This window comes from Electrophorus electricus, chromosome 6 (assembly GCF_013358815.1).
Source record: "Electrophorus electricus isolate fEleEle1 chromosome 6, fEleEle1.pri, whole genome shotgun sequence".
Classification (NCBI taxonomy): Eukaryota; Metazoa; Chordata; class Actinopteri; order Gymnotiformes; family Gymnotidae; genus Electrophorus; species Electrophorus electricus.
The window spans coordinates 14475892-14738905 of NC_049540.1; the positions used below are offsets into that span (position 1 = coordinate 14475892).

Consider the following 263014-nt stretch of genomic DNA (forward strand, 5'->3'; position numbering starts at 1 on the left):
ATATCTGCTTCTCAGATTGCCTTGCGCACAGCAGAACTGTGTCAGGGGGAAGTACAGCAAAACTCTGTCACCAACTGTCCTCCATCTTAGATCTGCCTGTATACATAAGCACCATAATATTTACTTTAACACAGGCTGACTTAGACAGAGAGGTGAGAATTTTTGCAGTGATACTGGACCCTGAAATCCATTTAGAAAATGTTCAGTTTGGCCAGTGTGCGAGGTGAAATACAAATGTTTATAGCTGGTTCCTAATACAACGGACTTGCGTCAAAATGATTTCCCTTGCAAATCACCTTTGCGAGAGTAATATTGCTTTATTTTTTGTGGATGAAAATACCAAATATAATCAGTGGGTGCAACAAATTGGTGGCACAATCACCATTACAAGTGGTCTTTTTTTTGTTAGTTTGGTTTTGAGTCCCTGATCATAGAATTTTTTTTTACACCATTTTTGGCATACAGCTGCCCACATGGTAGTTAGTGATCACGCATCAGACTTAATGGATTACGTCAAATGAATCCTTAGTGCAGCGTGCCCACTCTTAGTAGCCCTGTAAAATGTGTCGTGACTTCAGTCGTGTACTCTGCAAGGGGCTGACTATTCTCCCTGATCCATCATCTCTCTTTTTAAGTCCACCTCTCTCAGCTTGTTTGCCCTTGGTGGAAGATGTATTATTCATATCATAACTGCTTTGATATAATGGTAGATTTAATGTGGGGCTGACAGATCGACAGAGGAGATGAATTCGGAGGACACGAATTGGAGATAGACTGAAGGTGAATGTATCACATATGCCAAGTACGTAGTGAACTTGAGGTATTCGGGATCAGGAAGTGGACCATTGAGTGTGTGCTCTTCCAGCAGATACATGGCTACTATTATGAGATAATAATATAAAATTATTAAGGGAATTGAAAAGCAGGAACAGAGGACAAAACAGACAGATCACAAATTCTGAGTTATCAAATTGTGAGGCAGTCTTCTTGTTTTACCTCAGAAATCACTATAATTCTTACAGTGTGAAAGTCCTCTCAATGTAGAATTTTCACAGTCAAGTATTATAACATTTGCCTATGTTTGGAGACATATGATAAATTATTTTTTTTAATCTCTAAAGCATCCTTGGAGATTAACCCAAACAGTGTCCTCGAAAACTATGGGAAAAGATTTTCTTCTCCAATCTCACTTCTAATTATGTTGGGGGCCCCCACCCCAGATCTGCTAACACTGCATTCTGTTTATGACTGTATTTTTTCAACGGGCCATGCCCTCGACTTCAGTAGCCTACTCTCTCTACAGTCTTATGAGTGCGTGTATACATTTTGGGTGTGTGTGGGGGATGTAGGAGGTGGAGAGTGTGTTCCAATACAATAAGTACAGGACTGAAAGAAGAAATGCTTCTTTATTTCTCCACATTCTTAAGCGGAGTGGAGTGGTTCTGTCAAAATGATTTAAACGAACGGCGGGTGACGGCCATTCCATGCGCAGAATCCTCCCTGATGTCTAATTTTGTGATGTTGGGTCAGAAGAGCCCCGCTGTCTGTGCACTGTTCATGACGGAGCCTCACCAAGTACCACCACTGTCCTCAGTGCTCCATTTCATTGAACCTCACTGGTGTAGGTTCAGTGGTGACAGAGGGAGAATGAAGGAACCCTTAACACGATTTGAGCCTGTGAGTTTAATTTCTTTTTTACTAACACCATATCATTGAGTGGGTAGGAGCGCATCGGCTCCGTCACGACACGTCCAAACTATCATCTGATGTGGGTGGTGGACTGAACAGGCTGCAGCCTGATTTGTTTCTCTGTGTCACTATGAGGGCGTGTGATGCTATTGTACCTTAGAGAGAGCGGTGGACAAACATGGTGACAGGGCTGTTCCATCTATTAATAGGTGCCTCTGTTCATAAACGGCTCTGAAGGGGACACATGAGGAGTGGTGAGAGTGAAGAGAAAATACAGTCAAGAATTAACAAAGCTTGAGGTGCATTGCTAGATCTGCTCACTTTCAGAATCAGGAGGCGGGTGGAGAAAATCACAGCTGCCCCATCTCACCCTAATCATCTCCTGTTCCAGCACCTTCCCTCAGGCTACAGAGAAGCTTTTTTTCCATATGCCATCAAACCTATGAACAGTTGAATACCTCGGTGCATATAAACTCCACACAACATGCAAAATCACACACCTAAACATTTCATCTTGATCATTTTGTAGTACTTCACCTTTATCTGCACTTTTCTGCTCTACATTTTAATCAACAATATAGATTCAAGTTTGGTTTATTTGTCACATACATAGTCATACACAATACAACACGCAGTGAAATGGTGGAGAGTGCTCTGTCCAAACTGAGGAAGAGAACCAGGGGTGCATAGAGAAAAAAATATATATACAGATAAATATATATATTCTATGTATGTACAAAAATATATTAACAATGTATGTACAATATATGTATATTATGATTATATACACAATGTACAATGTATATGGTTGAGTATATATGTACACAATCTACAGAATGTACAGATCCATTGTATAGTACCATATCTACAGTTGTTGTAACAGGTTAATTGAGTATAAATCTAAAATCTATATATACAGATGTACAGATATACAGTCATGTTACGAGGTGGTGGTGGTGGTCCCCACAGTTTATCAGTTTATACTTATTTATTTAACTTTATCATTCTACAATGGCATCTCCCAACTGCTGCACTCAGCACTCTTAACCATTGCTGCACATATAAGGTTCACAAGTATGACTGTGTATGTTGAGTGTGGTGGAATTGTCTTTTGTTGTACTGTGTACAAGCAACTGTGCAGGGTGAGCTACCGTAACCAAGAACAAATTCCTTGTATGTGTGAGCATACTTGGCCAATAAAGCCTGATTCTGGTTCTGATTCTGAATCTGATTTTGCCTTAAAGCATTAATGTCTAATGTTTTCCATTTTCAGAGGATCAATGTAACTCAACAGTTTTCGATCTGGAGATACGTTGTATATTTGGAGCTGTTAGAAATTATTACAGCTCAAATGTACAAGAAGATTTTCCATTGTTGTCTCTGGAAATGTCTCTTTCTGTCTTACTTAAGCCTGACTTATTTCTGGAAAAACTAATTAGAAAAACTAATTAAATTCGGAGGCTTTAGCCTACCTGTCTCTGAAAAGATGACAGTAATAAAATTTAAAGTCAAGCTCTCTTAATTTGCCGGCCGGCATTAAAAAAAAAAAGATTTTTGCTAAATCCAGTTCTATGGACTACAGTTAAGATGGTGAGCCTTTTCCGGTACTTTCTACCCCTGTTCCATTTTTGTGTATATATAACATGATTCAACAACATTGCTGTTCACATTCTTCATGAGCCTTTAGAAGGGGCTGCTTGTGTTGCTCCAGTGACACTGACTTTTTCACTGCCCTTTGCCATGTTATTACATGGTTTCCATGGTTTCCATTTTGAACTTCCTTGAACTTCTTGGCAACTAGGTCACTTTCACAGTCTGAAGGGAAAATGTCTGCTTTTGCACATGAGAGCCAAGGTGATTTTCCTACTGGTAAAGGGTACCTCTAACTTGGAGGGGTCTTTTCAAAAATGCATTAGGACACAAGCAACAAAGGATTCATGTGTACTGAAGAAAGACTGTATAACACAAACTGTAGACTGCATTGCGGTGTTTTTTTAAATGTTATGTGAATAGATCGTTACCTTTGCTATGGGACCATAGGAAGGGTGATCTTTTAAATCATGATGGGTTTTCCGAGTCAATCATTATAAAAGCCACCCAGGCACACAACCATGAAGCATAGATTGTAGTAAAAACATCTCGAGTCCTGTTCTCCATATTAACATTTGGATCTGAGTGCACAGTAATCTTGTGTGCCCCTCCATACTCACTGCGACACTAAACTCCTGAGAGATTTCTTTCTATATATACACAGATTATAACTTGTCTTGTTTATCTGGATGTAAAGATTACATAACTCCATAGCCCACCTCAGTTTGTAGCCAGTCAAGGGGGAAAGCAAAGCTGGAGATTGGTGCCCTCTGTTGGAAGATGATGTGTACTGTGGTGCTAGAGTATCTTCAGACAGATGGCTGTTCTAAAGCGGTGTGATACAAGCGCTTCTGTCACCCAGCCATTCACATTAAATTCATAGTCAGCTGCAAAAACAAAAGCTAATTATGATTTGAAAGTAAATAATTATAAAAATACATAAGTAAAAAATTAACATGGGTACAATGAAAGACCATAAACTTACTTCATTTACTTACAGTACAGCATCAAAATGACCTTGGTCGAAAGGACAGTGAAGATCCTTTTTTTGTTTTATCTGACAAAGAAGAACAATTGTAGGATGAGCAAGTTTTCCATCTGAAATATTTCGCTTTCAGGTTCTGCAATCTTGTTCTACATAACTGTTCAAGCCACTTAAAACAAGACATTGTTCAGTTATTTTGTGTGGAAACACTATGGAAGCTTTGCATTCCTCGTATATCTGCACTGCAGTGTTAATCTGCTCACTGTCCTGTACTGAAACAACTCCTTGGAGCAAAGAACAGCCTTTACAGTTAAGGTTCAGTATATTCCTTACGCTGCTGAAACCTGTTACACAAAACTTAAAGTTACGAAAACAAGGAATTTAATCGGTTTGACATATTTTTGTTTAAGTGTGACGTCGGAGGTAGGACGCAGGAACAAGCCGAATGTGACAAAGTGACATTTATTGACACGAAACATACAACGTAGCACACATGCTAACGATAGGTTAATCACCGACAACATCCACGACTAAACAAGAGACTTATACACACTCACGAGAACCACACAAAACGAGGAGCAAGTGTGCTACACGGGGAGTTCGTGGCGCCCCCACACCCCACACCCTGAGACCAACGCTAAACGGCGAGGCCGGAGGACCGAGCGACGCGACATGGGCCAGCACAAGCAGGACAGAGGGGACCACGACAGGGACGGACACACTAGTGGGAACAGGTATAGACACAAAGGAGGACAAAGTTACCGGTATATTAAGTGTGATAGGGACGCGTACAGTGACAGGTACATGAACAAAGTTACACAAAGAGTTGTGAAAAAGGCCAGGGAAGCCGGCAGGAGCCCCAGCCTGTGCCCCAGTCGTCGGCTGGGTTGAAGCCCGATTGGCCTGTGGGGGATCGTCCTTCGCCGGGTCGGGTGGCGGCGGCTCACGAAGCGCACCAGCTGTTCTGCCTGTCTCTGGGCCAGGCATTGGCGACGCCTCCTTCTTGCCTCGTTGAGGCTTGCGCGTAGGCACCGGAGCTCTGAGGCCGTGTGCCCAATGTGAAAGCCAGTCTCTCTGTGAGACACGGGGGCCAGCTTGCTGCTAACGACACAAAAGAAGGAGCAGGTGTGCTACACGGGGAAGGCGTGGCCACCCCCGTTTTTTCCCCCATCCAGACTTAACATTAAAATTGCTTTTCATCACTTATAATCATGCACTAAATGGTCTCACCGATAACCTGAGCATAGAGAAACCTGTTACTTATGATATTTTTATACATATTTTTAATTTCCACAAATCTGGTGCAGAGTAGAACATACATAAAAAAGATGTAATTATACTGCATGTTTTCCATTTTCAAAAAAGGAGATTAGACATATATCAAGCCTTAAATGATTGATTATAGTTTATACTTATTATAATTACTGATTAATAATAATAATAATAATAATAATAATAATAATAATAAGTTACTAGAGATCATTTGGGCTTCCTTTTTGGGTTCTTTAGACAGCTGATGGTTATGACTGCAGTGACTTGGACCTAAGCTTTGTGCCAAACCAGATCACAGAGTCTACCAAATCTCTAGACTTCAGCTTCAACTACCTACTGGCACTATACAACTCAACTTTCCAAAGGCTGAAGAATCTGGTGTCACTGGACCTGACAAGGTTAGAGGATTTTTGGTGAACATGTAATGAGCAATGAACAAACGCAATGTTCAAACACAGACTGAAGACCCATCTATTTGTGGAATATTTAAATGACCACTGACCCTGCTCCTATCTTAATGTAGGGGCAAATCCAAAATCAGAGTCGTTTATACGGTCCAGGGTCATAGAGCCAACATGGAGAGTACGAGGAAACATGATTAAATAAAACCAACACACAGGGAGCAGGCTAGGAAACACAAAGGCTAAGATAAACACAAAGAAACAACCATAACAAAACACATTAAAACAATGAAAAATCTATTCAAACAAACAAACAATGAACAGCTACAACCAAGGCCCACAACAGGGTTTAAATACATGAAATTCACAAAACTAGAAATGAGGGACAGGTGTAAGGAATCAATGTGAGGACAAAACAAAACTATGCAACAGAAAACACAAGACATGGAAAACACGTAACATGGAAGGGACTTATTGTGACACTTAACTAACTGAAACTAGTACTTATTGTAAGGTATTTTTATTGCACTGATGTTGACTAACAAACTCTAGTACTTTTTGTCTATTGCAATTATTGTCTGAGAGAGCTTATGTATTTTGCACTTCTAGGCATCAGCATTGATCTCTGTATTTCAACACTTCTATTTCATTGGTATATTGGACTCCAATATACTGTACTGGCTAGGATGTATTCTATGAGTAAATGACAAAGCATTTTTGTAAGTCGTTCTGGATAAGAGCATCTGCTAAATGCCGTAAATGTAAATGTAAAGAACATGTTTTTCTTGAACCTCCCATACACAGGTGCGGCATTGTTATCATGTACAAGAACATCTTTCAACATCAATCAGACCTTGAGACCCTTATTTTGGTAGGAAACCCACTGGTGTTCATAGCAAACAGTCCTTTATCAGGACTAGTGGTCCTTAAATACCCCAGTCTAGCTCAGTCTATGATACAAAGTCTAACAGACATCCCTATTGCAAGTCTGAGATTCTTGGAGACCCTAGATATTGAAGGAAATGATATTCGCTCCCTAGATGGCCTGAGTTTTTATCCATTGCAACGCCTAAAGATTTTTCTAGACATGAATTCCATCGAGTAGATAAAGGCAGTTGATTTGCAAGCCCTTCAGGTGACAAGAGGACTGCACCTCAGCTTCAAAGGGAATGAACTCGTTGATGTTGAACCAAATGCTTTTCATTCACTGGATATACAGTTTGGATTTTAGTTGCTGCTTCAACAAAATAGACACCTCCATGTTGCTGAAGGGACTCAAAGGGATAAAAAACAAAACAAGCTATATCTAGGGGTTTATGAGGACAGCTATAGAAGCTCCATAAAGTTTGCTGGCATCCAGTGTTTCTGTAAGATGTCAGTGGTTGATTTAGACTTCCAGTTCCAACATTTCCCTGACCTCACAGACACTGTGTTTCAATGCATGACCGGGCTGCAAAAGTTAGGCCTCACCAGAGCCCATTTGTCATCTTTCCCAGCCCACATGTCCAATCTGTCAACACTGTCCACCTGGTGCTAGATGAGAACTCTTTTAAAGATGTGTGCCACATCAGTGCAGCCAACTTCCCCATGTTGACTTATTTGTCTATCAGTAGAAAACAAGTAACAAACAATTATCTGGTCTCAGTGAACTAAAACTCCTAAATCTCAGCCATAACTTTACCATGCAGTGGGACTCTCATCCATTCAGTGCCACGCCACATCTACACAATCTGGACTGCAGTCACATTAAATATTCTTTAGGTACTAACTCTCCATTTAGCAATCTACAAAATCTTCAAACACTTAACCTATCATTGACAGAAACTAATCTATCAAATGTACATCTTTGAAGGGCTTGAAGAACCTTAGAGTGCTGAATCTGAAAGAGAATGTCATATGTTGCGGAGTCCTTGCAACAGCAGATTAACTAATTATGTGCCTCTTTCGGATACCTTGTTTCTCTCTTTGTGTGGTATCACCAGCATCAGTGAAAATGCATTTAAAGGCCTGACAAATATCATATTTGTTGATCTCAGTGAAAATCAGCTAATCAGTCTCAGTTTCTCAGCTCTTTACTCACAAAAGAAAAGCCGACTTAACTTTGCCAGAAATTCAATTGCAAAAGTGGATGTTAAAAGTGTTGAGGATTTAAGGGAAGGCAGCACCATTGATCTGAGCTACAACCCTCTGATTTGCAATTGTACCAATTATCAGTTTATTAAATAGGTAAAAGAGAATACTAAAAAAAAGAGAAATATACAGAAGACAGTTTGTAATTCCACAAATAAGATTATAGATGTGGACTTAAATTGTGAAATTTCTAATACAAAGCTAGCAATATTGCTTTTACTTACATTTGCTGTTATAATTGCTATAATAGTATTTGTCTTATTCTGTGGGAAGATTTTGGGGAAGAGCTGTAGCCTATTCACGACTATAACAAGTGACTGCACATACAAGATAGAGCCTTTCTAAATTTGTATTGTACTGCTTTTGCCTTTATACTTTTTTTTTTTTTTTTTCCCACATTAGGTTGAGATTAAGAGTCCAGCAGGGATATTGGACAATGTAATCTGCAGTTGAGTTAGTAGTTGTATTGGTAGCATTTCCACATAGCTTGATTTATTTCATGTTAAACTGAGTAGCGATATGATGATTAAGCATATCAGACTGCAGGATCTATTTATGGACATGCTTGTGAAACAGTTTCTAGTCAGTCTTACAATTTGGGGGAATTGTTACAGTCTGCTGAAAAAAAAAAAAGAAGACAACACAGAAGGTTCATGTCATGCCTTTTAATTTTCAGTATAATACAACTTTAGAAGTATAAATATTTGTATAGAATACAACATCTATAACATCCATAGAGCTTCCTTGAAATACAAAACTCAAAACCACATCTCTTATTGCACAGTTCCTAAAATACAGTGGGAAGCAGGGTCATCTACACGAACACTAGTTTCACACACTGAAAGAGAAAGAGAAAGAGAAAGAAAGAGAGAGAGAGAGAGAGAGAGAGAAAGAAAGAGAGAGAGAGAGAGAAAGAAAGAGAGAGAGAGAGAACTCCAGAAAATATGCAGGACCCTTCAGACCCGACAAACTCAAAACAGACAAACTGGCTACCATAGACTGACATGTCTTAAACGGCACAACCTGCAGAAGGACGTCATACATACACTACGATCACGACGTAATTTCCTGTGACGTAGCACACAGATTTGGCAAATGAGTAACACAACATTCAAAATATACACTCCATGAATTAGCTGTAAACAAAAATACAGTGTGCTTAGTTCAGAATTGAAACATCAATCAGCAAGGCTGAAGGCATGGGGACAGAAATCCATCAAATGAAACATTTGTGGCTCATTCGTGACCATATTCAAGCTGGCTATTTCAGATGACAAAGTATGTCCCATTAAACATTCACAGTTCTTTATCCTCACTTATCCTCATTCATGATCTCTGTCCAGAAATGCAACAAGTATATAGTATTTTTTTTTAAATATAATAGTAAGGTGCATTTTGTCTTCCAGGCTACAGTGACTACATTTGCAAATCTTATGAGGAACAGTAAAACTTCAGATTCCACTAATACAGTTTAAAATCTCTACAATCAAATTCATTAGCTTTTCTTCATATGGTGCATTTCCTAATTTGTGATTTGAGCATTTGTATCCAGCTTCTATTTACTGAATGCTCTTTGCACTCTAAACATACAATATTACTTTAATATCCTAGTATTGTCTACAGTTACTGCAAAGTTGATAGCATATCCTGTCACATTTAAATACTGCAGAAATGACTAGGATTGTATGTGATGGAAGTATGTGTCATTTTAGAGCAATTATTAGACATTAAAGTGATCCAAACCTCTCTTATTTCCTACTACTTGCCACTAGGTCAATGTAGAAGTGAAATCGTTAGATAATAAGATGAATTTTTATAGGGTACATTGGGTACATTTGAAGATGTACTACAAATCACATCTGAAAAGTCCTGAATTTGAAAGTGTGAAATGTATTTATCAATCATGATTTAAATCAACAGCTATTAGATACGTCTATGGTCAGTGCAAAATCGCCTCTAGATAAGTATTACACATGTCCCACTTGTATAAGTATTACACGTTGTATATGAGTGAACAAGCAATGGGCAACAAACTAGTTATGAGAACCCCAGCTGAAAATCCTGACTGTCTCAACCCTGCCTGATCACAAATGTCACTAACACTTGCCTCAATTCAACCCCCTTTCAGTCTCTGATGTGTTAATGACCCCTGGAAAAGACTTGTCCTAAAATCCTAACATTTTATGTGGAAAAAGATTTTGAATGATGACATAGAAATTTTAAACTTTCAGTTTTTAAAAACGGTGTTATTATTTTGCAGTATTTAACATGTAGTCTTTCCTTTTCAAACATTTTATACCGTTAGCTTATGGTTAACCCATCACCGTAAGGAAAGGGCAGTTGAGGTGCTTTCCGCCATTTTGACTTTTCATTCTGACTGACACACATCTGAAGGTGAGCGTTATTACTACTATTAGTGTCTGTGAAATTTCAAGTACAACTCATTTCAGAATGACAATGATAGTGCCTTTTCTACTTTTAGTCTCCACATGAGTTTCAGATGAAAACGTTTCCGTCTATGAAAAGGTCACTGAGCAACAAACATATTGAGTACAGTATACAAACATGAGACATAGCAAAATATATACATATAAAACATACAACACTCATATTTAACTGATCTGATGGATCACGGTTTGTACAATTAACATTGCTCTATGTACAGTACATTGCATAAAAATTCATCTTTAGTAAATGTAGAGATGTATGTGAAAGGAATGTGAATTTTGCCACAACCTGCTAAGAACAGCAAGTTGTACTGCCCAAAATACCCTAAGGCCCCTTCCACTAAATATGAGTCCAGAACCGTAAGATGATTCCATTATAAAATAGTTCTAGGTGAGAAGCACAGGACAAAGCACATCCCTTCTGTGCACCACTACCCAAAACAAAACTGCACATTTTGTCACTAGATAGGACAAAAACAACAGCAGTAGCGGTATGAAATCAAACAGTGGTGGTTAAGTTTCTTTACTGCATGAAAAATGTATGCTGATAAATAAGCACTATTGCTACAAATGTTTCATTTGTGGCATTTAAGTGTGATTAAACAGCTGCAATTCACTTCACAACTTTAGTTTGAATGAGAAAGAAATACTTGTTAGATCCACTACGATTCCATCTGCTCCAGATGCTTGTGTTTGGAACAAGTCCACTTAGCCCAACTGGCGCAGTTCTTTTTGACGCCTTGTAAAGGCTTTGACTCTCACCACGTCTGATTGCACACACTTTTCCACCTCACGACGCGCACAAAATACAGGGACTTCCCATACAAGGGAGAACAAAAAAGTGACCATCAGCAGCAAAGCAGGTCTACATTCAAACCTACAATTTTCCCGACGCATAAATGTTAACAGAGCATTTGCCGATTAGCATACACACTAGCGGACTAGTCTCTTCTTCCCTTCACAAAACACTGAAGTAACAGCTACACCGGTCCTTAGAAGGAAAGGCATTATGATACGAAGCATGGAAAAAGAAGATTGCCTTTTTGTCTTTCTTAAAAGGAACTTGACATGGCAACCACCAAAATCCCCCATGTCAATTCTTATTCCCTCGTGGCAGCTCCTTGGATTGCTTGGGCCGAGCTGACTCTTTCTCAGGAGCTGGGCCATCCTTTGGCAACACCGTAGGTCTCTGAAAGTCTTTATGGTTTGGTTTCTGTGAGGAGTCTGATTTTGAGGTCTCTACTTTAAGCCTTGCTGGCTCCTTATTTGACTGTCCAGACATCTCTGGTGTGGCACCAGTGCCCTTGCCTGTGGGGGCACCACTGGGTATGTGAACCTTAACAGCAGGCACAGGGAGCACTGGTACAGAAGCAATCTGGGAGCCTGTACGGCAAGAGACCTCTCTCTGTGGCATTGCCATAGATGCATAAAGGGTAGCTTCTTTCGGCTCCTTTAGTTTTACATCTACACTGTCTGTTGTAGTGGTCCGTACAGGTGCTTTGCTATCTTGCTTTCCTCTTTCTTCTGGTACTTTGCCACTGTGGTATGTAACCAGTGGGGATTCGACCTTGGGTTTGTTCTTGCAGCTCAGGGGCCCATGTTTTCCTGGAGAACTCGTACCTGATTGTTGTGGATGTTGTACAGATTTCTGTAGCAGACCTGACTCTTTCCCACACATCTCAAGAATTGGCTTATAAAGCTTTTGGCTGGACAAATCTGGAGGTCTCTTGACTTTTAACTTTTCTTCAAGGTTTACAAGCTGAACCTGCACCATATCACTTGGCTTGTTATCACTACCTTTCATTTTTGGTGGACTGGCACTAGTGTTCTGCTTGGACACAAAGCTGGAGAGGGTGTGACTAGTGGCTACAGCCCCTTCTCTCTCAACCCACCTGACTGCTGTGGAACCAACACATTCTGGTGTCATAGGGAATTTTACATCATCTTTCAATCCTACTTCTCTGTTCAGTGGTATTTTCACTCCTGCGTCAATCGTTTTATTTTCAGGACTATTGGCAAGCTTCCCAGCCAAACTGGATTCATTAGTGGACTCTTTTGCAATCACACAGGTCAGGTGATCCTTGTCGGTGTTTTTATTTTCACATCGCTCAGAGCCTTGTGAACTAGATTCTGTGTCATTTCCTGCACTAATGTTTTGTGTTTTGACAGAGTTATCTTTGGAAAGAACGTCTGAAATACTTGTGTGTTTATTTACTGAAGTGGTTGGCGTTTTGGAAGATATTTGCTGTGATTGTGTAGTTAGAGCCGTGTCTGACTTGATGTGCATGGAGTGCTGGGGATTTTTCTGGATGCACTGTGGTGACTGAGGCTCTCTGACAGGCACGGCCTTTAGAGGAGCAGCTTTTGGAGCTGTGCTGTTTTTTCTCGGCTTGTTTTGAAGGAGAGGATCTGGAGAGAGTAGGTTTGTAATAATAGAGCTGCCTAGTGCTGGTGAAGTTGCTGATGTTAAAGATACAGCAGAAGTGGAAGTTGGAACCAAGGGTGTTAAGTCTAAACCCTGTGAAACAGTTATTTTTTGTTCAACTAATCCCTGTGATTGAACCTGCTCCGATTCCACGTGTGAAACTGCTGTGCTACTTGCTGTGTGTCTGACAGCAGTCTGCATATGTACCTTCTCTGAAAACTTATCTGTGGCTTCAACTGTGCTTTCTGGTTTGTCTATTCCACTTGCTAGTGAATGTTCTGAATTCAGGAGTGAGTTTTCTGCACTAAATGTTCTCACTTTTTTCTCAGGCAGATTTTGGGCTGTTGCCGTACTTGAGTGTCGTGTCCCTATTACACCATCTTCAGCTGCTCTTGCTTGATGTGCCTGCTCTGAAACTACTCTTGCGGTAATTGTATTCCCATCTCTACCACTGGCCATGCTTACTTTGCTATTATTTACTAAAGCTGGGCTCGGGTTCTGTGGACTGACAAGGGGCTCGCTTCTCTCGTTTGGAACATCACTATTCTCTGATACTGATGTGGTTTGCTTGACCTCATGGTCACAGGTCACTGGGATCTTTGGATCTGCAGTGTGGTTTTGCTGGGTAGGCTTTTGCTGAGGGTTTTCCATTTCATCATCCTGGTCTTCGTTGCTGACTTCCCTGATAGAAGGCGTTTTCCCACAGACGAAATGAGTGCTGTGTCGGGCAGCCCTCATCTCCTGGGCTGTTTTCAACCTACTCTCCGATTTTCCACTCAAGTCCAGTGGCTCCATTTTAGTAGACATCACCTGGAACTTGATCCCTTCACCCTGCTTATTTGTGTCATGGGTGCCTTCACTGATAATGGAACTAACAACACTGCCTCTAGCCCCTGCAAGTTCTTTTCCACTGTTTTGGCTGCTCAGAGTCAAATTAGCCCCATGACTTTCCAGCCCTGGTGGAGAGGATGTCTGCTTGCTTGTGGAAGTCTGCTGAGGGCTTAGCAGTTGCTTCTCGCTCTGGTTCTGATGAGTTCCCAGCAGCCCCCCACTGTCAACCTGGCAGCTCACCATCTTGGAGAGACATGTATCAGTCTTGGACACTCTGGGTCCAGACAGCAGGCCAATGTCCAATGTCCCCTCCAGCGGCTTAAGAGAAGACACAAGACGACCCTCTAGTTTGTACTCTGATGAGGTCTTCCTGATGGGCCCCTCGGTGGAGGAGATCATCTGAAGTTTTTCCACCGCACTCTCCCCCCGCCCGCTGAACAGCTTAGGGCCCAAAGAATCTGCACTTATTCCAGGGGTGCCTTTGGTAGGATCTAAATTCAAAGTAGAGTCCAGTTGCAGACTTTTGGACCTGGTGGTGTTGAAGTGAAGGCTTTCATGGACACTTGGGGTGATCCAACACATGCAGTCCTCGCGCTCCTCAAAAGACTGCTTCTTTCTCGCAAACTCCACGTTGGGTGCTTTGAAATCAAGCCTATCGGGTTTACTGCCCTCTTTAATCTGCCTGGATAGCTGTCTGTCTGACTGGGTTGGAGCAGATCTGACACCCTCATGTAATATTGAGACACAGTCCGCACTGCTGTTAAGAGACTCCGTGATGCTTTCACACACTCTGGTGTTCAGTTTTTTGTACAGGACATCTTTTAGTATGGCATTAGCAGCTCTGCTATCAAGTGTACCAGATTCAGTACTGCCCTGCGATCTGCTACTGGGGCGTCCAGGGTGTCCCCTGTCCTTATCATCAGCGTGGGTGCTCACTGCACACTCGGTCTCTTGCAAAGCATCTTGCTTTTGCAGGCACTCTCTTCTCTCAGGCCAGTCCTGTCTTTTTGCCACAACTTTTACTTTCAATTTCTCCTTGTCGAGATCTTCTACAGATTCCTGGCGCCCAACCTTACGAGTGACAGGGCGCTTCAAGCAACCCTGCTCAGCAGGTCTTACCCGCGTAATGGCAGGTGGTTCACAAGAGTTCTCCTCCACGCATTGTAGTGTGTACTCCCCTCCGGATGCAACCTCACCATGAACTTCCTCTTGAGTCACCTCCAGGCTGTGTTTCCGCGTACAAAGATGCTTCTTGTCCCCGGTGTAGGATGGTGAGAGCTTTTCCTCTGACTGGACCCTCTTAAGGAGTGGCGAGCGGGGAGGCTCAGCACTTTTAGGTCGCACCATGTGCCTGACAATCGTAGGGGGTGAATGCATCTTGGCAGGGAAGGTCTGAGTGGTTTTAGAGCTTCCCACTGAGTGAGTCAGCAGGGGGGATGGGGAGCGCTGAGGGGAAGTTGGCTGAGGGGTTGGTGAGGGCGTCCGAGCCAGTGGAGAGAGAGGGATGCTCCCTGCAGATTTACGGCGGCCCTGACGCAGCCGTTGGCCAGGCAACTTGGGCCCCAAACCATGCAGGGTATTGGGTCGGATATGGCCAGAGCCAGCAGGGGAATTGGGGGCACTGGAGCTGGGTGAACTGCTTTGAGAGGAGGTGCCACCTACGAATGCAGTGGACATGAACATACCTGTGTGAGCACAGCTACATGCTTACATTTCTATCCATTAACACTCACAATAATCCAACCTGTAAAAGTCCATCAGTTTTACATTTGAATATGCAATTAAAAAAAAAAAAAAAAAAAAAAAAAAAAAAAAAAAAAAGTAAAGAACCCATAAGCACACAAATGTTACACCCAGAGCCATAAACGGTGATGCCCTCACCTGACTGGTTGAAGTCGGGGGTGGGTCGGAAGGCGGCAGTAGGAGAGCGGGGGGACAGGCTGTGCGTGGGGGACCCAGGCAGACTCTCCCCTGAGGACAGCGAGCGGTTCAGGGAGGTGAAGCTCCGGCTGGTGTGGAGGAGTGGAGATGGCTGCATGGCAAAGCGCCTGAACACTGACCGACGCCTGGGGATGGAGAAGACAGCGAGGAGTCACTCAACTGCATAAACTGCTATTGCATCACGGCATGATGGATGCGCAGCATACGGTTTATGATGGAACCACAGCGACTCCTAGTGGTGAAAGAAGAAACAGCAGCAAGCTGCTGAATTTCCACTCATGTGAAAAATGAATAATAATAAAAGCCTTTATTTAAATTTACACTTGACAAGTGTGCAATTAAATTCTCGTTTGTAGAAGAAATCTTACCGCTCTTGTGTTTTCTCCTTCTTGGGCTTCTTTGTTCTCCTTATCATTCTGCTCCTGTAACTGTTCCTTCTAGCTGGTCCCGTTTTAATCGAAGTGTTCTCAAAAGGGGTAGTGGATATGGCGACCTTACTTCCACTCTGGAGACAAAGAGGCAGGTGACTTTACTGTGCGATTCCCATGTCAGCATCTACGAAGTTCAGACATTTCTGTTTGTGAATGAAAGGCTGTATGAGTATGGCCCTCCCACCTTCAGCAGGAGCTCGACCACCTCCGTGTGGACCAGTCCATGGACAGTTTCTCCATTCACATGGGTGATCAAGTCTCCAGCTTTGAGCCCAGACTTCTGAGCAGGACCCCCGTCCTCCACATTCTGACACACACACACACACACACAAAAAAAAACACACCACATGAGCAACTTTTCATTTACTCTTTTGCAGAACAATATTAAAATTAAAATGAATTCATAATAAGTAAAAACAAACATAAAAAACATAAATAAATTCCTTAATGTGTTCCTTAAGATGGAATATTGAACTGACTGAATATAAAAAAGTATTAGCTTAAATAAATTGCTTCAGTTACCCAGACCATGTGATAGACAGTATAGACATCACTGTCACAAGCGTAGACTCGAATAGCTCGAAGTGTGAAACCGAACTTCTTTCCTGAGCTGTGAATGATGATTGGCTGGCGAGAGCTGGCTGTTGAGAGGGAGGTGTCTCGGCTCGGGGAGGAGTCTCTGGAGGAGGGGTCTGATGACAGTGAGTATGGAGACATTGGGCTAGCCAGTGGGGACACGCCAAAAACATCTGGAAGAACAATCAAAGTAAACACTACACTGGTTAATGAAGAAGCGATATAGAGACCTGCACCTCCGATAGCTCTTTGCTTATTATGTTACTGATAAAAGTAAAAGACATGGTTACTGATAAAAGACCAACAGGGTTTTTCTCCACATTACGGCCCCTTACCCCCAGCACTGCTGAGACTCTGAGCACTCGACGATCCTCAGCTTCAACCCTTAGCCATTCTACAACAGGGGATCTTAGCCAGGGCAATTTCAGAGCTGTTTAATCTCTTGCACACCACCTTCAACCTAGTTTGCCACATTTCACTGTGTAATTCAAAAGGGGGAAAAACCTTACACTTCATCCTTGATGTTTTGTACAAACACCAAAGCACTCACCCCCGGGGATCATGAGAGACAGGGCGCTGGCAGAGGCAGATTTCGGCACTTTGCTAACTGCACACTGCTTATCTGTGGCCCCAGGTCTCTGGGTGGTTAGGTGGGCCCCGGAGTCCCCAGCAGATGGCTTGCAGGCACCATCTGGACTGGCCACTCCCTCAGCCCGTGATGGGAGCTGGTCTAGGTGCTCTGAGAAGCTCCCTGTTCAAACAGAGTGAAGGCGTCTGTCACAAACCACACAATCAAGTCGTACAGAAATAAAAGATGCATTTGTGCGGGTCAATTGCACCTGCAGCATTCAATCTCATTGATTTGTTTGAGCTGCTAGGGCTCAGTGGTCAAATGGGGCAAAAGAAAAGTGGGCCATTCCGCTACAGAATCCTAACGCTACCACTTCAAAGCACACATCTGTGGCCATCTCTCCACCCCCTGCCTCTGGCACCTGAGAAGGTGGAGTTGCTGACGGTACTGCAGGGCGTGGTGGCCTCAGGTTCATCCTGGGGCAGCTCGCCGATGGAGAAGGCAGTCTTGCTGGGCTCGTTCTGGGCTGGCAAGCCCTCGCTGCTCTCCACTTCAGCTGAGATGGCAAACCTGGGCAGGAGACCAGATGGCTTGGCCAGGCTGGTGTCCGTGTCAGAGGAGTGGGACAGAGATGACCTGCTCGCAAGAATGACACCACTCGCTTTAAATGAGACATCATGCCAAGTTATTCTAATATTTTCTATTCATCATCATCATTATATTTATTTTATTATTATTTGTATATTATATTTTACATTTCTATGTGAGTAAAAAGACATCTCAAGTTTATACTCTTATACAGTGCAGTTTCACTGTATTATACAGACACTAGACCCTCTGCCCTTCATATTTAAATCTGAGCAGGAACCAGGAAGAGAGGAGAGGTTCTTCTGACGTACAGTTCAGTGAAGTCTGGGGTCCAGCTGAGCGAGTCGACAGTCAGAGGACTCTCGCTCTTCTTCTCCGTCTGCTCTCCCTTCTCCTCCAGCTGTCCACGGGACAGATCCAGACTGCTGTACACCTACACCCACCCACCCACCCACACACACCCCCCCACACACACACCCACAGGACAGGCATTTGTGAATAACATTTGACACTTGAAATAAAAACAAAACAAAAACATTTTTGAAAAACTGAGACCAAAAGGTAGAACAAACAGATGAATGGGATCTCGGGCTCAGTGTCCCTTCCAAACAAACAGAAAAGATGCATGAAAGGAAGCTCAAGGATGTCTGAAATGGATCTACCTAACCGAGAATCTTGCGTGAGTTCAAAGCTTGTTTCATAGATATTCCAAGAACCAACCATATCTCAAAAACTCATAGCCTGCAACTCATGCATGACAAACTCAGTCTGTACTGCACACGCAAGGGGTCGGCGGACGTGTTCCAGGCTGTCTGGTGCAGTGCTTCTTTTCCTTTTGATTCCTGCTGCAAATGAATGGCTGTACAAGTGATAACAGATGTGTGAAAATGACCTTTGCTCTATGGCCAAAGCTAATGCCACCATATATGACTGGGGAGAGGTTTAGATCAGAGCTTTAGGCCCAACTCACGGAGATCTAAAGGATCCTTAACAATCATGTCTCTTGTGTTTCTCCTGAAGAGATATGAACATTACTGACTACATGTTACACAAGGATGTTTAAAGTATATCGACAGGCATGTGTGTGCATGAAAATGGGGGGGTGGGAAGCTCACTTTGGAAAATCGGTGTGACGAAGATGAGAATTGGCGTAGCTCAACATTGAAATCTTCATCATTCGTGTCCTCCTCCTCTTCAGTTTCAAGGTGATGATATCGTTCGGATCGGGCTGAGCGTGAAACCCAAATATGAGTATGAGGAACCTTTACTCCACAGTTTTACACCCAGTGTCCTTCTCTACATATGTATAATACCTGTAGATGCATGTTCATGTCCCTAGACTTAAAAGGCAGCTAACACTCAGCTAACAGAGTCTACTAGAGCCACACCAATGACTCTCAAGCTCTATATTCAAATCTCTAATTCCAATTTTACTATTTTGACTCATTACTCACTATTAAAGGCAACATTAATAGTCTCTGATTTGTGCCTAAAGTAATTTTGACAATGGCCCTGCTCTGCATGCATGACACACACACAGAGAGCAATATGCGCATGCACGCACGCACGCGCACACACACACACACACACACGCATAATCAGACACTGACTATCAAAGTAGCTGGTGTCGTCCTCGGACTCTAGCTGGGGGATGAATTCAGCCTTCTGCCTGAGTAGACTGTTCCAGTCCAGATTGTGAAAGAACTTGTGGTGCTTGACCTCATAGGCTCCTCCTGCTGATCCACACATAAACAACACACACAGAACTTCACCTCCGAGTCCACACAGACCGAACAACTGCAAACTGTTGATGTGACTCGATCAACAGTTACCCATGCTGCTAATCAAAGTGAGAAAAATGCATAATTGCAGCATTATATATAAAATAAACTACATTCTAAATGTTTATTGAGCTAAAATGGTGCTGACCCATGAGTAATGTTAATGTTAAACATTAAGCTCTCCTGATCATAGCCGAGGGACGTTTTTCTCGTGCATGTCTTTCACAGACAGCCTACAGCCTGGTCCAAACCCAGCTGGTGTGATGCGCTGAGTCGAACGTCCTTTCCGGCTCTGAGAGTGGGATGTCTAGAAATCATGCAGTCCTGCCTTTTTTCTCTCGCTGGCCTGTACCCAACATTGATATCATGGTCATAAGTTACACAGTGCAATTTCCAGTGGGTGACCCCTCAGTCTCAGGGCAGCGGGAGATCCGCCAGAATGGAGGCACAGATTCTGATGAAGGTATCCTGCCCTGCCTTGATGTAGTCAGTTGAAGGGAAGATAAGTTGTGATGATGTATGGGAAGAGAGGAGGCTCACTAGGGTCTGACAGGGACATGATCTCTGCTGATCTTGGACAGAGACATAATATCAGCTGATATTCATACGAGCAGCTAAGAGCGGCTATGAATGAGCAGGGGAAACATGACAGACGTGGGTCAACCGCACAGTACACTATGTCTAGCTGGCATAAAAGCCGCTGTGCGTCAAAGTAGTAAAGAGTCCCCTAGTGTTGCCTGGTAATAATAAACTATAGATATTCAGCCCACATTTTATGGCAGCTGAACTGTGTATGCTGCAAGAGGACAAGAAGCAGAGCATAACAGTTACACGACCTAACAGTCACTAGAACCATCGATGACATGAGGAAAAACTGAGAGCAGATAATTGCTGGAATATCTCTGAGAGATGGGAAATGTGACCAGTGTCTATCTGGGTGTGTGTGGTGTGTGTGTGTGTGTGTGTGTGTGTGTGTGTGTGTGTGTGTGTGTGTGTGTGTGCGCTGACCGGTATTCTAAAGTTCAGACGTACCAGTTCCCAGCCGTTCCAGGGGGCTTTGCCGGAGCAGCAGTGTGATGAGCTCCTGGGCATCGGCCGGGGGTGCGTCCTCTCCCTCTGGCCAGTTTATCTCATCTGGAGAGGAGCACAAGGGCAAAGTTGGTCAGCCGGCCATTTCCCCAATGCCAGGCACTTGCCACATATCAGGCGCGAGAATGCTGAGAGGACAAAACTCGAGAGCTGCACGGCTGCTAGGCTTCCATAGCACTGTTGAGACGTGTTAGCAGCACATGAAATTATGCAGTTGAACAACACTACACAGATGGTCTCCCTGGCTTGTTCGTCTGCGAATGCAAACAGTGGGACAATCGCCCTGGGGTTCAAACTGTGACAATCAGCGGCCCAAGCAATTTGCATATGATCAGTGGGGCGGTGCAAGGGCCTCGCTCACACTAGTCTGGTCCTGGCTTCCTTTCACTGCATGAGGGCTCCATTGAGAGGTCAGAGGTGCGGATAAACAAAGGGGTCATGGCAGTTTTCTGGCCCACTGTCTCCGTGGCTGCGTGCAGTGCACATGTTAATCCGATTCAGCGGGCATGCATATGCATGGGTGCCGTGGGCAGTGGCAGGTAGCGCTGACTTTTCAAGACCCCTTAATTAGCACTTGGTCTCATGATGGAGAGCAAAGCAAATTTGACCTGTCACGTCATTAATTTCCAGACATGCATCGCCTAATCCTCATTTAGCAAAAGAGGGTCTATCGTCTAAACCAGTACATGCCAACATTTCTGAAGGTCATATTTTGTAGACACAATAGCAGTAGTTAAATCAGAATTCTGAATGTCAGCTAATGTCAGCTAAGGTGAAGTTCAGGGAGTGATATATAGTCTTCAAATATATGACCTAGGCAAACTTAGTAAATATACCTTCTTTAGCCTTGACAACATTTATAGCCATAGTGAGGTCTGGCCATCTAAATGTTTGTGTGGTTTTGGAGCTTTGAGATTCTGTAAGTGCAAATAGCTATGAGTGCTGTGTTATGGCAATGTGCCTCCAGCACAGAGGCACATTAATGAACAAACAAGCTAAAAGATGCAGCAGAAAGCAGACACAGCTACACAGTGACACAGCCGAGGTGTGGGAAGGTAGCTGCTGGATGATTTCTAGCTAGAAGAGCCTCTCTTATATCTGTTTGTAGCAGCAAAGCTAAGAAAAAGGATCAGAAAGGCAATGACCGCTAATGACTTGGCCAAAGAGTTCCTCTGGAGTGTCTCCGAAGAAAGGCACGCAGCCCACCAGGAACTCGTAGAGGATAATCCCCATGGCCCACCAGTCCACTGGCTTCCCGTAGCCCTGCCGCAGGATCACCTCTGGGGCGATATACTCTGGAGTGCCACAGACCTGCATCAAATGCACAAGGGTTCTAAGATACAGCTTGGGGAAGAAGAAAAACAACACACACGCGCACGCACGCACGCACGCACACACGCACGCACACACACACACCCTATGCTTAATCAAAACTAATTGTTCAGCTGCTACAACCTTCTAGAACCTTAATACCTGTTTATCTAAGAACTCTCTGGCATCCTTCTCGATGTGGCCCTCATAGAGGTTGGTGGTCATGTTCATCAAGCCCACCTTGGACAAGCCGAAGTCAGTCAGCTTAATGTGCCCCATCAATGTGACCAGTAAACTGTGTGGGTGCAAAGGCACAGGATGTGTGTAAACCAGCATAAAACAGAGTACAGATGACCTTGCATCATCAGATGACCTAACACAGCCAGATGATCTGAGCTCACAGTGCTGAGGCTCTGCGTGGGAGCTTACTTGTCTGGCTTCAGGTCTCTGTGGACGATGCCATAGTTGTGCAGGTACTCCAAGGCCAGCACGGTCTCGGCGAAGTACATCCTGGCCATGTCCACAGGTAGGGGACCCATGTTCTTCAGTAACGTGGCGCAGTCTCCACCTGTCATGACACAGTGCTCACCTCTGACATCGGGCTTCGAAGCACAATGGACTCTTGACTTCAGTGAACATCCTGAGTTTTCTGTGTGTGTGTGTGTGTGTGTGTGTGTGTGTGCATCTACTCCCTCAACATACACCATGATCAGGCAGAAGTGTGTGTGTGTGGGGGGGGGGGGGCGCAATACCATCGACATACATACTTCATGACCATGCAAAGGTGTGTGCGTGTGTGTGTGTGTGTGTCTTACCCTCCACATACTCCATGACCATGCAGAGGTGTCTGCGTGTCTCAAAGGAGCAGAACATGCTGACAACAAAGGGGTTCTCGGCGAAGGTGAGGATGTCCCTCTCCACAAAGGCCTGCTGGATCTGGTTCCTCAGCATCAGGTTCTGCTTGTTTATCTTCTTCATGGCGAAGCGCTGCTTGGTCTCCTTGTGACGCACCAGATACACAGCACTGGGAGAAAAGCAACAACAACCACCACCACCGCTTTGGGATTAGGCTCTGTTACCATCAGGCTTTAAAGTCCAAAAGCAAGCTCCCCATTCATTAAAACTTAATACATGCTGTAACCTCTATAGATATCTATGCAAATAATGTGTTTAATAATAAAAAAATCCTCATAATTTAGATCATGTAGGTAGTAACATTTATGAAATGAAAAAAAAAAAAAAAAAAGGTTAGCCATGAAAGAATCAGGAGGGAGCTGTAAAATGTGTTACCCGTAAGCTCCGTTGCTGATGAGTTTGATCATCTCAAAGTCAATTTCACAGGGTCTACGGCGTGATCTCAAAGTCGCACTTAAGCTTTGAGACTGAAAGAGGAATGTGAAGTTGACTGAACACAGCACCTTGCATAGAGCATTTAGACAGGTCACGTCCAACACAGGTCATGTCTAAGATCTTTCAACGTGGGATTCAGTGACTGACATATTTGAGCTAAACTTAAGAATCTATTCAAAGAAAGAAAACAAACGAGCTTTAAGCACATTGATGTACTGATTAAGTGGGACCTTTGTCTTCCACAGTTAAAACAACATTGAACTTTTAAGTTCTATTTTTGGTTTTTGTATTTATTACAAATTACTTCAAAATTTGTCATCTTTTGAAGTAAAAGTTGTCAAAACTACTCACACTTGCAGAATCGTCGGTTTCAGGGGTTTCTGCAATTCCACTGTCATAGCTGGTTAACTGAGCTATTTCTGTGAGATAGAAGAAATAGTGGTTAGACCCTGAGCATCTTTTCAAGAAACATTAAAATCCCATAGACTTCTCTCTAGGCAAGGCAAGTTTACTTGTATAGCACTTTTCAAACACAGTGTCAATTCAGAGAAGAATAAACCTTGTTTAATCCTGAGATCCATCACCTCAGGTAGGTTTTTTTCCACAAATAAAAAGAAAAGGTTACAAATACTACTTATTAAAATATAGTTAAATATAGTTGATTTAAAAACAAAAGTGAACTAAAATTAATCTAAAGAAATAAAATTAAAAATTAAGTAGAGACAAAAGAAACTGTGGCTACTAAACATGGTCACATATTCTCACGGTCATAAACATATACTTTGTTGTGTGTTTATTTCCTGAGCTGTGCAGTCTTAAACAAAGAACTCTATCGCTTTTTCCACACAGTGATCCTGTCTCCTGTCCTTCCTAAAGGAGTTAAATGAAGTGGAAATCATAGGAAAGGATCTTAGCACATCATGTGACATTTCCGCAGGAAAACTGCACCGCCAAACAAATCCCAGTGAGCAAGCTCTTAGCAAGTGGGATTTCAGAGCTAATCCACCGACAGCAGGGGGTAATGAACCGGAGGGCCACTCTGTGGTCCCCAAAGTGTCCTGAGCACACTGAACAGAGCTCACAACAGCTGCCCATCTCCGCTCCCAGACATCCCAGGCAGCAGGATGGACACCTCTGAGGATTAGGAGGCCCTGGAGGGCTTTGACTCCGGTGTGGTTTTGGTGGAGGAAACAGTGAAGTTTCCAGGTTTACAGGGAAAAGTGGTGAGGGGAGAGCTGCATTTAGCTCTAACTACTGGTAATGATAGTTTTAGATGCACAATTACAGGGTCATTATAGGGGGTCTGTCTCGTATAAGAGCGGTTACAGTCCATATTTCTTTGAAGCATAAAATACCCAAATCTAATGAAGACCATAAAATGCTTTGCCTGTGCCATGTGATTTTATGAACCTTTAATGATGCAGACATTAAGAAGAAAAAAGAAAACATAAGAATTTTGGCAAAACCTTCCCAATTCCCATCCCATATGGTTTCCTTGCATGTAAAATCACTACCTCATTACATGTGCCTCACCATCTTACCTTCCAAAGGGTCTCGTGTCAGGCCAAGCTGGCTGATGATGTAGCGTGGAATGTCGGTCTTGATGCCTTGTCCTTCTTTGGCATGGCCCTCTGCAGCCTCCAGGAGGTGGTAGAACTCCTCTGGGTCAAACTCCTGGGCACAGACATCACATTTCACTGCTAGTTCCCTCATACACCCTAAACATTAAAAAAAACCCACAAAATGATGACTTAATATTTATAGGGACTTCAAGCCTAAAATGCTCTAGAGCTGCAGAAAACAGACAAACTCACCAGACATTCCAGGAGTCGTGCCGGTCTGGCGATAACGATAAGAATCTTCTTCACCAGCTCCTTAATGAAGGTCACCTCGATGCTCTCAGAGCGCTCAGTAGACTGCAGCAACACAATTGTCCACAAATAATTTAACAAGGGAATACCTAATCACACATTTCAGACACAAACCGTCAACTAGGACAAACTTAACTTTGCTAGCATTGCTGAGAAGTTTTGTATTCTGAGAACATATCTTATCAACAACAAGCATGGCCTGTAGCCATGTCCATACAAGTGGAAAAGAAATTGGTATCAGGAAGCCAAATGAGGCATTGGCATCATGCCAAAAGGGCAGCTGAAGTTCTCACTTCTTGGAAAAGCCTTTCTAGTTTGTCAGTGAGCTCGCAAAAGTAGCGGGAGGTGATGAGACCCAGGCGAGACTTGTCCAGGCAGTCGCGGGCTAGCTCGATGATCTGGTGGTGGGCGAAGCTGAGCACGCCATCTGCCAGGGGCAGCACGCTCTCTGGGGAGCTGCTGCTGATGATCTCCTGGATGCGCTCCTCCATCTGAGCCGTGGCCTGGAGGGACACGGGAGAGTGCTCGCAGTCCCAGCGCCCAACGGAACAACTCCCCACAACAAAATGTTCCCAAACTTTGGAATTTTTTAAATGCAAAGTAAGATGTTTTTCTTACCTTGGGAAACCTTTCTTTGTATACATGATTCATCATAATAATCTCATGATCACAGCAAGAAGGGGATCTTCCAGGGCTGAAAAGCAGCAAATTTACAATACAGTCATCATCTTAAACTGTAATCCTTTTAATCCTTTTTATATTTGAAAATATGAATAAATGCAGAGCAAGGGAGCCCAACTTACAAAAACCTTACAGTCTTTGTAAATTGTTACACAAAGATTTGGTAACATCAGTGCAATGCCTATCCCACAATTCTGCTTGCTGTACCTGAGACTGCGCGAGCGTGGGCGCATGGGCGTGGCCCTGCGGGGGTCGTCACCAGCGATGCTCTCAGTGCAGAAGTGCTTGGACAGGAAGTGGAGTTCGTCAGGTGTAGGCTGGAAGGGCAGCTGGTGGAGCTTCTCCTGTGATGAACAGGATGACTGGAAATGATGTGGAAATACAGAGGAAAAGAAAAGAAAAAGAGGACAAGCTGACGGACGTGTCATGTCATTTCAGCATCATGCAAGCATGCGGGTGGGAGGCACACGAACAAGCAGCAAAAAATAACTTGCTTTAAGACCAAGTGATTAAGGCAACTCATCTCTATGTGAGCAAAGTAAATGCAAATCTGGAATTTGGCAGCAGATGCCTTGAATGCTTGGCTCATACTTTTTTGAACAGGCTACATGTTAAAATGCACATTTGCATTTCTCCATTCTGGCACCGGTTTAAGTCCAATAGACATATTTTTTACCTTTCAAAATAGCATCCAAATAATACAATGTGCGCAATGTTGTCTGGCTGTTCCAATGTTAATCTCATCCCAATCAGTTTTAAAGTGTTCACAGATCATTAGTTTGTGCACAATGCCCTCTCCCTCCTTAAATGCCTCGGGTGAAGGGCGGGTGCACCAACTGTTCTAGAGCGTGGTTTGTTGTGCCCATCCCCTAAACTCGACAGTGATTGGCCAGCATGCTGGCACCAGACTGTTTGCCATTTCCTCCTCAGGTGGGCGGGTGCTGAAACAGTGTCAGTAAACATGGCCATTTCCAGTTGGGGAGCGCCAGCGCGAGTGGGCAGTCTGGCGCTGAATCAGGGCCATATTTACCAGCAAGCAAATCTGGCGCTACTCAGAGCCATATTACTCAGAGTGGGAGACAGTCGTGGCAGCATCTGTTACACATGGCAGAGAGCCCCCATTTAGTTGTGCTCATGGGGCCATGAGAAGATATGGAGTGCCAAGTCTCAAGCACACAGAGCAGTGTAGCTTGAATAATGTGTACAGTGCACCTTCTGAAGGGCCAGTTGGTTTCAATTGTATACAGCAAACTGCATACAATTTTAAGCAGTAATTTTAAAAGAAGATACTATAAAGTTTACTTTATAGTATTAGGACATGTGAGGGTGATCACACTTTGCTGTAGCTTTAACAAATACAGTCCTTCTAAAGCATACAAACATGAGAAATTTCAAGTGTGAATAAGCATTTAAAAATGGCCACATCTTAACATATGAAAGCTTCTCCCCATAGCAGACGTGGCAGATACTTACAGAAACGGTGGAACTTGGCGTGTTGGTTCCATATCCTGAGGATGGGAGTGAGGCCAAGGACCAGCGGCGACCATCAGCCCTACACACAGACAGACAGACACACAGACAGACACACACTCTGCTGAGACCACTCATGCCACGACAGGAACCAGTGCACCCCGGCCCAAACAGCACTGAATGCTAGGCATCAGACCTTGCCAGGTTGGAAACAAACAAGTGAAAAGCTAAGACTGCAGAGGAGGGAAGGGTTGAATGACTCATCGATTTTCAAAGCATGGGGACATGAAAGCTGGTTATGAAGCAGCCCGATGACTGAGCTCGGTTGTGTTTTCCCCCAAATGGCTCTCGGCGAACTATTTCCTGCAGGAACCTTTGCCAGCTGCTGTATCGTCATGAGGATTAATGACAACAATACCAGAAGTGGGGGGGGGGGGTGCAAACTTATACAAGTCAAGCAGAGGAGGGGAAAAGTGAAGAGGACGCCCCTTAACTGGAATTACCCGTCTCTGTGGCCATAGCTGCGAAATTCAAAATAAATGTATATTTTGAAGCAATGTGGGACAACATAAAGAAAGGACTTTTTGTTGCTTTTACAGGTGGCTAAGTTTAATGAGCACCACTGCAACTTTCCTCCCCTGCTGAAGTGAACAAAACACTAAATGAACAAAACACTGACTGTTTCACAGTTAGTCCCAACTTGGGCTGAGGCCTGTGAGATCCTGAAGCATTCCAAAGCACCTGCCAAGCTCTCGGCAGATGCATCAGAAAACGGCCGAGGTATGACGCATTCCTGACATCAAAGAATGTACTGTTTGTTTGCATAATTCATGCTTCTTGATGCCATGGAAACCCGATGAAGAGTCCACAGCTAAACTTCAATCAACAGTCTCCAGCCACCTGGAGCCATACATGGCAGCCATTATTTTGTCAGTTATGTCAGAATTTATTTATTTATTTATTTTTTTACACACACTACACTTTAGTCTTTTTAAAAGCCATGTTATTGTTTAGTGCGCTCTGCGGAACAGCGTGGAGCTCCAGGGCGGTGCTGGGTGCAGGAGGCAGAGAGTACGTCAGTTACCTGCGAGCGAAGGAGAAGTGGGCTGACGTACTGGGGGAGAAGTTTCTGGGGCTGTCCTGGGGACTGGTGCCTGAGGGAGAAAAGGCAACATACGAACGCTCAAACACAGGTCCAAATCAGCCAGGCACCACCTACCAGACCCTCAATCTCCGACCATTAAGAGAAAACATGAAGGACAGTTTCAAAGATATGTTTGAGTAAGCCCTGCCTTGATCATGAACACAAGTTACATGATATCATCTTAAACATGAAACTACAATGGCTTCAAAAGGCGGACAAAGTGCATCACCGCTGTTGGAGATGAAACTCTTTTGACCGTTGGGCTCCTACAGTAGGTGGCTGAAGCATGTGCTCCTACACGCAGTACCACAGAGGCCAGCAAACCCCAGCTCATGCGAACCCTATCTATTGACTAAAGCACCCCACTGCTTCTGGGGACTGGGGCCAGTCACAGAGAGATGGTGTGCATGCCTGTGTTTTCAAGTCCCCAATGACAGCAATTATAACAAGTGTGCTGTTAACACATAAAAACAGCGCTCTGACCAAAATTAATTAAAGTTAATGAATACAGGAGGGGGGTTAAGAGTTAATTAAATAAAGAGACACAATGATGCCACTTTGATGATAAAGAGTGTCATGGGGAATAGGAATTGATTGGTGAGATTCATTAGGCTCTCCAAACAGATATTTATTTGTTCTGCATCCTGCTATACAACCAAGAAGGCAGGTCTAACCCAATTCAACCAGTTATTTAGAGGCTAGGCTTAGATTTGCCAGCTAAAGCAAGGCTAAGAGTTGGCAACAAGTACGAGACAGAAAGCAACCTGTTTACAATTCAATATAATATCTATATGTTTCTGCCTGCGATATCCTAAATTATATGATTATATACAGAAGCTAATGTTAAATTAGATTTACTCCCACCTTGTATTTTGAGCAAAAAGTTTTAGGTTTCAACCAGCTTATCAAACATAATACAACATCATAAATAATTTATAAACATTTGGATGTGATTACTTCCTACCTTACATTCATCTCATAATTGGCAAAAAAGTAAGATAGTATGGCAAAACGTGTGATGACAATCAGGAAAGCTTTCCAAATCGCTGCTAGTCAGCCTTTTGGAGCCACAGGCAGAAAAGCATTCTGGGAACAGAGGATGTAGCAGACAGAGCTCGCTCTTCAGACCCTGCCATTCCACACAGCTCAACATGGTGGGCGCCATTCACCGGGACCAGTGCCAGGTTCACCACACAGCATGTGAGAGCAACAATTACTCTCTCACTGACGAGACTAAATAAGCAATTGCTGGACATGCATAAATACACCACCGCCCACGCCATTTGTACAGAAACGCAGACGTGTGTGTTACCTGTATGTGATGAGAGGGGAGAGTGAGGTCGAGGAAGCGCTGAAGACTGTCCACTTCCTATCAAACTTTTTCTGTTGCTTGTCCTGCAACTGTAAAAACACACATTTACATATATATTTTTAAACATTAGACCTTAAATATTACAATATTTGATCACATGATCATGACAACATTTAAGGAGATGAAGGAACACATGGATTATGACTTGGGTGTTAATTTCTCATCACATCCTTTACTGCTACTGACCTCCATTAATAATTATAATGACTCTCATTAAGATTTCTGTTTGGCCAATTAATCTTTTGTGCGAGTTATCAAACAGGACAAACTCATTTACAGGACCCAAATTCGCTAGAAAAGTCTAAAAAACAATCCGCACTGAAAATCTACATGTGCTTTTAGTCAGGCAAAAGAAGAGATGCCAAAGCATATTGTAGCTTTATTAGCCCCAACATCACACTATACGTTCATCAAAAACATGGAGACAAACAAGGACCTTGCAAGGCAACAGAGGGTCAAGATGTTGGGTGCATTTAGACACGACACGTCTGAACCTAAATTCAATTAAGTTGCTATGAAGGCTTGCATAAAAAACATTAAAAAAAAACAAAAGAAAAAAGTCGCCAACTTAAACTGCCATCTTCTCCAACAACAAGAACACTTGGTATTTTCATTTTCCACAAAACATTCAGAAATGCCACACAGTATGGCCACGGACTTCCCGGCCTTCTTTTCCAGCTCTGGCCATTTCCAGACATCTTCCATTTTGCCTTATTCCAGCTTGAAGAAGGCCATTGTTGGCTTTACCATCAGATCAAATAAAGCTCTCTGGATAGCTCCTTTTAGCTCACATGGGATATGGTGCCTTCCATATCACTGATAGAGCGAGGGGATTGCTGACATTGCCAATGTCCCAACGGACTCTTACCCGCAAGGTTATTCAACCAGTCATGGCAAGAGCAGTGCAAAATAATAATTATGACATTGTTACTACAGTGAAATAATGGCTGTAGAAGTAACAATAGTCAATTAGAATTAGCCTTCCAAAAAAACTTTGGTAACTCAAGAATTGTGAACTCCATATATAATTTCTTGGCACAAGCATCTACCAGCATTGGATGGGGAAATAGCCAGGTGCTAATCTTGTCCTTTTGTGATACTTGCTACCATGTAAAAGTCAGAGGTATGAGCAACAGCCAAGCTTTCCAGGTGCTTGTCACAGACAAAAAAGAGCAATTATTAACCAAATGTGAATAATTAATGGAATGGAGTAAAATGTAATGTCTCTGGCAAATACATTTCAGAATAAAGCAAAAAGGATTTGAAAATACTTCAAAATGCTGAGTAAACTGTAACTGAGTAACTGTATGTATCCATCCATCCATCCATCCATCTATATAAAAACATATATATGCAAAATCCTTAAACCTCTCCAAAATGTCTTCAGTACATTACCTGTAGACACAGAGAATAGGAAACAAACACACCTTACTCAAAGGCAAAAAGGAGGCAAGAGTGCTGAAAATGGCTTAAAAGCAGCTGAAAATATTCTAAAAGCACTCCAAACTTGCTCCGCTATGGATGCAGCCATGGTGATGTGGCCAAGGTGATTTAAAAATATATTCAAAAGCAGCTCACCGATCCCCTATGAAGTGACCCTGTCAGATGGAGAGCTGATGATTAAAAGCATGAACGCATGGAGAACTAAATATTAGGACAACACTGAATGTGACAGTGACATGATCAAAGACAAATATTTATTTATTTATTTATTTCCACATTTAATGACCCTGGGGGTGGGGGGTGGAGGGGTGTCAATACAACACCACACCAGGTCAGAGAGTATCTGATGCATTGCTTGACTGCACCGTAGGCTGAAACCCCAGCGGGTTTCAGAGCACATGGCTGTGGCCAGGTGCAGATCCAGGGCACAGTTCCAGCCTTCCTGACCATGAGTCTTTGAAAGATTAAACAGATGACACTGCACAGTCCCAACCATCCTCACCTTAATCCTAGTTCAGTTTGGAGGACTGTCCAGAAAACTTTAAAATTTCAGTGTGCCCTTGTGTTGGTGATTATGGTGATAACACTAGTTTACAGAGCAAAGATTAAATATGCATACTGCATTAAATATATATACTGCATTAAATATACAGTGCTGAAACCAGAGCAGAGCTGGTCTTTCTTAATATCTTCTCATTGCTACCCTGCAAAACCACTGCTTTACTGTGTGTGTGTGTGTGTGTATGTATATATTAAAAATATTTTATTCAGTATGTATATTTTTAATTTACTTTTTTTTTTTTTTTTTAATAGCGTCCAATAGCAAGTCAGAGAATATACAAACACATTTGTTGAACCAGTGGATGAATAACTGCACTTGAATATGGACCTTACAACGTTTAGTAATTGTTATAGTAATTTACAGTAGATGTGATAACTTCCTGCAGCTCTGTCTTAAACAGAGGACTAAGAGGCATCTTCAGCGGCCCTTATCATCTGAAACCAACTGGTGTGAACTGACATAGCTAGCTGTTAAAGGGCTGCGTGATGGGCTTTAAAACACCAGGGATGAGAGGCCGAATCAGGCAACACATGCCAGCAGTGCACAACTACTTATATCACTCTATCTTCAAAGCAACAGCATAGGAAGCGACACTTATGATTTGGCATTTGTTGGATGGTGTTTAGGGGTACTGATGTTAAAAATGGGCTTCCCGTATGGTACTTGTTCTGTGCTGCTTTACAATTAGTTGAATGAAAAGAGAAAAACAAATGGTGTCATGGCTCAACCCCCTGTTACTTTGGAACAGGCTTGAATGGTCTCAGGTACATCGTTACTTCTTTCGTTGTTTAACACGAGCTCACGCCTCCTCAATACATTTAGTGGATACTAAAGTTAGCATATGCAGAGATTTACCACAACTATTTACATAGTCTCCACATGTGGTGGCTTAAGGCTCCTTAGCCCTTAGCTCTAGGGTGCCACCTACAGCTCACTGGTTAAATGACGATGCTCACATAGGTGATAAAATGCTATATGCTGCAAAAATGTCACTTTCATTACACCTGGGAGGAAAAAACAAAACTAGCCTGTTCCAGGATGCTGATGAGTATTTAATGGCACATTACCTGCTCCAACAACCTTTTCTCTTAGATAGCGCTTTCCTCATCAACTTCTTCACTGTGGATTTGTATTAAAATGTTAAATTTAGATGCAAGTCTTATGGGTAAAGCCATTATAGTGCTGTACTAGAGTGTTAGACAGAAAATGTTATGCAAGTTCCTAAAGAAGTCCATTCTTAATTTTTCAGTGTTTTACACAATGAAGAACTCCAACACACACTATTCTTCCACTGTATACATACAGTCTTTTTATAAAACTCAACAAACTTGAATGCATTTCTCTCCCTTCAACAAACAAAACCAAACCAGATATACTAGTGAGAAAATCCCCTGAGCTCACTGGGCATGTGAAGCTATGTGGATCTCAGTTCAGTAAAGGGCAGAGTAGAGGGACACACAGAGGGTTCAAGTAAAGCGAGGCATTGAACATGCTTGCGTAGGCTTCGACAAAAGCTGTCTTACAAAAGTTACAAGTAGGCTCAAGTTTCTCTTCTCCCATGGCACCAAACATGCCAACACGTTTGCTTCCATTTCAGAGGGCAGGTGCACCTGAACTAACATCCACCAAGTACCTGACCACCTGCTGAAAGGCTGTAGGCAGAGAATATGGTGACATAGATTACACCTTAAACTAAACAGTTCAGTAGCAGGAATTATAGCAAAAGAGCATATATTAATCATACCTTTCATAAATTCTGGGATTTAACTTGTGCCACCATTAACTAATATACATGGTTGTGGTAGCTCAGTGGTTGAGATACCTGACTAGTAATCAGAAGGCTGCCAGTTCAAGTCCCACCACTGCCAAGTTGCCACTATTGAGCCCCACAGCAAGACCCTTAACCCTCAATTACTCAAGTTGTATTCAGACAATTGTATGTTACTTTGGATAAAAGCATCAGCTAAATGTAATGCAAGACGCATGAAGAAAATGGTTGCACTTACATTGTTTCTTTTTTTGATGGTGAAAACTTACATGAAAAGATTATACAACTCCCTAAAAACCTGATTTTCAAAAGTTAAAAGAGTGTCAATGACCTGTGAGAGTAGTGTGTTGCTACTTTTTTTTTTTTTTGCTAATGAAATGTTTTAGAACTCATGTCAACAACAATGATTGGCACATCCAGGGTGGGACAGCTATTGCCTAGATCGGTGTGTTTAATATTTTGTTTAATTATATGAGTCACCATGTTTGTAAAAGATTATTATGGGGGGATTGCACTTTGTGAACTTACACAGTAGATAAATTCGTGTCAGATAAACCGGTTAAAAAACAAAAAAAAACCCAAAAAACAGCCTCATTACACCAATTACAACATGCTTGAGATATAGAGGACAAAACAGTAACACACTGTTACTGTGCTTGCTAACATGGAGCCACGAAGACCTTTTCTGAAATAAGTCTTCTATTGTACCTACTACAGAACGTGACTGCTCTCGAGGCATTCTCCCCATAGCTTTCCAAACCATGCCAGTCATGCTGCTAATAACTGCAGTTACAAGAGAGCGGATATCGCAAACAATCAGTTTTCCTTACTCTTGGTTCCCTTCAGTTCTTAACAACACATTCAAGGTAATTACATAGCATATGTAAACATTTTTTGTATGCGCTGTGTGGACTGAACAATGGCGTCTCGATTACAATCAAAAACTCGTCACGGTGAACTCACAGAGGAAATACAACACAATGGCACACAGAGTAGCACACATCTTACTGGAGTGTTCTTGCTTGTGACCTCAAAGAGTTTAACACAGTTTAACCCAAACTACCAGCAAGCTCCATTTGCTTCGTTACCTTTTCGAGCGTCTGAGTCTGGATCCACTAAGAAAGTGGGGCATGGAGAAGTTCGACAGTACGGTCCACAAGCTGGAGTCCGACATGGTTTCAAAGTCATGCTACCCAAAAAGAACCAGTCTGCCTCGGAAAACTGCCTGGGCAAAAACGTCCGGCTTCCCACAGGGAGGCGTGCACCCACTGTTCCACTCTTGGCTAGCTCTCTCGACGCAACAACGGCAACATTCCGAACCAGCAGAGATCTGTCCGGGCACATCTGGAAATGGCCGCGGCATACACTGTCAGAGGGGACGGCGCGTCCTTTGAAGTGTCCTGACTGGAACGAGAGGAAGAGAGAGAAAGATCCTCTGCAGTGCACTCCTTTTCAGGTCATAATCGCTGTCCCTCACACACACACACCCCGACTGCCTCTGGGACAGGAAGAGAGGACCGGTTCCGGTTAGAAGTGGAGGACTTTTGTTCCCCCGATGAAGTCTCCCAGTTCTGCTTCTGTCTCAATGGGCTTGAGTATGCTGCGTATCATGTAACAGGCATCTATCACCTCACATCCTGACTCAGAGGGGCTGGAGTGAAGGGAGGGCAAGCATGTGAGTCACTGCATCATCAGCAGACAGAGCAGCGAGAGCACTCCCAGGGCTGGCCCCACTCCAGAGCCTTCTCAAGCCTCGTTTGAAATGGAAATTTCACTGAATGGACACCTCCATCTAAAGGGCTCCAAGCATTCTGGTATTGTCTGCCCAGAGCCCCGCAAACCCCACCCTTCATTAATAGGACCTCCAGTTCTTGTCCACTTCAGTTCCTTTGATCCCTTCCTTTCTCTTGCTCCCCAATCTGGTCTTTTGGCTCCAGATCAGCCTAGCTTCCGTGACAGTTGAAGCCCCCACCCTACCCCTGTCCTGACAATTAGCCTTTGAACATTCAAAGGCGGTGGGTCTGTGGCAGCCTGAGTCAAAGTGGGCCAGGAGGTGCTAGCCGTGGGCAAGCAGACATGCTGAGGCCACGCCTGAGAGAGAGAGAAACAAACATCTGATAGGGCAGGGCGTAAACAACAAAGCCAGCCAAGATCCTGTGACGGCGTACTGTAATCTGAACGACAGCTATTGCCACACCAACCGACAACTAATACCACACCAAACGCCAACGAATGCCACACTGACCGACAGCTAATGCTGAACAGAGTTACTGGGAACACTACCAAAATGAGTATAATCTAATAAGCAAACATATGACACACACCTACACTCACATCCGCACATACACCCTATTGCCCCACACGGCGACCAAGGCATAATCCATCCCTGGCCTCCTAAGAGTGTTTATCGTGCTAGGACAGTGACTCAAAACTTTGGTGATGTTAAGAACAGATCAGACTTAACCTCCTTCTTCGCTATTGGGGTCCCATAGGGTCTGATGATGGAACAGACGTTGCTCTAGATATGGTTATGCTCCGTTTCCATGCTCCCATTAGGAGAGGGTGAATGAAAGACACCAGTAGAGATAGGATTCAGGCGAAGTGCTAACTGACTTCACTTCAGGCTATACCAGTACACTCCTTTGATGATTTCACTCAAGTAAGTCATGAATAACAGTCAATAAAATGCAGGCACGTGCGTTCCAGCTTTTGGTTAGTACGAGGTCTTCCAAGCAATGATGGCAGCACAGATTCAGTAGATGTAGAAGTTTATACTTATCACGATGATACAGTGTACAGTCATGTTTTTAATTAGCATAATGACGGTTTTCCTGATAACAAAATGGGATTTTAACCTCTATATAATTCCTCAGTTAGGCAGAGGCTGCAAGGTATTTTTACAATACATGAAAACAACCACTAACATAGTAACCCTAATAGTAACCCTAACCATAAAACCATAGTAACCACTAATAGTAACCCTAACCATAAAATGTTAGTATCTATATAGACTAATACTATGTCATACCTACGAACAAAATCATAACGTAATTATTATTATTATTATTATTCCACATGTCTCTAAATAAACCCATTAAAGACAGCAGATATAAACATAACACAGAGAACATTTTGTTTTTGTTTAGTTGTTGAGAAAGGTTTTGCACAAAAACACAAAGATAATCAGTAATGAAATAAACACAAAACTGAGTGTATGCTGTTATTGTTATTTGAACCTTGTATTCAGTATTGGCTTTCAAAGCATGACATTGATGCAACCCTAGACAGACTTCCTCTCAGCTGTGGCTATTAGCACACAGCTAAACATGCTGATGTAATTACAGGGTCATAATCAACCATTCAGACAAAAGGAAAATCCTCACCTTTCAGTGTGACATAACAATAAACCTTCTACCCCCTTAACAGCATCATTGGCCTCAGGAATATTTAATGCCTATTCATGAATATGAAACTTCACAGTCTAAGACAAGCTTTGGTTAGCCGTGATCTTCCTGCAACCTCTCCAGTGATCTGCTCTTCAGACATCAAAGCTCACTGAAGGCAGGTCATTATGTGCAAACATGAACTGATCAAACGGGTGCAAATATAAAATGGCTTCGGCTCAATGACCCATTTCTCCTTCTGGCCCAGAGATAAATATAAACAAAAACTGACAGACACTGCTGCTGAAGGAGACGAAGACAGAGATTCTGCACAATGCCAATGCAACATTTCTGCAACAGTTTGTATCTCCATTCATTGTTAAGCAGTATGAGATTTAGAGGCAGGTCATCATGTGATGAAATGATACAAAGTGTTTATAAAAGCAGACCAGATGATGACACAGACAGACAAAGCACTGAGGTAAAAGTTACATCTTCAGAAATAAACTGCTGCATTTTTTCCCCCATTCTGTACAATTTGCTACTGTATCAAACGGTCATGTTTCATCTGGTTCTCAACAAGCACACGAGTCTGGTGGCATACCTGTCTTCATTTCAAATGCCTCCTTTCCAGATGTTCAAGGCAGCAGCTTTTAGAAACCCTTTTCAAAACGGTTCACCTTAACATTTGAACTGATCTGACTTTCTCCACATATTTAAATTCTGCAGACATTCACCCATAAATCCTATTTTGCACTTAAAAGGACGAAAGGGAGGTTCACCAAAAGGGGGTGAGGCAGGTGAAAATCTATGAACATTATAGAAGCATCATGTGCCGTTCTATCAAAAACCATTCAAAAACTTTGGATATGTGAAAAAAAATTCAACTAAGAATAAAGGGGTGTGAGACTCTGTCCTTTTCATCCTGATCATCAACTGTCGTGGCACTGACCTAATCCTCGCTTGTCGAGCAGGAATCTCGTGCGCAGCCCAATTGGCTCCCAAAAACAAAATGGCCAAGTGAAAGAAAAGCACCTCTTACCTCCAGAAATGGAAGGCGTGCAGAGGACTGCAGGGGCTGCAGGGGCTTGTGGGAGTCGGGCTCAGGCTCCTCGGAGTCAGGCTGCAAGTCAAACTGGGCTTCAGAAATGTTGCTCCTTCCGTATGACCACATTGCCCTTACAACGTCTGTCACACGAAGTTCTGGATGTGGGGCACCTCGTCATACGTTGTATATACATGGAGGCTAACTGTCAGACATTACCACACAGCAGCACTGGGCACGACCCATGAGACTAATAAATTGTGCTTTGAGGAGGTAAAGTGTTTTAAACAAAAACTTTTACTAAACATATTGGAGGACCTATTCACACTGTTCAGTGGCGGGCCAATGACAATTTTATAATGACACTTAGAGTTTTAAAAATTTTTCTATCTATTATTATGCACTTAGCAATGACATTTTCCTGGGCTAATCACAATCATTAAATTGTCAACTATGAATGTGAATACCAAGCTAAATTTAAGTCCTGGATAAAACCAACCATTCAGATCTGATTTCTGATGCCTACATATTCATGCTTTAGTAGTCATCTAGCACAATACTGAGAAACAATTAGAACAAATGTTTCAACATGCCCTCCAAAATCTCACCATCCGTGTGCGTCTGTGCGTGTCTTTTGGTATAGGCCTTGTGCAAGAGCATACATGAAGGCCTGGTACGGCAGAGCCAATGTGTCTATTGATGAGCACATTAAACCAATCACGTCAGCCGAAAGTGCTGAACCGACAGGTTAGGCGATAAACGTATATCGTGTCCTTAGCAACAACTAGCTATGATGCAACACGCTGAGCACAGATGTAAATTCATACTGCCTGTGACCTCCAGAAATGCAATCAGATCTCTTTATATCTCAACAAAAGGACAAAAATCTCCCTCAGACGTAACAGATGACACAGTAATCACGCAGAGATTATCTATTTGTTTTTGAATCAGAGGCTCTGCTGTAGATGCTACAGTAATAACACAGTGGACACTGGGCTAAACAAACAAACCAGGTCTCCATAGGGGTAGTTCAAGCACTTGCTATGGTTATTTGTCATCACTGAAAAGCAGTGGAGTGAGAGAGGAGAGGCATGTCTATGTACGTCACCTTATCTAAACAGACAGGCAACCTGGCAGGTTGCACAACTGCTGCAGTCCTCTTGGCTCTGGGCAGGCTTCTGGACAGCGGTATTTTTTTTTGCCGATCCAAGATCAGCCTCATGTCTACCCCAAGCTCAAAGCATAACAAGAGAGAACCTCAAAATTGGTCCGAGACCAGCACAAAGCGGCCAGCGGCACCATGACCCAGCAAAGCCTGGCTGATGCTAGCGCGAGGCTAGCCTGGCTGTATTTACCTCCTAGCGCATGCTGCAAATGCTGCTGTTGTGGTAAACGCTGCTCGGCTCGGCCGCGCGACGCGCATAAATGAAGATGTCCGCCGCAGACAAACCCGATGAGAGACGGAAAGAGAGAGAGAGAGAAGAGAGAGAGAGAGAGAATACTCACTCCAACGTGAGCCCCGGAATCCTCAGCCTCTCCCGCTGGGCTTTCATGGCTGCGCTGCTCTCGCTCGCTCTATTGTGCACATGATATTTTCCCTGCCTGCCTGCAACCTCACGCGCCGACAATGAGCCGTAAGGCAGGCTCCGCAGCGGAGGGACGGCACCGCGCGCCGCTCACAGCGGCACTTAGGGGAAGGGGGGCCGGGGAGTTTGGTTTTTCGGTCCTTCAACTTATACCCCGGACTGTCAAATGAAATCGTCAGCTGCCTGTATAGAGCTGGAAGGCTGGACAATAGCTCGATTCCCCTCCCATCCTGCACACCCCCTCCCACTCTACCTCTTCCTCTCTCGCGCTTTCATACACAAACACGCACGCACGCTTCTAGCCGGCCCCTCCTCCACCGGTGGAAGACCCTTACATCAGCAGAGCAGAGCAGGCATTTCAACAGCTCTGCCCTGTGCCTGTCCTGCTTCACAGGCGTTGTGTGGATATTTAAACGTGTAGGGACCTCTCACATTGCTATGGGGTCTCCGTGCTGTTGTAACTTTGGCCCAACACACCAACAGATTACACTGAGGACAACAGACAGCACCTCCAGTGTGGTGTGGTGAGTTCTTTCTCACCATCTTGGTTTTGCTGCAGTGTCCTTGAAAGCAAAAAAAAAAATATTGCACTTCAATCCATTGTCACCATGGATTGTGGAAGAATTAAATTAAACCAACCAACTACCCACCCACTCACCCACAACAACTACAATAGTATAAGATACATAAAAAAGAAAGAAAAAAAAGCAGGTTGTCCACAGGGATAACCCCCTCTGAATTATTTCTGTTCACTTCCCAATAATACCACACTATGCTTCCTTCACACAACCTGTACACAATTCACCAGGGACCAAGGTGCTTGGAGACTGGTGCTGTAATCCTATTGGAGTGAGTGCTATGTTATATCTCCGCCTTAAACAATGTGTTAAATGATTGTGAAACACGAACCAGATATACTTCCATTAGGGTAAAGGCATAATAAGAGAAGAATAAATAAGCTTACAGAATTTCTTTCCTTTGCCAAACAGGCATGACATCTTAAGCTTGGTTCATTCATAGAAGCCAGTGATTCAGAAATAATTGAGCATCACTTCCAAGGGTAATTTTTGCAGACAGCAATGCCAAAAGCTTGAACACTAAACCTGAACACATGCTGAATGTCTTTCCTGGAACTTTGGAAAACTCATTCAAAATTCAAGAGAATTATATCTGAGCCAGCCCTGCTTCATTCCATTTCACCATGCATTTAATAATACTAAAAAAACATTTACTTATTCTTTAAAAAAAATAAATAAATAATTGTAACAAAGAAACAATTAAAAAAAGCAATGAAAACTGACTCCATTGCACAAAAGCCCATTCAGCAGGCCAAGTCAAAGCACACTTGCAGTCACTCCGTGATTCAGGAAGTAGTATCAGTTGTTTATCACCAATGCACAGGTCATGGGAATGCACAATTAGCACCACACACTGTGTGTCAGAGTCAGTGGGAACAGTCTGTAACTGAGACTTGGAGCGTGACAACTGGAGAACTGGAGCCCTGTTAACCTGCTGTACAGCACCCCAGCACAGCCAAATCAGCTATGGGCCATCATAAGCCAGAAACTCATTCAGCCTACACAAGGGCCACATTTACTCTGTGCATGACATTCATTAATTTCCAGTCAGGAACTGAGCCAGACAACACTGCAACCCGGATGGAATGGAAAAATTCATAGTTTGATAACGGGTTGTGTAGCAACATTAAATGCCTCCAAAACACTGCATAAGGGTTGGTATTTACTAACCAAAAATACCATGTGCTTTTGAAAAGAGTGGGAGGGAAAGAGGATGAGAGAAGTATCGAGGTAATCAGCAGTCAGCTCTGAGATCACTCCACTGGGATTTTACATCACCAACAATGGCCTCCCTAAATCTGCATTTATTAACTGCTTTAACTCTTTTTCCTCTACCACTGAAACCCACAGCAGCCAATGACAAAATTAGTCTATGCATACATGAAGCGTACTGTGATTAAAAAGCTCTACTGCCATATTACTGCAAGGAAAAACAAAACAAAACAGAATATTAGAAAAACTGTTAAAGAACTAGGGCTGAAGGAGTGTTCTGGTTGACAGGCTTGCAGGAAAGAGAGCAACTTTCTGTCCAGCTCAAAGAACAACCCTCTCTGCAACCAGAACCCAGTGCAGTTCAACAAGCCTTGCTCCTGCTGAAATACACTAGACAGATGTCACACAGCTGCCACCGCAAAGTGGCTGCATGACTCACGCCTCGTTGACATTTAAGCAAACACATCGGGAGGCATGTTCATAACCGCCATCGTACTGTTTAACGATCCCGGCCATCTGACGGCTCTTCTCACTCGATGGCTCAATGCTCTTTGCTCTCATTCACCCTACCCTCTGTGTGTCTCTCTCAGATATCCACTCCAGCCCCAAGTCAGCATCCATCTACCTGAGGGCGAGTCACGTTTGTCTTATGGCGTAGTCAGGTTGGACATAACCGTAAATCACAGTCACGGAAGGCTGGCGAGAGTCATTACACATGGAGCCTTTCTCCAGTATGGCTCCCAGTCAGGTTCCAGACCTGGTTCAAGCACCACCACAGCCAAGTTGCCACTGTTGGGCTCCTGAACAAGGCCCTTAAACCCTCACTTGCTCAAGTTGTACTCAGTCATAACTGTAAGTCGCTTTGCATAAAGGCATCAGCTAAATTCCATAAATGTGAGACTTTGGTAAAAAGCTCATATTCTTAGAAAGTTTTCTTTGAAGAACAAAGAAAGGTGAAGACATCTTCTAGCCTTGGGAAAGAATGAAGATAGAACTTTCAAGTTATGAAGAAAACAGTAGTGGAAGGTAGGGATTAAAGTTCTTCCATAGAATAACCCAACCTGAGTTTTTTGAAAGAACTTGGCTCTAGGAGTTCTGTGTGAAGTCTTCTACTTGAGTTGTAGATAATGAGATTGCTGTTTTCTGCTGGATGTCTGTTTTTCATCATGTCTCATCATCTACATTCCCATAACCTGGACCTGGCAAACATACCTGAAACACCATGGGAATGTGGAATTGATACCAGGATATTATTTTTCAAGCCCACCATAGTGCAAGGCTGTGAATTATATATCAGTGATGTCACAGTTTTTTAAAAAAGCTGTTGTAAACTATTTTTTTGCTAGTAAACACAGCAAAAAGAAATATATATTTTAAATCAGGTGTTTGCTAATTGCTTTATTAATAAGAACACATATAGACTTGTGTGCAATAATGTAACTTTTGAGTACATTTCATCTAAATGCTCATACCATGTGCCTTACAAGCCCTTGTCTTAGAAAGGTAAAGAGGGATATTAGAACACAGGTCCAGCCTTACTACAGTGCTAACAGGCTCATTTTCGATCTCATTTTGAAAGAAGCACTCACCTGTGCTCATGAACACGCAGACCGATCTAAGCAAATATGCCAATAAGCATTATAATAACAGTATTTCAACCAATCAGTGTGGCCATTGTGAATGCATATACTTTAAAATAAAGTGAATTCCCAGAGTGTAGTATTCTAGTTTTGTTTTGTATCTAACACACCCAGTATCTAGCAGGTCAACACCCCCAGTATCTAGCAGGTCAATACCCTCAAAGAAATAACGATTTCAAGCTCTTCCGGACACCAAATGCTCCACATAAGTCATTATTGGCACCATAAAAACAGACAGCTGTAAGGGCTAAATATAAACAGATGAAAGCAAACCTGCCTGGCCTATTTCAGATAAAGACAGACAAAATGCACAAGAGCAGGGACATGTCTGTGTTTTAAGAAATGCCATGAGCGAAGATGTCTTTTGGCAGTGAAACATAATTAAGTTTTCTATCCTAAATCTGAAAAAGCTCAGGAAACATTTATGTGCAAACAGAAGACATGGTTCACTATATTCAATACCTTGACAACATGTTTTGATTTTGATTAGCCTGTCAATATCCAATAACAGCCATGTGAGTTAGAGCTACTAAATACGAAAGCTATGTCAGACAGCCAGAGCGTGAGGCATGGCCAGCAATTCTGTGACTAGACCCACACTAACAAAACCTGTCAGCCTGAATCTGCTACCACTCCAGCAGGTGTTCATCCCCACAGCAGTTGCACAGCAGTGCGGTGGAACTTTGCCTTTAAAAAGAGATTGGTGGAGGTCTTCAATTCCATGAAAGCCTACCTGTGCAGCGTGGGATGCCATGACGAATCCACAAAGTGAAGAAATGTCATTAGAGGTCACATCCCATGTGAGACCCCATGTGCACATAGCTGTATTTCATTTGCTAATTAACTTTCAAACTAATTTGGAAGGAACTGTTAACAGCAGCAGTGTCAGAATGCTTAATAAACTTCAACAGATGACTGGACATTGTGGTGTTGACTCACCCAGGCCAGACCGAGTTTGAGTTTTCAGTGTTAAGCACCAAAAAACACAATCAAATGTAAACCATGACCAGAAATCCAAAGATTTTTTGTACATGGGAGGTACTTGGTCATGAACATGCATATAAAGGATGCCAATTTGGCCCGGTATCACCACTATTCAACCATAGGCTTATTCTTGTAGCAGTTGCCAGAGCGCAGTGAGTCCCACTACATTCTAATGAGTTTAACAGCCAATCTGGGCAAGGCAGAGAGATATACACAACATTAAAAAAACAAATAAGGAAACAGTGCTTTAGATCATGCCCCATAATAGCTGGAGCATAAATTAGACTGAGGACGGAGGACCCTATGAGTGTGGGTGCGGTTTATTACTCCTGGCCAACAACAAGCAAGGCGGCTTGCCAGGATTGCAGTCCAGAGGCTGGAGTCTCATTTGTGCTTAAAGGAAGAATGTCTGGAGCCTGCCTGGGTGTCATGGTGCAGCGAGAGCTGCCTGACAGGTCAAGCTGCAGCAGGGACTTGCAGTGATGACATGGCTTAGCAAGCCCAGGTAGGGAACGCTTTATGGAAAATGCTTCCAGCTCCCCACATAGAAATGGACCTGCCAGACACACTTGCAGTCAGCAGCTGCAGCTGCAACGTGCAGTGCGCGCATCTGAATGAGTTCTATGTGAGGTTTAGCAGAGCGTTTGACCTTAAAGAACATGAATGTTAATCAAACAGGCATAACTGTATACACAAGATGCTAATTACACCAATGGCAATGAGAAAGGGGGAAAAAACAAAACACCTCATTTGAGTTTTAGAAAAGGTCTATAGTAAGCATGTACTTTTGCAAGCATTTCAGGGCTAAAAAAAACAAACAAAAAAAACACCTCATCATACAAATAAGGTGCTTCTGTTTCTTCAATAGGGAAAGCTGATGTTGACAATCTACAAATTATGTAGAAGTCTCAGCATACACTGAATATACTAATGAAAAAGGATAATTTCTATATACCCCTATAAACAAAGGAAAACTGTAGAAGACTAAGGTTTGAGGGCATATCCTGTAGCATAACAAATGCTAGAAATAAGTGAGTCGTGTTCACTTACAAGCTCCCTCTTCTGGGCAGACTGAGCTCCTTCTGGAAAAGAGAAAAAAGAGAAGTGCATGAGCTTTAGGGTCTATCAAAGCAATCAACAATGCAAAAGTGAACAATGTTAAAACGCATATAGAGAACCAGAGAAGGTGTAAATGATGCAGAGATCCATTCATGCATTGATTCTCTCCAGCTTTCTCAGGGGCGCTGTCTGTTTTCACTGGGTTTCATTCATAAGTACCAGCACCTGGAATGAGTCAAACCACTGACCCAAGCAATTACAATGCACCAGCCTTTTAACCCTGAACGGGGACTGTGAATATGACACAGACAGAAACACAGAGACATGCAAATGCACATGCAAGCGTACACACAAACACATGTACGCACACACATTCCTAGTTTGACCATTCATTGGCTGTTAAAGACTAACTTCACCATTTTGGCTCAATATGGTCTGAGTGGTGACCTAATTTCCAAACTGTCCTAAATAAATAAATAAATAAATAAATAAATAAATATTCCCTCATTTTATACTGTATGTATAAAAAAATATAAAACCTACAGAATGAAAAATAAACATTTTTTCAAGGTTTGTGTGTGTGCGCAACACGTCTGCATTGTTATAACCTCGTCATAAAGTCAAGGACAGGATATAACATGGGCCTATATTACAATTTATATCAAGTCGTCAGTCATATTTCTGGATGACATTTTGGTGATATTGGCCTCCATCCCTTAGAAAAAAAAAAAAAAAAAAGTAATATTCATAAGCTTCCACCAGAGGGGGCATTTGCAATAAATTCTAAAGTGCATCTAATGAAAGGACTTCAATAACCAGGTAGCGAAACTAGGCAAAGCAAGAATGTAGCCTTTTAGTGATACGGAATTTCAAACGATTTTACTGGAACAAAAAATAGGCTTTTAATCATCATACCTGACCAAATGACAGATGTCTTATTTTAATAAGAGATACGATACTGCGTTTTATTTATTTTTTATTCGGATTAATTAGACCTTCCTTCTAGCACTCTATTATGAGCCTAGTGAGTGGAATGGAGGTGCTGTATAGGAAGAGAACGATAGCCCTCTCCAAAATAATGAACCTACGCGTAGTCTACTCTGTGGCCCCGCTGTTGGTCACCACACACGAGCAGCATACACTATCACAACCACATTCCCGTATTACAAATACCTCCCATTGCTCAGTATCAAAACGGGCCATCAGCCAACAACATTCCAAACCGGTGACTCCGAAACAATCTCCATATTTCCCGTTCTCTCGCCATGTACAGATGTTATAATTCTAGAGCGTAATAAACTAGAGGGCCGACGCGATTTGCCGGCGGCGTAGAGAAAGTTCTGGCGCACGCTTTCCACCTCCAGCTGCTCCATATGGTACCGTAGCACGACCGCGTAGCCTAGCGCATTTCCAACCGTAATGAGACAGAACGAGCGGGGAAAGAGCCCAGCAGGGTGCCGCGAGGCGGCGTGACTGAACAGGCACGATCAAGCAGAGCTTGCGGGGCAGTCGAATAAATAAATGTGTGAGCACGGTCACAGAGTTATGCGCAGAAAGGGAATCTATGGGAATCGGGCTAAGAGGGTTTCCCGCGCAATGCCTGACTGTGAAAAGGTGGATACTAGTGACGTTAAGGTAAGTGCACCTGAACAAAACTGCACTCTGTGCAAAAGGGAAATCGCTCTAGCAAGTTTGAGTCATAGGTTCCGTTACAGATCTATCATATCGGGGGAATCTAGCAAAACAATTTCTCAGCTAGTATTGGAAACTTTCAGCATGAATAGACTTGAAAGCAAAATAGAAGCTTCCTGTACTGGCAATATATCTATATATATATATATCTATATATATATATATATCTATCTATATATATATATCTATCTATATATATCTCTATATATCTATATCTCTCTCTCTATATATATCTATATATATATCTATATATATCTATAAAATATATATATATATATATATATATATATATATATATATCTATAAATATATATCTATCTATCTATCTATCTATCTATCTATCTATCTCTATCTATCTCTCTCTCTCTCTCTCTCTCTCTCTCTCTCTCTCTCTCTCTCTCTCTCTCTCTCTCTCTCTCTCTCTCTCTCTCTCTCTCTCTCTCTCTCTCTCTCTCTCTCTCTCTCTCTCTCTCTCTCTCTCTCTCTCTATATATATATATATATATATATATATATATATATATATATATATATATATATATATATATATATATATATATATATATATATATATATATATATATATATATATATATATATATATATAAACCGACCAAACCGCTGCTACTAATCAGTGATCAGCGACCACAGGAACAAGGGCCAGAATGAGCGTTTAGCTCCGTCAGTACTTCATCCAGGTATAATAGCTACTGCAGCTAATGAAATGGGCCATGCCTGGCACAGAACTCATTCTCTTTCTATAGCAAAAACCAAATGACTTAACGAGCCAAGTGAACGATGGGTTGTGTCATGCTTGCCTGTGATTGGCCCCCTCCCTGCTGTTTTGAGGGTCGAACTGGAAAGGGTGATGGTGCTGTGGGGAGAATCAGTGAAAATGGGCAGGGGGGTCATGGACCCTCATTTTTCTCCGTGATGTGCAAATGGCGGGACTGGCAGAGGGGAGCATATTTCCATAGAGTTTCTGACAGGGAGAGTGATGGATACAGGGCAGTAATGGTGGAACCGAAAGACAAAACTTGGTGCATTTTCAGAAGCTGGCAGAAAACATTAGGTAGTAATGAAAATAAAACCATGTCAGAAACTGCCATAACTTTTGCAGACTACAGTGATTTCACCTTTAGTGCAGCCAATTAAAGTCTCCCAGTTCACTCACTACAGTTGACAAACCAATCAGTTACATAAAACAGAAGATTTAAAATCTGGCAGGGAATTCCTTGCTCAGTTCTCTAAAGTTCTCTAGCTACTGCTTACTCCATTGTGAGCTCTACATCAAACATCTCCACTCAAGCTGTGCCGGCATCAACTGACACCGCTACCGGAACCCTTGAGTGATTCCTCTTTGTCTCCTTGCAGAGCTGCAGTAGAAAGCAAAGCTGTTTGAAGAGAAGCAAACTCAGCTTGGCTTTTCCGTGGAATTGCATAGTGTGATTCTGGACGCGGGTTACAAATGGAATAATACAAATCCTGATAATCCCTTTTACAAATGCAGCCAGGTTTATTCTATCAATTCTGAAAATACATAAAGTAGTTTTAGGTTTGGAATTTCCTACATAGTGACCTGAGCAGTCCATGTTGTCCTTTGTTTTAGATTTTATCTTTTGTTTTATCTCATTTGATTTCATTATATTCTTCTTGTATCCTGTACAGCACCTTCTAAATTTTATTTTAAAAATTGCTGTAGAAATGAAGCTTATTATTATTAAAGCTATTATCCAGTGTAATAAAAGTGTAAGTAACTTCAACTGGCTTTTGGACACAAAGAAACTGGGTTCACATTTACCGTCTGAGTTCCAGATAAATGAAAGTTGAGATGATTGATAAAAAGACATAAATCTCATGTGTATGTGATCCTTCAGGTATTGACAACCAGCTTCAAATAGATCAAAGGCTTTTGAAGACACCAGCGAAATGATCACATAAAAGTTTGAAATCTTTCACCTTAATCTCAAACAGATGTCCTTGTCACAATAACCAAAGAAAAGGGAAAACAAATTAGAGGAAAAAAAGGAAATCGTGTCTGTGCGTGATCAAGAAATGCCACTGACTCCTGCAAAGAAGGTTCCAGCCATGACATCATAGTCGTGCCAATGACCTTCTAAAGACCTTCCTATGATGGGCCATTAATAATTCCTGTTAAATTGGGAATAATAGGTGCATTCCTCTGCCCTTGTAAGATCAAAAGTTCATTAGTTTCACCCTGGTAAAATGCTGACTCGAGTGACACAAGGGGTCTTCCCCCTCTCTGTGTTCTGCTTTATATATCGGTTCAGTGTGCTGGTAGATAGCTAACCGACTAGCTAAACGACTAAATTAATAAATATAATAACCCCTAGTGTACTGACTTCATTTTTTGTCTGTGAGATGGACAGAGGCAGAGACTCCTGCGGAAGGAGCGACTACATTTAGATGACGAACGTGTCCTCCTTCTGTTCCCATCACAATACAACAAAACAACCACACACAGGCCAAAAAAAAGGTCACCACCTGGATTTAACTAAGCAAATTGGTAAGAGCCTCCCATTGGATAATTACTGCATGGGTGATTATGTTTCAGATGGCAACAAGTTATTTAACCCTAACTGATGCAGTGAGTAGCTTCTCATTTGTTAAATAACCATGTCGAAAGACTCATCCTGTGGATGTGCAAAAGATGTTAATCTGTTTAAGAAGGGTCAAATTATTGGCATGCATCAAGCAGAGAAAACATCTAAGGAGATTGCTGAAACTTCTAAAATCGAGTTAAGAACTGTCCAACGCATTATTAAAATGTGGAAGGACAGTGGGGAAACATCATCTTCGTGGAAGGAATGTGGTAGGAAAAAAATCTTGAATGATTGTGTTTGGCGATCACTTAAACGTGTGGTGAAATCAAATCGTAGAAAAACAACAGTAGAGCTCAGGGATATGTTGAATAGTGAAAGTAAGAGCATTTCTACATGCACAATGTGAAGGGAACTCAAAGGATTGGGACTAAACAGCTGTGTAACCTGAGGAAAACCACTTGTCAGTGAGGATAACTGGCAAAAATGGCTTCAATTTGCTAGGGGAGCATAAAGACTGCACTCTGGAGCAATAGAAGACGGTCATGTGGTTTGATGAGTCCAGATTTACCGTGTTCCAGAGTGATGGGTGCATCAGGGTAGGAAGAGAAGTGGCTGAAGTATTGCACCCATCATCATGCCTAGTTCCTACCGTACAAGCCTGTGAGGGCAGTGCCATGATCTGGGGTTGCTGCAGTTGGTCAGGTCTAGGTTCAGCAATGTTATGTGCCCAAAGAATGAGGTCAGCTGGCTACCTGAACATACTGAACGACCAGGTTATTCTATCAATGGATTTTTTCTTCCCTGATTGCACAGGCATATTCCAAGATGACAATGCCGGGATTCATCAGACTCAAATTGTGAAAGAGCATGAGACATAATTTTCACACATGGATTGGCCACCACAGAGTCCAGACCTGAACCCCATTGAGAATCTTTGGGATGTGCTGGAGAAGACTTTGTGCAGTGATCCAAATCTCCCATTATCAATACAAGATCTTGGGGAAAAATTAATGCAACTCTAGACAGAAATAAATGTGATATTGCAGAAGCTTGTGGAAATGATGCCACAGTGAATGCGTGCCGTAATCAAAGCTAAAGGCGGTCCAAAATGAGTTAATGTATGAACTCCCCCAGTTCTTGGGAATGAGTTCTCCCAATAGGCAAGATTTATTTTAACTTCACCTCATCTTCTGTGGTCACGTCCATCATTAGGTGGGAAGCAGAGAAGGACTGATGGCCTGCCTGCTCCAGATCTGCCAGGGAATTAAAACACTGAAGAGTATTTCAAAGCTAGCGCACATGCACCCTTTTAATGGCAGCTGAGGTCTGATTGATGGCCTCCTGGCACTCTAGCTGTGTTTTGGCAGCGCACATTATAAAGAAATTAGGTGCATAATACAGATTAAACTGTCATGTTTTACATGACCCTGTTTTACATCTTAGCCAAAGCGTGCCTTCACATAGTGCAAGAAGAGTTGTCGATCTAATAAAATAATTACCAAAAAAAAAAAAAAAAAAAAAAGATTTTAAAGTGGAAAGCCTGGGCTAGTAATTCAGAATAGGGGAAAATTAACAAAACACAAGTTAAAAGAAACAGTTCTTAGAAATGGTATTTGCTTTTAGCTATTTGAAACATACTCTGATTACTTTGGGTCATGTGGGGACTGGAAATACAGGCGCTTTCTTTTTGACACACCACCGCTCTGCCCTTATGACTCAATTCTCTCATCATTGCAATGGCAAATGCCTTGGTTTTCCCTTTTTGAAAGGGAGCAGACAGAGCTCAGCAGTGTCCCTGCATCTCCTTCTGTGGACTGGAACAAAAGAAAAGAATTCTACAGGGGGAAGAAAAAAGCCCTGTCCATTCCTCAAGGTCCTTCAAGAACTAGACCACAGTGCCATCCTTCATTCCACAAGTATGCAATACTCTGCTGATAGTGCTCCAAACTTCAAAGAGCAGTTCTATGGTAGGGTGTCAGCTAGGGGTCATGCGGGAGCAGAGTGCTTTTATTGGAGCCACTGCTACACCTGTCCCTGCCCATCACTCCACTACCACACCCATCCTCGCCATGACTCCACTGATGCTTGACGCCAAGGGAACCGGGAATAACATCAGTTGTATTTGTGCAATATCACTTTGAGTGATTTTGCCTTTGCACTGGTGTTTTTATGTTGGGTTGGCACCAGTCTTAAAGGCAGCTCCTTGCCCTGATAGGTTTTCTGATAGCATATATGTGAGGCATGCTTCTCACGTCCTTCCCTGACAAAACTGCAGAGTGACACAAACATTCATTCTGTGCTCACAAAGCAATTAACTGATAAAAGCCTGGTTAGCATCAGTAGATTCCTCTTTTCTGACCTTAAATCTTAAGACGGTCAAACTCTTAGATACTTGTTTTCACATTGGGTTGAGTTATATCAATTCTAATGGCAAAGAAAAACTGCACAATAGATGTGTAAATAGGTACTAGATATTACTAGTGTTTTAAAGCTGCTTTTTTCCTGTCTTTTCCCCTCAAGCTCCCTTTCAACTCCTTTTGCCGCTGAAAGCTGTCATGGTATGACAACCTGCCCTAAGTGTTTCTCCGCTAGCTCACCTGTGCTAATGCACTCACAACAATGTGCCATTCCAGACCCAGTTAGAACCAAAAATACCTCATTCTGCTATAATGAACACAAGATCGCAAAATGAGGTGTAGGTTTTCATGGTTCTTCCTGCCATGCAAGATATGGGTCAGCCTCACAGGAGCAGCCCTGCCTGTCCATTTCTGTGGGCTTTAAATTGTATCCCGGCACTGGATGCGAGATCCTTCAGCATCTGTGAGCCGGTATGAAGTGTGTGTGCGCGCGTCAGTGCGCTGAGGACTGGGACTCCCACTGCTAACTTACCACTGTGTCAACCAAGCAGATAGTTGGCATATGCCATGCGGCGCATACAAATATGACTTAGGCAGTCTGACAGCTTCCAAAGGGGCCGCTCACACACTGCGGAGGACTGGAGCCTTTTGATGTAGGCATGAATATATTGAGGTATCAGGACCACACTATTCCGTAGAGTCAACAAACTGTTGGGGCTGCATTCAGCATTTCAATTGAGCGTACTGGAAGAGAAAAAACATCCACTGCTAAAATGTCCCACCAGCCACTACATACTAACTGCATGTTCATCTTAAATTTAGATATGTGGGGGTTTATTTAAGACTGAAGATTTTACAGTGTGCTAAGGTAGTAAGTGAACATTTACTATTTAGTATCAAAAATTATTTGATGTAATAAACCTTCATTTGTTGTGTCCAATGTGGGTCAGACCTTTGCATGGAGAAAGATTGGCATTATTTCTATTTGCATGGTAAATTAGAATTGATTGATCTCCGCAAACGGGCACAAATTGCTTTCATTGGGCATCATAAATCATGATTATTGACTAGTGATCCATCGTCATACATCATATACAGTGATGTATTGAGTTGTCATGGTCAGCTTTGATGCACATAGCTGAGATGACTGAATATACAAAATCAATCATGACTCATGATTACAGGACTTTTTTCCTCACCAGTGTCTAGGTTCATGTGTCTCTCCTGGAGGACACACCTGTGCCAGCTCTCATACCAGCAAACACTTTCTGCAAATTCCCCAGTCTAGTACCACTGAAGGCCAAAAACTGAACAACAACAAGATCTGATAAAAACAAACCTCATTACATATTCTCAAGGTTGCCTGTACAGAAGGAGAACAAAAAAAAACAAACAAACCCACCACCATTACATGAGCACATCTCATTAAAACAGAAGCCCTATGCAAAAGGATTCATGTAATGTGAAGTGTGAGCAGACAAAGGCGGGTACGCAGGGTTAGGGCCTCGGGAGAGCTCTGTACACGCTCACTCACTGCAACTGTAATTACAAAGCTAATACGGGGCCACCACTGTCTGTTCCTTCTAATCACAACACACCATCCATAGCCCATCTCAATATGTTTGGATGGCAACAGAATCCCCGGGAGAGCTGGCCAGATTTTGAGGATATAACATGGGGGGAGCTATGGAGCTCTCCGGTCTCTTCAGAAAGCCTCTTTGGGACATGGCATGCCTTAGTCTTCCGCAGATCAAGAGGTGCTTAGGGAACAATGGTGAGGTCCACTGGTACTTTGCAAAGTTGTGGTCACTGATGCTGATTCTGATAAACTCAGAAAGAAAACTCAAGACTTCCATTTGGGAAGTAGTTCTGGGAAGCAGAGGACATTAAAGCTCTGGCAAATACTGAAAGCTCATTACAGGTACTGCAGTTACTGCAGGGTTCAGAATGGGTGGCCGAAGGTTCCCATGGTGCTGCAGTTATCTACATATAATTGAAGTAAAGTAGGCAAGCTGACCAAATTGACTTGACTTTGGAACAGGTATTAACCAATTCAAATGAAGCAATATTACCCACTCATTTCCTGTGCTGTGGTGAAATGAAAGGCAGTAACACATGTATGAACTGCCCAACCCCCGCCAATACACCACCCAACTACACAACTGACTTCAAGCACATAAACACCACACAACAACGGAAGCTTAAATCTGCTGTACTGCTCAGTCAGCCTGTAAAGAAAGAAAAACTAAACTGTTTCCAGTTCTATAATGCCATTATGCACAGTATGGATGCTTCACATGAGATATTTAAATAACACACACACACACACACACACACACACACACACACACACACACAGATTTGTGAGGTCAATCCCTGTGGCTTTAATGAAAGGTCTCACAGCACACAGTGAGAATGTCAAACAAACGCACGCCTAAAATGAAATCATAAGAAAGAACCACCTATAGATTTCCACAAAGAAACACTATGTTCTCAAAAACACTTTATGTTCGTCTCCGAACCAGAAAGCGCCTCTGTGAGGGGTCCTCTTCAAGTACGATCGAGAAAAGCAAAGAATGGAAGAAGAGAGTTGCTTTTGAGTTAGCACAATAGACCAAGAGCTCTTAGATTAACAGCCACCTACAGGAAACTGCGCCTTTGGTATGCCCTGATAAACACACACTGCAATTACCCCACATGTTAATGGCTGGAAACTCGTTAAGACCATCAAAGTGAACAGCAAAGCAATGGAACGCCAGCATCTAAATGCTCAACCTTTCTGTTGGCTTTGTGAGCAAGCAGATACCCTGGTGAAGGAGAGAAATATTGGCCACAAAAGGTTCTGAAAGGAAAAAAAAAATCTTTTAAGTCTTGCTTTGGAAGACTTTCACTTTCATCTGAAACACACTATAAACTTCATGTAGCACTGTAAATAAACTGATCTGATATGCTCTTGTAACTTCAAGTACAGGGCACCGTAATCTCGCTGCACGGAAGTGGTTTTCACAGCCAGAGAGTGCTACAAATGCCCAGAGAAGGCTGTTTAGCTTCTGTATAATCTCTATATAAAAGCTATGGCTCTCACACTTGCAACACTCCATCAGCATCATAAATGTGTAAGCAAAGAAACATTTACAGTGCCAGCGTCATGATTCTATTTCTATACTTGTCATTCAAGATGAACTTTAAGCCACGTCAGTGACTAGCAGTGTCCTTGCATGTCAAGAGCAATTCTATCAGACTTCAATTCTATCATAAAGTCAATGACACATTGCTACAATACCACAATAGCAGATGTAAGCAATCAATTCAGACACTCGTGCGTGCACGCACGCACACGCACACACACACACACACACACACACACACACACACACACACACTTTCAAGTAAAGATAACAGTCAGGTGAATACATCAATCGACTTTGTTCCGTCTGTCCATCATTGGCATATAAAGTTTCTAGAAACAGACAGAAACTGGCTTAGTTCTATAAAATCCTGTCACTAATCAGTACTGAACAATGAGCTCTACAGAACAATGTTAGAGAACTAGGATGAAGCTTAGCACTGCAGAGGACTCTCCCGTGTCCGGAAATGCCAAAGACACTCTCTCCCTCTCTCTCACCAGCCTTCATCCTTCCTGCATCTCTCCCTTTCTTTCCCTTTTCTTTCTCCAACTCTGCCAGCATGTGGCTGTCTTATTATTCATCCTGCACCACCGAGTGTTAATTCAAAAGCTGTGAAAACTCCCAGGCAAGGAGCTGGCGGTCCGGCACGTGCTCACGCATCCGCCCACGCATGCACGCACACATGCAGGGGTGTGCGAGCCGCATCAGTCAACGTCCCAGATCTCCTACCTGTAGCCCTCGTCTCCTCAGAATGCTGGACTCATCCATGCTGAAGAGGCAGAGTGCTCTCTCGCTTTCTCTCTCTCTTTCGGTCTCTTACCCTGCCTGTGTCACCAGTTGGGAGGCATGCAGCACTGCACGCTGCCTGCGCTACTGGTGCCGGAGTCCTCCGGGCACGCTCTGTCTGATCTTAGCAGCTGCTAAACACTTACATCAGAACTTATCTGATTGGAGGGGGGCAGTCAGCTGACACAGTCCCTCTCTCTTCTGCTGTTCCCTCTCTCCTGGAAGTTCAGGACAATGTGGAAGCAAGAAGCGTGCACACGCGCGCGTGCGGGGGGGGGGGGGGGGGGGGGTAAAAGAAAAACGAATGGAAGAAATAAGACAGTGTGAATGTGCGGGAAAGGGGATGAGGTACAGAGAGTAAAAGGTTTACTTTGTGAAAGAGAGAAAGTAGCAGACAGACGGAGAGAAAAAAGAGAGAGGGAGAAAAGAAGTAGATACATGGAGAGGAAGAGAAATGGAAAGAAAAACAGAATGAGAACAAAAGGAGAGAGAAAAAGAACAGAGAAAATCCAGAGGTGGAGAGCAGGAGACAGCCAGGCTGTGGACAGTTCAGTGCCAATTCAGCATGAGAGGTCACAGGGGCCAGTGATTCACTTCCTCTTCAGGACGTATGCTCGCAGGAGCCTGAAGTCACCACACAAAGGTTGTTTGGGGGGGGGGGGGGGGGGGGGGCAGCAGGAAATCCGGTCCCATATTGTTCTGCTACTGAGACAATACAACTGGCATCCTGTCCACATGGCCTTATTCTGTCGATAAAGCTGGCGAGACGCGCACGGGACGTATGGAGCCGGCAGCCGCTCGTCCTGCTCTGGGGTCCACAGATAAGGGCTGGAGTGTGAAGGTCAGCAGGCAAAAGTGACCATGACTGGGCTGGTGAGAGGACACCACCACACATACACACGGGCACCAGGGGACCTGGAACAGCTGGACCTGAAGTACTTCCAGAATTATTGAGGGGCACAGTCCAGGGGGGTCTGGATTTCCTTTCATCTAATAAACATGGTCAGGGGCTGTAAAGCACTTAGCATGTCAACATATGGCAGTTATTGCAAGTGCTACGCAAATGTCAAGGTCAGCGAACAGAAATTACTTTAGGGGATTTTATTCCTGGCTGTTTTTCTGCTATCTTAAGTGAAAATTCCCACAAATCTTGGCAGTGATGAACATCTTTTCGGATGCAAATTGTCATGTAAGTCATATTATAAGGGATGCAAAATACAGAGAGGACTGAAGGGCAGAGTGGAGTCTTGTCAAGCCAAAAATGAATCAACTCCAGGACTACGGGAATTTCATGGAGTGAAGCATTTGGTAAAGTTTATCCAACCAAGTGTTCGCCTGTCACTTCTTTGGTGACCTCCACATTTCTCACAGCTGCCATTCAGCAGTCAAATTGGAATTATATGAATTTAGAAAAATAAGAAACCGATTACCATCGCAACAATCCCATCCACCAATTTCACAGTCTACTTGAGTCTCGCTCTTCTTTATTTGCCCTCCAAGACACACAAACAGTTTTTACTAACACACTCTTACTCACACTCTCTTTCCTTTCAGTTCACCAGGACAAGCCTGTGAATATTAATTGGACCCCCCCCCCCCCCATCCATACTCCCCGTCAGCCAGGCTTGAACAGTACTGACTACTGAACAGGCAAACAGGAAAAAAGTAAGAAGAAAGAGAAAACAATTAGTGTCACAGCTACCTAATATCAACACCCACAAAGATATCTGAAGATCAAACAGATAAGAGCGCAACCAGCTTCGTTTTACCATATTACCCAGGATGGTCCCGCCTCCACGTGCTGACTGGGCCCCCCTGGGTGTCTGGTAGCATGGGGGATTAAGCCCCCGATAGTATTGATTGCTTAAAAGTATTGATTTAAACTCCTTAATCTGATAGACTCACTTTATTGAGCCTCCGTTTCTGTGTTCAGAGAATAGCAAATTATTCCATCAAGAATTAAACCATGCTGGTCCACTGAGCAGACAGTCTCGAGTCAGCCTTGAGACTAAATGGAACAATTAGAGTGTTCTGTATAGAAGCTGAGTAGACAGGAGTATGATGGGGCGAGGGAGAATCGTCACGGCGACAGGTCATTTGTCTGATGATTCAGGAGCGCTCCTGGTGTTGAGGCATGAATCGCAACATGCAGAGCAACTCTGAGGCTGACACTTGTGCCAGAATTCATTCAAAGAAATGGTTTAACAACAGCAGCAACAGAGCGCTGTGCAGGATTCAGAAGACATAGCTGCCTGGAAATGGCTTCATTAACATAAGAGGATCTACAGGAAAGGCCTCCAGTTGTTTGCATGGGGGGATTGCAGGACTAAGGCAAGGCACGTGTCCTGTCACCAGTGCGAGATAAAGGACTAGTTCCTGAGAGCTGGAGGAGCTGAGCGGATGGGCAGGACCAGGATGAGGCATGCCCATGCCAGAATAAAATGGAGCCAGAGGGGCTGTGGCCACTGGGTTTGGATGGATATAAAAGAATCCATCAGGGTTGGGTGGGGGTAGGGGGTTCCCATGAAGAAAGGGAAAGGAGGAGAGTAAGAGAGGGGAGTGTGAAGGGGCTTAGATGAGCAGAGAGGGCCTGTGGTGAGGGTTGATTGAGTGACCTGTGGGGTCACACTCTGTCCCGTGCTCCTCTGAGGTGAGCAAATATGAGCTCAAGGCCTGCAGAGCACACGTGCACTCGCACACAGACCTGAATCCGTGGCATATCTGAGCAAACCTGATACAGACTTAACTTTCTTCACATCAAACAGCATGGACAAACTCCAGATGGGTGTAGCATCAGTCCAGAATGAAAGTGAATGGTGTTGAGTCAACAATATAATCCATACATCAATATAATTCATATATAGTATGCAACAAAATTACTGTGTGTATTTAAAGATGATTTCTTTGTGTGCAAGGTTTAAATCTGGAAATTCAAGCACTGGTGTATTTTGCCTGATGTTAACATGTCTTAGTAAAAAAACATTTTAGCAACGTGGCAGATTAGGCAAAGGTAGAATGCCTCTCAGTGGCCCCACTTCATCAGAGTGGCAGCTCCTGTTTAACTCCTGGCTGCCAGTGAGAACCCAAACATGAAATGGGACCGTAATGTATTTCCCCATGTCATCTCCTTCATATGACCTCTGTATGGAGAGTCTAAGGGGTGACATGAAAGACACTGACAGAGTATTAAGGAGGAGAAATACAGTGGAGAAATACAGTTTTCTATGACAATACATCAAAAACAGGTTCACAGCTGACCAGGACCTCCTTAGTCAACCTGCAAAATATCAATGCAAGTTGTTAAAAAAAAGAAAGAAAAAAGGTTTTCAAGGCAATGGACAGATATGAGACATACTGTAATTGCTTTAAAACCTGGTCAAAGAATGTTTTAAAAAAGGTGAAGTGAAAGCAAGCCTTATATTCACAAACAAAAAGATGACAGTCTCACCACCCATTGTGCACATGCTGTGGAATCCACTTTAAGGAGAAGAGTGCATGCCGCTATCAGCAAAGGACATCTCCACCACCATAACGACGGAGGGCTCTCAGGCACAAAGGCAAACATCAGGATTATGACTTCTTATCTCCATATCAGCCCAGGGGAGACTGTATTGATTTTCTGCCAAAGCTAATCATGCTCAAGAGAGATGGGGCAGCCTTGGCGCATCCTGCTGAAGGTTTTTATGCTGATCTGAAACCAGTTTTGTGGCTCTTATAATGGTGCGGGTTGGGATTGGTGTGTTGGGGGGGGGAAACTGATTCTGTGTCAGTGTAAAAGGTCACGGAGGTCTTCTCCCTGCTGCCTGCAACACTTGCCTAGGGGGATGATATCATGCAGTCAGGGGATGGGAGAGGACAAAGGGCCTTTGAGAAAAGTCCAGCGAGAGTGGCTGGGTCAGTGTCAGAGCTTCAACTGTGAGGAGACAGAAGATGTGTGTCTGTGAAACATTTGGGGGATTTTGAGCATTTACTCCATGGCTCACTATATGGTGTGAAAGAAATTAACTGACCAGAAAAATATGTGAACTATGGTGTGTGTGTGTGTGTGTGTGTGTGTGTGTGTGTGTGTGTGTGTGTGTGTGTGTGTGTGTGTGTGAGTGAGAGAGAGTAAAAAGTAGAGAAGCTAATGAAGCACAAAATATCCAGCAGAAAGGCGGAAGACGTTGTAAGTCATGAACCTTACTGACTAGTCAGTAAAATCTTTTCTGTTTCCTGAAAGTTAATCAGTTAAAACCATAATACGATACATAATCTCTCATAAACTAATATATAAAATAGTGAAAGTGACCAATTAGCAAACAAGACACAAGTATCCAGTGATTTCTGCCAACATGCTAGCAAACAGCTGACAATTCACACACAAGTCCCAGTCAGACACCGCCACTCTTTTGGAGCTGGAGTTTTCACAAGTTAATTGGCATCATTAAAAGGAACAACTTTGTAAGAGCTTCGGGAGGGACAGCCCTATACCCACGATGCTTTTTATATTGCAGTGAAAGACAACAACCCAGAAACAAATCTTAAAAAAGGCTCCCCTAGAGAAAACTCAATGATCCATCACGAGCGCCTGCCGTGACATAATGAATGAATAATTCTATTGAACGCGTTGATTTGTATACTATTAGCCAAGAACATTACACCAAATGAATACTTCCAACACTGCACCCCCCCCCCCCCCCAAAAAAAAAATTAAAACAAAAAGGGAGGGGACAGTCTTTCAAATAATTTCCGCAACAAAAAACATCTCCAAGTCAAGGCAGTCAGGCAGGTCTCCTGGGAAAATGCATCTTGATGGAGCACAGCACAACAATCCTGACATTAGGGAGGTCGTGGCTCATGGGTGGTTATGTAAACGATTGGCTAGGTGTCCATGCCTGAAGACCTGGGCCTATCTAGAACCATGCTGCTACAAATTGTCTACAACAGAACAATGGGCCACAGCAGGAGAAGCACTCACTCGTTCTGCAAGCTGCTGATATTTTGACTAATGCTGAATCCAAGTTTGTTTAAAACTATTATTACAAGGCATTGATGTGGAACTAATTAAGTTGGTCTGAGAGGACATCCTTCAGTATTTTCATACAGGAGACATCTAAAATCCAGCAAGAAATCCTGAGTGCTTTTGCAACTTGAAGTATTCAAAGAAATAGAAATAAGCCCCCATACCCCCTGATATGTGTTTGCATATCATCTTTCCAAGGTCACAGAAAATCATTGCTTTGGTCCACAACTACACATTTTTACCAAGACCAGTAATGCTCCCAAGACATCATCTTCTTTGTGTTCCAAGGGAACAACATAAAATATACCCAAAAAATTGGAGGGCGGGGGCGCATTAGCAATTCACTGGGAATCCACGCAAAGCTGGACAGCCTGCAGAGCCAGCATTGATTTTCACTGAGGTGGGTTTAGATGCAGGGGCATGTTAACAGACAGAAAAGCAAAACATTACCACACACACACACACACACACACACACACACACACGATCCAGAGAGACAAAGACATAATACACTAAGAAAGAAACAAAGAAACTGGGTATCTGAACTGATCTGAAACATCACACAAAAATATATATGGATATATGGACAATGACAAAAAAAAAAAATTAATTGGAAGCAAACTGACCAGAAACTGACAGGGTGAGAAGGAAAAAAAGAAAAAAAAAAAAAGAAAAAAAGGAGAGAGACAGACAGAGAGCAAGAATGTCCCGGGTGGAAAAGCAGAGCAGACAGTGGACATCGGCGCCGCACAGTGCTGACGTGTTCCTACTGCTCTGACCCAAGCATCAGTGATCATTTGGTTCAGCCAGGTTCCCACGTGAGGCCTAGTCCCATGTTTACCGCATCTGCTGAGAGGAAAATGGGACATGGCAGGAGCCTGGCGATTTGGTGGCAACCTGCTCCCCTCGGCAGGGGAAGCAGACATCACAGGCCTCAGGTATTAGCGGGAGGCTGTGTAATCAGCTTCTCTCTAATCAGCATTAATGGAAAAAAAGCACTACTCAGCATTCGTAGCAACTATAAACAGTCAAACGGTCAAAAATGGTTATAAACAGCTTCAGCCAAGGGCACACTTCCCAACAATATTCGGACTGGACACATATGCTGCACAAATTGTTTAAAAAAGCTTTATTAAAATGTCTGAAAAGCCTAAACAGAATTTTAATACAATTTGATGGGAGTGGTAGCTTAGTGGTTAAAGTTCTTGACTTGTAATTGGAAGGTTGCCAGTTCAAACCCCACTACCAATGCCAAGTTGCCACTCTTGGGCACTTAACTCTCAATTGCTCAGGTTGTAAAACTCAAACAACAACATTTGGTAAAATTAACCAAAATATCCAAAGTTTAGTCTCTGAAGGTGAAATACTGCTTTTTCAAATATGCACCAGCTTCAACACAGACACAAGGATTTGCTTGCTCCATACCTCATGCCATAGAAAATGACTGCTTCTCAGCCTGGTGTCTACCTCTAGGACAGTGACACTAATGAACTGCAACTGATGCATTTCCAAGCTACATCTTGTTAGTTCATTGTATTGTAATAAAAGACTAACTGTTCCCAATCAGAATGGTTGAGTCCATCAGAAAGAGATCAAGAGGCCCAGACAACACTGCACTGTTTAAGGATTTAAATGCAACAGTGCCCCCAGGTGTCCAAATATGATTTCTACACTTACCAGATGCTATAGGAATTTTAAAAAAGCATTACAGTGGAGACAAACCAAGAGCCCAATATGACTTAGTTAGTTAAATGGAAGAAACAGTCCAAGCTAAAGCCCGAAGGAGAAAATGAAGTATGGTGGAACATACCAGATTGGCAGTGAGGGAAGGAGCTGACTTGCCGAGGCTTTGGGAGCGCATGCGCACTAGGTTGGAGCTCTCAGACCCCGCCCCTGGCCATGCCTGCTGGATGGACACATACGGCAGCAGATACTTCCCTGGAGAACAGAAAGGTAAAAACACAGACATTATTGCAATGTTGCATGTAGGGGTATTAGTGTGAGCAGGACTTCAACAATCCAGGCTAAGGCTGACTGTTTGCTTTAGTTCAAAGGTCAGGGGGAAAACTGTTAACATGAGCATAAAGGGGTAATGTGCCGAATGTTTGACTCAAACCATTTTGGCAGGGGTCTAAAAGAGCATGACCTCTATGCATCACAATGTAACAGGCAAAAAAGCAAGGGTGACTCATTAAGCTTTAATTTGCACAAAATTTAAATTGGTGCGTCGGTGTGACATATCGAACTATAAGGTGTGTGCAGATTTGTCGGACCTGTTCTGTGTTATTAACCTGCTTCATTCTGTTTCTCAGTTGTGTCTTCTCTACATACACCATTCATCCTCGGTTACGATGTTTCAAATCATCCACAGTAGATGGCAGCATGATACACGTAATCGAATCAGAACTACTGGGAATGACAATCATTATGGACCATTCAAATTGGCCTCTACCTTAGGGTTAGGGGCTTCTGAAAACAAGGACTAGGATGAGTGACCCTTCAAAAACTGTGTGTCCACAGAGAAAGATGTTCATAAGGAAAAAAAGAATTACTGGATCATAACCAATCTGGATGACCTCTGTATCTCTAGAAAATGGTTCCATAACTCTAGAACACACTAAACGTCTAGTTACCGAGACTCATTTTAGGGTTTTTACCCATTATAAATCTTTAGAGGATAACCTTGGCTACAGATGCATCAGTCATTATGTCTGCCTTGTGGCTCAGATGTTCACACCTTTAAGCATTCTACTTTGAGTGTGAGCAAAAACGTGGCAGGCTTAATGAAATTCATGTCTAAGCTACTGGGCGGTGCCATCCAGGCTTCTCGGGCTTTGAGAGCTCCTCACGTTACGGTGACACACTCACACACTATTTGCTAGGCGTCACACTACATCAATACTCCTGCAAGCAGCAACTTCACCTCGTCTGAACCCCTTCCCACCCCCAGCTGACCTTTCCAGTGAGTACAAAACCGCAAATGTCGGTCAGCTCCCAAATATTAGTGGAGCTGAGTCAAAATTCCATTTGATTCTTGAGAAAACAAAGAATAAATTCAAAATTTGCTCGTTACGACTTACACAGCACCAATTAAAGTTGTTAGTTGTTAGTCTAAGATTATCTATTGACTGAATGGTACATTAGTAATTATGGATTTACAAGCCTTTTTATTTAAGGTTATTTGGATGCTGGGGTGATGTTTCCAGATAACTGGACCTATCCAGCTACACTTCCATATCAGCTCGCTCTCTTTGCTATATTTAAACAGAAAGCATTGACCATGACTTTAATGTCACCCATATCCACTTATTTATTCAGTCATTTGGGCTGTAATTTAACTTAAACTAATTTCGATATTAATGAGACCACATAGCTCCTACATAAAAGATGGTCAAACACCCATTTTTCAGGTGGCTCAAACGTACATTTGCATGTACATGTTTGTTCAGCAGTCTGTCCGATTCCCTAATTGTTAATATTTATACAGGATGTACTCCCACTGAGTGTCATCTCGATACCATGTTGTCCTGTACATACCAATTAGCAGCTGTTGGGCCTCTCTGAATAAAGAACCGTGCTTTCCATGGCAACCAGGTCTCGTCAGACCACACCTTGCCCTTCTAGCCCTAATCAGTCGACAGGTGTTAACAAAACACACTGTGTGGAGTGACGGGCTTAATCACGCATGTTGGACAGGTCAATGGGCTTTCATTAGATTGTGGTCACACCCTCCTGGTACACATTTAATGCATTTTATCTGAACAGTAGAGGCAAAGCAACTCTCTCACATGGTTTAGCTCAAAACAACATACTACCACAAGATGGCTTCCAGCTCTGAAGATCTTAATTTTATAATGCTTTCCCCAAAATAAATACTCCTGCATATCTCAGCCTTGGAAAGCATACTATTTTACTATTCTATTTTGCTCTTCTTTATTTTCGTATGGTGCTGAGGCAATGCCTACTTATTGTCATACAGTACAGCCCCACAATGGTTCAGCCCAACACAACACTCTGCATGCTCCAGAAAACAGGGACTTTGTCTCAACTGAACTGACATGCACTGATGAGAGGAAAGCACTACACTACACTACTGAAAGAAGGTCCTAAAATCTCGCTGAAGCTACAGTGACTGCAACTATGACCTCTTGACCCAGTAATGTTTTCTTCCCCCCAAAATAGGCTCAAAATGGATACTCTTGCAATGCAAACATGGGTGGGAATATTACTCATGTTCTGTGAGGATGTACACGGTATAACTGCAAATGATCTCAACGGTGCTACCTGTAAGGGCGCCGCCCAGACTCCCTCGGCGGAGCTGTTTCCCATCTTCACTGAGCTGGTGTTTGAATTTAATTGCTGCTCCGAAGCCGCAGGACACCTCAGGGTTGCTCGTCTTGCGGAAGGGCGCGCAGGGGGGGGACAGGATGTTGTCCAGCTAGTGGAGGAGAGAAGGAGGGGGTCACAAACCCACAGCTTAATGTGAGAAACAGCACACACCATGACACACACCATGACTGCATGAGAGAGAAAAGTGGTGTTTAGTGAATACAATAAAAGATTCAAACTTCCTGTCACTTCCTGTCTCACAGATTGAGATAGGAAGTTGATTCATAGCAGCAATCGGATAATCCTATAACACAACATTTTCTATATCCATAATGTTTTTATCATCTACATCAATGCATACCCAGAACCAACAATAAAACTCCTGATTTAGTTCATGATTCAATGATTCATTTAAATCGGCAACCACGTGAGCTATAATTTTAAGATGTAAACAGCCTGTAACTAAGAATTTCATACTCAATTTAAGATCAGTATGTTTACCTATTATGTAAAAAGTGATTTAAAGCTTTCAAATCCTTTGACCTCCTACCATACAGAACTCAGTATCCATTCGAGTCACATCACTAGCTGCTGCACCATCTACATTCTAGACACACAAACATTTATTTTCATGGTGATAAAACAATGGGGATCTCACAGGGAAGCAATGCAAAACAGATTATTTATTCTGCATCCAGTGAAAGGCAATTTACAAGATGGCTTGGGCACAATCTCTGAAATGTATAACTTTTTACAGACTCATTTCAAAGCAATCAGTCTGAAAATTGCATATTGCAAAACCTGTCAAAAAAAACTTGTGATATTCCATTAGGCTCTAAAGCATGAAAGGTGGTTCGTGTTATTTTAAGTCTAGCCACTGCACTCTACTCATACTGCATCACAAATTTCAGTAACACAGCTTTAAGACCCAAATTTTTTTTTCTCTCTCTCTCCCTCATCCTGATTTAGGCAGTAAGGGAAAAATATGAAAACTAGAGAACACAATTCATTTGAAAACCATTAACTGTAATCTCAAATGCAACTTCTCATGTTGGAGAAACAGAATAGCTGGAATCTTGAGGAATATCTTCATCTTTGCATCCAAAATTGCTGTTTAGGATACAACAAGGACATGGACAATGACAGCATTATGTATGCACAACAGAATGAAACAATTTTAATTTTGATTTTAAAGGCATTTCAAAAGGACTCTTCCACTGTCAACATCCCACACCCTTCCCTACGTGGCGTGACAGGAATCTCATTGTTTGTGAGAGCTCAAAAGGAACTGATGTCCCTGTGAGAAACATTCAGTGGGATAAGAGTGGAATAGCAGAAGAGCAAATGTGAACACACCCCACCTGGCCTGAAGTGGGGGAACACACTCGCTTTGCAGGCACAAGATAAAGGATCTGGATTCATTACAGCTTCCCTATTGAAGTAGGCAGAATGTCCAATCGGTTGGGCAAACCATACTTGATAGAAAAAAAAATTCCAACCATTGTCCTGTCAACAAGAAAACATTTGATATGACTGAACCATGCTACTCTGTCCCCAAAATGGAAGGGTTATCATCATTCCTGTGGTCCTATAACCTGAAAATTGAGATCAGGATGGCAGACTATACATGAGAGCAAACAGAGTTCAAACTAGAGGATACCCAGCTGTGAAAGGAATGAATGCGGCTGGGAATAGCAAATAAAAGCAGGCCCGTCGTCATCTGGGGCACTTCACATTTACTGCATGCCCTTGAGTTTAGAAACCAAACAGCAGAGTTCGGGTTGCCGTATCCTTGACTTTTGAAAATGTTTAGGACTATGCAGAAGTTTCTCTAATTCTACTTTGTTTTGTATACTGAAAATTATTAGTGAAATGATTTTTTAAAAATGTCCTGCTGAATGAACAATATTCATGCGCAACCAAAACATACACAAACAGGCAAATAGTTCAGTCTATAAAACTCAAAAGTTGTCAAAAAACTAAAACAGCCTATAAAAATACTCAAATAAAATGACCAAACAGAAGACACCAATATGAAGATAAAGCAAAGCTCCTAAGTATATGATGGGGCTCAGCGGTAATAGGCACCTCATCTCACACCGTGAGCCGTATCCATTTGCCAAAGGGAGCAAGGAGAGAGGTCAAGGTGTACTCTTGCTGGTTTTTGAAAGAAGGGAGGGGAAATAAAATGTGCCCCACTGCCAATTTTCCACTGAAAAAAAAACAAACAAACACAAAAACATTTAAAAACAAAGCTAAAGCTATCCTGAGAGAGCTGCCTACTCTTTCAGCTGACGTCGATGCAACAATGCAAAGGTGTGGGGGGGGATTGTGTAAAACAGATAATTAGGAAATAGATAATTTAGAAGGAGGTATTTATCTTTGAAAATCTAAATGCTGTTGGTCAATATTTGGCCAAAACAATAATTTTCCTGTGCAGGCCCAGTGGAAGAAATAGTAAACAGTAAATATCATCTAGAAGGCTAAAACTGAAGTAGATGGAGCACTGTGCAAAATAAACCTTCTTAAATAAGTTCTCAAACTGAAAGTACTCACAGGCCACTTTATAAAGTACACATATTCAGCTTCTTGTGAACTCAAATATCTAATCAGCCAATCACATGGAAGCAACTCAGTGCATTTAAGCATGAAGACATGGTCAACATTGAGCATGAGAATGAGGAAGAAGTAACTTTGAACGTGACATGGTTGGTGATGGGTGGGATGATAAAATAGGCATGCAAACTATATTCCTCCTGTAGACACACCCATGAATTTTCATGAGGTTTCTGTGGCGAGTTACATCAGTACAACATAGATTTCCAACAGGTAAAAATTCTAAATATTCTTAATATTCTAAAGATTCTTTACTAAATACATCACAAATATCTATGATACTTAAAGATTTAAATATTTAAATTTGAGAACTATTAAATAATACTCTTCTTACATAAACAGACTAAAATTCAACATTGACAAAGAGCTCATTAACAGTGACGCAGTGCATGTTTCTCTGAGTGCTTGTATGAAGTACACTTTTGTTTGTGACACAATACTACACAATGTATAGGTCATTTCCATACTACAGAATGGTCCTTGTAATTTTAACCCAGATCATAACACCAGCCTTTTATCTCAGTATACCACAATGAACTCAGAAACACAGAGTCATAAAAACTCTGTGGTCCATTGTTCATATTCATCATAAAGCTCAGTTGGACAGCCTCAAAGGTCAAAGAAATAGCTTTATTCTGCAAGCTGGATGTTCACCATCATCACATGACAAAGTATGCACATGTAAATCACCTTGCCTTCATCACTACAGGTGATATAAACAATGCTGTATTCATGATAAAGGGATGTAAAATCCCTTTAATGCAAGAGTATGAATAACAAGCCTATAAACAGTTAGGTAATTAATTCATAAATCAAGAAGATAATGGCACAGTGCTGTCTCCAGTAAGAGGATTCAACTGATGCAAAAGAGAACAAATGTCATACAAACCATCTCTCACTGTGGCTAAAGTCTGATCAATCACTCAGGATACATCACCATGATGTGCATCTCAGTTGCAGGAGGCCTGATTCAAGCGGCTTCAGTGGAGGGTTACAGTGGGCACTCATTGCTCTGCAAGGTTTCAAATATACCCTTCGACAAGACACTGGATTTAAGTCATGAAAGACTTGATAATTAGCTGAGGAGTTGGATCTTGTGTGTTGGCCACAGGACATTTGAATCAGGATTGGAGTTAAGAACCCTGGCTCTAGGGTCCTCTGCCAGTGCACATATTTGGTTTGTTCTGGTCAGCTGTGAGGTGTGGTCTTCCTCACCCTGACAGGAGCTGAAGAAGAAGCAGCAGCATTACTGGAGAAGGCTGTGGGTCTGTGGGGGCCAGACTGGGATCCTGCAGTGGACATAAAGCTTAGTTTACTCCCATCACTACCAAAACAACAAGTATTAAAGACACAAATACATCCATCCTAATTAGGCTGATAAAAAAAAAACTCAAGTCTGAATCTCAGTGAATTTGAGGGATTCACACCATGCACATGTTTTGTGTTTGCCACTGAGGAATTGGATGGTGTGATGTTCTGCACCACGCTGATTTTCCTGCAGTGGCTGAGAGCACAGAGGCTGCCTCCTCAGGTCTTTTAGTCCTAAAGGGATGTGAGGATAATCGCACAGGTACTTGCTGCATTCACGCTTAATGCACTGAGGGTGAGAGGGAAGCTGACTGACCTCAAACAGGAGGACTTGGGAAGGCTCTGGAAAGAGTTAACGAAGATTTTATGAGATGCAGCACAGAACATACGAAAGCAGTAGAATGTATGAACTTTCTGTGCAGAGATTCTACGGATGTGGGATGTTTTTTGTGTAGGAGAACAAGGTGTGAAAACTCCATCTAATGATGGAGAAGCAGAACTATAGGATGGGGGTATAATGATGGGTCAGAGTGACCTAGTGTGAAGAAGAATCATTTAATTCCCTCCACTACCAATCCTGAACACAGGAAAGCCTGCCCCCCCCCCCAATCAGCCACTTTTGTAAATGCCCTTCCCTTCCATTACATCACATACTATGACCTGAAGAGGTCACCATCGTCATGCAGCTTCACAGCAGAGACCCTCCAGTGTGCCAGGAAAGGCAACGAGAGAGGTGCAGTGAAGATGAACCACGTCTGTGGTGAGCCAGAGAGCTCTACGGGGATCTTATGGCTTCCCGTTAGTTCTATTAGGGAGCTTTCAGGACGAGCTGTTGACAATCCATCAAGCAGTAGAGATGCACATTGGTCCATGACTGAGCTCTTGCACTGCAATTCCTTTTCAGATGAGAACTCGTTCCTATGGAGAGATCTGCAGTGAAGTGGTCCAAAACCGTGGGTGGATGTTACGCCATATCCTCATAGCTGAGACAAATTTGTGTTGGTCTGAAATGCTTTTTATTTTAATGGCTTCAAAACGGTAGATGAGACATTTGCAATCAGAGCACAGAGACTGTCATGCTCCATGCTGCCAAGAATAAGATCGCAGGCAGATGTAGATTGGGGCTTTACTATAAATGCAGTGCTAGACTGAACCCCTCTGTTTAAAGTATAAAATGGTGCTATGGCCCATTCTCTCAGTCCTTGTGTACATTTCACATTTCTCTCACTATTAATATACATCTGTCTGCATCGCTGTCTCTCCTCCTCCAGAGTGTTAAGTCTTTCATTTGGATCAAAGAGGAAAATTGGTTGCATAACCATTAGATCCTCGTATTAATACCATAACCTATTCAAGAAATATGAGTATATGACAGCAGCCACCAGTTTATTCAGATTGCTGCCAATATTGTCAGTACACCACAATATAAAACATATGAACACAGTTACAGTAATGCAGTGTGGATTTGGTTAAGTGTAGCATTCTTTAAGTCATTTATAATTTGGAAGACCAGTTAAGCCCAAATGTTTCTCATTGTTAAGACTGAAAGCATCATCTGAATTATATATGTCACTTTGACTTGTTCATTTCTTAAAGTGTTCTATACCAAACATGAGGTAATTTCTCATGAGAGATCCCACACTTCCTCTTTGTGAACTCTTAGAAAGCGCTTTACATAACTGAGTCATTGAACATCTTACATAATAAATATATTTCACTCATTAGCAGCGAAGCTTACTGGACAATAATCAGCCACTCTAGAAAAGGCAATTTCACTTTAAAGGATGAGTCTTTACAAAACAACTTATGTAATGTTGACTGTGCAGTCTTCTTTACATATATTTTCTTAATGGTCATAACAATACTGGCCTTTGCAATAGTGCTATCACAAAAAATGAGTCCTCTATCAAACCACACTTTTTCCTCTAGTGTGCCAACCATCCTAACCACTCTCTGATGTTCCAGATAAGTGGTCAGTGGGTGTTTTGATGAATCACAGCATTCACATAATCCAACAAACAAATAATTGTGGTCAAAATAATGCAGTTAAAACCTTTGTTCACATTGGTGAGCCCTCAGTGTGAATGCAATAAGAATTTCCACACCAATATTTCATAGCTGTTTGAAGACAGCTCTGATGGCACCGTTCCTTTTCCATTCAAACAAATGGTTCATCCTTCCTTTTTTAGTGAGCGGGGTTTAAGTTTACCTGCCAAATAATCACTAGGACAATGAAAGGGTAAGATTTGGATCAAATTCAAACCAAGACATCCCATCATCTCACATGTATGGAATGACTTTGGGAACAATAGGAAATTACTCATATTGCCAGACTTAATGTCAGTGATCTGCACAGTAAGCGTTACACAAGGTAGGGAAATATCCTTCCTCACAAAATCCTTTTTGCAGGGTTATGTTGAGGTGTTTTTTGTGCTTTTGAATGTAACCACTATGAAACAAGTAAAAAATAAAGTTTTATTTCATTTATCTTCATTCTCTAGCTCGCTGGACATAAGCAGGTCTCGGTCACTCTGAGCTGGAAGGGCCGACTTTATTGTATTTAAACCACAGGCAGTATATGGTTTAAACAGCAACCATCAATTCTGCCTTTAAAGAACCTAACGCCACAGCTTCTATCTCTTGTTACTGGCCGGTTCTCGCTGTTCACATGGGGAGTGGTGTGGGTTTGGTGCAGGCAATTTGGGCAGAGTCCTAAAAAGAACAATGATCCAGCATGACTGCAAAGAGCTGTTGGAGGAAATAAAACATAACTCACGAAGGTAACATCACTAATATTTCAAAAGCAGCACAGTGACTAAAACTGAACCACTACAAATGCACTAAATATGGGTGCACACAATCAGGTTGTGTTGCTTTTTAGAAATCAACTTGAACTGTGTGCAGCACTGTACACAACAAAAATCTAGGTCAGCTATCATAGTTAACAATCCAGAGTCAACAGCATTTAGTAGTATCCTACTGCCCTATGGTAATTCTGCTCCAGTTACACCTCATCATTTCTTGGTGCAAGCCTGTAAATCTGTATTTTAACCCAGCTTTGACATGGCTTTCTGTTTGATGTTTATTAAAGCTTGGTAAGACGCTTATCAGAATAAACATATTAAAAGCTAGCTAAATAATCATTAATACCCCAGCTTCTACTGTCCCATGATGTTTCAGCAGTTCTTGTACACCCCTTCTCCTATGTCTCTGTCAGAAGCCAGTCGGTTGACACAGGAACTAGATAGGTCAGCTCCCTTTGAGCCCTCACCTTCCCATACCCTCCAAAATAGCTTCAGCATGGGAGTCCGTATGGTAAGATGAGAGGTGGAACTGATGAGCCAGGGGTGCTAAACCCCAGTACTAAATGTGCAGGGTGTCTTCCTTGCTCAAAAACAACTGATTCAACTCAGTTAATTATCAGGTTTAGTGGGTGAATCAGGGCAGAGAAACCAAAATGTGGGCTATACACAGTTGTCAACCCAATAAGACATTATCATCAAAATGTCTCTGAGGTGTGAACTATACCACCAAACTCAATTAAGACAACACAGTGCTGAAGTGGACTGTGTTGAGGCCAAGAGAGTCAGTCTGAGAGGCTACAAATCAGTCTACAAAAGAGGGTATTTTACTTTTATCTCACAATTTGACATGTGTAAACATTTAAATTAAGCATTTTGTTTAAAACTATACAGGTTAACCTGATAAATGTTTAAGATATTTAATATACTCCAAAATATAGTAGACTATAATCAACATTTCCCTCTAGGGTTAGGGTTAGGATTTTAATCTAAGGGAATTCAGAGTTTGCAGACAAAGTGAGATCTCGTCAATCTCACCCCCACTCCCTTTCCATTCCCATCTTAGTTGTACTCCTCCAAACGTCACGTCTGTTCACATTACAGCGCTCCACGTCCAGGCTCTGACCCTCTGAAGCCACCCAGCGCATGAGCAGTGTTCCTGCTAGCCTCCCTCCTCCAGCTTCCACAGGCCTGCAAACTCCCAACAGGGATGCAGTTTCCTGTTTTGCCTCTGGATACAAGCAGCTGTGGGACTTTTATAAGCAAACCATGTCTACCAAAATTGTCTGTGAGAAGTTTGAGACTTCCTATGACTGGCTACAGAAATCACTTGTGTTTGTTTGTTTGTTTTTTCGCTTTTCAATAAAGGGATCATTCCACATAGCATTAATGTCAGAATGGTACTAGGAAATGAGCCAATACAGGAGCACTCCAGAGAGAACAACACCTTCAAACATGCTTTCATCATCAAACTTTAAATCTATGTAGTACATTTCAAAAGGTCATTAGTGAGATCAACAAACTAGATCAGCATTTTTGCCCATGAGTGGATTACAAATCCAGACTACATGAAAAAAGTGTGGTTACAAAAGAAATTATATCAAAGTTAGTATTATATCAAATTATATGAAAAGGTTAGTATCAAAGTCAGTTTATTATTATGCATATTGTTTACAACAGATGCAGAAGAACGTATGGATCTCAGCAGGCAAACAAAGTGCTTTTTTAAGTTAATGTTGTAATTATTGTATACACCATTAATCACTCCAAATAATTCCCAGTCTATGAATTGATACCACAAAGTGGCATAGTGTCAAGGCAAAAGAAACAGCCAGTTCAGCACTTTGTTGTTCTAAAAAATAACAACAACATATCTTTATGCATACAGCTTACGAGTACTTTAATGTTAACAATTAAGTATGTCTCCTCAAGGCCTTTTTAAAAGAGGAAATGTCACACCCCCTAAGATAACATATTTATGCCTGCCAAACAAGTTACTCTCTCTGGTGCTCTGTGATTGGCGATACCAGTCTTGAATAATAACAGAGCCTTAAATATCAATATCTGAAAGTCAGCAGTGACACACTGTACCTCAGGCGAGTTCTAACATACTTGCTATATAGGTTGCATGTCTCAAACTCTTTTATAAAGGTCTAGTAGTGTATGTTGTTTTATTTTGCTCATGGCTAGTTTTGAGCTGCTGGCATCACCATTCCTCTTACTCTCCTACTTTGAGTCCCAGTTTCCAAAGATCGCCATGAATCATCTGAATATGCATCCTTCATTTCAGGTTAGATATTTAAAAAAATTTAAAAATAAAATTTCCCTGATTAATGTTCAGGGAAAACAGCAAATCCACAAACAACAACCAAAGACTTGTCTGAAGTGGAAAACTATTGCATTTAAAGGTCAGGGAAGCTTTTCTTACCCAACATCCTTCATACATTGTGCTGGTTTCTGGTAGAGTATAGGTGTCTCCATTAAAACAAAGCTATGTGTTTGCCATTCACAATCTAAAGGGACTAAGAGAGAGAGAGAGAGATACAGCAGATATCAACTAAACATGCTGGTAATGACATCAAGCCTTATAGAGATTACAGAGTACTCCTCTTAGAGCATAAGACACTCACTCACTCTGTAGGTGCCCTTCCCCCCCCTAAAAATATTAAAAAATAAATAAATTTTAAATGAAGATTTATTTACAACCCTGAACTTGCAGGGTTCTAAAGAGAAGATGCCCCAAGCAAATATCAAGTACAGGCACTAGCCCAGTAAGGTCAAATAAAGCAGTCACAATGCTGTCTCCGTGAGTCATGTGATAGCACTGTTGCCTTCCTACAAGTTCAAGCACAATTCTATAGGTGAAAAAAAGTGAGACAGTGTCACTGGTTTGTATGGCAAATGTCCTCTTCATTTTAGATCACTATTCAGGAGGGAGGAAGAGAGGAAGTGAAGGGAGCTATTTAAGACTCTTGAAATGGGGTCAACGAGCTAACATAAAAGTGGTCAGGTTACAGATTTGGTGAGGTGGGGTAAGATACTGGTGAGTTTGTTGCAAATAATCTCTACAAGCATTAAAAACTCTCCTACAATGAGAGAGGACTTGGGCTTTATCTGAGTTTTCCTGCTGGAAAAGGTGGCAAAGTTAAATCAATGCATGAAAAATGTCCACTGTGAGCTGCACTTTTGCCTGATGGACTAAATCATAGTTAAAGATCAAACTGTGTATAAATCTATCAGTGTTAAACTAATGGGCAAACAATTGACGAATAGTGCAAAAAAAAAGTGGAAACAAAATCTACATTCTTTAAAATGTGATACTAGCAGTGATAAAGTGACACAATCACTACTCAAAACCTCATAGCACCAAGGAAAAGTCAGGAGTGACCTTAAAATTCACAAGTGACCAGATTAGGGCCTTTATCAAAATGCAAGTTAAACAAGCTGCTGCCAAAATCACCATACAGAAAGCAATTTCAGAAAGAAAAAAATATTGTCAAATAAATGCTATATCAAGTTGTTAAAACAGCATCACAAGAGACCGCCATTATGGTTGTCATAGCAACATGCCAAGTCGTAAGTGAAAGAAAGGAATAACATTTTCCTAACAAGGAAGATTTTTTTAAAGCAGGCTTTGGTGTGTGAGGGAGGTTGTAAGAGAGAAAAAAAAATATCTTTATTTATGAACACCACCATCAAGGGCCTAAAAGAACATTTTAAGAGCTGAACATTTCACTGTAAGCTGCATAAATCTCTCACTGTATCTGCTTGTTCAACCTGGAGCAAGATGTCCTTATCCTATGAACAGCATGGGATCGAACGCTGTGACAAGTGTCAGATCAGACCCCCACCATGAGGAGCACTGGTATTAGAGCAGGCCATGTCATAGCTGGATTCATTCAACAACAAAATCTGCTTGGGCTTTGTTTAAGATAAACTGCTGTTCCCAGAAGCCTTCTCCTCTGCTCTTGAGCTTGGCAACAGCATACCATAAATAACAAAATCAAGTTTCTGAGTATCACCATCTGCCTGTGAATGGCACAGCTCACTCAACCTGTTGCAAATGAATGGTGCAGCTATGGGTGTACCTCAGGTATCTGCTCAAGCACCACTGACTGATGTCAGAAGAAATGGCATATTAGCTATGTGGTTAAAAGCATAATTATTCTGTGCAGCAGGAGGAACCAGTCTTGACTGCTGCAGCAGTCATCCCACTCTGCAACTAAGTTAAGGTGAACAGTGTCATTGTAATGAAGTATGTCTGAAACCGAGTAGCAACACAAAGCATGCAGATAGCTCATTAAAGAAAACAAAAACAATTCAGCAAGTCTTTCAATACCTATAGATATATAGATTTTTGCAAACAGCATTTTCTTGAAATAGCAGTGATTGGTCTTCCAAAAACACAGCAACATTTTCAACACAACATTCAGCATATTCAGGCACCATAAATTTGATGACAGTAACTTCTCACTGGAAGGTGGACTGATGGTATCAACAAAGAGCAGCATTATATTTCTAATATTATACTTAAACTCTGAAAAGGAGCATGGAAAGTCTGGCTAAACAACCCATGACCTTCAAGGTATTTGAATCCAGCCACATGAGTGCAGGTGGGGCATTTAACAACAAGAGCTGACAGGTTATTATAAAAGGTGAGCTACAACACTTGTACATAATCATTATCCTTCAACACAACAACTGATGGATCTGTCTTCTGACACACATTACCTACTTGACCCCACCAACCAGCAGATTACGCCCACAGGAACACACCTGTCTTTCCACTTTCTCTCAACACAATACTCCGTTTAAAAGGCAAACTGTGATAAATCCCCAATGGTAGCTATGTCAGTGTGGTGTATGGTTCACATCAACAGATTTTACCATTTCGTCTTCGTCCTCATCCTCGTGGTCTTGCTCTAGGTCATCTTTATTCCTCATTTTCACCTCTTTGCCAGTGTCCTTTGATTCACGGCAAGTGCCGCCTTGCTTCCGTTTTTGGTCAAGACTAACAAAATCTAAAGCGCAACAGCGGAGTGCCTCAAAATGTTGTAGTTTGGGTTCAGTATCCTCAACGCGTTGCTCCCCGTCTGACAGCGTATCGGAACTTGAAGTTTTGCTCCCACTGCGTCCAAATCTTTTAAACAATTCCTTCTCCATTACGTGCACCAAGCTCCGGAACTTGGAGAGACTACTCTGTCATTGTAAAATGCATCTCGTTCGTGTATTCATAAAATGCCCTAAAGAGAATTCATTCCTGTGCACACCTTTCCTTTCAACAAAAATTATTTTGATTCATTACCATGGTAAAGTCCCTCTCACACTATGTTCTTTGGCGTTTCATCCATGTGTTGATTTTCATAAAGTACAAACACGCGTATCCATATTTCACCTCGTTGAAATCTCCGCCCAGCAACCAATGACAAAGGTTCCCCTTTGAAATGGACTGCGCGCGACTTTCCTCTGCGCAGGTCTCAAAATTCACATATAAATAAGCCTACTATAGCCATTGCTACGGTATAACATAACAAGAATTCTTAAAAAGGAAATCAAAATAGTTACCCTGCACAGGGGACAATGTATTGTCCTACATTTTTGTTGCTCTTCTGTCCTGTGATAGTCATCCCTAACTTTCAAGGTTAAAAACTGTCCTTAACTTAAAGTGTTTTGTTCTCTCTTCATTTTACTCCCTTATCCTCTCTTGCACCTATAACTGTGCCATCAATGTGTCTAAAGTTTACATCCACTACCACTTCAATGTGCTTGATTTATTTTCTCAGTTTAGCCAGATAACTTAAGGCCAAAGTCAATACTGTCTGATAGGAGAATTGCTGAGGGACATTCCTGTTGGACAGTCCTCAACTTCGAGTTGAATTTATCTCACTAAAATGATAAATCCTGCTTTCAAGAATAACTTAGGCTACAAGCCTAAGCCTGTTTCAAAACAACACAAACCAGCAAGCAAGCAAATATCTGAACACATATTATGAACAACTTTTTTTAATACAGTTTCATGACCCTAAGGTTCTGCTCATTCTGTGCCATTCTGCCTTGAATGAATTGGACATCCACTTAAACGACAAAATCAGCTTGAGGTAACACATGCAAATTAGTTGACTTACAGTGACAGGTTAATTAGGAAGTATTTTAAATGTTATGGTATGTCTACAGAGGTTGTCATTTTTGACAAATATCAACGTGCGGTTATTTAACTTTTAAAAATCAACAGTGTATCACAATCATAATTAGAGAGAGGAAGAGAAACAGAAGGCTAACCAAACATTTTTACAGGCCAAGGACAACACACATTGATCAAGGTATTGATCAAGAGGTGCATATCAAGATATTACATTGATAAATTAAAATACTTTTATGGCATTTTTTCAACTTAATCTCATCTGTAGCATTTACCAAATTTCCATGGATAATAATAATTACAACATACTTCTGTGTACTTAGAAAAGTGCAGAAAACTAGCTGCCATGAAACACACATCTAATGGAAGCCTAGGGCAGCTGGAGTGTGACAGGTGCTGGGAGGGAAGTGCACAAGTGCATATTTAGAGTGTCTCCATGATAAATCAACAAAGAAGCACAGCAGTGAGCTGGCTAAATAGCAAAAGAAAACAAAAGCATTGGCAGTTTAACTGTAGTCACGGGAAGGCAGCAGAGTAGTGGTAAACACTCAGGGTGTCTAGTTCACAGCAGCAATGGAACAATGTGCCTAAATAAGAGGAAGAGTCAAAAGTGCAAACAAGGAACAAATGAAGGCACTCAATAAGCAGGGAATTGAGAAGGTGCAGTGCGTGCGTGTGTGTGTGTGTGTGTGTGTGTGTGTGTGTGTGTGTGTGTGTGTGTGTGTGTGTGTGTGTGTGTGTGTGTGTGTGTGTGTGTGTGTGTCGCAGTAGGCATGTCAGGCTGGATGTCTGATGCACCATGAACCCCTCCAGTAACCCCTCCTGTAACCCAAAGATCCCACCAACTTCAGAGAGCAGGATCTGCCCAGGGAGCTGGCTTGGATGGGTGCATCCGAGGGAAAAATGTCACAGGTTTGGTTCCAAACCCAGCTTCACTCCTCTAGATGCATGGAAAGCTGACCCTGAGGGTAACATCATTAATGTGTTAATGATGGTATATGGACCTGCATACTTTGCCAGTCCAGCTTGCCAGTTGGTCCCACCCGTCTGTCTCACATTGCCACCCACACCTGGTCTCTGGATTTGTAGGTGGTGGTTTCTCCACGTCACTGATCCACTTTCTACTTTTAGGCAGTGATGACAGTGCGCAGGTGCTGGTGGGTCTCCTTCCTGACCTGCTCACTCCACTGGCACCATGTCTGGACAGCGGGGTTTTTCGAGGTTAGAATACATGAATACATCAAGGGCTGATATCCAAGTGCACACATACAAAGGGGGTGAGCACTGTACCTGCATGGTGAAGAGAGTTTTGGCCCTACTCCTTCCAGGGAAGGTAGGAGCTTCAGATCTCTGAGTGCTCCTGGCAGTGAAGGTATAGGAATTTACCAAGCTCCTGGTTTACGCTCTTTGCCTGCCTGTTGGACTGTGGGTGAAGGCCTGACATAAGATCATCACATCACCATCACATTCAGTTTTCCTAGGAACTGCTGCGACACTTGGGAGGTGAACTGCAGCCACCAGTCCAAAATGATGACTTATGGGAGCCCAAGCCATTGGAAGATGTGGCAGAAGAGCAGGTCAGCTGTCTCGAGCATGGTGGAAAGTGCCAGGAGTGGAATGAACCAGACCATCTTGGAAAAGCAATTGATTATGATAAGGATGACAGTGTTTCCCTTGGAGACCAGAAGGTCTGTGACAAAGTTGACAGCCAGATGAGACAAGGGATGTTGTGATGTGGGGAGAAGGAGCAGCTTACCGGCTGGTGGTGTGCGCAGCATCTTGCTGAGACATGTCTCCCCACATCACTGGCCACCAATAGCATGGCACCAGTAGCTGGGAGGACTGTGTGGATCCAGAATGTACTGCTCCTAGGCAGGACTGTGCCCAGGTAATGAGTGCTGTGTGGCATTGCAAAGAAGCAAAGAGCTGATCTGGTAGGCTGAGATGGTGGGGGTGTTGTGATCAATGTACCAACTGACAGCCCGCATGAAGCAGGAAGGAGGAAGGACTGGCTCACGGCTGATGGGAAGAGCCTCCATGCTGTACTTCTGAGAGAACAGATCCACCTTCAGGTTCTTGGATTCTGGTCTGTAGGTGACCTGAAACACACACCAGGAAATGAACCCAGACCAGTGAGTCTGCATGCAGGTTAGCCCTTGGTGGTTTGGAGGTATTCCAGGTTCTTGCCTATGCAGCAGGTCCATCAAGGGCTTAGCCAGGGTACTGAATGACTGGATGAGTTGCCGATAGAAATGGGTGATCCCTAGGTGCTGCTGCAACTCATGGCATGTCTGGGGTTATGGCCATCCATTTACCGCCTCCACCTTACTGGGCTGCACCTGCACTCAGGCTTTCCTGATGATGCAGCCATTTTCTAGGATTATCCTCCTTGCGGAGGTGGAACTTGCACTTCTCCAGCTTGCAATATAGATTATTGCATAAGATAGTGCTGAGGATCTGATGTACATCATGCTGGTACATGTTGGTATTACGACAGTGAATAGATAGATGTCATCGATTTAAGTGGCAATACCTAGGAATGCCCTTTGATATATGGAAGGTGCTGGGACTAGCCCAAGACAAAGAACCAGGTACTCATAGTGTCCTGAGGCTGTACTACAAGCTGTTTTCCATTCATCACCCTCTTTATTATGGAGAGGTGGGGAGGGGGGGTGCCGACGACAGCTCCCTCCTTCAGGTTGATGGCACATACTCATACTCATGGTGAGAAGGGAGCTTGGCAGCCTTGGTGGGGCTAAAGACTTTTTTGGTTGCATCGTACTGGCACATCTGTGGTTTGCAAAGAGCTGAAAGAGCATTTATGGAAGCTTAACCACATCAAAGACTTTGCCTGTATCATGGAACCATTGTGAACCATCAGTAAATGAATAAAATGTGCTCTGCCCAATATCTATCATTCAGTAGCTGTACACCAGCCAGAAGGGAGAAATAGTTTATGGTTGGAGTCTCGATCATTACACCCACCTAATGAAGCAACAGTAGCCTTCACCACAGATACCTTCCTCTATTTGTAATGTGTCCTTGATTTTCTACAATGCACATGAAAATATAATGTATTATTATTATTATTTTTATTATTATTATTATCCGGATTCCGTATGACCTCCAGATCCTGTGTGACCTCCAGATACAGACACACAAGCAAGTGATGGTGAAGCAACCAGAAATCATAGTAGATACCCTGCAGAACCCTAAGTGATCCCTAAGAAACCCCTAAGAGATGAGTGCAATTCTAAAAACAGCGACAAGAAGTTACCACAGCTTCAGACTGCCCAGGCCTCTAGTAGAAGACTTTAGTATGAGAAAAATAAGATCTGACCAGCAATTGGAAGGGTGAGATAGAATTTGAAAGAAACATTATCCACTGAACATACGGGGTGATGTAAGTCTCTTATAACCTGTACATTAACGTCTGAACTCAGTTCAATACAAAAGCAACAACATTAATTGTCACTAGGGGGCAATATAGTACTTTATTATTTCTATGTTATCGCTTTACCATGTATATGGCCCAGTATGCGTTCAGCTTTTAACAAATACAGGTTTCATGTAGTTCACTTTCTATATTGGTTTTGGTATTGGTTTTGTTTAAAATGAAAAATTAATGCATTTACCTAAAAAGAAAGACAGTGTTGATCTGTTGTAAGCTGTACTGCTCAAGGTCATTGCCTTCAGGCTGTACAGAAACAAAACCATCTTTGACCCTTCTCTGTAAAAAAGTGTAGTTCCGTTTGACAGCCATTTATTTGTTTTGGGCTGAATGTTGTGAACCTGTCTCAAGCCCAGGTCTTTCAGCTTTGCTACTGAGAGTCATGCCGGTAATTCCTGTGCGGTGTTGAACTTATGATATTAAGAAGCCATAGGTTAATTAAAACTACTGTGAAAATAGACACTTAAAAAAATGACTTGATAGCAGTAAGTACTCCAATATTTTTTCCTGCATCCAACCCATCAGACTTAACCCATCAGCTAATTATCCTTCTTTTTAACATCTGTCAGACAGCTCCTTGCCTCACCTCCACTTCACAGTGTTGACACTTCTCCACTAGACAGTTTTCAAAATCTGTTCACTTGGCCTGTCACTTACCGACCAAATGTTTATGTTGAGTACACTAATTCTTTTGCTGCTACATGTGGTCACGTTCATTATTCTGTGTTGTTGTTATATATACCATCTCACATGGAATTTGTACAGTAAGCATGTCCTGTTTCTGCACTGCTCACATTCTATACATTTTTGCTATATGTGACATACTGTCTAGTGCAGTGTATTGCATTATACCTATTGTATTGGCCTTTGAGCCCAGTTACACTACAGTTATTTGGTGCATAGTGTTGCATAGTGTTGCACTGCAGTTCAGTGGCCTTTGCTACATGGTCCTGCTTTATTGCACTATATGTAGTCCTAGTCCTTGTGAGTAATGCATTAATGTTGCACCGCCTTGGTCACTTGTAAGAATAGGCCTGTTCGTATATGTTGCTCCTATGCCATAGATACAATCTTACATATGATATACACTATATTATACTATTATACAATATACACTATATTATACATTATATAATGTATATGGGTGTTAGAATATAGGAAAGAATATGATGCACTTTCAAAATAAAACAAACCAATCACAATTCACGTTTGATTTGATCCGTTGCTCTCATAGAATGCTACATAGAGTTGTGCACCTAAACAGTATTCAGTGTAAATAATACAGTCTGTTTGCGTTTGATTTTAGCATTGCCCTCTTGTTCTATTGTTCTATGTGTGATGTGATAAACATTTACCAGCTCAAGACTCACAACCATGCCACCGCTCTGCAGCTGGGTAGAGTGGACAGTAGCGTATACTGTACACAAGTAAAAGTACTATTATTTTAAAAATAATAAATATAAGTAAAAGTAGAAGAAAAAATTATCTAGTAAAAAGACTATTTAAGTTGCAAGTTTCATCAGATCTCATTTAATAATCAGAATGGAACAGCCTGATTTATGTCCAAAATATAACTTCTCTTCAAATCAATTGTAATATGTATTTCCACCTTCAAATGATGTGGGCTTACCATCCCGTGATCTGAGGTACTTTGATTTAAATACCACATAAATAACATTTGTAGGTACAGGATGTGGTTGTGACACAATGTCATGTAAGGCTGATTTGCTCTTTGCTCTGGATTTTTGTCCAAGTTGATGTGAATTGGATGAATCAGTGTTCCATCAATGGCAAAACGTGGGACTTACTGTGATGTCAACCAGAGGAAAATCAGGATATGCCACTATACTTGTCAACAGCAGTTTAATGACAACCACAGGCAACAGAAAAAGGACTGATCAGAAGAGTGTGGGGTCAGACAGGAGGGGATAACTAACACACCGCAATGATGAGAACCAAAATCGACATTGAATTAACTAGCAAGGATCCAACTAAACCAAACAAACCATAAAGCCACAATACTATGCTATATATCATATCTACATGAGATTTTTGATATTGGCTAGGTATGAGGGTAGTGGTGTAGTGGATCTTGTGATCACTTTATGATTAGCATAATTTGAGGTCATATTTTTTGCTAAACAATTGGGCATGTAAGTAGTTGAATGTCAATATATAAAATCACTAACAAAAATTTATTACAGCAAAAATTGTTTTTCTCTTGAAAGAATGCCTTGACATGGATGTACATGCATGGCTGTACTCCATGATTTAGTTTGGCTGCTGTGCTAGTTCTGTTGTTCTTTTGATTTTCCTGTTACTTTTAGTTATTTTACACAGAATATTTTTCATTTTGTGTTTTTTTTTTCCCACATTGGATCTTTCTAAAAAATGATCGATTCAGGGCCTTCCATGTAATCTAGAATGCAATAACATTCAGCCAAATGTTCTATCAAAACAAAACAGCTCGACACTCTCTTATCTTTGGCATCTCTGCAGTGTAGTCTTTTCATCTTTTGTATGACAGGTGCAAAAAAACAAAACAAAAAAAACTTGCCACTGATTGGTGCATTGATAAGAGCAGTGGTGGGGAATTTTATGACTGCGTGGCAACACTGACTCTCCAGGCCCTTTGAATAAATGCACAATTTCCTGTCAGTGGAGCCTGACTGAATCTCACACAATCACTTTTTTGCATCTTCATGTGTGTTCATTTTGGGAGGTTAAGTCACATAGTGAAATGTTGACATGAAAGATTTGATTAAGACTTTATTACCCTTACCATGAAAAACAACCCTCTAAAGAAATATTATCAATTTCTCAGCTTACTTTTCTTGTTTTACTATCAGACGTGAGACATGATCCACTTGAAATATTAACTAATAAATACTAACTTTACTTATGGTTGTGATGGCTAGACATGGCTATCTATATCTCTCCATGATTATCAGTCACAAAATAAAGGGTAATACAGCTAAGGTTTTACTTTCAAGGCCAGGTAAGAGTAAATGAATACTAGGCACCACTTACACAACACTCGCTTTCATCTTATAAGGAAAAATAGATTTAAATAAATTGCTATGAAAATGTTCTCCACTACCCACAAGCCCTCTTGTTAGTATAGAACCTGTGCTCTTTAGATTGTAGTGATGAGCACTGGAAGACTATCAGGGATGCCATGTGACAGTAGTGCCTTAAATCTATGACACTGAGTCCTTTGTTCTGTTTTGTGTGAGGAATTACAGCTACTATACACGTCAGTGCAACACTCCCATAATCAAAACTACTCTGATTTTACCTCATTTTCCTTTATCTCTTTCAAATAAGTGCAGCATGGTCAAATTGGTCTTCTCAGTCTTTTGCATAAATTTTTACCTGAATACTGCCTGTACCGTTCTCTAAATCTGTATCAGTAGCTGAAAATATTAAAATGCACATTCAATGCATATTTATATTGAATGGGAGATATACCAGAGCAAATGTGTCTGAAAATATGCTTGCGTATTTAGTTTATGGAAATTAATAGAGCTTTGTACTTTTTTACACTGAGGCCTCCTAAAGGCTCTGAAGTGTGAAAATGCTCCTTCCTCTCTCTCTCTCTCTCTCTCTCTCTCTCTCTCTCTCTCTCTCTCTCTCTCTCTCTCTCTCTCTCTCTCTCTCTCTCCCTCTGTGTGTGTGTGTGTGTGTATATGTGTGTGTGTGTGTGTGTGTGTGTGTGTGTGTGTGTGTGTGCGTGTGAAAGACTTCAGACTTCAGCTCCAAAGGAACACATCACAAACATCAGCACCAGACCAACTGAAACTGACTAAAAATAGTATAATTCAGTATTGCAGTGTTCAAGAGTCTGTATTTGCTTTGACCTAACACATTGCCTCTTGAACAGTTCTGTTATTATATTTTGATACAATGCAAATTTCCAGCCCAGCTAAACTACCTTTTCTCAAGGCTGCCTCAATACTGAGTACAAAAGGTTCAAAATACCTAAACAAATGGAGTTCTATTTACCATATGCACTATGAAAGAACAAAATCTGAAATACTAAACAATTTCCTGGAAAGCATGTACAAGATGGCTTGAAATATGTCACATGAAAGAACACATTCATTTCTCTGTGTTTCAGTGCTTCACGATGCATTTACTCTGCTCACACATGGTTACACACATTGACATTTCACACACCTCTTCCTTGTCTGAGGTGTGCGTAGATGGAGCATCTTACCAAAAATACAGGAACATGGCTTCATTATCATAAAGTACCAAATAGGAGTATCAGAGAGGAGCTCCTCTCTGCTTACAGAGAAACCAAGACCAGAGACCCTGACAGAGACCCAACCCACCAGAGACCCTGACAACTTCTGAAACCTTCCTTCATGAGGAACGTTTTCAACTCTGTTCAGTGTTTCTATATGTGGTTAAAGGCTTCCAAAAGCAGAAGGAAACTGAATACCAATTTAATACTACCATCATGCATTGCGCAGCTGCAGTTGATGTAATCAGCATTTAGAAATTGAACTAGAGATTCAGTGTAAATACACTGCTAGGTAATGCATTAAAATTGTCTGCACGCCTTTTCTTTTGATTCAGTTTTGAGCAAATAATACTTGGCCTGTCATTAGCAATACTCCTACATACAATGACTGAAGAAGTGTTGTCCTCTAATACTCAAGTTATATAAAAGGGCTGCAACCAAATGTAACCAAATTATAACTGTATTTTTTTTAAAAAGCAACCAATAAATAAACTCACATAGCTTATACTACCAACCTTGTTGTTCCACTATGGCTGACCCACCATTCAGTATGGGAATTCAATTCAGAAACCTATAATTGTAAGCTATTCTAGATTTCAGGAAGTGTAACTTCCACAAAGAAGCTTGCTTGGGCCCTTTTTGGCCAGAGTCTGAACTGTAAATATTTGTTTGTGTCTATACATTTCCTAGACAACATGCAGTTTGATGTCATTGAAATGCCTTGCTGATGTGTTTGGAGCCTCTGCTTTACTAAACAAAATGCACACACACACCTCCACACACAACTTCCAACATTTTATTCCTGCTCTCTGTTGAACAGAGACAAGCTACCCTTATCTAACCTTGGTCCATGTTTCTCTGGGCGGATTAGCTTTACCATCTTACAGGCTGTTCCATTACTTTAAGGGCTTACGTGAAGTTCATTAGATGACCCTTAAGAAAGGATCAGGTAATTGAAACTAGGCTTAAGAGGATGAACTAATCTTATCTGATGCAATTTCCATTTCAAACCAATGAAATGAGTGTACTTTAAACTGTAATTAATATTGTAAAGATTTTAGGACAGAAAAATTTTACATTTTGTTTCTACATCTAAGTTTGTTTGTTTTTTTGCCATTTATAGATGACAAACATGACAGTGTTTGTAAGACATATGACATGTATTGCTTTGTTCAGTGTCAGGTGTCCTGAGATGTTTATTTTTTAGCAGCATGGGGATTACATCCCATTGAAAACACTGCTTTTGTGTTAGTGGTTTCATTACCTTTTTATTGTAATAACTGTATAATATATAGGAATATCTCTTTCTACCTTCACCTTCCATTATACAAACAGATTTCTGTCTGATTATGTAACGTGCATTATGATAGTGCATAGAATTTCCGATGTATATAACCTTTCTTTTTTAATTTTTAATTTTTAATTCTCATTGTAAGAAAATAAAGATCGGTATCGATACTGCTATCAGGATGCTATCCTTGGTACATAATGCAGTCAAAACATTGCGCTGTATCGTCCGTCCCTACTGTACCTGCGTTGATAGACAAATCCGCTCCTCGAAACACTGCGAATGACGCAGAAGATACGCTTTCAAGAGTCGTGACGGGAAGTTCTCCAGGGTGTTTTCAAAATAGTCATGAAACGGGGCCAGAGTTTAATTAACTAGTAAAGGGTTGTACCCTTGACGTTAGGTGTCTCAAAACTGTCCAAAAGTGGGTGGCTTATTCTGTTGACGTGCGGGAAAGTATGGGAACGGATTTCCCCTCTAACTCGCTGTTCTCTGATAGTAGGCTGTTTGACCTCAAATGAGACGTCGCTTCTAAACGAACAAAAATGTGTGTTCGCACAACGGTCTCCATTTCTTATGGTGCGTTTGCCATTTCAATTAACATTATTATTTTCATAGAGCAGTGAACTCAGACTTCAGCAATGCTGCTCCTGCTCAATATTAAATGTTTTAATGATGATTTATTAGCTGACTTGTAACTATTGATTTTGAAAAATATTTCTATAGTAATCCTGATTGGATGGACCTGGTCATTAACTGTCCTTTACGTTTCGGCAGGTAAGTTCAATGTAGTAGTTAGGCTAATATAGACTAGGTTAAGTCTAAACGTGGGTAAATGGCTAAGTCATGTTTCTACATATTTAATTGTTTTGTTTCCGCAAAATAAACTGTTATAGCTATAGACATACGTTGCATCATTAATACTTATTTTGACCTAATATTTAACTATTATAAGTAATAATATTTAATACGTTATAACTAGTTTTCCGAGTTGTTTCAACACAAGGTAACAAAACTTCATCAAAAGAAAAAAATTCTTCGAAACACTATTTCGGTTTCACAGTACTCTTTTGGGTACGGTCAAACCTGGGTGTTCTGTTAATGAAACTAGAGAATATAGTGGGAGTATATATAGGTAGGTAGCACATGCGTGTGTGACCAGAGAAGTTGAAATTTTTATTTAATAGCTTTGAGTTGTCATCTTATTACATAAGTTTCATAAATTTTCTGTTTTCTGTTTTAGAGAAGTAAAGCTGAAAAAATAGCTTATACACAGTGGTGCTTGAAAGTTTGTGAACTCTTTAGAAGTTTCTATATTTGTGCATAAATTTACCCATCATCAGATTGTCACGCAAGTCCTAAAAGTAGATAAAGCCAATCAAATCAAACAATGAGACAAAAATTATTTATTGAGGGAAATGATCCAAAATAACATATCTGTGAGTAGCAAAAGTATGTGAACCTTTAGGATTATCAGATCATTTGAAGATGAAATTTGAGTGAGGTGTTGTCGATCAATGGGATGTCTAAAGAACAGGGATCTAGCAAAGTCCTTGTCCTGTACCTGGAGGAGTTGGTTAAATGTTTTTTTTTTGTTAAAGTAATCCTTTGCTTCTATCCCTCATTTCATCCTTACTTTTTTTTCATTCCTCAATTTTCATCCAATTGACTTCAATTCATTTTTCACTGCTTTCTAACTCCTATGCCTTAAATTCCATAACCACCAGCTTTAGTATACCTAGTAAGACTACTCTAATATAACTACACATCAATTTTTCTCCACTCTTTCTTTATTTTTCCTTTTTCATACCACCATCCTCCTATTGGAATCTATTGACTTTGATACTCATTCAGTTTTAAAGTTAAAAGCACTAAATTTTTATACTAATTGATCTACTAGGCCCAATCACCAAACAGCACTTCATCCTTATCCTTCATCTAATCACCCCTTCTGTTCTTTCATTCATCCCTCCATAGGAACCCATCGATTTTATAACTCCTTTCATTTGTAATGTAACTGTATTACAATTTAGAAGTTCTCAATTTCTGACATGAAATTTCATATCTTCCCTTCATAATTTTAAATAAACTGATTGTCAGTTAACATAGTAATTGCTTTCGTGTTGTTTGCCAAATCAAAGTTTGTTCAAAGTAGTTTTTATTTATTTACTTACCTAGTGGCATGAAAACCAATATGGTAGTCAAGATAGGGACTTATGAAGGCATGGTCTGTTTGTATGTTTCATTCTGAGTAGTGGACAGAACATAATGTTAATCAGGTAATAAAAATGCAATTTGGGGGAAGATTAACTGTAGTGACTAATATTTTCTGGTAGGGCTGAAAAATGTACAGAAACAATACCTTTTTGTAACGCATTTGCAGGGACGAGGCAAGAAGCAGAATGCAAATGCAGGAGGTTCTTTAATAAACGAGGGAAACTAAACAAGGGAAGCAAATAAAACAGGGGAAAACACTAGGTTAAGGCAAAGTAACACACAAACTAAGCAAACAAATAAAACAATGACAATAATGACTCCACACATGACCAAATTTAGCAAAATAACCGATAACATGGGCAACCAACTAACTAGTTTTGAAAACTAACAACATGATCAAGGGCCTCATGCCTCACGTGTGACTAGAGCCATTCTTAAAGAGGACATATTATACTCCTTTTCAGTGTTCATAATTTTATTTTGTGGTCTATGTAGCATGTTAATGTTAAATGGTCTTTTCGTAGTTGTTAAATGCATCTTTGTTTATCGTGTTTGTTTAATGTTGACCATGTTGTGTTCGTGTTTATCGTTTGTAATACGTAAGTGCCGCTCTTGTCTTTTGTTTTGTGTAATTAAATGTTCATCCATGCCAAGAGAGTCTGTGCGTCCTGTTCCATGCCCTGCGACACTCGGGCCACCATGTTACAGGTATAAGTTGACTGTCAAGTCTTTAGTGCAGAATTTTAATTTAGTCTCATTATTAAAGGTGTTGTGTGTTGTGTTGACATGCCACTAGACAGAGAGAGAGGGTGGGGAGGGCACAGTGAGGTCTCCCAGGATATTGTACACTTCCCTGTAGCCTGTAAACTAGTCAAAAAAATTGTGTTAAATATTGTTGAAAGGAGAGGATGATTGTGTGAATGCATTTGAGCTGGGTCTGTCTCCTTCAGTTTATTAGCATTTTTAGAGTGTTATCGTCTTTGTGTAGGTCTGTCATTTGTTATCCCCCCTCCCATTACGTTTGTGCTGGTTCTCGATCTTTTTGTTCCAATGCTACATTATTGTAAAAATAATAATAACCCATACATTGATTACAGAAAAACATCTGAAGGATAGAACAGAAACACTACATGCAGCTAAATACAACTAAAACCTCAGCTAGATGAGATGACAGCTGTATTATAGCATTCATGCAATTCTACTGCTTCCAGCTGTCTAGTCCCTTACCCTTACATCAGTTACTGCCAGCTTATCAGACATTTCTCTATAAGGTTTTTCAAAAGGCTCATTATTTATTAGTGTTGGATCCGCACTGAAATAGTTTTGCAATAAATTCTAATTTTTTTTAATTATTTTTAAAATTGTCACTATGTAATTATAACTCTATTTAAGAGCTTGGTGACTTAGTCTTCATTTGAAGACCACCAGTGACTCAGCTGTATGGACAACCAGTGGAAGTTCATTCCGCCACCTGGGTGTCATGAGGTGTGTTTATGCATGTCGTCTTTGAGTCTTGAGGGATGGTGGCTTGAGTTGAGCAGTACTTGAGGCTTGAAGGCAGTGTGTTGCAGAACAGTTTGATTAGTGCCTTTAGGAATGTGGGAACTGGTTCAGTTATGGCTTTGTAGGCAAGTGTCAGTGCTTTGAATCTGATGTGAGCTGCTCCAGGGAGCCAGTGGAGGGAATGTTGCAGTGGTGCGAAGTGAGAGAACATCAGGAGGTTGAAAACAATCTGTGCAGCTGCTAGCTTTCTGGATGTGTTGCAGGGGTCTGATGGTTCAGAGGGGAGGGTCTGCCAGGAGCGAGATGCAGTAGTCCAGTCTTGAGGTGACAAGGTACTGAGCAAGCACCTGAGTGGAAGAGAAATGGTTTGATTTTTCTGATGTTGCTGAAGAGGAATGTCCAAGTCAAATTAGCAATATGAGGAGAGAATGATAGTTGGTTATCCAGTATTCATGAATGAAGAGATCTCTAGTGGGATCCAGAGAACAGGAGGACTTTGTGGTCAAACGCGTATCAGGACCAGTGACATCATGGTTGATGTAGTAATGTGCAGCTTCTCAGTAACAGCTACAGGTGTAGGTGTAGCTACAGGACTGTGCAGCTTTAAACCCAGACTGTATATTAGAGACAGATGGTTGTTTGTAAAGAGAACATTCAAGAGTTTTAGAAAGAAAAGGCAGAAGTGATGCTGGTTTGTAAATGCAGATGGCAAAGCTGTCAAGCTATAACCCTTGCTGTTTTGAAGGCCCTTGACCTTGTCCTGATGACAAGGAATCATTCCAGATGCAAGTGATGAAAGGGAGCAGGTCTTGCGATGGGGTCTGGAGCAATCTAGAAGACATGGAATCAAAAGGACAGTTGGTAGGGTTACAAATGTTTGGGTCCAGATCCCTAGTGAGCAAGGCAGTGCTGACATTTACTCTCTGGTCAGAAAGACCAAGACTCAAGAGGGAACCCATGCTCCTGAGCCAGAAGTGGGAACCCTTGTTCCTGAGTCAGTATATCATGATATTAAAGAAGCAGTGAGTAGCAATTTACATTGAGATTACAGATTACAACCAACTGAAAACCACTCCCTTCTCACTCTCTTTCCAAACCTATGGTGGCAGCCAATTGCCAAGGTACTTCCATATTTATGTCATCATCCATGCCCAGCATCAAGTATCCATAATATGTCAAATGATGATCTTACTTTAGAAAATGTACTTAGTTATTTAGTCTGTAAATCTATATGTTATAGATAAACCTATTTGTAATATGACAAATTTTATTGTTACTTGTTTCCACAAGAAAATACACGGAGGACCATAACACACCTTTATAATACATAGGGACTGTTTATTAGTCTTTTGTTTTGTTTTATCTAAATGTATTCAAGCCTGGTCATACCTGGGTACATCTACAAAGTATTAGCTAGCTACCTTTCATTACTTTATGAAAAGCCTGCATGTTTATATTTTATTTGTTTTGTTTAGTTGATCATGTTAAAAAACATGGTGAAATCTTTGCCACACATTTATGAAAGCTGAAACAATATAAAAGTGTTTTAAAAATACATCAAACTTGATGTGAACATTCCACTATATTACAATCACATCCATTCAGAAAAACAGTATCTCACGTGAATAGGCCTTTATTCTAACAGGCACTTAGGCTGACATAAATAAATAAAATGTTGAATGACATAACACATTGACTTCATGCATTGATTAATACTGATTAATTGGAAAACAATAAGGTTGAAAGGTGTCAATCAACAAGGGCCTCTAATGGCACCTCTGACCTCAGTCTCCACCCCACCGCCCGGTTCTAATTCTTACGAACTCCAGAACCATACTCAGCCCCTCACTGCCACGCCTACCTCTTCTTGCACACACTGCTCATCTGGTTCACCAGAATACTAGTACACACCTGATAACTATTTTCATCATTATTGGCCCCCTACTTAAGCGCACCCCCTCGTATTCACTTCGCAAAGTATTGCCAACCCTATGTTGCATACTGAGCATTCGAGGTGCATGTTTATCTTCCTGGTTTTCGACTCCTGCCTGTGTTTCAGACCTCGTCTCCTGCCTGATCCCTGGACACCTCCCAGACTTTGCCCTGTGTTATTGACCTCGGAGAGACCTGACAACGATTACCTGCCTAACTCCTCTAATCTGTTCAGTTTCACCAATAAAACCTCTTGCAATTGCATCCTGTCCATCGTGTGTGTGTGTGCAGTCGTAACACTAATTATCAAAAACTGCCACTAATAACATCATCAACAATAATAATAATAAGAAGAAGAATTACAACAATAATAACAGCAGTAATGATCGTTATAGTAATTATTCAATAACTTAGTGATAATACAAGATTAAAAAACAGGTACACAAAAAGAAAATAATATTAGTGTGTTTAACAATAGCTAACAGCTGTCTTATAGATTTGTCTGTGTGTCCGTGTGTTCATGCATGTGTGGGGGGTAATATGGGGTAATACTAAGTGTTGTCTTTGGTTATTCTTTTGAAATTGCTGGCTATTTGAGGAATCACTAGGGTTACTGAGTGCTGCCAGGATATGTGGATTTCAGGAGATTTGTTTTTGATAGATGCTGAGAGCTTGGCCACTGATATATGGTCTGCGAGTAAGTTTTTCCAGTGATAGGAATGTTTTTCCTTGATTTCCAGTTAACCACTTTAGATCAGTTTGGTTAGTGTAGTGTACTCTGTGAATTACTTTATATTGTACAAGGTTGTTGTTAGTCAAGTTAAATGTATTTTTTACAATGGGAGTAACTGTAAGGTTTTATTCCCATTATCTCATTGGCACAGAAAATTGTGGGTTAGGTTTGGGTATTTATACATTTCATTTATTCATTATTCATTTTGGATAAGAGTTTGAAGAATGAATATTGGTAAAATCTGAAATTGATGGTATATATATATATATATATATATATATATATATATATATATATATATATATATATATATATATATATATATATTCTTTGTCTTTGATTTTTGAACATATTTCCTGAAAATATTGTTGAAAGTAGGGGACTTCAAGGTTTTTTTTGTTCTTCAGTTAATTTTGGAAGGTAGATATTATTGAGAAATGCGTTGATATCTTCATAAATCTTTCAGAATACTTGATGCATCTCCTCTGGTATGGGCCTGATCTTTCTCTCCATGTCTTTACAAGCATTGTTTTTTCTTTGCTAGGTTTCATTAGATCCAATAAGAATTCCACTAAAAATTGTTTCTGTATTCAAAATACTGCCTCATTAGGTCACTCAAAATTGTCTGGCTTGTTTTATCGACATTTTTCACAGTATGGTGTGATCTCCTCTAGTGTGTACATAAATGTGGATTAATAATGTTGTTCCTTGTATCATTGAAAGGTGTAAACTAGTTAACAATGGATTAAGATGTGTGGATCATTTGACCCCTTGTTGTTGTCTTGTTATTTTCTAGTGTTGTGCACATGCAATAACAAAAGCTTATGTGAGAAACAGTGCAGCGCCACTGAAGGTAAGAAGGCTGCTTATTGAAAACACCTTGCACATCCTCCTTTGATTTCATTGGGCGTTTAAATGTGCTGAAAATACCCTATTCTATTGTATTTATGGTAAAAATATTTTTCCCTTTAAAAGCATAGCACATATGATATTGCATTAATGTCTAGAATTGTATAATCCTTAAAGCCTGCTATCAGAGGTTGACTTAGTGCTGATCTGATTTGGGCAAAAACCCTATTAGCAAAGAACAGTATACTTTTATCATTTTTGTATTTGCATAAATCAGTCCACATTTCAATAAATTAAATGTCTTAGTATATGTATGTCACTATTAATCCCTGAAGCAAATAAATTGAAATGCTCACCGAGGGTTCTGGGGGAGTCAACAGTCATGGACTACACCTGCCAGTGGAATGTTGAGGGATACAGCGAATATGTTTTCTTAATAGAGCAGTAAGTTGTTATTAGTACAGCAGTCAATTTATATTTACATCTTGAAAATTGGCACATTAAAAACTTTATGGACAAACATCCTTGGAGCTCTTTGGTTTATGTTGTACTGAAGGGCTCAGTTTGGACACATTGTGTAGGGGTGGGTGGGTGCTTTGAACTGGTTTTTATGAGAGGCTATCTTGAGTTCTCATTTGTTTTTCTATTACCATGTGTCTGTTTAGCTAGTTTGTCAGGCACTAAATGCGTTTGAAAATGGAGGGAAATATTTGCAGTTTACACAGAGCCTTTCAGCTTTTTTGCACAGTTTAGCTCTTTATCACAAATTTCTTCACATTTTCAAGATTGTTGGTGTCTTTTTCATGCTTGATGAGTCACTGTTTGCTGCATCAACTGTGAAACATTGTAATAGAAATTTCTTTTCTGTTTCAGGAGGTCATGTATGGAAAAAAAAAAGTCAGATTCATTTTCTCTGAGACCTAAAAGAAATGTGACTATATATGCCATAGCTGAGAGTGATGATCACAAAAGATGCATCATCACAAAGTTCAGCAGTTCTCCTGAACTAATGAGTAAACTCCTTTTTTTCGTAGAATTAGTAGAATTAACTAATGAATTTTCCTCAGTTTGGACAGAGCACTCTCCACCATTTCACTGCGAGTTATACTGTGTATGACTATGTATGTGACGAATAAACCAAACTTGAACTTGAATAGGATATGAATAAAATATTATATAAAACTATATAGTACTTGTGTTTTCCAGTTTTATCTTCATTATTCTAATTTTTGGTTTCTTGTATTTCAGTACATTGTGAGCCACCTAAAAATGTGCATTTTCAGCGAAGTTCTGGCCAAATGAGGGTTACAGCTGAGTGGGATAACAAAGTTAGTCATTTAGAGCGCTATTCTCTGAAATACAAGGAGACCAACACCACAAAGTGGAAAGTGGTAATTATAATGCTTACATACACCTATGAGTTGAGAGTGCTAGTCTAAAATCTGTTTTGTGATTTACATCAGCAAGAGACAACCCTACTCCTGCATAAACACTGTGGATAATGATATGAAAAGTCGAATCTGGTAGGATGGATTTGTGAGTGACGCTTTGATTTCTTCTGTGTTTGAATACTTTGTCAGCCACTTCCTTATACCGTAGGTGCAGTTGCAGAACAGCAAGGACTATGTTGTGTGGAATCTTACTTCCTCTGTGTCCTATGAGATGCAACTACAGTGTCTCACTAGAGAATGTCCTCACTGTCCCCCGGGTGAGGTCATCAGAGTTCCACAAGGTGAGGTTATTGCTATCGAACTCATTCCAAAATTATTCCACAACACTGTACAAGCTTTCAAGTGAAAATTATCTCAATTAATAATCTTAATATATTTATTAAACTTTGTCACTTATAATACACTGTATGGACAAACGGATTGGGACACCTACATATTACACCTACAGGAGCTTTTATGACATCCCATTCTAAATCCATATGCATTCATATGGAGTTGGTCATGGCTCTGTGAGGTCCAGTCAACAAACAAAACACACGAAGGCAAACAGGGGAAGCAGGCTATGAAACACAAAGACATGGAGTACAAAGAAACACAACCACTTGACTAAACATGCAATGAACAGCAAAGACACTGGGAACACGACAAGGTTTAAATACATGAATTTAACAAGGTAGAAACAAGGGACAGGTGTAAGCAATCAAAGGAGAGGTGGAGAAAACGAAACTATGGCATGGAACTAAAATACACAAGACAGGGAAAACACAGAACATGGAAGCTGGGAGGGACTAATCGTGACAGAAGCATAGAATTTGTTCAAAATATCTTGGTATGCTGAATCTTAAGATTTCCCTTCACTGGAACTAAGGGATCTAATCCAACCCATGAAAAAGAACCAAATAGCATTATCCATCCTCCACCAAACTTTACAGTTGGCCCAATGCAGTCAAGCAGGTAATGTTCTCCTGGCATTTGCCAAACCCAGACTCATCCATCAGACTGGCAGATAGAGAAATGTGATTCATCACTCCACAGAACACGCTTCCACTGCTCCAGAGGCTAGTGGGGGCGTGCTTTACACTACTCAATCCAATGCTTGGCATTGTGCTTGGTGATGTAAGGTTTACATGCAGTTGTTTGGCCATGGAAACCCATGCCATGAAGCTCTCAGTGCAGTGTTTATGTTGATGTTAACACCAGAGGAGCTTTGGAACTTATTGAGTCAGAGAGACCTTTACACACTATGCACCTCCGCACTAGGTGACCCCACTCTGTAACTTTATGTGGTCTTTATGTGGAGTTGCTGTGGTTCCTAATCGCTTCTACTTTTCAATATCACCACTTACAGTTGATTGTAAAATATCTCAGAGGGAAGCAATTTCATGAACTGACTTGTTTCAATGATGGAATCATATTACAGTACCACACTCAAATGCTGTGAGCTGTTTAGAATCACCCATTCCACAAATGTGTGGAAAGGCAGACTGCATGGCTTGGCACTTGATTTTATACACTTGATTCTATGGGGTTTGGCTGAATGAAACTCCTGAATTCAATGACTAAGAGGTGTATCCCAATACATTTGTCCATATAATGTATATCTAGAGTGATTAACACTGAAAACACTTTGAATCAAACACATTTACTGAATACTTTCTGATTGTTTAATAGAATATATTGTTGGAGGATACTTGAGCTTAACTTCTTTCTTGTTCTCAAAACAGAATTGTTAGGCACACCAGACATAAAAGAAGTCCCAGGTCAGTCTCATTTCATCCATTCTGGACAGAGGATAGTAATCATAACGTGGGAGGTACTTATATATCTTCACTCTCCTCTATTTCTTTTTCACCTGCTTCGATTTTTGCTTGCATGAGACTTTCTTTCCCATAGAATTGCTTCTGAGTGTGGTTTTCATAGTCCCTGCAGCATTTGATTCAGAACTGACCATTTTAAATGAATCCTTCCAAAATTTTTCATTCCCTCCCTCCTGAGCTATTTTGTTCTGTTTTTTGTTTATATTTAACATTTTGGCAAATGCTTGCATATTCGGGTGAAATAACCTCTTTATTCAATTTGCAAGTCATTCATTGTCATTCAAATATAATGTGATAGTGGTGAAGATGTATTCCTTAGCAAAACCTCCACCTTGTTTACACCCTCAAGACCCTGCATCACTGTTTATTTATGGCTGTAAATTTCCTAGGTTTAAATCGTAAAGTAGTAATTTTGGGGAGTTCCCACTTTCTCTGACCACTATGAAAATGTATACATTCCGCACATAACCTTTCCTGCTGTTATAGACAGCTGATTATGGTTTTAATACCTGCTTCCTATTTTCAGTATGTGGACAGGGAGGCAGTGGAAAGTTATAATGTAACAATTCAGAAGGCATCTGGAGAACCTGCCGTAATAAGCAGTTACTTTCTCCAATCTCCCACCGTCACTCTGGTTCTATGCTACTCTGCTTACAACATCAGCATCAGTGCCTTCAACAAAGCTGGCTCTTCACCTGCTGCACACGTACTTGTAGACGACATGGAAGATAAAAGTGGTATATGTTTCCCTCTTTCCACAGCCACTTTGTTAGAAACACATGGCTATATGGTTCTTACACTGAGTTGCCAAGGTATAGGCTACATTCACTGCATAGCTGGGCCTAAAGATACCAGAACAATTGTCTATACTCAGAAGATGACTGATGGTAACTTGTTTTGTTGGCTGTCATGTTTCTGGTGGCCCCTTTTGTGATACATAGCAAGTGTTGTCTGGATATATTATGCATATATATCTGCATGCATTTTATACAAGTGTATCCATTATTACAATGCTCATAACAGTATGCATTGCTAGTGTGTTTACAGTGCAAATGAATATTAAATGCATTCAGCTAACACTTGCCCATTGGTCTTAATCATTAAAGCAGTTATGCCTAATAAAATTATTCTGTGTCTATTCAGGCTCATAAAATTAATATTTGGCTCAAATTCAGGCAGTGCCAAAACCACAGAAAGGTGTACCAGCAAGCATAAAATCTATGAAATGTGTTTGGTATCTGCAGACTGGGGTGTAGCGTTTAATGTTACCATGAACAGCAATGACAGCTTCAACCTTTCATGGAACAGCTCGCTGTCAGAAAAGTATCACTGCTATTTGGTAGAATGGTGGGAGATGGGAGAAAAACCCAAATACATGTCCTTCTATCAGAAGAAGAGCTACCATGAAGTCAGAACTGAGAATGGTACATGGTCTTCCTCCTTCTGCTTCATCTAATCCTCATTTAAAGATTATTTATCCTTCTTATGTAGTGCACTGAATTGTGTTGCCTCTGCTGAACTGTGCCCTCACCTGTCTCTCATGCATTTTCATTTGTGTGGTTTGCAGCATTATTTCAGCCATATAAGAGATACCACTTTTTGCTGCATGTCAGGCCATATAAAGACACCTGCAACCTGAAGGACGCCAACAACAGTGAGCACACCTATGGCAGGACCCAGGCCTACCTCTTGGAAGGAAGTCAGTTCCATTTCATATATGCCATGACCATGACCTATCCTACTCACACACTCTGTAGTTGAAGTGAAATGAACATTGTATTGTATTATGGTTGCATAATGTCAGTACATTGCAATAGTGATGCGTGGCCACCCTGAGTTGACTTACCCTGATTTATTCACATTGTCTTTTGTCAGCACCGTCTGCTGCTCCTGGGAATGTCAGCATCTATAACATTACCCACAGTTCCTTTGTGATTACATGGAATCCAGTGTCTGAGGTGGACCTGCGTGGTTTCTTGCAAGGCTACATTATTCGATACATCAATGTGCCTGACCAGAGTGGAAAACGTGAGTGCAATTTTACAAGGCACTGTAAAATTCCGTTCTGATCTGTTGCAGCATATTAACATGAATAAGTATGAATAAAAAGGTGTCATGTCAGTCTGGTGTGGTCCCCCATATAGTGGTAAACAACTTAATTTACTTTTTGCTAACATTTAACAAGTTTTTACAAATTTCTGATAATGTGCTAGAGTACAGAGCTAAAAGAACAGAATCTATGCTTCTCTTTAAATATTTATTCAGTACAGCGTACAGAATATTCAGCAATTACACTTTGGTCAGGGTGATGTACCATCTGTGACCTTGACTGTGATGCTCTTGTGCTTTGGTGTTATTTTGCACTTTTGGAAGCTTATTCAAATTCTGTCAGGAATTATAAGATTTCCTGCTTAGCCCTCCTCTTTCTTCAAATACATTCCCCTCTTTCTTTTAAACTTTCACCCACTGTGGTTTGAAACAACAATGTCATTAGTAACAATGAACAGGCTATCCATCTGTTATTATAAAGTATTTTTGCCTGAACATGATGTTCAGTGATATTTTCCCAACTTCTTTTTCTTTTTAGATGTCACAGTGGAACCCAGTGTGAGCAGCTACAAGTTGCTGAATCTGAAAAGCAGAACTATGTACAGTGTGCAGCTATCTGCATACACAGCTGCAGGAGAGGGTCTAAGCAATGAGCCTTTGCACATCGACACAAAGCCCCTGGGTGTGTTCTTAATCTTTTAGGGTCTACCCACCAATTACCACATTTCCCAAAACTGGTTCTCAGAACTAAAACTCTAACCAGACCTGATCCAGTGATCCAAATTGCAGTTCCTTCTGCCTTCTGGAGGAAACTCATGCTGAGTCTCCCTCCTTTGTCACTCAGCAATGTCAAGGCCTATCTATACTGAAAAAGTGTGACAAGGGCGGCAGAGAGGAAGCGAGAGGCGAAGTTCCATTAACAAGTTCTTTCCGAGTAGCGTTTCCGAGTCTAGTGGATCCTTAGGAGCGGAGTAGCATCTCTCCAGTAGGCTCGCGTAGTTCAACTACTAATGTGCAGCGCCGTCCTTCCGAACCTGTGGGTGTATAAATACGTGTGCAGGTCAGTGAGATGCAGGTGTACCCTGTCAGAAGACAGGTGATTGTGAGCGAGGAAAGTGCGTGACACGGTTCTGGTCCGGTAGGAGCGTGTCCCCCCCCTTTGGGTACCGATCTACCATGACAAATAGGAACTGGAAGGCACAACAGCCCTGATCTGCAAAAGGTGTCTTGCAAATTCTGTCCTGACTGATCACATTAGTAGGAAGGAGAAATAGCTTTCTTGCCTTCCAGTGAGATCATGGAGGCTTTAAGTTTGCTAACCCTGAATTGCAGGATGCATGACTGTACCAGGGAAAATTCACTGAATCTTCCATAGAGAATATAATCCTTCCTCTCAATCTTTATCTGATTCCTTGTCCTTCGATTTTTCATATAATTTACTGCTCTACAAACAAAGAAGCACAATGGATCGGTAAGGTTCAATGTCCCATTGTAGAAGAGGTTTCCTTGCCTCATTTATCATGCAGAATATCAGCTGGTGTTGAAAATGTGCCAGTGGTTTGTCAAGGCTTTTTTGTTGTTGTTCTTGTTAGAACAGTATTATTATTATATATTACACATCAGCAAAAATGGTCAGCCAACTGTCAGCAAATATTGTAACTGAACGTCTATCTTTTCTAGATTCTATGTCTATGGATGGAATGTTGGCAGGAGTCATTGGGGGGATAATCACTTTATTACTGGCTGTTCATTTCTGTTGTCGATTTCTGCAGAGGTAAAGTCTCATTTGGCTCTGAGAAATAATTTTAGTATACAGTTTAGGGGACCTATTATGCTGATTTTCAATGTTCATAATTTTATTTTTGGGATTTACAAGAATAGATTTACATGCTTAAATATTCTAAAAACATTACTTTTCTCATACTGTAAATCTCACCCTCTGTCTGAAATGCTCTGTCAGAGCTCTGTTGTCTTTCAGCCCCACTGCTGATTGGTCAGAACATAGATCTGATTAGTCAGAGGGCCCCACTATGTTCTGAATGGTCAACCATCAGAGCAGTTCCACTCCTACATGTTCCACCCATCCAACACTACAAGAAAGGGAAAAATACACAACATAACAGGTCCCCTTTAAATGTAAAATCACTGTCTGCTTTAAATATCAAACACATCTCTATTACCCAGATCCAAGAACTGGTTATGGCCAAGTGTACCAAATCCTTGTAAAAGCAATGCTGTGCAGAAAATTGATGGAGGGCAGGAACTGGTAAGTGTTTAGGACCAAATGTATTATATTGTAAAATGAGGTTTAATGTATATAGTTTCAGAAACCATCCTAGTTAAAATGGCTTGCATTCATAGATTATTGTCCATAGTGCTTTGACTATGAAGCATTTTGAGCTGTTATCTGTGTATGAAAGGTGCCATAATAAAAATAACAGTATATTATTATTATTATTACGTTCTGGAGGTTATATATAGATTCTCTGATCTTCTTCAGGAGATGCTGGAGCCCCTACACTGGCAGAATCTTGAGGGGACTGAGACGAGTGTGTGTGTAGTGGAGGGGACTGAGGCGAGTCTGTGTGTAGCAGATAGGACTGAGGCGAGTCTGTGTGTAGCAGATAGGACTGAGGCGAGTCTGTGTGTAGCAGATAGGACTGAGGCGAGTCTGTGTGTAGCAGATAGGACTGAGGCGAGTCTGTGTGTAGCAGATAGGACTGAGGCGAGTCTGTGTGTAGTGGAGTTCAAGGAATGTCCGGCCACCTGTCCTTCCCTCACTCCTCGGGACTTTTTGAAGGCTACTCTTATCCCGGTCATAGTTACTGAGAGCACTGATGACACCCTCATAGGTGAACCCACCGAGCCACATGCAGCGTCAACCATCACAGACTCCACAGCTAATGAGGTCTTTCCCATAGATGGTAACACAGAAGGTTCTGCACTGACCCCTCCCACTGATGCCATTAACACGATGAACACCTCAAATACAAGAGGAACAGATGATGTCTTAACAGTGAAGCCCAATGTACCCATTGTGAGTGACTACACTACCATGGAGCTATTCCAGCAGATTTCCAGAATTGCAGTTCAGAGCACTGTCAATAAAATAGGCTGCTCAGAGACAGCTCCTTCAAATCCGGAGGACTACATGCACCAGGCACTCACTTACACAGAGGACCTGCAACAATGAAAGGAGCTTCTGACAGTGGAGACAATAGCATTGCGAAATATATGCTGTAATATTATTTTAAAATCCATTTTCAGAATCATTGCCTGTTTTGTTTTTTTTAACTATAGAAAATTTTTACTTGAGGTATAGTCTCTATTTATATTCGGTAGGGCAATTCTAAATCAATTAGACGTACAGTTTGCTTTCAAAAGTAGGCAAAACACATCCACGCCACACTTCACAAAACAGTCAGAATTCAGGAAGCTTGATGTAATTCAGTTCAAGAGATTTTAATGTTAGTTCCCACCGTCATACACGCATGTTTAACCAAATCACAAAATCTAACAAAAATGGTAATAGAAAAAAATAAATAACATTCAGAAGTGTCTAATGTTCACTAACTTAAATGAGACAATCCATCAACCCAAACATTTCAGAAGTTTACAGTAAGTCTTCACTAATCAATCAATGTAGCTTTTGAGACACTGCATTAAAAGATTTGCATATAGTTCATCATATATAAAAATTAAAATACCACACTACTTTAAATGTGATGATACAGCTCAATAACTAACACTTTTTGTACAGAAATATAAGGAAATGTACCATACATCTTATGCCTACTCGTTAGTTTACACAAAAATATTTTTTTAAAAATACAACTAAAAACTGAGCACTTACAAGGTTTTTAGTGACTTTTTTAGACAAATGGATTAGATATATATTTCTTTTCCATAATTATACTTTAACATTTTTTGTAGTAACCATCTTTTTCCAGGCACTTTTTACATGCTATGTGTGTTTTTCACATATTTCCCTTGAAGTCCCATTGTTGTGAGGGTCAAACTGTATCTTGAAGAAAGTGTTTCTTAAAGATATAAAAAGAAATGTATATATATATGAAATAGAAACAATACATACATAACTACATACAGGTGCATCTTTCCAATATAGCTTTCACACAAGGATCTGTCCAAAAGCTATTCTTCATCAGGTCCATATTCCTTATAAACATATGACCAGCAGGAGACTGATGGCCACAGAAAATGCCTTGTAAAATATTCTGGTACGGAATATTGCTGCATAACCAATAGAAGCTGAAGAAAAGAAAAGAAACAAAAACAAACAAACAAACAAACAAAAAACAACAACAACAACAAAAAAAAAAAACACCTTTGAGGGGCAACCTAGAAATGTAACATACATTACACTTCTTTAACTCCAGTTGACAAAGTGTTAAGATCGACCACCCCCAATCCCTGCCACAATGATGCAGAAAAGAGTCCCAGCAGCTGTTGGATCAGCTTGATCTGGGGTTGGGCACAGTCACTCCTCCTCCTCTCCGTGCGTGCTGCTGTAGCTGCCGTTGAGGTGGGCATGGGGAGACAGGTCTTCACTAGCACCACAACTGGAGACCTCGCCATTGCTCTCGTAGCCCGGCTCCTGCTGCTCATACGCTTTCCCCTGCTGGTATGACAAAACACACATGCACACAAGTTTGAGTTCTTACAGTGTCGTGCCTCATATGACATGCAACAATATTTCTGTGGCTCTGGAGATAAAAAGCATGGATAGCAGTTGTGTGTTGGAAGGCATAGTCCTCTAAATTACCTGTACAAGTTCCACGGCACATGTAAAGTGCCTTCTGCAAAGTACCCGTTCTTTGCTTTTTGGAGTATTTACTTTTACTAAGTGTGGCTAAAGCTGTTAACTAAACATGTCACATGATGCCGAAGGTCAAAATAAAATTTGGTTTGATTCAGAATAAGAGATGCAGACAAGCCCTGGAGTGCAGTCCTTATATAACCCAGGCATGAAAATGTGAGGAGTACAAAAGTTCAGGAAACCCAACTTGCTGTGAGTAAGTCTGAAGGCATCCTCACCGGGCAGAATTTTGCTGATTTGAACATGAAAATGAAACATTGTGGTGCACATAAACCACACAGAAGGGAAAAAAAACCCCTCCATGTTCAGGCAAGCAAAAAGGCTTTAGAAATAAGGTTACCAAATAGATATAGAGATATAGACAAGATATAGATATTTTCTTTTCCAATAAATTACACAGTGTGAGGCAAACTGCCATTTTTACTGAAGACCGTTTGGCGACTAATTCATGAAAAAAGAAGGTTCTAGACATGGTTAAAAAAAAACAAACACACCCTGTAACACTACACTCATCTGCTGTTCACTGGACAAACCGGTGATGTTACAAAAGCATCATGAACAGTATGAATCTGCCTTAGATAAACTGCCAAGGCACGGAATTATACATCAGAGGGACGTCACTGCTGATCAATTTATACACTGTGGAACTGTAGAAACATACACTGTAGAACTGTTACACTGTAAACACATGGCTCTTGGCTGCAGTTTCACAGCATATATTAATTTATGTATACTGGACAAAATCACACTGTAATCTCTAGAACCAAAGCCTCAATCAGACTCAGTATATTGCTACATGCCAAATATTCCCAATAAACAGATTATACCAACTACAGTAAATGCTGAGGTAAAATTTAACAATTTACAGGTGTTACACTGATTTAAGATACAATAGATTTAACTCTGTCTTCTGGTTCTTGAGAGCATGATTACCTTTAAGTCAAAGATTATCTTTAAGTCCAGTGTAATAGACGTTACTGTTAGTTACAAGGAAAAAGCTTAAACAGGCCCTCATGTTTAAGTGTGTATGTGTGTTAGACTCACCTGGGTGGTCTTGGCCTTGCGCTCCCGCTGGTCCGAGTCTCTGGTGCTCCGCCTCCTGGAAGCGGAGCTATCCCTCCACTCCTTGCTGCTGTCCCGCGTACGTGCTCGCCTTCTCTCCTTCCTGCCTCTTGGACACAGGAATAAAACACGTCAACACATCAGCGCAGACGGCTGGCTGTTAGTGACATCAAGGGTTATGCTGCCATCACCTCTTTGGTGAGGCAGACCTCGCTTTCCTCCTCGGTGTTCTGGACCGACTTCTGCTTCTCTTTCTATGTCCCCTGGAAAGAACACAGCACTCACACTTATTATACAGTAGAAGCAAATGTTAAGTGAAGGGTGTTTGAACCCTTCAATGAAAACAATGTGCTTCTCAAAAAAAAAAGAAGAGATGCCAATATAAAACTCCGGCATGCTAAGAGAAAAAAAAATGTACAGAACATGTTGATAAAAGGGTGATCTACAACACATACACACAAAGCTTTTTAAAGAAGCAACTTATACAAAAACACTAATGAAAGCACGAGTCAGTGTGCAAATCAGATGGCAAGATGTGCTGCTGCCTAGGAGTACCGGGTGGCTTTTGGCAGCATGGCTCCTGCTGACCTGCTGGTGCTGCGCGATCTCGGAGAACGGCCGTAGCCTTTGAGGGGCGTTCTCCCTTTTTTCTCTCTTCTCCTGTCATCCTCATCTCTCCTCCTCATCTTCCCATCCCTCTCTTTTCGCCTGTCCCTAAGACACATAGAAATGTATTAAAGAATATTCTTACAAAATGTATATATAAAATCTTTGTGATTTTTTTTATTCACCATTCAGCCTAAAATAACATACAATATGTAGCATTACTGCTGTAAGTCAGAATGGAAACATCAAGGGCTTCAGCTGGGTTGACAGCAGTCCTCCCAGGTTTGTGAATGGGGCCAATGCAGTGGTTAAAAGATTTGACTGTGGTTGAAAGCAGTTGCTCGAGCTCACCTGGAGCGTGACCGCGTACGGCTGTGTCTCCTCTCCCTGGAGCGTGAACGTTTCTTGTGTGAGCTGCGAGAGTCGCTTGTCCGCTGCCGCGACCTTCCCGACAACCGGCCCCTTTGCCACAAAACCAAGTCAAACGTGACGCGTAGCGTTTCAGCACAGTGGGACAAGCTTTAGGGAACACGGCCAGAGCGAGACAGAGCCAAGGCGCAGCTGGGCTTACCGGTGTCTAGAGTGCGAGCGTTTCCGGCGTGAGTGGGAGCGCGAGCGCGAGCTGGACCGAGACCTCCTGGAGTGCCTGGATTTGCTGGAAGAGCGCTTGCTCTTGCTCTCCCCTACACCCGGTAACAATGCCGATGCACGCAGAAACATGGAGACAAAACACAATAGCAGGTTAGCATCCAGCAAGTGATGGTGGGCCCGGCAGCGAGTTGGCAGCTGAGGAGCTGTGGGGATGGCTGAGGGAGAGCACCTGGCTCAATAGCTGCAGCAATGGTGGACTGAGCCTCTCGAACTCTCTTCATCACATCCTCCAGCTCTTTGGCTGCAGCCTGAGGGGTCAGCTCAGGAGGTTTCACTATGGCATTGTTCGAATGGTTGATCCTGGAAGCATACATGATCCAAGCATTAACACTTAAGAGCCCGGGATTTTGTAGTGCACTCAAACAGCTGCGGCAGCCATTCTGAGTGCTCGAAAAGTGAACGCTTATGTTTGGTATAACACACACAAAAACATTTTTATCGTTTTAAAATGATTTTTTTTAACCATAACTCTTCTTCCCTCTGAGTTACATCAGCTGAAGTGCTTAGGCTAATTATTGCCATAGTAAAGCCTGATATGCTGGGGGGGGAAACAATTAAAACCTTTACATGTGCTTTCAAGGTAAATACTCTCAGAAACTTTTTTTACTCTTGAATATTAATTTCTGAACAATACCAAACAAACATGCACTAATAGAACTATAATAAATATATTTATTTATAGTTATTAATGATAATATATAACTGTAATAAAAGTCATGGATCAGTAAACATGGAGGATTTGTTAAAACTTACATCTCAATTTCAAAATGCTCAAAATAATTGTCACAGCAACTCTAATGTTAAAATAGACAGAGTCAAGTTATGTTAAATATATATACTTAATAATAAAGCACAAGATTATTCTTTCTTTACCGTCAGTCAGTTTCTGTCCACAACACTGCTGGTGGCTGGATATTTCTAGATATAAGCCTGCTCTCCACTTACACACCCGATGGCAGACACACAAACTCCACACCAGCACTGGTGTGTCTGACACATGCATATCAGCACAAGCCCCACTACCATGTCTGCGTCACTGCTGTGATGAATGATCAGTCAACCAAACAGCATCTGGACACCAGTGATTCTGTGGTCAGAAACTATGCAGTGATGATCTGGAGTAAAGGGTGGCTGGCCTGTTCTGCTTGGCAACATGTTGGCTATGCACAGATAATGTACACCAATGGCCATTGGCCATTGGAGTACAGGTGCAAGTCGGTAAGGAATACAGGTCAGTACGAGAGTGATGGACCTCAGGCCAGTGCACCACGCACCATGTCATCATACACATGCCATTGCCGAACCAAACACCCTCTGCTGTTCTTTATTAAAGTTCCCCTCATTGGGCATAAAGGACACGGACTCAGTGTGGTAGACCTCCAGTGTGGGAGACCTCGTCAGGTCAGGGAAAGAGCCAGCCGGGCAGCCACTCACTTCAAGGCCCTGTCCCCAAACATGACGCCGTTGAAGGCCAGCGCTCGAGCCACAGACTCCTGGTTGGCGAACTCCACAAAGGCGAAACGCGTGGGCTGCGTCTCATCACCTGCCATCCGTACGAACTTCACCTCGCCTACCTGCTTGAAGAACTCCATCAGCTGCTCGGCTGTGGTGGTCTGTGGGGGAAGGGCCATAGAAAGTCTCACACACGCACACACACACGTCACTTGAAGAGGAAGGTGCGCAAGGCACTCACACCAAATTTCTGGAATCAGAACATTAGGGACATAAGAAATAATTCCCTACTATGAGGAGAGCTTAACTACACACCTAGAAAACTTGGCTGATGAATAACCAAATAACAAATACACAAATGTAGACCTTTGCTCCTAGGATGACACTGCGTGCCCTGTACCAGACACTTCTCTAGACCTCTTTTCCACCGAGGTCAAAGCGACTAATTTTCTAATTTCTTAGTATCTAGTAAACAGAGCATAACCAGTAAATGTTAGCCTGATTTGGCTGACCAATCACATTTGTCATAGGCAAATCTAGGGAAATCTAAACTCCCTGTCCTCTCAGGGCTGAGAAGAGAGGGCTTGAGATGGATACCTGAGAGTTCAGGTTGCCAACGTAGACAGTCCTCCGGATCTCGTCAATTTTGGAAGGGTCCACGTTGCCCATGATGGGGGGCTGTGGGGGAGTGGCACTTACTGCCGCCACGGAGGTGTCCCGGCTAGGTGGCTGCGGGCCCCGCGCGGGCAGCGGCAGCCCCAGCTGCAAGCAAGGTCGCAGCAACCATTGAGCGTCAGTTAAAGTGAGGAGGCGGGGCCAACATGACTGCAAAAACTCTGCCTCCAGCTTCTGTTCTCAGAACATTAATTCTATCTTTATTGTTATTCACAGGTGCTCCCACATAGAAAAGTTCTCAATTCTTAACTGTTACTACAGTCTTTACTATATGTTATTTGTTCAAAATGTGGGGGCGAGCATTTCCTCACATTCTGGAGTTGAACAGGGCTTGGAATTGGCAGAAGTCCTCCACCGGGCATCAGGGTAGCCACTGGGGCAGCAGGTGCCAGGAGAGACAGAGCCTTGGCCTCCTCAGGGATCTTTCCTGCAGGGTGAGAGTGCTGGCGTTAGAGGGAGCCATGGAGAGCTTACACCACTTTCTCCCTTCTAAATGCACACAAGAAAGAAAAGGTCCAGAATACACATCTTAGATCTCTAACACCGAATAGTTATCAGTCCTTACATCCTGTCACTAGTCCAAGTTACTTGCTATTAACCATGTACAATTTACCAGCTTCAGCACAAGACTGTAAACATCTTTTTCACAAAACAAAACCAAAAAAAAGCTCTCATTCTCCTTTTCTTTCTCTCTCTCTCTCTCTCTCTCTCTCTCTCTCTCTCTCTCTCTTTTTTTTTTTTTAAAGATCAACACAAATGTAGAGAATGAGGGAACACTTTGTAGTATGGGTCACCTGTACTGGAAACATAATGGTCATGAACCATACGATATCAAGCATGGACGCTTTTCTCCCTGGGGCGATCGTGTCGCAGTGTTGGAAAGGGTGTGCAACACAAGACAACCGTTCATGTTGGCTGCATCACTAATAGCACACAGAACATCAGATACAGAAGAGAAGAACATTTTAGGTGCCTTTCAAAAGTCCCCTCCCCCCAAAAAGTGTATACCTATAAACTTGCCAGAAAAAAAAAAAAAAATCAAACTTTTTTTTTTTTTGTCCAAAAATATTATTCTGTCAGTCTTGGTAAAATAAGTATTTTATACATGCTTTAAGGTGTGACTGTCAGCTCTAGATTGGTGTTGGGTGGATTTAGCTGGATGAAGACTAGATGGATTTGAGCATAAGATAGTCCCATTCTAGGGAAAAAAAATAACTTAAAAAAGCATGATTTTCCTTAAATGAGCAACAATCATGTGCTTATCTGACGTTAATACAGGTAACACTGGTTGCTGTAACTTCCTTAGCCCTTGTCACAAAAATTATATTGCAAGACCTAGAGTTAAAGTGGTCCACTGTATGATAAATATACATTTCTGGGTACTGCACAGGATCCTTATGTCAAAGTGAATCCATGACCATATGCAGAAGCATGAGAAACAGACAGACATACAGACAGACAGAGAGAGGTAGAAAGAGAAAAAGAGAGAGAGTGAGAGAGAGAGAGAGAGAGAGAGAGAGAGAGAGAGCGAGCGAGAGACAGAGTTAAACGCCAGTCACAGCTGCCTGTGTACCGTTCAATCCCCCTTCATTACTGGACGCCAACCTGGACAGCACTGAGAGACACGCAAAAGAGTGCAACTGGATAGGGGGGAGGGGGGGCTGGAGACAGAAAACAAAAATAAAAACAAAATGGGGAAAAACAACACAATGAATATGCAACAGGCTCTTCTAAAAGTCAAACAACGGACAATGTCAGAGAAAAGAAAAGAAAAGAAAAAAGAAAAGAAAAGAAAAGAAAAGAAAAAAAAAAAAAGAAAAAAAAAAAAGAGACAAGGTGTCCATCTTGGAAGGTTCAGCAGCTACGCTCCTGGTCACAATCCCCCCTTGAAGGCAGCGTGGGCCCCAGCGGGTTTAGTGGCTTGGAAAACAAAGCCTTGTGTCAGGCTAGTGTAGTACTGTAACGCCTGGGCCACTCTAGTCATCTGATATGCACACATAATCAACACAGAAAAAACATACAGAAACCAAATTAATCAACGCAGTAAGCCATCCAGCAGCACGAAGTCACGAGGACAAGCAATTTTTTTCGGTAATTTTAGGGTCAGATTAGCTCAGTTAAGATACCAATATTCATTAGAAGCTTTTTATTTTAAAAAATGGACTGCAAAATTTGTTTTATTTGTTTTCAGAGATGAAAAATTAAGACAAACCAAAAAAAAAAGAGAGAGAAAGGAGACAGATGGTTAAGCAGTTCTTGTACTGCAGCCCTGAAATAACCCTTTTGCTAAGACAGATCTTTTCATGGCCGCAGTATGAACAACAGGACAGGCATCCTGGATTCCTGCAAGGAGCCTTCTCTTGTAATTCCACTTGCTATCAGGACTTGCACATCTGTTTGTTTGTTATTTCACTGAGCAAAGCCTTGCATATTTAACAAAATCAAGCAAAATCTTAGATGGTTTGGTAATGATAAGCCCCTCAATTATGTGTAGAAAGCAAAACATTCAGTAAAACTCAACACTGGTACATTTCACAACACTGGATCAGGAATTGTTACTCCAAGCAAGCGAGTTACTGGTAGAATAACAGAGGGCTTTGTACAAATATTGTTGTACCTACCAAAACAGATCTACAAAAAAAAAAATAGCACAATAAAATGTGTTTAGCATGCTCTCTTATTGCTAGTTTAAAACTAGTAGTCTTTGGTTGCTTAAACAATTCCTGATTCAGTCTTTAACCTGCCCATGACAGTTAATTTCATACAAAAACAGGTTTTACTAGGACTCCCAAGTTCAGCTACACAGAGCCACTTCAAGAACTCCTAATAGTAATCAGCAACGATGCATTTTTTAGTTACATCCCATTTAGCTGCCGATATAAGTCTCTACATTAAACAACACAAGCTACAGCAAACTGCTACAACCGATGGCTACACCAGCAAATAAGAGAGCATTTTGTTTCCGCACATAAGAAAGATGGTGCACATATGAGAAACAGTGACCCAAACAAGGCTAGGGCAGGCAGCCTCTGAAGGTCTATTCCAGGCAGCCTAGGAAGCCTCTCAAGAGGACTGTGTGCAAGCATATGTGACCCCTCCCCTCCACAAAAGAATCTGTCCGACTAGAACTGTGTATATAAGATAGAAGTTACTAACCTTCTGCGCACGGCACAACAATGAGAGCTCGGTCAATAAACACAGTGTTGGTTAAATGCTGGGCCACGCCAACACTGCTTGGCTCGCGGTACTTTATGTAACAGACTTTAGATGAGAAGGAAAGGGGTGTATTGCTGAAAGAGAAGCAATAGACGTTTCAGTCAAATATTTCTTGGAAGATTGACAAGTCTTACCACAGAATGCTCCTGAAAAGACACTTGTTTTAGCCAACATGCTGTTGGAGACGCATCTTATTAGATATTGGCTATAGCAGGCCAGGAGTCGCCCTGGAGTTTAATAAGGTCGTCTTTAAAGCTGTCTGTCTGACTACTTATTTAGTTTCTTTTTGCAATAAGGATTCGTATTCAGCAGCGTTGAATCCATTCGGAACAGTGCGATCTTTTCACTGACCCTGACTGAAATTTCCCCTCTTTAGGAGCACAAATACACCAGTAAACCTGTATCCGGAAAATGTGATCGTGCTGTAATAATCTCCATGCAATAGGGCAAACCGGATGTACTAACTTTACAGCTATTTGTGGATAACGCTATAGCTTTGTAACGCAAACCTGTGTTCGCTATACAAATTAACAGCAACGATCATAACTAGGCAACATGTTAAAGGTAGACACACTGATGTGAATGAGAGCGACTTCTAAAATGTCAAAAATGTAACCGAGTAGCAATGTACAAATGATGAAAATACTAGCTATCTAACAAGAAAAAGTCATCTAATTTCGCTGTTAGCTAACGCTAGCTAGTTAGCTAAGTTTGCGGGGCTGCTAGCGTGTTAGCGCCAGATAATGTGGGGATTGTTTTTTAGATATGCACTGGATAAATTAAACAGTTTTGAATGTTCTAGGATACAATCAAAAGCATTTAGCTAGCTACTGTAATCTATCCTGAACAAAGGTGAATTTCTGAACAGCTTCTTGGTAGAAAGCACTAACAGGGCCTAAACACCCTCGGTGTTTCTGGATTGACGTTGTCCCGCATGCATACACTTACTCAGGGGGGTAAAGCCTCAACTCTTCGATATCCCCGAGGAAGCCGAAGAGAGTTCTCATTTGTTCACTGTTAACAGATGCGGACAGATTTGTGATCTGAATAACAGCAGTGCCTAGTATTCCACTCATTGTATTAAATGTTTCTATAAAGACTTTATAAAATACAGATATATAGATCCAATCGCTCGTTGCTTGCTAGCTAGCTAGCTAACAAGCAATACTCCAGCCACCTCTAAAATTTCCAATCTTCAGTATAGCGGGGGTGGTGTACTTGGGTCCTGGCCATACTGTTTGACATTCACGCACCAGTGCCACCTTCAGTCTGGAGTGTTCGAAATAATAAAACTATATGCTTTATCCATTGCCTTGTTCTCGAAAATAGTCGAAATTACTTATTAAACTTGTGGAATACTATATCAATAAACGATAATTATCCATCATTTTCATATTATATAGAAAATAAAACTGATCTCTACTTTTATAGATACGTACGTTACTTATACTTAAATTGTTTATATTGTTGTTATATTGTTATATTGGTGTTAGTTGTTCGGTGTCAATCAGAGGAGAACATATTTCTTCAGACCATACAAAATGTCTATTTTAAGATGAGATGTGATATCCATCTCTGCCAAACAAGATACATTAACATTGAATTGCTACTCATACACATTACATGAGGTAAATCATTAATTATTAACTCACCATCATTTGAGAAGTTTAAAAAATGTTTTAGAGCATTGTTTTTGAACCAAGACTATCACCATTGTGCAGAATGATGTGGATGTTCAGGAGGATGTGTGTCTGTATGTGAGTGCAAATAGGTCCAAATATGCCAAAATATGTTATTACCTTTGTACATGTTTGGAAATGTGTATTTTAGTGAAGGTTGATCTAAAAGATTCAAACAAATTACTATGTTGCGGTTTGTCTATGAAAATTGAGACCCTCTGAATCATCAAACAGGTATCACTCATGTGTGTGTGGAGGTATGCAGGTATTTAGGTCTTTGAAAACATGAAATATTTAAATTGGGGAATATTTTGTAGCCCCAAGGCAACATAAAAATAATAATGTTTTTCAATATTTATTTGAAAAAGCAAAGGAACCAAAGATCTTTCTGGAGCGAGAAAGGTGTCAATAGAAATAACCCACAATAGAAGAATATGTCAGTATTTGCATATGTGTTCATGTGAATATGTAAAAATTACTCAACTATTTATCTGGAATATTGTAGCTCACGTCTCACTTATGAATTATTCAAATAATATTATTCAAACAATATTCTAATGTCCAAATATTTGTTGGGGAACTTTTTAAGTAATATCCATTGAAAGAATATGCCTCACGCTTGTATACAACTTGCTATATGAAACTCTAAAGCTTAATATAGTGTGAAATATCTTTAATTGCATGTGAAAGGAAATCTAAACCTTCATTAAATGTTTAAGAGTGCTCATCTTGTGACAAGTGGTGGGTGTCATGTATCCTAATAAGTGAGAATGTCTGACAGTTTAATCAGACATAATATACTCCCTTGTTGGTCATAAGAAAGCATTGTTGTGTTAAGTGTTAAATGTCAAATAGCTGAATGCTCCTTAACTGAAAGTGTCTCCAGTGCTCAATTTCTTACTCTGTCAGTCCTAGCTATTTCTTTTTTCCCCCATTGTATAACGTGTCCTGAATGCATGCAAATCTCCAGTTCAAATTCAAAAAGATTTTTCCAATGATTTTTAGTTCTGCTTGCATAGTGATATTGACATCATGCCTGCTGATATTAGACATATCTGATGGGGAGATCACATGGCGTTGCCATGGAGAGGGAGTTAGTTACTGGATAGCGGCAGCACACCTGCGCTGGGGGCACCAGACTGTCTGTGCTTCGCAGAACATCCCAGCACCCACGGATCACCCAAGAAAGAGCTCCTGAAATGCCAAAGAACAGCGATATAGCAAGGAAATTAGAGGAGGGTGAGCAATTTAAATTCAAATGAAGTGGTGTGTTGTGTAGTTCACAATTCTACATTATTTGACTTGGTTTGCTCTATTTTCAAACTCATATGGTTTACTGTGTTCTTCATGAAGATGTCCCAAAGTATTAGTGGAGTACTATGTGTTTCTATGTTATTTCAGTGGGAATAGAGATTGATGGAGAAGTGGACAGTGCACAGGGTAAGTGCAAAAGTCTTTTTTTTTTCTGCACAAATTTGTGTGTCATATCAGTCTGCATTATTCCAGTGAATATGATGACTGTTCTTTGCTGACATACACCAACGATCTACTATGAGTGTGCTGCTGTGTTTTGCTCTGATGAGCACTCCTTACATGTGTACATATGTGAATTCAGAAAACAGCACACCCAAAAACAAAGGTGGCAAAAGAACAGCAACAGAGAAACGGGGCAAAGCGGCTGCCAGCGAGGATGGTGAGGACGAGGATGAAGACGATGAGCCCCTGAGGGGTCGGCGAGCAGCCAACAGGAGAAAAGTGGCCCAAAACGAGACTTTAGAGGAGGACAGTGATGACGATATTCCTCCAAGGAGGTGTGCTGGGAACCGGAGGAGAGGCAAACCGGGTGGGAGCGCAGCAGAGAGTGGGGGGGGTGGCAAGCCCAACAAGAGAAACAAGAGAGGTGGCAAGAAACAGAAGGAGGACAAAGTCAAGGGCAAGCAGGATGAGAAGAGCAAGAACAGTAGGTATGCTGGGAAAGAGCCATCAACAGAACTCCTGTTTTACACAGCTGTTGCAAAGCAGTTCTTACGATTTAGCACTAAGGTGCAAATCAGGTAATAAAAAAACCCTCAGTTTTAAGTTTTGTGTAATTGGGGTTAGCAAATATATAATTGGGGGAAAAAATAATACTTTACTTCCTTTTTATTTTCAGAAGTTCAATAATATCAGTGCCTTATTTTTTTTCCAGGGGTTAGTGTGTAATTGTAATTGGTCCCAACAACGTTTGTTTCATTACTAGAAGTGTTAGCAGTTTAAGTGCTCATTTAGAGTAACCAGTGAATATTTCCTCATTTTTACAGTCCTTAACTGAGCAGTATACCTTAATGTTTATTTCACAACCATTGCATTTTTAATGCTTTGGCTCCACATGTAGCCTTTGATCGTGTATTTTCAAAAGGCAGAGCCCAGCACATTCCCTGACTATATCTACTGCATCATTGCACAAATGTTCTAAACATGAAACCCAACCATTGACTGCTTTGCTCGTCAGGTTCTAGGTCGAGGTTTCCCCTTTATGCCTGAACTCTGTTACAATAGATCACCATATCTGTCTGCTAGCACCCTCCCGTGGTACTGTTCACCACTCCTTTATTCTTCATCCCTCTATTCCTTATCCAAGTGAGGACTCAAAGTCAGAGAGGGGTGGAGAGGAGGAGGAGTCCATGTCAGAGGGGGAGAGGGCCCAGCTGATGGAAGAGGTGGAGGAGAAGAAGAAGCTGATTGCTAACATTAGGAACAAGCCCTGGCGCATGAAGAGGAGACTTAAACATCTCAAGTAGAGTAAAGGAGTTCTCACCAAATACTGACAGCATGCTGTCTAGAGAGCTGTTTAGCATAAACGTGGGATGGTATGGAGTAAACCAGCCTGTGATTGGTAGATGCTCTAATGGCTCAACCAATGGTTGATTTACTTCATAGGTGTGAAGGGAGGAAGGTTTCAGAACAACTGGGGATTGGTACTGGTCCAGGGGCTATATCTGCATTTCATAACCTGCATATATAACTGTATTTCATACAAAAATTATAAGAGCAAACATGTGAAGGTGGGTGGCTGACATGGTGGGCCCAGTAGAGATTCAAGCAAATATACAAAATGTTTGTGAAGGAATTATTTTTATTTATTTCAGGGAATCTAATCATTCATTTAAATTACCCCACCAGCAATTTTAGGTTGCTGTTTTAAAATATTTTATTACTACTGGGGAAATTGAGCTTGATTACATGAATTAACATAAACTTGCATATTGATAAGATAATTTATAGAATAAAGAAGAAATTAGTTGACTATATGCAAGACAATTTCTCTTTCTTTAAATTGAGAAGTATCAGTTACTGCCATCATCTGTAATGAATTTACTTCCTTTAAGGTTTCAGATTTCAGGTTCCCAAATTCCCTTTTTGGCCATTTTGCACGTGTCCTCTTCAGGGAAGCTCAATTGTTTGTGGATAAGTTTGAGGGAGCTCTGGGCAAAGGGAAGGGCAGGAAGCTGTATGCCTACAAAGTTATGATGATGAAGGTAAGAAAGACAAATCTCAGTATATATGTTACAGCTATATATATTAGTGTCATATTCATGTCAAATTTGCTTTTATTTTTCTCTTCATTTTCTCACAGAAATGGATCAAATTTCAAAGAGATTTTGAAAATTTTAAGACAGCTTGCATACCCTGGGAACGGAAAATAAAAGAGGTTGAAAGTGAGTGGTTTGGATATAAGTGATCTGTTTCCGTATGAATTTTGTATTGTCTAATTAAGGTATTCTATGTTATTCTATGGTTACTGATTCATGGTGAAACTAATTTATATCTGAATGCTTATTCCAGGACTGACTCTCTAAAGAGTTTAAAGTGCATTAACAACAATGACAAAAACATGCAAAGCAAGACTTAGTTTCATGTTACCATATGCTCAAGCGTATAATTATGCGTAATGTTTTAGGATTATGAATAGCTGTTTCAAAAGTTGACCAGAGGTGGGCACATGCTGTCTCTGAGGGCATTTAGGAAATGTCTGCAGAGGGTAGATTGAAACACTGCAAATGATGGTGGGGGAAGGCCACAAACCAACAGTTTCAAAGAGCAGCAAAAGTATCTTTATAGACTTTTAGTGCATAATAGTATTAGACCCTAATAAAAGTGTTATTAGAAACTTTACTAGGGACTATTTCGAATGGGATCACTTTTAAATGCATTTGTCTAAAATGAATAGTAAAGATTTCCTTGAGCTATGACTCCATATTTTGTCCTGTTCTGATTTTTATTTCAAATTAAATCAAATCAAATGTATTTATATAGCGCTTTTTACAACAAATGTTGTCACAAAGCAGCTTTACAAATGTCCAATGTAAAAGGTTGTAAAAGGTTGAAAGTCTTGCAAGCTTTAAAATGCAGTGGTTTAACAAATATTTGTGAAAGCTTTATTACAGAGATCCAGACATTAAATGCTATTAAATAATATATTACAAATTAAATAATATACTACATTAATGCAGTTGTTTTGAAGGGTTTCTAGGTAAATACTGTCAGGAAACAGATTATATTAAAGCACCACATTGCCACCTGGTGGAAAGAATAGAAACGGCCTTCCATGTGATTTTTCGACCAAGAAATTTGTATACTTGACTTTTAGGTCACTTTGGTTCTTCTGTCGCATCTTATTTCATCTTCCTTCGCTGGATGTATGGCATGAACCTAGTTCTCTTCAGCTTGACCTTTGGCCTGGTTGTGATCCCAGAGGTCAGACATATTACGATTCGTGTATTAAAGAATATTATACATCATTGCTTTTTTTCTCCTAATGAATCAGAAGCAATGGTGTATATCTCACAGCTACTCATGGGTCTGCCCTATGGATCTATTCCTCGGAAAACGGTGCCAAGGGCAGAACAGGCCACTGCCATGGACTATTCTGTCCTCACGGACTTTAACGTAAGATAAGTACCTTATTTAATACCAGATCTATAAACTACATGCTAGAGTAAATGGGGCCAGTATGCTGATCTTTATGTTATACTAAAGAATGCATTGTGTGCATCTTGGATAATAACCTTGTTCACTAAATTCTATTTTAACAGGGCTACTGCAAGTATTCTGCCCTTTTCTATGGCTACTATAATAACCAGAGAACTGTCGGCTTCCTGAAGTTCCGTCTCCCTCTGTCCTACCTCATGGTGGGCATTGGGACCTTCGGGTATAGCCTGATGGTTGTGATCCGAACGTGAGTGGAACCCGTTTCATCCATTACTAGATCCTCTAGAAATGGCATGAAGTATCACTACAGACCATGGTTAATATTACACAATCAAGTGTGACCTTGATAGGCTAATGCAGCTCAGCAACTTTCATAAATACATTTTGAAAGGTTCAGATGAAATGATGATGTGCTTTGAAAAATTCAGTTATCTGTGCAGATTATGCATCTTGGATTAGGCAGTAGTGATCTGTAGAGTTTGGATTTAAGATTGGATTTAACTCTACCTAGAGTCAGTCTCCAAACCGGTTGCTTGTGCAATGTCTCAGGTTGGAAGTATGCGCTTCTGTTATCCTGCCAGCCAGAGTGGACTCCCCATGAGTTTACGAACACAGTCCACTCTTGCCGATAGGATGGCTAAAAACGCAGATGTGGGGGGCGGGGACGGTGAGGACAATGAGTTTACCTTCGCCTGGAAGATGTTCACCAGTTGGGACTATCTCATTGGCAACGCCGAAACAGCTGACAACAAATATGCCTCCATTACAACCAGCTTTAAGGTGTGTGTGTACATGTGGGTAGATATAGATCTGTTTTTCTTTTTTTTTGGGGGGGGGGGGGGGGGGGGGGGGCGATCATCTGTGTTAGGTTGCGTCTTATTTTTTGGCTGTTCTTTCAGATGAAAGATGTGAATTTCCACTATATATAAGACTAAAACACTTGGCAATATTTTTGCTTGTAATTTGTGGGGAAAAAAATCCCTTATTTTATCTTAGTGGTATTTAACAGTGGGTGTATGTGCATGAAGTTCAATATAAGTCTGTATTAATAAGTTGTGCTGTGTGTTGCAGGAGTCCATAGTGGATGAACAGGAGAACCAGAAGGATGAGAACGTCCACTTGAGGAGATTCCTACGTGTGCTAGCTAACCTCCTCATCACCTGCACCCTGGGAGGCAGCGGCTACCTCATTTACTTTGTGGTGAAACGCTCCCAAGAGTTTGCCAATATGGATAATCTAAGTTGGTATGAGAAAAATGAGGTAATATAACACAGCTATGATTCTGCTTCTCTGAAACCACACCAGCATAGGGTTTGGACTGAGCTCAAAGGTTTGTCTTGCTTTTGTTAGGAAAACAGAGCCAGGGTTCTTTGTGAAACTAAATCAATGCCTAAATCTGGAATTTCATGTTTTAGGACAATGAAAAGCAACTGTAACATGTACATTGAATAACAACAACATAGCACTCCCTTTTCCTAGCATTTCGTGAGCTGGACTTCAAAGCTTCAAAGTCTTAAAACTAGAGAATGGTGATTGCATGCTGGTGTATTCCTTTCAGCTGGAGATTATTATGTCTCTGCTGGGTCTGGTGGGCCCAATGCTGTTTGAGACTATTGCTGAGTTGGAGGACTACCATCCACGCATCGCCCTCAAGTGGCAGCTTGGACGCATCTTTGCCCTTTTCCTGGGCAACCTCTACACTTTCCTGCTGGCTCTGTTCGATGAGGTCAATGCCAAGGTATGAAAAGTCATGACCACGTTGTGAATTTTATGATCCCATGATCCCCAACTTAGACCCTGCCCCTACATGTCCAGTCAGACCTTCTGGCTGTCTCTGCTCATATCTCTCATATTATTACTTCTAGTTCTGTTACACTTTGTGTCAAACGTTAAGCCAGTTCTTTTTTTTTTTTTTTTAAAGTATCTATTGGTCCCTGAGTATCTAGCAATTACCAGCCTAATTCCAATCTACAATCTTTTTAAGATGCTAGGGAAGGTGAGCAATTTGAAGTGGCTTGATTAAATGTAATCTTTTATGAGTCTTTTCAGTCAACTTTTCACTTACTGCACAGTACTGAGGCTCTGCTCTTCATGATCTTCTTCTTATTATTATTAGTAGTAGTAGTAGTAATATTATCTAAAGGTGTTCTCAGCATGAAATCACTGGTCTGTATTATTGTCAGTTATAAATAAGGCATTTTGACTAGGACTAGAGGAGAGGGTTAATGTAATGAACTCATTTGTTTTTGGTCCTTAAGCTGGAGGAAGAGAAATCCATAAAGAACGCCAGTATCTGGTTCATGCAGGAGTATCACGCCAACTACACTGCCAATAACCCCAATGACACTGGCACACCACCCCCTATTGACCCTTCTGATGTCATCCGAGGCCCATGCTGGGAGACAACAGTGGGGATAGTAATGACCCTGCGAGCACTTACACTCATGGCTTCAGTGAAAAAAAAACTCACTTCAATGAATATATTTGTGCTAGACTACTATTATTACAACATTTAGCTGACACTTTTATCCAAAGTGACTTACAATTATGACGAAGTACAACTTGAGCAATTGAGGATTAAGGGCCTTGCTCAGGGGCAACTTGGTAGTGGTGGGGTGTTACATTTCAGCAGGAACAGGCAAGAGGCAGAATGCAAATGCAGGAGGTGGTTTAATCAGAAAGGGTAACCTGAGGCAAGGGCAAACACTGAGGCAAAAATAATACATAAACTGAGCAAACAGAAAAGCAAGGGCAACGACAATAATGGCCAGCGTAATCAAGACACAACAGACCAACCTAAATTACCAAAATAACCAACCACCTAGGGAACAAAACACAGGGCTTAAATAAACAAAACAATCATGCACTAAACAGGTGAACATGGGAACAGCAAAAACTAAAACAAGGAGTGCAATAGAGGAACAGATAGGGGCGGAGAAAATGAAACCAAGGAACGGAACAAGGAAGTAAAGGGAAAAAGACATGAGAGGGAAACTAAAGAAACAGTGACACCAGGAGAGTAGCCATTCATGACATGGCGATTGAACCCACAACCATTCTGTTTACAAGTACAAGTAATTTAACCACTGAGCTATGACTGCCCAGTATTAAGCCTTACCCCTTGTGCCTGGTGTTGTGATTACAGTGTGAAAATCTCAGGTTCAGCTTTGAGTTTGCCTGTGTAAACATGACTGTGTAACCTTGATGTAATGATGTTGAATTTGTGCATATTACTGCTCATTATAAATGAAATTGAACATATCTAGCTTTCCAGCCTTAACTCTGAGGCTGAAATTCTTCTACCCTGTCCACAACAGGAGTTTGTGAAGCTGACTATCTCAGACATACAGGTCACCTACCTTACCATCCTTATTGGAGACTTTCTGAGGGCTCTGATTGTACGGTTCCTGAACTACTGCTGGTGTTGGGACCTGGAGGCAGGCTGGGTGGGTGTTTCAGCTTCATCACTAATCTCACACTCAAGCTTTTAAGGTTACCCAGAAGTGATTCATTAACTTTGATTTCTATATTCAGCCTTCCTATGGTGAATTTGACATCAGCGGTAATGTGCTTGGGTTGGTCTTCAATCAAGGGATGATCTGGTAGGGTCACTAGGCCAAATCTGTTTTATAATGGATAGGAGCAGAGGACACACACAGTGCAGTCTGTAGATAACAAGACTGCTTCACAGCTTTTACTGGTTCGGTTCTGTGCTCTCACACATTGGATTAGAAATGTAACAATTACTATGAGCCATCAGAGGAAGTGTCAAATTTAATCTGATGGTAATCTGAAGTCATCACACATTGGGTATATTTGGGTATATTTTTGCCTTTGTCTTGCTTTCAGGCTATGGTTCATCTGTGCATATTCACATAATCTTAAATAAAGACTTTGTCCAAGAACTCTGCAGGCTTTGTTATCTACAATTTAGTAAACTTTTCCCAACAAAGGTTAATATTTCTGTTTGTGGCTTATCACTCACTTGCATTTTGTGTTTAAGACTGAGGTCACAAGGTCTCTTCATGGTAGACTTTAACATGGTAGAGTTTGACAAACCTATGCCTACATTCTAAATATTCTTGATCTGTTCAGCTGTTTTCTTGTATCAAAGTAATCTTTGGTGATTCCCTACTTGTGGTCTGCCAGGTTATTTTCCTGAAGCTGAAAAGTGCATTATTTCTTCTTAACAATGTGCCGAACATTTGGCTGTGGTACAGCTAATATTTTATCGCTCTGTTTAATTCATATTTTTGGGTCTTAGACTGACAGGTTCAAATGCCTTGTCTGAACTTAGGTCTAGACACTTCTTCACTCTCTTGTGGACTAATCCTACAACAAAACAGCTATAATACACATGTGAGGAGCCACAATAGAGCTATGTATAAAAATTGGAATTGTAAATTGCACAACTATAATTGTAATTCACACAGTGGTCAACCAGCATGGAATTAAAGCTAACAATATTCATAGTAATTGTTTAATTTCAAAGCTGACGTGCAAGAGTACAGAGCTGAAACAAAATCATCTTTCTTTCCAATATCATACAAGACTGTATGTATATGTGTGTGTGTGTGTGTGTGTGTGTGTGTGTGTGTGAGCTAGGATGGGAGCTTTTTATGCTCCTGGCCTGGTGGGTATCAACGTCCTTCGTCTCCTGACGTCAATGTACTACCAGTGCTGGGCTGTCATGGCCTGTAACGTGCCTCATGAGCGGGTCTTCAAAGCCTCCAAATCCAACAACTTCTACATGGGCCTTCTTCTTCTCATCCTCTTCCTCAGTCTACTGCCTGTGGTCTACACCATCATGTCTCTGCCACCATCCTTTGACTGTGGGCCATTTAGGTCATACACACATGCATGCACATGCGTCCATATATGCACGCACGCACGCACACACACACACACACACACACACACACACACACACACACACACACACACACACACACACACACACACACACACACACACACACACACACACACACACACACACACACACACACACACACACCTTGTCCAAATCAAAACATTCTTTCATATTTGGAGAATGCAAATTTTAATCACCGTTGTCCTTTCTTGCAGTGGCAAGGAGCGAATGTTCGATGTGATTACTGAGACCATCGATCTGGACCTGCCTGCATTTATGGGGACGCTCTTCAGCTATGCAGCCAACCCTGGCCTCATCATCCCTGCCATTCTTCTCATGGTGTGAGTTGCCCTTTATTCAAGCCCTTGATCATCGTGTCCTGTCAGTAGCATGAGTGTAGCACAAGACTTACGCTTAGCAATAACGCTTTGTACTGTTTCTGCAGTTTGGCTATCTACTATCTGAACGCAGTGTCTGAGGGGTATAAGAATGCCAACATGGAGCTGAAGAAGAAGATGCAGATGGTATGTTAGATTTTAAACTCTGGAATCCTTAATCCCCAGCAGATGTTCTCCTTCTATTGAAAAAACCAAAATCTTTACAAAGCTGGTTTTTGTTAGTAAATAGCAGTGCCTCACTTCTAGGCAAGAGACGAAGAGAAAAACAGGCGAAATAATAAAGACAGCACCAATCAGGTACTGAAGGATTTAGAGGACTTGCTACCAAATCGCTCAAATTTGCCTCGTCCAGGAGAGCAGGAAGGTAACAACAACAATATTCCATAATTCCATGAAATGTTTGTGTGTTTAATTGGATTTGATTTGGTATCTGTTTCTTTTCTCACTGTACTCCAGAGAAGCCTGAGGAAAGGAAAGCTCCTAAAGTGAAGCCGGGTGCTGCTGGCAAAGGCATAAATGTGCAGAAAGACGTGTCACTGGCGTTAGCCAATCCGAACACTCGAGGGCTCATGACCCAGGCCCCGGGCCCCAAGCCAGTAGGTTGTCTGCCTGGTAATGCAGGCCCGGGCCATAAGGGAGCTGCGCCACCCCCCAGCCACTAGCTCTTTACCAGGATGATGATGTAGTATACTGTGTGTTATCTGTCTGTACACCTGAGTCCATTTACAGTAATTAACCAAACATTTAGAGAGTATTAAATAATAGAGGCTTTATGTCCAGTGGTAAATAGGGGTAAACAGTGTGGGTGCTACATTAAATACATTACATATTGACTTAATATGGGTTGTAGTACAGTATCATTGTTTGTAGAATACTACTGACAAAACTTCAAACCTTTAGTTTTTTATTTACTAAACAATCAAGAGCAATTACAATAATAAGATTTGTATCATAATATCATAATCATACTCATAATATTTTGTCATCATCTGTACGGCAAAAAATAAATAAATTTGAAGAGTTTTTTTCCTATAGAAATAGGGGAACACACCGGTTTGTGGGAAACAACAGAAGCAACAGAATGCAAAAACGTGAATAGAGGACAAAATAAAGAGTAATAGATTTGATATTATGCTTAGTGTTGGACACTGTGTATTTTAAAAATAATTCCTACTTTTTTTCTTCAAAAAAATGAATAAGTTGTATTTAATTTCTGTGTTGACTGGAAATGAAATAAATAAAAGGGTGGTCTTTATGTACTTTATGTACTAAGTGTCCAGATGTCCAAATAAAATAGTTCTAATTAAATAAATAAAACAGTTATAATCTTCAGATAATTTAAAACGGTCTCTTATACAGTTTGCTCAGACACTATTACCCCCCCCCCCCCCCATAAGGCATATATAGTCAGATGTGTAATTGTTATATAGATTGTGAATATTAAAGAATATCATCAAGATAAGGATATACCAGGATAATGTCATTATCTTTATTGCCAGCTTTCTAAGAAGCAGGACTACAGTGACATATAGATCCAGAACTCTGGCTGGATTTGAACCTAGGACTGCTCACGCCCTAAATGAAACTCATACACCCAGACCAACAAGCCCTCTCCCCCCGGCACTCAACCCCAAACCACTATCCAACACTTTTGAAGTACTTATTTACGTTTACATTTGTGTCATTTAGCAGACACTACTAACAAATTACAAAGTAAAAATTTAAAAACCCTATGTAGATAGATAGATAGATAGATAGATAGATAGATAGATAGATAGATAGATAGATAGATAGATAGATAGATAGAGATAGATAGATAGATAGATAGATAGATAGATAGATAGATAGATAGATAGATAGATAGATAGATAGATAGATAGATAGATAGATAGATAGATAGATAGAGTAATTGTATTTTTAAATCACAGTCCAGGTTCCACCTGGCTGCTCTACTTCATCCACTTGTTTCTAAAAAGATGTTTCTCTGATAAGTACCAAAGGTCAACAGACTTGAATTTGTCTTTTGTCTGGTCTTATTTAAAACATGTGGGCTTTTGTTGTACATCAAATAAAAGTTTATTTATATGGTGCTTTTTAAAACAGATGTTATCACAAAGTAGCTTTACAAATGTCCAATCCAGTGAGCAAGCCAAGGGTCACATGTGAATGTTCAGGTCATACGAAGGGCCACAGTGCTCAGTAGGACTGCTCTAGTGCTGGGGTGCTAAATTCTGGTCCTGGAGATCTACTGCCCTGGAGTGTTTAGTTCTGTCCCTAATCTTTCACAATTTATACAGTAAAACCAACTCTTTCAGTAGCATCTTAATTAGAGCCAGATGTGTTATTAGGGCTGTATCTCGAATGGACTTGAGGCATCAGGACTAAGGCTGGCATGTGAGCCAACTGCAACACAAGGCACCATGCTGGACAGATATGCCTAGTCAGAACAGCAAATAAGAAAGCTACAGCCAGTGCTACTGTACAGGTCCAGGAGGTACAGTGTATTCTAAAAATGATTTGTATTGAAACTATTTGTTGATATAGTTTTCTGTTTAACTGTGGATCCCACAAATCTTTCCCTTTGCCAACTACATTAACTAACACATTCCTTTATTACTTACAAATATAATTCATCCACTTCACACATGAATATTTATAGTAGTTCTTCTCTGGTTGTACACAAATAGTAGATGTCAAAATAAATACACACTGCCTTGTAGTATATCTTCATTATATACAATGCAGCAGAGAAATCGTCTAACTCGGTTCCATATTTAAATCATCGTTTTAAATCAACTTTTGCACGCCACTAGATGTCACTGTGCTCTGACCTCTCAGTGCTCAAAGCTCAGACTCTTTTCCCAGTACAATCAGGAAGAGGCCGCACAAACGTCATGAGCACAAGCTTCACTCACCCATCTGGAAGACACAAGGTCGTACAAACAAAAAAAATTAAACTGACTCCCCATGTAACGGCTGTGTCCTTTTTATTGCCCTTACTCGCCGTGATTGAGTGTGGAATAAACCAAAACAGGTAAAAGGGTGTATCTCATTACGTTATCTACAAGTAATCCATAATAAATACATAGTCATATAGATCATATTTACATGGCCATTTCCTCATCTTTACTGGTAAGTATGCTTTCAGCTATTGCTTTATTTCACTTATTCCTTTCTTCCCACAAGTTAGCATTTAGCTCCTGTTTCTCCCTTCCCAGGATCACAGTGGTGCAAACCATTCCCTAGAAGAAGGCACAGACAGTGGCGCTGCTATTTCTACAGTACTTTTGTAAGTGCACAAGTGTGTTTGTTTGTTTGTTTGTTTGTTTGTTTGTTTGTTTGTTTGTTTAAAAAATATATAAATGTTTCTTATCTTGAGGTGGGGTGCACTGAAAGTAGTTTTGGTGATGTCTATGGTCCCACTGACATCATTAGCTGTGTGTGACATTAATTTCATTCATATCTAACACCCAAATCCATTATATTAATGTAGTGGTTTGCAAAGTTGTTCCAAATTTCTCTGTAAGAATTTGCCACAATCCCCTCAGTTTCACTGTTGCCTTTACTAAATCTTTCAGAAGTGTACATGTTTCCTGGAAGTTATTTTGTAGTTACCACAATGACATTAGCTTTGGTCCCACAGGGTTCTACAGTTCCATAGTCTCATTAGCCAATACAGCTCATTGTTGATGTACAGACAGGTATAACCAGAAGTGCCTGATTCCCTCATCTCCACCCAGCTCAAGGACTCATCAGTGCAGTCAGTACATGTGGGTGTTCTAAAATCTGCAAAAATCTGAGTTCAGTAGCCGTACAGTAATTTTGAGGCCAGTGTTCATACACTTCACAAACAGGTAGGATGCCTCTCTTTTTCTTGGGTTATATCATGGTATAAGTAGACTTTCTCTGTAACATTTGAGCATAACTGAAAGATAGACAAGAACAAAGATGTTTCATCATGTGACAACTGATCTTGATAAATAATTGTACTTTGTTTCCTATTGCACTATAAGCTGGACATACAAAAGAGAAGTTTGTGTTCATTTTTGGAACTGGGTCTGTATTGAGTCAATTTATCATAAATACTAGAATATCTTAAGTTTTTGTTTGTTTGTTTTTTAAGAATCCTCAAAATGGAATTTTTCAACAAATTTATTAAAAAGATAAGCGATGACAAGCCCAAAGATGATGGCAAGGTTAGTTCAAACCAGTCCTCCTTTTATAAATCCGTGACATTGTCTGTGTTTACCTTCATAACCAGGGATGGTTGAGCAGGTTAGAATGTCTCCTTCTACTGTATCCTCGTCATGTGTGCTGTTACAGGGTAAAGCTCCATCCAAAGGAAGCACTCCGCCATACTATGGCACCATCACTCCTGATCCTAATTTCAGCGCCAGCAGAGATGCTGCTGCTTTACAGAGAGCCATTGAAGCCAAAGGTACAGCTCTCCCACTCCTACCAAGGCCTTTAGTAATGCTGATGTTTTAAAATGGTCAAGTCATGGCCAAAGTATTTTTAAGGGGTTTTAATGATACAAGTGTGGGTGTGGGTGTGGGTAACTGTGCTGGGGGAAGCTGTTATTGCCTTTATAGTTGTACAAATGTGTGTTATACTTGCACAATTGCATCAGTCTATGTACTTAAAGTTTGGGGCCATGTAAAGTGTCTGGAAGGTGGTAAAGAATTGGCTTATGCTGTTGTAGATTCTGTTCGGAGACTTCATACAGACCCCTTTAGGGGTGCGTGGGAATGTCTGTATTCTTTGTGTCGGCAGGTGTGGATGAGAGTGCCATTACTGAGATTCTAGCCAGAAGGACTAATGCACAGAGACAGCAGATTAAAGCAGCCTATGAAAATGACACTGGAAAAGTGAGACCTCCTGAAGCACTCCCACTTGATGCTGTGCATACATGACTGCAAGGCAGACTCCATTAAATGACATTATTTCAGTATATTTTAAGATATCCCGGGGGAAACTGATGTTATCCTTGCATGCTATACTGATATTCTGTGGTTTTCCATTATTTATTTCTTAGGACCTCGTGAAGACTTTGAAATCTGTTCTGAAGTCCCATTACGAAGACACGGTCGTGGCTCTGCTCATGAATCCAGCCCAGTATGATGCTTATGAGCTCAGACAAGCCATGAAGGTTAAACACTGTAGTTCATGTCTCAGGCTTATGGATGTGTTTCAATTACAGATGTTATAGTGCTTTTTCCTTATTTCAATAGGGACTGTGATGAATACTAATACATCTAAAAATGTTATGCCATTTGTACTTTGCTGCAACTTTATAGATTATTTATGGTACTATAGACCATTTTGAGTGACTTGCTTCTACATCAGGAATCTCATCAGGGACTTTGTGAATTTTTTTAAGCTTGTTGACTTGCAAAAAACCTAAAATTTCATTCAAAAACAGGGTCTGGGAACCAATGAAAAGGTCCTGAATGAAATTCTGGGAACCAGGTCAAACCATGAGATTAGACTATTGAAAACTGCCTTCAAAGAAGGTAAGCACCCAGTATTGAATCTGCTGCAGCTGGTCCAATAATATTTCTAAATTATGTCTATATGTCTAAAGGCTCAGTTGAAATATGTGTGTATGGATGACAGCATATGGAGCGGAGCTGGAGCACAATATTAAAGGCGACACTAGCGGGCACTATGAGACTGCCCTACTTGCCCTGAGCAAGGTACAAATCTTCAAACAAAAATGAAAAAGAAAAGAGCAAGGAACAATGAGTAAAACCTAATATGGTTCTATTAACTCAGACAAGCAGAAGTGAGGACCAGGATATCGATGATGGACTGGCAAAAAGCGATGCAAAGGTGAGGTCACTTTAAAGAAATTATACCGCATCACTAACAAACAGCTTTTCTTTCACAATACAATTCCACACAGTTCCTGGTTTAAGTGTCTGTGTCATATGACAAGGTCAAATGGCAGATCAGCTCAGTAATGAAACAATAGCTTTCAAATAACAGGACAAGCAATAACATGGTAAAGATACAACTGTGATGTAATGTAAATTGTGTGTTATGACCTCAGGCTCTTTATGAAGCTGGAGAGAAGAAGATAGGAACTGTGTACTCTGTCTTTATTGACATTCTCACATCCAGGAGCGAAGCTCAACTATGCAAAAGTAGGTAGATAACATGGTAACAAAAAACCTATACAAACAGATGGCACTGTCACCCAAAGAGTTCAGACATGAAATCTGATATTGGAATATGAGTCAGCATTAATATAAGAGTTTTTGACATTTTAAAGTAACATTTAAAATTTTATAACTAAATTTGTGGGTAATTTGTGTGCCCTCAGTTTTCAAGCAGTATGACAAACTTGGTACACAGGGCTTTCCAAAGGCTTTAGAACATGAAATGAAAGGAGATGTGGAAGATTGTCTCATGACCCTGGGTAAGTGTGTGTTTGTGTGCATGTGCCTCAGACTTGATCCCATGTCACTCACCCACAAAAGATCAAAACTATGTAGGGAATTTTTATTCACTGCAAAAGTGTGTTGGGAGCACAAGGAGAGAAGAAACCTGGCTTTCCAGATTAGCATGTTAAGGCAGATAGGCAGTGAGCATAGTCACAAGAGGAGGTGGATACTCAGTTATGTGTACTTGAAGGAGCAATAAGTCATTTACCACCAAAAAGTAGCAAACATTTGATAATGATTTACTTATGATTTTTTAAATATTTTCTCTATAAAGTGCAGCTCAAATGAGATTAATAAAATTGCTTTGTAGTTCTCAAATGAATAATGAGTCACCCATATGGAGGCAGCTATTTTTAAAATAATTTTAGACATTTTATCTGAATTTTAAACATCCATGCCACTGGGTTTCAGTACAACATCCAAGTCACTGGCTGTTTCATAATGTTAAAATTACTTGTTGCTCCTTTTAGTTATTTTTAATGATTTCTGATTTTCTGGCTATTTTCAAATAATGACTTCTTGAGTCATTATTCCATGAAGTGAATAATTTGATCTGAACATGATTTTAGGCTGTGTTTACATCTTGGTCCTTTTCAGGTTCTTGTTGAAATTTAAACGTGCGAGCCTGTTATCTCAGGTGTGACTGACTGATGTATTGTTTATCCAGTGAAAGCAGCATGGAACAAGCCTGCATACTTTGCTGAAAGGCTCCATTTAGCTATGAAGGTAAAAGTTTATCTAAGGATCACAGCACAGTGCTACAGCTACAAATCAAACAATCATCAGCTAGCTTTTGTCACAATTACAGTATTCCAACATGTTTCAGTACAGCTAATGTATTTGTCAGTTGGCAAGTTATCCAGCAAGTCACTCAATAAATCTAATAACCCTGCAGTTCTTGTACTGTGAATGTATCCCCAGTTGTGCTGTAATAGTAATATGGTCTTGTTTGAATGCGATGCTCTGACTCTTCAGGGCGCATGGGCTAACTGCAACACCCTGACCAGGATCCTCGTGAGTCGCTCAGAGGTGGACCTCAAGAAAATTTTGCAGGAGTACAAAAGAATGTATGGCAAAACCCTTCAAGAAGACATTAATGTGAGTCATTGCTGAGAAGAAAAAAAAAAGGACATTACTCTGGTGACGTACGATGCACGTTGTCCTCATTAACAAAACAGAGCCGTTGAATAACCTGTGGAATTGTTATTGATGTAACATAATTTATCACGTGTAACGGTCCAATTTATTTGGTTTTTACAGGTCGAAACTAAGGGAGATTATGTCAAGATTCTGCTCGCGCTGTGTGGTGACCACTGACAGGTCTAGCCATGTTTAGAGTACACCGATGTGCCTCTAATCGCAATAAAGAGGGTTTCATTCTGTTTCATTGTGTAGTGCTGAAAATCCTAGAGTTAATTTGTGTGTAATGTGTAGTTCTATTTTTCAAAATTAAATTTCACCTGACTTGCCTAAAACTATGTACAAGTTTTATTTGGTTGGTTTAATCGTTTTCCCAGTTTGGCCTGCTGACCCCAAGGAAGGGCCTATCATCCCCGTAAATTAGCGCGGTGGTAATTTGAGACACTATTGAGAGGCTACGATCAACAGATACCGTAGAACCATCCTGGAGGAGAGTTCTGCATTCAGTACACTCAAGACGTGTTCATGGGGAACCACTTTTGAAATTTTTTTGTCTTCGTTTAGAATGCAAGTTATTGCTTTATTCGTCATGAGTTGTTGCATATTAACGCACTGAATGCATAGGGGAGCAAGTGTAAGGACACCGTATCATCCGGCGAAGATGACGACTGGAGCGCTTTTTAGATATACGGTTTATTTTGGAATTATATTCCCGTTTAGCCACATGCGAATGTTCACGAATAACTGGGCGGTAAGAATAAGCGGAGGTCATGAACATGCTGATGCAATTGCTGAAAAATATGGATTTGTTAATATGGGCCAGGTATGTATCCTGAACTAAATGTGCTGCTTGAGGATGTCAAAAGACACAAATTTGCAAGCTATCGTAAAATACCGTTATGATTTTAAGTAGTCGCTTCCCTCCATGACCTGAATTCCTTTCGTTTTACCTTTAGTGCAGACATATGTTAAACTATATAACATATGATAGCTAAGATCATTTGACTGTCAAGTAATAAATGACAATCATAAAATTGTTGTATCTAAAAGGATTTAAAAGCTGAATCAATATAGGATTGTTTCACAACCTTAATTAGTTATGTGGCCTTTGACCACAGACAAAGAACAAGGTTTAACTACGCAGATGGCCTTCGAGTTTTGACAGCGACAGTCATTTGTTCAGTGCATTGAAGTAAGGAATATTTGTTTACTTGCTTTATTTTGGTTTTTCAGTGGGCAAACCTTTACTCTAGATAACTGGCAGTTATTTTGAATAATGCTATCTCGTCTCAAGCCTTACTGGCGTGAATCTCTTCTATAATGTATGTGTACAATCATGCAAGATGAGCTCCTGAGCCCAAATAGTCTGAATTTATTTAACCAGCAAACACAGTTCAAGCTGAAAGCACATTTATCTTTAATTGCAGTTGTTTTGAAGTATACACTATTTTGGGGGGTTAATCTGGCGTATCCATGAACCACCTCATCACCTTTTGTTTTGGTTTCTCAGTGTGTAATCCTTTTCCTGTAGTAGTAGTATTTTTCCTGCTCATGTGCTGTGTGTAACCACAACATGTCAGCTTGCTGCAAGTTTTTAGGCTTTAGCTTTGGCCAACTTTATATAACATCATTGTATCAGGCTGTTAGACATTGAGGATCAGCCAGTGGCTTAAAGTCCAACTAGCTACGTTCCTTGAGCTCAAGTTGCCCCTTGCCGGTAAGTTTATCACTGGTGTAATATGACCCACTTGTTGGCTCTATGGCATACGTCAGGGATGGGTGCATAATTTATGTATGTGCCAGTCACAGAGAAGCAGCAGGTAGGGCAGCATGATGTATTGTTTGGTAATCATTATTGCAATATTGACTTTTACAATACTGACATCACAGAAAGACACCGCCACCAAATCACAAAATATTTTGTGTGCTGTGATCGTCCACAATATCTCAGACATTCCAGATGAGTTTTCTGTGGATGCTTTGAGGAATCCTGACATTTGTATGATCCGTTACATGTAAATAGATTCAGTAACAGAAATGCAGGCTGGCTGTTAACCTTTAACTTTTAACCATGTCACAACCAAGGTTCAGCATTGTGTTATGATGTACTGCAAGTCACATAATGACTGCAGTGTGCTCTATCCATCATTATTGCAAGGCCCTAGGGTTAGGGTTAACCCTATCTGCAGGTGTACAGAATGATGTCTTGGATCTAAAGGCTGATCCTCATGCACTTTCTCATGCACTGCTGCAGGTCGGTGGGCTGAGGGACTACTACCACTTCCTGCACCGAGATACCATCAAACGCTCTCCCATAGCGAGCCAAGGGAACCATAGTCTCATTGCCACAGAGAGCCAGGTACATAGATCGCGTGTCTGCCGTTATTGAGAAGCCACTGAATACTTCATGGGTCAGACTACACCTCCCATGCATGCAGCTGCATGCGTACACATACACAGAGCATTGAACCATACTAATGTAGCCTCAAACTGCCAAGGAGTTAAATGATCCAACCTTAACTAAGCTTATTCAATTATTCATCATAAACACTCCCATTATACTTAAGGTTGGTCCATTGTAGCATGTAAAGGCGTACCCCTGATGTAACTCCCCTGTGTTTCTCATGCCGTAGGTGGAATGGATCCAACAGCAGATGGTTCAGAGGAGGGTGAAACGCACTGAAACAGCTCAGACCCACTCCACCCACTTTAATGACCCACAGTGGGACAGCATGTGGTACATTGTTAGTATGCTGCACTGAGTCAGTCTGCACTGAGTTCTGATTTCCACTGCATGTCCACTAATATGAATTAACAATAAGAACTATTTATTGAAGCACTGACTGACTTATTGAAGAATGACCGTCATGCACCACTGATCTGCAGCACTGCGACCAGAACTGTCCGACTGACATGAACATCAAGGCAGCATGGAGAAGAGGCTACACGGGGAAAGGTGTAGTGGTCTCTATTTTGGATGATGGTGTGGAGAGACAACATCCAGACCTAAAGCAGAACTACGTAAGCCCTCAAGATGACTCGGTGTACATGGAATTAAATGAATGAACCAGTCCTTTTGTGAATAAAGTGAATGTGAAGGTCTTATGTACGGCATATTCTAACTAGTCACTGTTATTGTGTCTTTGTAAGGATGCTCAAGCCAGCCATGATGTTAATGGAAACGACCCCGACCCCACACCACGCTATGATTCCACTAATGAAAACAAGTCTGTCCCTCTCTCACTATTAAAACTTTATTCTTAGCATTTGTATCTGTACTCAGATTTATTCCTCTATGCCTGTTTTTCTTGTAATGTATTAATATTGAGCATGTTTCTTGATGACTGAGAATGGTGCACCTTCGGGTATATATTGGGCACTCTTCCACCCAGGCTGGCCATTAGCAGGTGTCTTTTGTTTTAGACATGGGACAAGGTGTGCTGGAGTGGTGGCTGCCTCAGCTAACAACTCCCTGTGCATGGTCGGAATTGCCTACAATGCCAGGATAGGTGGTATGTGCTCATGGAGAGATTAACAGTGAAACTGTATGTCTGTGTTGTTGGCGATCATATGGCATTAAACCTAAGAACCTCTCTTTATACATGTCCTGTAAATGTTCTGAATACTATATATGTTATTTTATTTTTCTGTAAATGTATTTTCTTTGGTACTGACTATTGTAAGCATCTTTGAGTCCTTGACAAATGCTATGTAAATACAATGCATTATTATTATTATTATTATTATTATTATTATTATGTAGGTGTTCGTATGTTGGATGGTGATATGACAGACATGGTGGAGGCCCAATCACTTAGCCTGAGGCAAAAGTACATTGATATCTACAGCTCCAGCTGGGGTCCGGACGATGATGGCAAAACAGTAGATGGTCCCGGACCCCTTGCTCGCCTTGCTTTAGAGAACGGCATACGCAAGGTGTGTATGTGTGTGTGTGTGTGTGTATGTGTGTGTTTAGCTGTCATTGCCTTGAGGTCCTGCCAGCATCCATGAACATATAAATATCCACACCTATCAACGGAATGTCATCAGAATAGAAATGGAAACTCTTGCCTTGCAGGGCAGGAAGGGGCGTGGCTCCATCTTTGTCTGGGCATCAGGGAATGGGGGGCGGAGCCAAGACCACTGCTCATGCGATGGCTACACCAACAGCATCTACACTATCTCTCTGAGCAGCACCACCCAGAGTGGCCACAAGCCCTGGTACCTGGAGGAGTGCTCATCCACTCTAGCCTCCACCTACAGCAGTGGAGAGAGCCATAGCCAAGGCATCGTGAGTCACTGACTGCATTTAAACTGACTTAATTAAGATGCAGTTTAAAGAGGTTTGGTGCATTTCTGGATAGGAGAGCATAAGGTTTATCAAAGCCTTTAGTACATTTTAAAAATATTTGTTCATGTAGTGTCAGTGACAAAATGCCTTATCAAACTAGGACATGGCCATGTTGCATGTTTCGTTATTCTTTATGTTCCAGAATACAATCAGATAATATTTGGTCAGCAATAGCCCAGTGTGGTCAGAGGCTGAGCACTGATAAATAGTGTAGAATGTAGCTGAAAACATATGTGTGATGTGAAATGAATGATATTAACACACACATTTATTTCAGTTGCAAAGAAAAAACGAATGAATTGCAGTTATTGTCTGTTAATGAAAGTGTTAAAATGAACCAAACCAACAACAGCTATATTTCTGAACTGTATCTCTATTATCTAGAAAGTAAAGAAAAAGTAAAGAGTGCAGTAGCCTCAATACAGAAGTACCAGAACACTTGCAAAAGCATTTTGACAAATACAGGCAAACACTAATCCTAGCAAACAGATATATTCTAGGTCAGGCAGAAGGCAATTTTAGCAGTCCAAAAACATCATCACACAGCATAGAATAGCAAAAACACTAGAAAACTGCATATGATGATGACCTCTGGTGGCTGATGATCTGATGAGTGACAACACAGGAATGTGACACTTTGTTTCTATGTATGTCCTCTAAAGCCACAAAAGCTTAAACATGTCTTGCTTGCTGACGCTGTGACTATGCAGCACAGCCTGTGCAGGGTTTAGCTGCCACTCCTGTGTGTGTGCAGGTGACCACAGACCTGAGGCGGCAGTGCACTGACCAGCACTCAGGCACCTCGGCCTCAGCCCCCATGGCTGCTGCAATCATTGCCCTTACCTTGGAGGCAAAGTAAGCCTCAACTTCCTAATCCTCTTTATATATATATATATATATATATAAATTTATTTATTTTTTTAATCTGCAATGTTTTATTGGATCATTTTCCTTGATTTGGTTGGTTCTATTTATCTACTTTTGTGGCTTCTGGTGAAGTTTTAGGTCAAATTTATGCAGACATGTAGAAAGTTTTATGTAACTTTCAAACATCACTATATAATATGAGTGTGTGCATGTGCATGTGCACATGCATGTCTGTGATTGGTGTGGGAATTACTTACACAGATTCTGTCCCAATAAGACATTCAGCATTAAACATTTGGAGTTTTATTGGCTTCATGAGGGACTGATCATGAGATTCTCATGATTAATATTCACATGTTGCCTGAGTTTAACGGACTTTAGTATGTACGTTTCACACTGAAGCATATGTCTGCTCCTTTCATCTGTTGCCCTCTCACCATAGCCCACTGCTGACCTGGAGAGATGTGCAGCACATCATTGTGAGGACATCCCGCCGAGGTCACCTGAGTGCCCCAGACTGGCAGAGCAATGGGGCTGGATATGATGGTAGTATCTAGGCCCAGCTCAAGGGCTCAGCTTGTCTGTGTGTTACCTGACCAAATTCAGAATCACACTCATGAGCAAATCAATGGCACACAAATGGACATTGTTGTTGTTGGGTTTTCTTTTTCCACTGGTTACTTGGAATTTAGTTACCTATTAAAATGAAATCTAAAAATTCACTTAACACTTGTTGGTTCCTATGTGTGTAAAGTATATTATCAATGGTGTTGACAGTGAGCCATCTGTATGGGTTTGGGTTGATGGACGCGGGGGCAATGGTGAAAGAGGCAGAAACCTGGAGACAGGTTCCTACTCAGCATGTATGTGAGGAAAACACTGGTCAGGATGAAAGGTAACAGCATCACGTGTAAGGTATTACATGCACTGTGATACTGCAGTAGTCAGTGATGACTATAGCTAACACAAGCACTAATACTAATGCAAACAATACACCTGTTATTCACTCTCTCTCTCTCTCTCTCTCTCTCTCTCTCTCTCTCTCTCTCTCTCTCTCTCACTCTCAGAGTCATTAGTCCAGAAAGAGTGTTGAGGTTGGTCTATAAGTCCTCAGGCTGTGCTGCCCAGCGTGGTCAGCATGTGGCGTATCTGGAGCACGTGGTTGTACGCATCACAATCACTCACCCGCACCGTGGAGACCTGTCCATCACCCTCACCTCCCCCTCTGGGACCACATCCCAGCTTCTTGCTGTTCGGTATGAATACACATACCACCACTAACCTTCCAGACCACTTCAAATTACTAACCATATAGGCAAAAAAGAAGACTGAACTTTTGACTGTTTAGTCCTACAGTGACATAGAAGTGCACTTCAAGCAATACTTACACCCAAAAACCTAAATTGTATAATCAGTCCCTATTTCATTAATTAGTTGCAATGTTACCTTTTTGGGATTCACATTCTCCCTGTTTGACTGCTTCTCCACTGATCCTCCGGAGCAGACCCAATGACCACTCAGCCAAAGGCTTCAGGAAGTGGGAGTTCATGACTACACATTGCTGGGGTGAGAAGGCAACTGGAGACTGGATCCTGGGGATTAGAGACCTCCCATCACTGAGGAGGAACACCCAACGACAGGGTACCCACAGCTTCTTTGTGGATTCCGTTGCACCTTCATTATGTCACTGAGAGAATCAGGAGCTTGGTTGATACAGTCCAGCTTACATAAATTGTTAATGTATTGCCTTCAAGGAATTTAGCGACACTAATTTGTAGTAAATCTAGAGGTTTCTTTTTCTACTTCTTTTTTGATCATCTGGGTATAGGGAAATTGTTAGAATGGACTTTGGTGATTTATGGCACATCTGGGCACCCATATGAACGGCACGAACAACCCCGCTCAGCTGAGATGTCCAGCGATTACAATTCTGAAGAATACAACAGTGGGCTGTTTACATTTTCTTTTCAATTTATTGTTCTGTTGTAATGCAATCCTGGATTTATTTCAGTTTTATGAAGTATCCCTCATTTAACAAAGATCTCTCTGCATGGTTTTTCGACTCCTGTGTTTGAATCCTCCATCTCCAAGGTTCTTGTGACCCAGAATGCAGTGAGGACGGCTGTGACGGTCCAGGCCCACTTCACTGCTTTTCCTGCTTGAATAACGTTCTGAGGTTCAAGAATGGCACTAGGTCAGACTCTCACTGATTGATTTGAATCCCATCCTTTGATACGACATGATCATTTGTCATGTGATTGTGTGTGTGTGTGTGTGTGTGTGTGTGTGTGTGTAGGACGTGTTTGTCTCATTGCCCACAGGGCTTCTGGAGTGACCGGAAGCGCTGCAGGAAGTGCTTCCCCAGCTGTGCCACCTGTACCGGCAGCCTCGCTAATCAGTGCTCCTCGTGCGAAGCCCAATACTACCTTGACAAGGAGAGCAGCAGCTGCGTGACCAGCTGCAGAGATGGATACTACACCAGCCATGGCAAGTAGCCAGTGGAAAGAAGGCTGGGCAGGAAGGAGGAGAACTGGCGACAATTTAGAAATCTAACTTTCCATGCTGTGTTCAAGTTTCACTAACGCTGCACTGGTTAATAACCAATCATGTCCTTGATGTTGTGTCTCACAGAGGAGAAATTGTGTAGGAAATGCAGTGAGAGCTGTGTGAAGTGTACTTCACCCACTGTATGCACTGAGTGCCCACAAGGCACAAGGTAATTATTTATAAGTAGGATATGTCATTGATACTTTATTGAGGAATGTTTCTTGAGTACTATAAACAAGCAGTCTTGTGTTGTAGTCATTGTTAAATCTCTCTTTCTCGTTCATTCCATCTCTCTCTGTCTTCCTCTCTCTCTCTTTCACTTTGTTCTCTCTCTCAGCCTTATGGGGAACAGGTGTCGGAAGACTTGTGAGCCTGGTACCTTTTATGATGAGAGTAATAATGCCTGTGAACCATGCCATGAAGCCTGTGCTACATGTGCAGGTGCTGACCACTGGAAATGTCTCTACCAAGCGCATGTGTTTGTGTTGAGATGGGTTGTTGTGTTGGATTTTGTATTTTCTAGGTATTAAGCCCAGTGGGTGTGTGTTTGTGTCTGTGTGTGTGTATGCGTGCATGCATGCCTGCGTGTGTGTGCGTTCAGCTGCAGGCATAGAGTCCTGCAACCGCTGTGCTGTTGGGTATCTGATGGAGGAATGGAAGTGTGTGTCCTCCTGCAGTCAAGGCTTTTACCTAATGCACTCAGACCCCGCTAGACAGACCCAGAGCTCTTGTAGGAGGTATGTGTGTTGTGTGTATTGAGCTTTTAATGACCACCATCTATTGACATTTCCTTTGTAACTACAGTGTGTTAATCACTGCTTCGAAATGGCCTTAATCTTTTATTCAGGGGGTGTGTATGTGTGTTGCTCTACTCAGGTGTGATCCTAGCTGTCTGGAGTGTGTTGGACCAGGCAAAGGGAATTGCAGTGCATGTTTGGATTGGCACTCACTGCATAACGGGGCGTGTGTGCTGATTCATGATTGTAGTACTGGTAAGTCAGATGTCTCAAACTATCAGATGTTGATATTTCACCACAGGAGTGGTCTTCATTTGTGTGTGTGTGTGTGTGTGTGTGTGTGTGTGTGTGTGTGTGTGTGTGTGTGTGTGCGTGTGTGCGTGTGTGCGTGTGTGTGTGTGTGTGTGTGTGTGTGTGTGTGTGTGTGTGTGAGACAGGAGAGTACCGGGATGACTCTGGGAATTGCTGGGCATGTGATAGAACCTGTCATAAGTGCAAAGGGCCACAGAATGATGACTGCATTTGGTGCTCAGCTTCCCGGTAAAGATCAACTTCCTAAGTTTATAACTTCAGAATTCCATCATTTGGACATGCTGTACAACAAGCTTTCCTGTTCTGGACTGTGACAGCACATTCAGAAATTCACGTCAGTATACTGAAGGCCTTGTATACACTTACGTTTATTTATAATATTTACTTACATTTATTTATAATAAATATTAAATGTAATAATACCCCTTTGTATGGTTAATACAAACACTTCTCAAGATGGCTGCTTCGTGGCCTTTCTTTATCCCTTGAAAAGTTCTGTCTGACTCCGTGTCTCTGACAGCACAGTTTAAACTGTATGTATTGATCAGGTATTATTTAAGCTCTGGATGATCTTTTTAACTACATATGACACAGAGTCCAACCTGTTGTGTGTTTTCCGCTCTCGTGGTGTGTCAGCTGGTTGGATGAGGGCCAGTGTGTGGCACACTGCCCAAAGGGGAAGTACAAGTCCAGTGGGCAGTGCCATGTGTGTGACCACACCTGTGGTCAGTGCATGGACGCTGGCCCTGCCAGCTGCACCAGCTGTGACAAAGGTGAGAATCCACTTTATAATTTTTTGTTTTCCTTTACAGTGCTTTGTTTTGTTCATGCAAGAAGTTGGTAGGCATTTAAAGTCTGTCTAGTGTTACTAGTGTTACTGTTCATGGATATTAACAGTCTTGACTTTACATATACACATTACTGTCTATAAGCAATCGGACTGCAACATTTATGTTGTTTTTTCTGGTCTTTTCTCACTTTTTTGCTTTGGATTTGAACCCGAGTGCTTCAGATTTGAAATTTAAAAATGTCAGTCAGGTTTTGTTTCAAAGAAGCATACCATGGTGAGCTTAGCAGTAATGATAGCATTGAGATGTCTGCAGCCTCAGTCACAGATTTTGAGTCCCAGAAACCTCTTTAGCCCTCTTTAGTCTCTTTATCATTGACACTTGTTTGACATCATACTCCTTTACCTAAATATTTCAGTTTCTGTTTTCCCTTATCATGTGCTGACTTTCTTTGCTTTGTCTGGTCCTTGGACTTTGATTGCATTTTGCTGAGGGCTAAACATACTAATTTTATCTGCTTACAACTATGCCACCATGATAAGCAGATCATACAAGTGAATGCCCAAAAAAACTGAAGAAAATGAATAATAAAGAAAAGAATGAAGAAACACTGTTGAGTACTATTTAGGATCTAGGCATGGATGTGTCAGAATTTCACCTTAAAAAAGAGAATGCAGCTATATGGCCTTAGAGGTTTACCACAAAATGCAAACCACTGGATGGCCTGGTTCTAGGCTGCTAAAACATGCATAAAAATATCCCTATGATAGTCTTGTGGACAGATGAGGCAATGATTAACATGCTCCATAGTGATGGAATGAGGAAAGTGTGAGGAAAAGCAGAACTAGCTGTCATCCCAGCAGGTCAATTCACCTGGTACTGCTCTGTTGTTGTTAGCAGGGTGAAGGACAAAATCTTACCAGCACCTTATCTGCTCAGGTCCAGCCACATGCTTCAAACCCATTAGATACCAGTTTACCTTACCGTACTAAACCAACCTAACACATACTGAAACAGCAAAGGTTTTTGGGGGATGGGAGGTTAACATTGATGAGGTTCAGAATGGAGTCTAAATAGGCTTCATGCACTGTAAGACTTCAGGCAGACACTGTCTGGATAGGATCTGCTGTCAAGAACTAAATGTTATAAAATTACCTTATTAAAGTTATTTGTCCATTTTTTGGATGGTCCCACAAAATTTTGTTGTAAGTATTAAAATGCCTGTAATATAAGGCATTACAAAGAAATAGAAAGCCGAAGCAAAAAAAAGTATCACAATCCACAAACACTTGTTAACTAAACCTAATCATTTTTGACCCTGCCTTTATATGCTTGTGGATCTACCAGCCTTCCTATAATGTCTCAATGGCTGAGTTGCAGATAAATTTGGCCAGGACCGGTACCTGTATGCTGGACAGTGCCTGGTTGCCTGCCCCGAGGCCCATTTCTCCACCGACCACAAGACATGCGAGCCGTGTTCAGAACACTGCAGGCTTTGTTCTTCTGCAACACGCTGCCTTGAATGCAAGAGCTCCTACTACCTCAACCAAGGAAGCTGCACACAGCTTGAGTGTGGAGAGGGTAGGGGCCATTCACTCCATACATATCCGTCAGTTAAGGCAAGTTTAATAATTTGTGTTTTGGGTTTTGTATTTAATAATTTTTTTCAGAGCATTAATGGTGTGTGTGTGTGTGTTTAGGGGAGGTCAAGGACCCAGAGTATAATGAGTGCATGGCATGTGAAGAAGGCTGCAAGACGTGTGTCCTGTGTAAGTTCTGATCTGCTCTCTAGACGTGTGTCCCGTGTAAGTTATGATCTGCTATCTAGACATGCGTCCTGTGTCAGTTATGATCTGCTCTCTAGCCCAGGTGAAGCTTCATTGCAGTCAATCTCTCGCAGCTATTTGCTGACTCCTCTCTTCTGTCATAGATAACCCCAAACACTGCCTGTCCTGCATTGATGGATATTACAAGTAAGAGGATGTTGGATCTTGTATGACTTAGAGAGCTTTGTGTGGTAACTTGTACAGGACATTGTATTAGCATTTAGGTTGGTTGTGACAACAGCTGTGTATGTGTGTGTGTGTGTGTGTGTGTGTGTGTGTGTGTGTGTGTGTGTGTGTGTGTGTGTGTGTGTGTGTGTGTGTGTGTGTGTGTGTGTGTGTGTGTGTGTGTGCGCGTGCCTGCATGTGTGTGCATGTGTCACAGGTATGAGGAGGGTTGCTACAGGCACTGCCCTGCTAAGACATACACTGTAGAAGATACAATGAGCTGTGTGGCTTGTCAACAAGACTGCATCAGCTGTGATGAGGAGGAGTGCCACTGGTGTGAGACCGACCTCTTCCTATCAGGTATGCGTGTCTGGTCAGTGTCATTACTTTAGTTCTTTTGGTAAATGGATTTGCGTATTAAGTCTGTTGATGTTGCCTTTTGGAATGAGCTCCAAATGGCCACAAAAACAAGCAAAAAAACCCCAAAACATTCAGTGACATGCATGTGTCAAACACATTTTGTACATTCTCATGAAGCAAGCACACACTGGTCAGCTTAGCAATGATAAGATGTAAAGATGACCACAGTAGACCACAGTAGACCACAGATGACCGCAGTAATGTTTCACAGACCAAGAACATTTTACTAAATGCAGGCATAGATGTGTCAAATGTTACCAGAAAGAAAAGTATAAACCAGCATCACCTCTGAAGGTTTACCACAAGATGGACACCATGGGTAAGACCTAAGAACACAAATATTAAGTTCCAGTTTTCTAAAAGGTAAAAAAGTCAAACACTCATAGACAAATGAGATAAAGATCAATCAAATTGATTGAAAGTATAGAGAGGACAAAATGGTACAGAGAATACAATGTCATCAGGAAACCATGTGGAGTACCAAAACAAAAACCAAAAAGTCAAAGTCAAATTTATTTATATAGCGCTTTTTACAACAAATGTTGTCACAAAGCAGCTTTACACATGTATGAGTCCAAGCCACCAATGAGCAAGCCAAGAGCAATGGTGGCAAGGAAAATCTCCCTAGAGGATGAGGAAGAAACCTAGGGAGGAAGACTCAAAAGGGGGGCCCATCCTCCCCTGGTCAACAACGAACACTACAATAGCAACACTAAACAGCAAAGAGCAGAATAAGCAGTGAGAAAGAGGCAGAGATAGAGGAGAGAAAATAAATAAGTAATAAAAATAAAGGACATATGCAATCAGTGTGTAGTCCAGTTTTCTAGAAGTCCTAGTCTGGTCTCAACATGTGTGTGTGTCCAAAACACATCCTGCACAAGACGGTCTATCAAGGGCAACGGGGTGGAAGTGGCCGGGGTGGAAGTGTGGTGAGCTACAGCAGGGGGGTATCATGAGGTAGTGGGAGGAGCCATTGCAGCTGAGACAGGTTGACATCATGACATTGGCGGTAACATTGTGACATCGGTGGTAGGTGTACCTCGGCAGAAAGAGAAAATATATTGTTAGGTATGTCTAGGTACAAGGGTGTGTAAATAAGGGAACTGTAATGTATAAAGATGGACTCTGGCAGATCTACTATGGCAGCATAGATAAAAGTATTGAGCCAAAAGGAACCACAGGCATGAGGGCACCCTGGAACATCAGCACTCCATGGCATCAATCAACAAACTTCAGTGACAAAAGACAGGTGAAGTGATAGCATCATATCATCCCAGTTTACCATAACTCTTAATGCCCATGGACCCCCAGGTCTATACCTTTACCTAAGATGAAAAGTATTTAAGAAAATACCTGACTGTACAGATAGGTTTTCAGCCTAGGCTTAAATATTGAGACTGTGTCTGTCTCAAACATTTGTGTGTGTGTGTGTGCCTGCCTCTGAGTTGAAAATAACAGTCAATAACACCTCTTGCAGATGGGATGTGCATGCAAGAGTGTCCAGAGGGTTTCTACGGTGATGAGAACACACAGAAGTGTGAGAAGTGTCACAAGGACTGCCAGAAATGCAGCGGACCAGGAGACGAGGAGTGTGTGAGATGCCGGGATGGCCTGGTGCTGTCCAGTGGAGAGTGTGCGCGGGAGCAAGAGAGCTGCCCTGAAAAAACCTACCTCACTGGTGAGCCCTTTCCATTACCGTCACCTTGACATATGGGTTTTTCAAGACCCAACAACAATCAGTTAATCTAGCTACAATCTGGCTTCGACATCCAATCCAGATCTGGTACTTAATTCTGATAACATTAGTAGTTAACTGATGGAGCTGGGTATGCTACATTGCCATCACACCTGACTCCTAGCTAAATGCAGGATAGAAAATCTGTAGGAACCTGATCTTGAGAACTATGATTTGAGTACTTAAGTCGGTGTTCAGAGAGACGATAGAAGATGTAGACAAAATGGAGTCGGCCAGACGAAACACCACTGTGTTCCCCTTTATACCATGAGATTCTAAGATGACCTTATAGTTTCAAAGCAAGGATGCATGTACAGCTCAAGGGTACCTTAAAGAGTCTTAGACATATTTTTTGTTTTATTTGTATAAATACATGAGCATTAGTTGCTTTAAATGTCGGATTTGTTGGTTGGTTTGGCTCCTTCAGATGATGGGGAGTGTGAGGCCTGCCATTCCTCCTGTGAGGTGTGCTGGGGCAGCCAGAGGAACCAGTGCCGAGCATGCATCTCAGGTCGAGTGTGGCCCTATCCCTCCTTCTCTCTCTCTCTCTCTGCAAGGCTTCTTTTTGCTGTTTCAGTTTGTCCCTAAAAACTAACAGCGGCTCCGCAGGCTTGTGAGACTATACATCAGAGAATGGTATGATTAACTGGCAAGATGATAGATGAACACAAAGTTTATTAGCAGAACTCTGTGTCTTTTGAACCAATTTAGCATTAACCTAAAATTCCTAGATGAAATATTTAATCTAATATTTCATATAAAGTATTTCAAATCCAGTTTGTGTGTATGTGTGTGTGTGTGTGTGTGTGTGTGTGTGTGTGTGTGTGTGTGTGTGTGTGTGTGTGTGTTTTTAGGGCGGTATATGAACGCAGACGATCTGTGTGTCACCCGCTGCCCGATGGGCACCTTTGGTAGTAAGAAGACTGGGCACTGTGAGCCATGCGCGCAGGGCTGTGCCATGTGCCAGGACCAGCAGCACTGCACTCGCTGCCTGGCAACGCGCAAGAGTGCCCTCTACTTGCAGGATGGACAGTGTGTCCGCCAGTGCTTCAGGTCAGATATGTTCTGTTTATTTCTGTTATTTTATGTTATTAATTATATTTGTGGCAGTACAAAGTATAATCTATTAATCTATTAGTTAATAATCTATTAACTAAATATTTTTATGGATTTAAAATGGGAGTGGGATTAGAATGTTAATTCACTTTTGCACTGGATATTTATCTGTAATCATATTTGTATAGAGACTTCAGGTTTGGTTGAAAGTTCAGATGAAGCATATCTGGAAGCTATATGTGTGTGTGTGTGTGTGTGTGTGTGCATGCATGCATGCGTGCGCATGTGTGTGTGTGTTTTTGTTTTTGTTTGTGTGCACTCTTCCAGAGGCTACCCTGCTGGAACGGTATGTAAGAGCTGTGCAGCAGGATGTGCGTCGTGTGAGCAGAACGCCACGCACTGTCTCAGCTGTGATCAGCCCTTACTGCTTCATAGACATGAATGTGTGGAAATGTGTCCCCCTGCACACAGTCTTCACAATGAAGAGTGTGTGGCCTGCCCACAAGACTGCCGACAGTGCTCTGAGGAAGACCAGTGTACAGGTAAGAAAATGTGCACTGAGACTGTCGCACTATGGCCAGTGCTCCTTACTTAAATGACGTTAGTGCCACAGTATAAGCAGTTCCAGCATATAAGGGAGAACATACATGGTGAGATGCCTTTTTTGTATTTGACTAAATTTAAGTGGCCACACCAGTGAATAACAAGAGTACAGCAGTAAGAACGATATTAATAATTTAAAAATACCAATAACTTCACCAGTCTCTGTAGCATTTGTGTCACTATTAACCATCCCAGTACCCCAATATATGCTTATATTCTGGTAGTATAGGTCTATATATTATTTACAATTACAGCACTTATTACTACCCAGACGTGTGCATTTATGTACACACCCCTCAGTGCAAGTCCTTTGCTGTCTCTTTTCCTTCCCCAGAGTGTAACGACATCACTTTCCTATATGACGGAGAGTGTATTTCTGTGTGCCCTGATGGCTACTTCAAGCACACAGAGCAACATATGTGCATGCGGTGTCACTCTGACTGTAAACTGTGCGACAGCCCAGGCCCTAACAACTGTGACTCCTGCAATGACCCTGACAGTACTCTCCAAGACGGAGCATGTGTGACAGCCTGTCCCCCACAAACCTACAGGGACAGCAGATCTGAGGAGTGCATGAGTAAGTGTTAAAATACAAATTAACAGGAACTGTGCATAATAACTAGCATAAAAAGTACTTTAGTTTAATTTGTTGTTTTGGGATTAGATCAAACTTGTATTTTGGATGTCATAATTATTGTATTATGAAATCAAGCTGACCATATTTTATTGACCATATAATCTTATCAATTGATAGTCATCATAATCATACCCTGTGAAAGTCATGTCACATGATGTCCCCAGTGTGTCACGGCACCTGTCAGACCTGCTCGGGTCCCCTGGACACAGACTGTCTCAGCTGCTCTGAGGGCCTGAGGGCAGATGCGTATAAGCGCTGTGCCACGCCCACCACCTGCCCCTCCCACCACTACAGCGACCATGACGGCGAGTGCCACCTGTGCCACAGGCAGTGCCACCAGTGCTCGGGCCCGGAGCTCAGCCAGTGCCTCAGCTGCTACGCCGGCCACTTCCTGAACAGTGAGTCAGCATGATGTAATTTTGCGTAACATGTTCTACTAAGGGTCAGGCGGGGAACACCGATCAGAAAGATCATGGATGTCCTGCACTGACACCCAGATCCTGGTGTGTCACTGCAGATGGTACCTGTGTAAAGAGCTGTCCCACGGGCTTCTTTGGTGGGGAGACCCAGAAGTGTGAGCCATGCCACCCCAACTGCATGACCTGCATAGGCCGCCGTAGTTACGAGTGCCTGAGCTGCAGAGCCCACCTTTACAGAAATGGCAGGGAGTGTGTGGAGACCTGCCGGCCCAAGTAAGCTCAGCACATGGGCGGTGGCCATGTGGCACCACACCCTCTACCACACACACTACCACACCCTCTACCATTCACACTACCACATACAGTACCACACCCTCTACTACACACACTACCACACCATCTACCATATCCACTACCACACACACTACCACACTAATACAACCTCTACCATACACACTACCATGCCCACTACCACACACAATACCACACACTCTGCAGCACACACTACCACACACTCTGCCACGCACACTACAACACACATACTACCACACCCTCTACCAAAGTGTGTAAGCAAAATTCTTATGGTAACCAAAACTCTAAAGGAATATAGTGGCTTAAAATTATTATGCCTACTTTAAACAGAAGTGCGTCAGCACACCATGTGACAGTGTGTGTTGTTCAGAACTGCTAGAGAGAAACTGTTTGCAAAGCACACTCTGATGTGCGCGACCTTCCTACTTCTATTGCAGTCACTATGCGGATATGGACTCGAGGGTATGTGAGCGGTGTGATGAGAGCTGCCGGGAGTGTGAGGGAGCGGATGCTGACAGCTGCCTAAGCTGTAGGGACGATCTGCTGTTCGTGAGGAAGCAGAGCCACTGTGTGAGCTCTTGCCCTGACCTGCACTACCATAACGTGGCATACCGCTCCTGTGAGCCCTGCCATGCAACCTGCAATTCTTGCACAGGTCTGGAGGCCTCTTATAAAGTTTACGGACAAGTTTGGAAAGTTTCTGAAAACATCCCACAGATACATGCTATCAGTAGCAACTGAAAAGGTTTTAAAAAGTATTGGAAAATAGTAGCCAAATGTTAAAGAATATTCTCTCTCCATTGAATGCTCTCTATTGGATGAAAAGTTGTCTGTGTATGTGTGTATGTTTGGAATGGCCCCTGTACTTGTCATGAACGTCTGTGATATCTAACTGGCAGGTAAAGGGGAACAGGACTGTAGCTCCTGTCATCATGGATACACACTTACCGAGGGAACTTGTGAGTCTCACTGTGACGTGGGGGAGTATCCCACAGATAAGGTACCAGTCTGGACATCACTGGAGGTTATAGATTTGGCAGCTTCTCATCCAAAAATTATCAATCCAAAATAATTTATTTCTTTACTGGTGTTTCCAATGTCCATTTTTTTCTTTTTGCTCTGTTTGTTCTATTCTGTACTAGAGCGTCAGTAATTAGGACGTTCATTAATTGAATTTGGTGTTTGGAATTTAGAGCAGAGAAAACAACATGGATATGAATATGCTCCATGACCAGGACTAGGACACAGTGATTTAGAAAACAGAGGTCATGAGAGGTTTAGAAAACACAGAGGTCATGTTGTTTTATTTGTCATGTTGTTCTTATTGGCTTGACTATCTCTTCATAGGAGCAGGATTCTAATTGCAACACCTGCGATGAGTCCTGTTTGGCTTGTAAGGGTCCTGGGCCACAAAACTGCACAGTATGCCCTGAATCGTTCATCCTGACTGGCTGGCGCTGTCTGGCTTGCTGTCTGAATGAAGAGGCAGGCGAAGAAGAGACAAGTGTACAGGACCCAGAGTGCTGTAACTGTACACAAACCACAGGTCTTTCAGAACTTCATGATATATATTCACATGATATTCATACCAATATATATTCATTTACATTATGGTGTTTAGCTGATGCTTTTATCCAACGTGACTGACAATTATGTCTGAAAACAACTTCATGAATACAGTATTCATGATATTCATATGATATATGCTATCCTAAAATAAATTATATATTGTATAATTTGTAAATAATAATAATAAATGAATTAAGTACAATTAACAAACATTTTTGTTAGAGCCATTTAACTGTAACACATGAATGTCTGTTACATAACTCAGGCCTAGATATGATGTTCAACAGAATTAATGTCTACAGTTCTATTGACATATTTAGGATGTAAAGTAAGCTTATAGTTACATTAGGAAACACTGAGATTTACGTGAAGTATCTGTTACTGCTGTCATAATCTACGTTGTTTGGCCAGTCACTAGGGTCTTCTGCCTACAGCTGTGCTTTTGTCTGTCTCCTTACAGGTGAGTGTGTCCTCATTACAAACTTTGCCTTCCGCAACCATGAGGAAGAGGAGCAGTCAGGCAACCTGGCCATCTTCGTCACTACCACCATCCTGCTAGTAGGTGCATTAGTCACCTTAGTTGTCATGTTGTTCAAACGCTCCACTTCCAAAAAGCCCCCACCTGATGCAACTGTTGCCCGGGGTTACGAAAAACTGGGCCACGGTGGAGCTAAGGACAGACACCATGGCAGAAGCATGACATCATCTTCCTCCACTTATGGCGGCCAGGCCAGCTCTAGTTCCGGACATTTCCAAGAGGCACAGCTGGTGGACCTCAGTGACGGCCAGTTGGGCCAAGGGGATGATGAGGATGATGAGGATGAAGTAGATGAAGATATTGTGTACATGGGGCAGGATGGTACGGTTTACCGCAAGTTCAGCTATGGGCAGATGGGAAAGGACCAGGACGAGGAGATGGACTATGACGATGAGAGCTATAATTTCCGATAATTAAAAAAAAGATTCCTGAAACCCTCACTGGTAGCAGAAGCACTTTGTCTCCTGTAAAATAATGTGTTTGCCCCACTAGTCCAGTAGATGGCTCATAGTTCAAGATGCACCTCAGAGACACTAAGAAGTTGAATTATTGAACTTCTAGGCTGGCAACATAGGCCAAAGTTAAACCGGGTTCAACGTCTATAACAAAAAATGTGTTCAAAGTTGTTTTAGTAAGTTATTGGTTATGTTTAAGAAACTTTACAAGTGGTTTGGTTTACCTACATCAGACATTGGGAAGTCCATTATTAATTTTGCAATGGCTTTTAATTTTTCTCTTCTTGCTCTATGTATTGCTCTAGGTTTACTATGTATGGTCAAACAAAAATCACTTAACCTTTTGGTTCATGGGTCTCAATGTCAGCACCTTTAGACAAATTGTTTTCTGTGCTATTTTTGATTGTGTGAAGCAATGCATTTCACTGAGGCAACCATTTGAACAGCCCATACACAGCATTAAATATAATTTCTGAAGGGCTTACATGGTAACTGAGATACCGTTTCCTTTGGAGACACATTGACTTTGTTTGCTGTCATTGATTTTGTTGTGGAAGTGTGTCTCATCCACTCATTTTAATAAAAGTGGGATAAATAACAAATATTGACTTTCTGAAATTAAAATGGAATATGACAACTTTCAAAAAGAATAGCTCAGCAGGACAAAGACATATATAAAAACAAACTTTTAACTTTTATAAATTCTAAAACTACCAGAAGTCTGCCTATTCTAACACAATAATGCATGCTACAGAATTAAGTTAGAGGTAAATTTATTGATATTTCTGCATCATTTTACGTTAACACACTTTGAAAAGGCCTCTGTCTCAGCTCTCCATTTAATCAATGTTTTGAGATTATTTCAAATGACTACATAACTAAGAAACATGCAGTGACGTGCATGCACCTGAGCACACCCACACATGACTATGTAAATATTGTGCTTGTAGCACTTGTCTTAGTTCCCCTATGAGTTCTTTTCATTTGTACAGGAGGAACCTGAGAGACATAATGGCATACTAATAAGAAAGCACACATACACACACCCAACTCATAATTACACTTACAGGCCACCCATAGCCACACACAAAGAGGTGTTCTGGAGTAGACTGACTGATAGCAGTCCGCTGAAGCGGTCAACAAATTAGTCTGTCCAGTCAGAAGTAGTCGGATCATTACACATCGCAAACACCCTGGCTGAAGAAAACAGACTTCATTTTAAAAAGCCATTCATTTTGAGAGAACAATTACTTACACAAAATACCAGGTGATTTATGACTAATGGCTGGTGAGTCTTCAGAAACTTTCTAATTAATGTCCATATTCTGCATTTGCAACTGTCTGAACTGGCATTACTAATATATTTTTAAATCATCCTTTAAAAAAGGTCTTAAAAGAAACTCCTGAATGTTACATTAACTGCTACAGCAAACTCTTGTAATTCTGGCAGTACTCTGACCACATAGCACGGTGTAATACATTTGCACTCAGTCTATAAGAATTGCTACATAGATCACAACTGAGTGGTCATGAATATCTCAATATGGTACTGTTCCAGTGGATTCTTGGACAGGACACAAGTATTTTAGTTTTCATTTTCTATCAATCAGTCCTGCGCATTTAAGTCTACACAATACATTATGTACCTTAGTGTGAAATACACATGACATTATTGCTTTTATGCATCTCAGACTAATCTTAAAGGATGAAAACCTATGCAAAAAAGAATGAACATGGTAACCCCTTTGTCCAGAGGACTGCTGTTTGGCTGTGAGAGTTTAAGGGCTTTACTGATCTAGAGTAGTCTTCCTCAGTGCCGAATGAGACATGAAAATAGCAATATCATCTGCTGAGCTGACGTGTGAGAAGAACGGCGTGCGTTTATCCATGTTTTCAGGAGAAACTAAATCGCATGCATTTCCAAGTAGAATCCAGGCTACAAATAATCAGGTGACCTCTCCTTCAGACACTGCCCAAGTAGTTCTCCACTGCTGCTAAGACTTAAGAGCTGTTCATACTTGCTGGAGCACTGCAACACGTAAAAGAAAAACAGTTAGATACTTAGACTTTGACAGCCACAACCACTTAATGTTTTGCTTGTAATGAAAAGTGCTCTTACGTAGGTTCCTCCAGGGTCACCTCATGTCCTTGGAGAAAGCTGTTGATTCTACACAATATTTTACACTACCTTTAGTAATTGATTGCATTCAAAGTTTAAAACAAGCATTGTATAACAAGCAATAAGGTGCAGTAACAGTTTTTCAGATATTGTGAAAAATCCATGACAGTTGTGTGCAGCTCTCAGCAAATATATTTATATACAAAGGTGTGTAATCACCAGCACTGTATACTCTTAAAGTGGGTTGGAGTGAATTTATGCTATTGGTTGCCTTCCAGTCATAAAAGTCAAGAATGGATCCATCACAACAATTCTCACCTTGAGTTCTCTGCTGCCTCCTGTAACTCCTCATCAACTCTGTTGATAAGAGAAATTGATCCTAAACATGTGGCGCCTAATCAATACTCACATATTGATATTTTTATTTACATTTATTTTTATTTACATTTATTTACATCTGAATGCCAGAGTTGATGTGAGGAAATCATTTCTATTAAACAATTGTTCAAATATTGTTGTACTGTATACAACAAGATGCTATATAATTGTTGGTATATGTGAAAAGCAGAAATGGAAAGAATACCATGCTGAAATGATTTAAGAATCCTGAAAATAATGGAACAATCCTGAACCATTTAACCAATTTTCAGTGATAGAACTGTTGCTAATTAAAGGGGTATTGTTCAAATCACCCTTTTCAATACTTGTTAGTTGCCACAGAAACCCAGGTGTGAAAATCTCACAGCTTCAGCAGAGATTCTCAGGAACAGTGAAATCTCCACACAGCCTCATATACATAAATATTTCTTCTAATGTGGGGCAGGCAAGTTTGGTGTATGAGCTTGTACAGATGACAGAAACTTTTTAAAAAGGGGCCTCTTCATACAGTAGAAAAACTCACTGAGGTATCTGTGCATTTCCCTTAAAGTCACTTTAGGTTCACATACATAGCTCACCTTAGTAGAGCACTTCTACTTACTTGATGATGCTTTCAGGAATATGGACATATTCCATAGGGATGAGCTCTTCCAGCTCTGCTAAACTGTTCACATACCGAATCTTGCTGCTGAACTTTGAACTGTAGAGAACACACAAAAAGCATAAAGATTAGAGCAATAAAGCACGCACACCCACCAACACATGCTGCAACACACACGAGCAAATTACCATGAGGTTTCATTCTTGTACCTGATAAAGGGTTTGGTGAGGGCTAGAACAGCCCTGATAAACCAGGAAGGGTGAACAATAATGAAGGATTTCAGATTCTTCTTTAGCCTGAAAGTAGGTTTTTCTGGTCAGATGGGTTCTCAGGCCTTAGCAGCTTTGCATGCTTACATTCAACACACACAATGTGCAGGAGAATAAGAACAGTAGCCACCTCCTGTCAATCATCTGGTAGCACCTCTTCAGCCAGCCAAGGCCAGGCATCCGACGGTGAGGCGTGGCTCCATTCAGATAGACGATCATGTAATCCTCCGCCACCATCAGCTCCAACGTGCTGATCACATACCTGAACATGACAAGTACTGTCATTTTCACATACTTCAATAAAAATGCAAAGGGTGTTTTTTAAAAAAGAAAAAGCCAACAATGTCCAATTAAAAGCCCGCTGACTGATATCAACTCCCACCAGCGTGCATTAAATACTGGGACTGTAACAGTTGGCCCAATTTGTTCACTGTATTTAGGCTTTCACTCACAGAAAGAGGTTCTCCATTACTTCATGGTAGTCCTCTCTATCACTGTCCGGAAGGAAGCAAGCAGCAAACACAATGATGGCATTGACACCATTGCCATAGTATCCTTTTGGAGGATAGAGATCATCGTTATGAAGGAAACCATGAAACTGGCATTCTGAAATAATCGATAGTCACAGTCTGTAATTGTGTGAATACTCAAACTGAAGGCGAGTTAAGATTAGAGGGGAATGTATATTTTGAGTACCTCCGTGGGAAATGACCTTTTGGTAGGGTTCAATGCACTTCATGTTGATGCGGTGCTCCTGTTCGCCGATAAGGACTGTTCTCCAGAGTCTGGACTCCTGCCGTTCCTCTTCAGCACTGCAAGTAGGAATGGGTTCGACCCCCTCCAGTGCTGAAGCTTTTACAGATGCCTTAGACTCTGAATACAAGCAAAACAGATATTCAGATGTTAAGAAGTTTGCTATCAAGCAGAGGCTATTGAGCTAGTGGAGAGAGTGGCACCGCCACACGAATCTTGAGCCAAAGATGGCACTTGAACCAAAGATGGCACTTGTTAGCTGATGGCACTTGAACCAACAACCTTCTTGCTGTTGCAGAAGCCTAAATTAAATAATTTAATTAAAATTTACCATCCAAATCCATCTCATGATCAGTATAATCCAGGATGTCAGCCTCATCAGGTGTATCCAAGTCGTCCACGTTGATATCCAGGTCATCAGGCGTATCGAAAAGGTCATCCTCACTTTGGTCCAATGAGAGACTAATACGAGGAGCTGAGAGCTTTTTCCTCTGAGAGGCCCCACCCCCATCGCCCTGCAATGGCAGAGAGGTGGGAGGGGCTAGTGGAGGACAAAAGTGAGATGAATTTGTTCAAATAGTTTTCTAGACAAATGAGGAGACAAACATCTCCCCTATAATGACATTCATCTGTACCCATCTTATATGCTGCTCATATTTCCTGCATTATAGTCACAGATAAGCTAGGTATGGGTGGGTGGATATTTGCAATAGCATACGCACATGGTCTGCCTTCTGTCTCCTCAGGACTCATCTTGTGTTCAGGAGGCTGGTCCATCCCCACATCACTGGGAAGTGGTGGATCCTGAGGATTAAACAACCATGTGCACACAGTTCATCAAATCTCAGCGTCCAGTTCAGTTGCTTGCTATAGTCTGTGGAGTACATGTGCACCAACACGGTGAAGCCAGGATTGAGGGAAGTGTTACTTCATTGGTTACATTTTATGTATGGATAACCACTCGTCTATTCATCCCATAATTAACATCCCATTGAAATAAAATCCACACTATTTAGAGCATTATTTCCGCAGCACTGTTAGAATATAACTGGGGCACAGAAGAGTTGGCTTCCTGAGAACCACTGCATCACCCTAAATCCGTTCATTCACTGTGCTGCCCAGCATCTGTTGCAAGCACAAACATACAGAACATTTGAGTCTTCCACATAGTGGATTCACTTTGCTGTGTTTTAAATCAATTCACATCTTTTAACTTCTCTATCAGAGCAGATCTTGCCTCCACAGAGTCAGTTCATCTGACTGAAGTTAAGCCTGATTCATGGCTTAATGCTCTACTGCGATTATTATAGTAGACAACAGAAAGCACAAGAGATTCTTCATAGCAATATATCAGTGTGCAAATTCCTTGTAACAAAGATTCCTCATGGCAGTGTATTACTGTGTAAAATCTTTCAAATGTGCTACATTTTCCTGCACAATTTGCATACTTTACACACACACAGATAGCACCTACAAACACATGAAAAATAATGCCTTAAAAGGATCGTTTCCACTATAAACTGAGCTGCCAGATGGATTTCAAAGTAAGAGTGCGTGCAAGTGTGTGTGTGTGTGCGTGCAAGGTGCTAAAGAGGAGAAGGTGGGGTTTCTTCTCCTCAATTTTTTACTAGTCTGGTCTAATTCATCCAACACAGCAGTAGGCAATATAGGAGAGTGTGAGGGGCAGGTTATGTAATCTCATACTCATTCAAATCCATGAGTGTTTCACCATGTTTATTTATCCATCCATCCACCCACCCACATTTTGAGAAACGATGCGCACACATTTCTAGGAAAATGCCTTGGCTAGACTTGCCATGCCACAGATTTAAATGACCAAAACTAGGTCAGCTGTGACTAATGGTGAGGAACTCTTAAATAACACACACAGTATCAAATGTGGTAGTCATGCCTCACCACATCACTATCCCTCATTTGTGTGTATGCAGCAAACTCACTGCATACACACATGCATATACACAATGGGATGGGCATCATCAAGGAAGCAAAAATATCCCTCCCCTGCAAACACACACAGCACTGGTTCTCTATAAACACCTGCCCCTCCCTCCCCCTTGTTTCTCTTTCAGCTCATGAAAACACATGACCTGTCCCTCTTCTCGGTGCAAAAGAAGTCCACCCAAATCACTCACCACTCTCTCTCCTTTGCCAGGATTTAAATAACGGGTGTGGGATTCTGTGCTCGTCTCCGTCTCTCTGCACAGTCAAAGATGCTCACCTCACCCGCTACCGACAGCATCCACCATTTTGTGGTCATGTGACCGTCTCTAGTACCAAATAAGGCTGTTCACGCAGCCTCTTACTGAGGATGACGGAGGCAGTGTGCAACCACACCACCAGAGAGCCCCACTGCTCAGCCAAAGGAAGCTGAGTCGGTCTGACAACAGAAGCCCTGGGCACTTGAGGTTCTCAAACCTCATGACAATATACAGGATATAGCTGTATTAGCAGGATAAAATAAAATGAATTTTCAACTTTGCTGGCTGTGTTTTAAATGCTTTATAATTTCAATATAATGCCTTTTAATCAAATCAAATCACCAATATATTATTGCATAGCACACAAAATAGGAAATTAAATACATTTACATGTGAAATAATTAAATATTACAAATTAACTGCTTGGTCAGTACATTTGTCAAAAAGAAAGTACACTTCAGTCACAAATTCAGCAAGAGTTTCATCACAGATTCACAAGAACAGACGGCTACTGGGTAAAATACAAGCTCTGATGCAAGTATGGTGTCAGCAATGCCATCGACTTTGTCAGGGCTCCCCTTCAATATTCCAATCTCTCCGCAAATGAACATTAAAAGGTTTATTGTAGTACTCACTTTTAAATCACAAAATCTCGATTGATAATCAGGAAGTAAAGAAGGTGCTTGGCTAAGATCTCCACCAACAGGTGATTGTCCAAAGGTCATTACCATAACGGCTTTGTCACACCTTTAGGACTAGCCCACCACAAGCAGAAGTGGGAATTCAAAGAACGAAAACACACATTCAACACATTACTTGGGGTATTGTTAATAAAACAAGTTGACTAAAATGATAAAAGTAAACATGATAAAAAGAAAACCTGACAAATATAAATAGATCCAAAACTGAAATAAGACAAATAAATTTTTTTTTAAATAACTTAATGTGATGGATATTTTTTATCTTTCAGTATGAACAGGTCTGAAAATCTTGAACTCAAAATGGTGGAGATTGTTAGTAAATAGCATGTCCTTTATGTAGCTGGCCAAAACTCTGGACTATAAATGTAGGAATTCTAAGTAAAGATAGACTATGAACTAATTAAAAATCAGGAAATAATAATCTGTGGTTAAGGTACACTACTGGTAATTGAAAGGTTGCAAGTTCAAACCCAATCACTGCAAAGTTGCCACTGTTGGGTCCCTGAGCAAGGCCCTTAACCCTCAATTACTCAAGTTGTACTCCACCATGATTGTAAGTCATTTTGGATAAAAGCACCAACTAAATGTCATAAATGTAAGCAAAATGTCTCTGCTCCTTGGCTAAGATTACCTTAGTAATACTTGCTTGCTGATCTACTGTTTAGATGTGAATCGCAAACTGCTCCAATTGTGAATATAGCAATAACAAACCATGTAGCAGGCCAGAAATAACCAACATTAGTGCTTCATAGGTCAAAAGTAAAAATGAATTCCATTCAATACAAAAAGGTTTAAAAAGGTGAGAGGAACCCATAAATAGCCCGAATACATTTCTTCCGAAACAAAGAAATTTCAGCTTCAACAGTCATCTGAAAAATACATACAGAGGACATCTGTCCACAGGAAAATATAATTTCAGAAGAAACAGCAGTGGAAACCTGCAATAGAAAGGCCATTGTAAGAGTAATGGCTATGCTGAGCATAAATTCCATATTTGAGCTCTTTAAAATGGAATATTTGAATAGTGAGACTGAGCAAGAAATTCAATCCATGCTTAAATCCTCAACACAATCAGCCCAAAAGTATACCCCTCCTAATTATTGAGCTCAAGTGCTTCAGCTACATCCATTGCTAACATGTGAATAAAATTAATCACTTTACCATGTAATCTTCATAGGCAAACATTAGCAGTAGAATGGGTTCACAGTGAAGACCTCAGTGATTTTAAACGTGGTAGTGTCCTAGAATACCACCTAGGCCACAATTTCTGCCCTGGTCAACCATCAGTGCTGTTATTACAAAATTGAAATTTAGGAGTGACAATAGCTCAGCCACAAAGTGGTAAACAGCAGGATAAACGTGATCTCTGAAGCCATGAATCAGGCTTAACTATTGGACAAATCTGAGTGGCACAGAAACCCAGGGGGTTTGGATAAGAGTGCTACCTAATGGAATGCATAGTGCCAACAGTAAAGTTTGGTGGAGGAAGGTTAATGGGTAGTGTAAAAACAGACACATTCTATTCCTGAATCTGCACTGAAAGGTTAAATCCGCATTAATGACTTGTCTGAGAAATCCTGTTTGAAAAACTATTCTGGAATGGAACCTTGTTTTGTGTTAACATAGACCTCATGTCATTTACTTTAAGACACTCCTCCATACCCCACCCTGTCTGTTTGGCTAAGAGCATGGCAGAAACTGGTGCTGTGCCGAATTCAACAGTTCTGTTCCCTTTGCATGCACACACTTCATGCAGGCATATGGATGCTAAAGACTACATTCACATTTTCTGCTGTATCTAGGATAATGACAAGTGTTAAATCTGACATTTAAACTCAAACAGAAAACCCGGTAAAAGTCAAACAAATATGACAGTGACATTCATAGTACTCAGTGTACAGAAAGCACATAAAACTTGACAATGTGTATTATGAGAGTGCCATGAACAAGGAATACAACGTTCAGCTTTAATTCCCAAGGCTGGAACAACCCTTGCTGACACATATACTGACCTGATGGATATTGGCAATTATTTCCTTCGGTCATTGTTAGAAGAGGTGGATAAATGTTTTTTATATAGTCACGATAACTACATAAAGCTTAATTTGAAATACAAAGACATAATTCAGTATATTTAACACCAACTTGACAATTGCCAAAGTTATACTCCCACCTCATATCTTTGAACTGCAAAGAGACACTAATCACTCAAGGGCATCTAACAATTTTATTGTTTCAAGACAAGACTTAACAAGTAAATTGTAGGTACATATTACATGCTTAAAACTAATAGGCCTACAGGTAAACAACAATTGTGGCTATTCCCCTTCTTAATTCCTCCACCCTCCCCATGTTTGTGGAAAAGGCATTAGGTTCATCCTTAAAATTACACTGAGGAAACTAAGCAAAAATGCCCCATTAGAGTACTTGAATTAGAACACCATGCATTACTTTAGAGATTCCTGCGATACTTACTTTCAGCACATGGGATGTGGGATTTTGCTGCATGCCCATCTGAACACATTCAGTCCTTTTTTGTCTCATAAAGGTTCTGAAATCCAAAGAAACTGAAAGAGCAGTAGACAAATTCACTTTTTTTTAAATCACCACTTCCACACAATATATCCCCTTTAACCACATTTAGTCACCTGTTTCACTTCCTGACACCTTTTCAGGTGGCTTGTATTCTTCTCTGATGGATCACAACCTTTCACAAATGACCAATGAGTATTTAAGAAGCCACCGCCTGTACCCAACTGCACAATTATGTTTAACATACTGCGATTAATATGTGTGGAATGTTTAGAAAAAAAGAACTAAGAATAAAGTATGACTACAAATAAATATTAACAACCTTCAAACTGCCTTAACATGTTACCTGGTGTAACGGCCAAAGCGCCGCAAGGCACGGAGCAGGATACACAGACTCACTTGACGGAGACAGACGTTTATTAACATAAGCTACACACACCGGCACTCATTTTATAACATAAACTGTGAATGCGAATATACGAACTGGAACAACGTGAACGTGATCAATGACTAACAATAATATACACACTAAGAAGGGTTTAAATACATACAAACGAGACAAGACTAAACCGATGCAGATGTGTGCTTAACAACATAGGCGTGGTTACAAACGGTTACAGTCAACGGAGAACTCATACATCACGCAGCGGGCCATACCACGTGACCAGCGGAAGGGGAGCGTTTCGTCTAGTGGTGATCACTGATGATACCAAGAATGTACTCAAAAGTTATAAAGAATGTATATTCCAATAAAAGCAATTAATTATTACATAAAACATAATGGAAACAGTTCCTATATATATATATATATATATATATATATGGCATTTATAATGTTTTAAAACACCTGCCATAAGCTTGTATAATTACTCATTCAGCATGTAGCTATAACTACTAATGCCTTATAAAGCAAGAGTATATGACTTGTGTGACATTTATAGAGGGAAGGATACAGGTGTGAGTGAGAGAAAAAAGGTATTTTATTAACAAAAACATCAAAGGCAAACTGGAGCCAACTGAGGGCACAAATGTAACAAAGAAATAATCCAAACAAAAGACTGTTTAGTCTCAGAGTTCGTAGGCTTGCAAGACATGTTCTCATAATGGCAACGGTCAATGCAATGCACTGAAGGACTGGTCCTGTGGGGTTAAATAGGAAAGGTGGAATGAATTGCAGATGTGTGTGATAAATAAGTACCGTGAATGTGGTTGTGTGTTGTGATTGGTGGAGTGACTGGTGATTGATGGGCTGGAGGTGTCACGGTTAGTCCCGCCTAGCTTCCATGTTCCATGGTTTCCCTCATTTCATTTTCTTTGCCCCTCATTTGGTTTTCCAGACTTGTTAAGTTCATGTCTTTGCTGTTCATTGAATGTCTGTATGTAAGCAGAACCATTTTTTTTGTGAATCAAAAGATGTGTGTTAAGTCTACCCTTATATGTTTATCCTAGCCTTTGTGTTTCTTAGTCTGTGTTATAGCCTGCTTCCCATGGTTTGCCTTGTTCTTTTGTTGTTACAATCTCTGTATCGGTAAACTGACCCTGGATTACTCTGGCGACTGTGACTTTGGATTTGCTCCTAATAAATCTCACTCTTGTCTGCACATGCGTCTGCCTCCTTACTGCTCACCGTTACAGGATGAACAACCGAACAAAGACACAGCGATAGAGCGAGACTCTGGGAGGTAATTGTTCCGCTGGGACGAAACTCTGGCTGTTTCTACACAATCCGAGTTCGTTATGTCTCAGTGCCTCCAAACCAGAGAGAGAAAATCCCCTGATGCTGCGGGTACACGGGTGTCTCCTTGTTCCTGAAAAAAGCAGGATTCCGTGTATTTTGATGATGACGAGGTCCCAGGTAAGCGCCAAGAGTCTACCCGTCTTCAGCAATGCTGCAGGGGAGAGGCCTGCAGCGCAAGACGTGAATAGGTGGAGTGAAGGCTCAGATAACCCATTTCTAGGCACTCGGTGTGTGCTCAAGCGCAAATGCGAGCTCCCCATAGCCCATGTGCGTTCTGAGAACTGCCAAGTGGGTTCTGTATCTGTGTGTTCCTCCAGTGTCACACAACCTGTGGCTATCCTGCAAGCCACCCAGTCTGTTCCTGTTCCCATCGTGAAGGACACCATCCAGCCTGATCCCTTTCCTATTCCAGGTACAAAGGACTCTGCCCCACCAGTTGTGGTTTCTGTTCCCAGCATGGACACTGACCTGCTGTCTGACATAAGAGTTGGGGAACCCTGGTCTCTCCCATCTGAAAAGGGGACCCCTCACAAATTCAGTGGGGAGGGCTCATTAGAGGCATTTATTTTGCAAAGCAGACTATATTTTCAGTGCCTGCTCTGTCCACAACCACCTGACTTCTTAAATATTCGGTTTTTGCAGTGGGCTGAAATACTGTTGAAACACTGCACTGAGGAGATGAGAACGTTGGAGGGTTTCTTTGGGTTATTAAGAGCCATGAGAGACGCCGCCCGTCCTGGTCCAGTTCCTGTTCCCGGCGTGGAAGACACTGCATGTCCTGGTTCCAGGTCTGTTCCCATGGCTAAACATCTGTTGGACCTGCCTCTGGTGATCGTTCCGGACCCACCGCTGAATGCCACAGCTGCGCCTCTGTGCACCATGGATTTGTCACCGGTCTCCTTGATGTCCTTGGACCTGCCTTCTGACTCCCAGGCCTTATGTTCCCCATGTGCATTCTGTGTCTCCGTTGTTGCCTTCTCCATTTCCTGGTTTTGTTTTTGCTCCTGTTGTTGTCTGTTTCTGTGCCTGTTCTGGTTCCTGTGTCTCCCTTTTTCTGTCTCTGTGCCCATCCATGTGTCCATTCTGGTGCCCGTGTCTGTTTTTGTTCTTGTCCCTTTGTCTCTGGTCTGGTCTGTTTTGTGTTTTTGTTTTCTTCATCCTTTTGTGCCTCTGGTCGTCCCTCGTCGTTTGTCATCTTTTGTTGTTTCTCCTTGGCCTTCCTCCTGGCACTTTAGTTGTCCTAAGTCTGTTCCTGCTCCCGCTTCTGTGCCCATTCCTGGTTCTGGTCCTGTTCCATTTTCTGTGTCTGTTCCTGCTTCTGCTCCTCTTCCTCCGGTTTCTGTGTTTGGGTCTCCTGCTTCTGTATCTTTGGTTTCTTCTCTTCCGGTGCCTGCTCCTCATCATGTCCCGTGTTCGGCTCATGTTTCTGCCCTGTCTGTTCCTGTCTCTCGTCTGGGTCCTGCCCCTCCTCCGCATCTTGCTCGTTCTGTTCCTGTTGCTATCTCGTCATAGTCCTGTTCGTGGTCTGTTCTGTTCTGTTTTGGTGGTTCTTGTTTTTGCGTGCCCTAGTGTTGCACGTTTGGTGGGGGGGTGCTTCTATGTTCCATGGTTTCCTTGTCTTGGGTGTTTTGGTTCCATTCCATAGTTTCGTTTTCCACAAAGATTTTTGTGAATCAAAGCCTGTGTGTTAAGTCTAGCCTTTGTATTTCTTAAGCCTCTGTTATAGCCTGCTTCCCTTGTTTTGCCTTTGTGTGCTTTGTTTGTTTATCATGTATCCTAGTAATCTCCGTATCGGTAAACTGACCCTGGACTACTCTGACGACTACGACTTTGGATTTGCCCCTATAAATCTCGCGCTTGTCTGCACATGTTTCCGCCTCCTTACTGCTCACCGTTACAGGAGTAGGGTGAATGGGGCTATGTGGGTGATTTGCTGTGTGTGTGATTGAGTGAGGCCTGGTGCATGACACAGTGTTTTTTTTTTTAAAGAATTTCTAGAAAACTGGAATAGACAGTCATTGCTCATTTCTTTCTTTTTATTTATTTGTTTTTTTTTTCTCTCACTACCTATTCTGCTACTTATTGTTATATTGTTGCTATTGTTTTGGCCAGAGGAGGATGAACCACCACCCCCCACCCCCTTTGACTCTTGGTTTCTCTCAAGGTTTCTTCCTCATGCTCTAGCGAGTTTTCCCTTACCATTTTCTCCCTTGGCTGCTCACTGGGGGCTTGGACTGTTGTAAATCACTATATAAATAAATTTGATTTGATTTCTACTACTATAACATTAAACCACTCAGTATCAGCAGGAGCTCTGTTGGGCTTGAGCCCGTTTTAAATTCTTATTTTAAAGTCCTTAATTCTTAATGGAAGGTAAATAAGTAATTTGTGGATTAATCTTAAATGCAAGATTTAGAATAGAAACACTGTAAACTTTATACTTCTCACTTTCTATGAAAGATAGATGTTTTTGTGGGGTTTTTGTGTGAAGGCTACCTATAAATTGTCTGGATTTGTCAACAAGTCTCACCTGATGGATGCTAAGCCCTGAGGCTCAAATGTGGAGGTAAGTATTCTTTACTCTGGAGAATTTGCCTCAGATAAGCAGAAATGTGTAACAATACCTGTCACTTAGAAATAATATATTTTTAGACTTTAAATTATTGCTGATCACTGACACTTCCATTTTCTTTTCTAGGCTCTGAATGTGGAGGTGCAAACAGTGTTCTAAAAGTGTATCTACGATGTATTGGCTAATAAAACACTTAGTTGAAGCACGGCCATTCCAGCCAGAGACATGCCCATGCTCATTCAAAACATGGAATGCTTTTAAAACTTATGTGAGTCAATGTCATGTTGAAGTTTTACATGTAAGGAGTGTAAAATTAGTAATAATTACATGCTTTTTGTTTCCTGGAAATCTAGTAGAGAGTAATTTTCCTTGTATCAAAAACTTCAAACATTTTTTGAAATGAGATTGTGTCACATGAATGAGTTATTGGAATAGTTATGTTTCATTTTTACCTCTGCCGCAGTGCCCTCAACACACAGTACAGCTTTCGACAAGCAGAACCTTCCAGTTAATTTCTCAATAATACATTAGCTCAGCCTTGCCATTTCTACTAATAATCATTTACAGCTAAGGGTAGCCCAATAAACAATGTAAACAATACTACAAGGTAAATAAGGTGTCAAACATGTCAAGTGGGCACCAGCAAGAGCTTCAGTATGTTACCTTCTGAGGTGTCTATAGCAGCTACTTGGGTGTAAAGATATAGTTGATAATCATGCATCCTCTTCTCCAAATCTAAACCAATATATGTCTTTTCAGGACATCAAGTATCATAAAAGCAATCCCTTTTTCAGGTAATTTAAGGATTTCCTTATGCATATACACTGATGTTTTTGGTTTTTGTGAGCCATTAGAGATGTCAGGTAAGAAACACAAGCTATGTGCAGTGTACTGGATTTCAGGTAACTTTCTTCCTGGTTGCAGCTCTGCTCTATTCTCAATCTACCTAGTTTTGTTGTGCAAAATTGATCATGTTAAAGGTTATGGTTATGAGAATTTCTGAGCCTCTACTGCATGACGTATTGAATTTGGGCCAACAAGAACTGTATAGCCCACAGCTTGGGTCATTTTTCCAGGGCACAGTACAGTGTGTTGTTGATAATCTGGGGGCTCATGGGCTAGCTGCATTTGTAGTTTCTCAGGAAAATATATCAATTTTGTACAGCCCAGCTTTGTGGCATTCAGGACCAATGAGGAGTATTTGAGTGCAGAAACAAGGACATTAATCATCTTTATGTCAAAACAGTGCAAGAAAAGGGGTGTGATGAATAATAGTGTTCTTTAAGCATGATCAAAAAACACACAAAGTCTTAGTGATTCTTAGTGACTCACAGCCAGAGAGCATGTGTTTATTCAGCAAACACTATCTCCAAAGAAGCCACTTCAGACATGAAAATTTAAAAGGTCATGACATGAGTGCTGTCACCCTTCATTGGTCATCAGAGACAAAGAAGTCTGAACCAATTGGTCACAAAAAAAGACATGAGATTACCCTCCAGATATTGTCCATAATCTATTTGAGGGCATAGTTCCTGTAGAACTAGTATGGTGCATTGAAGTGTTTGTCTCACTCTAGTATTTAGTACAGTCCAGGGTAAATTTACCAATGCCGAGAGTTTGGGAATAGACAGTGAACAAAAATAAAATAAAACAAACACTCAATGACAAAAAGGGAAGCAAACTATTAATACAAGCTACAGAAATAAACCACCAACATAAACGATAAAACATGCAGCGCAAACACAAGGCATGGAATACAAATGGAGGTAAGGAATAACATCTGAGTTAACAAGACACAGGTGATGCAAAAGAGAGTGAAAACCAAAACAAGGACTGGAACTGGAATGGAGAAAATGAAACAATAACATGAAAACAGGGAAACCATGGAGACAGAGATGCTAGGAGGGGGGCAAGCACGACAGGGATAAAACTAACCGCCCTCATTTGTTACCTAAAACTTTACAACAAACGTTACAGGAAACACAATAGATGGCAACGCCAATGAAAACTGGTGTCTTCTTCAGTTAGTTCCTTTAATTGTTGGAAAACAAGTTCCCAGTGATAAACCTGCTTGGTAGGTGCTTTTGGATTTAAAGAATACTGCAGAATTGGTTGTTACCCGTGTTCATAGTCCTAAATTGATTGCATATTTGGAGTGCAAAATCCTAATTCATCTCAAATCCAATGTGGCATACAGAGCAAAGATGATGAATTTTCTAATTGTTCAATTAAATATGAAGCCAATTAATTTCTTCCTAACCAAACATATGGGCACTGTTGTAAAATAGACCCTACAGACTAATAACCTTCTTGAAAGTGATGATCATTAATCTATAGAGCTGTTTCTAAAGAAACACTACAACAGAGCTGTTACAAACAAATAAGGCTTTTAAATCACACACAATACTACATAGTAAGATACTAAAAAGTTGGTTTTGGTCTTTTCATGGGATTTACTGACAATAAGAAAAAAATAGAAAATCACCAGCCTTATTCTTTTAACAAATATTAATGAACAATAATATACAATTAATACACTACTCAGGAATGAGGATTCGCAGTTCTGTTTTCTTTGTAAACTGAATAGCTTTTTGGTTTACATTTACATTTTCAGCATTTAGCAGACACTCTTATCCAGAGCAACTTTCTAAAGTACTTTGTCATCTACTTCTAGAATGTACCCTAGCCAGTACTGCAGGTTCAAGATACCGCTGAACTAGAATACTGCTGAAATGCAGGAATCAATGCTGATAACTAAAAGAAGTGCAAAATAAGGATAAACTTTATATCAGATGACCACAATAAGCATCTGATAAACAAACAAACCAAAAAATAAGTACTAGACTTTCAGTTACTCAACATGGGTGCATGATGAATGGTAATTTCAATATTTCACAAATAGATAAGTCTTCAGTCTACATTTGAATACTGCAAAGGAAGTTCATTCACCATCTGTGAATCAGGACAGAGAATAGTCTCAACGCTTGTCTTCCATGAGTCTTGAAGCATGGTGTTTCAGTCAGAGGAGGATGGGCTTTGAAAGGAGGGCTTTTAGTCTTGGTTCCTTCTCAAGGTTTCTTCAATATGCTCTAAGGAGTTTGTCTTTGCCACTGTCTCCCTTGGCTTCTCACTGGGGACTTAGAATTGAACATTTGTAAAGCTGCTTTGTGACAACATCTGTTGTAAAAAGCGCCGTAAAAAATAAAAAATTTTGAGATGTATTTGAGGTTCAAAGTACTCAAGGTTCAGAACAGGCTTTGACCACTGTCATTATGTATGGTGGTCTATTTTTGACTTTGTAGGTGAGCATCAGGGTTTTAAATCTAATGAAACTACAGAATGGAACCAGAACACCCAAGACAGGGAAACCATGGAACATGGAAGCTATCAAGTTTTGCAGTATCAGTTGGCATAACTAAGTAAATGTAGAATGGCATTTATTAGAGGGTATTGGTGACTTGATTATCTTTGTGCATTTGGTTCTGTGTAAATACTAGAAAACAAATAGTAGCAATCTAAAGACAATTTTGTTGGATTGTAATAATTGTGCTGTTTCTTGGAAGTACCTGGAAATCTTGGAAAGAATTCATGGAAGCTCATTACAAAGAAATATTGGACAGGAAAAGTGCCTAACTATTCTCAAAGCAGCAAATCATCATGAGCCAAATTCTAAATACTTAAATGTTTATAATTGCACTATCAAGACACTAACATTATTTGTGCTCATCATTTACCACCAAGTCCACCAATCTGCCAACACTCATCCCAAGTGTCTGCCATTCACAATATGCCAGCAGACAAAAAAAGAATTTCATGGTCTACTAGGGATTATACACCAAGTGTCCCACTTCAGGAACTGCTGACGAATGAGTCAGTGTGGTGGCTGGTTCAGTAAGCAGGAGTTAGCAAGCTGAAGGTGAAGTTTGGATGCTGCCATATCTTCTTCATTCTACAATCTAAAAGAAATGACTGATACAAGACGATGCTTCTGAAGATATTCTGGTGGCCCACAGCCTACACTTCATGACCACTGTGCAGCGCTGAATTCAGCTCAGACTGAAAAAGGGCCATTGTTCTATGCTCGTCAGAAATTCAAACCATGTGTACGGAATGTGTATTAAGGTACAATTGGGATTTAATGTGATCACCGGTCACTTGAAGGTATTGTGGCCATACACAGATACAACTCCAAATACAAAAGTATGATGTAAACATTGTATATACACCAGGCAAAGACATAAAAAGGTAGCTAGTGCATTCATTAGAGTAATGTAAAAAACACTGCTCGGTGAATCTTAAGATACTGACCTTGGTGGCAAAAGAGCAGCCCTGACTCAGAGTTTTGCTGCAGCAAGCTACAAGGCTTATAATTATCCCTTTTGCAAATGGACCACACTGGATGGCCACAGAAAATAAAGGATGGTAACCTGCTCGAGTATGTAAGATGAGAGAAGTGCCAAGGGCTTACAGCATATTCACCTCAGGAGGGGCCACATACAGGAGGAACACATGACACTTAAGACATTACTAGATTGTCTCTGCTGTACACACTAGCTCCTCCACACAGCTAGATGTTGATGACGACTCTGAGCACACTGAGAGATAGTGACAGGGAGATTTTGGGACAATGTCATCCCCACCTGTGATGACTATGAAAAAGAAATCCACTCGCACGAGGGCTTGTCATAATTTAAATGTCCACAAGTTGCAATAAAAGACTATTGAAAAAAGATCTTTCCTTAGAAATATGAGCCCTCATGTTGATTGTTGCTTGTTTAATTCAACTGAGAGTGAAATTGTAGTATGTCTTCACTTTATGTTAACTGGGATATAGGACTTTTTAGTTTAAAATATATTTACATTATCCAAATATTTAAAAGTTAAAGTACAAGTTTTTTTAAATTAAAAATGGTATACGTAGTATGCGAAGCTGTCATACGGTACACCCCTTTCCATATTAAACTGTATAATGGTATAACCCATACCAAAAGGAACAGCTAATCAGATGCAAAGGTTTATGTAAACACATTTGATTTTTTTAGTATAGTAATAAAAGTGCAATATCCAGATTTAAAATGCAAAAAGTACTTATGCATTATTGAAGACAAAACTCAAAACAATGAAAACATGCAAGAATCTTGAAAATACAACAGTGTATTCAAACAATGACACTTGAAATAAATCTTGCACTATTAGGAATATTCTATTTATACAGTATATATATTTCAACAAAACATAAGACTTCAAATTGCAAGACAAAATATACCATAAACAGGTAAACAATAATCTCTACATAATACACAATGTCAAGTCCCTACAATTTTGTCAGTAAATGAATGCTTGAACATTTTTGTTTAGAAATTAAAATGCATTAAATTTCACACTGTGATTAATGTTTTTAAGATATAGATCCATGATCCTCAAAAACTAGAGACTGAATTCTAATCTGGTTTCGATTTGATAACGGACTAGGGCACAGATCTGTAGTTCTATAAGATTACAGATGGACAGCATTCACAAAGTAAATTAATAAGAAGTGTCCATATGTCCATACTTTCCACTGAAATTAATAAATTACTGGCTAGATGTTATTATTTGAAACGTTATTATGACTGTACTATACTTTTCTGGCATCTTCCTACCACAGGCTAAGAGACTTACAAAACCTGGAGAGGGCACAATTTAGCCTCTAACTAAGAGTAGTAAATAATCATCTGAAATATAAAAGCCATATACTGTATTCTGTATACCTTTTTAATTCAAGTTGAAGTCAGTTAAGTGGATTCTCATAATGGTGTCTTTCACATCTACAAAGATTTTACGGATATTTTCGGTGTCAGTGGCACATGTTAAATGTGAGTACATACGCTTGCAGTCTGTACTGAGTTTAGTGTTCTGCTCTTCATACATGTGGCGAATAAACTTCATTGCTGTATCTGCATCCTTCTTAGGGCCTGGGGAAAAAAAATACAACTTATTGAAACATTTTGAAAAAATGTTTCCTGCATAGCTTTTTTACTCTAATATTTCGAATCAAGTTAAAATTTATTTATAGGATATGGCAACCCAAAATTTAAAAATATTTATATAAAGTGTCCTCTTTTATATATTTTAAAACTCTGTTGTATCTTTTAAAAAATGTAGTAAATTGTTCCATGTAATTAACTAAAAAGAATGGTAGTCCACTTTCACACTTCTCCCCCTCCAGAGGGATATGAAGAAAAATGACAAAGCCCCTGTTTTCCAAAAGCATCATAGCGTTATCATCTTAAATGAAATGAGAAATATATGAAAATGTATTCTATAATAATAATAATAATAATAATAATAATAAGATTAGTCTGGAAATTACAAGATGTAAGCAAAATTGCTAAGAATTTCCAGAGTTGCAGAAAAAAATGTTTTGTTCTAAGAATTTTTAATCAGTAGTACAAAAGCTGTGCCAACAAGATACAATCGTTTAAAAAAAAAACAAAAAAAAACTGAGCTTCAATTGCGCATACTTTCCCATTCTGCTCATCCTACTAAAATATGGCAATAGTGTCATAATTGAGATTTTTCCCAGAGCAATAATCTTAACTCTTACTGCTTGAGCAGCAACAAAACTATTTTGTAAATATTGCTGTTTCAATAGTTTTGGTGGACACAACATTTTTTAAACCTCACCATTGTATTTAGGAAAGTAGTCTTCAAGGTGGGACTTGGAGATTTTCTCTATAAGGAGGTCTGTTTTGTTGAGGAAGAGAATGATGGAGGTCTCATCGAACCAAGGGTAGGTCAAGGTGGTCTTAAAAAGAGCCAAACTCTCCTCCATGCGGTTCTGCAAGGGGAGGGTGTGTAGACATTTAAGATACCTTTTTTTCCACTCCCTCTGATTCAATTTAATCTTCTCAGTTTTTATGAGTAATAGACTAGAACGGTATCCCACCTCATTGGCGTTTTCAAACAAGACCTGGTCATATTCATTTAGTGCTACCAGGAAGATTATAGAAGTCACATTCTCAAAACAGTGAATCCACTTCCTCCTCTCTGACCGCTGACCCCCCACATCAACCATTCTGTAATGACAATATGTGCATGTTTTTTTTTTTAATGAACCAGAAATGTGTTACATATCAACACATTTAACATAAACTAGTCAAATCTGGGAAAAAAACTAACAAATACCTCTTAATTAGGAAAGCAATTCATATTTTTAAAACCTAAGGTGTTGTAAAGCGCTTACTGTAGAAGTATCAACACAAACCTCACATTTTTTTATGGATATTAATGCTTATGTCTTTTACAGTTTCTTATGAATGGGCTATTTTGAGGGAAGAAAATTGATCAAAATGAATCATGCAGATGATGACAAATAAAATAGTTAAATGCTGCTGTGACATTTTCTAAATATTCTAAACTCTTGACAGGTGCTGAGGAGTAAAATAAAAGATATTCTGGTAAAGGAACATGATGTCCAGTAAACAAGTTATATCCAGCAGAGTAATCCCAGGTTTGTTGTTAAAATGAATGATACACAGAGTGATCACCGGTTTCCTATTAAAACTAAATGATACCCAGCAGAGTAATCCCAAGTCTGATGTTAAGCAAGTTAAAGTTACATCTCAGAATGTAGACAAGTACAGGCAGGCCTGAAAGAAAGAAGAATTGGCCCAAACTGGTCTCCGTTAAGGCAACAGGCAAACCAGGATGACACTAGTCATGAAGCTCCTAGGGGTCACTGAAAGCATTTTATGGAACTGAAATAGGATTTTAGCTGCCAACCTTCTCTTAATTACTTTGCTAGGAAATATTTTGGTAATTTGGTGATTACAGAGGTCCCCTTAAAATTCAAGATCTAATTTAAAGATGAGTTGTGTGAACAGAGTAGTTTAAAGTGAATTAGAAGGTGCTGGCAGTAATTACACTACACTTATTTTAGCCCAAAGTAACTTTTTTTAGTACAAAAGTTTAACCTGAAGATAACAGAGCCGAGGTTGAAGGGGTACTCAATAATTCCAGTGGTAGGAAGTCTGACTCGTAGAACATCCTGCAGGGTTGGCACGTAAAGAGAAGCAGAGATTCTGTCTATGTCATCCAGGTAACTAACAAACAAAAACAAATTCACAAATAATTAGAAGCACTGATGCAGATTGACCTACATACAATGTCTACTAAAATACAAAATCATACAAAATCTATAATTTCTTGATATTATATTAGTGACATGACAATTATTTACATAAGTTAAAAAAAAATATTAGCCACAAATCCATACTGATTGAACTTCAAAGTCAGCAACTGAATAGGCAATCACTAGCCAAATAGAAACAGAGAGGACCAGGAACTCACTATTTGGCTGAATCTGAGAGCTGGTACTCTCTTCTGCGCTCATAGCATTGCTGCATACCATGATCATTCCACACACTCTTAATTGCTTCAGCATAGCATGCCTCCATTTTGAACACAGTTTCTGGTGTCATACTGCTTAGCATAGGAACAAATCTCTGGAAAATGAATGCACATTCACAATTATAAACTAAAAATAAATAAACATTCTGACTCTGACTTCACACTACTCATAAAGTAGTGTACATTTGACATTCAGGATCATGTTCATTCTCAAACATTGTATTGTTTAAAATGAGATGGAATACAATATACCACAATTACAACTTATCACTATAAGGCATAAATGAAGTCTGCATGAAATCTCGAAGTATGAAAGGCATATTTACCTGTGAAAAATGTTTATAGATTTTAGTAGATTTATTTATTAAAACTGATGTAAAAAAACCAAAAACCTTATGTCCAAAAAAGCCTTAGTCTATAGTAGGCCTGACAGTGCTATTTCTGCACTAGCCTATTTCCAGGTTGCTTTAAACTTATTACCCCAAATGAAAAGAGCTCAATTAGTCAATTTCCTTACAACAGCTGGTATATATCTAAGTGATGGTCAGAAATCATTAGGTGAAAGGGTTTGAGAGATTTTACATTTTTTTATGAAACAGAAGCAAAATTAATTAAGACAAACTCATCCATCCTGAGGCCTTGGAGACTGCCATGCAAAGATTGACAGCTCTCAAAGATTGGCTGTTGATTGGCTTCCACGAGCCATTCAAAGTGTACTCTTAGTGGCAGGGTAACAGATCCAAAGCTGTTGATATGCATATGGGAAAAGCATATGGGAGAAGGGACATCACAAAACAACAATGCCCAGTAGATGTTGAGCATGAGAGCAGACCACAACAACCTCCCTGAACAGGATCCAGTAACCATCATGCTAGCAGACATCCTAGAAAAGGTCTAATATGAAGAGCTGTACAGCCCCAGGCCCTGACATGGTCCACATCTACTGGCTAAAGAAGCTAAACTGCACTCCATGAGCATCTAGCAGCACAAATAATCCAGCTGTTAATGGAAAGAAGGGGCCCTGAATGGTTAACTGAAGGCCAGACTGTCATGATCCTGAAGGACCCCCAGAAAGGGGCAGTTCCATCCAACTACCAGCAGATAACCTGCAAGCTCTTGTCAGGCATCAGTGTGGCAAAGATGACTAGGCACATGGCTCAACACATGAGCAGAGCCCAGAAAGGCATTGGAAAGAACACCAGACAAGCCTAGCACATGGTGGATAACACCAAAGAGATCAACTAGACTGACTACCAGAAAGCCTATGATTCATTTACATTTACGGCATCCAGAATGACTTTGTCATTTACTCATAGGCTACATCCTAGCCAGTATAGTAGGTTAGAGTCCAATATACCAATAATCTATTCAATGCTCCACACGTGTATCCTGTAATGCTTGAGGATGTATTACATCAGCAGGACTTTAAGAACCTTCATAAAGAATTCAATAGGGCTGTGGAAGAGGACCCTCGAGGTCAACTTCAAGCCAATAGCATGATTCACCATCAAGAGCAGGATTTACAAAAGGTAAAATCCCCCTGCTGCTTTTCTGCATAGTCCTGAATCCCCTTAGTGAAATCATCTCCAAGAGTGCCTATGGTTACTAGCTACAGAATGGAGCAACCATTAGCCACCTCCTCTACATGGATGACATCAATTATATGCCAGAATTGAATGAAACCTCAACTCATTAATTCATCTCACCAAGGATATACAGCAACATCATCATATGTTGGATGGTTACAAGGGGAGGATAGGTAGTTAGGACTACCTAAGGGGATCATACTATCAAAAGGTAACAACAGATGTTGAGGGCAGCTACAAATACCTTGGAATCCCAAAGGAAACAGGAAGAGGCCACAAGGAAAGCAGCTAGAGTGAAATACCTACAGAGTGAGATAAGTCCTGAGAAGTCAGCTGAATGGGAAGAACAAAATCCAGGCAATCAACAACTATGCTCTACCAGTCATCAGATAACCCTCTGGCATAATTAGCTGGCCAAAGGAGAAGATAGAAGTAACTAACATCAAGACAAGGTAATGCACAGAGGGTTTCGTCCAAAATCCAGCACTGTATACTAAGCCGAAGCAAAGAGACTGGGGATTAGAGAGTGTCAGAGCCACTATCCAGGATGAAACATCCAAGATCCAGGAGTATGCCAGAAAGATGGCCTCAACTGATGAAGTGCTTAGTGAGTACATCAGACAGCAGAAACCTGAGGTGGATGGGAATGAGGAAGAACCGGAACCATCGAGGGAGGACAAACCCCTGCATGGTATGTACCACTGGCAAATAGTGGAAGTGGCTGATATGGAGAAATCCTACCAACTGCTGGAAAAGCATGAACCAAAAGACAGCATGAAGGCACAAATCATGGCAGCACTGGAACAAGCCCTGAATACAAGATCAATAGAGGCTGGGATCTACCACACCAGACAGGACCCAAGATGCAGGCTGTGCAAAGATGCCCCTGAGACAATCCAGCAACTAACAGCGTGATGCAAGATGCTAGCAGGCAGAGTATACTTGGAAAGTCATAAACATGTGGCTGGCATAGTATACAGAAACAAAAGGTAGTGGAGAATGTGGTGGAGTATGATTGCGCTAAGATCCTATGGGACTTCCAGATCCAGACTGACGAAATGTTAACGGATAACCAAATGGACATAAAAGTGAAGGACAAAGAGCAAAAGAGGGCCATAGTGATAGATTTAGCAATCCCAAGTGATAGCAACATCAGGACCAAGGAACACAAAAAGCCTGAAAAATACCAAGGGCTAAGAGAAGAGTTGTTAAAGATGTGTAAGGTGAAGGCAACAGTGGCTCCAGTAGTAATTGGAGATTTAGGGGATGTGACCCCCAAACTGGGATAATGGCTGTAGCAACATCTGAGATATCCGTCCAGAAGTGTATAGTACTGAGAATAGCTAAAGTCCTATACAGGACCCTCCACCTGGGAGGACTGGAAGTTGAAAGGAAAAGGAACTTGAAGGAAAATATACCATTATGTGCAAAATAATAGCAGTCTAACATCACTAATGTATTTAAAATTACTGATTTTGGCAGAAAAGATAATACAACATGGGAAAAGAATTCATGACTAGGTGTATGGGCAACAAACAGAATCAACAGTCATGACATGCATGCTGCTAATTGCGTGTAATTGACTCATTTTATGAAAGGGGCATGTTCAAATTAATAGCAGCATAGAGTTCAACTAGTGAGGTCATTCATTCTATAAGGAAACAGGTGTCAATTATGACAAATGCTGTAAATGTTTGTTTTAGTCCTTGCTCGGTGAGTAAAATGGGTCATTCCAGACATCATACCACAGGAGAAAGAACTTTGATCAAGATGTTGATTGCAGAGGGGAAAACAAAGTGTAGAAAATATTTGGCCGCTCAGCTAAAATGATCTCAAATGCTTTAAAATGGCAAACAAAACCCAAAACAAGTGGTAAGCAAAGAAATACTACCATCTGCATAGATCATAGAATAACAAGAATGGCAAAGAAGCATCCAATGATCAGCTCCAGGGATATCAAAAGATCTTCAGTTAGCCAAGTACTGCAACAACCAGAAGACACCTACGTGAAGCCAAACTATTTGCAAGAAACCCTCAAAGTATCATTAATAGGGAAGAAAAAAAAAAGTGAAAAAGTTAGTTTGCCAAAGAACACATTGACTGGCCTAAAGAGAAGTGGCCAGTCAATGTGTTCTTTGGACAGATGAGAGCAAGATTGTTCGTATTGGGTCCAAAGGCCACAGACAGTTTGTGAGATGGCCCAAAAACACTGAATTCAAGTCACAGTACACTGAAGACTGTAAAACATGGAGGTGCAAACAATTGTTTGGGGATGTTTCTCATACTTTGGAGTCAGACACATTTATCGCATACCAGGCACCATGGACCAGCTTGACTATATCAAAATACTGGAACAGGTCATGTTGCTTTATGCTGAAGTGCCCTTCCAATGGGTGTTTCAGCAGGACAACGGCCCCAAACGGGCAACAACCTGGTTCTAGACCGATAAGATTGATGTTATGAAGTGGCCAGCCCAATCCCCAGACTTCAATCCGATTGAGAATTTGTGGAGTAACATCAAAAATGCTGTTTCTGATGCAAAACCCAAGAATGCAGAAGAACTGTAGAACGTAGCCCAGTCATCTTGGCCTGGAATATCTGCTTGCAGGTGTCAGTTGACTCAATGACACAGATGTAAAAGCAGTTATCAGAAATAAAAGGTTATACAATTAAATATTAGTTCAGTTATCAACAGAAAGACTAAATCTCTAAACAACTTTCTGTAACTATTTGAGTTTCTAAATGAAGCCCATTCTTTTTCAGTTCAACAATTGATATCTCCATGTTTTCTTTTGGAATTGAATGTGCAGTGCTCCCAGTGCCTTTGTGCATATGGAAATAAATGCCATTACAAGGATTGAGCTCTCAGTTGTTAGACACATATCTAAAATAATGTAGACCAATAAGATGGAGATTTAAGCAGGATGCAGGAGATCAGTTGTGCCACACACACACAGAGGAGCAGATGTGGGACACAGGGCAGGGGCACATTGACGACACACGTGCACACGCTCGGGGGAAGGGCCATAACATGACAGAGCCCCTGCCTGACTGCACGACTCTCGGCACACCAGCTTATCGGGCTGCGGCCCCGAAACCAATGCCAAATGGCGAGGCCAGGGGACCGAGCCACCCAACACCGGCCAGCATGAGCAGGATCATGACAGACAAGGCCAGATACAAAGGGAGACACGCCTGTGAGGGAATCACCCTTTGCTGATTTGGGGTGCAGTGACTTCCGTGCACTTGTTACAGGAGGTGCACCAGTTGCTTTGCCCGTCTCTGGGGTGGGTACTGGTGACACCTCCCCCTTGCCTCTATGAGACTTGGGTACCAGCACACGAGTTCCGGGGCTGTGTGCCCTAGTGGAGGGAATTTCCTTCTTTGTGCCACACAGGATGGTTCGCTCACTACCGAGTGTTACCTCCTAGGTGGAGCCTCGGGCGGCATCTTAAGTGCCGGAGGCTCGTCGCTCTCAGTGTCTGCAGACTCTACGTCACTGTTGGGAGGATCCCCATAGAGCACTTCCTCCACCTCTATAGATGGGTCCTCCCCATAGTTGAACCCCAAGTCCGACCACAGACTAATATCACTGCACTCCATAATCCGTAACCCTCGTAGAAGTCCATGTAGGGGTCATAGGACCCAGCAGAGTCTGCTTCCACGTGCCGATCCTCAGGGTCCAGCTGCAGTCTGTAGGACTCTGCAAGGTCCGACCCTGGACCACACTCGGGGCCCCCTGAAAATCATCCCGTGGCGGCCTCCTTCCCCATGGTGGAAGTACGAAGCGAGGCCAGGATGATGGAGGGTCTTGCTGTGCAGGTTGTGAGGGCGTTTACCTCCTTTCTTCCCCTTCCTTTTTTGCTCCCCTTCCCAGGTATCCTTTGTTGGTCTGCGTTTCTGTAACGTTGGAGGTTTAAGCAGGATGCGGGGACAAGTCATGTCAAACACATCTTTATTTTACAGATCACTTTCACCTCTAAACACAGACTACTACTTGGATCAAACAGCGACAACACAGACACGTAAACGACACTTATACATGCACAATAAATGACAATGAGGAGCAGGTGTGACCACATTGAGGAACACGCACACAAGAGGAGACGTTCGGGGAGGAGCTGTACCATGACGTACCAGAACTTGAAGGAAAAAGACCACCCAGAGGAGAGTGAGTGGGATAGATAGATATTCACACACCATTCACTCTCCTCTGTATAAACATGTATGACTTCACTGCAAACTCTACATATTTTACTACAACTAGTAAACAGTGCAGTTACTGTATACCAAGTATATAAAAAAATTTTAAAAGTATATGGAAAACCCCATGGAATTAATGTTAGGATTTATACACTTCCAGTTTATATATGAAAAGTATCCTACTACTACTACTAATTCAGAAGCACTTTGCCAGCATAGCTGATGAAGGACCTCTGTCTAAAACATTCTGTGGAATGTACTTTAGCACTCAAGTTCCCATGTATGAACTTTTGTATGTTAAATGGTAAATGTAGCCTGTTTTGATCAATCAAAACTAGATTGGAGTCATGTCACAAAAATGTTGAATATTAAACCTTAACGCAGACTTGTATTGTATTATGCTAATAGTAATATATGTGCATGTATATGCATACAGCAAGTTCTTACTGTGTTTTTGTCATCTAAGAATGGGATATGCAGTGTTTCCATTGCTTGGATGAGGGCTTGAATCGCAGTAAATATGTTCTGGAACACCAGCTTGGTGTAGCCGCTTCTGTCCTCCTCTGAGAAACCTTTCCCGTGGATGATTCTCATTTGCTTAATGAAGGTGCTCTTACCACTCTCTCCTGCACCTAGAGACAGTTGAAAACAAGGAAGAAGTGTACTTGAGTACTGTGAAAAATCTAAGAACCTATTCTTAGTCCATCATGGTTATAAGCAATCCTTTGCATATCGTTTTATATCAGCCCTGCTGCGGATTTTCCAACCTCCATTTACTTAGGAGTCTGGTGAGAAATACAATTTACCAGTGGGAGGAAGAGGGGGGGGGTGGGGGGAAGCCACAGTTAGATTTCGGTTCCAGATATGGATACCTGTGATTTATTTATTTTGTTGATATTAGCTTCTTTATGCTCCTATGACAAATATACATTTCAGATTTTTACATTTGTTAATCAATACACAAGTTATGAACTTCACTTGATTTTTAGCCAGTTTATCATGCAAGTCTGAAGGACATGTATGGATTGTTTGGGCATCAATGTAACCCTAACTTCTAGGCACAAACATGGGCCAATGTGCAGACGAAGTGACTGAATCAGGAACCTGTGCACCTTTTGCAGTGACTGGTTGGGTGAATGGTGCAAGTTATGCTCCTCAACGGAAAATGCACAGGTATCACTACATAGGCCCCTCCAAAGTTATGAAACAGGTGTTCCACCTTGCCACATTTCCCTTCTCAGGCCTGTCATACCTCCCTGTAGGAGACCCCTGTGTACACCCCCCACCTCCAACCCCCCCCCCCCCCCCACCGGATGGACAATGTCTTCTGAATTTGCCATGAGGGCACTCCTGGAGCTCCTCCTGTGGGACCTCTCCCCTCCTTCGCACACTAGGCAAGTTGTGTCCTCAGGAGTGATGCTGGACCCCTTGCTGAAAGCCAAATTCCATCATTACCATGCAGTGCTCTGCTACCCCTGAACAATAACACCTGGGAGATGTAGCTCATTCACCCCTGCTTGCTCAGTGATGTTTTCCCTCCCAGTGCGGTTTGTCTAAAACGAAGTTTGTTCTTATGCACTTCATTCCATTTCTTCCCAGTGTGTTCAACCATGACAGACAGGGAAAATTCAAATTCCACAATTACTGGGATAACCATTTTGATAATCAACTGCTCCAAAGGAACTATATATTTTTTTTTATTCACATTGATCATTTATATGCCTTCAGATACCATTTTCAGTACATTGTCTAGCACTGTCCACATAAAAGTGAGCTGTTGAAAGCACTGTAATCAAGTTTTACAAAGAGGTGAAGTTTGTTACAGAAATGTTGAGAAACATGAGGAAGCATTCAATTTCCTGCATTGATCTCTTGAACTGGCTGAACTGAGACAGGCCCATTGGTGCTTACTTAGCTTTTTGGCACCATTATACAATATTTAACAATGTATACTATTCCCCAGACCTACTATATTATGCCATTTCAGAATCTATCGATAAAACGTACTTCCTGGCCAAAGGTCACCACCTGGATTTAACTAAGCAAATGGGCAAGAGCCTCCCATTGGATAATTACTGCATGGGTGATTATGTTTCAGCTGGCAACAAGTTATTTAACCTTAACTGATGCAGTGAGTAGCTTCTCATTTGTTCAACAACCATGTCAAAAGACATCCTGTGGTCAGGGAAAAGATGTTAACCCGTTTCAGAAAGGTTGAATTATTGGCATGCATCAAGCAGAGAAAACATCTAAGGAGATTGCTGAAACTACTAAAATCAGGTTAAGAACTGTCCAATGCATTAAGAACTGTCCAATGCATTATTAAAATGTGGAAGGATAGTGGGGAAATATCTTTGAGTTCCAGAATGGAGCACGTCAGGATAAGAAGAGAGGTGGCTGAAGTGATGCACCATCATGCCTAGTGACTACCATACAAGCCTGTGGGGACAATGCCATGATCTGGGGTTGCTGCAGTTGGTGAGGTCTAGGTTCAACAATGTTATGTGCTCAAAGAATGAAGTCAGCTGACTACCTGAATGACCAGGTTATTCCATCAATGGATTATCTTCCCTGATGGCAGGGGCACATTCCAAGATGACAATGCCAGGATTCATCGGGCTCAAATTGTGAAAGAGCATGAAAATTCACACATGGATTGGCCACCACAGAGCCCAGACCTGAACCCTATTGAGAATCTTTGGGGATGTGCTGGAGAAGACTTTGCACAGTGGTCTAAATCACCCATCAACAGTAGATCTTGGAAATATTAATGCAACTCAACAGAAATAAATGTGATCTTGCAGAAGCTTATGGAAAATGCCACAGTGAATGTGTACCATAATCAAAGCTAAAGGCAGTGCAATGAAACCAAGTTTAATGTCTATAAACATTGTAGATTTATAGCAATTGTGTTTAAATTGTCTGCTAGATGGTTGTGAAAGACAATGAATGAGTAAGTGTATAAAATTACACAAACATACCTAGAAGTAATAGCTTCAGCTGTCGTTGTAGGTTCCTGTTGTCCATTCTCAGCTGTTTCTCGATCTGTTGGTGAATTCTCCTTCTCTCCCACTCTTCATCAGACATGCAACAGAAATTCATCTTCCCAAACCAAAATATAAGCAGGGTAAATAATCATTGGGAAAAGCCGGGCAGCTTCCCTTATTGCATGTACAAGGAACTGTACTACAGGAGGGTTCAAACACAGAATGGTACATTCTATATGCTAGACAGGTTTTACCACAAACCAGCTGTAGATTTGCTCATCTAGATCTAAATGGGGCATGTTGTAGGACAACCCAAGCAATGCACTAGACTTGAACAAACTGCAATCTTTTCATTTCTCTCAGAGAATAGAACTCTCCTCTCACCAACAATCCTTAAATGAATACATGGGAGATTCATTTACAAGCTGAAACTAAATCAAGTGTGTAATTGAAGTCTCAATTTTAAAGACAATTCTTTGAAGAAAAAAAGTGAGATGAAAGTGAAAAACAACATTTAAACTTGGCTGTGTATTGTAATGTCAAAGGAAATGCATCTGCCTCAGTGCCACACCCTCACTAGTCAGCAACATCCAGAATTCCACACAAGTCACCCCACCCCCCCAAACAATGTATATAAATCAAGCTCTCCTGCTTTCTAATTATGTGCCCAATCAGGTTCCCTATTTCTGGATTACAGGGTTTAATCACTTTAAAAAGTTTTAGCAGGTGTCAAAGCACTTTCAAATCTACTCCCTGCTAAACCAAGAGAGAAAGAAAAAGAGAAATGCTTCCTCTTATAACCTAGACTCCAAAATAAAAGTCACAAACATCCGACTTGCAGTTTTTACAGTTGTTTCTCACACTCAATACCATGTACACTTTTCAAAACCCATAACACATTCGCATCAATAGAGTGTGACCTAAGTATATACTATAATACAGGAGGGGAGGTAAGCGAGAGCGAACACACATGCGAAGTGCCGGCGTCTTGGATGTTACCTGAAACGGAACTAACGAAGGAAACCATAACGAGTGGGACAAATAGAATAAATAATACTAAATCTAACAAACAGAACCAAAGACAGACAGCAATATGTCTGTGTTTGTTTGACAAATACACGAACACCTTTAGCTCTGTTAAAAGTGTGCTCCCTTTCCTCATCAGGTCTCCACACCACTCCGTAAGGAAGGTTTATTACCCCACCAGGACACATGGCCCAAACTTTACAACCCCAGCTGTGAACTGGGGCGCAACAATGTCATAAAACACCTCAAGTGGATGACTTCACAAGCTAGCATACTTAGATCAAGGGAAACTTTAAAAAAGAACATGTTCCTGAAGGAACACTGGAATTTAATGTTATCCTTGTGAAAGATCTTCCTGCGAGGATCACAACGAGACCGGAAGATGATTTTTAATTGTTCCATCCCTTTCTTTTAACAAGTTCATGTTTCAGATGTATTGTATGGACAATGGATTCTCAGCGCACCTCAGTCACTATAACAGACTTCCCATCTTGACTTGTTAATCACGTATGGCCAACAATGTATTGTTGTAAACATAACAGGCTCTACATGCTCAATTTGGGATGAAATCTAACTAAGCTATCATCGCCAAACTGTTATGAAACCCACTCTCTCTCTAGTTATGTTAACTTTTCTGGTTATTTCAGCCAGCCATGAGGCCATTATATCCATGCCTTAACCTTACTATTCTAGTGTTTGCCTATTACATGTATTACTTAGTGATTACCTTCTCATCTCACATATAGCAGAGAGAGGAAGATTTGCATTATTGATAAGAGTACAGTGGAAAACTGTGAGTACAGTGTGTACAGTGTGTACAATTTCTACAAAGATAGAAATTGCACTTTCTACCTTTCTCTATCTCTTTTCTATGTTCTTCTGTCTCCCCCAGTAATCAGTTCTGTTTTTAAGTTATATACTCCTGGAAAAAATGCAACTGCTTGCTTACATATAATTGTGTGCTTTTTATTACTTATTAGAACATCCATCTAAATATGTAGACCAGGATTAAGGTAACTGATCCCACCTGTTATGGTTAAAAGGCATATGTCTTATAACCAAATACCACAACCTAACCTATTTGTTTTATTCCCCCTTTCTATTCTTTTTGATTAAAGTTCTTTACTTTTTTTTTGTTGTTGTTGTTACCCGCCAAATCTGGAGACGAGACAAAGAGGCATGCATATACATAATCAAACCTGAGAACGATCGTTAGACCCTCTCGAGAGAAGAACTAAGTAGTTAGAATAGTGTCATATTTTATGTTCGTCTTATATTTAGTGTGTTAGTTTGTCTTAAACCGTTTAATTTGTTTTTTCACTACTCCGTCAGGATAGTCAAAATTTTGTTTTACATCGTTGGTACAGTTAGAATTAATCCTTTTTGGCCTACAGTAATTAGCACTAATTAGCCAACCTTAGAGTTCTACAAAATATGTCTAGGATACGCTCTGGCACTGACACCATATTTGAAGCAATGGTATTCGGACACTGCAAGACGAACTAATTTAAGAATGAGATTGATATAACGTTAATAAGCCTTCAGCATTTCACCATTGTTAGTTGACATATTTTCCTTATATTTTAGGGTGGTGCCCCTTTTCAATAATTCATAAAATTATTTGTTTTTGCTACAATTTGTACAAGGTAGAGGTACAAAAACATTTGCCTCTGTACATTTGTCGGTTTAGCCAATCTGCATGCAATTTGCATGTCTACTGCTAGTGTGACTACATATATGAATTTAGATTTTGACTTTGTGGTGTTTTCAGACTCACATTTCAAGTACAAATACTTTTTTCTTTTGACTCAGTTATCTGACTTATTTTAACAAGTAAATATTACATAGTGCAGCTTTAAAGTTCACATAAAAGCCTACGATTTGTCCTAAATTAGAACTTCTGGTGAAGATGCATTTTTGACTGCTTGACAGGAGTAATTTAGCAGAGTGTGTTTTGCCTCTCTACTGACATGATACACCCACCTCAGTTTCAAAAAATAATAAAATTCATGAGAATAATCAAATCCCAATAATAAATCCATAACTAAACACTGGTATATATTTAAGGTATCTACATAAAATTCTAAATAAACAAACTCAGAACATACATTTGTGAAAAAAAAAAAAAAACATTAAAGAAATGAAAATCAGCATAGATGACAAATATGCTTTATTACAGGCAAAAAAATTGACAGAATTCTTGACTAGCTAGGGCTCCAAAAATTAAAACCTGAAACATTACGGGCCAAATGTTCTCACACAAAAGTGCATATAGGGGATGAGAGGGGCAGTAGTAGCTCATTGGTAAAGTTGCCAAGTTGTCATTGTTGGGCCCCTGAGCAAGGCTGTTGTACTCAGTCATAATTGTAAGTTGCTTTGGATAAAAGTGTTGGCTAAATGAGATATCTAATTTACATTAGTTTTTACTGGCAAACAGCCTAGAAGAGGCTTTTGTGGAATGTACAAGACGTTTGTGCAGTAGATAACTCTTTTCATAGCTAGCTAAGTAATTTAACAATTCACACAAAGTAATTACATTTATATCATTTAGCTGACACATTTATCCAAAGCAACTTACAATTATGACTAGTTACAACTTGAGCAATTGAGGGTTAAGGGTCTTGCTCAGGGGTCCAACAGTAGCAACTTGGCAGTAGCAGGGCTTGAACCAGCAACCTTACAATTACAAGTCAACAGAAAGCAATTACAACAGAAAGCAAAAAATTAATCAAGTAAGCAAGAATTATTATTTTCATTATAGTTTCATAGACGTTTTTGGGTAATGCCTTGTGTTATTTGTTGTTAATAGTTGTTGTGGCATAAAATGTGGCATTATATGTTTATGCCCCATTGTAAGTCACCTTGTCTACTAAATCACACAAGGCTTTTCATCAGATCAGAAAACGTATACCATACATTCAAATTATAATACTATGCATATATGATGTTTTTTTTCTCTCTATGGATTCTAATATGTGAAATAGAGGTGCAGAATAAACCCCCACAGTAATCCCCCTTGTTTAACATTGTCTGTCTTGGTGTATGTGTTTACATGTGCTTCTTGTGCCATGTGTTTTTGTTTTGCTTTAATTCTTTGTCCCCTGTTCTGCATCCTTGACATACACCTATCCTGAGTATTGTTTGTAGCCCCTCCCAGTGACTGTCCCTAAGTGGTCCTTGTTCATGTGTGTGTGTCTTTGGTCTTTGTCTTGTTTCTTGGTTAGGATTATATATATATATATATATATATATATATATATATATATATATATATATATATATATATATATATATATATATATACACCAATCAGTCATAACGAGCAAACCAAACAGATGGGAAACAGGCAAAGAGGGTAATCCAAAAACAGGCAGAAATCCAAATAAACAAAAGAAACACACAATGATAAAAAACAGCTCAGAAACGTACCAAACGTGATGAGATTTCACAATGGCTGAACACAAACACAGCGTATAACATGACACAGGTGATAGCAATAACTAACTATGTGGCAGAACCAAAAGTAACCATAACAAGGAAACAAAACCAGGAAGTAAATAAACATAGTGGCATTGCCATGGGCACCACAATGCCACGGATGGGCAAATATGACACATTACAATGGAAACTGTCAAGGGGTAGGAAATATTTAGATCCTTAACCCTCAATTGCTCAAGTTATATTCAGTCAGAATTGTAAGTCACTTTGGATAAAAGTGTCAGCTAAATTCCATAAAATGCGAATGTAAATATATTTGCCATTAAGTGAACAGTCAGGTTTTTAAGTTGATGTGTTGGAAAAGTAAAAATAAGCAAGTGTAAGGATCAAAACTTTGGCAAAGGTCAGCTTGTGATGGCTAGATGTCTGGGTCAGAGCATTTCCTAAACAGATGATCATATGTGGAGTTCCCAATATGCAATGGTTTGTACCTACCAAAAATGGTCTAAGGAAAGAGAACTGTGAATCAGTCACATCATCATGGTCTTCCAAGGCTCTCTGATGCACATAGACAACAAAGGCTAGCGCATTTATTGGGATCTGTGGAATGTCTTGTCCATGGAGGCTACATCTCTCAACTTACAAGACTCAAAGTATCTGCTGCTAATATCTTGCTGGATCAGAGGTCTTGTGGAGTCCATGCCTCATCAGGTCAGAGCTGTTTTGGCAGCACGATAAGGGACATACATAATCATACACAATATTAGGTAAGTGGTTTTAAAGTTATGGCTGATCAGTGTATGTATCTATGAGTTTACTCTGGATTCCACCATTTGCCTTGCTCCTTGTGTCACATCTTTTTCAGTCTGTTCTGTGTCTTTATATATAGTTACTCTACATCTTTACTTTTCCATTTTAATCTCCTCCTCCTTTTTGTTGTTTTTGTTCTTCAGTTTATTCACTACATCCTTTATTAAAATTGATTGGCACATTTCCACATCTCCCTCTACCGCATTACATGTAATAAAAAATAAATAAATTGGATTACAAAGTTGTAGTTTTCTTGTTTTTTTGTTTTTTTTGTTGGTAGACCTATGGCAATCTATTTTAAGTATTCATATGTTAAGTATCGTATATACTTAAGCTTCAGTTTGTTCTTTGTTCATTTGAATTAAAAGCCTTAGAGGTTTTTAAGAATAGGATGACCAAGAAGCCTAGCTAAGGTTAGCCAGGTTTTAATGGATCTAAATAGCTGATATAAGCAGTGTAAACAGAGTAATCATAAAGACAATATCTTCCATATACAGCTACAAAAAGCCTACATGCCAAATACATACTTACATCCTTTCATATAACTTAACAGTGTTACAGTAACTCTTTAATAAGGCTACACACCTACATGAAATAACAATTTTATCCAACCTACGTAGAATCTCAGCAGTAAATGATGTAGATTCACGCTATGTGCATGTAGAGCACAAGTAGATCAAGGTGCTAGCAACTGCAACTGCCTAATATTTAAATTCTACACATAATGTAACAAACCAAGAAGATACATTTACCTACATGCTAACTATTGCAACTATATTGAAATATTCTAGAACTATATTCTAGATAACCGCAGGATACATAGCTATTTATGTAATTAAACAATATAACTGGTAGTCATATAGCTACAAATGCACATCCACAGAACATCCTGAACACTTTCTTTTCACTTTCAAGAGTTATCTTGCAAGCAGTGAGTGTTATCAGGGACACTGAGTGATAAGTTACTTTGGAATAGTTGTTATGTTGTTATATTGATATTTCCTTACCAAATGCTATGCAGCGGATGACAGTGGGGCGGATGACAGTGGGGTGAAATTGTTTTACTCATTTGGGTTTCTAGCTATGAAGGAACAGCTGATCAGATGCAGAGATGAGAAAATAGAGAATACAAGCAATAGAACCCTTTTCCTGGGTACACTAATAAAATTGCTATGTCTTTTTTTTTTTTTTAAATTGTAACAGGAGCTTATAAATTAAGCAGATAAAAAGATGAGTCATAAGGACAACTGTATCCAAAGAAAAGCAAATGTGATCTGCAATATATCCTTTGTGTAATAGAAATTTCAACAAAAAATTAACATTTCAAAATTCTAACACAAAATACTAATCACCAACATCAAAGCATGAACAGGGAAACAGTGATAAATGCTAAATACTACATGTGCAATGTATTGTCATGGAGTAGACCAAAAAACAGTGATTTCAGCAGAAGATAAATAATTATTTTTTTTGGACTTAGGGCTGTACACATGTTCTACTAATTCAAGATGAATTCCTTGAAGTGAATTCTCATAATGGTGTCTTTCACTGCCAGGAAGATTTTACAGATATTTTCTGTGTCAGTGGTGCATGTGAAATGTGAGTACATTTGCTTCAGTTCTGTGTTCTGCTCTTCATACATGTTGAGTACAAATTTCATTGCAGCATCTGCATCATTCTTAGGTCCTGGGGAAAAAATGGATTCAACATTTTTTGTAACCACAGACCATATGCTGACCATTATGCTACATTCTTATGATACCTTACTAATATTTTGAATATTTGAAAGTTGAAATGTATCTTTTAGGAGTGCAATCAAAAGTTTAAATAGCTTAGTTATGGGTTACATTTTTTAAAATCATGAAACTATAATAAACTGTAATTATTTTTTGTTTTCTCATGAATGTGTTTATAGGAGGAGTTGTAATTTTGACATGATAGTGTTCTGCTTGTAAAGGCTGCAAATATCACTATATTACACTATATATATAGTAAAGAACTGTGGTATAATCCTTATATACATAATGCATAGAATAGAGCCCAAAAGCTTTGGCCAGTGACATCAAGGTTGATTTTCTATATTCTGAAGCAGTTATGGTAAAAGACTAGCACAAAGCAAGTTTTTTGTTTCTTGCTAATAAGCTAATAAGAGATTCTTGGTGTGTTTTTGTCATCAATTAATGAAATTTGAAGTGCCTCCATATCTTGGAATTCTTGTGTATTTCACTGCCATTTATATCTTTTTCTATAACTTCTGACAACTACAGAACCCTGGCTGCTAAGGCTGCTGCACTCCCTTCCTTATGACTCCAGTCCTGATGTGCTCCAGTTCTGATGACGCCAGTCCTGATGTGCTCCAGTTCTGATGACGCCAGTCCTGATGTGCTCCAGTTCGGTATTTGGATACAGCTGCTGTCTCCTCTCTACCAATCAAGATGGTCTATATATGGACCAAGTTGGAAGACTGAAGATGGCTTCTTATAGCACAGCTCAGTTAGTGCTGACTGTGCTTAGTACTTGTTCTTGCTTTGCTTCTTTGGACTTCTAACAAAAGCCTTGTGTTTGTGCCCTCCCAGTTTCCCTGTGTATCATTTCTTACTGATTGTTTGTGTGAGCCCTGTGGTTCACCAGTAAATAGTTACTGGTTGTTGGGAGTGGTGCCTATTTGTTTGGGATTGGGGTTTGTGTCAGTTTTTTGGTTATGGAGTTGGTGTAGGATTGTATATATTTTTGCTGTTATGGCCACGCTGCATAGACTGGGGTCGAAACAGCAGTTACTCACCTGGAATCTTTTTCATATATAAAATGTTTGACATATTCACATCTGAAATCTCCCAGTGTAAAAGTTTAGTAGACTCATCTGTATATTAAATGACAATTGTAGTGGTAAATGTAGCCAGTGTTTGATGAATCATCAAATAAATTGGAGTTATATGTCACAAAAATGTTGAATATTAAACCTTAACGCAGACTTGTATTGTATTATGCTAATAGTAATATATGTGCATGTATATGCATACAGCAAGTTCTTACTGTGTTTTTGTCATCTAAGAATGGGATATGCAGTGTTTCCATTGCTTGGATGAGGGCTTGAATCGCAGTAAATATGTTCTGGAACACCAGCTTGGTGTAGCCGCTTCTGTCCTCCTCTGAGAAACCTTTCCCGTGGATGATTCTCATTTGCTTGATGAAGGTGCTCTTACCACTCTCTCCTGCACCTAAAGACAGTTGAAAACAAACAAGGAAAAAAATAGTTGTTTTTATATTAACACAAAAGTTGACTATTACTAATACTAATAGTACAAATAGTAGTACTACTAGTAGCCTATTCTTACCTTTTTAAAGCATAGTCCCCATGACCAAGCTGATACAGGTTTTACAACCTCTTTGCACAGGAGTCAGGTCAGATAACAGAATGGTCAATCAGTTACCTTACATGTTCAATTAAGTACTCGTGATCACAAAAAAATAACATAAAAAATACTGGTTATGTTGTGATGGAAAGACTACCCTCTAGTGGGTGAGAGGGATTTGTGTTATACATATATATATATATATATATATATATATATATATATATATATATATATATATATATATATATATACGTTGAGAAATATCTAGGTTGAGTGTATCAGGTCCTGTGGACATTGAGGAAGAACTGCAGCATGGCTAACACATACTGTGTTAACAGATGGACTATACTTTGTAACTGTACATGTATATGGTGTTCCTGTGTTTTGAATAAAGTGGTTGGAGAAAATACTTATAAAACACGGGTACTTTGCAGCCTGGCTTTCATGGATAGGAACCGAACAAGTTTATCTCTATACATGTTTTCTTCTAACAGGCAATGTTTTGTTTATGGGAACATTATCAGGACGAGGAGGAGGAGACAGTACAATGCCTGTTTTCATATCTTCTTCCTTCTGCTCATCAACATTCCTAATCGGCAACAAATTCAAAACGAGGAAATAATACATTTAAATATATGGGATGACTTAACTGAATGAGGCATATTTGTATTTATCTAACCTCTCATAACTAATGCTGTGCGGTCGGTGAAATTTGTTATTATGAAAACCACTTATTACCTCACTGGATGTTTCTGTCAAAAACTAGCCCAATATTAATTTAATGAAAAAAGACCAAAACATGAAGCATTGGCTAGGCAGTGTCGGCTCATCTAATATGTTGGAAAGGCAGTGACGAGCTGTAACATAATTTATAACATAATAATCTAACATGGTTTTGCACCCTACAGGTGTGATGTCATGTGAAAATTCACTCATTCTATTTACCATATAAGAATATTTAAAAATTCTTATTTTATTTTGTCAATAAAACTGCTTTTATTTTTTTTAATTCTCATTTTTAAGAGGTAGGAATTTAATTCAGATTTTACAATACAAGACAATATGTGAGTATTCAATTCTCAAAACACAATAACATACCTAGAAGTAAAGGTTTCAGCTGTCGTGTCGCTTTGCTTCCTTTTTGTCCATTTTCAGTTGTCTCTCAATCTCTTTGTGGATCCTGTAACTTTCTCTCTCTCTCACATGCAACAGGCATTCATCTTCCCAAACAAGAATGTTTGCAAGTAGTGCACACCAACTGCCACTTATAGTAAGGCAACCTTCAGTGATCAATGCAGGAATAGGGGACTTCAACCAAGTCCTTAAAAGAGAAGAAGATGAAAATTCTGCTTTTCTAAACGAGGAGTAATGTATTCACTATCTAGATGAAACCACAGACTAGCTGTGGATAAGAGGCTTTCCTTTTCCTAGTCTGAATGGTGTACATTGTACTGCAACACAGGCAGTGCACTAGACCTGAAAGAGTATGTTCTCTTTCCGTCTAGAACAACCAGGTAATGAATTACACCACAAAGGACGTTCAGGTTTAGAAAATTGAATAATTTATTCCATAACAGTTGATTAGAAAGCATTTTAGATGACTGTTCTATGACAATGTTTTGAAGAACAATAAACAGCAAACTCCTATTTCTAGATGAAAGGAAAGCAACCATTACAACTTGCCAGCACAGTGTTTTCGAGGGAAAGGCAGACATTGCGTTTGCCATTCCTTCTGAATTAACCATATTAAGTGTCTAGTGAATTTAGAATTGGGGTATGACAACTTCTGAACAAGACTTAAAATCTGTCCAAAAAGACCACACCTTTCAGTCTGGGATGCTTAACGGGCAATAGAATTATACTTGTTTTCTGTTCCTCTTGATGCATGTTGTTGAACAAGTGAATCATCAAACCCTGTAACGGCAACACGAGTATCCAGATTCAACTGTAGGCGAGCATTTTCACATGGTTGGTCCATCAAATTATCAGTAAGCACCTGCAAACCATGACATCCCTGCAGAAGCCCTCTAAACATGGGTACAATGTACTGCATAACTGGTGGTTGAGCTGGACTCATATTTCCAGTGCTAATGTTTGGTCTCATGTGAAGCACAATCAGATTTCACATTTCTCAAATTAGTGAACTTAGGGAATCATGTGCTGAACCCACATGAATGTTGAGAACAGTTTAGTTAGTTTTGGAAAGCTTTCATTTTTGCCTTGGAACACAATTCTGCAGTGCTATGAAAAAGAATGAGCAACAATTAATGCTGTAACACAAACCTACTATTAGGTGCACAGTTGTTCCCAGGCTCGTGTTAACGTCTGCACTTCAGACATCCTTCACAGCTCAGCTGAATGATCTTCTGACATGAAGCTCTCAACAGTACAGAAGCAAAGGCAGAGACGGCATCATACTTTTAAGTTGAACTGATTGTCAAATGGCATTTACAGAACATTAAACTGAAGCCTTGCCATGATTAAAAACAAGTAGTTTAATTTTATATCAGTCATTTTAGGAATGAATTAGACATCAAGTTAACACCAAAAGCCCTTGGAATCATGAGGACTAGGTCATGCTTTAATTTTAAAACGTTCTGATGGCAAACATCACATAGCACTAACACCACCACTGTTACTTTCTAAAATTGCAGCCCTTCATCAATAAACATTTGTAAACCTGATGAAAGCTCATTTCAGACAAAAGGAATTGATGGCAACCAATAATACCGCTGAGATTGCATTAATCACCAAAACTTCCACTAGCAGAGTTCGGAAGTACCATGGACTTTCTGAAAGGAACACTAGGCACTCATTGTATATACCAACATTAGATTAAATCACACCAACCGCTTTTAAGATGGCAATTCGGTAAGACCGCCTTGCTTCAGTCAATGGTAATACCAAAAGCCTGTTTTCATTAAACTGACCTCTTGGTCATTCTATGTCAAACGTATTCCAGTGACATACTGAGAGTATTTGGTAGTTAATGTTAATAAAGCCAAAATTATGGCAAAAATATTTATCTATCAAGTGTGAGAAACACACAAAGAATTTCCTCATATCCTAGGCACTGACTGACAATCTAGTGACATTACACTGGCTTAACATTCTGAAATACTGATGAGTGACTTACAGTAATTTGCGAAGTGAGCGCTAATTGTGTAGGACGTTACAAGAGCAAAACAGCAATGTAAAATATCCTTAAGATAATAGAAACAGGTGGTGTGTTAAAGAAAAAAAAAATTCATGTTTAAAATATATGAATGGGACGGCTAATGTTAGTGGTGCAAATATTCATCAGGCTATAGTTATTTTTTAAATATATATATATAAAGCAAAATGTGGCACTTGCAACATACTACTATTCAACTCCTAATCATTTAGTTTTACTCATCATAAAGATAACAAACGCACAGTAATCTGACTTCTTTAAGAGTAACCCCCTGCACCTGCAAAGTCTTCTGACTTTGAAGAGAATGCCACAACTCCCTGAAGTACTTAAATACAATGGACAATGTATTAATTATGTCCTAACGACCTCTTGTCCCTCAACGAATATTACATCATACATTTTGCTCTGTCACCTTAGTATTAAACCAAATGTGTACATTCTTGCAGCTAACTGTTATGGAATTACCTGATTCCTTGAAAAGATCAGGAAGAGAGCAGGTCTTCTCCAAATGCATTTACCTCTTATGATCATAAAAAGTTAATTAACAATTTCTCTTTAAAATGGAATAATAATATTCAATGTGGACCCTGTGAACAAGCTCCATGGTGCAAATAAATAATTATGCAGTAGTGAGCAGTTTGTATTAATCAATATTACAGTCCAAAGACAAAAAGGTAATCTGTCTGCAATTTGCCCTTCAGGAAAATCAAGGTTGACCCATATGGTCTCTGCATGCCATGTACAGTTGTAGTCAAGCTGCAGTCTGCAAGCAGGAGCAGCACACATTTTAGACCAGGTGGGGTTTTGTTGTTGTTTGTCTTTTTAGACTAGATTGTATTCCTTCAGGTTCAGCTGCAAGATGGTGTCTTTGACAGCAGCAAAGACAAAGCGGATGTTTTCTGTGTCTGTTGCACAGGTGAAGTGAGAATAGATGATTTTGTCACTGTCTGGATTCAGGTCGACAAACATCTTCAGGATGAACTCCCTCCCTGCCGGAGCATCCCTCGGAGGGCCTAGCAGTGGGATTGAGAAACAGAAAGGAGAGCAATCAGGGACAATTATTACAATCTATGCGTCCGTGGATACAGCTCAGAAAATGATGGCATTTCCTCGTTTTTGCAGCCTTAGCCACCACTGTTTGGTGACTAAGAATGCACAAGCCTGTAAAGCCACTTAATGTGGTTGTGCGCTTACGAAACACATTCCATTTCTTTATTTGCTGCATATTGTGAAACCCACAGGAATAACCAATGACCAAAAAGTCTAAATCAAGCTGATGATAAATGATAGCTAGTCACCAGTCATCATTAATATACTAGCTGATGTGTAACAGTCAGTCTCTGTTAGCTGTGTTAGCACTTCCACCAGCGTTCCCATAAAGCATTATCGTACGTGTATATGTACATGCAAGCATTCAACAACCATATTGCCTTGTGGTTGTGCTTTTAGAGGTTTAGTGAGTTTTTTTGCCAGTTTGACACATGACACTTTTAAAATTAAGGCTTTCAGACCACTTACCATCATACTCAGGAAAGTAATCTACCAGGTGTGAAAACATTATTTTCTCCTCCAACAGGTCTTTCTTGTTCAAAAACAAAATCACTGAAGAATTCTGGAACCATGGATATGTTATGATTGTCCTAAACAGTGCTTTGCTCTCTTCCATTCGATTCTGAGGGAGAGAAATAAATCATACACATTTTAAGATTTGATTACATACTCACAGCACCATATACACACTTAATTGGAAAAATGACTGTAGCCTGAGTTTCTGTTGCTTTTGGATCCTCTGCTGGTTACTTAAGAGACAACAGTTTATTATTCTAATACAAAATAACTATCACACTTGCTACCCATAAAGTAGTCTATATTCCATCTACCACTGGAAGACACCAAGTCTCTTAAAATTAGATTATGCTAACAAAAAAAAAGGTCTTCATAGGTATTAAAAGATGTCACTGTGTTATCACAGAGCTCTGAAGCTAATGTTTGATCTTGCTGAAGTCCTGCTATGAGCAATTCTCTGTCTCCCTCTGCTGATCAGACAAGGAGATACGCACCTCATTGTCCGACTCGACGAGAACTTGGTCATATTCACTCAGTGCCACTAGGAACATGATGGAAGTCACATTCTCAAAGCAGTGGATCCACTTTCGTCTCTCTGAGCGTTGGCCACCCACATCTACCATTCTGGCAGATACAAGAGAAAAAGTCAAAAGGTTTATAATTTGGAAAATTATAAATTAACATTGGGTGAAACAGAATTAAAAACATTGTATCAGAGCAGGTTAGACTCTATTAGAACAGAATTTACAGGGTCTACCTGAAGATGACACTCTGGAGATCAAAAGGGTATTCAATGATGCCAGTGGTAGGCACTCTGACCCTGAGCACATCTTGCTGTGTCGGCACGTACGATCGGTCAGCAATACGTTCCAGTGAGTTCAGGTAGCTAAATATGTTAAAGACATACATGCACATCACCTGAACCTAGACTTGAAACAGCTTTTCTGCACTGATTTTATTTGCATCATGAGCTAGCTTGTGGTTGAAAGAAGAGGAACACCAAATGCAGTTATGAGTAGGTGGCTATGAAATCGAAATTCAAGTGGTTAGTTTCTGTATGTATCAAAGCAGTGTCACACTTCCATTTACACAGGCCTACTGTTATGGCTTCAGTTTCACACCTTAATTAGCACTGGTCTCAAATGCCCCTGCAGTGCCTGGGAAAGTGAAAGGGCCCCTAAAATTCACAGCAATCGCTCTTTATTGACTTACTGACATGCTACATCAGGAGTGGTGGCATTTATATCACCATAGGCATGGAAGGAACTCAAGGAAGCCAGTCTAACTCAAATTCCTGCATTCTTTCAATGCATTCTCCAAGACAGCGTTTAAATTATCGTTCTTTTTCAGCCTATTGATGACTGTGTTGTAGCGCACTCACTATTTGGTAGAATCAGAGAGCTGGTATTCTCTCCTTCGATCATAACACTCCTGGATCCCTGGGTCAATCCATAAACTTTTAATGGCATCTACGTAAGGATTTAGAAATGTTGTGACCTTCTCTACATCCACTTCTCGAACAATATTTGCATTGCCCTGAAAAATGAGAGGAAATAAATGAAGTTTATGAAAAATACATCATATAGAAACATTACCATGAATCAGTACTAAAGGAATGAAACATGTCTAACCTGCTTGCCATGTCAATGACCCATTTTACCACACACTTATGTTTCTGAAAGTTACTGCTTGCAAGGCCTGACCCAATACTGTGGTGCTTCATCAAGGTTGCAATGTTCTGTAATATTTCAGTCAACGAACGCAGAAGAGAAAAAAATAGGCTTGCCTTTAGGCCTATCTAGAAATGGAAAAGAGGTGCCAGCATATTTCTGTAAGGCAATGAATTTGTATAATTAAATTTTATAGCTTGGAGGGGTAATCTCATTAGGCAGGAGCTGCATGTTTAACCAAAGTGGTTTTGTCTCTCTCGTGGCATTTGTCTCATGAGCTGACCTACTTCACAACAAAACTGCATCCTCTGAGATATTCCTAAAGATACACAGATGTGGTAGAATAGCAACATCAAATTAACTCTGAAACCTACGAACGTTGACTGACCATGACAATGCACTTCTTGACTCTGACACTTTGCTAAAGTCATGGAATCATGCCGACTAAAACGACATGAAAGACCCCACTGTTGCAAGACTTCAAACCAAAGGTTTAATGTTATTGGGCAGACACTGAAGAGGCTACTGCTTTGCTCAGAAAAGGCAAGGACAAGGTTATGAGGAAACTATACCTCATTTTGTTCATATTTGTAGGGAATCTGGAGGGTGTCCATGGCTCGGATCATTGCCTGAACAGAAGTGAAGATGTTCTGGTAGACCAGCTTAATGAAGCCCTTCTTGTCTTCCTCAGAATAGCCAGAACCATGAATAATTCTCATCTGCTTAATAAAGGTGCTCTTCCCACTCTCTCCGGTCCCTACAACACAGTGACAACGAAATACAAAAACAAATCTTAGACAATATACAGAATAGCTACCTTAATATAAAAAAACAAATAAATAAATGCAACTTAAGCAGCTCTACACCTGCCAACATTCCATACCCCATGCCAAACATGTGCACGATTTCGTAGGCCGCAGAGGTGGATTTTCCAGCTGCACTAAATAGATGGTGATCTACGAGCAGGGTCGATAGTTTCTTAGAATCGAACTAGCCTAGGCGCGTCCTCCACATTAAATTCGCCGTGGATCTGCTCCTACGAACCCTGCAGATGCAGCACACGTTACCGTTTACGAAACATGTTGTCGTGATCGAATAGTTGATTGCATTTGTGTAGATTTATTTTGAACAGTGATTACGGCTAAAGTGAACCTGGTACCAACACCTCATTCCACTGCTCTATGACAAGGACGCCAAACGTTCTCCGCTACCATGGTGTCTATTTGATGCACGTTGTCCAGTTGTACCCTCTGGGATCCTCGACGACAACCGAACTAGCATTGTTGGCTATAATAAACTGATTACAATCCTTCTTTAATTTAAAGTATTTTGCTGCCACAAAACACTGTTAGAAAAAACTAAATCTATTACCATGCCTACCATTTAGAAATGTGTCTTAATATTCTCTAATGCTTGATTTAGATATCGACAGTAACTCGGTACCATTTGCATTTGCAAACACATGATTTAAGTGAAGCGAACTAAGTTTTGCATAATAAACCGCAGCCGGGCCGTTGCCAACACATAGTGGAGCTCAGATTTTTTTTAAGTTATTTTGATCTCCCACCGAGTAGCAGTAGCTTGAGTTCCCGACGGGCGTCTTTCTTGTCTCGACGGAGCTGCCTTTCGATTTCGTCGTTAATTCGCCTCGCTTCTTTCGCCTCTTCGCTGAGGCAACACGCCATTATGGAGTCAAGAGTCATGATTCTCCGAATAAATACACTAAGGTAGATATTTCGTGTCTAAGAGTTTTTCGGCAAATCCATTGAGGAAAAATTCCGTCCGAACATGGGTGTAGGTATTAATTAGCTAGTTTTCCTGTAGTTTACTGGGGAGGAGGGGACGATTCATAACCGTCGACGTAATTCATAAACAAATGTTTTTGCAATTATGCATCATTCCCTTACGTTAACCAGCCGCCAAAACTTTCACCACACACCTACTTAAATCCTAATAAGGCCAATGTGCCGTTTGCATATCTCTCACTTTAGAAGCAACAGATCCTTTTGGTCGATTAACTCCATAGCTAACGTTTGTCGAATTTGTTAGCAATAAGTAACAATCTCCCAGTCCCTTTAATAAAACCAACGTTTTCCTCCTAAGAAAGAAGCAACGGTGCTCTCGTCTTTTTACATTTTAACACACTTGCAGCAGATAACATTTGTATGATTAGCGAGCGTAGCCAAAGCGTTGAAATCGTTTTCCCCAAATACTCGACTCCGGGCGTGGTAAAGATGAATATGGCGGACTTTCACTCCAATTCCCTTCGAACCACCAGACTGGACCAGTTGACTACTGGAAAATCCACTGAAAATATATCATCCTCGGGCATATACATGTCTCACAATAAAAAAAAAAAAACCCGACAGTGTTAAATTCATTCATAAAATTATTCCCGGACATATAGAAACAAGTAAATTCCAGATTGGGTGCACTCGAGTTCTCTTTCGCCTATTCCATATGTAATTTCATTACAGCCACCATCCACTCCCTGCCATGTGACGTTCACAGTCTAGGAGGGGTGTGTTTGGCCGAGAGGAAACAGTTTAGACAGTGTGGGAAAGTACACATATCCTGCGTATCCTGGAAGAGTAATAAAGTCGTTGTTATAAGTTGGAGACAATTTTAGGTGTACATCTTTTGGGAGACATTCTAAAATTAATCTGTAAAAGTTTAACGTGTCTTAATATACAACAACAACAACAATTTACTACCCCAAAATGTCACATCGTTCTAGTCGCTAGTACTATCGAATGTAATTATCTCGTAATATCAAGCCGAAACAGACTTTGACATTGAGCCGTCTCGTAAGAAAAGGGGTTAACTACGTTTAATGTACTAAAACGACCACGGACTTGCATGGTATTTCACTCGCATCGTATTAGTAATAAAACGCTGTCTGTGGTCAATTGGATGATCATTATTTTGGATGTTTCAGTAGATTGTGCAACGATAGGCCGTTTGCTTCCGAACAGATTTAAATGGAGTAGGACCCAGTGCAAAACCTGGAGCTATGTTTTTAGATTCTGGAATCTTTCTTTTGGCAAAATAAAGTGCGTAACTATTAAAGTGAGAGAAACAACCGATTTCACTGTTTTAACTCATTAAACCACGTTAAATGTATCCCCGCGTTAAAGCGTTTTATAAAGTCACAATGGACTTACTTGCACTCGCATCGATTCCATTGATTTAAAACATTTACAGCTTGTTTACTGACTGGTCTATATGCAGCATTAATTATGAAACCATTATTAAACCACATGACTAACCCTTTAGTCACATTTAGATAATGAGACTTTATTAAAGCCATTACGCCAACCATTTCCATCAGTTATGACAGTGCTACCATCTTTTAAACTCTTGTATGGCTGAATACATTTTCCTTCCTTACAGGAAGGTGAATTTGCCATCTTCGAAATTCGGCACATTACGTAGAGCAATCATTTACAAACACGTTTCAACTTTGACTATACTGATTTAATCCTAGTAAAATACAAGAAAGCTATATGGAGAATTTTTTTTGCTAATAAATTACTTATTTTATTGACAGTGGTTTTAGGTATTAAAATCAAGGACATTATTGTTCATATAAAATGTCTGATCTGTTAGATTCATAAGTGTCAGACTAAACTTAAGCATTTAAAGGAACTGGTCAATCATCTGTAAGAACAGAACAACAACAACAACTTTTTTAAGAAATAGTTAAGCTGATCCACAAATTTTGATTTAAAATGGAAATTCAACTTGATCGCTTGTTCAACACCACACCTAAAAAGCCAGCAACATTGTTTTAATAAAAGGTGGCACAGATTTTATTACTCAGACTTGCAGCACATTCTACAGACACAGGGTGGGGGCATGGGGGTATAAACACACAGTTGGTAATACAGACCTGCCACAAATCTTTACAGGTAAGATTTTGTTTCCCTCTAGCTGACTGGTCTAGAAAGATCCCATCTAAAATGTTAAAAATGCTTACAAACAGACGTACAAAACAAGCATCAGCAAGATTAAATGGATCCCAATATCAGTGAGAGTACAAACAGTCAGTCCATCCAAGGGTCTCTTAGAAAACTGAGGAAAAGGGGAGGGGGAGAGATCTTCATATCAGAGATGAATCTATGTTCCACCTCAAACCATTTTTCAAACCATTACAATAAGATTGTACTGATATTAAAACTTTCACCAAATGATAACTGAATATATACAGTATTAGACATCATCTTGCCTTTGAAAGAAAAAACTAAATGGCAAAAAGGGGAGGACGATTACAAAAAGATTACATTCTGCATGCTGTACTGACTGGGCATGCAGCTCTGGTAAGGCTAACAGTGGACATTACAGATGAGCCCCAGTAGTTACAGCTTCCAAAAAGAAAGAAATCAATGCATACAAGAACACCACATGGCCATAATGAAGGAAAGGCTCCACTTCATTCTGCTGCTTCCGAGACACCTTTCTACCGTTCCCAAACTTTTTTGTTACTTTTTTTTTGGTTTGTTTGGTTGTTTTTTTTTCTAAAGATGTTAGGAGAGAGTGAAAGGGAGAACATCTACTCAAGCAGCAGAGGAATGTAAACTCTGAAAAGAAGCTGAAGTATGGGTATGGCAGTTTGGCTTCATTCGCCGTCCTCTAGAAGAACCGACCAGAGTACTGCTTCACACTGAAAGAGGAGAACCACAAATTGTTGAGACAGAGTACTGTGGGTTTATGTCATTCGGAAGAAACTTGAGCATTCAAATTCTGCTAGGTTGTACTGTAGCACAGAAAGCAAGAGGTTTTAAAACAATGTTGCTCTTACTGCTACTACTGATAAATATCATTTATATGAAAAGATGTGGATGATAGGTTGTTAAAGATTTGGTATACAAGGTTAAAATGGTCTTTGGAAGAGTGTTAACAGGTCATCCCACATTTTATATATTTATGCGCGCGCAATGCTTGTTTTATGTAGTGTGATCTTTGCTTTTTTCCACAGCACTTTACAATGAGAAACAAGGGAGCTTTACATGTTTTATGCATTAAAAGTATTTGGTATAGCCCTGTTCTCTAACCAATTAGTAGAAGTAACCTTTTAAATACAAGAATAAAAGTAACAGGTCAAAAAGGTACATAAGCCTCAGCTAAAAAACTAATCTGAAAGATGAAATAAGATTTACACATGGGAGGCACATCTGGAGTAAAGGAATAGTGCTTTAAAAGGCAGGGAAACACTAAAGGTTTACTAGGGTTGAAGGCAGGGTAACGTGCAGACATACATGTTACAAGAATGTCAGAGTAAGGTAAACATCAGTGGCACAGCAGGGTTAGTGAGACAAAGGCTGGGAGTTTGGGGGGAGGGGCAGATGAGGCTGGGCCTGTGCTGTAGGGCAGACTGTGATTTGTTGTCAATTTATCTAACTAACAACAACAAAATCACAAGTCTTCCACACAGAAGCAAGCCAGCTTTCTCCCACTGTCCTGGGCTCCAAGTCATTTGCCCCTCAGTCACTTTCAATTTGGATTTCTTTTCCAAAATGTAACTATTACAACCCTGTATGAATGTCAAAAGGAACACCAACCCCCCATGAAGTAAGAAATTGTTAGTCAAGCAGAGAGAAGAGCATACCATTTGCAGCCAAGTGCATTTGAAGTGTCATCATGATGTGAAAAGGTATGGTAATTAAATTGTTTCATGCCATATTTGTCAGGTCACAAATGGCCAGCTAATTTTGGGTCATGAGTGACTACATAGCTTCTCCTGACATCAGAAAAATAAACAAACCATCTGTTTAGTTAGCACAATCACTCTAAAAAGGCAACAAGCCTTATAATCATGTAATGTGTCACTTTCTATGAAGTAATAATCAAATCATGCTTCTCAGCATTGTCAAGTTTCAACCCTGCTCACTGTACTTTAAATATCATTTAGATACTTCAAATACAGCTGATTAAAAACAACAGTGCCCAGAGAGGAAAGAAAGGAGAATGGGGAGATATCAAAAGGTTAAGAGATAATGGACGTGTTTCCTTACAAAGAAAACAACATTACCACACGTTTGCCCCAATGACAGAAGAATTATCCCATTTCACATGCCAAGAGATGACAAACATGGTGGTTTTATGGTGCCCATCAGTTGGTCATCAAGCACAGACCTACAGTTCCCAAAGCCTGGCTATTTGAGCTTGAACTTGCCTGTTCTGTAGCAGATACTGGGCGTTCTGAATCTGATCTTGTGTTCCTGTGATGGTGATGATCCGGTCCTCTGAGCCCTCCAGAGGCTCATCAATTTTGATGGAGGCTCCGGACTCGTGACGGATCTGCTTGATCCGCTGGCCTCCCTTCCCAATGATGGAACCAGCCAGCTAAAACAGGAGAGGATGGTTAGACCTTAATACATCTCAGTGAAACTCCACCTGCATGCATGTGCATGCTGGGGTTGTGGGGTTACACTGCACTCACGTCTTTGGGTATGGTGACTTGCGTTGTGATAACAGGACCACCAATGTCGCTGTAGGAACCTCTGCCACCTGGCAAAAATCATATGTTAGGCCTACATTTACTTCAATGCTACACTCCATGCACCCAGGATCTGTAAATAAAAGGTATAATATATACTCACCAGACTGGAAGGGCTCCCAAGAAGAGTTGTTGTCTTCAGACAAAGATATGGGAAAGAAAATAAGAGAAAGTGTTCAAGATATTAGAGGTATGAGAGAAAGAAAGCCAGGAAATACTACAGCTATTACGTCTGACTGGGGCCAACCTTCAGTTCATGTGAGTGCATATGGTGTGTGCACACACGCGCGCGCACACACACACAGGAAATATGGGAATAAAAGATGAACACTCACCATAGCCAACTCCACCCTTGTGTTCAAATGCAAAGAGAAAATAGATTTTTTTAAAAAAAAGGTGTTAGCCCAACCCACATACATATAAAATGCGTGTGAGCATGTACAAGTGTGATATGGATTTTAAAATTACATTTTATTTATTTACTCCATCTGTGGAGCCTTTAAATGGCAGCCATTAAGCATCCTGTATTCTACAAAGCTATGCACTTGAAGCAGCCTTGCCCCGAGTTCACTGGTGAGTGTGATGGCTTTCACCTACGTATCTAGCTGCTCCTTGGTAACCAAGGCAACAAGTGATTCAAAAAATTATTGCCTAGCAACAGCAGTCCAAACTAGTGCACCACGGATAAGAGCTCCACATATGCATCCATTTCACATAGACAGAACAACCAGTTTTACTTGGGTTTTCCAAGTGCTTTTCCAAAAAGGGGCCACTACAGCCAGACCAAGGACAGGCCATGCACTCCACAACTTCACAGGCATTTTATGGTGCAACAAAGCCAGTCATACAGCAGGTTTAAGGAGCCAGTTACTCACCATGCTTTCATAGCGGTCTCCAGGCCTTCCCCTTCTGTCGCTGAGAGCAAAACAAAAACATATAGACATGTGTAAATCAGCTGAGCACACTTGGACAATTCATTCTGATCAGCATGTTGGCCAACAATCATCTCGACACTCATTTCAGCACATGAAAATGTCAAAGCCTCACAAATAACTTTAGATTACTAACTTTAGGTTAATGCAAGTAAGAAATAACACACAAGCCAACAAAAACTCAATATGAACGGATATTCAGAAACTAGTACTGTAAAAGCTTTATGCACATGTTCATGACAATATGCCAAGTTTCATCAGGAGTATTTATTTTTTTGAGGAAGATAATGCACTTTTGAATTTACTTACTTTGGTCTGTCATCCATGTTGCTATGATAGCTCTGATGGGAAAATCTATCACCTCTGTAAGAACAAGAAAGAAGTTCACACTTGCCATTAAACAAAAGAGATACAACATACTGTGGACCCATAGGACTGAGTACTGGTAATTGTAAAATCGAAAGTTACAAAACCAATTCAACATTTTACAAGTCAGCGTTCTACAACTTGAAACAGTGTGTCTAAGTTTAAAAAAAAAAAAAGAAAAAAAAAAAAAAAAAAGACTGTTTGAATCTGGTTCCCTCACCCTCCTCTGGGTGGTGGAGGGGGAGGCAGAGGCAGATTTCGAGCACGGCTCCCTCCTCTGCCCCCTCTTCCTGGTGGCGGTGGGGGTGGCCCACGACGGGGACTCATGTCATCATAGTCCCGCCGGGAGGGAGGCATGGGTCGTCCTCCACGACCAGGGGGCATGCGTTCAAATGCCCCACGTCCACGCATGGGGAACCCACCCATGGGACGCCGACCTCTTTCCTCAAACATCATTGTGAAGCCGCCATAGTCATATGTCTCATCATAAAAGTTTGGGTCATAGGGCTGGGCACGTCCTTTAATAGGAGCCTATTCGAGTTGGGAGATGTGAACTTATTTAGAACCTCTGTTCTTGCATCAAAGACAGACTCATTAGCTGGGATCTACACATTCTACTTTCAGTAGGTATAATCACCTCTGATGTCAACTCGAGGATGACCTTGATGCACTCCACCACTCTTTGAGGTTTACCTCCCACCAAAACCACACGGTCTGTTGAATGTGGGCAGCACTCCTGGAAAAGTTTTATGGTGGTCTGTGTATTCTGAATGAAGAAACAAGAACAAGAAAATCCCATAATTAAGTTTGTTTTGTTTTTTTGTTTTTTTTTTAAATCTCAGAGATACCTGAGCACCATATTTGATTACAAAAGCAACTCCAGGTGCTTTTTCAAGATTCAAACACTTGATTTGCACTAGATTTTGAAGGGGGTTTGTTTTTGGGAAAAGACTGACCTTTTGTAGCTTATACTGCATATCAGTTGACATTATAGGCTCATCACAATGTATTCAAATTCCATACATGTCATATTTTAAGACATTTTAACGTGCTCAGATTTTTGAGAATTAGCCAAACTGTATATATCGATCATTCAATTTTCATACCACTGTGGTATGTAGAGATCAACTCTAAGGTATTGTTAGAATTCATGAACCGTCTGTTACAGTAACAGTTTTACATTCAAATTCAGTGCAACTGCAGTCATTGCATATTACAAGGATCTAGAAGAAAATACATCCTTATGAAATCAACAATGTTTTAATTGCTCAAATCTACTTGATATAAATAGTTGTGTCAAATAATTCTGTCAAGATGTCCCTACTAAGATGAACAAGGGATTATATTCCTTTTAAAACAACCTACTCTGGTTAAAAGCACATTGATAAGGCCTATTTAAAGTTGTTAATGTTTTGTAAGTGGGTAATGACAGGATACTGCAATAATATTTAATAAAAGAAAGCTTAGGCTAAACAAGTTCTGTTTTATTAATCATCTCCAAATGCAGGCTGTAATCTGATGCTATAAAGAACACCCATGATGCAAACTTTTCACCAATGCATAAACAAATTGCAGTTGGCATTTTTGGCCAGAGGATGACAAAGGTTCTACAAACACCCATGTTTCAGAAAGCCTTGTGGAAGGGCATGGAATAACTTAATTACATCATGGGGTCATCAAGATTCCACACTTATTGCAAGCCACCTCTTAGATATGACAAATCTCAACTCTTCAAAGTGCCCCCCCCCCCAAACAAAAAAACGTATCTGGAGTATCAAACTTTAATTGGAACCAAGGGTTATGATTAGATAACTCCAAAGTAGAACACCAGAGGTGGGAACCAAATTCCCTTACTGCAGAGTATATTGCTGGATTTGGAGTTATAGGACATTTCTGCTTCCAAAGGGTACATATTATGAACTTGATTCCTGAGTATTCTATAGCAAAACTTTGAGACATCTGTCGGGAGGCTGAAACAGAATTTGCCAGCAAGGGTAATCCTCATACTAAAACTAGAAGAAAGATCCTTTGTCTAATCTGTAGAGCACAGCCTGAAAGAAATAATACATCTTACCTCCCTCAGCTCCTTAATCTTGGCACCTTTAACACCAATGATGCCTCCAGCCAAACTCTGATGAATCAGCAGACGTAGCTCACAGTCAAAGTCAATGCCATTGTAGTGTTGGTACTGCCAGATATATGCAAAGGGAGAAATATTCCGAGTCATGATAAAAACCTAATATTAACATACCAATAGAACATAGCTTGAAAACCTGGCCTAACATTTGCTCAGGCTTCCCAAGCCTACTTTTAACTTAATAGCTTTTATGCACTCTTGTATTGTTTGTAATTACAAGTCTGAGAATTTTTTAATCATTTTTATTCAAGATTTTATACATAATAAATCCCACAAGATTAGTCCTTACCTCCTCAAGAGTGGGGATGATCTTCAGGAGAATCTCCCCAATGGTCTCAATATCTGCACTAACACTCAGGATACTGCAGCAGCACAGCCAGATGACAAAATATGAACATATTGGAAGACAAGAGCAAAACAAATGGAAACATACCTTTAGATCCACATCACAACAGTATGATACAACTCATAAGGGGAAAAAAAAGCTTTAGAAAACTAAAACAAAGAAACCAACAAAAATTTTTAAAAAAGAAAAACGTGAATCAAAAATAAGACTGCTGAACACATGTTTAGGTCTTCCAACACTGGACTGAAGTACAAGTAACTGACATGCAATTGCTCCTTGCACATTCAACAGACATCAGGCCTGAAGAAATGGGCAGCAGTGAAAGGGCTGAACATCAGTGAGCACTACTGGCTCCGCAGGACATGAGACACAGCCACTGGTTTTATACTCTATCCCACCATTAGCGAACTTTGAAAGGAGGGAGAAAATGAAATTCCTTGCTATTACAACTAATGCACTATTAGCACACCTCCTTTTGGTGGTGGCAGACGAGGAGAGTGAGAGACAGAGAGAGAAAGAGGCAGCCCATAAACGAAAAGTTAAAGCAGAGGGGGAGGGGCACTAGGTGTGGTGTAGAGCTGGAGCAAGGCAACAGGGAAAGGGCCTGTTGGGTGGGCTGAGAGGAAAACCAAACCAGGAGAGATGCAGTACCAGAGACAAATCAAAGACAACAGTGATGATGACAACAACAAAGAGGGCGGTGCAACAGCAGCAGAGTCATGAACAGTGATGTTGAGAACAGTAGAGAGGTTGGCTCTGGGGAGGGGGCAAGTTGGGCCAACAAGAAAAGAAAGGAAAGGGGTGGGTAGGTGGGTGGGGTGGGGGGGGAGAAGAGACTTGCTTTTTAACAATTCACAATCAACACCAGAGCAAGAAACAACAGCAGCAACAATTAAATATATATTTATCTTAACACTTCAAACAGTCCTCCTTCCATTAAAATTGAATAACTTAGACGGGAATGTTCTCCCTCTCGTGTGGCAGAATTGACTTCATAAAAATACTTGACTGACAAAGAAAAGGGTCCCAAATAAAAAGACTGAATGGGGTGTTGGGGAGGAGGGGAGAAGACATAAGAAATTAAATGGAACAATACATGTTTCTTAAAAAGGGGGGATACTATGTGTTTAAAATGTTAAAATGAAACAGAAGGCAGGTTATCAAAGACATGTGTTCTCTGTTCTAATCAGGCAGTGAGGCAATAACTGGTGGGACATACCGCTCTGGGCCACTGCTGTCTGGGACTGATACACTGGCATTGTACTGCATTGGTCGTGGAGGTTGGCATTGGGCAAGGGCATTCAATCACATGTTGTCAAGTAAGGTGCCCGTTTAGGAAAGGGCACGTTTATGGGGCCAACCGGGGTGTCAGGTGGGCGGGCGTTCAGGGGCGGAGGTTGGGCCAACGTCAAGGTGGGCAACGCAGGAGGGGCATGTCGATCCAGTACATGGGCAACGGAGGAAGGTGGCCAAAAACAAAAAAGTAAAGGAGAGGGAAGAGGGGGAGAAGGAATACATTTTAATTGAATACAAGGCTATACTCATCACTCTATTGTCCAAAAAAAACTTGAAGAGACTTGGCAATGAGTGCACAAGAAACAGGGCTGGACAGATCTGAAGACAGTTTTGCTACAAAACTATAGCAGTTAATATATGACTATGGGTCAGCTCAAAAGTCAAGACATCAGTTTTAGGGTTTCAGCACGGAATGGTTAGGCCGCCATGACATCCCTGTCGAGGAGAGAGAAAGATAGACAACCCTCAAGCGAACTTGAGTTTGAGAATATTTCCCCTTTATTGTGAAAATATCAAAACCCCACCCACAATCAGACCCCAGCTTGAGAGTCTGTCCAAATGAGCTAACCAATAGATACAGCGCAGCACTGTGCCATATAAAGGAGAACAAGATCCTCCCTTCAGGGTCTAGTGGCATGCAATATTTGGGTTTATTGCCCTTAAAGATGCAGTTACAACAATATGATTCATCTTTTAAATCAAAGCTCTGATTTTAAAAAAAATCTGATGTGATGGCTGAATTGTGGGATTTAAATATAATCGCTCTGGTGCCTTTTGATTGAGATCAGATCCTTACTAAAACATAAAAATAAATAAATAACATACTGGCCAAAAAAAAAAAAAAAAAAAAAAAAATTGGAAAATGTGATTGTTGATGATTTGAAGGCAAGTCCCACCCTGAATGAATGATGCTTTCACAAATGTAAATGTCCTCTCCAAACTTTAAATACTCACATCTGTCCGAAGGGCTTTAATATTCTTTCCACCTTTTCCAATCACTGCACCTGCATTCTGCAAAGACAATAAAATTTTGTGGAACTGCCGAAAATTAACATTTTGCAATCACTGTGGTTTTACTGCCAATAAAGAAGATATTTAAAGCATAAAGCTGTATTTTTGTTTTCCCAGGAAAGCACTGACTTACTTTGCTCTGCAGTAGCACTCTCAATTCCACCATCTCGTCTGTGTTACGAGAGCGCTTGAAGGCTTGCTCCTCATCCATGTCCTCAGCAGGTCGCTTGCCTGTGGGAGTATGGATTTAACTGTCTGAGAAGTGAAGAGCAGCCATTACCATTTACAGAAACTTAATTCAGCTTCATAAGTATTTCATAAAAATATCCTTCTTGGATTATTAAATAGTAACCAAGTAAGTGATGGTGTGTGTCAACTAATGATGTCCTTGAGTAGTAAAATCAAAAATAAATAATAAATGCTAAAAATAAACATGTATAAAAACTACTAGCCCAAGTAAAAATACTCAGCGTTATATCAATTGATTACCTGCAGCAGTGAGACGACAAGTGTGCTTTTTTTTGACAAATTTAACTTACCGAGAAACCAGACCTTACCGTTAGTGTCAGTGTTGCTGAATGTGGTTTCTTCTTCCTGCTGCTCAATTTCTGTCTCCATTGTCTTCTACCAACAGGGAAATTGGAACGGGCTCTCCTCTCCTTATTGTCAACTCTGGGGACAGCACGGTTGGTGTGAGCACTTTGCCCTGAGCACGGCCAACATCTTTTTAGTGGGTGTGTCAAGGACTAATTTTCTAATGATCACTGCCGAAATGAGCTGTACCTAACCCTTTGAGGTTAACTCCTGCTACTGAAACATTATAGAATCATCGTGATCCACAAGAACACACACATTCGGTGGTCCGATGATAGGTTAATCAAGAAGTACAGCACAAAAAAACTGACGGAATCAAATGAACTAAAATAACAAGGCGGAGGCGAGTTAGCTTACCGCAAAACAGATTATATTAAAGTGCTAGTTTATGCAAAAGCAGATTGTTACAAAATCATGAAAGGTGGCACAGAACCCATCAACAAGGCCCACCGCGCCTTTAGCGTAGCCACTTCAAAATGGTGCGTGGGTAGCGTTTAGGGCTCCAGCTGACGACATTAGCAAATCGTACATGTGGACGAGAAGACAAGTTTCAGGTCCAGTGAAAATGTAATACTTCATATTAACAAAGGAAGAGCAGCAAGTTTTGTTTCAAGTGGCTATTAGGATGTTTGAGACGAGAAATACATAGTTCCTCTAAAGAGCAAAGTACCTTGGCAGCTAGGAAGCTAACGCTAGCCATCTCGCCATTCACAAAATGGCTTGCTTTTCCGGCTTTACTCGCGTTAGCATAGCAGTTGTAGCTAGCTGGCTAAAATTAATCGGTAACATTAGCTAGCTAATTATCGTTAGCTAACTGGGTTAACAGTAACTGAGATCTAAATAAAAAAACTGACTTATTGACTAGCTACGTTAGATAACGTTCGTTTCGAAACATGTCTGGTTATAGTTTACAAATACTGCTAACAAGCAGCTAATGTAGAGTCGTTTATATAGTTAGCTAGCAGCTATCCAGCTAGAAAAGGCAAGGTGATTGATTAGCCAGCCAGTCTCTAAATTACAGGAAAATCACTCCATTTTGTGGCTGGCTAGCGAGCGAGCTAATTTGCAGGCAAGTGCCAAGCTGCGCTCACTAATTAATGTCGACAGTCATATATATCACCTCAGTATCCAATCTATGCTCCACACTGCGTGGTTACAAGTGTTCAGCTGAATTCATTATTACGATATCACACAAAAAACTGGAAAGGCAGTTAAAACAAACCTGCAAATAGCCCCGTTCGTCGCTACAATATTTGTCCAAGAAACCTACGCATTCTAGCCTGATTTCATTGCATATTTACGTGAGTGTCTGTCTTATATTGTGATTGGCTGAGAGGACCTTGGAAGCGGTGTCATTAGAGAACTCTCATTGGATATTCGGGCAGTCAGATACAAATCGTCGAACAATATCACAACAATTGGTTTATTTTGCTGTCAGTCAACGCAAAACTCCTTACTCCTCTGATAGTCTAACGTTATTGGTTCTAGCGCTATCGTCATAGCAACCGTTTAAACTTCATTTACATGAAGTCTTTTTTTCTGTTTCTATTTACGGTACCCCGTGATAAGTCTGTTCATTTTTCTAGTTAAAATGAGGAAAGAATTACATTTTTTTCTGAATTAAAATATATAGTGTTCGAGTGTTTGCAAAAATCCTCGAGTAAATCCAAGGGTGCACAAAACACATCTGTGGTCAACATTCCATTTAGAAACAGAATGATGTCTAGTTTAATTTTAACCATGGTTATTTATTTGCTATCATTTAAAGATGCATGCTATTTTATAAAAACAATGAATTCAGACTATTCTCCCTTTTATATATTGGCTTTATTAATAGTTCATGAGCTTTTACAAAAAGATAGACTTTGGCATAAAACAGCTTTAAATGGGGCCAGATCCCAGTGAGCAAGATATCTGGGTCCTATTAAACAAGTAAAGGTCAACAGTGGCAAGGAAAAACTCCATAATTATTTGAGGACAAAACCTGAGATGAGTTAAGACTCAAAGGGGGAACCTATCATTCTCTGGGCAACATAGATAATGAATACTCATGAAGAGAATGGAACAAATAGAAAATATGGAATTAAGGGTGCATACAATTAAAATAGAACCAAACATATAATTTCTACACTGTATAAAACAATTGCAGAGTTAGGCTTTTTAAAAGAGGCTATAAGGCTACCGATATGGTTCTTCTTCATTGGTATGTATAACAATGAAATGTGGATTGCCATTGCCGCCACGATATTAGTAACAGCAATAGCAATTAAAAGAACATGAAAAGATGAAAAAATAACAATGAAAAGTTAGGTTTACATACAAATAGTTAATTAAAATATACACCAATGGATAGTTATACAATAATACATAAATGTAATTAATAATAAATAGGCTTATATGTATGGAGTAAAATAAAACATGAATTCCAGTAAATCACATTTCCAATGATGGTCTCAGCCATTAATGTCTAAAAAAGCTATCTACCACAAGCTCTCTTCTAAGGTAGTTTTGGGGTGTGCATTTAAATTTCCTTTAACATTTCTTCAGTTTTTTTTAATGGCCTATAAAATTATCATTTAGACTGTAACCAGTGATAGAATTAACTTTAACTTTATTCATCTTACTGGCATCCTCCTAAGCTTTAATATCTTCACCATGTGAAAAAGGTTACACAATGATAAACACTATAAACATTTCATTTTCTGGTGAAGCTGTTAGGGAGGTGGTCAAAGGACCATGTGCTGACCATGTTCCCACTATGGTTTTTTTGTTTTGTTTTGGGTTTTTTGGTTTGTTTGTTTTTTGTTTTTTTTTTTACAATTTTTTAACAAATAAGGCTACTTATCTTTCAAAGTTACAGCCGCTGCTGCCATGATGAGCTGAGAATAAGTGGTCTAAAGGTTATACTGTTGAATTAAAGACTACTTAGATCTGTATCAATTGCTTTCAGTGTTCACAGTATGTTCGACATCCTAAGGCACTGCCAGAAAAGTAGCTTAGTAGAAAAACTCATCTCTTCACAGGTTGCCATGGAGACATGAAGGTATAATTCAGTAGATATAATTCTCCCCAATGACATCTGCACCCACTGCAAGACTTGGCATTGTCCATCAATTCTTTAAGGTGACATTTTTTCAGACAGCCATAGTGTTCTTTTGTATGGGTTGTTGGGTGTGTGGTATATAATATTTGTGTCTATGATTTACGTCTATAAAACATTAGGCACATTTCATAGGCCTATTTTTAGCTACTCAGGGTTTGATTCCACATCAATTAGGTCTATAGTCTTAGCATCCTGTCTGAGTACAAGTGATCTAATTTAAACTGATTTGATCTAGTCTAATCTAACTGAATCTTATCTTACATTTTAAACAATCATTGTGATTGCCCAAAAGTAAAAATTAGCAAATCAGATGTCAGCAAATTAACCTATACAATTGTATAATTATTTCTTAAAATTACGGCCTATGAATTGAAATTAACAAAAGGATTTTTGCACCAAAAACTCTGTGAGGCAGTCATGCTATTTCTTTGATGATTGATATCCTGTACACATTCATTCAAATGTCAATATAATGTCATAAACGTTGTTTACCCTCCGGTTAGGACATCTGGTTTATAGCAGTTCATCGGATATAAAGTAGAGGACATCCCCATTCTTCTGCAGTGAATAGGAGATTCATTAAAAGTGCGTTAGGAGCACTTAGTAGCACGTGTTAGCAAGACTGGAGGCTACCAAAGTTTAATAAACCACAAGTATAAATAAGTGTAACGTCAATTTAAAAAAAAAACATTTTGCCCCCTTGTGGTGAAATTCTACCAAATCACCCTGAATTTGTACTGTCCTCCAGTGCGTTGCTAAAAACAATTCTATGCAGGGCCGGTGGGAGTGGGGGTGGTATTGGCCCCCAGATAGCCAAAGCAAGGAAAGGCTATTTTCCTTTAACTTGTGCCATTCTCTATGAACCAGTAATAAATTCAACCATTTAGCGTAAAATTTTTTTTGTTTATTTCAGATTGGCTGTTTGAGTCATATTAAAATTGCAGAGCAAACAGGTTATAACCTCCACTTCAATGGCAATTTAAACAATTTTACGAGTTTACTAACGTTAGCTTAATTTTATGGAATTATTGCTTGATATTGCGTATACATCTAACTAAATCTTACTTTCACATTTCTAACTAATATGTTTGCTGCTCACCTTATAAACGTTTTAAATTGTATTAGTAGTTAGTGGTTAACTAGTAGCAGCTAATCTCTAATGTTAGCTCGGCCTAACTCATATCTTTTCACATATGTATTTTACATTGAATAAACTTATATCAATACGAAAAGTAATAATGTATCGTTTCTGAAGAAAAAAACGATAAATTAAATAATCTCTAACACCAAATCTGCTGTGCTCTTTCCCCTGCGCAAGATGAGTCAGCTCACGACTTGAACGATTCCTTACAGTTGCAGCCAGTTTCGAAAGCTTTTTCCAAGTGTATGTTTGGTCACACAGCATGTTTAAGGCAGGAGGTGGTCGTAAATAAGAAATAATAATTTTTAAAACATTTAAAGGGCCCCCATCCTGCTTCTTGGAGTGTGTAAACTGCACATATGGTTAGAGTGGAAATATTGAAAAAAGACTCAAATCACTCAAATGGTCTATAGTCTTAGCATCCTGTCTGAGCACAAGTGATCTAGTTTAAATTTATTTGATCTAGTCTAATCTAACCGAAACTTATCTTACATTTTAAACAATCATTGCGATTGCCCAAAAGTAAAAATGAGCAAATCATTTGTCATCAAATGAACCTATACAATAGTGTAATTTTTTTCCTTAAAATTAAGGCCTATGACTTGAAATTAACAAAAGGATTTTTGCACCAAAAAGTCTGAGGCAGACATGTTATTTATTTGGTGATTAATATGCTGTACACATTCATTCAAATGTCAGTATAATGTCACAAATGTTGTTTTTCCCTACGGTTAGGACATCTGGTTTATAGCAGTTCATCGGATATAAAGTAGAGGACATCCCCATTCTTCTGCAGTGAATAGGAAATTCATTAAAAGTGCGTTAGGAGCACTTAGTAGCACGTGTTAGCAAGACTGGAGGCTACCAAAGTTTAAGAATCCACAAGTATAAATAAGTATAACGTTAATTTAATTATTTTATTTTCTTGCCCCCTTGTGGTGAAATTCTACCAAATCACCCTGAATTTGTACTTGGCCGGGGGTGGGGGGTGGTATTGGCCCCCAGATAGCCAAAGCAAGGAAAGGCTATTTTCCTTTAACTTGTGCCATTCTCTATGAACCAGTCATAAATCCAACCATTCAGCGTAAAATTTATTTGGTTATTTCAGATTGGCTGTTTGTCATATTAAATTAGCAGAGCACACAGGTTATAACCTCCACTTCAATGGCATGTGTACGCGACAGTTACACAGAGGCGACGGCTGAGATGGAAAAGTACAAAAGCAGAAGTGGCGTAAGGCGAGAAAACTATAAGTCTGAATGTTGCAAAGTTATGCTTTAGATCTCACTCTCACTGCGCTGTGAAGTGACATCTCCAGAGCGCTGTATTAATAATAGGCCACAAGGTAACGCACTGTTTCCTGTCTCTTCTTTCCTGCATCAACGGACACGACAGCTTCTTGGAGTGTGTAAATTGCACAGATGGTTAGAGTGGAAATATTGATAAAAGACTCAAATTATCTCATTAATCCAAAGGTGGAAAAGGACATTAAAAACTTTACGTGTGGCGCTATCCTGGTGCGCACAACCGAGAACGCAAGTGAAATGGCAGTGCATCAGAAAAGTAATTTGAGAAAGCTATACACCACTCGTTGAAAAACACGATTATCTGTGTTTCCACTATATAAACAATCCCCGCTGTAATGTGATTGAAATGTACGTGTTTACTAGGAACTGTCAGGTGCTTCTGCGCTTCTGAGAATTATAATATTTCATGTCTGTCCCAAAGACCCAAAAAGTTACATAGCGCTCATAAAACAAGACACACTATTTGCATTCCGTTTTACTGGATAAATTAAGAAACTGTCAGCTCTGCTGCTTACAATCTGCACCACCATCACTATACTCAATTGGAATGCAAGACTTACTCCAGCAGTAAGGCACGAGCATTTTTGTTTTGTAATTCTTTTTTTCTGAGATGCAGCCCATCTTGTGCGTCAAATCGCACGTCATACTCTGGCAATGGCTATCCATGAAGTTGTGATGTTGAAAGGGCACGCGCACAGACATGCGCTGACGGCGTGCTCAAATTGTTGCTCTGCAAACTTTAGGAGTAAACGAACCCCTAGTTTTATGAATAAAAATGTAACACTAGCAGGTCGCATATGCCAATATGGTACGAAAAGAAAAGTAAATATACAGCGCGTATTAGGGTTCATATGCCCATGACGAGACGTATTTGACAGAGATCATCCAATCACCGAAATGGTCATAAAGTGCAGACGCCACACTGCTGACAGCATCCTAAATATTCCCAGCTAATACCATTACAGCGTTTGTTAGGAGAGATGCGCTTGTCATTCGCGGTAATCAATAGCTTCTTGCAGGTACGCTGCCTCGCACAGGCACACTGCCGCTACATCACTATGTACTTGCAGTCTCCCTCATGCTCATTTTCTTCCACAGCGATGGATCAGGCAAGAGCACTACAGCCCTCGACCAGTGCATGCTGTGCCACGTTTTATCATGCAGGGTTGGTTTCTCTAAGAAGTTACACAGGATTACAGCTTTGATAGGAGCCTAAGTACCCGCTGCAACAATGCGCTGGCATCTGATCAGTGTTTAAACAAAAGCTTTGTTCAGAGAGGTTATAAGTGTTTATAATGGGAACCTCATATGCGAATGATACCTTCGAAATAACTAGACGCATATTATCCGGTATCGATTTTGCCTAAATATAGTACTTTGCCCAACAGTGCCAAACGTTTTGTATTATAGCTGTACTAGAGAAATAACTAACACGAGATATACGGGAACGCTAAACAGGAGGCGGGATTGTAGTGCTGTCAGCCAAGCGATTTTGGATACTACTGCACGAACGTACTGGTCGGAACCAATCAGATTCCACTCCACTCAGTTCCACAGTGAAATTGTGACGGATCCAGACGTCTTTTGCGGAAACATCAAGACGCCTAGAATCAATACTAAAAAGACGGAGACGGAGCGCAACTTCTTGGCACCCTGAAATGCGGTGTCAACATGTAATGGTGTGATACCACAATTCTGCGGAGACAGGAGAAGGCCACCCCATGACAGTCTCGCCTCGCGCCGAACGTCTTTGCGCATCCCACATCAGCAGCGGTGTCTCGTTTTACGCTGCTGAGCGGAATTGCTGAAGTACTACCAGCTATTGCCACAGAAAAAGATCTGATTTTGCCGAGCGTTTGGGAATTATTGTGGGGACCTGCTATGGTCGCAGGGCTTACTGGAATGGCTCGCTGGGGGTTTTATGGGGTTTTGATGGGGCTATTGAAGCTCAGCTCATCGTGTCCTGCATCATGTTCTTGTAATACCTCGAAGATCTCGTGTATCGATCAAGATCCAGGGATCGAGGATTTCCCTATCTTGGTGCCGGATACCGACATGGAAAACATCACTGATATGTAAGTAGCCTAGGACGTATTCAGACAGCGACCTGAACAGTGAAAGAAAACGTGTCGTGCTACTACCTAGATAGTCGGAATGAAGACAAATGAGGAAAATGAATAGACCATGGGCTGCTGAACAGACCTGTTCATTAGATTCACTGACAGGGTGTGTTTTTGGTGTTTTACATGAAATAAGTATCCAGCTGGAAATGAAATAAATATACTCTCGTGTCTTAAATCGTAGATGATGTTCCGTGACATCGAATAACCTTCCCATATCCCCTACCGTTCCGAGATTGAGCATGCTTAATGCAGTGCAGTTTTCTATATATAGCGTGATCGAGGAAGCTCGTCAGTGATATATTGACATACAATGGAAAAGATACTTACTATCTGAAATCTACGCATGGACAACCTATATTTTAACGTAAAGGGTCGTGTGTGTGTGTGTGTGTGTGTGTGTGTGTGTGTGTGTGTGTGTGTGTGTGTGTGTGTGTGTGTGTGTGTGTGTGTGTGTGTATGTATGTGTGTGTTGCTCGCGTGTGTCCGTGTGTGCGCGAGCGCGCATCTGTAAGGGGTGGGGGACATGGTAAATAAAAGTGTATGAAATTTCCACTGGCTCAAAGGCAATATGCCAGGCAGATCTGTTTCTGAAGATAGCCTATAGGCTGTCTAGTGTCTCTTCTGACTAGCTGTTAGCTATGAATAACTCTAGACGGGTCGGGGGGGGGGGGGGGGGGTTCTAAAGGATGAAATAGGACAATTATAGGCTGTGGCTTGTGAGTAAAGGCTTTTTAACAATTACCTATATATGAAAAGCATACTGACAGAGACCAGCCAAGAAATGATGCCAAGTTCATGGATTTACCAGTGATTATTTAATAAATTTGAGTGCTTGGAGAAGTATAAGGGAGGAGAGAGTCGACCTGAACAATTATCGGATGACAAGACACGGTACTAAAACATATCCAATATCTCATATATTTCTTCCTGGACTACGGATATCACTCAATGCACATACGCACTCATAAATGGGTAATAAAATATAAGAGTACGTATTATTTAAAAATTGCGCACTCGTTCGCCAAACCTTAATTTATCCTTACGTATGGGTTAGTTCGAGAGTCTAACGTGTCCGCAAAGCAATAGGCATCAGCGCCTACGCAAATATGTCACTCCGTTTCCACGACAACGGCTCAGCGGACCCACTTTAGGCATGTATAGCGCAATCACACCTTTATTAAACCGTTGATATTTTGATGGGTATGGCTTCAAATGATGTGCACTGGTTCAGTTTTCGCGAGACTGTCAAAGACGTCTTAATGAGATACTATCAATACCTAAGAATTATCAGGCCCAAGCATTTGCTCATATCCTTTGCTTCTACCACATTGCTGGAATATATATATATATATATATATATATATATATATATATATATATATATATATATATATATATATATATATATATATATATATATATATCTGTGTGTTTGTGTAATTATATGTATGTTCGTACGTACACATGTATGTATGTATGTATGTATGTATTATTATTATTATTATTATTATTATTATTTCAGATACATTACAAATCAGAACAGACTATTTACAATTACTGAGGACTACATGAAGTTTTACACAAATCTCAGGAACTTGTGAGTATTTATTTGTACCATAAAGCTTTATTTGGAACATATTATTTGTAGGATATCATTTTAGATTTACAGTGTACCTAATAGTAGACATTTTTTCAATACAGAACAGTGATCAACACTCATCTGACAAATGTATCTACAACAGCTTTTGTCAATAATGCCAAACTTCAGTATTTGTAAGTTTATTTTTCTTGTATTCACCTTTTCTTAGAGTCCAGTGTGGTTGTCTTGTGAACAAGACAACGTTTGGAATTTAAATTAATGCCTTTATCTTGATACAACAAGATTCCAAACAACACCGTTAAGTTAAATCATATCACTGATGTTAATAGCAGTAAAATCCCTTTCTCTTTCTAACAAATTTGCTGCATACTTTGATGTTCTTGTAGGAATCTCAGAGAAAACAATTTGTCAACATTATCATGGACTGCGATTCGCAATTCAAACATGTCTACTTTGTAAGTGTCTCTTTGTAACACACACACACACACACACACACACACACACACACACACACACACACACACATATAATCATACACTCAAACTCACATACACATACATGCCACCCTTTGTATGGAATTGTCACTCTTCTTGTGTGTCAGTTAACAGCTCTGTTTAATATATGTTACATGTATGGATTTGCTTTTGATGCAAGAACTTGCCCATATTTCTCAAGGGGTTGGTGTGAGTGTTGATTCCATTGCTCTGTCATGCAGGCTTCTGGCAGGAAACCCTCTGCAGTGTGTGTGTGAGAACATGTGGATCAAGGCCTGGGTGGATGAGAGTGAAAGAGATCAGCTCCAGTGCATGGAGGAAGGGGGAAGAGTTAACGCCCTCTCCAAACTCACTGTTCCCTCTTGTGGTAAACCCATTCCCTGAAAGAACAGCAGCACAGTTCACAAGTGACTATGCTCACATTTTAATTTCAGTTTTCTGGAATAACTTATAGCTCCACCTGTAGCTTGTCCTACATGGCTTGACTGAACCAGTTCTACCCGAGTCCATCTAGATTCCTGTATTATTTTGGAACTTCAGCTAGGGGTTTCAATCAGTTAACTGTGTTGAATTTGAGTTGTATTTATGTCTACATTAGCTGAAGAGTATCCTACAGGTAAGAACTGTGGCCTGTGAATAACTCACGTCTTCCCTCTCTCCAGAGTATCCGCGAGTACAAGTCATCCCTCATGTCGTTACCAAGATGGCAGGAAGTGATGCAATAGTGTCCTGTACTGCATCTGGTGCTCCAGCCCCTGTGCTTTTCTGGAACCTGAATTCTATTGACCATCCACCACTTACAACCAGCCATGAGGTAATACATTTCTTGCGAAACTCTGGTTATATACACTTTATTTCAGGCTTATTCCTTTTTAGTATCACAAGTAATCTTTCTCATCCTTTTTGTACCCCTTTGTTGAATGTTTAACATTTCATTGCATGTGATCATATACTTTGACCCAAATGTGAGTGTATATAGGACACACTATATATAGTATATAGTGTGTATGTAGCTCTCACAAAAATTCCATTACAGTAATTATTTTTATAAGCACCACAATGTCCTGTGTATAACCAAATAACCATTAACCAGCCCTAAACAGTCTGAGCATAACACCATTTTTGCATTTAGAACGAGCACTTAAACACTTAATCTCCACTAAATCCAGTAATGGGCATGTAAATCCCTATAAGACACTTGGACCTCAGGACCCTGGCTCTAACGTCTGAAAGCTACATGTTTTTCATTAATATTTAATGCTGCCACTATAATATTTACAACAAAGTGTCTCTTAGGCTTGAAAACAGCAGGCTGTAGGATGTAGTTTGTAGAATAGGTTTTAGAATATCCAGAAAGCAGTACAGAAAGGAACTTTATTAATAATTACAATGTTTAAGGTAATATTTTATGTCAAGGTTTAGCATCACTGTAAAGACATTAGACTGAGTAGCATGTTAATAAATTATGTAAATTTGTATGTTTGGTAACAAATTTGGAACAAAGTACATAGGACAATGCCCTACTTCTCAAACACTCAAGTATATCATCATTCATAGCCCAAACCTCATTTTGTCTGTGCTGCAAGAATATTAACTTTTCTGAGAGCAGTATTTGTTTGTTTTTCTTCTTCAACCAGACAAACTCCTCTAAGATGAAATCCACATTGACACTGAGTGGACTTTCTCCCAGTGACAATGGCCGTGAGATCACATGCAGTGCTGAGAACATTGTGGGCCAGACTGAGGCCTCAGTCATCCTTCACATCCTCTGTAAGGACCATGTGTGTATAGTCACTCAAAGAAATGAACAACTTGGCTGTAGACTAGAGGGTACATATGGAGTTGTTTTGGTAAACCACCAGATCTGTGATCAGATGTGTTGAAAACAGTTCCTGTGACACTCTAGTGATAGACTATTTCCTAGTACGAATAACAAATGTAAGAAGGGCAGCATACACACAGCATCATTACACCAGTGTTCTGTAACCTCCCTCAGTGTGACTAGCACCTTACTCTAGCTCATTAGTTGTGATCCAAGCATTATCCAAAGTGTCTTTTACTACCCTTCCAACATAGTACCCTTGTTTATGGTACTACTGTTCCTAATGTTACAGTAAGCCTGTTCATTCCCTATTGTTCTGCTCGATTCATCCTCCTAGTATCCCAGTCTGTGTTTATTCCTTTGTCAAGCTCTTCCTGATCATCAAGCTACTTTGCAGTCTCACCAAGCTCCTCTCCTTCTGCATTCTTGGTCAACTCCACTGTGTCCCCCATGTTCACTTTTCCTCTCCTCTCTCTTTACACTCCCCTGCCCATCTCCTTGCCTCACCTGACTTTTCCGGAGTCAGTCCCCCCAACCATCCTGCAGCTGTATGAGCCCGAGCGCAACCAGGACTGGTGCATACCGTTCAGTGTAACAGGCAACCCCAAGCCTGAGCTGCAGTGGTACCACCAGGGGCAGCTGCTGGAGGAGCAGGACTACATCAAAACACAGATTCACGAGTCGACAGAGAGCGAGTACCATGGCTGCCTGCAGCTCAACATCCCCACGCACATCCACAACGGGCTTTACACACTGGTGGCCACCAACAAGTTCGGCGAGGACCAGAAGAACGTGACGGCACACTTCATGCTAATCCCTGATGTCGAGCACTCAGGAGCAGGTGGGTGCACACACGACCGCCTTGAGTCAGACGTTGCTCTTCAAATGTTGGGCTTATTGCAGAGCAGAGCAGAAATTTGATTTAGTAAATCTGTGCAAAACAAATTGTAAACATGTGATCGCTTCTGGCCTGCAGATGGCTTCTACTATGGTAAGTTGCATGAATTCTGCATGACTGTGACTAGTCTGGTAATCCATCAGACCTGTGATTACTTATATGTATTAGTTTAATGCCTGGATGCATGATCACATTATTTTGTGTATGATATGCATGCCATCAGCCTTCAGCAGGGGCTGTCCACTGTAGTCCTAGGTATGCATTGCTGTTCACCATTTGTGTGTAGAATGTGGGTCCTCAGGGTTAGGTTTACTGTAATGGTTTACTGTAAGGTCTCTCTTTACTTATGTTACGATTACTAGCTAAACTGTAGAAGAAACTGTTATTTTTGGGGTGGTACAACTGAATGTAAGTCCATAACTTGAACTAACCAATTTCTGTCATATTTTGTACTCTACTGGATATGGTGTGTGAATCCACTGCTCAGATACAACTGACACACCAGGTATAATCATTTCGCTCTTTCTTTCTTCATTATCTTTATCATCATTATATTCCAGTCACGATCATTTTAGAAACTTACATTGGTGTGTTTTATTTAGAAATGCCGCCACAGGAGGATAAAGTTGCCGTAAGTCTGAAGTTATTTCAGTGTTAGAGTAAGTGGCAAAAGTAGCCCAATAGTTGGTGTGTATTCCATATGAATGTGGTAAAACAATATTATATCTGGTTAGCAGGCCAGCTATAATGTGGTTTTTATAATGTGGTTTCAGATATATTCTGAAAGTTATCAAATATCATTGAGAAACCACATGTGTGGTGACAGTAGTTTACTACACTACAGTGCAGAGCAGTGAGTGCTGCATTGACTCCGATGCTTGTTTTTCCATTCCAGGTTTATGTAGTGGTGGGGATAGCTGGGGTTGCACTGACTGGCTGCATCTTGATGTTGATATTTCTCAAATATGGAAGAAGCTCAAAGTTTGGGCTAAAGGGTATGCATATCTTGCTTTTGATAAATACTAATTTATAATGGAAAATCAGCCAAACTGTATCGTTTAGTCCAAAATTTGATTTCCAAACATGTAAGGTATCATAGGACAACTAAAGTTTAGTTGTTTTGCATGTTAGAAAATGTGACTATGATAATCAAACTAGTTTATGTGAAGATGAATTCACTGGTTAGTTTCAGTCTTTACTCAAAACTCAATATTTGAGAATACTTTCAAAATACTTGTATGGTCCTATTCCTATCAATTATACATATGCTAGTAAAATGGGTATGCTAGATATTGTTAAATGCTATTTGAAATGTGACAATTTGTCCCTTCCTCTTCTGATTGGTCTGGGGTTTATAATTATTTTCTCTTCCACCACAGGCTCCTCCTCTGTTATCAGTAACGATGACGACTCAGCCAGCCCACTCCATCATGTCTCCAATGGCAACAACACACCGTCGTCTTCTGAGATGGGCCCAGATGCCGTTATTATCGGCATGACGAAGATACCTGTCATTGAGAACCCCCAGTACTTCCGCAACCCTGGCAGCGTACTGAAATCAGACACTTGTAAGTTGCCATGGCTCACCAGACTGCCACCAACCCCCCCTTCCCAACCATGTCAAACAGTTTCCAGCCTCGGGTTGCCGCTGACCAGTTGTCATGGTAAACCCCCTTTTACTACCATGGCAACAACACTGGAGATGGCTGCTGCCATGTTAAATCTTGCTGAAGGATTTACAGGCGCGTGCTCTGTGACTGTGCTGTTTTCCTCGAACGTTGGCTGAATCAGTTGATATGCACTGTAATTTGCATTCAGTCTCTCCACTGACTGGTAGTTTGATTTTTGCTGTGTTTTTTTCCCCATAGTCGTCCAACACATCAAGCGCCACAACATAGTCCTGAAGAGAGAACTCGGGGAGGGGGCATTCGGTAAAGTGTTCCTAGCTGAGTGCTACAATTTGTCACCAGATCAGGAAAAGATCCTGGTAGCTGTCAAGGTATGAAGCTCTGTGGTCCTGTGATCAACAGAAGTAATAGTAACAGTCAGTTTAAGGAATATAATAAACATCAGACTGTGTTGGTGGACATATGAGGTATGCCATTACTTCCATTAAATAATGGATCTGTGTTGTAGCAATTGGTAGGTTATAATGATGCCTTTAGGGCTGGTGTGACAGTTCTGAAAATGAAGCAATGTAGTTTTTTAATTATTTAAACATATCCCAAAGACTCTAAAAGAGGCGAGTGAGAGCGGGCGAGCCGACTTCCACCGAGAGGCAGAGCTCCTGACAAATCTGCAGCATGAACACATCGTCACCTTTTATGGTGTGTGTGTGGAGAGCGATCCTCTAATCATGGTGTTTGAGTACATGAAACATGGAGACCTCAACAAATTCCTAAGGTACGTGTTTAGAGGTGGTTTTTATTTACGTTCCTGCATAAGCTCCCACAGTGAGTGATCTTCTCACTGTCTCCCTCTGTCGCTCTCAGGGCTCATGGGCCGGACGCGGTGCTGATGACAGATGGGCAGCAAAGCTTGCTGGTGGAGCTGACTCAGTCACAGATGCTGCACATCGCTCAGCAGATCGCAGCAGGCATGGTGTACCTGGCCTCACAGCACTTTGTACATAGAGACCTTGCCACACGCAATTGCCTGGTGGGAGAGAATCTGCTCGTCAAAATAGGGGACTTTGGAATGTCCAGAGATGTGTACAGCACTGACTACTACAGGGTAAGTTGTCCCATGCATCTGGGAAGGCCTGTTCTAATCTGCTGTGGGGCACAGTGGTCAGTGGGCACTAGTGAATGGCCATTCACAAGAGACATTTGAGTTATTTACCTCAATTCCAAGAAAAAGTAATAACTTTAGATTGAAATGGGCAATTATAATGTACAAAGAAATTGCCAAACAATTTGCAACTATTGGAAGCTATATTATAGACATGGACACAGTTACTAAGGACAAAGTCATATGGACACAGTCACCAAGGAAACAATCACATGGACACAGTCACATGGACAAAGTCACCAAGGCTGTTAAGAGACTGGAGGTCATTTTCATTTACATCAGTTGATTCTGTTTAATCCTTTTGTGAAACAGTGGCATCATCAGAGTTATAATAACACTACTCTGTTATTCAACTCTCATAACATTTAAATGCAGATTCTTTAAATCTTCAGCAAATTGCTGTTTCTCTGTCTAGAGGGCATATGCAGGAAAACAGTGGCTGTCTATATTTACAAGCTCATATTAAACAAATATTTTGATATTTGTTTAGCAGTCTTGGCTAAGAATTCAGTTAACTATATCAGTGAACTGAAATTCAGTTCTATGGACAGAAAACACCGTTGATTGTTTAAATCAATTAAATCTAAAACAAGCAGTTAGATATGACTATATATATATATATATATATTCACCCCACAGTGACTTGTTCCAGAAAAAACTCTGGCCATCTGACACTGAAGGGCTCTCCCAAATCCACCCCCACCAACACCACCTGAAACACTCTGCTGTGTCAGCAGCCTTCTGTGTGTGTGTGTGTGTGTGTGTGTGTGTGTGTGTGTATGTGTGTGCATGTGTGCATGTGGTGGACTACCAGCTCCCTCTGCTGTGAAATACCAAACACTGAATCAACCCAGAGCTATTGGAGCCTAGATATAAGAGTGGAGCAATTTTGTTCAGTGCTATATTCTCCACAATATAATCTTTCACCTGTGATGGCAGGTGGGTGGTCACACCATGCTGCCCATTCGCTGGATGCCTCCAGAAAGCATCATGTACCGGAGGTTCACCACAGAGAGTGATGTCTGGAGTCTAGGGGTGGTCCTCTGGGAAATCTTCACCTATGGCAAGCAGCCCTGGTACCAGCTCTCCAACAACGAGGTCAGAGCCACGTCTTCAATGTCAATGACCTCTTGAGTTTGATTTTTTGCTACTATAGCAAAAAATTCATGCTAATTAATTTTCATTAATGCTACTATAAATCTCCCACCATCTTCACTCTCCAACACATGTAAAATGAAAAGCTTTTCCTAGCAGCATGATTTACTGACAATGAATGAAAATGTGAAAATTATTTATAAGTGAAGCCCTAGGTGGGTTTTTTTTTACCTTTTCTTAACCTGTTTATCATTAAGAAGTTTGAAAACATGGTATTTTTGCAAATTAAATGGAATGTAAACTTGCTTGTCCTTGTTTGCTGTTGCTCCCTCTGCAGGTGATTGAGTGCATCACACAGGGCCGGGTACTGCAGAGACCTCGCACCTGTCCCAAAGAGGTGTATGACCTGATGCTGGGCTGCTGGCAGCGTGAACCGTATATGAGACTCAACATCAAAGAGATTCACAATCTGCTCCACAGCCTGGCCAAGGCTTCGCCTGTTTATTTGGACATCCTCGGCTGACCGTCTGTGTGTGTGTGTGTGTGTGTGTGTGTGTGTGTGTGTGTATGTATGTGTGTGTGTGTGTGTGTGTATGTGTGTGTGTGTGTGTGTGTGTGTGTGTGTGTTCTTGCTTGTGCTTCTGCCTCCTCACTACATAGACAAAAGGCCTTAAAGTTGATTGTGTGTGTTTCTGTATGGTTTTTTCCTTCCTTTGGAGACGTCTGTTTCTGCCCTTCAACAAATTGTACATTTTGAATTCTGTACATGCCGGGGACGAACAAAGGGAATCAGACTGATCGCTGTAAATACTCCTTATCACGGACCACCAATTTTGGAGGCTTTTTAGTTTTTTCTCCTAATGACTGGGAACATTTTGCAGAACAACAAGCAAAACAGAAAGCAAAAAAGAAAGAAAGAAAAAAGAAAAAAGATTAAAAAGCTAAAAAATTCAAAGAACAAGAAGGCCCTTCAATCAGGTCGGGTGTAAGCTTAAGTGTGTCAAGGACAATGTTGATATTTGTGAAACACTGACTTTTTGGGGAAAGGGAAACATTTTGTTGTGGATTTACCATTGTGTTATTCTTTTTTCTTTTTTGCTACCTTGGTGCCATTTTTTTCATATACACTTATTGGAAAATGGTAAGAAGAATCTGTTTTGGAGTGAAAGGAGGCCCAATAATTAGCACAACCCAGTTACTGCCCTGGCCATACATCATGGTTAACCAAGTACGGATTGCAATACAGTTGTTCAAACTGTGGAAAAATTATTTTTAACCACCAGATTCCATCACTTTTTTTTTTATTTATCCAGCCTTTACACTGGTGATATATAATTTTAAAACCTTTTCCCCTATTAAGGCATTAATTTTTCATTTTTTATTACTGTGGTGAAAATGCACTATAGAGTTCACATTTTTAAGGGGGTAACAAGCACATTGACATGAAGGCATCCAGGATTCTTTTGAGTGAACTGAAAGGTGTCGCAATTCAGTTCTAAAGCAGTTGTGCAGGGGACAGATATTAGTTCTTAAATCGGTTTCTTCAGTTTTGGTTAGAGCACAGTGGCATAGTCACCAGCAGTGGCATTCCACAATAATGTCATAGGGGCAGTGAAATGGCTGCTCCAAATAACTGGGGCATTTTACCCATTTAAGCACTAATTAAGGGCCTGTTTGGTCACTTTGTGAATGATGGTTACAGCAATGATTGCTTCATAGGACACCAGGCTGAGATTAGTCAATGGCAAAAAGTGACCAGATTTATGTTCCTTCAGTGTTTATGTTATTGGTCATATCGTATTTTACCATTAAATGGGTTTTACCTTTTAGAGAATTTAAGATTACTTTTTTAGCCCTTAGGGTTTATAAATCTCAGAGGTTGTCTATGGTGTAACCACATCCACTAAAAACATTGCACTTATAATTCTTCATATTTATTAGTTTTATATGATCTATTATTTAATATGAAATAACTGCTTAATAGTGTTTAAGTGATATTCTCTGGTGATTCTTTTTGATGTGGGCAGTTTCAAAGCGATGGATTTGGTGGGCACTGTGACGTGAGTATTGACATGAGACTGGTATCATGTGAATCTGGCCATCCTTGAGGTCACTAAAGAAGACAAAAACCCTATGAAGGGGCAGCCAGTATTCTTTGTGTGTGTGTGTGTGTGTGTGTGTGTGTGCTTCAACTCCACCAAATAGACTACATGACAAGAGGAGGATTAATATTGGAAGATGTAATAATACAAGTCTCAATACTGACATTTTTATTGAAGTAAATGAATCACTAACTGCATAATGATACTAGTTTATTACATCTGAACTACACACATTCTTGGCCAAATTTATGTATGATTTTAACACTTCAATATGGAACATCCTCCAGTTCACATTAAGTTCTAGTTTCAATATGGTGGGTGTCCTTGTAGTCTTTCTGTTAGCAATGTGTTGTGAATGAGTTTTTGTGAGTGCAAAAAGGACAAAGCTATGAGAAGTGTTATAGTGAGTGAGCGCGTGATCAAAATGTAAATACTCATCTGTCACGTTTCTTGTCCCTTGTACCCTGATGTCAAACTTCTTCTGAGCAGTCTCTGCGCTGGCTACTTTTTAGGGCAAAATAAAAGCTCTCTTCCCATGTCACAGAAAGGTGATTCTAAACATGTCAAGCAGTAGTCAGCACTGGTTGGCCTTGACCCAATGAAGTTTTCCAAAATCTCTGAGCTCTAACCTTCCTTTATGGGGACTGCTCATATTTTTGTAATATTCACTATACAATTGTAAGCACTGAAAAAAATGCACAGAAAGAGATTTGTTTCTTTTAATAGATGATATTTGTTCATCAGGCAGATCCTTTATTCTGGAAGTATGATGTTCTGTAAGGACTTAATTTGTTGTACTGATATCAGATTTTATTGATGAAATTAGTTTTTAGCATTTTAGCTGATTGAAGGCTAAACTAGTCCAAACTTGGATCTGAGGAAAATATGAAATAACATGAAAAACTGCACACTATAAATATTTTAAGATATTAGAACTAAAACTATTACACTAAGACCTAAACCTCTGTCCAAATCTTTTGCATTGTGACATACTGATTAAAGTTCATCAAAGATGGGATTTTTTTGTTTTGTACTATAGAGATGTATGTCTGCTCTAAATAACCAGCCTGTACTTCATAGCCCATGCTGTACAGTTCAAATATTTGTGTATATGAATAGTATGTTCAATATATATTCTGTTAAAAAAGATCTATCATGTCAAATGTGTGACAATAATTATAAAGGGATGGAAATATTTCTCCTGGGCCACAGGTAACAATGTGCGTGTAAATACAAATAATTTTGTGTGACAATGTAATGTATTATTTTCCTCTGTGCTTGTTCACAATATCACTGAGAATAGAATTTATTTTATTTAGATTTCTCCTATCATTTTAATTTATCCCTTTTCCTCATGTAGAAACAAATTCAGCATTAATAGAAGCTTTACTTTGCCCTATTATGGGTTTTTTTTTTTTGAGGGCAAGTTCCCTTGGTGATCAACACCACAGCCATGGTGATCTACAGCTCGGTCAGGGCTACTAGCCATGTGGACACACCCATCCCTTCCCCCTCCCACCTTTTCTGGGTAATCGCTCCAATGTTGTTTTTTAAACGAAGAACTGTGACCGGGTACTGGAACACTGTATTACTTTTTTTGAATGTATTTAGATGGAATGGGGACTTTTTTGAATGTAACCCATCTTGGGTTCTTTTTGTTTCCCATTGAAGAAACTGAACTTTACTATTTATGTTTCTTTTTAACAAAATGTATGTTTTAACCCAATTTCTGGTAAGAGTGATCGTGTGTGTCCCCTAGAGAATATGTGTGCAGTATGTAAGTGTACGAGTGTTAATTGCCTCAATTTCTTTTGCTCCTGGCAGACTCAATCTCTCACTGCTTATATATCAGTATTCTATGCTTTGTGCATCCCGTGAGCAGCTTCTCTGCAGTCAGTGGAAATGTTCCTTGTAAAACTGTGCATTTAATAAAGGTGGTATGTCTTACAATACTGTTTGTCATTTGTATGTACATTACAATAAACAAGTCATTATAACTACATTACCATCAGTGACATTAAACAAGCAAAGTTTTCTCCATTTGTGTTAAACCAAGATACTTTTAATGTGCAGTGCATTCAATGTCAAAAGAGAAAATATCCCATCCTTAGTTTTCAAATATACGAGGTGAATATGATTTACTCATGAACAGGGTAACAATCTTTTTGCATTGCAGGGACTACACATGCATTACTTTAACTGCATGAGTAAGCTAGTAAAATCCCCTGATGAAATATACAGTTGCAATAATAAGTTGTTATGGTTTGTCATTCATTCTTTCCACCTCCATCATTATCTTGACTCTTATTAATCTTTTGGCATAGAAGGAATAAGCAGAAAGTTAATGCTTCAGTACTGCTGCTCACTAGACTATTTTGGCAAAGAGGCCACTTGCAGGCATGAAAGGCATCCCAAGGGTAAGGTTTAAGTCTAACAATAACTACGGTCTAATGACAAGGACAGCTGAAATTAACCAAGGCTCTACTCAAACAAAGCAATGCTACTCCCCATTGTTGACTTTTGTAGATGGGCACATAGAGAAGTGCAACAGTGGTTATGAACATGTAGTATTAGTTATTATACTGTCTGGGAATGTGAAACTTGTAGCCCATGGGCAAGCAAAACTAAAGTTATCTGTGAGCCAAATTCACATGCAGTTATAGTGGTAATGCTGCAAGTAATAATTTGATTTTTTTTTTTTTTAAGGCAATATTACATTACATGAGTAGAAGTGTTTTTCCATGACTATGCATGTAAAACACAACCACAAAGAGTAAGAGGACGATGGGTTATTTTTCATCAAAAGCTGTGCGCCATTTTTATTGTAGTATTCTAAATTTACATTAAAAAAAGAAAGTCTGCCCATGTCCTAGAACCATTATGAAAGTTAACGCACAAATTCAATTCAATATACATCTCATTGTATTTTACATTGAGGATAAGAGTATAGGCATGGAAGTGGCATGATTCAATCACAAGGTTGAATAAAAATCAAGAGGAAAAAAAGAAAATCAAAACCTGAATAAATAGAAGGTGCTATTTTTTAAGCAGAGCAAAAATCAGAATGTCATTCTTTAAAAAAAGAAGTTGAAAAGGAAAACACAAACAATGCCTGAAATGTGGCAAGTCTTAAGCTCTCCTTCATTAACTGAAGAAAGTGATAAAAGAAAGGAAAAAGGGATATTTGGGTCTGCATTCAAAGACCTTCTGAGTTGCAGTGCTGGTCTAGGAGAAGACTTCCCCTGTTTAATGGTGATTTTAACCACAAACAATAACCCTAGATCAGCACTCCGTCTCCGAGATCCAGTGAGAGCAGCAGCTGTTGCCTACTGGAAGCAGAGGTGCAAAGCAGAGTGTGATGAGCATGGAGAAGCCAACTGTTCTGTACAGGTGCAAAAGTTAGAAAGTACATCTGGTGATTACACAGTTGTCACTAAAACATCAACGTCTAGAAAAAAAAAATGTTAATAGGCAAGTTCTCTTTTTGCCTGTAGAGATTATCTTTTTATTTATTTCTTGGCAAAAAGAAAGATCCTCCATCACGTTAGCTTGACAAATTTGTTTCACTGTTGTTTTTTTGCAGCATTGGTTACATCAATTTATCAGGGTGAGGTGCCTGCTAGCTCAAAGAAGGGCAGCCTGGAGCTCAGAGACAAAACTGAACTGCATTGTTTTCTTATGAAGCTACTGCAGATTCCAATTTCGCTTTTGCTTTCCTTTTATAAAAACATGGAAAAAAAAACCTCTCAAATTTGAATTCTATATTTCATTCAAAAGACATTTCAGTTCAAGTAACCCTTTTAAAAAATTAAAGAAAGCTTTGGGATTTTTTTGCCGTTTTAATGACAAGGTCATTAAAAATCATGCACGCTGCAAATAACCTCATGCAGTAGTTATGGTAAACCATCCAAGCACTTTTTATTCATTAATATTCATAAATACACACAGCAGCTTCATTAGAGAAGGACTCAGTTTCCTCTTCAGTTTTTGAATGTGGAGTATTTATAAGGAGAGCCTTTTGTTAGACACAGGAAGCAGATGTCTGCCACAGCTACCTACGCTGACCTGCTAAAGGAAAAAAAAATTTAGTAATGTGGAATTGATTATCAAGTCAATATATATATATTTTATATATATATTTTATATTTTTCTGTCTTTCTCTCACTGTCTCTCTCACTCACTCTTACACACTTGTTTAGTTTTTTCCTCTCATACTCGCTCTCCTTTAATGGATTTTTACAATGTAACAAAAAGGTGACAGACCTGAAATTACAATCTCCAAAAAAAACAAAAACAAAAAAAAAAACCCAAAACAAATAAAAACAAAACAACAAAAAACCAAACAAACAGAGCTGTGTGTTTGCCCACCATCATTGGCAGTTACAGCACAGAGGACATTGTCTGCGTGGTGGTGGGATATCATCAAAGAGGAGGAGGTGGAGGCTCTTTGCCTGCAGAGCTCTCTTTGAGATTGAGGCTTTCCAGTGCCACGTCCAAAGGCATGATGTCCACACAGCCCATTGCGCCAAAGTCAGCGAAGTCTCGCCGTTCATCCTCATCTGAGGATGAGCTCTCCTCACGCATCAGCGTGGACAGCAGTAGCTCCTGGACAAACAGGCTGCGGTCAGCACGCTCGCTCTCCAATGCCTGACGCTCCACCTCAGACATCTTTGGCTCGTTCAACCTGCCATGAGAAGAGAAGGGATGATGGACTGAAACCAAACCCTTCATTTAGTTGAATGCCAGCCTTTCTTGACTAAAAATACTGCGTGTCATGAGAAACCAAGACACATTCTTCATTAATTCATTTGTCCCTTTATGAATACAGTGCAAATCATGATCACCAAACATAATATAGCATCTTTTTAATATCAGAAGCCCCAACCCACAGATACCCACACCTGTAAAATACCCCAAACGCACAAGAACACTGTTCCAGATCATAGCACAGCTGATAATGACAATCACTTAGACTTCTGGAAATCAGGAGTTCCCAGTGTACCTGAGGCAGGTTTGTTTTGGGAACTTTAGGAAGCCCTACCGTGTGAGGAGAAACTGTGAGCTGTGGGAGGCCAGAGGGTTGCTCTCTGTCATGGCTGTGTTTGTGGTGGTGCTGGGGGGTGGGACACTGGCACTGATGTTGCTAGGGTTACTGCGTTGGCGTGTGGCATTGCGTGCGGTCTCCAGCTGCTGGCGGGCCGCCTGTGCCTGCTGTCTCTCCAGCTGCAGCTGCATCTGCAACTGCTGCAGCTGCGAGGCTGACGGGCCTGAGGAATTGAGCTGTCCACCCGCTGAGCGCCGCACGCCTGACAACTGGGACAGCAGCTCTGCAAAGGTCAGGGGCAGAAAGAAACAGAAAGAGAGAGAGAGAGACATCCGACAAAAAGACTGATGAGCCTTAACTAACCAATCTTGAGAAACAGATGAGGATTGCTAAGTGAAAAAGGAAAATCAAAGTTAAAGCAACAATATTATGACATTTTAAAATGACATGCAAAGACCTAATAGTCCAGCATTAAACACATTAGTAGAAGTGTGTCAACCTGGCATAGGGTCACACACCTGCTATGGGGTCCATAGCTTCCCTATTGCTTGGAGAGTAGGATGAGCTTTGTGAAGAGGAAAGCCCCCCAGTGGAGCTGCTGGTAAAGTGCATGTTAGTCCTGCGTGCTCGTGGACCACCCAGCCCACGGCCAGGGTGGAACATCCGGCGCACGTGCCGCACACCACTAGTCTCATCGTGAACACCAAGCAGTTAAGGATGAACAGGGAGAGAGAACACACACACAGCACAGAGGTCATCTCAATATGCTGTTTTACTACAAAAGGAGATGTGATCGTAGAAACTAGTCAACGCTAATCTATTTACCAGTGCACACCCATACACGCTGACAAGCTACATACAATTCATGGCTAGGAAACCTCATATACAAATTAAATCCACAAGAGTAAGGATATTAAATCTCTAGGTGCTCTGTGTTCAAGTGTGAGATGAGCAGCAAAGTCATCTGTGACATGATTAGGGTCGCCTCCAGGCAAAGCTGCACAGATTGGGCAGATCTGAAAGAGAGAGTTAAGATCTTCAGAAAATGACCAGTCATCAAAATCAAAGACAAGACAAAGCAACAGCAACATTGGTGGGGGAAAAGTGACTCATCTGTCCAGGTGAGAGATTTAGTCATACATATCTACATCTGTCTAATGAAGTGCACTCACCACCTCTGTGGAGGTCTCAGCATGTTCAGAGGAAACGTGCTCCTGTAGAGACGTTTCTGTGTAACCCATTTTTCCACAGTAGGGACAAGTAAACGACTGGGGTTGCTCTACTGAAAATGCCTCTCCACCATAATAGAGGTCTGTGGAGGGCAGAGAGGAAGGTCATCATCATCATCATCATCATCATGCACTCATCTCCCCTATTGTCCTACACAGACTAAGACCATATCTTCCCACTGTTTGGCTCAAGGCAGTTGCATACCAAAGTCTACCCTGGTTAGTATGCACTGCATGGGGTGCTCCGTTGTATGTCTAGTTGTGGTGGCTCCACTCTCGTAGCACGACGCACACAGATCGTAGTCGTAGCAAATTAAACACTTGTATCGGCGCCCTCTGAAGTTCCCTTTTAAACACGCGTCACAGCTCACACCTAGAAGCCAAGAAAACAGAGCTGGTTAACTCCCAAAGCAACTACAGACTTTGTACGCTTTGCCGATAATTATGCAATCTGTTACCAATTTTTCTAAATGTTATATACTAAAACTGAGAATAGACTAGGAGTATGGACATTTTTAAGCTGTGTATCCTGAGCTTCATGCCATCAATATAATAAACCATGTACCAAATACAAAAATATAAATAAAATAGGTTACAAAAAGAGTACAGAAATGTTTGTAAATTATAAGAACCCACAGTATTCTATAACTGTCTGGAAGCCAAAACAGACCACCACCACTTTTCTATGTAGTGGTGTATAAGTGGTATATAAGTGAGTCAAGGTAATTGGTCCAGTGCATTAGGTTTATTTTAGTCATTTATTAGTTAATTTAAAACAACAGTAATGTCAGAAAAATACATAGACCACAGCTGATTAGGATTATTTTAAAATAAGAACTAAAAATATGACTCATCCATTTTTAATAATAACTGAATCTGACTAACAGATTTTTTGAAATCATGTAGCTAAGATTTATTTTTCCAGAGCATAAATTCCAGTCTTTCAAGTATACTCTATTCTGGGAGCAGTCTCATATATTTTCTCTTTATGGTTCATATTACATCTGAATGGAAGGTCTAGACCTACTTAGAAATAAAGCTTTTAGCTAAACCAAGAATATTTTAGGTTTTCATTCATCACTTTAGTTAACTGTCCAACTTTGACTGTAATATAAACCATTAGCTAGAAGATATGGATAAACTAGTTTCATAACTGTATAAAAGGATCTTGATTAACCAAAATAAACCATTATCCAAGGGGATATTACACAAAGTCAAAGACAGAAAGATATTAAATGTAACTGTTGATACATTTAATAAAAAAATTAATTAGTTAAAAAACAAAATCGAAATAATTGGATCTAGACCAATTGGTTACCCTACTCAAACCTCTAAAGTAGCCCAAGTTCAATGTACACAGCTAAAGTAGCCAGCACATCATCACAAGTTTAAAGGGGCATCGCACTGCTGGCCTTCCTTCTCAACATGTGCACAACAAAACACCAAAGCAGAGATCTGATAAATATAGAAGAATGTGAACTAGTCTAAGGGGTGATTGCTGCTAAATTGTAGCACACTCAAGGACTGTTCGAAAGCATGACTAAGCAACATTCTCTCAGTCACTAAAAGAGGAGTTTCAGTAGCACTGCCAATATTAGTACTATTATTAAAATCAATAATAATAAATATTGCATCTTTATGCTATAAAGATGCTGTTTATACAGCTATGTATATACACCAAAGACCGCCCCGCCCCCCCCCCACCATTCAACTTAATGAACTGAATTAGTTTCATCATGGGCTTTTCTACAGTGTAGGAAGGTACCATACATTGAGCCAAAGAAATATTAAAAGCCTCAATAATGGTATCAATGATCACCTCACGCTACTTCCATAGTACTTGTTAATATTTTTCTGGTGCCTCTCAAACATTATTTCAGATGGTGCAAAGGGGATAAATGCACAGGTATTTATAAGATTTAATGTTTACATGAGAACACTATTATTACTTTCTTTAACTAATAACCTTGATTAAAAAAACCAAAGTCATTGGAGCGCAGCCCTGCCTTTCAATACAATTTAACATGCACATGTCCTCACCATTTAACCTTGGGGGAATCTCAGATGCCATCTTAAGAACCATTCCATTCGATTTGTAGCTAAAGTGAAGTGTGTTAAATCAGTCCTTAGAGGTGCAGGGGATTGAATTAACAGAAGTGTTTAATTCAGCGGCAGGACCTGCCCAGACATCAATGCAATCTGACGTAGTTTCCTTCTTGACTCCCAACATCATGGTGGACAAAGCCATTTATAAGTGAAAGCAGGAGAAATAAAACACTGCTTTCTGTTAAAATTCTCAAAAATATAAAAGATATACAAATCGTGCTTCATGTACTAAAGCACTTTGTGACTGCTCTGGATTGTTACTTTTGCTCTGCTTGCTAGGCTTAACTAGTTTTTATGTGTTTGTTTATTAACCTACTGAAGGCAAGGATGTTCTGACTGAAAAATCTACTCCTTTTTGCCTTCCCTGGTCATGCTGCAAGTGGCCACTGTGTGACGCTCTTTTGAGTGGGAGCTGAAGTTCATGAAGGCATGGGAAATGCAGTATTGAAATGCAGGGCATGACTGGACACAAGTACTACTGAAGCACGAACATCATTTTGGCAATAACAAACAGCAAGTATCATTCAATTGTCTTAATTTCTGGATCATAACACCAAATATCAGATTAAACATTAATACAGTTATACTGTGGAGTTGACTCAAATGTGTTTCCAAAAAGCTAGCACTGCTAGAATCAAGACTGTAAATAGATTAATGCTTCCATCCACAATGTGGAACAATAAATGGCTAAAATGCCAATTGTCACTGCTGCCAAAACATTTTAATATGTCCATACAAATAGAGGCAAATCATTATGGTTATGGAATGTGACTCTCCAGCCCTGCAACTGCCCTTGGAAACATTTATGAATTGCCTGAGAAACTCAGCTTTGGTTCCATCAATAAATTTGTTCCCTTAAGAATTTAAATGGATTCCCAATAGCTGAACTCTATGTAAGCACCCTCGCCACATGCTTATCATTCAGATTTAAAATGATTAACTGTAGTATTGCTATGATAAATTAAGTTGCAGATGAAAACTGTAATGAGCATACCAAAAATAACAGATGGAGATAGACAAGTAACAGAGGAAGTGAAAGGAGGAGACACCTGAATCTCCTCTACCCTCATCGATGCCACACATTTCATACTCTATACATAGCTTACAAAACATGTGTCACTAGTTCAGACCAGGATGCAACATAAGCAAGTAGAAGGCAATTTCTGGCACAACTACCACATTGTACACAGGGCTCAGCGTAGGATACCCAGAAATATTCAAGACCAGACAATGAATACAAATGGCGGGGGGTGGGGGGGTGGACCTTGTAAGTCTAGCCTAGTATCAGATAAACTATGTGTACTACAACCTTGTTTTGCAGTTAAACCAAAGATTATATGTTACATGACAGTGTCAGACACAATGAAATAAAATGATTAAACCTAAAACTTTCAGTTCATTTTCAAGTATATGGAAATAAGTTGATATCTCTCAGAAGTGTGGATGTTCAATATATGAAAAGTTAAGATTTTTTAAACCTGAAGAGCTGCAAAGAGTGAAAACCAACTGTGAATGACCAAACCTGCCATACAAGCTAACCTATTCCATGAAGTAAATTTAGCACTACCAGTTACCTTGGTTGATTATACAGGATAACATCTTATATGACTTCAACAAAGCCTTTGCATCACATCCACACATAAATGTGACTGCCAAACAGTCGCTTATGTTTGTTAACATAGTATATGATCACACAATACACCCAATTTACAGGTGTAACTAAAATGCCAAATATTTAGTTTATACTATGACCAAATAAATATAAAAGTGTGTTTTCATTTGGAAAGGTTCAACATACACCAACTGTTCAATATACATTGATAACACCTAAACCAAAAAAAAAAACAAAAAACAAAAAAAAAAACTGGTTGCCTCTGGTCCCATACTTGTCATAATCGTTATTTTTAAAAGGTGAAATAAGGTGTCAAACTACCTCAAAGACATAACTAAACTTAGTAGGTTAGCTCAATGTTGGAGGGAAGCCAACTGACTAATAAATATTTATTTAATGAATGCAGGAGAATCCAATCTAAAAACTTCATAAATTCAGCTGGTACCTGCACAAAGGAACAGAGGCACATGTACAATGTCTAATTTATTTAATCCGGCTAGCTGCCTTTGCATGTAGACCAAAGGTGAATATTAACCATCTTATTGCCAAAACATGTAAACTTCACAATCAGAGCATTCTTATGTTCCATTCATTTTCATTTATGGCAACTGCTGTAACCATTAATCAGTCTCAAGACTTTCACTTTCAACAAATTCCATTAATGTTCCAGATTCCCTCAAGTGTTTTCATGTGTAGCAGAAGATGACCAATTTTAGAAGGCAGTTGAAGATCCAATGAAAGCTGAATTCTCCCAGTCTAGATAATGTTCAACTCAAAATGCAGCCATGACACAATTACAAAAGAGATGAACCACTATCTGCAGTATTACCAGGGTCAATAACATGTAGTGCTACTTTTTTTTCCCCATACAACTGTGGATTGCCTCAAAATATTAATATACATGTTACTTTCTGCATATCATCAGAATATGAAAGTTAAGCGTATAGTTTTAATTTTCATCTGATCGGTTTAAACTGATCTGGGTGACCTCAGGCCATAAGTAAATCCGATAATAGGAGAAAAGCAGCAAAACCAAACCATTTATCTGTGACTAAATGTAAAGCACGAATGAATGAATGAATGAATTAATATATACATATATATATATATATATATATATATATATATATATATATATATATATATATATATATACACACACACACACACACACACATACATACATATACACACAAATTACATACATATAATAATAATTACTGTACATTTTACAACTTCTTCTTATCTGTAAAAACAGAACAAATCTTAAGTAGTGATATAAGACTTGGCCCAGCATTTCAGTTGAGCTCTAGTTAACTTGAGAGGCATCAACATATCCGTGCCCAGTTCGTTTTTTACTTTTTAGCATGGGTAAATACAAAGCAGCCCAAGGCAGTAAAATCAATCTCCTAGTTTAACTGGTAAAATCCATTAATGGCAAGCTAACCAAGTAGCAAATGCAGCTAACAGGCTAAACGAATATATTCAAATCCATCGAAAACCTCTTATGTACAACTGCGAGGTCCTATTTTACGGGATAGTAATATCCAAACATTGCAGGGGCATTTTTCCTATGAAAGAGCTATTCGCAACTGACGATTTCTCTTGCTGACACGCAAACCTTAAGCCTAAAGCTAAATCCAGACGTGCAAGTCATTCACTTCTGGTGGCTTACATAGCTTATACAAATGCTCCATATATCGCTAGCATGACTCAAGACGGTTAGCTTACTAGCTAGCATGAATGCCATGACCAAATAGGCCGACACAGGTTCAGCGTAACTGACCGGCGACTACTTTCATCTAGCCAGACCTCTCACCAAGTTGGCTACTTAGCTAATTGGGTCATACTCAGACTTGCTAAATCATCCTGTTTTGATAGTATTACTTTGCAATAATACTGCAAGTTATTAATTTAAACAAGGCCTACAGGGCCTTGACCTATTATTGGCCTCCTTGATGACAGTGCAGTCATCTCTCAAGTGGCCAAGAGACCGAGAGCTCGGAATAGCTAAAAATTCAATCCCGTTCCGTGGCAGCTCTCCATTCGCCCTTTGCGACAGGCCAAAACCAGGGTGCTAGCTAGCTTGCTAACTAAGGTCCTAGCTGCCACACGGCCCAGTAAGCCGACATGTAGCTAGGTAAGTGAAGCAACTAGCAAAAGCTCTTCTCTGGTCGCTTTGTGAATTGTATGGGCCTGAACTATCAAAATGACCGGCAACTTATCGACAAAGAAGGTCTGAAAAAGGTTGCAGAATTCATGGCGGCGGCCATCATGAGCCTTTCCCATTGCATTTCAATACAAAACATGGCAACCCGCGGCCGAAGACTAGCCAGTCTGTTAGCCAGAATTATCACCCAACGACACAGTAATCGACTGTTTTCTACTTACCTTCATGTCGGGACATCCTACAGTCAATGACACAGCCCCTTCCTTGGGCTCCCTAACACGTATTATACCGAAAGATGCCGCCTAAAACGAAATAAAACTGGGACGCGGTTTCTTTCCTATTTTCTCTTGAAGATGGATCCGGGGCTTACACTTCTTCCTTCCCCCCTCCCTGTCTGTCATGAACCTCTGGTAAAAGAGCGTTTACGAACATGACGCCAATAGAGGGCGCTAGCTAAATTAATTTCTTCTTCATTGGTGGTTGAAACGGCGGTAAATTTCAAACGTGCACGAGTACAGCGCGCTACCCTTTGTGACTAGTTAAATTCGTTGATCTAATGAAATCATTAAAGATGCTGTAAGGTACAGTGTATCATTCTAATATGTACCACTAAAATATCTCGTTAAAGAAAAAAATGTTTTGTGACTGTTCTGGCCTCTGTAAGAAACAAAATTCCAACATGGTCCCACTGTATTAACCAATCCCTTCAAGAAGCTGGAATATGCGTAGCTATTGCAAACTACACATGGTGATCTTACAGCAGTCATAAACATCACAAAAAAGAACACAAGCTCATTCTAATCGCCAAAGGGGAATGTAATAGCTAAAGTTTAGTGAAATGTCCAGAATTTCACACCGAGATGAAGGGACTCAGGTTTACTCTTAAATGTAGAAAGGAACTTCCTCCCCCGGCAAAACCAGCAAGACGTCCTAGAAATTGATTGTATACTACTTACTTTATAGAATGGTAGGATAACCCAGGCACCCTTGTGGTGCTGTCAAATATCAAATTAAATTTCTAATAATAAATACATACATACATACACACACACACACACACACACATACATATATATATATATATAGTATTTGACATAGTAAAATGAATTAAAATGTAACAAATATTTATGCTAATTTATCATCACTAAAGATTTGTCTCATATGCCTCTTTCCCCATGTCAACGCCAGTTCAGCTTTTCACTACGTAAATGCTGGTGCAAATAGCCTAGTCTATACAGATTTGTTTTGTTTTTTCATTACTCGGTGATGCATTACAAGAGTGTTGTTTGAGGTGCACAAACTAGCATGTAACGGTTTTTGAAAAGAAAGACTCCAGAATCAAGATAACTGAATCCGGGCCGTCTACCTCAGCACCCATTAGTATCTTAGCAGCAAGGGTAGAGGCCAATAGCAGGACAGCCATTTCATTTTACCTGGGAACCATCATGCCCTCTTCCTATCTACTTGGCATAAAATTGCCAAGCCAAGCAATGGTTCCAACCGAGAAAACTTAAAAGACACTTGACAACAAATCATCAATCACTAGCCCAAAAGGGTGCAGAGAAATGTATTCGTATGAAAGGTCAGAGAAAGCACTGAAGGCTAGCTATGTAATGGTCGAGATAGTAGCTAAGGGTAAAGAGCCATACGACGATCATATTGCCAGAACAGTTCGGTTGTGTGCATCATGCATCTTCCCAGGCTCAGGTCACCCCCTTATTCTGTGTGTGTTGGCCCCAAATGATGCAGAGTGTACGCTTTTAAATACATTTTAGACAGGGATAAATCGAGATTTTCCATGCTTTTAAATAGTGCCGTGATTGAAAAAACGTTGAGAAACGCTGGACTAACCGAATGTTCACATAATGTCTCTTCTGTTTGTAACCCATCCTGTTGCCGCTCTAGTGTGTAATTTCGGTTAAGTTTCGGATAACTTTTTGTAGCACATATATTAATATAGCTAACTAATTTCAAATGCATATGAATTATGAACATATCCGTGAACTACCTAACTTCTCGACCTAATAAAAGCACTTTGGTTTGGTAAGTTATGAACTTAGCTGGCTATTGATCTGTCTTGCTACATCCATCAGAAGCATCATCAAATCTCCATCCACTGTTGTTTTCCTTGGAAAAGTTGGTGTTCTTGTTTCTGTATAAGAAAAACTTATATCTTATATGTGTATCTACCGTTACATGCTGTATGAGATGAAACCGCAGTTACGTTTCCACTTAAAGCCAACGACAAACATTTGCAGGAGTAGCATGACATCAAACATCTGGTAGAAGGAATTTACGTGGTCCAATCATTTGGAATTCCCGGAAATTCCCAGTCGCATTGCTCGCTTGTCGCCAAATCGCAGAACAAAATCGCTAAAGTTGCCTGTGACTTTGTTGCTTCATACGATAAGCCAACATTTGGCGTGGATGGATGGCAGATAGAACTCTTCGTTGACCAAATCTAGTAGAAGTATTGATTACAGCAGATTTAATGGGGTGCACAGTATGGAGCCAAATACAGGCTAGTACTTCCGTTCATTTGAAAAAAGAAGAAATTTTGAAATGGAATGCTCTAGATTAGATCGCGACTTTTGAGAAATACGGTAGTGTGTTCAAACTAAAAATAAGTGTGGGGTTTTTGTTGTTGTTGTTTAAATATAATTTCGACCAAATTCTGAAATTCTTTTAAATAAATTATTCATTTTCACTTTCATAAATACATAAAAATATGAAACAAAAAATACGATCTGAAAGTGAAAAGATCTGAAACCGAAAAAAGATTTGAAACTCTAAAAAGTAAGATTTAAATCTTAAGACATAAAATCTGCAACTGAAAAATAAGACTTCAAATGTGAAAAATGGAAATCAACGATTTTTTCAAAAGAATTCCAGAATTTGTTTGTTAGGTTTTGTTACATTTCAAAGGTTTGCTGCAGTTTTTATAAAAAGAAACATAAGGGGTGGTCTCCATCTGTTTGTAGACCTAGGTTTTAACATGGAATATCAAACAGTTCAGTGCCTACATTCACATTTGGCTCTCTCTGAAGAAAATGTAAAAATATGTCAATGCAGCACATTAATTAACAAAAGAGCAGATTAACTGAATGTCACTACCGAAACATGTAAATACTGAATAGACATAATTTGTCGTGGTACTTACTAGCATGGAAATGCAAGTTATTCTTTCACGACATCAGGGGGATTTGGCCTTTTGTTTTCAGAAAGGACATTCAGGATCCTGTCCAGTCTATTGTCATTTCAGTACTGGTCTACACACTCTGCATGACTGATATAGAATTTTTCTAAATTCATGAAAATCTCCAAGTTCACCCACTGCTGCATTCCCTTCACTGGGTGCTGTAAGTACCCTTATTAGATTTAAAACACTGATGGACCCATGTACATCAAGTTTTTCATTGGTGGCTTGAATGATAAACCTAGCTGTGCATGTGTAGCACTGATACCCCCTGTGATCACAGATAGAATAAACATTCATTTGTGCTAGTTTAAAGTAAAATCAGTTTTTCCTGGTGCTGCTTTTGAGAAATTAAACAAAATATATTACCCATGATGTCACGCAGTCTCCCATCAACGTCCAAATCACATCAAAATAATTTCATTAATTTATGGTTCGTTTGTGCTAGTTTGTGTCATCAAAAGAAACATTTGTGCTATTATATTTCTCAAGTTATAAAGTGGTAATGGTTAGATGAGTGACGTACACCAACCTCCCATGAATATCCAAATTTGGATCTAAACGTATTCATACGTACGTGTCCAAACATTTTTTACTTGTTCAGGTGGCAGAAAAAAGTCTGTGGGCGCCTTAACATTATGGTAGGTCGTCAGGATCTAAACGTGTATCAACACACATTAACAGGTTTCTGCCAATGAGAGACCTTAAAATGGGACGTATATAACGAAAGTGATGCGTCCTTTAGGACATTAAAGATTGTTAACTATCTTTGTTATTGCAGTTTCAGTGCTGTGATGTGGTCTAAATCCAGACTGAAATAAATAATGGACATAATTTGTCCACAAATTGGTGCATATTTGTTTTTTAATAGTATTTAGTGACAAAAGGCAGGTTTGAAATTTGATATTTCATATACTAGAGTTTTAATAACCTCAAATTTTAAGAAAATAATTTTAATTTTAAGAGAGGAATTAATTAAAGTAAACATAGGTTCTATACTAGTAGAGCACTAGTTCTTTGAGTAAATGAGTTGGGACTGGAAATTATCTCTTCAAGACAAATTGTGGGAAAAGATTATTTATTGTTTATCTGTGCTAACCAGGCACCTGACAAAATTAATTAGCATATTAACAGAGTCTGAGGAAGAGCAGTGAGATAAATATAAATGATTTACAGTTAATTTTTTTCATAATATTTTCAATTGTCATTGAAAACTTTCATAAAATTCTTACTGCTACATTTATGTGGAGTAAAGAATTCAAGTTTCAGCTTGTTTGCTAGTTAGTATTGATAAGAGATTAAATAGGAATCTAGGATTGTTTTATTAGAAATGATAAGTATAGTGATTTTGCCTTAGTAAGGGCATGCTTATGTTAATTTTCCACAAAGCTTTAAATACCACTAATTTAGTATTTCACAGTTATGCTCCAACCATCACGCATCTTGTTTTAAACTATGTGTGTGTATGTTGCACTAAGGTACACGTCTTCTCTCACTAATTCTTTTTGTTCAAGATGGCCCACCTTGTCTAAAACTTTACAGAATGAGCTCCCAATGTGCTTGTTTAGCTGACCAAGTACTTCTGAGGCTATAAGTAAATCAACTTTTGTTAAATATGACAAATTATCAATAAACACAGCTATAGTAGTAGATGTAATAGGTGTCTTAATTTTATAACAGTCCAGCTGACAAATATCGCTTCATAAGTTATAAGAAAGTGGTGAGATGTTGCCAATGTCAAGCCCAAAAGATAAGATTAGGTCAAAGTATGATTACATTTATGTGTAGGCTGCACATCATTCTGACCTCAGTGTGACATTTAATACTACAGACCACAAGCTTCCAATTAACATGCTTAAGGACATGCTCTCTTTAAGCTTAAATCATATCTGACCAATAGCTATCAATTTGTTTATGATAATAATGAATCCTCCTCTGATTTTCTAAGGTTTACTTTGGTGTCCCACTAGAGTCAGTGCTTGGTCCACTGCTCTTCTCCTTCTACATGCTATTGATTGGCTGTATAATTCACAGACATGGTATTAGTTTTCATTCCTATGTTGATGACACCCCGCTTTATGCATCAGCCAAACTAAATTACCCCTCCAATCTCAACAAAATGGAAGAATGTGTAGGAGAATTTCAGTGCTGGATGGCAAATAACTTTCTCTTATTTAAGACAAACAAAAATGAGATTTTGTTACTTGGATCTAAAGAGGAGAACAATTAATTCTAAGATTATTCTCTGAATCTGGATGGTTTCTCAGTAACTCCACAAATGGAAAAAAAACCTAGGTATCACCTTTGATTTAAATCTCTCGTTTGATGCCCATATATGTAATGTAGTCAGAACTACATTTTTCCACCTACAAAATATCATCAAACTACGAAAGATACCCTTAAAGATGCCAAGATGCTCGTCCATGCTTTGATAACTTTTGTAATGCTCTTCTATCTGGCTGTTCTAGTAAATAAATTAGAACTTGTTCAGAATGTGTTCTCACTCAAACCAAAATAATTGATCATATTCATTTCATATAAAATTATTTATCATCATATAAACTATTCCTTCTTACATATGAATCTCTAAACATTTTGGTGCCTCTATATTTTATTATTGACCCTATAACCCATATAAGATATCAGATGACTTTCCTATATTTCAGTATTCTTTAATAAAGGCTAATAAAATTTACTAAGAAGTTACAAAAGTTACTAAGAAAATAGTTCATGAACGCATTATGAGAAGGCCAATTTAAACAAATGCTTATTAGTATTACATGGCATGATTTAAAAGAGGTAAATAATGCTGGTTTTCCATATCAAAAGTTTATGAAAGAAGTTTTAATTAAAAACCTGTAGTTTTAATGAATGTTATCCAGTTGGCCACTAAATTTCCAGTTTCATCAAGTTTTTCAGTTTCACTAATGAATTTAGTCACGACTTTGATAAGATTTAATAAGTTTACAGTTGTTTTGCTGAAGCTGGAGGAGAAAAATAAATTGCATGGATGTCACGGTTGGCCGGTCTCCTTGCAGGAGGGGCACGCCCACTCCGGTTCAGGATTATAGCAAACACCTGCTTTGCTCTAACTCATCCACATATTGATTTGACTCACTTGTGTCTGTTTCTCACTATTTAAATCGACAGGTCCCGGCAGACAGTGTTGCACATTAGCAGACTATACTCAGACATATCAAGACAGTGCTGTGCTATGTCCTGCTGCCTTTATTGTTTTCCCTTAGCTGCTGTACTGTATTAGTTTTGCTATGGAGAATAAAGAGCACTATTCTTCAGCCACACCTCTTGGTCCCTCTGTGTTGCCATCATCACAATAGAAAATGTTGGAAATCCTACACCCCTTACACATGGTATTTATTAATCTTAATATAAATAAATAAATACATATATCCATTCTATTAGATCTGCAAAAAAAGTAATATTTTAGTGGAAAAATTAAGTATAAAAAAAACTAAAACAACTTGAAAAAGAATAAATCAGTTGTTGCTGATTCTTTTGAAGGGAAAAGACTACTATAGAGGTACCATTGGTAATGTTGGATGATGAAAATTCTTTCAGCAATCTCTCTGATATAGCTCATAAATGTAATGATTTTTTGTAAATATTTCTTATGAATTAGCTAACCATATTTTTCTATTTATTTGTCATGGAAATGCACTAGATTTTACTAAAATAAATTTCCCTATTATTTTTACTTTTCAACCCACTGATATCCTAGAAATAGATGACACAATTTAAAAAAAACATTTTCAGCTGGTCATAACAATATTTCTGCATTTCTTGTCAAGGTGACGCAAGAATTAGTGCAATCACTTGCTCACATTTTCTCTTTGTCTTTAAAAACAGGTTTTGTGCCAGATGATTTCAAAGTTGCCAAATTTATCCCTGTTTAAAGCAGATGATCCATGTTGTTTTAATAATAATAGACCTATATCTGTTTTACCATGTTTTTCTAAGATTTTAGAAAAAAATAATATGTAGAAGGACTTTTTTTCCATCAAGACTTCAATTCAATTGTTTATTAACAGTAGTATGGTTTTCTGAAAAAAGGACTACGCTTATTGGAGTGCCTTGCTTCACCTGATTGACAAAGTTATCTCTGCACTTAAAAAACAAAATAATTGACTTGTGTTTTCATAGATCTTTCCTGGCTTTCTGTCAATAAATACTCTTTTAAAACTGTGAAAGGACATTGGACCATATGAACAAATATGAGTTCTGTTGGGCTAAAACCAAGAGATTCTTGCCCTGCTTCACATACAGCAAACAATGCCTAAATTACTCAACTAATTCCAATCTTGAGAATGTTCTACACAGTATTTTCAAAGAATGGACTTAAGAGACTTGTAGAAACTTTCTAGGGCACCCTGAAATTCTGGATGATAGGGGCTAGACACTACAGGCATTATCTGCAAATAAGTGTGTACTTTGTAAGTGTACAACTTTGGGTAGACCAAGCATAGAAAAAAATGGTTAAAGCCTTAACTACAGGAGCAGTTATTTTCCTCAGTGGAACCGCCTCTGAAAACCTTGCGACAGCACAGATGACTGTTAGCAGAAACTGCTTACCTGACTCCGTATTAGACAATTTGTCAACACACTCTAATACTATCTCAAATGTTTCACAAACTACAGAAATGGGGACAAGCGACACTGGTGGTATAGCTTGATTTTATTTCCTGACACACTGACCGAATCTACAAAACTGTGCAACATTTTTCTGAGGCCAGGCTAAAAGAAGTAATTGAGCATAACTATCACACCCAAATGACCCAACCATATGATGTTTATGAACCAGTTTTAAAGCCATTTCACGATTTGGATAAGCACTATCAAACTTAACACCATCACAAGACCAGTTCTTTATTAAAAGTCCATCATCTAAATAATAACTTGTTTGCTGGTCTGTCAGTTCATTCCTATCCACAACAGCCTTTAAGCATTTATCCAACATGGTATCCTGAGCAGATAACAAAAATGTTCACATACCCATTGAGTCAATTTGTTTCTTGCGCTCCTGAGCCTCAGATTTCACATTTACTTGCACAAGAGTTACGATCATCTAGTACTGTATCTCCTTCAGTAGAATCAGAATTTTAAAAAGCGTCAGACAGCTGCAACCATATATTTTCAGTTCTGAGCCCTAGTGACTACACAGGCTGTAAAAACATCAGTGGTTCCGATATCAGACAGTGGTTCTCAGACCCAGACAAAAGTGGCTTCTCAGTTATTTCTAAATCATATTATATAGCTATATTGTTACCCAAAATAACCTCCACATCTTTAACAGGTAAAGTATAATATATGGCAAGTTTAAACTCACCTGAGACTAAATCTGAATGAAGCCAGAGTGTATGCACCTGAACCTTCATATACCTTGAATCCATCCACCCATTGTGACGATATAAGCCTCACAAAAGGTTTTATCTGAAAATGGCAAGGCTTCTGCAAAAATGAATGAATGTGCTGCACCTGTGTCTTTAACAGGTTCTCCCTCCATCCCAAGCAAGAAAATAGTACCATCTAAAGTAAATGGATCAAAACATACATGAGATCGAACATCATAATTTGGTTACATGCAAGGAATTAACAAGGGCTACACCAGATGGCTGCCTCATGTTAGTAAGGTAAGTCAAGTTTACCATGAAGGTATGTCAAGTTTGTTAATTGTAGCTTCTTTCATGTCTGTGTTAAAGCCTAGCTGCTTTTTGTTATCATCCTAGCCTCTTTGTTCCAGCCTGCATCCCTTGTTTGTTATTGTGTGCTTTTGTTTGTTTCATAAGATGTATTTTTGGACACTCCATTTTGGCTATAGGACCCTGGACTATTCTAACAATTATGACTCTGGATTTGCCCGTAATAAATCTCACTCTTCTTCGCACATGCGTCCGTCTCCTTAATGCTCACTGGTAGAGTACATGTCTGGCTGTCACCAAAGGCGTATCCATGTGCTCCAAGAACAGTACTCTCTCTACATTCCTGGAGGGTTCCTCACTTACTTTCAATGGCTATGTCACTGTGAGCCTTGCTGGTCTTATATAAAATAGTATATTCATAGGCTCACCAAGTCACTGCTCAATGGTGAAGTCATCTGAGGCACTCCTTTTAGCTCACTGAACAAAGTAAGAAGTAGCTTGTGATCCATGAGTATTGTAAATTTTATTCCATACATGTAGCTCTGAACCTTTTTCACACCAAAGATCACAGCTGGGAATTTGTTTCTGCTGCATTACAGTTTTCCAGAAATCTCCTGTCACATTTCTTGAAATCTTCTGTCCTTTTCTCACAAAACCCAAAATGTAAGATACATTCACAAAACCTCTAACTTGTTTTGCTAAAAACTATTTTATCTTTACTCAAAACCAAATACTGCCATCAAATAGCACACAAAGCCAGCCAATGCATAAACACTACACAGCAGTTATTACACACTACATAAAACACTGCAAAACACTGCTCTTAGCATAGCAGACAAAAAAAAAAAACCTTTATGGAGGATATTTTTGTATTCATGAAAACATGTTTATGTATTTATATGTATACTAGAAAACCAACAAACACATAAATACAGTATATGAACTGTAATGTATTTGTTTATATGGTGTGCAATGTCAATCATTCATTTTGCCTCAGCATCATGTGGCTGGGCCGGGTCAGCCCGCAGGGCTTCATCTACATCACAGACAATATTCTCCCTCACTAGATAATGTGGAAAGAAATCCTTTTGAATGCTGAATACAGCCTTGAAAAGAATCCACACTTATGTCATCACATGCTGCATCCATTGACTGGACTAGATTTTCCCAGGTTTCGGTCATAATCTGCCACACTGAGAAGAATTCCTCAGTGGGGTTTAGGAAGCAAGAGTATGGTGGAAGGCATACATTTATGAAACAGTGGTTATTGATAAACCACTCGCATACCCTTCGACCATAGTGAAAGCTCACATTGTCCCAAACAAAAATGTACACAGGACGCTCTCACAGCACAGGATCCGTCTGCCCAGGTCCAAGCAAAGCATCCTGTAGACTATGCAGAAATGTGAGAGGATGTTCTGGGTTATAGGGCCTTATTGGAAAATAGTGATGCAGAACCCATTGCTGTTAATGGCTGCACATAGAGTCACATTTCCACCATGCTGGCCAATCATTTCGATAACTACATGTTGCAACCTCTTCTCCACCTCATTTGTGAGGTTGAAGCCACCATCCAAATATATACAGTGATGGGGCCTCTTCATGCATGCCAATTCAAACATTCTCTACACACAAAGTGAAAATAGTCCCAAATGAGTTTTGTGACACATCATGACAGACCATCTGTTGTTGTACACATGTGCTGCTTTACATACAATACAGTATACACTGTGTGCACAATTATTAGGCAATAGAATATTTTGACCATATCATAATTTTTATGCATATTTTCCAACTCCAAGCTGTATAAATTTGAATGCTTATTGGATTTAAGTATATCAGGATGTGTATTTGTGTAATGAGGGTGTGGCCTAAGGAGATCAACACCATATAACAAGGAGTGCAAAATTAGGCAGCTTCTTTTTCTTAGGCAAAGTGGGCCAAAAAAGAGATTGAACTGACTCTGAAAAGTCAAAATTTGTGAAAAGTCCTTCAGATCGATGCAGCACTCCTAAAATGGCTAAGATATTAGGGCCTGATCACAGAAACATCAAACATTATGTTGGAAATAGTCAGGGTCACAAGAAATGTGTTGAAAAAAGATGCAAACTAACTACCAAAGATTTGAGAATAATCAAACGTGAAGCGGCAAGGATCCCAATATCTTCCAGTGCTGTCATATTGCAGAACTGCAACCTACATGGAGTGCCCAGAAGTACAAGTTGTTCAGTACTCAGAGACATGACCAAGGTAAGGATGGCTGAAACCCGACCACCACTGAACAAGACTCATAAGGTGAAACATGAAGACTGGGCCAAGAAATATCTGAAGACAGATTTTTCAAAGCTTTTATGGACTGATGAGATGAGAGTGACTCTTGACAGAAGATGGATGGGCCTGTGGCTGGATCAGTAATGGGCACAGAGCTCCACTTCGACTCAGACGCCAGCAAGGTGGAGGTGGTGTACTGCTAGGTATTATAAAAGATGAGCTAGTTTGACTGTTTCAGGTAGAAGATGGACTCAAAATCAATTCCAAAACCTACTGCCAGTTTTTAGAAGACACTTTCTTCAAGCATTGGTACAGCAAAAAGTCTGTATATTTCAAGAAGACTACAATTTTTATGCAGGACAATGCTCCATCACACGCATTGAAGTACTCCACTGCCTGGCTAGCCAGTAAACGCATTAATGAAAGATGAAAGAATAATGACATGGCCCCTTCCGCACCTTGCCTAAACCCTAGTGAAAATTTGTTTTTTCTTAAATGGGAGATTTATGTGAAGGAAAATAGTATAGTTCTCTGAACAGTGTCTGCGAGGCTGAAGTTGCTGTTGCACAAATAGTTGATTGTTGATCAAGAAACTGACAGACTCCATGAATGGAAAGCTTATGACTGTTATTGAAAAGAAGGGTGGTTATATTGGTCACAGATTTTTTTTAATGTTTATTTGTAAATTTTGAGTTGTTTGTTTATTATTCTCACTTTAACAGATGAAAATAAACATGTGAGATGGGAAATTTTCCATTTTTCATTTTGTTGCATAATAATTCTGCACACTAATAGTTGCCCAATAATTATGCATGCATAGATATTCTCCTAACAAAGCCAAAAGCTCACTTTTACTTTCTTAAATATTCAGGTTTTAGGTTTATTAACATTTTGTATTGACTAAGAGCACCATAGTTGTTTAAAAATAAAATGATAATAAAATGAATGCTCAAAAATACAACTTGCCTAATAATTGTGCACACAGTGTATATGCTAGTAAGTAGTGTAAATGAACTATAAATCCACACTTATTTGCACATATTGAAATTATTGCTACTTCACTCTGAGTCATGCACAAATGGTACTCTGTAGACTTGTTTCACTTGTATGTGGTTATGTGTCAAGTGTGCTATGACACATACTGTCGATCCCTTCAAAATGTGTACTGTCTTCAATAACCTGCTGTTGTATTTCATGCAGTTGAATTGCATTATTCTGATGGACCATATCAACAGCGAGAGTCACCTGTTGTTCTGACCTCCCACTCTCATGTGGCTGTCTTTCAAATCTACAATATTTTGCAATATTGGAGGTATACATACTATAATACTTACTACAACAATGCACTGAGATATCCTACTCTGTACTATTACTATTCTGTACTGGTAACATTCAAGTGCCATCCACATATACTGCACCTGTTTTCTGATTGTCCTGACTATGGAAGCCACAGAGAATCCATTTAAATTTGGCTGCACACATTGTCCTTCCCTCATAGTCATGCCATGGAGCAAAACATGATCTAGAATTGTTGGTCCAATTTAATTTGGTATGACTGCTCTTGTTCTTGGTTGTCCTCATCTTCCTCCTTGCCCACCACCTCTGATACGCACTCCTCTTCCTCTTCTTTTGTTACTCTCCATTGCTTAAGTCACAATAAAGCTCAGAAATGCTACTTGCATTTGAACAGACTTTTATCCTGTTATCCTACTGAATTCAACCCTAATCACTGTAGGTTGTTAATGATGACAATAATATGTTTGTTGTGTTTAACCTTTGTGGCCTGTGTGTGTCATTTTGCATCAAAGTGCAACACCACGCAGAATGTGTTTTGGTCAGTGACAACATGTTAATAGTTTTGCAAATAGGCTGATTCAGATTTGAAAACTGTGTCAAAGTAGATGAAAATTGTATGAGGTTTTGTGAAAAGATTGATTCAATCAATAAATGAGCTTTGGCAGTTGAGAGTTGTGTTCCAAGAATGGGGTTTCATATTTTAGCAATTCAGAACAACTGTAAGCATCCTAGACAAATCCAATTGGTGAGTCAGAGCCATGCTGCATGTGGTGGGATAGGACAGCACCCACCTCGTATGGGGATGCATCATACGCCAGCAGTCACTCTTTACTTGTATCATAATGCAGTAAGAATCCTGATGTCTGCAGGAGAGCCTTGGCCTTCCAAAAAGCTGCTTGTTGTTGTTCTTCCAAGCTCTGCCCAGTGTCTTTCCTTAACAGTTTGTGAAGTGCTAAAATAGTGGACAGATTTGGTAAGAACCTGTGGTAATAATTCTATATCCCAAAAAACTTTTAACTCTGTCACGTTTCTAGGTGTGGATGCCTCATGTATAGCTTGCACCTTTTCAGTTACAGGGTGCAGGCCTGTGGTATCTGTCCTATGGCGTAAGAACACTACTTCTTTGCATGTGAAAATGTATCTCCGTTGTTTAAGCATGTGGCAACTGTTGCTTAAGCATGTCAGTTCTTCAGTACTGTGGAGGTATTCAACTTCCATTTTTTCTAAATATGTGAAACCCCAGACCCCTTTTTGTCCTGGTCTGGGCCTGCGCTGTTCTTGCTGAAGCATGCCTTTTTAATGTGACCTCTCTTACCACATCTATGACAATGTTGATTGGCAAATCTGCACTCCATTGCTGAATGTGGCCCATTGCACCTGTAGCAAACTTGTATTTTGTTATGCTCTGACCTGACGCGATGGACTGTCACCTGAGATTGATCACATTTTCCATAATCATCTTGGACATGTCTGTGCAAGTCTTTCACATTCTGGTTAGCTGATTCCATAGCCTGTGCTGTTTTCAGAACTTTCTCAAATGTCAGATCTGGTTGTTGTCAATCTTGTGTAGTTTATCAGAATTTTTTTTCTATCTTCCTCCAGAAAATCATTAGCTATGAAAAAATATTACAGCATTTTGTAATACTCTTCCCAGTACTGTAACTGCGAATCAAACATGGTCACCATTCCTACAGCGGCCATTTTAAATTAAATTACTTATTTGCACAAGCTTGTAACGATCGAATGATAAATAATGTGTACCTATGTATCAACCTTTTTCCTTTTCCCCCCTTTTTTTGTTTTTTTTACTCATGTTTTTGCTTGAGCACATACCCCATAAAAGGGGGATGTGGTACACGAGTTCAGGGCTCATCCCTTTTTGGAGCTGATGGCTGTAGTTGGGTCTGATCACCAAATTGGCTGGACATTGACAGTGGGAATGAAATAGGGAATCCCACGAATGAGGAAAAGAGAAGGTTTTTTTGACACACTGAAGTAGCAGTTCATGGGACTTCACCAGGGGAAACGATTGCATTTTGTCCCTCTACTTTCACGCAGTGGAAACTTACCTGGAGGTGTTGGATATTTTTCCCTACCGCGGAGTATTACTTATTGGCAATGGAACTTTCCTGAGGGATTTACAAACTTCGTTTTCCAATCTACCTAAGGGGACTGTTGGGGTGAGCTGTGGACTGGAAGAGAGTGAGACCGCCGAGTCTCCATTTTGATTTACGTTGCTCACTAATCCCCTGTCAAAGTATCAAAGTGGTAGTATTGTGTGACCAGAAGTGTGATGTTATGTTGGGTTTATTTGTATATTGTTACTACTTGTGGGGATTGCTATTAAATGTCTACAATTTCTGCGTTAATCTGTGTGTTCAAAGGTATTATAGTGCTAGAGTGTTGGTCACATCACCCGTCCTTGTTCGCATTTGTGAAGAACTTCTAGGGAAAACAGGGCGAATGTCACATAGTGGTGGCCCGAATGGGGAGCATATAACACGTTTTGTAATGGTAATGACACACTTTTGGGGTTAGGCATTAGGGGGTTTTTTGCATTGTGTTTTGTAACCATTTGGGGTTGTTTTTTGGGGTTTTTTTTTGGTCTCTGTTTCGCTCGGTTTTAGAATTAACCTATAAGGCTGAGCTGAGATTGAGGGCTGTACTGTGTTACTGCCCTTACTCGTACATTCCCACACTATAGTACACCTTTATCATGAAAGCGGCCGAGAGCCTTGGTGAGACCCCTATACATGTGACCTGCAGGCAACCACGTGGTGACATCTCCGAGGTCTCTAGTGTGTTGGAACAACTATACATAGATGAACCAAGGCTACCCGGATTACTAAATACAGAGAATCAAGAAGGCGAGAATGAGGATAATCTGGGCATATTGGAGGAACATGTCACAAAACTCGAGGAGAGAATGGATGCTGTGGAAGGCCAACTGAAAGATATAGTTGACTCTTCCCTTGTAAGAGAAGAGGGGTTGAGGTCTTCCAAGATAAAGAACTACGTAATGTTCAAGACCACATTCTTAGAAGCATTTCAGCCTGAGGATTATTCTGCTGAGATTGAAGATCATCTTTGTGCAATGGTGCAGGCTCTGAACCAATGCCTCAGAGACTTCGTTTATGAATATAGGGCTTTGTGCCTGAAGTGGCAACCTGAGATGGCAGAGGAGGAGATGGTCAGGAGAATTTTAAATGCAAGTAATCCTTGTCTTGCTAGTGGGTTAAGGGGAGTAGTAACCATTGTGGACCAGCTTGTGAAGATGGGCTCCATGGTCCAGAATGCAAACAGTGGCAATCGCCATGCCTCCAAGAAACCGCCAAAAAAAGTTGGGGAGCGGAACAGCTGAGAAGGTGAGATTGCGTCTTTGCCTGTGGAGCCTTCTCTTCTTGTGGTTCCAGTACAAATCAGGGGAGTTGATTGTGATGCTGTGCTGGATACTGGAAGTACCTTCACCCTCATACTAGAGTGTCTATGGAAGCATATAGCCAGAGATAAAGATCTCCAACTTTGTGACAATCAAACTTTTAGCTGATAGCTGATGGACAGGAGAGCCATGCTTTTGGGAAGGTTCTATTGTTTCTCAGTCTTCATGACACCTCATGATGGCCAGGTTCACCAGTTTCAGTATGAGAGAACATCTTCACTAAGGGATACTATCACCAACTTTTATATGGCCATTAAGAAGGAGCAACCCACAGCACTCTATCTGAATGCTGTCTCTCAACCTGAGATTGTTAGACTGCTGCTGCAGAAGTGGTCTACTGTATGGACAGAGAGCTTAGGTTCTGCTAGGATTGTGCAACATCGCATTTACACTACTGATGAGGTGCCAGTCAGGCGAAGAGTATACCGGACCTCCTCCCATAAGCAGGAAGTGATTAAGAACCGTGTCCAAAAAATGTTGGCTGAGGGAATAATAGAACCATCATCCTCTTCCTGGACAGCTCCTCTGGCCTTAGTGCCTAAACCAGATGGGTCCGTCTGTTTTTGGTGTAGATTATCATGGGTTGAATTCCAAAACATGCCTGGATGCCTACCCAATACCCCTTTGGACATGATTTTGGAATCATTGCAAGGGGCGGCATGCTTCAGTACTTTGGATCTCTTGAGTGGCTATTGGCAAGTGACTATGCACCAGCAGAGTAAGCAAAAAACTGCTGTCATCACACCGCAAGGCATGTATCAGTTTAAAGTTATGCCTTTTAGCCTCAAGAACGCTAGTGTTACCTTCCAATGGCTGATGGAGCAGGTATTAGGTGAGTTGAAAGGGAGGATATGTTTTATTTATATTGATGACATCATTGTGTTTTCTCAAACTCAAGAACAACATCTCCAACATTTAGAAGTTATGTTTAAGAAATTACAGGTGGCCAATCTATCATTGAACATTAAAAAAGTTTACCTTTTCCAAACCAACCTTACTTTCTTGGGCCATCTGGTATCAGGTAGAGGGGTAGAAGTAGACCCGGAAAAGGTAAGAGCCATATGTAAATATCCACTGCTGAGGGATCTTGAGTGTCTGCAAAGATTCTTGGAACTGGTGGGCTGGTACCACGAGTTCATCCCTTGTTTAGCAGACATTTCACCTCCCCTAAACCATCTGAAGAAAAAGAATGTGTGGTGGGAGTGGACAGAGGAGTGCCAACAGGCTTTCACGAGACTCCAAGCCTTTGACTTCAGGGTTCATTATAGGAATGGGTATTACCACAACAGCCCTCATTACTCAAGGAGGTAGAGAGACATGTGGGTGTGGCTAGGTCCAGACAAGCCAGGTCTTACAATAAATGACACAGATGTGTATAGTTTGAGGTCGGAGACTTGGTCTGTATTAGGACTCATCCATTGTCCAAAGCATCTGCGAAATTCTCGGCTAAACTTGCACCTAGATGGAAGGGCCCTGTGAGAGTCAAGAGGCAGTTAGGACCTAACAATTATCATGTGCGCTGGGGGACAGGAGAAGGGAAGGTTGTAACAATAAATGTGGTGGACCTAAAGCCATAGTGGAAACTTACCTGGAGGTGTTGGATATTTTTCCCTACCCCGGGATATTATTGACTGGCGATGGAACTTTCCTAAGGGGACCATTGTGGTGAGCTATGGACTGGAAGAGAGTGGGACTGCTGGGTCTCCATTTTCATTTACCTTGCTCTCTAATCCCCTATTGCAAATGCTTTTACCGCTGTCAAAGTGGTAGTGTTGTGTGGGGGTTGCTATTAAATGACCACTATTTCTGCATTAATCTTTGTGTTCGAAGGCATTATATAACTAGAGTCTTATTCCACTACATGTTCTTGTTTGCATTTGTGTAGAAGTCCTGGGGAAAACATGACGAATGTCACAAGTTTCCAGCTAACCTTTATATTTATAAAATGCTACAGTTTATGGCTAAACTGACCTGTAAAAGTCATTTAATGTATTGTTTCCACTTGCATTGCTGAGCCTTTAAGGAGCATGGTCTCCAGTTGCCTTCCCTGAGGTGGTCCTGCACCAGACATGGTCTTGGGACTCTAACACACTCTTAATCATCAAGTCCAGACTGGACAAATTCTGCCCAAGCATGCGTTTTTTTGTTATGACAAGCCTGTCTCCACAATCTACCATCACATGATTAGCCATACCATTATGTCATGTGACTGCTACAGTAATCATTTTAGACACTGAAATGTTAGTATCAATATAATTCCCCACTTTTGTACTTTTTTTCTACTTTGCTTCTCTTGTCTTATTATTGATTATTTATGTTCAAATTTTTATACTCTCCAGTTCTGTCCAGAGGAGAATGGGTTCCCACTTTTGATTTTTAGCTATTCTTGAAGTTTATTCCTCAGTCTTTTTCCTCACTGTTGCCTCTGGCTTGCTCACTGGGGGCGTGGACCTGGACATTTATTAAGCTGCTTGTGACTATGACTGTTGTAAAAAGTGGTACAGGGTAGCATCGATTCTTGACTCAGACAAGAGGTGTACAAGTATACTACCTGGGCCATCCCAGATAGAAAGCCTTTGCTGAAGCCATAACAGATGACATCATCATTTCATGCAACCTGTCTTTTTATGTTGCAAAATGAAGTTATTTAAAAGGGACGCGTTCATTGTGTATTTTTTTCATATTGCATTGTAAAAGCCTAGATAAAGTTATCATATACCAAACAACTAATCAATACTGATACTCTGTGTTCGTAAATAAATAAGTGATGATTAAATAAGTGATGAAATTATAATTTCCATTTCTACAAATCATGAGATTAGAAATGGGTATCATGGCTGGTTGTAAATGCTACTGGTGAAATAGTACAGTGATGATGGAGGTGATGATTATGTAATTAGATAATTAAGGATTCTAAGAGGGTTGTGGGCAGTGAAAGATTGCAGGACAGTTCCTGGCTCCCTCTAATTAGAGTATACATGGATGACCTCACAACACTGACTACTGTGCCGTGTACCCAGCAGCTGCTAGAGATGATAAAATATAATCTTAAATGAGCAAGAATGAAGGCATATTATTAAGCATAGAATTCTATTAAGCATAGATGTCTGTCAATTGACAAGGAAAACTTGTGCAGGAAAATTATTTGATGCAAGGAGAATTGATACCTTGTACACCGGAGAAGTCAAGTATGAGTGTAGGTAGATGATATAGTGCAGCATTAAATGATGAAGAGCAAGTTATGGGGCTAAAGACAGAATTGGTGAAGGCTGTTAATAGCCCTGAGAAATTGTGTTTACCAGGTACATTGAAATCATGGTGTCACCAGTTGGCTTGCTGCCTCATATTAGATGGCCATTGGTGGCTTATGAGGTTGCAATTACCAAAGGAGAGAGGGTCGGAAGGATGTTGTAAGTTGCTCTAAGCTTGCGATGTGATGAAGTGAGTGAGTTGGGCACTATGTGAAGCGCTAATGCTTTGGCACAGGATATTTGACATCTTCTCCTGTGAATAATCACTTTATACAGGTGTGAAGAGTGAAAAACCTGCGTGCATAGTCCACTTCAGTGTGTAAGTACAAAATATATACATATTAAATTAAAAATATTTAAATATATTAAATTCAAAATATTTCATTATCTGTTTCCAAATGTGCAAGCTATGAATATATTCAAGTAGAGATGGTACTAATCCGATACCATTTATTGGAATTGAGCAGATATCAGCAAAAAATGCTGCATTGGATATCTAGAAAAAAATATTTAAGGAAACCAATCTGATACATTCACAATCCAATCTGAATCTGAAAACAGCAGTGTTTGTAACAGTACACAGCAGGTCATGTGATAATACCTACGTTAGTTTGAGCAGGTCACATAATAACCACTGAGTTAATTAATATATTCTAATCAAATTCAAATATCCATGCACCTGCAATTGTGATGACTTGCATTGCTATCATTTTGATAGCCCAATGTGGGGGAACAGGTTATTTTTGTCTAGTTTTAATGCTTTCACTAGACGGCAAGAGTGTTTTAGCATTGTTTGCTGCCATGGATCCGAGACCAACAGTTATTTTATTAATTAATCCGTTCTTTAAAAAAAACAAGCAACATTGTTTCTAGTTTGGCTGTGAAGTAAAGCAACTTTAGGGTGAGGGAAAGGAGAAAGAGCAGCACAAACCTGACAGAAAATGAGCCAGAGAAGAGAAAGAAGACCTGAACAAGTAAAGAACTCTCCTTCTCTAAATTCATGAAGTTCATTATACCACAGTGTTGAAGAATAATGTGTAATCACAGAGAGAGATCAGAGATTCCATGACTTTTTATTGTAACGCCCAGAATTTTTGTCTATTAGAGAGGAGCAGGCAATTCAATCTCCTCTGCTTCAGCTCTACAAACAATTCAGTTTATACAGTTAATATATACTGGGAGATGTATGTCACACCTTATTAGCTTACTCTTCAAATTCCCTGAATGCAGCTGTCTTTGAGGCACCTAAAATAAAGGTTTTAACTTCACAATTTGATTCTACAATGGCCTTAGTATATTCAAACCACAGGAGAAAGTGGAAGAACTGCTGAGCTTGCCTTTGGTCTGCTGAGTTTTAAGGTGGACTGGAAAATTTGAATAAGAAAGTGAAAAATAACATCAGCTAACTCTGTCTACAGATTACAAGATGGCTATTCTTTCTAGCCAAAAAATAATCATTATCAGATTACATTTCCATTGATTTTAAGCAGAGGATGAGTGAAGAGACTCATAGTCCAGGTAGCCTCTCTCTGTCTGCTCACTTAGTGCCTCGTGTGTGTGGGTTGTGTAGCTGGAAGAACAGAGATTCACAGCTGACATTCACAAGAAAAAGAATTAAAAGTTCAATATTAAGTTGATGTGGAATTACATTTACATTCAGTCATGAGAAAAGAAAATCGAGACAAACTATATTATAAATGTCAGGAGTCTGTAAATGAGGCAGCAGAACTGAAGAGAGAGAGAGAGAGAGAGAGAGAGAGAGAGAGAGAGAGAGAGAGAGAGAGAGAGAGAAAGAAGAAAGTGTGTGTGTGTGTGTGTGTGTGTGTGTGTGCATGCATGTGAGCAGGCTGGGGTAAGCACAGTACAGCTGGGAACCAAGCAGGTGATGACCAAGGCAATAAATATCATCTCACTAAGAAAGACACTATATAGAAATGGGAGGGGGAAAATTAAATGCTTCAGTCTTGTAAACAAAGTGTTTCTCTGTTTTTTAAGTTTTATTTATATTTTTCTGACATATACATGTATTACAACTGTAAAAAATATTGTATATATAATACAGCTCACAAAAAAAAAAATAAAAATATATATATATATATATATATATATATATATATATATATATATATATATATATATATATATATATATATATATTCCACAGCAATCATAAAATCATACATTTCTCCCAAGTAACTGAACCTCAGCTCCTCGCTGGTTTTAAATGAAAAAAATATCAGATCTGTATCGATATTAGGTGACATTCAAATACAAGATATTGGTATCAGATCAGTACAAAAAATTGGTACCAATCCATCTTTGTATACAAGATATGAAATATACAGATGTACAGATTTTCCATTACAGAATATTTATATTTTTCAAATATACAAGATGTGGGTAGACTTGTACAAGATATAATTGTGTTAGTGCAGGTATAGCTGTACTAGAATGGATAGGTATGATTCGTTCAAGATCCTTAGATGTGCAGGATGCTTTCTACATGAGCCAGTGTGGAGATGGTATACGGTGCAGTGAGCCATATAGTTCTAGTTGTAGTAGGTAAAGTGCAGAGTGCGGTGTTGTGGATTGTTTTTGGAGGTCATTATCATGATTCTGGTGAGATGTCTGAGTGGCCATGGACTGCTATTGGCTGTTCTGCAACCTGATGGAATGGGGGAAGATGGGAGAAGAAACTGTTACAGAACTGGCTGGTTCTGTATTTTATGTTTCTGTATCTCCTGCTGCTTGGCAGCTGTGAGAACAGACAGTGCCCTGGGTGGGTGTAGTCCTTCATCATCCTCCTGGTCTTCCTTAGGCTGGTGTATAATTCCATGAGGTTTAGGAGCTGAACCCTGGAGATGTGCTGGGCTGTGCACACTACTGTCTGAAGAGCGTTCCATACAATTACCCTCCCCAGTGGTAAAATGTCCAGTGAGAATACTCTCCATGGTGCAGTGTAAAATATCCTGAGGATGTGGGTGTTCATACCAAACCTCCTCAGCTATCTGAGGTAGAAGAGGTGCCTTCACTACCCACGTGGTGTGTTCTGTCCATGTAAGTTCCTCTGTAATGCAAAAACTCAGCTCCTTGATGTTGTTGATGTTTGGAGAACAGAGATGTTAGGTTATTGTGGATGTACAGGATCAGGCTGAGCACCCAGGCCTGAGGGGCTCTTGTGCTGAGGC

General features: G+C 40.4%; 13 protein-coding genes across 28 annotated transcripts; 6 read left to right on the top strand and 7 right to left on the bottom strand.

The window, feature by feature from the left end:
• Positions 1-4936: 4936 nt before the first annotated feature.
• On the top strand, positions 4937-8360 carry cd180 (CD180 molecule). The gene is given in 11 exon segments (XM_035526900.1): positions 4937-4998; positions 5091-5247; positions 5774-5934; positions 6742-7152; positions 7154-7229; positions 7232-7457; positions 7460-7546; positions 7549-7782; positions 7785-7847; positions 7850-8209; positions 8341-8360. Coding segments are annotated over 11 exon segments (1857 nt in total).
• Positions 8361-8712: 352 nt separating this feature from the next.
• mast4 (microtubule associated serine/threonine kinase family member 4) lies at positions 8713-77128 on the bottom strand. 8 transcript variants are annotated; one of them, XM_035526881.1, is made up of 30 exons: positions 74218-74263; positions 68896-68969; positions 65020-65173; positions 62546-62673; positions 45198-45229; positions 29887-29975; positions 28515-28584; positions 27434-27512; positions 26168-26322; positions 25898-25973; positions 25573-25782; positions 25223-25324; positions 24950-25082; positions 23760-23827; positions 23349-23440; positions 22874-23082; positions 22488-22626; positions 22221-22353; positions 21893-22058; positions 20691-20792; positions 19488-19613; positions 18993-19105; positions 18189-18310; positions 17711-17925; positions 17269-17469; positions 16665-16891; positions 16327-16449; positions 16080-16216; positions 15652-15836; positions 8713-15428 (listed from the first exon to the last, which is right to left on the bottom strand). In XM_035526881.1, the coding sequence occupies exons 1-30, from the start codon at positions 74222-74224 to the stop codon at positions 11608-11610; spliced, it is 7488 nt and encodes a 2495-aa protein (XP_035382774.1). In that variant the 5' UTR covers positions 74225-74263; the 3' UTR covers positions 8713-11607. The 8 variants fall into 8 exon arrangements, with proteins under 8 accessions (XP_035382774.1, XP_035382773.1, XP_035382772.1 ...); XM_035526880.1 differs by lacking the exons at positions 68896-68969; positions 74218-74263 and adding an exon at positions 76677-77128 and having other exon boundaries at positions 26168-26304; XM_035526879.1 differs by lacking the exons at positions 68896-68969; positions 74218-74263 and adding an exon at positions 76677-77128 and having other exon boundaries at positions 19488-19610.
• Positions 77129-87320: 10192 nt separating this feature from the next.
• Positions 87321-102675, top strand: LOC113586937 (interleukin-31 receptor subunit alpha). Of its 2 annotated transcripts, XM_027025366.2 has the most exons (16): positions 87321-87495; positions 87643-87693; positions 94098-94154; positions 94486-94594; positions 95024-95163; positions 95399-95541; positions 95750-95882; positions 97326-97414; positions 97945-98155; positions 98663-98842; positions 98986-99117; positions 99294-99446; positions 100006-100149; positions 101148-101241; positions 101652-101733; positions 101968-102675. In XM_027025366.2, exons 1-16 carry the CDS (start codon positions 87462-87464, stop codon positions 102658-102660), a joined length of 2445 nt encoding a protein of 814 aa, XP_026881167.2. In that variant the 5' UTR covers positions 87321-87461; the 3' UTR covers positions 102661-102675. The 2 variants fall into 2 exon arrangements, with proteins under 2 accessions (XP_026881167.2, XP_026881168.2); XM_027025367.2 differs by lacking the exons at positions 87321-87495; positions 94486-94594 and having other exon boundaries at positions 87666-87693.
• Positions 102676-102908: 233 nt separating this feature from the next.
• srek1 (splicing regulatory glutamine/lysine-rich protein 1) lies at positions 102909-113173 on the bottom strand. 3 transcript variants are annotated; one of them, XM_027025379.2, is made up of 13 exons: positions 111907-111995; positions 110324-110734; positions 109545-109673; positions 109062-109177; positions 108673-108837; positions 108058-108236; positions 106793-106923; positions 106544-106655; positions 106324-106434; positions 105922-106080; positions 105558-105629; positions 105349-105475; positions 102909-104106 (listed from the first exon to the last, which is right to left on the bottom strand). In XM_027025379.2, the coding sequence occupies exons 3-13, from the start codon at positions 109573-109575 to the stop codon at positions 103966-103968; spliced, it is 1344 nt and encodes a 447-aa protein (XP_026881180.2). In that variant the 5' UTR covers positions 109576-109673; positions 110324-110734; positions 111907-111995; the 3' UTR covers positions 102909-103965. The 3 variants fall into 3 exon arrangements, with proteins under 3 accessions (XP_026881180.2, XP_026881177.2, XP_026881176.2); XM_027025376.2 differs by lacking the exons at positions 109545-109673; positions 110324-110734 and adding an exon at positions 112915-113173 and having other exon boundaries at positions 105955-106080; positions 111907-112040; XM_027025375.2 differs by lacking the exons at positions 109545-109673; positions 110324-110734 and adding an exon at positions 112915-113173 and having other exon boundaries at positions 111907-112040.
• A 1671-nt stretch (positions 113174-114844) lies between these two features.
• On the top strand, positions 114845-124550 carry tmc2a (transmembrane channel-like 2a). Its single transcript, XM_027025374.2, has 20 exons — positions 114845-114884; positions 115047-115085; positions 115261-115609; positions 116266-116421; positions 117073-117163; positions 117262-117343; positions 118276-118382; positions 118476-118574; positions 118721-118863; positions 119249-119396; positions 119688-119876; positions 120175-120354; positions 120875-121033; positions 121934-122062; positions 122151-122218; positions 123222-123461; positions 123704-123829; positions 123934-124012; positions 124133-124232; positions 124343-124550. Exons 1-20 carry the CDS (start codon positions 114845-114847, stop codon positions 124546-124548), a joined length of 2730 nt encoding a protein of 909 aa, XP_026881175.2. The 3' UTR covers positions 124549-124550.
• Positions 124551-128019: 3469 nt separating this feature from the next.
• LOC113586946 (annexin A1-like) lies at positions 128020-131649 on the top strand. The gene is made up of 12 exons (XM_027025381.2): positions 128020-128082; positions 128210-128324; positions 128660-128754; positions 128922-129035; positions 129309-129399; positions 129503-129582; positions 129662-129718; positions 129939-130032; positions 130212-130307; positions 131000-131058; positions 131308-131430; positions 131593-131649. Exons 1-12 carry the CDS (start codon positions 128020-128022, stop codon positions 131647-131649), a joined length of 1044 nt encoding a protein of 347 aa, XP_026881182.2.
• Positions 131650-132068: 419 nt separating this feature from the next.
• pcsk5a (proprotein convertase subtilisin/kexin type 5a) lies at positions 132069-152104 on the top strand. The gene is made up of 37 exons (XM_035527715.1): positions 132069-132295; positions 133727-133831; positions 134106-134216; positions 134359-134493; positions 134623-134699; positions 134896-134984; positions 135236-135408; positions 135551-135763; positions 136578-136678; positions 137133-137236; positions 137468-137585; positions 137758-137946; positions 138195-138331; positions 138519-138635; positions 138782-138884; positions 138987-139177; positions 139322-139406; positions 139575-139678; positions 139839-139974; positions 140114-140229; positions 140412-140514; positions 140923-141059; positions 142455-142655; positions 142775-142843; positions 143005-143047; positions 143283-143425; positions 144963-145163; positions 145648-145731; positions 146075-146273; positions 146604-146818; positions 147214-147456; positions 147681-147914; positions 148034-148208; positions 148685-148902; positions 149147-149247; positions 149595-149793; positions 150277-152104. The coding sequence occupies exons 1-37, from the start codon at positions 132089-132091 to the stop codon at positions 150765-150767; spliced, it is 5667 nt and encodes a 1888-aa protein (XP_035383608.1). The 5' UTR covers positions 132069-132088; the 3' UTR covers positions 150768-152104.
• prune2 (prune homolog 2 with BCH domain) lies at positions 151566-157204 on the bottom strand. Its single transcript, XM_027025380.2, has 11 exons — positions 157083-157204; positions 155652-155733; positions 155261-155470; positions 154873-155049; positions 154629-154731; positions 154307-154438; positions 154117-154203; positions 153908-154006; positions 153247-153285; positions 152929-152976; positions 151566-152838 (listed from the first exon to the last, which is right to left on the bottom strand). Exons 2-11 carry the CDS (start codon positions 155704-155706, stop codon positions 152811-152813), a joined length of 978 nt encoding a protein of 325 aa, XP_026881181.2. The 5' UTR covers positions 155707-155733; positions 157083-157204; the 3' UTR covers positions 151566-152810.
• Positions 157205-170445: 13241 nt separating this feature from the next.
• LOC113586948 (guanine nucleotide-binding protein subunit alpha-11-like) lies at positions 170446-181973 on the bottom strand. Its single transcript, XM_027025384.2, has 7 exons — positions 181853-181973; positions 179319-179503; positions 173023-173177; positions 172647-172775; positions 171620-171749; positions 171358-171511; positions 170446-170645 (listed from the first exon to the last, which is right to left on the bottom strand). The coding sequence occupies exons 1-7, from the start codon at positions 181971-181973 to the stop codon at positions 170446-170448; spliced, it is 1074 nt and encodes a 357-aa protein (XP_026881185.2).
• A 10054-nt stretch (positions 181974-192027) lies between these two features.
• On the bottom strand, positions 192028-199387 carry gnaq (guanine nucleotide binding protein (G protein), q polypeptide). Of its 4 annotated transcripts, none has more exons than XR_004776132.1 (8): positions 198467-199387; positions 197472-197656; positions 196611-196765; positions 195987-196115; positions 195724-195853; positions 195182-195335; positions 192776-194676; positions 192028-192402 (listed from the first exon to the last, which is right to left on the bottom strand). XR_004776132.1 is itself a non-coding variant. In XM_027025382.2 (7 exons), the coding sequence occupies exons 1-7, from the start codon at positions 198600-198602 to the stop codon at positions 194486-194488; spliced, it is 1080 nt and encodes a 359-aa protein (XP_026881183.1). In that variant the 5' UTR covers positions 198603-199387; the 3' UTR covers positions 192028-194485. The 4 variants fall into 4 exon arrangements, 2 of the variants coding, with proteins under 2 accessions (XP_026881183.1, XP_026881184.1); XR_004776131.1 differs by having other exon boundaries at positions 192772-194676; XM_027025382.2 differs by having other exon boundaries at positions 192028-194676.
• A 1281-nt stretch (positions 199388-200668) lies between these two features.
• On the bottom strand, positions 200669-211386 carry hnrpkl (heterogeneous nuclear ribonucleoprotein K, like). Of its 2 annotated transcripts, XM_027025363.2 has the most exons (16): positions 211303-211386; positions 210044-210158; positions 209620-209717; positions 209430-209486; positions 208399-208442; positions 207123-207195; positions 206771-206884; positions 205334-205462; positions 204917-205227; positions 204640-204693; positions 204274-204313; positions 203734-203749; positions 203502-203534; positions 203342-203409; positions 203075-203244; positions 200669-201562 (listed from the first exon to the last, which is right to left on the bottom strand). In XM_027025363.2, exons 2-16 carry the CDS (start codon positions 210102-210104, stop codon positions 201532-201534), a joined length of 1299 nt encoding a protein of 432 aa, XP_026881164.1. In that variant the 5' UTR covers positions 210105-210158; positions 211303-211386; the 3' UTR covers positions 200669-201531. The 2 variants fall into 2 exon arrangements, with proteins under 2 accessions (XP_026881164.1, XP_026881165.1); XM_027025364.2 differs by lacking the exon at positions 211303-211386 and having other exon boundaries at positions 209620-209741; positions 210044-210136.
• A 5694-nt stretch (positions 211387-217080) lies between these two features.
• ntrk2b (neurotrophic tyrosine kinase, receptor, type 2b) lies at positions 217081-232297 on the top strand. The gene is made up of 18 exons (XM_027025358.2): positions 217081-217706; positions 219277-219351; positions 219456-219527; positions 219741-219809; positions 220070-220215; positions 220511-220662; positions 221486-221618; positions 222197-222511; positions 222647-222661; positions 223056-223073; positions 223171-223199; positions 223464-223563; positions 223948-224136; positions 224437-224567; positions 224799-224971; positions 225061-225301; positions 226298-226456; positions 226791-232297. Exons 1-18 carry the CDS (start codon positions 217513-217515, stop codon positions 226974-226976), a joined length of 2397 nt encoding a protein of 798 aa, XP_026881159.2. The 5' UTR covers positions 217081-217512; the 3' UTR covers positions 226977-232297.
• Positions 231345-241112, bottom strand: kcmf1 (potassium channel modulatory factor 1). Of its 2 annotated transcripts, XR_004776168.1 has the most exons (8): positions 240938-241112; positions 235034-235201; positions 234772-234911; positions 234514-234615; positions 234118-234295; positions 233597-233882; positions 232924-233239; positions 231345-232620 (listed from the first exon to the last, which is right to left on the bottom strand). XR_004776168.1 is itself a non-coding variant. In XM_035527113.1 (7 exons), the coding sequence occupies exons 1-7, from the start codon at positions 240951-240953 to the stop codon at positions 232978-232980; spliced, it is 1152 nt and encodes a 383-aa protein (XP_035383006.1). In that variant the 5' UTR covers positions 240954-241112; the 3' UTR covers positions 231345-232977. The 2 variants fall into 2 exon arrangements, 1 of the variants encoding a protein (XP_035383006.1); XM_035527113.1 differs by having other exon boundaries at positions 231345-233239.
• Between the last annotated feature and the right edge of the window lie 21902 nt (positions 241113-263014).

What these genes read in the sequence shown, in the direction of transcription:
- srek1 (XM_027025375.2), bottom strand. Translation starts at nt 113,042, where the DNA reads ATGAGTGGAATACTAGGCACTGCTGTTATTCAGATCACAAATCTGTCC. An exon ending in ATGCTGCCAAAAGCCACCCG is followed by an intron (nt 105,630 to 105,921) that starts GTACTCCTAGGC and finishes TGTTCTTTCCAG; the next exon opens with GGGACATAGAAAGAGAAGCA. An exon ending in GCAAGGCCAAGACCACCCAG is followed by an intron (nt 104,107 to 105,348) that starts GTGAGTCTAACA and finishes TTGTCATACCAG; the next exon opens with CAGGGGAAAGCGTATGAGCA.
- prune2 (XM_027025380.2), bottom strand. Translation starts at nt 155,706, where the DNA reads ATGGACCAGCCTCCTGAACACAAGATGAGTCCTGAGGAGACAGAAGGC. An exon ending in TCATGAGATGGATTTGGATG is followed by an intron (nt 155,050 to 155,260) that starts GTAAATTTTAAT and finishes GCTTGTATTCAG; the next exon opens with AGTCTAAGGCATCTGTAAAA. An exon ending in CTCACCAAACCCTTTATCAG is followed by an intron (nt 154,007 to 154,116) that starts GTACAAGAATGA and finishes TGTTCTCTACAG; the next exon opens with TTCAAAGTTCAGCAGCAAGA.
- mast4 (XM_035526878.1), bottom strand. Translation starts at nt 76,952, where the DNA reads ATGGAGAAGGAATTGTTTAAAAGATTTGGACGCAGTGGGAGCAAAACT. An exon ending in GGTCATGGAGTATGTGGAGG is followed by an intron (nt 22,627 to 22,873) that starts GTAAGACACACA and finishes GTGTCATGACAG; the next exon opens with GTGGAGACTGCGCCACGTTA. An exon ending in CCCCGACTTCAACCAGTCAG is followed by an intron (nt 15,429 to 15,651) that starts GTGAGGGCATCA and finishes CTGCATTCGTAG; the next exon opens with GTGGCACCTCCTCTCAAAGC.
- hnrpkl (XM_027025363.2), bottom strand. Translation starts at nt 210,104, where the DNA reads ATGGAGACAGAAATTGAGCAGCAGGAAGAAGAAACCACATTCAGCAAC. An exon ending in GAGTGCTACTGCAGAGCAAA is followed by an intron (nt 209,487 to 209,619) that starts GTAAGTCAGTGC and finishes TTGTCTTTGCAG; the next exon opens with AATGCAGGTGCAGTGATTGG. An exon ending in AAGTCACCATACCCAAAGAC is followed by an intron (nt 203,245 to 203,341) that starts GTGAGTGCAGTG and finishes CTCCTGTTTTAG; the next exon opens with CTGGCTGGTTCCATCATTGG.
- kcmf1 (XM_035527113.1), bottom strand. An exon ending in CTGAGACCTCCACAGAGGTG is followed by an intron (nt 234,616 to 234,771) that starts GTGAGTGCACTT and finishes TCTCTCTTTCAG; the next exon opens with ATCTGCCCAATCTGTGCAGC. An exon ending in ACAGAGCACCTAGAGATTTA is followed by an intron (nt 234,296 to 234,513) that starts ATATCCTTACTC and finishes CTTGGTGTTCAC; the next exon opens with GATGAGACTAGTGGTGTGCG.
- LOC113586946 (XM_027025381.2), top strand. Translation starts at nt 128,020, where the DNA reads ATGGAATTTTTCAACAAATTTATTAAAAAGATAAGCGATGACAAGCCC. An exon ending in AGCTCAGACAAGCCATGAAG is followed by an intron (nt 129,036 to 129,308) that starts GTTAAACACTGT and finishes ATTCAAAAACAG; the next exon opens with GGTCTGGGAACCAATGAAAA. An exon ending in TGGCAAAAAGCGATGCAAAG is followed by an intron (nt 129,719 to 129,938) that starts GTGAGGTCACTT and finishes TTATGACCTCAG; the next exon opens with GCTCTTTATGAAGCTGGAGA.
- ntrk2b (XM_027025358.2), top strand. Translation starts at nt 217,513, where the DNA reads ATGGTCGCAGGGCTTACTGGAATGGCTCGCTGGGGGTTTTATGGGGTT. An exon ending in CACTTACAACCAGCCATGAG is followed by an intron (nt 220,663 to 221,485) that starts GTAATACATTTC and finishes TTCTTCAACCAG; the next exon opens with ACAAACTCCTCTAAGATGAA. An exon ending in CTCAAAGTTTGGGCTAAAGG is followed by an intron (nt 223,564 to 223,947) that starts GTATGCATATCT and finishes CTTCCACCACAG; the next exon opens with GCTCCTCCTCTGTTATCAGT.
- LOC113586948 (XM_027025384.2), bottom strand. Translation starts at nt 181,973, where the DNA reads ATGAATTTCTGTTGCATGTCTGATGAAGAGTGGGAGAGAAGGAGAATT. An exon ending in CTCTCAGATTCAGCCAAATA is followed by an intron (nt 172,776 to 173,022) that starts GTGAGTTCCTGG and finishes TTTGTTTGTTAG; the next exon opens with TTACCTGGATGACATAGACA. An exon ending in TGTTTGAAAACGCCAATGAG is followed by an intron (nt 171,512 to 171,619) that starts GTGGGATACCGT and finishes CTCCCCTTGCAG; the next exon opens with AACCGCATGGAGGAGAGTTT.
- gnaq (XM_027025382.2), bottom strand. Translation starts at nt 198,602, where the DNA reads ATGACTCTTGACTCCATAATGGCGTGTTGCCTCAGCGAAGAGGCGAAA. An exon ending in CTCCAGAGTGTCATCTTCAG is followed by an intron (nt 195,854 to 195,986) that starts GTAGACCCTGTA and finishes TGTATCTGCCAG; the next exon opens with AATGGTAGATGTGGGTGGCC. An exon ending in TTACTTTCCTGAGTATGATG is followed by an intron (nt 194,677 to 195,181) that starts GTAAGTGGTCTG and finishes TCCCACTGCTAG; the next exon opens with GCCCTCCGAGGGATGCTCCG.
- LOC113586937 (XM_027025366.2), top strand. Translation starts at nt 87,462, where the DNA reads ATGTGTGTTCGCACAACGGTCTCCATTTCTTATG. An exon ending in GCCTGACCAGAGTGGAAAAC is followed by an intron (nt 99,447 to 100,005) that starts GTGAGTGCAATT and finishes TTTTCTTTTTAG; the next exon opens with ATGTCACAGTGGAACCCAGT. An exon ending in CATCGACACAAAGCCCCTGG is followed by an intron (nt 100,150 to 101,147) that starts GTGTGTTCTTAA and finishes TATCTTTTCTAG; the next exon opens with ATTCTATGTCTATGGATGGA.
- pcsk5a (XM_035527715.1), top strand. Translation starts at nt 132,089, where the DNA reads ATGCATAGGGGAGCAAGTGTAAGGACACCGTATCATCCGGCGAAGATG. An exon ending in GATTTGTTAATATGGGCCAG is followed by an intron (nt 132,296 to 133,726) that starts GTATGTATCCTG and finishes GCACTGCTGCAG; the next exon opens with GTCGGTGGGCTGAGGGACTA. An exon ending in GCCCTTACCTTGGAGGCAAA is followed by an intron (nt 136,679 to 137,132) that starts GTAAGCCTCAAC and finishes CTCTCACCATAG; the next exon opens with CCCACTGCTGACCTGGAGAG.
- tmc2a (XM_027025374.2), top strand. Translation starts at nt 114,845, where the DNA reads ATGCCAAAGAACAGCGATATAGCAAGGAAATTAGAGGAGG. An exon ending in CTGATGGTTGTGATCCGAAC is followed by an intron (nt 118,864 to 119,248) that starts GTGAGTGGAACC and finishes TCTTGCCGATAG; the next exon opens with GATGGCTAAAAACGCAGATG. An exon ending in TTTGACTGTGGGCCATTTAG is followed by an intron (nt 123,462 to 123,703) that starts GTCATACACACA and finishes CCTTTCTTGCAG; the next exon opens with TGGCAAGGAGCGAATGTTCG.